This window comes from Haliotis cracherodii, unplaced genomic scaffold (genome assembly GCF_022045235.1).
Source record: "Haliotis cracherodii isolate W230 unplaced genomic scaffold, xgHalCrac1.p SCAF_7, whole genome shotgun sequence".
Lineage (NCBI taxonomy): Eukaryota > Metazoa > Mollusca > Gastropoda > Lepetellida > Haliotidae > Haliotis > Haliotis cracherodii.
Window position 1 is genome coordinate 38,667,894 of NW_027266330.1, and position 288,358 is coordinate 38,956,251.

The 288,358-nt window shown below is 39.9% G+C and overlaps 5 protein-coding genes and 1 pseudogene across 9 annotated transcripts; 1 reads left to right on the top strand and 5 right to left on the bottom strand.

Annotated features, from left to right (window-relative positions):
- Positions 1-2,307: 2,307 nt before the first annotated feature.
- LOC139448297 (NFX1-type zinc finger-containing protein 1-like) lies at positions 2,308-27,816 on the bottom strand. Its single transcript, XM_071229847.1, has 7 exons — positions 27,746-27,816; positions 26,223-26,805; positions 22,242-22,784; positions 21,992-22,031; positions 16,698-21,736; positions 16,194-16,403; positions 2,308-2,743 (listed from the first exon to the last, which is right to left on the bottom strand). The coding sequence occupies exons 2-6, from the start codon at positions 26,749-26,751 to the stop codon at positions 16,198-16,200; spliced, it is 6,357 nt and encodes a 2,118-aa protein (XP_071085948.1). The 5' UTR covers positions 26,752-26,805; positions 27,746-27,816; the 3' UTR covers positions 2,308-2,743; positions 16,194-16,197.
- A 924-nt stretch (positions 27,817-28,740) lies between these two features.
- LOC139447363 (NFX1-type zinc finger-containing protein 1-like) lies at positions 28,741-41,288 on the bottom strand. 3 transcript variants are annotated; one of them, XM_071228675.1, is made up of 4 exons: positions 41,231-41,288; positions 32,297-38,359; positions 31,732-31,830; positions 28,741-31,499 (listed from the first exon to the last, which is right to left on the bottom strand). In XM_071228675.1, the coding sequence occupies exons 2-4, from the start codon at positions 38,316-38,318 to the stop codon at positions 31,471-31,473; spliced, it is 6,150 nt and encodes a 2,049-aa protein (XP_071084776.1). In that variant the 5' UTR covers positions 38,319-38,359; positions 41,231-41,288; the 3' UTR covers positions 28,741-31,470. The 3 variants fall into 3 exon arrangements, with proteins under 3 accessions (XP_071084776.1, XP_071084777.1, XP_071084775.1); XM_071228676.1 differs by lacking the exon at positions 41,231-41,288 and adding an exon at positions 38,842-38,890; XM_071228674.1 differs by lacking the exon at positions 41,231-41,288 and adding an exon at positions 38,749-38,829.
- Positions 41,289-42,998: 1,710 nt separating this feature from the next.
- LOC139447407 (NFX1-type zinc finger-containing protein 1-like) lies at positions 42,999-55,288 on the bottom strand. The gene is made up of 4 exons (XM_071228739.1): positions 54,986-55,288; positions 51,742-51,798; positions 44,860-50,327; positions 42,999-44,308 (listed from the first exon to the last, which is right to left on the bottom strand). Exons 2-4 carry the CDS (start codon positions 51,768-51,770, stop codon positions 44,115-44,117), a joined length of 5,691 nt encoding a protein of 1,896 aa, XP_071084840.1. The 5' UTR covers positions 51,771-51,798; positions 54,986-55,288; the 3' UTR covers positions 42,999-44,114.
- A 1,520-nt stretch (positions 55,289-56,808) lies between these two features.
- LOC139447507 (NFX1-type zinc finger-containing protein 1-like) lies at positions 56,809-69,873 on the bottom strand (annotated as a pseudogene).
- A 5,435-nt stretch (positions 69,874-75,308) lies between these two features.
- LOC139447876 (NFX1-type zinc finger-containing protein 1-like) lies at positions 75,309-87,136 on the bottom strand. 3 transcript variants are annotated; one of them, XM_071229356.1, is made up of 4 exons: positions 86,985-87,136; positions 81,800-81,865; positions 75,835-81,260; positions 75,309-75,607 (listed from the first exon to the last, which is right to left on the bottom strand). In XM_071229356.1, exons 2-4 carry the CDS (start codon positions 81,841-81,843, stop codon positions 75,492-75,494), a joined length of 5,586 nt encoding a protein of 1,861 aa, XP_071085457.1. In that variant the 5' UTR covers positions 81,844-81,865; positions 86,985-87,136; the 3' UTR covers positions 75,309-75,491. The 3 variants fall into 3 exon arrangements, with proteins under 3 accessions (XP_071085457.1, XP_071085456.1, XP_071085455.1); XM_071229355.1 differs by lacking the exon at positions 86,985-87,136 and adding an exon at positions 83,232-83,307; XM_071229354.1 differs by lacking the exon at positions 86,985-87,136 and adding an exon at positions 83,236-83,295.
- A 4,960-nt stretch (positions 87,137-92,096) lies between these two features.
- Positions 92,097-160,442, top strand: LOC139448062 (LHFPL tetraspan subfamily member 6 protein-like). Its single transcript, XM_071229564.1, has 3 exons — positions 92,097-93,120; positions 157,689-157,787; positions 159,121-160,442. Exons 1-3 carry the CDS (start codon positions 92,730-92,732, stop codon positions 159,246-159,248), a joined length of 618 nt encoding a protein of 205 aa, XP_071085665.1. The 5' UTR covers positions 92,097-92,729; the 3' UTR covers positions 159,249-160,442.
- The last annotated feature ends 127,916 nt before the right edge of the window (positions 160,443-288,358 follow it).

Sequence of the window (288,358 nt, forward strand, 5' to 3'; positions counted from 1 at the left end):
TTTTTTATTTTTTGTTATCGCTTGAATCCTTTTATGTATGTAGATTTAATCCCAGTTCAAATCTCTGCTATGTACATTACTAATACACATCCATTCATAAACTTAGCAGGCCCATTCGACTAAGGCTGTTCAGAGTTACCTCCCTTTGGCGTGCCAGAATCCTATAATCGAGTGTTCGAATCCATGACTCACTCTGTATGTTTGTGGGGTTAACAGCAACATACCTCGTTCCCGATCACTGACCACTAACCCTACTACCTTTTGTAGCATTACTTGTTTCTGATGTGGGTCTATGTTCGTGCGTCTTGTGACTTCAAGGTTGAGTTATTGACAGGACAGCTGGTTTTCTTACCATCAGCATGTTTCCTGTGTTTGTATGTATGTATGTTTGTTATGTAACGCCACGCTGGGCTCTGTTTCAGATATACCTCGGTAGACTGTGAAGTATCGAATCTGGACCAGACAAATCAAAGTATTTGATCCCATCCTATTAGGGTATAAGGGTATAAGGTATAGTCTTCGAACCTAACCACCCGATCCATTTAGCCGCCTAGTCTAATCCCCAGCAGTGTGCATACAGAAAACACAAGCCACTATTGAATACTAAATATGTTCTATTTACATTTTGATGTCTTTTTCTAACATAGGTTCGAAACATTCACCAACCCCCACTCCTTTGAGATTAACCTATAAAAAAATTCGTATTATTGAAATACACTTTGACAAGACGTTTACGATATTTGATATTTTCATTTGAATTAAGGAACAAAACACTCTGTCATACGGCGTCAGATTGCATGTCAGAGATCAATCACTAGTATACTGTCCGAAAATGGTCATGTACGCGCCGGCATTCGCCGAGTTGCGTCCCTTGGTAGTACCAGGATCGTGAACTCGAATCAGACACTCACACTGATCATAACCAAAGTGTTTAACCAAAGTGGTATTTGTTAACGAGTACGACATGTGTCCGGTTTGACTGTGCCCATCTGACACACCGCGATATCACGGAACACTGTTCCAAGTGTCTTACAACTGACAGAACTCATGTGTGTTCCTATATCCACCAGTTCAGAAAACAAACACTTTAGTTGTGTGCATATATGTTATGCATATACGAAATACACATACTTACTTTCACCAGAGACCCGTGAATATCCGGGTGGAGAAGAGGTCTTCAGCAAACCATGCTTGACGTAAGAGACCACTATCATTGTCATAAGGGGCGCCTAACGGGATCGGTGGTCTAATGCATGTCATCGTATCCCACTTGCGTAGATAGCTGCTCATGGTGTCAATAACTGAACTGTCTGGTCCAGACTCGATTATTTACAGACCGCCGTCATATAGCTGGAATATTGCTGAATGCGGCGTTAACAACAAATAAACAAACAAAACTTGGACCAGAAGCCATAAATTTATTTTAGGTTCTCTCCTGGTACATGAAAGGCGTTGTTCAGAATGTTAAACTTGAAATTTTCACCTGCACTATACATGTTTCCTTATTTACACAGCCTGTGATATACAAAAATACAGTCTGCCACTCTCTAGAGGATTTTCAGAAAGTAGTTGTGGAATAACGAATGAAATATCCAATCAATGAAATGTTGTTTAAGAGACTGGCGAGAGACTGCAAATTGTCTTTCACCAAGAGGAATAATCCGGAATTCAGAGTATCCCTGAGTTTCTTTTGTACGTACAACATTATACCCGCATTGTCAAGTTTCTTTGTACATATCACTGACTATCGCTGCTGTGATGTCTGCCCCTTGAGGTATTTATGACTTTATCCAAGATAAAAGCGCTGAACAGTCTATGATTCAATCATTTCAATATATACTTTAACCATGCAATTAATCAATGTCAATTTTTACAAAGGAATGTAATAGTGGGTGTGTACAACATGTACTATGGAAAGGGTCTTCATTGTGTATGAATGAGTCTTCCATGATCGATTTAAGCAGGGGTGTTCATTTGAACTGTTTTTCTGATTTTACAGAACGCACACGCACGCACACACACACGCACGCACTCGCACACGCACACACACACACACACACACACACACACACACACACACCACACACACAAACCCTTTAGCGCCCGTATGCAGCTTGGGTTATACTCTCCCCTTGGAGTTGAGAATGATAACTGGAACGCATACTGATCCACTGGTCGGGGAACAAATAAAACCGCATTTGAGCAGATACTAGTTCATTGATCCCTTCGGTATATAAATCCAAAGAAGCAATTTTACGCGTTAAATACGCATGTGGTCCATGCTCCCATCAAATCACATTAATAATAACAACATGAACGCAATTGTTTTTGTGTTAAAGTATGACATAATAAACATAATGCACTCGGTTTCCATTTGCAATTCATAAGGATATACACTTAGACATACTATCGGATTATACAGGAAAAGAACACAATTGTGTAACATGGCCATGTTACAACGACCTTTATCACAGTAGATTCTAGCCTAACATCTGTACACATTATGATGTCACTGTTAGCCCACCGTATATACACATTAGGAGGTCATTGTGACCTGTGCGTTCGCCTTCGTAAAAACGAAAGTTGACAGAGTCGAGAGACACCTGTTGTCTCGTTGGCAGGTAGACGCTCAGACTGTAAGGACTGCACTCTGCAGTAGGCCTTGCGTGTAACCGTATCTGCTTTTGTCTGGGGTAGTCTGTTTTCGCGACAGGGATCTTCAACATCAGGGCTGCAATGAGAACTGAAAATAATAAACATATGATATTTATTATAAGGCAATGCCACCGCTGAATGGTAGCAATGAAACCACAGGTGTATATACACGAATAAACGAATTGGTTAAAACTAGAATAGCATATGTGTGATCATGAATAAGAGTAATGTGTGAGTGAATGAGTGAGTGTAGTGATAAGTCGAGGGTTTGATGCGTGAGTGGGGAGTGAGTGGTTGAGAGAGAATGAATTGGTGCTTGATGGAATCTGTGAGAGAGCGAGCAAGTGAGTGGTAGGGTTCCTGGGTGAGTGCATAGGTAGTTTGATTCATGAATGAGTTTTGAGTGTGTGAGAGAATAATACGTGTTTGCTCTGCGATCGAGTGAGGGAGTGAGTGAGTGAGGGAATGAGTAAGTGAGAGGATTGATAGTTTATGTCGTTAGTGTTGGTGTGTGGTGAGCAGGTAGTCTGTGAATGGATGAGTGTATAGGTGACAGGGTCTGTGAGTGTATAGTGATCAGGTCTGTGAGTGTATAGGTGACAGGGTCTGTGAGTGTATAGGTGACAGGGTCTGTGAGTGTATAGGTGACAGTGTCTGGGACTGTATAGGTGACAGGGTCTGTGAGTGTATAGGTGACAGGGTCTGTGAGTGTTTAGATGATAGGGTCTGTGAGTGTATAGGTGATAGGGTCTGTGAGTGTATATGTGACAGGGTCTGTGAGTGTGTAGGTGACAGTGTCTGGGAGTGTATAGGTCACAGGGTCTGTGAGTGTATAAATGACCCTGTCTGGGAGTATATAGGTGACCGGGTCTGTGAGTGTATAGGTGACAGTGTCTGAGAGTGTATAGGTGACAGTGCCTGTGAGTGTATAGGTGAGAGGGTATGTAAGTGTATATATGGTATGTCTGTGAGTATAAGGTGACAGTGTATGTGAATGTATAGGTGACAGGGTCTCTGAGTGTATAGGTGACAGTGTCTGTGAAAGTATAGGTAATAGGGTCTGTGAGTGTATAGGTGACAGTGTCTGAGAGTGTATAGGTGACAGTGCCTGTGAGTGTATAGGTGAGAGTTTCTGGGAGTGTATAGGTGACAGTGTTTGGGAGTGTATAGGTGACAGTGTCTGTGAGTGTATAGGTGACAGGGTCTGTGAGTGTGTATATGATAAAGTCTATGGGTGTATATGTGATAGGGTCTGTGAGTGTATAGGTGACAGGGTCTGTGAGTGTAAAGGTGACAGGGTATGTTAGTGTAAAGTGCCAGGGTCTGTGAGTGTATGGTGATAGGGTCTGTGAGTGTATAGTGATAGAGTCTGTGAGTGTATTGTGACAGGGTCTGGGAATGTATAGGTGACAGTGTCTTGGAGTGTATAGGTGAAAGGGTCTGTGAGCGTTTATTTCATAGGGTCTGTGAGTATAAGGTGACAGTGTATGTGAATGTATAGGTGACATGGTCTGTGAATGTATAGGTGACAGTGTCTGTGAAAGTATAGGTAATAGGGTCTGTGAGTTTGTTAGGGTGACAGTGTCTGTGAGTGTTTAGGTGACAGTGTCTTGGAGTGTATAGGTGACAGTGTCCGTAAGTTTATATAGATGACAGTGTCTGGGAGTGTATAGGTGATAGGGTATGTGAGTGTATAGGTGTGAGTGTCTGAGAGTGTATAGGTGACAGGGTCTGTAAGTGTATAGGTGACAGGGTCTGTAAGTGTATAGGTGACAGGGTCTGTAAGTGTATAGGTGAAAGTGTCTGTAAGTGTATAGGTCACAGTGTCTGGGAGTGGAAAGGTGACAGGGTCTGTGAGTGCATAGGTGAAAGTGTCTGGGAGTGTACAGGTTACAGGGTCTGTACGTGTATAGGTGATAGGGTCTGTGAGTGTATAGGTGACAGTTTCTGTCAGTGTAAAGGTGACAGGGTATGTTAGTGTATAGTGCCAGGGCCTGTGAGTTTATGGTGATAGGGTTTGTGAGTGTATAGGTGACATGGTCTGTGAGCGTATAGGTGACAGTGTCTGGGAGTGTATAGGTGACAGTGTCTGGGAGACTATAGGTGACAGTGTCTGTAAGTGTATATATGATAGGTCTGTGAGTATAAGGTGAGAGTGTATGTGAATGTATAGGTGACAGGGTCTGTGAGTGTATAGGTGACAGGGTCTGTGAAAGTGTAGGTGACAGGGTCTGTGAATGTATAGGTGAAAGGGTATGTAAGTTTATAGGCGACAGTGTCTTGAAGTGGAAAGGTGACAGGGTCTGTGAGTGTATAGGTGCCAGTGTCTGAGAGTGTATATATGATAGGGTCTGTGAGTGCACCGGTGACAGGGTCTGTGAGTGTACAGGTGGCAGAGTCTGGGAGTGTATAGGTGACAGTGTCTCGGGGTGTATAGGTGCCAGTGTCTGAGAGTGTATATATGACAGGGTCTGTGAGTGCACAGGTGGCAGGGTCTGGGAGTGTATAGGTCACAGGGTCTGTGAGTGTATAAATGACCCTGTCTGGGAGTATATAGGTGACCGGGTCTGTGAGTGTATAGGTGACAGTGTCTGAGAGTGTATAGGTGACAGTGCCTGTGAGTGTATAGGTGAGAGGGTATGTAAGTGTATATATGGTATGTCTGTGAGTATAAGGTGACAGTGTATGTGAATGTATAGGTGACAGGGTCTGTGAGTGTATAGGTGACAGTGTCTGAGAGTGTATAGGTGACAGTGCCTGTGAGTGTATAGGTGACAGTTTCTGGGAGTGTATAGGTGACAGTGTTTGGGAGTGTATAGGTGACAGGGTCTGGGAGTGTATAGGTGACAGTGTCTGTGAGTGTATAGGTGACAGGGTCTGTGAGTGTGTATATGATAAAGTCTATGGGTGTATATGTGATAGGGTCTGTGAGTGTATAGGTGACAGGGTCTGTGAGTGTAAAGGTGACAGGGTATGTTAGTGTAAAGTGCCAGGGTCTGTGAGTGTATGGTGATAGGGTCTGTGAGTGTATAGTGATAGAGTCTGTGAGTGTATTGTGACAGGGTCTGGGAATGTATAGGTGACAGTGTCTTGGAGTGTATAGGTGAAAGGGTCTGTGAGCGTTTATTTCATAGGGTCTGTGAGTATAAGGTGACAGTGTATGTGAATGTATAGGTGACATGGTCTGTGAATGTATAGGTGACAGTGTCTGTGAAAGTATAGGTAATAGGGTCTGTGAGTTTGTTAGGGTGACAGTGTCTGTGAGTGTTTAGGTGACAGTGTCTGGGAGTGTATAGGTGACAGGGTCTGTGAATGCATAGGTGACAGGGTCTGTGAATGTATAGGTGACAGTGTCTGAGAGTGTATAGGTGACAGTGTCTGAGAGTGTATAGGTGACAGGGTCTGTAAGTGTATAGGTGACAGGGTCTGTAAGTGTATAGGTGACAGGGTCTGTAAGTGTATAGGTGACAGGGTCTGTAAGTGTATAGGTCACAGTGTCTGGGAGTGGAAAGGTGACAGGGTCTGTGAGTGCATAGGTGAAAGTGTCTGGGAGTGTACAGGTTACAGGGTCTGTACGTGTATAGGTGATAGGGTCTGTGAGTGTATAGGTGACAGTTTCTGTCAGTGTAAAGGTGACAGGGTATGTTAGTGTATAGTGCCAGGGTCTGTGAGTTTATGGTGATAGGGTTTGTGAGTGTATAGGTGACATGGTCTGTGAGCGTATAGGTGACAGTGTCTGGGAGTGTATAGGTGACAGTGTCTGGGAGACTATAGGTGACAGTGTCTGTAAGTGTATATATGATAGGTCTGTGAGTATAAGGTGAGAGTGTATGTGAATGTATAGGTGACAGGGTCTGTGAGTGTATAGGTGACAGGGTCTGTGAAAGTGTAGGTGACAGGGTCTGTGAATGTATAGGTGAAAGGGTATGTAAGTTTATAGGCGACAGTGTCTTGAAGTGGAAAGGTGACAGGGTCTGTGAGTGTATAGGTGCCAGTGTCTGAGAGTGTATATATGATAGGGTCTGTGAGTGCACCGGTGACAGGGTCTGTGAGTGTACAGGTGGCAGAGTCTGGGAGTGTATAGGTGACAGTGTCTCGGGGTGTATAGGTGCCAGTGTCTGAGAGTGTATATATGACAGGGTCTGTGAGTGCACAGGTGACAGGGTCTGTGAGTGTACAGGTGGCAGGGTCTGGGAGTGTATAGGTCACAGGGTCTGTGAGTGTATAAATGACCCTGTCTGGGAGTATATAGGTGACCGGGTCTGTGAGTGTATAGGTGACAGTGTCTGAGAGTGTATAGGTGACAGTGCCTGTGAGTGTATAGGTGAGAGGGTATGTAAGTGTATATATGGTATGTCTGTGAGTATAAGGTGACAGTGTATGTGAATGTATAGGTGACAGGGTCTGTGAGTGTATAGGTGACAGTGTCTGAGAGTGTATAGGTGACAGTGCCTGTGAGTGTATAGGTGACAGTTTCTGGGAGTGTATAGGTGACAGTGTTTGGGAGTGTATAGGTGACAGGGTCTGGGAGTGTATAGGTGACAGTGTCTGTGAGTGTATAGGTGACAGGGTCTGTGAGTGTGTATATGATAAAGTCTATGGGTGTATATGTGATAGGGTCTGTGAGTGTATAGGTGACAGGGTCTGTGAGTGTAAAGGTGACAGGGTATGTTAGTGTAAAGTGCCAGGGTCTGTGAGTGTATGGTGATAGGGTCTGTGAGTGTATAGTGATAGAGTCTGTGAGTGTATTGTGACAGGGTCTGGGAATGTATAGGTGACAGTGTCTTGGAGTGTATAGGTGAAAGGGTCTGTGAGTGTTTATTTCATAGGGTCTGTGAGTATAAGGTGACAGTGTATGTGAATGTATAGGTGACATGTCTGTGAATGTATAGGTGACAGTGTCTGTGAAAGTATAGGTAATAGGGTCTGTGAGTTTGTTAGGGTGACAGTGCCTGTGAGTGTTTAGGTGACAGTGTCTTGGAGTGTATAGGTGACAGTGTCCGTAAGTTTATATAGATAACAGCGTCTGGGAGTGTATAGGTGATAGGGTATGTGAGTGTATAGGTGTGAGTGTCTGTGAGTGCATAGGTGACAGGGTCTGTGAATGTATAGGTGACAGGGTCTGTAAGTGTATAGGTGACAGGGTCTGTAAGTGTATAGGTGACAGTGTCTGGGAGTGGAAAGGTGACAGGGTCTGTGAGAGTATAGGTGACAGTGTCTGGGAGTGTATAGATGACAGTGTCTGGGAGAGTATAGGTGACAGTGTCTGTAAGTGTATATATGATAGGGTCTGTGAGTATAAGGTGAGAGTGTATGTGAATGTATAGGTGACAGGGTCTGTGAGTGTATAGGTGACAGTTTCTGGGAGTGTATAGGTGACAGTGTTTGGGAGTGTATAGGTGACAGGGTCTGGGAGTGTATAGGTGACAGTGTCTGTGAGTGTATAGGTGACAGGGTCTGTGAGTGTGTATATGATAAAGTCTATGGGTGTATATGTGATAGGGTCTGTGAGTGTATAGGTGACAGGGTCTGTGAGTGTAAAGGTGACAGGGTATGTTAGTGTAAAGTGCCAGGGTCTGTGAGTGTATGGTGATAGGGTCTGTGAGTGTATAGTGATAGAGTCTGTGAGTGTATTATGACAGGGTCTGGGAATGTATAGATGACAGTGTCTTGGAGTGTATAGGTGAAAGGGTCTGTGAGTGTTTATTTCATAGGGTCTGTGAGTATAAGGTGACAGTGTATGTGAATGTATAGGTGACATGGTCTGTGAATGTATAGGTGACAGTGTCTGTGAAAGTATAGGTAATAGGGTCTGTGAGTTTGTTAGGGTGACAGTGTCTGTGAGTGTTTAGGTGACAGGGTCTGTGAGTGTATAGGTAAAAGTGTCTGGGAGTGTACAGGTTACAGGGTCTGTAAGTGTATAGGTGATAGGGTCTGTGAGTGTATAGGTGACAGTTTCTGGGAGTGTATAGGTGACAGTGTCTGTAAGTGTATATGTGATAGGGTCTGTGAGTTTATGGTGATAGGGTTTGTGAGTGTATAGGTGACATGGTCTATGAGCGTATAGGTGACAGTGTCTGGGAGTGTATAGGTGACAGTGTCTGGGAGAGTATAGGTGACAGTGTCTGTAAGTGTATATGTGATAGGGTCTGTGAGTATAAGGTGAGAGTGTATGTGAATGTATAGGTGACAGGGTCTGTGAGTGTATAGGTGACAGGGTCTGTGAAAGTGTAGGTGACAGGGTCTGTGAATGTATAGGTGAAAGGGTATGTAAGTTTATAGGCGACAGTGTCTTGAAGTGGAAAGGTGACAGGGTCTGTGAGTGTATAGGTGCCAGTGTCTGAGAGTGTATATATGATAGGGTCTGTGATTGCACAGGTGACAGGGTCTGTGAGTGTATAGGTGGCAGTGTCTGGGAGTGTATAGGTGACAGTGTCTGTGAGTGTATAGTTGACAGTGTCTGGGAGTGTATAGGTGACAGGGTCTGTGAGTGTATAGGTGACAGTGTCTTGGAGTGTATAGGTGACAGGGTCTGTAAGTGTATAGGTGATAGGGTCTGTGAGTGTATAGGTGAGAGTGTCTGTCAGTGTAAAGGTGACAGGGTATGTTAGTGTATAGTGCCAGGGTCTGTGAGTGTATGGTGATAGGGTTTGTGAGTGTATAGGTGACAGGGGCTGTGAGTGTATAGGTGACAGGGTATCTGAGTGTATAGGTGACAGTGTCTGGGACTGTATAGGTGACAGTGTCTGTGAGTGTATAGGTGAGATGGTCTGTAAGTGTATATATGATAGGTCTGTGAGTATAAGGTGACAGTGTATGTGAATGTATAGGTGACAGGGTCTGTGAGTGTATAGGTGACAGTGTCTGTGAAAGTATAGGTAATAGGGTCTGGGAGTGTATAGATGACAGTGTCTGTGAGTGTTTAGGTGACAGTGTCTGGGAGTGTATAGGTCACAGTGTCCGTAAGTGTATATAGATGACAGTGTCTGGGAGTGTATAGGTGATAGGGTATGTGAGTGTATAGGTGTGACTGTCTGTCAGTGTATAGGTGACAGGGTCTGTGAATGTATAGGTGACAGGGTCTGTAAGTTTATAGGCGACAGTGTCTGGAAGTGGAAAGGTGACAGGGTCTGTGAGTGTATAGGTGACAGTGTGTTAGAGTGTATAGGTGACAGGGTATGTGAGTGTACAGGTGGCAGTGTCTGGGAGTGTATAGGTGACAGGGTCTGTGAGTGTATAGGTGACAGTGTCTGGGAGTGTACAGGTGACAGGGTATGTTAGTGTATATATCATAGGGTCTTTGAGTGTATGGTGATAGGGTTTGTGAGTGTATAGGTGACATGGTCTGTGAGTATATCGGTGACAGGGTCTAGGAGTGTATAGGTGACAGGGTCTGTGAGTGTATATATGATAGGGTCAGTGAGTATACAGGTGGCAGTGTCTGGGAGTGTATAGGTGAGAATGTCTGGGAGTGTACAAGTTACAGGGTCTGTAAGTGTTAAGGTGATAGGGTCTGTGAGTGTATAGGTGACAGTGTCTGTCAGTGTAAAGGTGACAGGGTATGTTAGTGTATAGTGCCAGGGTCTGTGAGTGTATAGGTGACAGGGTCTGTGAGTGTATAGGTGACAGGGTATCTGAGTGTATAGGTGACAGTGTCTGTGAGTGTATAGTTGAAAGGGTCTGTGAGTGTACATATGATAGGGTCTGTGAGTATAAGGTGAGAGTGTATGTGAATGTGTAGGTGACATGGTCTGTGAATGTATAGGTGACAGGGTCTGTGAGTGTATAGGTGACAGTGTCTGTGAAAGTATAGGTGACAGTGTATCTGAGTGTATAGGTGACAGTGTCTGTGAGTGTATAGGTGACAGTGTCTGTGAGTGTATAGGTGACAGGGTATCTGAGTGTATAGGTGACAGTGTCTGGGAGTGTATAGTTGAAAGGGTCTGTGACTATAAGGTGAGAGTGTATGTGAGTGTATAGGTGACAGTGTATGTGAATGTATAGGTGACAGGGTCTGTGAGTGTATAGGTGACAGTGTCTGTGAAAGTATAAGTAATAGGGTCTTTGAGTGTATAGGTGACAGTGTCTGTGAATGTTTAGGTGACAGTGTCTGGGAGTGTATAGGTGACTGTCCGTAAGTGTATATAGATGACAGTGTCTGGGAGTGTATAGGTGATAGGGTATGTGAGTGTATAGGTGTGAGTATCTGTCAGTGTATAGGTGACAGGGTCTGTGAATGTATATGTGACAGGTTCTGTAAGTGTATAGGTGACAGGGTCTGGAAGTGGAAAAGTGAAAGGGTCTGTGAGTGTACAGGTGACAGTGTCTGGGAGTGTATAGGTGACAGTGTCTGTGAGTGTATAGGTGACAGTGTCTGTAAGTGTATTGGTGACAGTGTCTGGGAGTGTACAGGTGACAGGGTCTGTGAGTGTATAGGTGACAGTGTCTGAGAGTGTATAGTTGACAGTTTCTGTGAGTGTATAGTTGACAGTGTCTGGGAGTGTATAGGTGACAGGGTCTGTGAGTGTATAGGTGACAGTGTCTGAGAGTGTATAGTTGACAGTTTCTGTGAGTGTACAGGTGACAGGGTCTGTGAGTGTATAGGTGACAGTGTCTGGGAGTGTATAGGTGACAGGGTCTGTGAGTGTATAGGTGACACTTTCTGGGAGTGTACAGGTGACAGGGTCTGTGAGTGTATAGTTGACAGTTTTTGTGAGTGTATAGTTGACAGTGTCTGGGAGTGTATAGGTGGCAGTGTCTGTGAGTGTATAGGTGACAGGGTGTGTGAGTGTAAAGGTGACAGTGTCTTTGAGTGTATAGATGACAGTGTCCGAGAGTGTATAAGTGAAAGTGTCTGTGAGTGTATAGGTGACAGTGTCTGGGAGCGTATAGGTGAGAGGGTCTGTGAGTGTATAGGTGACAGTGTCTGTCAGTGTAAATGTGACAGTGTCTGGTAGTGTATAGGTGGCAGTGTCTGGGAGTGTATAGGTGACAGTGTCTGTGAGTGTATAGGTGAGAGCGTTTGTTAGTCTATATAGATTACAGTGTCTGGGAGTGTATAGATGACAGGGTTTGTGAGTGTATAAATGACAGTGTCTGGGAGTGTATAGGTGACAGTGTCTGTGAGTGTATAGATGACAGTGTCCGAGAGTGTATAGGTGACAGTGTCTGTGAGGGTATCGGTGACAGTGTATGGGAGCGTATAGGTGACAGGGTCTAGGAGTGTATAGGTGACAGTGTGTGTCAGTGTAAATGTGACAGGGTATGTTAGTGTATAGTGCATGGGTCTTTGAGTGTATGGTGATAGGGTCTGTAAGTGTATAGGTGACAGGGTCTGTGAGTGTATAGATGACAGTGTCTGGGAGCGTATAGGTGGCAGTGTCTGGGAGTGTATAGGATACAGGGTCTGTGAGTGTATAGGTGACAGTGTCTGTAAGTGTATAGGTGACATTGTCTGTGAGTGTATAGGACACAGTGTCTGTGAGTGTATAGTGATAGGGTCTGTGAGTGTATAGTGGTAGGGTCTGGGAGTGTATAGGTGATAGGTTGGATGAGTGTATACTGACAGGGTCTGTGAGTGTATAGTAATAGGGTTTGTGAGTGTATTGTGACATGTTCTGTGAGTTGGTGTATAGTTCCAGGTTCTGTGAGTGTATAGTGATGGGGTCTGTGAGTGTATAGGTGACAGTTTCTGTGAGTGTATAGGTGACATTGTTTGTGAGTGTATAGGTGACAGTGTCTGAGACTGTATAAGTGACTGGGTATGTGAGTGTATAGGTGATAGGGTATTTTAGTTGATAGGTTACAGGGTCTGTTGGTGTATAGTTCCAGGTTGTGTAAGGGTATAGTGATAGGGCATGTGAGTGTATAGGTGGCAGTTTCTGTGAGTGTATAGTGACAGGTTCTGTGAGTGTATAGGTTATAGGTTCTGTGAGTGTATAGTGATAGGGTCTGTGAGTATATAGGTGATAGGGTATGTGAGTGTATAGTGATAGGGTCTGTGAGTGTATAGTGATAGGGTCTGTGAGTGTATAGCTGATAGGTCAGATGAGTGTATAGTAATTGGGTCTGTGAGTGTATTGTGAAAGGGTATGTGAGTGAATAGGTGACAGGGTCTGTCAGTGTATAAGTGACAGTGTCTGTGAGTGTCAGTGACAGGGTCTGCGTGTGTACTGTTACAGATAATGTGATTGTATAGGTGACAGGGTCTGTGACAGTTTAGTCATAGGGTCTGTGAGTGCATAGTGATAGGGTCTGTGAGTGGAAAGGTGACAGGGTCCTTGAGTGTATAGGTGACTGGGTCTGTCAGTGTATAGTGATAGAGTCTTTGAGTGTATTGTGACAGGGTCTGTGAGTGTATAGGTGACAGGGTCTGTGAGTGTATAGGTGATAGAGTATCTGAGTTTCTAGGTTACAGGGTCTGTTTGTGTATAGTGTCAGGTTCTGTGAGTGTATAGTGATGGGGTCTGTGAGTGTATAGGTGACAGTTACTTTGAGTGTATAGGTGACATTGTCTGTCAGTGTATAGGTGACAGGGTATCTGAGTTTATAGGTTACAGGGTCTGTTTGTGTATAGTGCCAGGATTTGTGAGTGTATAGTGATGGGGTCTGTGAGTGTATAGGTGCCAGTTTCTGTGAGTGTATAGGTGACAGGATCTGTCAGTGTATAGGTGACAGGGTATCTGAGTTTATAGGTTACAGGGTATGTTGGTGTATAGTGCTAGGTTCTGTGAGTGTATAGTGATGGGGTCTGTGAGTGTATAGTTGACAGTTTCTGTGAGTGTATAGGTGACATTGTCTGTGAGTGTATAGTGATATAGTCTGTGACTGTATAGGTGACAGTGTCTGGAAGTGTATATATGATAGGGTCTGTGAGTATATAGGTGACAGGGTCTGTGACAGTTTAGTCATAGGGTCTGTGAGTGTATAGTGATAGGGTATGTGTGTGTATAGGTCACAGTGTCTGTGAGTGTATATGTGACAGGGTCTGTGAGTTTATAGGTGACAGTGTCTGAGAGTGTATAGGTGACAGGGTCTGTGAGGGTATAGGTGACAGGGTCTGTGAGTGTATAGGTGATATGGTATGTGAGTGTATAGTGATAGGGCCTTCGAGTGTGTAGTGATTCGGTATGTGAGTGTATAGGTTATAGGTTCTGTGAGTGTATAGTGATAGGGTCTGTGAGTATTTAGGTGATAGGGTATGTGAGTATATTGTGATAGGGTCTGTAAGTGTATAGTGATAGGGTCTGTGAGTGTATATTTGATAGGTTGGATGAGTGTATAGTGCCAGGGTCTGTGAGTGTATAGTGATAGTGTCAGTTAGTGTATAAGTGATAGGGTCTGGGAGTGTATAGGTGATAAGGTATGTAAGTGTAAATGTGATAAGGTTTGTGAGTGTATAGGTGATAGGGTCTGTGAGTGTATGGGTGATAGGGTCTGAGTGTGTGTGGGTGATAGGTTATCTGCGTGTTTTTTGATACGGTATGTAAGTGTATAATGATAGGGTCTGTGAGTGTATAGTGATCTGTGAGTGTAAAGGTGATAGTGTCTGTGAGTGTATGGGTCTGAGTGTGTGTGGGTAATAGGTTATCTGAATGTTTAGTGATAGGGTATGTCAGTGTATAGTGATAGGGTCTGTGAGTGTATAATGATATGGTCTGTGAGTGTATAGTGATAGGGTCTGTGAGTGTATAGGTGACAGGGTCTTTGAATGTATAGTGATAGGGTCTGTGAGGGAGAGTATATGTGATAGGGCCGTGAGAGAATGTATAGGTGATAGGGTCTGTGAGAGAGTGTATAGGTGATAGGGTCTGTGAAAGAGTGTATAGGTGATAGAGTCTGTGAAAGAGTGTATAGGCTATAGGGCCTGTGAGAGAGTGTATGGGTGATAGGGTCTGTGAATGTATAGTGATAGGGTCTGTGAGGGAGAGTATAGGTGATAGGGTCTGTGAGAGAGTGTATAGGTGATAGGGTCTGTGAAAGAGTGTATAGGTGATAGAGTCTGTGAGAGACTTATAGGCTATAGGGCCTGTGAGAGAGAGTATGGGTGATAGGGTCTGTGAGTGTATAATGATAGGGTCTGTGAGTGTATAGTAATAGGGTCTGTGAGTGTATAGGTGATAGGGTTTGAAAGTGTATAGGTTATAGGGTATATGAGTGTATAGTGCCAGGGTCTGTGAGTGTATAGTGATAGGGTCTGTGAGTGTATAAGTGATAGGGTCTGTGAGTGTATAGGTGATAAGGTATGTAAGTGTAAATGTGATAGGGTCTGTGAGTGTATAGGTGATAGGGTCTGTGAGTGTATGGGTGATAGGGTTTTGAGTGTGTGTGGGTGATAGGTTATCTGTGAGAGAGCGTAAAGGTTATAGGGTCTGTGAGACAGTTCATGGGTGATAGGGTCTGTGAGAGAGTGTATAGGTGATGGGGTCTGTAAGAGAGTGTATAGGTGATGGAGTCTGTGAGATAATGTATAGGTGATGGGGTCGGTGAGAGAGTGTATATGTGATAGGGTTTGTTAAAGAGTGTATAGGTGAAAGGGTCTGTGAGAGAGTGTATAGGTGAGGGGGTCTGTGAGAGAATGTATAGGTGATAGGGTCGGTGAGAGAGTGTATACGTGATAGGGTCTGTGAGAGAGTGTATATGTGATAGGGTCTGTGAGACAGTGTATATGTGATAGGGCCCGTGAGAGAATGTATAGGCGATAGGGTCTGTGAGAGAGTTCATGGGTGATAGGTTCTGTGAGAGAGTGTATAGGTGATAGGGTCTGTGAGAGAGTGTATAGGTGATAGGGCAGTGAGAGAATGTATATGTGATAGGGTCTGTGAGAGAGTGTATAGGTGATGGAGCCTGTGAAAGAGTGTATAGGTGATAGGGTCTGTGAGATAGTGTATATGTGATAGGGTCTGTGAAAGAGTGTATAGGTGATAGGGTCTGTGAGAGAGTGTATAGGAGATAAGGTACTTGAGAGAGTGTATAGGTGATAGGGCAGTGAGAGAATGTATATGTGATAGGGTCTGTGAGAGAGTGTATATGTGATAGGGTCTGTGAGAGAGTGTATAGTTGATGGGGTCTGTTAGAGAATGTATAGGTGATAGGGTCTATTAGAGAGTGTACAGGTGAAAGGGTCCATGAGAGAGTGTATAGGTGATCGGGTATGTGGTATGTGCATGAGTAAGTGAATGGGTTGTAGGGGATGTGTGTGAGTGAGTGGATGGGTTGAAGGGTTTGATTGTGAGTGAGTGGATGGGTTGAAGGGTTTGATTGTGAGTGAGGAGATAGGTTGTAGGGTATGTATGTGAGTGAGGAGATAGGTTGTAGGGTATGAATGTGAGTGAAGGGATGAGCTGAAGGGTATGTGAACAATCGCGTAAATGACTGCATGGGTTGGTGAATGAGAGAGTGGATGGTTGGTGGATGCTAAGTAGTTTGGGTTTGGTATATCTGTGGCTTACGGAATTGATGAGGAAGTAGATGACAGGATGAAAGAGATTGATAAACAAATGCATTATGTAGTTTTATGTTGATGAATAAAACCTTACTCATTTATCCATTAAGTTCTTGGTGTAGTTTCCATGCTAGTTCAAAGTCGCCCTCCTCAGACCAGGGCAGTTCCTCTGCATCGTCCATCTCGGGAGCCCAGGCATTGTCCTCTGTCAGTCTATGGGCATCACCTCCTACAGCCCCGCCACATTCAGGACACGTGGCCTCCTCGTACGCTCTTCCACATTCACCAATAGCATAGACATGACCTGAGGAAAAGGATACATATATATATATATATATATATATATAAATATATATATATATATATATATTATATATATAATGACGTCTATACCGATTCAAAACAGGCAAATTGGTACGTTCGAGCACTATTTAATTTTAATATTGTGCTATCACAAACTACATAGACTAGTTTGAAAATTCATATATATTATCATAAGAAACATACTTAATTAGAAACAAACCTAACCTGAACAAGTATGAACACATGATGAATAATTACACGCTGTAAGAATACACTAAACATAAATTGTACCTACCTTCCTTGCACTTGTACCAGTGTCCCCGATTCAGACCAACCGCTTCTACAATCATGACCCTCTCTTCATCACTTACGCCAATCGTAGACTCAGATACATGGCCCTTGACTTCTTCTTTCAGCATACGGGCATCTGACAGAACTGACTCGTGCTTCTCTGACGACGCTAGGCGTCGAATGATATCATCCAGCCTCATCTGTATGTCAGTACTAATTTCCTTCCCTTCAGAGTCAATCAACCGAGATGCGGTAATAAGAAAACGACTGAGAGTTAGACGTTCTAACTCTCTTTGGCTGTCCTGCCTCTCCTGCTGCCCAAAACAAGACCTTGGGATAACAAGCCACTCCTTGAAGTCGAATATGGCTCTTAGAGTTAGGTCATACAGAGAGGGACTATATTTGATTGCATCTGTTTTTGCAATTTTCTCCAGGACAATGACTTTCTCCAGGATTCGCAACTGACTGATCTGTGCTGACAGACGAGCCTCCGATGGAACACGGCTTGTCGTAGTCAGTTGATCCACCATCACCCTGTCAGAACCTTTAAATCTGTTTCTCATGGACACAATCGATTGTTCCAACTCCTGCATTCTTCTTCCATTTCCTCTGACCTTCAGTTTGGCCTTTTCAATGTCTGACAGAGTCGCTTTGATAAGGTTCGCATATCGCTGATTTCTTCGAATTGGGATCTGGCAGCGTGGACATTTTTTAAGTTGGATAACTGTCTTATCATCATCTCCCGACTTCTCTTTCATATATTTATCCAAGCTTTTCACATCAAATATGTGAGAGCAGTCTTCAAGTTGAACGAATCTGGTTTTCTCGGAATTTTCAGTTCCAAAGACTTCAAGAGCGCTTGATATTTCTTCTGAATCGCATACTCTGCATACACGTGGGCAAGGGGCACCACAAAGTCCAACACAGGGGTGACGACATCCAAGTATAGTCCTACATATGTCTTTGCACTCTTTCTTGTTGCACATGTCTCCACATGATGATGTGCATTTGCCATGTCTACACGCAACCCTGCATGGCTCTTTACAGGGCACACATGGATCCCCACATTTTCTCTCACATTTACTGTGACTGCATCTGTTTTCACATGGTTTCTCACATGGAGGACAATCGTTGCATGTTGACTGACATTCATGACCACATATTAGGATCTGCATGCATTTCGCAGTACATGGCTGGTGTAACCTTCCATTGTGACAGGTTCCACATGTGCCTTGGCATAGATGACCACATGCCAGTTGGGCCTTGCAGGGGTCGTTGCATGGTTCAGTATCCTTCCGCCCACAAGCAACAGATGAAGAGTGGTCACAGGGTCTGGTAACAGAAACAGGCTCCTGGCACTGGTATCTCCGGGCATCAATATGACAAGGAACATTCTGTGTGTGTCCACATGCTTCTAGTTTTATCAGCACAGGAACCTCACATGGAGGGCACGGCTTGTAGCAAACCTCCTTGCAGCCTGTATGTCCATTCTTGCAGGGTTTCTTACATGGTTTTGAACAAGGAAATTCCTTGTGCTGCGGATCATTTGAATGACACACCTTTGTGCAGACATGGCCACATGGTAGTCGGTAATCACATTGTCTCGTACATCCACCTTCAGGAGCACTTTCAAAATCTTCCGGATCTAGAGCTTGGATGGAACCCTCATCTGGGTGTCTGTGACAGCTTAATACCAAGGCAGGACCAAGGTAATCATCAATATTTGCCTTTATACATATCTTCTTCCACAGCACACTATGTTCTGCAATATGAGTAAAGTTGCCGATGACATAAAGACCGATCTTTGCTCTTGACAATGCAACACAGACACGATTCTCTTCCTTTAGAAATCCTATCGATCCTTTGTTTCCACTTCTCACCAGTGACAACAGCACAATGTCATTTTCCTCTCCTTGATAGCTGTCCACTGCAACAACATTTACACCAATTATTTGTTGCTTCTTCAATGTGAATCGGAGGCGACGAATCTGTGCTGAGTAAGTGGACAGAATTGTGATTTGCTCCCGTTGGTAGCCTTGCTTCAGGAGATATTTGCAAAGGCCAGCAAGATATTCTGCTTCATGTGTGTTCTCGAAGCTTTTAGTCTCCTCATCAAAGTTGTGCTGATGTTGATGTTCAATGAAGAAGACATTTTTCCTAACACCCTTCACATTTTCATACGTTTTCACAATGTCATGATCCTTGAGATGTGGATATATGGGCCTTATGATGTCAGCTATCTCGGGGCGCATTCTATGTTGCCATTCTAATACATCACAGTGTAGACCAGACTTAATCATCCTTTCAAACAATGAAATCTCAAGCTTGTACTTCTTTGCGAGTTCATGCACAGTAGGGTTCGGTCTGAGTTGCTTGTGATCTCCAATCAGTATAAGATGTTCACATCTTTTACTCAAAGTGCCGATAACATGGGCTTCAAGGACTTCAGCAGCTTCTTCAACAATGATTATCTTAGGCCCAATCTCATTCAAGACCTTTTGGTATCTTGCAGCGCCGGTTGTGGTCATTCCAATGATGGCTGCCTCTGTTAGGATGAGTTTGTCCTCTTGTAACAATATTTCCTGAAAACGAAGAGCTGTTTTTTCATATTCCTCTTGATTCAGTTTAATTTCTTCCCATGCCTGTGCACAAAGTAGATCAACCCAATACCGATACAGGCGCCATCTGGCTTTGCTTTGCAGTTTCCATATGTCGGTGATACTTGTTTCGTCTTCTTGTGTCATTGTGTCAAAAGATGTGATTTTCTTCATCAGACTGTGTTTTAGGCATCGCTTCTTTTGAAGTGTTTCCCTCTGTTTTTCTCTCTCTCGTCTTGAGTAAAAACGGGACACTCTGCCTTCTCCTAGCTGTGTCACATTAAGGGCCACATAATTCTGCGTAACTTGTTCTTCTGTCTCAGGTGGTTGATACACATCCCGTGTGTCTTCAATGTCAAAGTCGAAATCAAGATCGAACATTTCCAGTAGGTCTTCAACTATTTCTCCATGGCGTCTGTTCTCTGGCAAGTCATAGTCAGTTAAACTGACCCCCTCATCTGCACTATCACCTTCATCACTGACATCTTCAATTCTGTCACTCTGGTCAATGGCCCTGTCTGTTTGGGTAAGATCAGTTTCAACACCAAGCCACTTAATTATGATGGACCCTCTCGGTGACTTGCCCTCTTGTGGAAATTGTCTTTTCAACCTACCATCCATGAAGCTTCTCAGGCAGTTCTCATGAATAATCTCTCGTTTGGCCACTTCAAGTTTAGCAGCATTGATGTGAATTGCCCTTGTCAAAGATTTCATCTTTCTTAGAATGGCCATTTTTGCCTCATGGATTTGAGATGGTACTGCTCTCTGTTTCTTCATCCAATCCCTGGCGTGTTTAAGAGAGTGTTTCTTCATCAGTTCTGTAGTGAAACGCCCCCCAACACGAATTAGTCTCCCATCAAAGACGTCTAACATTCCTCCCAGAAACTGGTCCAATGCATGATTGGTGTAGCATACCACAAGAATAGGTCTATGTGGTTGTCCATGAAGCCACACGTCCGAGTTATGAAGAAGAGTCTTTAAAATGTTTATTCCAAGGTAAGTTTTTCCAGTTCCAGGCGGCCCTTGTATTAAGGCAAACTCTCTTGTCAGAGCATTATGTAGGGCTTTTAATTGTGACACATCTAAGCAATCAATCATAGGCCAAGAACTTGTATCTTGAATGCATACTGTTCGAGTTGACTTGGATTCAGTCAAGGATGCTTCAGAAGGCGTGCTCACGCTTCTATCAAGAACTTTGAACTTGTCATCTACAAGGGGTCTGAGATCATACATAATATTTCTTTGTTTTTGTAGATAGAGAGGTTCCTTCACAGTGTTTTCACATTGTACAATATACTCCTGGAAAGGTAGGTTGTGTCCAGTCATCTCTTTCATACAAATCAAAACGTCCTTATAAGCTTCAAAATAAGCAGGTGATTCTACCATATCAAAGCAAGCACCTCGTGATCTGTAAGCAGTATCTGTTAAATCAGACAGAAACCTCACATCAACTAATCCATGCTTTAGGTGTGCAGGATCACGACTGTCAACAGTTGCAAAGAGGACATTGTCAATGAATTTATCTGATGACAAACACAGCAGTGAGCCATACATCAATCTTTGACTTGATTCCCACTTGACACTTTGTAAAGGCCTGTGATCAAAAGCAAGTCTGTAGCAAAGACCATTTGATGAACAGACAGGGCGCAAAATTTGTACACCTGCATATGTCCTGTAATAATTTAACGCGTCTTCATCGGCCTTTTTGAAGGCTTGAATGTTTCTCTTGAGGGGCATGATGACATCAGCTCTGAAGAGCCGGAACTGACATTCGAGATAATGCTCCAGATCTTTAAATCTTGTTCCCACTTTATTCCGCAAAAGGAAAATCTCCACAGTTCCATCCAGTTCCTCCTTCCTCGGGATAATTGGAAGATCACGAAAGCTTTCTGGCGGTGTTTCAAGCTCATCGTCATCCTCCATTCCCTGCATGATTGGAACATCCATTTCGGGTGTTTCTGGTTTAGATATCCGCAGAAGTTCATTTAATTCATCTATGCATTTAATGACAGCAGCATCTTTAACGTTATTCCTTTGCAACAAACCATGCGTTAGTAGAGCAATAGTGTTCACAAGATGCCATCCCTCTGACGGCATCCTTGTCAAAATCTCTCTGAAGATTGGAAGACTCTCCAACGTCACTTGCCCTGTGTCTTTGGCGTCAAGACATGACAGAAAATGTGTGTATGGTGTCCGAAAGAAAGGGGTCATGACAACAGTACTGAGTATGATGTTGATCCCTTCTGGCATTGATTCACAATGAACTGCTTTACTCAGGACAGATACCATCAGTTTGATGTCTCTTGGTGTCACGTCGCGTCTAGACAACATTGTTTTAAAACCTCTGATGTCTTTATGGAGGAATATGATTATATGTGATGGATCAGAATTCAGCAACAACTTCAATGACGAAAGAGTCAGCTTTCCTGGTCTACCATATTTCTGTCTGAAACACAAACCTCGACATGTATAAAACATTTAAGATATATGTATTAGTCAGGTTAAAGAGTACATAACAATGAAAAGAATTAATGCTGAAATATGAGAGAAACACGTTCGAAAGTAACATATTACTAATTTTAACTTTGAAATTAGCATTTGATTTTGGTTCATCGTGACACTTTTATTGTTTTTATATAGTCCAGCTATGTACAGCCCTTGACTAGGTTGAATATTTTTTCCGCATTTCAGTTATATTTACCTTGAAGATGATACGCTGATGGCTGAACCGCCTTGGGCATCTAAATTGATAGATAACCTTGAGTGAAAAATCAAAGCAATTTTCCACATCAGAAAAACATGATTAATTATATTGAGCGACACTTTTCACCTTTCATAAATTTAAAAACGGGGAAAATAATTAATAAACCTGATCATAATTTCACTGAACACATCTGATCATTCTAAATTTATCATTATATACTGACAAGATCATAAATAATTTATACTACCTGCTGATGGCGTTGGGTCAACACTTGTGGATAGATCTTCTTCCACACATTGTAGATCAGGGGGATCAACGGATGACGACTGACTGCTGTCATCATCGTCCTGGCCCTCCTCTCGCACTGTCACAGTCACATCTGACAAAACGCTGGTCTCCAGAACAGGAGAGGGATACTTGACAGATGTCCCAGCTTTCTGGATAAGCTCCTCTGGGATGCTCAAGTCAACAGTAACAGTCACTTCTTTACCAGCAATCAGCTTGAATACTGATTCGTCACTCAATAGTTCCTTGACTATGTTATCAAACTGCCCATTCTGTATTGATGCTAGCAGTGCTTCAATAGAGTTCACTGTTGTTGGTCGTAACTCTATTACAATGGACCCTGGGGTTACTAAATCAATTATGTAGTTTAATTGATCGAAAAGTTTGCCTAACTTCTCTTTCAGATTTGTCCTAGGGCGGTGATAATTGGCAAAGGCTGCATCCATTGCACATGGAATCTCTTCTACATCTATTGTTATCCTGAGCGGACGTTTTTCATTGTTGACTGAAAATTGAAAGGGAGATTTTTACCCGAGTGCATGTGAATGATACTGATTTGATTGCAGTTGTTCAGGTTTCAATCACGATACATAGATGTACAGTTAACTATGGTTATAACGAACTCAAATTGACCACTGATTTTGGTTCGTTATAACCGTAGTTCGTTATAAGCATATATACAACATATATACAGCAAATGGACGGGACCAAAAATTAGTGAGTGAGTGAGTGAGTGAGTATGGTTTTACGCCGCTTTTAGCAATATTCCAGCAATATCATGGCTGGGGACATGTAATGGGCTTCACACATTGTACCCATGTCGGGAATCGAACCCGGGTCTTCGGCGTGACGAGCGAACGCTTTAACCACTAGGCTACCCGACCGCCCACCAAAAATTAAGTTCGTAATATCCGTCAGTTCGTTATAAGCGTGTTCGTTTTAAACGTATTTTACTGTAGATGTATTTACTACTGCATTGTTATGGTGTAATGCATTATAAGTCAGCGATTAACAGCGAGAAAACCATTGCCATAACCATAGAAATTCTCTGCCAAAGGCAACGCCCGTTGCAAGATTCTGACTATAATCAGTGTCTCTATATTATGAATCAACATACAACATGCAAAGAAAAGACAATTGTTCACCTGAAAGACATGTCTACCACAAAAGTGTTATCAAGCGTTTAAAGTGTTATCTAATGTCGTAACCCTGATCAAAGAACTTTTGAGTGATAATCTTATAACGTTCTTTTACAGCTCTGAAGAAAGAACAAGCTGTATTAAGGATTATGGTTCAGCATTGATACATGTAACAGTTTTTGGTCAGTAGGACATGTAATCATGATATTACTTGTCATTGGGAAGTGTAATAGTTATATTATTGGTCAATGGTGTGTGTAATGATTATATTATTGGTTAGTGGGGTGCGTAATAGTTATATTATTTGTCAGTGTGCTGTGTAATGATTACAGTACTGGTCAGTGGGGCATGTTATGGGTTATATTATTGCTCAGTGAGGGTGTCATTATTATTTTATTGGTCAGTGGGACATGGGATGATTGTATAGTTGGTCATTTGGCTGTGTAACTATCATATTATTGGTCAGTACAGTGTGCAATGACTGTATTATTGGTCAGCGGGACATGTAAAAGTTATATCATTGGTCCGTGGGGTGTGTAATTATTATATTATTTGTCAGTACGGGCTGTAAAGATTATCACATTGATCAGTGGGACATGTAATAGTTATATTATTGGTCAGACGTGTGTGTAATGATTATAGTATTGGTCAGTTGGACATGCAATGATTGTATCATTGGTCGGTAGGTTGAGCTATTAATACATAATTGGTCAGTGGGTTGTGCAATCATTCAACTCATTGGTCAGTGGGACATGTAGTAGTTATATCATTGGTCAGTGGGTTGTATAATAGTTATATTATTGGTCGGTGGGTCTTGTGTTAGTTCCATTATTGGTCATTGGGGCGTGAAATGATTATATTATTGGTCAGTGGGACATGCAATAGTTATATGATTGGTTGTCTGTGGGGTTTGGAACCATTATATTATTTGTCAGTTGGGTGTGTAATGATTATTTTATTGGCGATGGGGCATGTAATAGTTATATTGTTGGTCAGAAGGCCTTGGAATTAATAAATTATTGTTTTCAGTGGCGTATGTAATGATTATAATATTTGTCAGTTGGGTGTGTAATGATTATAACATTGGTCAGTGGGGTATGTAACAGTTATATTATTGGTCAGTGGGTTGAGTAATTATGACATTATTTGTAAGTGGGACATGCAATGATTGTATTATTGATCATTGGGGTATGTAATTATCATATTATTGGTCAGGGCGTTGTGTAATTATTGTATTATTGGTCAGTGGGTTGTATATTCCTTATAATATACAGTAATTGGGGTGTATAATGATCATATAATTGTCAGAGGGATATGTAATAGTTGTGTTTTTGGTCAGTTGGGTGTGTAATAATTTTCATATTGGTCAGGGGGACATGTAATAGTTATATTATTGCTCAGTGGGACATGTAATGGTTATATTATTGGTCAGTGGGTTGAGTAATTATGACATTATTTGTAAGTGGGGTGTGTAATGATTATATTATTGGTCGGTTGGACATGTAATAGTCATATTATTGGTCACCGGGTATGTAATGATTATAATATTGGTCAGTGGGGTGCATAATGATTATCGTATTTGCCATTTGGGCACGTAATAATTATAATTCAATGGTACATGCAATGATTGTATTATTGGCCAGTGGGTTGAGTAATAATGACATAATTCGTAAGTGGGGTGTGTATTAATTATATTATTGGTCGGATGGAGATGTAATAGTTATATTATTGGTCAGTAGGGTATGTAATGATTGTAATTTTGGTCAGTCGGTTGTGTAATGATTATAGTATTGTCAGTGAGACATGTAACAGTTATATTTTTGGTCAGTGGTGTGTGTAATGATTATAATATTAGTCAGTGGGACATGCAATGATTGTATCATTGGTCGGTAGGTTGAGCTATTAATACATAATTGGTCAGTGGGTTGTGCAATCATTCAACTCATTGGTCAGTGGGACATGTAGTAGTTATATCATTATTGGTCATTGGGGCGTGAAATGATTATCATATTGGTCAGTGAGTTGTCTTATTATTACATTATTTGTCAGTGGGGGGTGTAATAATGATCATATTGGTCAATGAGACATGTAAGAGTTATATTCTTGGTCAGTGGGACATGTAATAATTATATTATTGGTCAGTGGACATGTAATAGTTATATTATTGGTCAGTGGACATGTAATAGCTATATCATTTGTCAGTAGGTTGTGAAATGATTATATCTTTGGTCAGTGGGACGTGTAATAGCTATATCATTTGTCAGTGGGTTATGAAATGATTATATGTTTGGTCAGTGGGACGTGTAATAGCTATATCATTTGTCAGTGGGTTATGAAATGATTATATGTTTGGTCAGTGGGACGTGTAATAGCTATATCATTTGTCAGTGGGTTGTGAAATGATTATATCTTTGGTCAGTGGGACGTGTAATAGCTATATCATTTGTCAGTGGGTTATGAAATGATTATATGTTTGGTCAGTGGGACGTGTAATAGTTATATTTTTGGCTAGCGGGGGCATACGCTTCGACAGCATCCACTAGGACTTTTCACTTGAGATCCAATTTGGTAGCTGGTTATTCGCGATTTTGAGCGGTCACATTTGCATAACTCACGAATGAAGCTGTCGGCATATGAAGACAGTTAATGCTGTTAATTTTGCTTTTTTAGATATTCTTAAGTTGTTTATGTTGAGCTTCAATTCTAATAATTTCATGCCGCAATTTGAATAGCTATAGCTGCATGTAAAATTTTACATTCGTTTCCGAAAACTATTGAATAAACTAGACGCAAAGTATACTCACATTCTGTTGGAGAATCTTTATTGCAGGGATTAATCGTTTTCCTGTATTTAATGGTGACCTTTGTATCCTTTCCTAAGTCGATGCTTCGAATTTCGTCAGCCATGTTGATGTTAAGGGTATTTGAGTTTCCAATCATGACCACTGAGGTGGTTGCTCCTAGCTCACCAGATGTCTCCTCATCCTCATTCTCATCCTCATCCTCAAGCCCCGGGGAAGACTCCCCATCTTCCAAGCTCTCTGTCGGGGAGTGGCCCTTATGTGTGTCACGCTGGGAGCATAAATCATCTATTTTCGTATCTTCCTGAAACTTATCTTTCGTGTCGTCACACTTCGTGTCATCCACTTTGGAAGATATGTCTTCATCCAGAAACGAATTCACTTCAGATTCAGTACAAGTGTCTGGTGATTCATCAATACAATCCACGTCAACAGACCTAGGGTTGTAATTGAGTGTGTTCATTGTACCAACCATGATTAGAGAAGCACCACTGACTTCACAAATCGACTCATCCACATCCAACTTGGACATTTCCGTAGATGTTATATCTGGGTTATATCACTGTTCATTCATTTTACATTTTTCCTGCAAATAAAAAACAATATATATTATAGTTATTTTGAATAATGAATGGATCGGGAAAGAAAGTGTGGACATAAAACATATCCGACGACAATTGTACCATACAATTCTTTAAAGACACCAGCTCTCTAACGCACATGCCCATACAAAAACAACACAAACATTAACAACGTGTGAAAATATGGAATCAGTACATGTCTGATTATGATCGTGTACATTGAAAATCTCTATGCGGGTTCATATAACTATAAGGTACGTCATATTACTATATTCTCCTCATCAAATCAGGGTATATGTAATACATATTTTGACGGGTGTTCCAGGGTACATGCATAGCATGTCGGGGACGGAAGAGTTACCTCCCTTACGCCGGTGGTTCAGTAGTGTTGCTCAAAAGGCACATATATTTTGAAGTTCTCAATAGTTACCAAACTTCATAGAGATAGTTTGCAAGTGTTTTCCCATATGAAGCCACTACGTATTTGCCTATATATGCATTATATTATATCTTCCCTCAACAAGTAATCAACCATAGCAATATAAAAGAACAACACCATTGACCACTGCACCCTATTTCAATAACGTATATTCTAAATATGTTGTAGCATAGTCAGTTTAGCACTCGTATTGCATTCGTGAGCCCTTACAGCGATACCGTTAATAAATGTTAACAATGATAATATTTTAATGATACAAATTTTATGTGCTTTTACAGCATTGCTGTTAGACTAACATTTAGTCTCAGAAATCTTCTATTACACAATATCCTTCTTGACTCCAAAAATTAAAACAAATCCCCATGCTGTGGAATAGAGCTAGCTTGAGCTCGCTAGACTTGCTTTTGTATGCATTTCTAGATTTAGTTATTTTTCATAAAATAAATATATTCCACGGTCATGGTGCAGGACTACATCGCTGTCAACAAAGAGAAAGAAGGACTTACATGTGCCTTGGTAGACATTACGATCCGATCAAGCCTATATAGTCATGCAAATTTTCCAGATAACATGAGTGTCCATGGCTAGTGTTGATTTGACAAGTGAAAAGAAAATTTGTTAGTCGGCCATTGTTGGAAATACCGGGAAATGGAGAAACGAAAGTTAACATGAAATGATTGGCTATCTGTTGCTATCGCGTGACTCAGTCATGCAGTCTCGCCAGCTCAGGGCCTTGCATACAAACACTGTTGTGAGTCAATACGTGTACACTGGCTACCTGCAAGAACTGCTATCGGTATATACTCGTACATATACATACATATATGTTAATTGCATGAGAAAAAGCTCAACCACATGTGGGTGTAGTTGTGCGATATAAAAAATCATCACATAAAGCATGTTTGTGTTTATGTGGAGAAGTGCCGATTGATCAGAGCATATCGTCAGGTGTAAAGATAGACAGTACACACGTCATACATCTCTTATCGTTAAAGCCTTGAACCGTAGGATTTTGAATATGGATGTCACAGCGTGACATAATAGTACTCGTCTCGATAGTTTTTTATATGTCTTTTTGATAATATCACTTTGCTGATTCCGGATTAGAATGGGAACCCCAGAAATCTGCGCAGGTCGCAAAAGGCGGCAAAATGGATGGGGTGCTCAGGCTCAAGAGCCATTGTTTTATCACGTAGACCCTCGTGGACGTGGCTAAATCATCTTTCTATCGGTCCCTTACGTGTGTTTCATCAAGGTTGTGCCACTTTTCCTTTTCGGTTAAGGAAATATCTATTTTCATTGGATCAATGCATTGAATTTCCTTGATCACCACCCCAGTCAGTCAATTAATCCATAAGCTGTTCAATGCATTCCCATAATTTTCTGCTGACAATTTCTCAATATAAATGAACATATGAATACATGATTCTTACCGCACACTGTATAAACAACAGACAGTCATATCCTTAATATCAATACATTTATTTGAAAGAAATCAAGCTATAGAAAACAGAAAAAAAGTAATAATAATGATTTGATAACATATGCACCTAAACCATGAAACCATGGGCATTTAGTCTATGTATACAATATACATATGAATATATTTACAGGACGTACTGCCACTACAAAGATTTAAATAAGCAAGCAGAATAAGACTGTCAAAATGTTTGTAAGCAGATAAATCAATCTAATAACATAAAGAAATATTTATATCCATTGAAATATATATTTCCAAATTCTCCAAGGTCATGCTGATCAATTTTTTATCTCAGACATATATGGCAAGTTAATCAATTCACATAGTATATAAAAATATTCTTTTCTTTATCTCGAAACACATAATTGATATTCACTCGATGAAGGAACTTCCTTTAATCAGTTTCCCTTGGTTTTCAGTGTACAATAACATGAAGGTAAATATGAGCAGTTTGCGCCTCTCATTAAAATATCAACATAATCAGGTCACTAGATAGGAAACTACAATTAGCCTCTTCATATCTGCTTCAGTTTCTTTCGAACTCAACGCTGTTTTTGTTTAGATTTTGTCAGTTTACTGTTATACACATATAGTTCACAAAGATCCCAGGTTCATATATGACCATTATGATCCCCCGCCTGTCACGTTTTGTTTCCGGAGCAGAACTGAAAAAACATGAGAGATATCTTAACCAAAACCTTGGCACCTAGATAGGTTTAGTGGTAAACTGGTGCCTTTTGACAGTTTGGTTTATTTTAAAAATATATTTTTCCAATTTCCTTGTAACGACTTGTACTTGGACTGAAAATGGCGGCAGTGCTCGTTTCCGGAGCAGATCTTGAAAACCATATAATATTTCTTCACCAAACTTGGCCCATAGGTCTAGTGGAAAACTGGTGCCTTTTGACAGTTTGTGATTAAAAAAAAATATTAGACTTTGCCCCAACTGGTGACTTTTGATAGTTTGGGAGTTTTTACGAATGTTACCTTAGCACGTGCATAACTCGGAAACCGTTTACACATTCTACAAAAAAAACATCTACGCAGGGTTGTCTGAGAACCGTTACCATAATAATCTAATTGAGATGTGTACAACTTGACAAAGGAACTTGGACAAGGTATATGGTGAATTATTGTGAAAACACAATTAACAAGTGACACCAGAACCAGCCTACGTGCATGGTGGTAACATGAAAAGGTGGCACCCGAACCAGCCTACTTCCTCCCAGTGGGAACCGTTAACATGAACAGGGGCGCCCAAGCAGCATTAATGTGAATATGTCCCAGTTACTGGAGATTTCAACTGTGAAAAACTGAAACTTGAAGATTTCTTTCATGTGCGGATTATGACTCAACTCATTCACTCTCCAACACATTGTCTTGGAGTTACGCTGGACTTGTTGTTAACTGATCACGCCAGTGCTGTAGCATTCCAGACTCCAGTCTTCTACTCAGATCATCAGATGATTGATGCTGTATTCTCAGTACACCTCATGGTGACCCCTGCTCTCAATGATCTCTAAGTAAAGTAAGAACTCCCTTACTGATTATTGTTTAAGTAATAACACAGCTCATTACAAATACAGTTACGTATTCTATCATAAACTGCAGATGGCAAAACGACAACAGTAATAACTTTTTTAGTGCTTGCAATAAGGCATAGTTCACAGGAGTTAATGTTTTGCACACAACCGGACATGTCATATTGGCGGGGGATATGAGTATGTCATGCTTGTTCTATAAAGGTATGCAATCTACCATCACACAGCCGTAAGTAAAGAAAAACCTTCTGCTCGGGCACGGTGTCTCAGTCACTGGACTTGGTTGCGTGGTCTAACTATACATTAGTTTTATTCACACAGTTTCAAGCTGTCACACCGACTAAACCAATAAATCACGAGAACCTATTGATTCCGGGGGTAGAACAAGCGAACCCTGACGAGGCGAGTTAATTCTACTTCTTGAATCAACAAATTCTGGTTGACTTCAGATTCTCGCGGACTTAAACCATGTATTGTTTGGAACAAAAGATTTCCATGATTGTACATAATGACGTATAGTTTCGTCAGTTTTACTTGTTTGAAACACACGTTCTGAATGGCAAGTGAATTCCTGGCTCAGAATCAACTGCAATAACAATACTGTGACGTCATCATAATAGTGTAAATATAGAACTTCTGATATGTGAATGGGTTGTGAACACGAAGGATCAAAATCATTAGAACACCTTCACATCATGTAGTAAGTTCTTTCGACATACACATACACTTTACCCCTTGCCATAGAATTCATCTCACATGTAGCAATATTAGATATTAACTATAAAATAAATATAGCAAAATATATACAGAAAACAGTAAGCACCATGTAATATTTTTTCCATTATGGTATCCATTATTAGTTGAATACAATATAGTGTTATACACTTCACACATATATTACAATAACAATAATTTCATATGGATACAATATAAGTTGACAGTGCAAGAGAAAAACCAGTCTAGATTATCTGCCGAAACAGATTACAATTTCGTATTAATGGCACAATTGCTGCGAAAGTTATGTGAATGGACCACTGACAATAAGTGATGACAGTAGGTGATCACAAAAAGGGTAAGCATGTCCTGCTATATCGGTTTCTCAAATACATGTGGGAAAGCACCTTCTAAGGTTCATGTGAAACCATATGTAAATACATATCAATGATAACGCAGTACAATCAACAGTCCAGGCTGTGCATTTTGGATGAGTTCAGCAATCTTTGTCTGTATCCTTTGAGTCTGGAATATACAAACATATATGTAACAAGTGAAACATCAGGATATCTGAGGCAATAGCTTAGTGTGTATTGATCGTGCCTAAGTGTCAATCTTTAGCACCTCTGTGACAAGAAAAGGAATTTAAGTCATAAAGGCAAGTTCTTTGCTCTTTCTCATCGTAGCAAGATAAATTTGACATAGTATTCGTGACGACAGCGCTGCTATGGATACACATACACAAAGGGAAATCTACCTTGACATATGTCACCTTCCAGTGAAGCCTGGTCCCGAATACACATATAGCACTCATCTTGCATCAAGTCATCCTCAGCATAGTAGATGTGGTCATCAGCTGTACGAACATACGTATAAACCAAGAGAGGGACAAATGGCAAAATGAACTAGTCATTAATCTGAACTTTCTGTGGCACACAATATGACAATTTCATCACTGTTTACCTTCTCGGTTCGAAGCATGTACCATTGTGTTATTTACCTTTAGCTACAACCTTGTTACTTTTCTTCATACATTCGGAACATTTCAGTAACAGCGGTATTACCTCTGGTATAATGAAGCATCCCCAGTATTTGCACTGTGTATTTTCACGTTAGTTGAAAAAATGTAGATGAGAAATGAAATCATAAGGAATTCTCAAGAGTAATTTAATAATAAGAACATTTGTGTAAACATAAATAATCTTATGATTAATTATCTATTATATGTCAAATGAATATATTGCACATATTCTTACACTTTATTAACTGGTGATGCATCCTTACATACTTTAACGTATTATCATTAACTGTCTTATACTCACAGACTGGGCATCTGAACCAATGTCCTTGTGCTGCTTTCAAGTGTCTCCAGACGGGCATTTTGTCCTTTGAGAGTTTATCATAAAACTCAATGTCAGCAATGACGTGGGAAACGTCTCGCTTTAGTTCTGTAATGAGCTTATATTCGTCTTCAGTTATTTTTTCCCTTGTCTTGATAACTGCCCTAACTTTCTGCAGAAGTGCCAAGGTTGAGGGTAACAAATTGTCTTTAGATTCCCTTGATAATAATTCATGCAGAAACACAGCAATGGTATTTCTTTGGAATTCGTGGAGAGCGTCTGAGACTTCTTGCTCAGTAAAGACATCTCGTTGGATTTTCAGCCATTGCTCAAAATTGTTGATGTCATGCCAAATTCCATCATGATCCTCCTCCTGTGGTTCAATTATCCTTGATTTCAACTTCTCCATTCCAATCAGGAATGTCTTTTGGTTTTTAACTGCCACCAGGCGAGATTCACCTTCACCAGCATTTGCTATCAATTCTGACACATCACCTTCACAGTCAAAGCTGTCTATGTCAGTATGTATCACATTCTGTAGGGTTGTGAGCCGTTCTGTTGTCATCTCAGCCAGGGCAGCCTTTTCCATTTCCATTTGTTTGTGTATCTGATTTAGTATAGCTCCATATCTGGTATTACGTCTGATTGGTGTGCTACACCATGGGCAGCATGGAAGCTGTATCTGCTTGCTGGCTTGAACATTTTCCATTATTCTGTCCAGAGCATGTACTTCAACTATATGTCCACATTTTTCTAAGAAAATAAACCTGGCTGTTGAAATGTCTTCTGACTCTGGAAGGAAGGCTGACACATCATCTTTGTGACATATTCTACAGTAGCCTGGACAGGTTTCTCCACATAGTCCAATACAGGTGTGTTTGCATTCGAGCTTTTTGCGACAACGTTTATCACAGCGATTTCTATCGCAAACGTCTCCACACAGTTGTTTGCATTTGAAATGTGCACACGCCCACGGGCATGGTTTGTCACATTGTTGACATTTCTGTCCACAGGGATTCTGACATTTGCTGTGAGGGCAAGCCGTCTCACAATCTAAAGTACAAGGAGGACATCTAGAACAAGAAGCTTTGCATGGGTGTCCGCAAATAAGAATCTTTGTACACTTCTTCTTGCATGGCACATGAAGCCGTCCTTCATTGCATTCATAACAGAATCCCTCACATGTATGTCCGCACAGGAGTTTTGCATCACATCGCACCAGACACCGTCCTTGATCCTTTTCTGTACACAGTACCTCCCCTGTGTGACCACATGGCCAGGTTTTGGGAACTGTCTCATAGCAGATGTGGTCATACCCACACAGATTTCCACATTTATGCCCACATTCCAAAATTTCCTCACACTCGCTGAGACACACGTGCATCCCTGGATCCACGCTGCAAGGTATCTCCTGTGTATGTTGACATTTGGGAATAGTTCTGCTAACCGGAAACTCACATGGCGGACATTTATCCGAGCAAATGGCAGGACACGGATGACCAAGGTTGCAAATCGTCCTCTGGCATTCCTTCTTACAAGAAAACAGCACATGCATTGGGTCATATGCATGGCATTTCAATGTACATGTGTGTCCACAGTTCAATACAAAGTGACATTGCTTCATGCAACCACCCTCAGGGACTAGTTGGAACATTTTAGGATCTGTGACAACAATGCGGTCTGTTCTAGGATGCGTCTGGCAATAGAGTTCCAAACCTGGTCCCATTTGATTCGAATCTTTCAGGTCCTGAATGATGTTTTTCCACGTTTCACTGTGCCGTGCCAGTAAATCAAAATTGCCAATAACGTATAGTCCTATTTTTGCCCTGGATAGGGCGACGCATATTCTGTTGTCAGTCTTCAAAAACCCAATCTTTTCTTCTTGGTTGCTGCGTACTAAGGACAGGAGAACGATGTCATTTTCTTCTCCCTGGTAGTTGTCAACAGCTGTTATCAGCAGACCTTCTTGTCTCTCTGGTGTCATCATTGACCGCAAATGTGACACCTGAGCTGAATATGTTGACAACACTGTAATTTGACTGTGACTGTAACCCTGTTTCAGTAGATATTGGCACAGTTTCGTTATGTACTTTGCTTCAAAGTCGTTCAGATGACTCAAGAGTTCCTTGTTTTCTGACTCCTGTACAGAGTGGTTAATGAAGTAAATGTTCTCTGAAATTCCACGAACATCCCCATAAGAAAACACGGATTCATGATCTTTCAACTTGTCATAGATGTGCCTCAACACCTTGGAGATGGAGGGCCTCATTCTATGCTGTAGCTCAAGACAATCGCAATGTAAACCATTGTTAATCATCCGTTCAAATAAAGATAGATCCAGGTTATATCTCCTGGCCAGTTCATACACGTTTGGATTTGGTCTAAGTTGTTTGTGGTCGCCAATAAGGATGAGGTGCTGACACCCTGGACTAAGTGATGTAATGATATGTCCTTCCAATACTTCAGCTGCCTCTTCCACAATTACAATAGGAGGTTGTATATCTGTCAGAAGGGTCTGGTATCTTGCTGCTCCCGTTGTAGTTAAGCCAATCACAGATGAATGTTCAAAGACGTATTTGTCGACCAGTGCATTTGCTTCTTTGTACCTATCAGCAGCATTCTGACATACTGACTTCAGGGGTTCCATCAGGTGATGCATCCTCTGACAAAATAGTTCAACCCAGTACCTGTACAATCTCCATCGGTCAGCTATTGACAGAGCATTTGCATCTACACTAGATGCTTCATGCTCTTCCATTTTGGTACGGGACAAAAGTTCCCTTCTCAAACGAGTTTTCAGTGTCTGTCTGCTATCCCTTTTCATAGAAGTCTTATGTTTAGTTTTCCACTGCTCATCTGTCAAATCACAATCAAGAAGACTAATAGCAAGACACCGATTCCTATACATGGATAAATTTCGTGTTTGTAATTGCAGGTATTCATCAATGTCATCAAGCTTCCTTTCCTTTTCTGTGTCATCCACTTCTTCATTTTCATCTACCTGTTCAATGTCATCATTTTGAATGCTTCTCTTGGGTTCTGCTGAAACTGTTGGATGCATTGAGAGCTTCTCCTTGCCTATACCTTGGATATCAAGCCATTCCAGGAGGGCAGAAAAACAGTCCTTCTTACCGAATGTATGTGTAATCTTCCTATAATGTTGCTCCATAAAGGGTTTCAGATAATCTTCATGAAGGACACCTTCTGTAGTTGCATCAATTTGTTGTCCATATTCTTCTAGCTCTCTTTGGCAAACTGTGAAGTCTTCCCTCAATTCCTGTCGTATTTCCAAAATGTTGCTGATCTCTTCATCCAGGAAGGTTTTGTGCCTGAACAGCTCAGATCGTTTGCGATTGAGGTTATGGTTAATCAATATTTCACTTTTTGAACGCCCACCCACACGAAGAACCTTCCCTTTAAAGAATGTCAAAATTCCTTCCAAGAACTGATCGAGAGCATGATTTGTGTAGCAAACAACCAGAAGTGGCCTCGAATTATCAGGGTTCCATGCATGTCTGTTTTGCATCAAAGATTTGACAATCTTCAGTCCAACATAGGTCTTGCCTGTTCCAGGAGGCCCTTGAATGATGGCAAGTTCCTTCGTAAGAGCTGTGTGGAATGCATGGAACTGGGATTCGTCCATATCAAGATCACTAGCAATGGGCCATTCCACTTCTTGACATACTCTTACAGAATTGAATGAGGTCCCACTATCTTCTGACGTCATTGCAAGACCACTCATATCATAGCTGATAGCGTCATCATGTCTCAAATATTCTGGAGTTGCCAATGTTGCACGACATTCTACAAAGTATTCAGACATCGGTAGCTTGTTGCTCTCTATCTGCTGAATTCCGATTAGCACATGTCGATATGCAACAAACAGTGCTGGAGTTTCTACCATTGCAAATTGTGTTCCTGGATCAAGTTTGACTTTATTATCAAACTTTATGTCAATCCTTCCTTGTTGGAGTTTCTCTGGCTTTCTGTCACTTATTATTGCAAACCTCACTGTCTTGAAGTTATCAGAGGAGATGCAGACCATAGACCCATACATGAGTCTCTTTGTATTACCCCAATCCACTTGTGAAAGTTTGCTTACATCAAATTGTAATCTGTATACAATTCCATCTTCTGAGCAGAAGAATCGCCTTACTAGTACATTCTGATACAGACGAATTGTTCTTCTGTCCTTCATAGCCAACAGGTCCTGGTACTCTGAAACACCGTCTCGTAAAGGCTGAATGAAATCTTCCCTGAGTAGTCTATACTGAACATCTAAATATTCATCGACATCTGTGTATCTGCCGACTGCCTTGTTTTTCGTTAGACTTGGTTTCATGGATGGGTTTATGTCATCATTTGTAGGCATGAGTTTGATGTGACGGAAATTGTCATCCTTATGCAAGAAAGTATCTTCACATGCTTTGACTCTTGCTTCTTTCAATGATGCTAAATCAAGAAGGATCTGATGATGTGACTCTTCAAGACATGTTTTAAACTGTTTAGCTGTAGCTGTCAGTATCAGCCTGGGTATTGCTGTTGGATCAGTACCAGTGTCCTTCACTCTCCGTACCATCTCTTTCAAAATTGTTACCATGTCTCTGAAGAAGTTTTGAATTGTCAATGACTCAATTGTATGTACTTTTTCTGCAAGTCGTTTTGTTAGGGAGAGTAAATGTTTTGAAAGAAACCCTGTCATCTTTGTTAGGATTTGCAATCCAGTCTTTGGTACAACCTGACACTCACATCCTTTGGAAATCAGAGACAGAAGTAGAAGAATGTGTTCTATGTCAAAGTCTTCATTATTCAAGAGGTCCTCCAGGTCAACATTCCTAGCAAGAGTGAGTGCTATTACAGACGATGCCTGACATTGTAAAGACCTCAATAGGGACAAAGAAATTGTTCTGTCAGTGAGATTTTCATGAATCCATCTATAGTCTCTATCCACCAATTCGTCTGAACTATCTGTGTCATCTTGATGTATAATAGGAATAGTTCGCATTTGGGTCTTTCGTTGTGCTTGGCGTTTCGAGTTTGAAGGCTTCAAATCTAAACCTTTAGAAATTACAGTCCCATTGCCAGTTTTCGTGTTACGGCTCGGATTCTTGGTTTTAAATCCCAACATTTCAACAGGAGCTGGCACCATGTGTGTCTTACGTTTCCTCCCTTTCTTTGAATGTTTGTTTTCTCTTTTATCTTCAGATATTTCCTGCTCTTCTGTGTCATTAACACCTGTTGCCCTGACAGTTGGTATGGAATACCTTTGGAATGTATGGGTATTATACCTTTCACCTAGATAAGGCACTCCCTGAAGAAGGCCACAGTTATATGCCGGGCTCTTCGTCACATTGTCTTTCATACCATCACTGATAGGAGATTTTCCCATCATGTTGACTGTGTGGGTATGATTATCACACTGCTTTGATATATGACTTTGCTCTTCAAATGTGTGTGCCCTGCCTTTCTTCCGATTCTTGAAGTCTGTATGGTGTTGTGTTTTGGGTATTGTAGAGTCAGCTGGAACATCATTATCTGGCTCCACATTTGTTGAAGACTCCAAAGAATCTCTGATGGTTGTTTCTCCATGGGTAGCATGTCTATCCAATCCATGATCCGTTTCTAAATTAGAGGATTCAGGGTAAAGGTTTATAGGAACAAACTTTCTCTTTTTCGGTTTTCCTTTCATCAGTCTTTTTGAAGTTGTATCCTTGATTCCTGTTCCATCATTATCATCTGGGTATGTTGTTAAGGATGGCAAATTGATAGAGCTTGGGCTCTGTGTGATAGTGTCTTCACATTCATCATCGGAAAGCTTTTCATCGCTGTCTCTCTGTTCCAAACAGTTTGCCAGCTCTTTCAAACTAACTTTACCAAGTGAAGGTGTACGTTGTTCTTTCTTGCCTTTCTTATTTTCTCTGGTCTTCTTTCCTGCCTTGGATGCAGGCCTCAGTGGTGGGAACTCCTCCATTTTGAATGTTTTCTTGAGTCTAAAGATATACATTAGAAGTCCTCACCAGGAACACTGCCATGTCGCTAAGTTATCTGAAATAAAAAAAAGTATGTGCACTAAACGAAACAGCAATGAGACATTATTAGAGTAATAGTTACATATTACAAACATTTAAACGTCAATAATACTGTGTAGATATGCTTGAATTTCATACAGCTGTCAGTGGTTATTAGAGGTCCTGTCGTTTTCGCTTCCTCGTTCACAGTCAAGCAAGCTTATAAGTACCCCTTCTGTTTACGAATATGACCACTGGCGAATAATGTCAAGTAAAATATTCACATGATTCCATATCTGTATTGTGAAAACCTTAATACGAGAGTATAAATGCTTCAACAGATGATACACATATTATTGATCTATGAAATAGATCTTTGAACGAAACAATGTACAGCTGAATACGATACATTTGCTCTTCCCTTACCTCCTATGCAACGCGCGGTATATTTATGTGTACACCGTCGCACCCTGACTACCCCATACTGAGTCCCACAGCCAATTTCACATAAATCCCTACCTCTATTCACCGAGCGCTGTACAAGTTTTTTGTTTCCCTGTTGTGACTGATAAACGTCAGCAGAGGGCGACTTTGCCAGCAATCAATGGGCTGATAACGTTGGGTCTATTTATAGTATTGGCAAGCTCCCAACACAGATACAGTTGCGCAATATGAACACTAAGCAATGAAGTGGTGTCACAAAACGACTGGACGTAATAGCTATTTAATACAAATATGAATTGCTCACAATTCAATACAAATGTCACGGCCAAAGAGCTTTTGAAGTTATGTTTTGATCTTTTAGAAATACGAACAAATTCAAAATAAGATGATAACCATGTTTAACAAATCTCTCATTCCCCAAAATGACTTGTGATTAAAGATGGCTTGGTAACAATTTGTCATATGTGTGCTGGTTCTTTGCAACGAGTAAATTGGCAGTGGTAATTTGTCTGATGTGAGAAAACTATTGCAGTCAAAATGAAATGATTTGATTTATTTGAAAATAATTTGCATCTTTCCTGCTTACTACAACAAATGAAACACTTTTATCAGCACTTAAAGAATCTGACAGCTTATATACATTTAGATAAGCAGCAGAGTGTGAATGGCTTCCACTTTTTCTGTGGGGTTATTTGATACGCTCATTGAAGGCAAACTAATGCTTAACATTCTTTCTGTATCTTTGAAATTTTACACTACTCATATATATTTGAAACAAGCCGAATAGGACGGAAACGTGTGCTTGGTCTACTTGGATCAGCCAACTTGTCTCAGCGGGCAGTTTGATATATGTCCTTCGACAGTTTAGCTCGATCATTCAGATATTGAGTAAGTTCTGTGAATCAGTTAGTTGTCACCACTATATAATGAAAGCAGTGATGAGGACTTGGGGTCTGTCTATTCACTTCTATGTAACGTTAAGGACAATCCCATACACGCACACGTCCCATGACTTATTATGGTATATGCATGTAATGACGACTTCTGTGCATAGCCACAAAAACGTACTTAAATGACAAGACAAGACAAGAGGAGAAAGTACTTAGGCTTGCAATTAGCAGGCTGTTTTGTATGAGTGTAGGCAAATACATGCACCGACATATACACACATGTAGCAAGGACATGTATATGATATGTAGTATTCTTGGAAATTAGGTATATTAAGTTGTATTGAACTTATTTCTTATTTTTTGAAATGAAGTAGGTATAAACAGAGATCATTTAATGTTTGGGTATCTTGAATGTTCATAATATTTATGACTGTGTTTCCTGCCCTCTCATGTCTGATGTATTTACTAATATACATATGCATCACATAAACGTAATTATACTCAATGAAAAACATTTCTTCAACACACATGATGTGATGACACATCATCCAGCACATGTGCTATGAAGCCATGTATCCACACGCACTCAAAACAAATATACACACATACACTTACCTACATTAATCAATGTATTTATCAATACCACCATTCAGACAAATATCATACAGAACATTCCAAAATTCACATATACATGTACAAACAAACATAACAAAACATATGAAGGCATTCTTGCAAATATACGCTTATCGTGACATTTTGTTTCAAATACTTGTTTTCACTTCTTTGATAGGCATTTAGACGTTGGAGTACTAAGTAAGGATAAGAATTTATGGATGAACAACTTCTTTATTACAATTTAGAGCGACGTGTCGGTGTAGGATCTAACACCGTTATTACTTGCTTGATAACTGTGTTAGAACCTACACCGAAACGTCGCTCTTAATTGTAATAAAGAAGTTGTTCATCCATAAATTCTTATCCTTACTTGTTTTCAATTGATTAAGACCTTCCTAGTTAGTGGATGGTGGACACAGGATAGTGACAATGGCCATGAGCGTGAACACGTGCCCAACGTTAGTATGTAGTCCCCGTGACACTGGTTAGGGCTTTATATTTACAAGGTTCGAGATAAATACTAATGCTTTTTATATACAACATGGCACATTATGACTTAAAGGGCAGCCATAAAAGTATTTAAAATAAGGCACAAATAAGTGTATCGATTTGGTTATTGGACACTTTTCTAATCTAATGACCTACAGAAATATTGTTAGGAAATACTTACATCATCTACATTTGAAATCATCAGCTTTACATGAGTGCAACATTGTTATTTAAGCTTAATTTATTCACCAGATACTTCAAGCTAGGTATGTCAGCCTGAAGAGAATATTCAGCAATCAAGCTTTTGCATGAACACCACCTGTCCATAAATGTCCATGAAGCTCATAGTGCACTACGATAGCAAATTTGTAACACATACATTATGAAATTGTCATGGATCGTCATGTTGATAAGAGATGTAAATATATACATGACGTCGTCATGATTATGATAACATACTCAACGCTCACCTCAAATTCTTCAAACCGATCTGCACGTTACATATTATCAATGTGACTGATCTAGTTTCATTTTCATTTCTAAGTAGTACAACAACAGTCCTACTTTCACTTTTGATACAAGGACCGCCTCCGTTGTCTGGAGGTAGAGTGTCTACCTGGAGAGCGGAACGTCGGGGGTTCGATTCCCGCCCGAGTCATACCAAAAGACGTTGAAAGATGGTACTTGTCTGACGCTCGACATTATAGGGCTAAATAAGGGACTGGTTGGGTCGGAGACAGTATGCTGTGTCTGAGTGGGGTATTCATGTTAAACTGCGGCGTGGTATCTCAGTGGGCACGCCCTATAAATTCGGCATGACTCCGAACTAGAAGACTCACACACACACACACACACACACACACACACACACACATACGCGCGCGCGCGCGCGCGACGTTAAACCCGATTTCACCTCACCACCTTTTGATACCATGAAATGTGTAGTGCTTGTGTTTTCACTTTGCTTACGTGGGCACGGGTGGCCGAGGCGCCTAAGGCGCCGCGATTCGCTGTGCAGAGTTGCGTCCCTTCAGCACGCCAGAAACCTATGATTGTGGGATCGAATCCCGGTTCGCCCCGATTATGTTTCTAGGTTTGTCAGCACCATACCCGTGCTCGTTGGTTTCATCGAAGTGGTAAACGCCTGAGACCTGCATCACTTCGGGCTTTCCTCCCACATTAACCTGACACCCCGCGATATAACTGGAATACTGTTAAAAGCGGCGTTAAACCAACAAACTCACTCACTCACTCACTCACTCAAATAGTGGAGAACACTCCCCATAACCCTTTCGTGTGCCAACACGCTAAGCAACAATATTTGTGTTCAAAACTTGAGGTAGGTGTATCAATTGCTGACAAGTCGACAGCAAACATTAACCTCATTATATAGAAGCAGGAAAGCATGCAATGAAATTCTATTCTGAGGTCATGTAGTCGGTGATGATCAGGTACACGAGACAAACGAGGAAGCTGTTACATATTTCCCAGTTCAAACAACCAAACATGAAGAGTATTACCTGTAGGGTAGAACATTGTTACTCTCTTCACAAGCAATTGATGCAAGTGTAATTGGTGCTGGTGACGTCCATTTCATTCTGACATGACGGTTCTGACATTTATGCAGTAAAGAAGTAAACGACCAAAGTAATTTTTCAGTCATTTGAAGCGCTTACAACGTATATTTATATTTAAATCCACATGCAGGTAAACATTCGGGGGGGGGGGGGGGGGGGGAAATAATCTTAACATTTTGACAAACTTGACAATCGAGGCACAAATGTCTAAGAGGCGGTGGGGTACATGTACCTGAGGGCACTAACCATTTGCTCGTCACAGTGAAGGTCCTCCTTCAAATGTGCCTACTGTCGTAATGTGGTAAACAGTTACACCAACCTCTACTCAAAACAAAAATATATGCTTCATAGGTTATTCACATGCTGCCTCATCATACTATGTATCATCGCACTGTCACAGCCATAGATTAACTATTTAACCTTCTCATTCATGAAATGAGATTCATAGTACCAGCTAGGTGTTCCCCAAAGACATAAAATTCCACCCACCAATTCAGTCAACGCGAGAAGTGACTTTTTCTGTCCAAATGATCTGATGCTTTGATAATGGCATTGACTTTATCGCAAAGTGTGCTCAGCAATCCTCTTCAACAGGAAACAATTAAACACAGCAAATGAATTGTAAATATTTATTTTCAAAACACTGACAAACATTGTTTTTCTGATCATCAATTTCAGAATAATAATATGAAAGAGGTAACCAGGTGATAATAGCTTTCCAATAGTGACAAAACTTATAGACATTATTTCATAATCCGGCTCAACCTAAAACAAAGCGGGTCAGTCGGGTAGCCTAGTGGTTAAAGCGTTTGTTCGTCACGCCGAAGACCCGGGTTCGATTCCCAACATGGGTACATTGTGTGAAGCCAATTTCTGGTGTCCACCGCCGTGATATTGCTGGCACATTGCTAAAAGCGGCGTAAAACCATACTTACTCACTCACTCACTCACTCTAAAACGAAGCCACTTCCACCAAACTTTCACAACATCCACTAAGTAGTTAATCCTTTAAAACTCATGGATAAACACGTTTATTTTCGTCCAAAGCGTAGATATGACATTATTTTCAAGCAGTGTTGAGTCTAGATCTAACCATATGTGAAGACCACTGGTTATCTATATATTCATACCAGGTATAATAACAACAGAATGTTTAGTAGTGTAGTACTGCAGACAATGTGAACCATATCAGTGATCTTAATTTGCCTCTGAATCAAAACGTGACCCGCGGTTATAAGTAATATCCACACCAATTGAAACCTTTGAAGTCCAGGTAATCACAATTTACTCCAAACAATGTTAATTGTTTGTATAAGGCGATTCTTTGTCAGACACATAATATGCATTCAATAGACATTAAATATTTATAACTCTCAACAAGTTTGTAAAACATCCCAAGGCATATTTTGCTTAAATCGACTGAACGACGACTACAGTTAGACATATGGATTAATGTTTAAACATAAAAATACTATGGATGCATATTTAAATGAAAACGGTAAAATTATTTACATTGTTGGAAAAGTTTTGCTACTGCTACCTTACAAAATCACTCCATACAATAAGATCCAGTTTGGTTAAAGCAGGTGTCTGTATATGCCAATTAGGACAATATTGTGTTTGTTAGTACATAATAGGAGCAGTGATATCATACTTTATCATCAGCACGTTACTCTCTCCCGATGGATGGATGGATGGATGAACGGATGGATGGATGGATGGATACATATATTACACCTCACATGAACAATGGTTGCAAAAGATCTGCACAAATGGTTCACAGCATATCCAAGTTATAGTTCTCAAGATTGGCCTGTTCTGACCAGGCTGCAAAGCGAGCTCCATCCATCTCTGGTGCAAGGGCATTGTCACTTCTCAGTCTGTGACCACTGCCACCGATTCCAGCGTTACATTCTGGGCACTTCGACTCTTCGGTTGCTCCACCACAGTCTCCGATAGCGTAGATATGCCCTGAAAAAAGAAATTGACTAAGTTACTAAGGGAATCAGGTCGGTGGGATAATGGTTGAAGCGTTTGCTCGTCAGGACCTGGATTTAATTGCCCACATGGGTGCAATTTGTGTTGCCCATTTCTGGTGTCCTGTGCCACGATATTGCTGGAATATTGCTAGCTGCAGTGTAAAACCCAACTCACACACTTTGGGAAGCATAGCCCCAAATTCTATTTTGTACTTTCTCATACCAACGAGTTTCATCTAAATTATCCAAATATAATCTGAATACCATGGTCAATACTACATGTAGTATCTGGCTACGACTATATATTCTTTCCTTAAGTTAGTTCATTGAAATGATTTTTGAGAAAATACTCAAAAAGCGAATCATAGCCATTAACCACTTCAGTTAATCACATTTTTTTAATTGCTCCACAGCCACGGATACTAAAGGCGAATTTTAAATGAGAACATATGACAATAGGGTCTCCTGAGATGAGGGATTAACCTAGGGTCTAAAAGCTCCCTTCAATGATGGGAAAATGAGAGCATAACGAAATATTATTACCATTGGGGCATCTGAACCAATGTCCACTTGTGAGTCCCATTGCTTTCACTATGTCCACCCTTTCTTCTTCAGAAATACCAAGACCAGATTCTGGAACATGTTTTTTGAGGTTTTCAAAGACAACCTTCACTCTATCTTGCCGTTGTTTGCTGAACTTCTTGCCATATTTCAAAGTCCCCTGTATAGCTTGAAGTTCTTTTTGCAAAGCCTCTGGTAGATCAAGGTTTCTATTTGCTATGATTTTCTCAATCTTTAAGAGCCTAAGGATAGCCTTGTTCCTATCAACTTCATCCTGGGCATCTGAGATTTCTTGATCACTGAGAGATGATCGTGTCTCCATGAGCCATTGTCGGAATTTCTCCAGCTCCTTCATACCGGAAATAGCATCTCTTAGAACCGGACGAAGAACGGCTTCTTTGCAGTCATCTGCAAGCTTTTCGAAAGCATCAAATAGTTTTGACACACGTTTCATGAAACGAAATTGGTTCTGAATAGCATTGAGACCAACTTCAGAATTACCATAACCCTTATTCAGCATTTCCATTTTTTCTTTTCGTTCTTCACGACCAACCTCCCTGCTGGCTTCAGCTTCAAGTTGAGCTTTCAGAACCTTTATTCTTTCATCTTTTCCAATATACTTCTTTTTCACTGTGTCTATATCCTTCAGCATTCTTTTGATGTCAGATCCATATCTGATGTTCCGGCGAATCTGTGTCTTGCAATGAGGACATGCTTTTAATTGGATGGCATCATTTTCAGGAACCATTTTCATGTACTGGTCCATGGCAGATACTTCAACAATATGGCCACAGTCCTCAAGTTCAACAAATTTGGCATCCGGTTCGTCTTCCGTGCCAAACATGATTGATGTGACTTCATCATGATTGCACTCTCTACACAGACGTGGACATGGCTCGCCACATAGACCGATGCATGGATGACGACAGGGAAGAAGTTTCAGGCACGGTTCATCACATGGAGGTCTGTCACATGGCTCACTACACTTCTTGGTACATGCGTGATGCAGGCATCTCCAGTCACAGGGCTCGTTGCACGGCACACAAATCTCGCCGCACATTTTGTAACATTTGCTGTGTGGACATCGGTTCTCACAAACATTTCTGCATGGGGGACAGTTGTTACATCTGTCCTTACATTCATGACCACAGACAAGGCTCCTCTTGCAGTTCTTACGGCATGATAGGTGTAACCTTCCTTCATGACAATCATGGCAATTCCCAGCACATGCATGTCCACATTTAAGCATTGTGGAACACTTTGCCTTACAGACAGCCGAGTCTTTCCTCATGCATTCCACATCATTTGTGTGTCCACATCTCCACGTCTTCTTCACTGTCTGTTTACACTGATGCTCAATTCCACAGGGGTTACCACATGTATGACCACACTTCATGGTTTTATCACATTTATGTTGACAAACGTATTTCAGTGGATCCATGCCGCAGGGGACAAGTTGTTTGTGTCCGCAACGTGGAATTGACTTTTCCACTGGTACCTCACATTTCTCACACTGTTGATAGCACAATCGTGGACATGGGTGGTTGTTCTTGCAAATTGTTTTTGGACATGGCTTATTGCATTTGTATTCTTCATGATTGGGGTCATATGGATGGCAAAGTCGAGAACACACATGTCCACACTCCAGTCTGAAGGTGCACTGCTTCATACAACCACCTTCTGGAGCTTTATTGAAGTCATCTGGTTTCCTTGCAGCAATGCCTGTGTCTCTGGGATGATTCTGACAATATAAGTTCAACGCTGTTCCTATCTGGTTGTTCTGCTGCAAATCTTTCTTTATTTCCCGCCACAACTGACTCTCTTGGGCAAGAAGATCAAAGTTTCCAATCACATATAATCCTTTCTTTGCACGTGAAAGTGCTACACAGACACGGTTTTCAATTTTTAGGAAGCCAACACTCCCTTCAGCATTGCTTCGCACGAGTGACAGAAGGATTATGTCATTCTCTTCTCCCTGGTAGTTGTCCACCACTGTCAGTCTGACTCCCTGGAATAATTGCTTTGGCATCATCTTTTTCAATTTCAGTAGCTGGCCTGAGTAGGTTGTGAGAATTGTGATTTGTGATCTTTCATATCCCTGTTTCATTAAATATTCACACAATGCTACAACATATCTGGCTTCAAACTCGTTGGAGTGGCTGACTCGTTCAATGTCATGCTCTTCTTGATATCCATGGTTGATAAAGAACATGTTGTCAGATATCCCCTTGATCGTGTCATAATTAAGGACAGAGGAATGATTTTCAAGCTTGGGGTAGATTGGCTTCATTAACCTTGCAATTTCGGGCCGCATTCTATGCTGAAGAGCCAGTGTGTCACAGTGCATGCCATTGTTGATCATTCTCTCAAATAACGAGAGATCTAACTTGAATTGCTTTGCAAGTTTGTAAACAGTTGGGTTGGGCTTCAGCTGTTTATGATCTCCAATCAGTACCAAATGTTCACATTTCTTGCTCAGAGTTGTGATGATGTGTCCCTCAAGAACCTCGGCAGCTTCTTCAACAACTATTACCTTGGGTCCAATTTCAGAGAGAACCTGTTGATAGCGAGCTGCTCCTGTTGTTGTCATCCCTATCACTGTTGCTGTCTCCATGATCTGTTTGTCTTCAATCATCTGTGACTCTTTGTACTGAGTTACCACTGCTTTGTATCTCGCCTCCTTTGTTGATATGTCCCGTCGCAGTCTTTCGCAGAGACAGTGTACCCAGAATCTGTACAATTTCCACCGTTCATTCATTTGGAGTCCCCAAGGATCCCCGATATGATTAGCCTCTGCTGATGTCATCCTTTGTGTGGACCTTAATCTCTGTAACAGTCGTCTTTTAAGACGTCTTCTGGCTTCTCTCGGTAACTGGAACTGCATTGCATCTTCTTGCTCCTTTGGGCCCCTATCCAAATTTGTCACATCAAAGGCAACATATCCACCTCGTTCATATTGTAGACGCTCAATCATTCTCTGAAGTTTGTCAAGTTCATTCTCCTCCATGTCACCATCGTCCATGTCTTGCATCTGCCTCTGCTCTTGCAAGAGATCCGCTTCTTCCTGCACATCTATCACTCCATCATCCTCTTCTTCATTTTCAATGTCTTCCTCATGTAGCGGTTGCTCAATTGTGTTCACCATGTCACCAAAGGTGCCAATGCCTAGCCACTCGACCATGACAGGTGTTGATGGTGGCATAAAGCCATTTGCATCCTGCATCTGCATTAGCATCATCTCCATCGCCATCACCATCTCATCATAGTATTCACCCATGAATGGTCGCAACACGTCTTCATGCAATATCTCTCTTTCTGCAGCTTCTATTTGCTGACCAATCTTCTCAATCTCCAGTTTCAGGTTCATCATGCTATTACGAATTTCCCATCTCATCCGTCCCGTATTTCTCATATCTCTGGAACTGTGAAATTTCCGTGTCTTTTGTCTCTGCGCTTTAAGTGAGTAATCTTCCAGTAGTTCACTTTTTATCCTTCCTCCAACTCTGATGATACTTCCTCTGTAGAAGGATATTATTCCTTCAAGAAACTGGTCCAGTGCATGGTTTGTATAACAAACAATCAGCATTGGTGCATTGTTGTTTGCATTCCATGCCTTTGCATTGTGTAACAGGGCCTTGACAATTTTTAAACCAACATACGTTTTTCCTGTACCGGGTGGTCCTTGCATAATGACGAACTCTTTGGTGAGGGCTGTCTTTAAGGCTTTGTACTGTGACAGATCCAGATGCAGTTGCTGGGCAGACGGCCAATCTAAATGATTCAGTATTTCAATGTTGTTGGCGATCTGGGATTCTCGGCTGAAGTCGTAGCTGACCTCCCTTCTCTGAAGTCTCAAAGCAGTGTCTTCCCTTAGGACAGTCTTCTCATCCACAAGAGGGCGCAGGTCATACTTAGTAGTTCTTAAACCCTGGAGGTATCGTGGTGACCTCACCTCACTCTCACATTCCACTATGTACTTTTCAAATGGAAGATCGCCATCATGGAGCATCTGCAGCCCTCTCAAGACATGTCTGTAGGCCTCAAAGTAAGCTGATGTCTCAACCATTACAAAACGTGTATCTGATGAAAGGATGTCTTCCAGTGCTGCATCATTTTCAAGTAAAACATCAAGTATACCATCCTGAAGTTTCTTGGGATCTCTATCAGAAACAGTTGCAAAAAGAAGTGTTTCAAAATTGTCATGAGATAAGCAGACCAAAGATCCAAATATCAGTCGCTTAGAATTTTCCCATCTGATTTTCCGCAGTTTTCTCACATCAAACATGATTCTGTGGAGAAGTCCGCCATCTGAACACACTGTCCGCAAGATCTGGACATCATGATAGACCCGGATGTCCTTCAGTCTCTGACCTTTCTCTCCTGGCACATTGGCAGTGAGATATTCAGCAATGCCATCCCTCAAAGGAAAGATGAAATCCTCCCTCAGCAAACGGAACTGGACATCCAAATAATGATGAAGGTCCCTGTATCCACCAACATCTATGTTCTTGCGAAGGAAAGGTTTCTCCTCAGGATGTATGTCCTCAACATTTGGAAATATGGACATATCTCTGAAATCATTGGGTGGTTCCCCATCATTATACTCCTCTCTTTCACCCCGGCCTTCTTCTTTTGTCATCCTGTCAACAGTTGGTGATTTTACATCCTGCAAATGTTTCAGGTGAAGACGTATTTCTTCATCTACAATATCGGACTTTAGCTCGAGATCAGGCATGATCATTTCCAGGAAACTCTTTACACCAAGAACATGAATGTATGAATGTGGCAGTCTGATAGCCAGTTCCTTCATAACTGACATCAAATCTTTGATGAACTGCCTCTTTTCTCTGGCATTTTCATTTGGTCTGTGCCTGATTTCGGTCAAAACATCAGGAACATGATCGTAAAAGCTTGACCGCTGAACAGTGAGCAAAAGTTCAATAAGGCTGGTTGGAGCAGATGCACATAAACATGCTTGAGCAAGGGCACCAACAATTGCATACATCATATGAGATGGAAGATTGTGTCGTTTTAGCAGTGAGCCGAGACCAGATTCTTGTCCAAGGGCCATAACAATTGTAGATGGATCCTTTGACCGTAGTTCTTGCAACTGTCTGTAATCAATGTAACGGCCTCCGCCTCTTCCACCTCTTCCCCTGAATCCTTGTCCTATACCTCCCCTGGCACCATCTCTGTCATTCTGTCCTCTCCTTTCTTCCTCTCCATGATGAGCACCTCTGCCCCTGTATCCATCGCCCCTACCTCTACCTCTGTGCTCCCCTCGGCCTCTTCCTCCAAACCTTCCATGATCCCCATCATGTTCATTGTCATTTCGTCCTCCACCTCTGCCGCCTCCATTACCCCTGAAGCCTCGTCCTTGTCCCCTACGGCCGTGACCTATCATTTGACCACGCCCTCTCCCATCACGGCCATCTTGTCTGTAACCAGGTCTGTAATTGCAAAGTTGTGTTGGCATGACATAGCCATTGAGAATTATGGATCAAATACAACTTTATTTAATATCAAAATTCAACGCCAAAAAATAATCAGTTTCTATTATCTGCTGAAACAGATTCCATTGGGCGTAAAAGGCAAAATAGTGATCAAACATATACGAATGTATCACATAAAATCACTGATGACACCAGGTGTTTGCTGACTCTATTGGTGGTACCAGCCACTCACAAAATTTGCAAAAAAAAACAAGAAAGAAGTGAGCAAAACTCACATACCCCCGTTATCCCCGCTGGTCAACAACAAATAGTAAATAGTTTGTTAATTAATAAAATATACCTGTTGCTTTAAGTCAGAGGAACTGCCCTTTCCTCTGTAACCCCATGAGGGTGCATTGTGTTTGAAATGAACACATGTTTTTGCAAATATATTTCAATCTAGTGTGTGATAATCAATGCTTAGCACAACATACATTCTTGATGTTTCTTAATGTGTCCATGGAAACGGCAAAGATTAAAAAATTCAGAATCTTCAAACTAGCAAAAGGCACAAGTACTTATTGTGGTTAATGGGTGTAGCACGTTTGGTGAAGCTAGGGTGCATGGTTAAAAAGATATGGGCCGTACACAACACCCACCCTAAAAGTTTAAGTTTCTAATGTATCCATGGAAACGGCAAAAAATAAAAAATCAGAATCTTCAAACTAGCAAAAGGCCCAAGTACTCATTGTGGTAAATGTGTGTAGCAAGTTTGGTGAAGCTAGGGTGCATAGTTAAAAAGATATAGGCCGTACAAAACACCCACCCTAAATGTTTAAGTTTCTTAATGTTTCCATGGAAACGGCAAAGGTTAAAAAGTTCAGAATCTTCAAACTAGCAAAAGGCACAAGTACTCATTGTGGTAAATGTGTGTAGCAAGTTTGGTGAAGCTAGGGTGCATGGTTAAAAAGTTATGGGCCGTACAAAAGCTCGGGCTGAAGTACGGACGGAAGGACGGACAGACGGAACGCTATATAGTAAGTGAATATTTGTTGCCCGGCGCCGCACCAAGGAATACTCCTGCCAAACGGCGGAAGACACAATCGAGTCTGGACGGCATAATCGAGTAACAACGCGTCAGTGAGAGACAATCCAGTGACACGATAGCGCGTTAATTGATATTGACACTACAACGATATGTTAACTTTGAATTACTTCTGCTGCGTACCAGTGCAGAGATTGTGTCACTTACAAGCAAGTAGAAACACTTATGAAATATGTTAAAGCATCTTAAAAAAACAATAAACAAGAATTACAAAATGGTTTAGTTTGGCAACATGAATATTTTGAATTACTGTCAAATTTGGAATATATTTTGAAAAGACATTATAACCTAGATATGACGTCAATAGAACTCTCAAAAGCAGCCCACCTTTGAAAGTCATCATCATCGTTGTCCATTGTAAACAACCCAGATGCGTTGTATGGTCTGAAAGTAACAAAATGTGAACATACAAATACAACATCTGTAATTTCAAATATAACCTTCAACGTCATCTAAAATTTAAACTAATAAAAAGGAACTATGACAAAATAGCATTACTTCATAAACAGTTATACACTGAAAGGTTCTTTCAAGCGATGGAAAGTATGCTTCCTCGAAACCTGATGTTTGACTGATGACATCGGGATCGAGCAGTGTAGTCATACACCGACCTATCTAGATAACCTAGATGTTCCCTGGTCCGCTGAGGGTAATGTTGCTGCTAGTGAAATACGTTTCGGTTTTATCGGGTTTCAGAGTAAGAAACCACATACACGATGTGCAGTGTCATCGAAACTAATTTTTAAATTACTTTTTTACTTGACATTCGGCTAAATGCTATATTCTCGTTTCCATCACACATACTTAAAAGACTTTTTTCATAATCTATATTGTCACAAATTGTATATGTCCCGCAAAAACAAATGCCAATATTTTGATACCATACACCACATTAATATCATAATAGAAAATATCTTGCAACTATTCAACCTCTGCTCAAAGTTCGTCACTCCTGTTATAAACCGCTTTTACTGACTGTGCTGTCGCAGCAGATAAGTGTGTGTATAGTGGTCGTCAAGAGCCCGTGGATAAGTAATCGCTATAAATAGCCCTAGTAATGTTAGCTAGCTAAAGATTTTGAAATAGCTGTAAAGATATCTATAGAAGCTGCACCTGTCATATCATTTAAAATTCGTTCAACAATAAATGAAATTGATCTGTAATATTGCCTAATCTATGAGTTTTGACTATATATAGACGCAGGCACACATTCGGTGTGTATGACGCATGTACAAGTGTGCATGTCGCTTGAGCCATGATGCGCCCTATCAATATTTAAATGATCTTTACAAAAATGCAAATATTGCTTCAGGGTGACAAACAAATATCTGGGCAATCTGTCTTTTGATATGAAATATATCCACACTGGTCGAATGAGTAGAATAACTTCTCGCAAATTCAGTTTATTAATCGTCTCATAGTTATAAACATCGTAACAAAGGGGGCCTATGTTCTGGTATCTGGTTCTCTATGACCAGAACCCATTAGTCATACCTACTCACGTGCTTTGTATATACCACATAACAAGATACATGCATACTCTATTTATACCACACAACAAGATACATGCATACTGTATATATACCACATAACAAGATACATGCATACTGTATATATACCACATAACAAGATACATGCATACTGTATATATACCACATAACAAGATACATGCATACTGTATATATACCACATAACAAGATACATGCATACTGTATATATACCACACAACGAGATACATGCATACTGTATATATACCACACAACGAGATACATGCATACTGTATATATACCACATAACAAGATACATGCATACTGTATATATACCACATAACAAGATACATGCATACTGTATATATACCACATAACAAGATACATGCATACTCTATTTATACCACATAACAAGATACATGCATACTCTATTTATACCACACAACAAGATACATGCATACTGTATATATACCACATAACAAGATACATGCATACTGTATATATACCACATAACAAGATACATGCATACTGTATATATACCACATAACAAGATACATGCATACTGTATATATACCACATAACAAGATACATGCATACTGTATATATACCACACAACGAGATACATGCATACTGTATATATACCACACAACGAGATACATGCATACTGTATATATACCACACAACGAGATACATGCATACTGTATATATACCACATAACAAGATACATGCATACTATATATATACCACATAACCAGATACATGCATACTGTATATATACCACATAACAAGATACATGCATACTGTATATATACCACACAACGAGATACATGCATACTGTATATATACCACACAACGAGATAAATGCATACTGTATATATACCACATAACAAGATACATGCATACTGTATATATACCACATAACAAGATACATGCATACTGTATATATACCACATAACAAGGTACATGCATACTGTATATATACCACACAACGAGATACATGCATACTGTATATATACCACGTAACAAGATACATGCATACTGTATATATACCACATAACAAGGTACATGCATACTGTATATATATATATATATATATATATATATATATATATATATATATATACCTAATAACGAGATACATGCATGATATAAATATATACTACATAACAAGATACATGCATAATGTATATATACCACATAACAAGATCCATGCATACTGTATATATATACCACATAACAAGATCCATGCATACTGTATATATACCACATAACAAGATACATGCACACCGTATATATACCACACGACGAGATACATGCATACTGTATATATACCACATAACAAGGTGCATGCATACTGTATATATACCACATAACGAGATACATGCATACTGTATATATACCACATAACAAGGTACATGCATACTGTATATATACCACATAACAAGATACATGCATACTGTATATATATATATATATATATATATATATATATATATATATATATATATACCACATAACGAGATACATGCGCTCTGTGTACCACACAGTTGTACATGCATACTGTATATATATCTCTATATATATATATACCACATAACGAGATACATGCACTCTGTGTACCACACAGTTGTACATGCATACTGTATATATATATCTATATATATATACCACATAACGAGATACATGCACTCTGTGTACCACACAGTTGTACATGCATAGTGTATATATCTATATATATATATATATATATACCACATAACGAGATACATGCACACTGTATATATACCACACAGTTGTACATGCATACTGTACATAGCGTATGGGTGCTCTACCGCTGAACACTGTGTGGGACGCCATAAACGATGACATCTTCCGCTTACGACATTAACAACCATTCTCAAAATAGGCGGTACACATCGATAAGAATATTCATATCAAACGAAGGACGGCCATAATTCGTCAATAATTAAATATATGTACATACATTTGTGTAACCCATTTAGTGCAATAGCTAAGCAACACGACTGTATGAGCTATCTGACAAGAGGGAAATAAGGCCTACGTTAAGCCTGTCCTGTACTTACCATAGGACTTGAATGGGACCCGCCAGTTCTCCTAAATCACACGCGACCTTTCCGAGAACTACTGAGACCACTCCTTATCCACTGTTATATACAAGTCGCTACAACTTGGGCTTTCCAGGAACTGAATTGAAGAGCTCAAAATACTCGCCAACTCATTCTATTTTCGCTTTCGTTTCTGTTTCCGATAAGATCTATGCAATCTTTCGCCGAGCTTTATCACATGCATAGTGCTGAATAAGGACACAGGAACGTATTATCATGTCACGAATAACCGTGTGGGCATGTATGAGCCGTTTGAAGTACTCTGACTGTATCGCCCATATTGGTATTTCCCAAAGGTCACGTGATCGCCTATAAATAGCCATGACTCGAGTAGACATAGGTGTTGGGTTTTATCCCCACTTTCGTAGAAACCAGAGATAAAAGACGGCCTTGTAAAAATGCTGACCATGGTACTCGCATTATGTTGATTCGTTTATATCGAATGTTATATCTAGACCTTAGCTTCATAATTGCCCGTGCATTCTACCCCGAGAAGAGTATGCTACCTGCTCCATGAAGTGAATGTGTGTGTGAGGAGGGGGGGGGGGGGGAGTATGCGTTGGTGGGTGTGGTGGGGTCTGTGTGTGTGTGTGGGGGGGGGGGGGGGGGGGGGGGGAGCTAGTCTTTCGGTAACTCGACACAAATTATATATAAGGGAGGTTACTCCGTAATCCTTGTTTTCGATCGCTGGGGTCATATTATTGAGTAACATTTTCACCGCACGGACACCAGCGTAGCTGGACAATTGCAGATACAGTTTGGATTGGTGCCAGGGTTTTTTTAGGAAGTGGGTGCCCTTAAAATACCAAAAAACAATCATTGCAAATAATTCGAAAAACAATATCCGTTTATTAGCAAAACTCAGTCAATTAATTGTCAGTTTTCTTGAAAAAAAACAACATCAATATACATATTTGATATGCTTCAGAAAGAGGGACTAAGCCCGCTTAGCCTTTACATCATGTTACAATGGGAGAATATATCCATAGAAATATTATTCAAAACTGGTTAGGAATGATGTTGGCGTACAGAATATAACGTCGACTATGAGGTGACCAGGGAAGATCCGGGATAGAATTGTTCTTCAGCAGTAGATGGCGACTATATTTGTCCTAAGAGGCGACTAACGGGATCGGGCGGCCAGCCTCGCTCACGTTGAGGCAAGACATTGTATCCCAATTGCGTGGATCGATGCTCATGATGTCAATCGCTGGATAAAGTAAGGATAAGATTTATGGATGAACAACTTCTTGATTATGATTAGGAGCGACGTTTCGGAGAAGGCTCTAACACCGTGATCAAGCAAGTGATTGATAACGGTGTTGGAACCTACTCCGAAACGTCGTTCCTAATTATTATAAAGACGTTGTTCATCGATACATCTTACCCTTACGTAGTACTCCAACTTTAAAATACCTCTCAAAGAAGTTAATTACTAGATTGTCCGATCCAGACACGATTATTTACAGACCGCCGTCACATAGCTGCATCATTGCTGAGTACGGCGTTTAACAACAAACAGACAACAAAACATCATCACTCTGATAAGCAATGCACTTGCTTGTTTTGAATAACGGTTTGAACGATACCGCCCAATGTACCTATTATAAACAAAGGGATACTAGCAATTTTTCGTGTAACATCTTACTACAATGAGGTTATCATAAAATAGCCAGTTTGGAAATGTATAAGTTGAACATTTATAATTAAAAACACAAAAATGCATGTTTCTACTATTCAGTTTATTCAGGTGAAAGATAAACCAATACACAAACCAGGATATTTCAGTCAAGGAAAAAAAATGACTGGGAATTGACAAAAAAAACGTAATCAGATTTCAACATTATGTAAACCCAAAAAACGGTATGTTACTGAAGTGGTATGAATAGATAAAATACAGCCAATGCTTGATCAGAAACCCTTTTTCTCACACTGACAGAAGAGAAACGAGTCGTGCATGTATATACACGCAAAGGTGAGTTGATACTATTGAAAGACAATAGCTGTTCCCCGAAAGCTCCTGTTTATTCTTTAGGGTCGAAAAAGAATTATATCAAAACAGAAACACTAATTTTAAAGGCAAAAGAATGGACTATTAACATATTATATCAACTGTGCTTCATCAATTATAGAAAATGTGCAGTGGATGTCAGATTACTTAATGTCCAGTACAACTATATCCATCACATGATCTATACAGAGAAAGAACTGTGAAAATGAAAGTTCTTGACAATGGCCTATGCTCATTCTCCGAATCAGTACTTCATGTAGATTGGCATTGTAAGCATGTTAAATGGGCAAAACTAGAATGTTTCCTGAATACCAAATTCACACAACAATAAACATTTACCAAATGCTCTATTCTACTTGGTTATAAAATCAAAGGTTTTATATTAAATCACATTCTATGGGCATGCATAAACATGTATCAAGTATATATAAAACAAGTGGTAAGTAGAAAGCTTTATAAAGACTTTAACTGATTGATATTGGAAAGAGAAATCAAATGCACACACAATCATATTTTCTTTGATATACTTTTTGTTTTGAACATGATCGGTTCCCACTACTGTGTTCTAATGAAATAGCTTGATATTTGATGAAGGAATATCTCAATAAGTAAGGCAAATATAGACTGCTTCTTCATCACCTGTTGATCTGAGATGTACACATGTATGCAAACCTGCTTCCAATACAATTATCTGTGTGATGTTCATGTATGCAGCCTTCCCTTGTGAAGGTAAATATTACATGTTCCTTTATGGGATATTATGTAACATCACCAACTGAATGGAATACAAAATAAAAGGGAACAAAGTAAGATAAAATAAATTTAAATATAAATTCTGCATAGAATGTGTATGTTCGTTATTAAGTTACTGTACAATGAATGGTTGCATCCCTTATTATCATTTACAACAGTTTAAAAGGGAAAGCAAATTTGAGAAATAACTTTGTTTTTACGCTGATATGCATCAAACCTTATTCCAGTTAACTGTCCATTCTTGCCCCATTCTTTTAGCTGTACACACACAACTAAACTATAAAGAATATAAGGCCTTATATCCCATGTAATCGTCCACATCATGAATGTGTGTTAACAATAAAAACATACACGTTCAGGGGGCACGGGTGGCCCAGTCGTCTATGGCGCCGCGATTCGCTGTGCAGAGTTGCGTCCCTTGGGCACGCCAGAAACCTATGATTGTGGTTTCGAATCCCGGTTCGCCCCAATTATGTTTCTAGGCTTGTCAGCACCGTACCCGTGCTCGTGGGTTTCACCGAAGTGGTAAACGTCTTAGACCTGCATCACTTCGGGCTTTCCTCCCACATTAAGCTGACACACCGTGATATAACTGTAATAATGTTAAAAGCGGCGCTAAACCCAACTCACTCACTCACTCACATACACGTTCAATGTTACATATACTTTTGTCTTGATACATTACCACTTAAATGGTGACTATTTCCAAGTGAAACTTCATATCTTGCATCTTACAAAACATTGTCAATGGTTACATATCGCAATCTTCTCACAGATATATATACACAACAAATACAATCTTTGGTCCAGATTTGTTTGAATATTAAACATAAATCTAGGTATTATATCACTTTATGTTTGAAATAAAAACATGAGAAACTCTCTTCTCGTATTCACCTACCAATGGGCAATTTAGTAATGATGATATGATGTTTTTAACAATCTCTGTTCTTCATAGCGTAAGTGTAAAACGTAACATTTTGAAGTTGTAATTCTTTACATATTCCGCTGAACATCGTAAACTCAAGCAATGTAATTCATGCTACGTGACCATAAACATTTTTCTCAACATGTGCCTAAAATACAGTAAGCCATTATTTGTGCCTTATTTACATAAAGACATTTGTCTGTACATCAGCTCTCTGGAACTCGAGGATTGATTTGTTACAAACATATTGATATAACGGTGTGAAATTGAAATTACAGAGTTCTATAACCGAAAAAATGTAAATTCAAGTATATGGCATAAACTAAAATACTGCAACATTTGATAACACTGAAGCAACAAATGCGTATGTATATAATGATGTATCAATTTCCTAAAGCATGTTCATGACGCTACACAAGTATTGCCTAAGTCAATGGCTCACATTCTCAAATCTATAGGGTTATACAGCTCAAGCTGTCAAAAGGTGTGGCTAGCTCTAGAACATGTATATAAAAGCCTCACAATCCTTGCAGGTACACAAACCTTGCTGGGTGAACGGTGACACATGTCCAATACCAATTTGGCTAAGCAGACCCTAATGCTTTATCACGTGTGTTTCTGTGTGGGAAGGACAGAAGCCCTAAAAGTCTTTGGAGTCCAGCTTGACAAGTATGTTCACCAACTCAACTACTCACCGCCGCCAGCGTCTCTTATTTTAACCTGATATGTGACTTCGTAATTTGGAATGAAAGTTGTCCGAGGTCGCAGACTTTAACCATGGGTATTGTGCTGATCAACCAAAGTTCATAATCCAACAATGATACAATTCGGGCACGCCTGAGGAACACAGCCCTACACAGCGTAAATAATGTGGTGCCTTAGATGACTTGTCCACCGGTACCCCTTTACCTAAACGTAAAAGCATGGATTTACCAGAATGTAATAATTTGTGATGCGTCATAAGGACAAACAATGAATTTTGCTGCTTATATACATTCATTTGTCATATATGTGTTTCAAGGATCACATTGTAAGTCAGTTAATAGGAGATGTGTCACACATTCAAACTATAGAATATATAAAATACATGAGTACAAATATTCAAACTGAAAGATAACATATTACCCCATGATCTGCCGCTAGGGTCACGAAGAGGTTATTCTTTTGCCCATTGTTTGTAACTGAGTAGTATTCGTCGAAAGCATTGACATAACTGTACTGTACAAGAACATCTTCGCCAAACTAATATCCTGACAGACACATTCTAGGCAGATCAACAATTTTCCATTACAATGGAAATAGGTACATTACAAAATCTTATCACGTGCACCACAAACGGGGCGGTCAATGCCAATAACACTATAACTGGCGACCACACAACCATTAGGCTTAGCTTTGAATCTACATTTTAGTCCCTTTCTGTCTCTCTTCTCCTCGCAATAGCCACAACATAACATATCATTTGATGTGTCATTTATCTTCAAGTCGGAAGAGTCCCCGTCACACCACCTCTCGTTGATATTAACTTTCAAGTAGCCTCTTCATTTTCAGTCTCACAACACAAGCAATCTTGTCTTTAAAATCTTCTGTCGTGCTTCTGAACAATTCCGATACCACAGCTGGGGCAGTCATGCTTGGAACCATACCCACGGCCTCCCATTGAATAGGTATGTCCTGAATATGCAAGAATAGTAGCTCAACAATCAATTTTGAGTCATCTCATGCTACTCTCACAAAATTCTACTCTAGGGATAGCCGGACAGAGTAGTACCATACCACTTCATGCATGGGCATTCTGGATTAGAATATGTCCACTGAAACTATGCTTGTCAAAAGAGACTCTCTTGATGTTTCCCCAACCACAACTTAATATCAATCACAGGCCGCTGACATATACATCTGTAGCTGGAATACTACTGGGCGTGGTGTCCCTCAACAAACAAACACGACCTTATTGAAATTTGGGGTTTGGTGGACACTATTGGTGATCTGGCCCACTTGCACAAACTGATCTCCGCACTACGACGATCATAACTTCCATAACAGAAACACATCGGTTTCAGCGCTAAGATCGCATTTTGCAAGTACGCCCTGATTAATTATGTGCCATCACACCTGATAATATCATTCCCTTTCTCACCCCGAATCTATACATATTGCAGGTATTAATAGCGGATACGTTGTTAAGGCTAAGAATGCAATCACTGGTGTATTTTAATAAGAGAAGTTAAATGCAAAGTAAGTTATGTGTTCAGGTACACTTACAATATCGTAATATATGCTCACACAAAAAACTGTGATTCAATTTACATGTTATCATCAGTATTTGATTAATCACAGAAATTTCATGATCTCATTTTACAATGTTTCATGTAACATATTTACCATGCCGACAGGAGAACCAGCGACCAGATGCAATTCCAGTTGTGGGCACGATCATCACCTTTGTATTGTCTATCTCCTCTATAGTGTTGTTGAGAATCCGTCTCAGTTGGGCAAAGAATCCTTCAACCCTGATCTGTTTTTCAGCTGTGTATGGCTTACCTGACATAAGGATGTCTTTCAGTATCAACAGGTAACCACATATCGCAATTTCTTTAGATTTGGCTCCCAGAAGGAATTCTAAATCAACCAACTGAATAATCATTTTGTGTCTAAGCAGTTCATTCTGAGCATCTGATTCGTCTTGCCTGCCGAAAGCTTGTCTTCGTATCATCAGCCACGTGCGGAACATTTTTATCTCCTTATTGTTCAAATCAATATGGCGAATCATGTCTTCTACACCGACAAATCGTTCATATTCATCAGCAATCTTGGCGAGTTCATCCAGAAGGCTAAACTGATTTTGTAGTGCAGTGACACCTGCCACAGTATTGGTGAAGCCTTGACGCAGCATCATTTCTTTCGTATTTGCCTCGCATTCTTCATCATTCAGTACTTGAATCATCATTCTTTCTTCAGTTTCTAGAACTTTGTCTTCCAGTTCATTGCACTGCTCCTTCACAACTTCCAGTTTTCTGAGTGTGGAATTTATCACATTTCCATACCTCACATTGTGTCTTATTATTGTCTTACAGTGTGGGCACTCCTTCAGTTTTATCTCTTCCGATTTGGATTCCATATGCCTATCGAGGCTTGTAACTTCTGCAATATGTCCACAATCTTCAAGGAAAACGTATCTAGCGCCAGGCTTTCCACTCACACGACTTACTACATCTGTGTTGCAAAATCGGCATTGTGTTGGACATGGCTCTCCACAAAGACCAATGCACAGGTGTTCACAGGGTAGTTTCTTCTTGCATGGTTCATTGCAGGGTGGTCTGTCACAGGGCTCATAGCAGGTCAAAGTACATTTGAAATGTTCACATTTCCATTCACAAGGTGCTTTGCATGGGTCACAAATTTCACCACAAAATTTGGTACAACTCTTGTGGAGACAGCGGTTCTCACACGCCATCTTACACGGGGGACAATGTGAACATTTAGCGCCACACTCATGGCCACAGAGCAAGGTTTCCTGGCACATCTTCCGGCATGGTACATGTAACCTTCCTTCATGGCACCTGTTGCAGTTACCGTCACAACTATGTCCACAGTCAAGCTCTACAATACATTTGACACAACACTCTGCTGTTTCTTTATTAATGCACAGGACCTCTTTAACATGTCCGCATCTAAATGTCTTCTTAATTGTTGCTGTGCATTGATGTGCCTTTCCACAAACTTCTCCACATCTATGCCCACAATCAAGATCCGTCTCGCAATAATCCTCACAGGAGAATTCGATTGGATCCTGGAAACATGGAACCATCTGTCTATGGTCACACGATGGTATGGTCTTTTGAATAGGTACTGTGCATTGTCCACACTGCTCGTGGCATGGTCGCGGACATGGATGACCATTGGTGCAAAGTAGCTCACAATCATCCATACAGGAGAATGTGTTCGGATCCTGGAAACATGGAACCATCTGTCTATGGCCACATGATTGTATGGTCTTTTGAATAGGTACGGTACATTTTCCACACAGCTCGTGACATGGTCTTGGACATGGATGACCATTGCCACAAAGTATCTCGTTACAAGACTTCATGCAAAGGAATTCTGTGTGTTCAGGGTCATAGGGATGGCAAAATCGTGTGCAAACATGTCCACATTTGAGTCTGAATAAACATGGTTTCAGACAGCCTCCATCAGGGGCCTTTTCGAAATCGTGTGGTCTTTCAATACTGATTCCCGTTTCTCCTTGATGGTTTTGGCAATACAGGTTCAAGATGGGTCCAACCTGTTGTTTTTTTCTCAAATCTACCAACATATCTCTCCACAGTAAGCTCTGCTGGGCAAGAAGCTCAAAGTTGCCAATAACAAAGAGCCCAATTCTTGCGCGTGAAAGAGCAACACATATGCGGTTTTCAATTTTCAGAAATCCAACATTATTTTCAGGATTGCTTCTGACAAGAGACAACAGCACTATGTCATTTTCTTCGCCTTGGTAGTTGTCAACAACTGTCAGTTTCACGTCTGGGAAGTTATCCGTGCGCATTAATTTCTTTATTTTTTGTTTCTGTCCTGAATAGGTTGTGAGTACAGTGATTTGTGAATTGTTATATCCTTGCTTTAGCAGGTAACTGCACAGAGCAACAACGTACATTGCTTCGTATTCATTGGAATGACTAACCATATGTCTATCAGGCTCCTCTTGATTTCTGTGATCTATGAAGAACATGTTGGCAGAAATCCCCTTCACATTTTCATATTTAAACACAGATGGGTCATCCTCGAGGTTCGGATATATATGGCGTAACAATGCAGATATCTCTGGCCTCATTCTATGCTGTAGAGATAAAGTGTCACATGCGATACCATCCTCTCAAACAATGACAAATCCAGGTTAAACTGTTTGGCCAACTTGTAAACTGTTGGGTTTGGCTTCAGTTGTTTGTGGTCTCCAATGAGTATCAGGTGTTCACACTTCTTGCTTAAAGTGGTGATGATGTGTCCCTCAAGAACCTGAGCAGCTTCCTCCACCACAATGATACTAGGCCCAATATCGGCAAGCACTTGTCTGTTCCGAGCTGCTGCTGTCGTTGTCATGCCAATCACTGTAGCATTGTGAAACAATAGTTTGTCTTCATCCTCTTGTAATTCCTTTAACTCTGTCAAAGCATTTTTGTAGGATTCCTCGTCAAGCAATATTTGTCTTTTCAGCTTTTCACATAATTTGAAAACCCAGTATCTGTAAAGCTTCCACCTGTCATGCATGGACAGATTCCATGGTTCACCAATGTGTTCAAATTCATCATCTGTCATTCGTTCTGATGACCTTAGTTGCCTCAGGACATATTGTTTCATAATTTTTTTTTTGCTTTTGGGAAACTGGAAGCCATGGATATAATCATTCGCTGCAGAGGTATTTTGAACTGTTGACATAACAAACGTAACATTGTTTTCACCTTGAATTTCATCATTTGATTTTTCTTCAGTAGCAAATCCCTCATCAGCAAAGCAATCATTTGTTTTATATGACTCTGCCATCTCTGCACCATCCACTGTATTCCCATCTTCTTCTTCTTCTTCTTCTTCTTCTTCTTCTTCTTCTTCTTCTACAACTCCTTTTCCTGCTTCTTCTTCTTCTTCTTCTACTCCTTCTTCTACCCCTTTTTCTTCTTCATACTCGTTATATTCATCTGCAAATTCGTTTTGAAGCAAATGTCCAGTGACAATGTTTCCCATCCCAAGCCATTCTCGCATAACACATCGAGGAAATTCCACCTTTTGGCCAAGTTGAAACTCAAGTTCTGCATGCATAATCTTCATCATTTCCAACATCCTATCATAATGGATGTTCATATATTCCAAAAGGGTTGCTTCATGTAATATTGACCCCTTTGCATCCTCCAATGTCGTATGTGCTTCCTCCATGCTTGTTTCAAATAGTTCCATGTCTTTTCTAAGTACCCATCTATGGTGCTTCATGAATTTGCTCCTATGTTTCAGTCTTAGAGCTTTTAGTGAGTTGACTTCAAGACATGTCTTTGAAATCTTATTGCCAACTCTGATAACATTGTCCCTGTGAAAGCTAATGATTCCCTCAAGAAACTGATCCAAAGCATGATTAGTGTAACACACAATCAGCATAGGCTTCTTCCATATAGCCTTATTATGGAGCAGAGCTTTGACAATCTTCAGACCAATAAACGTTTTGCCTGTTCCAGGTGGACCCTGTATGATTGCAAACTCTTTCGTCAAAGCAGTCTTCAAAGCTTGGTACTGCGGCGTATTCAAATGAAGAGCATCTGCAGTAGGCCAATCTCCATTGTCAAAAATATTGACTGTTGGAGTAGGTTGAGAGGTAAGACGTCTCATACCATGTATATCAGTCAAGATGCTTTTTGTTTCTGTCAGTGGTTGCAAGTCATAATGTGACGATCCTGAACATCTTCGTAAGTATCTTGGAGGGTCGCGACTGGTTTCACAGTGAACAATATACTTTTCAAAAGGAAGATCCCCCTCGTAAACCTCCTGTAAACCTCCAAGCACATGGCGGTAAGCTTCAAAGAATGCAGTTGTTTCAACCATGGTAAACTTCATGTCACGTCGTATCTCGAATTCTCCCGAATCTTCAATCATTGCATCGACAATGCCTAATCCGAGAAGTTTGGGACTTCTGTCAGCGATCGTTGCCAGAATAAATGTCTCAGAGTTATCTAGTAGCAGACACACCAACGTACCATAGATAAGACTCTTCGAATCTTCCCACACTATCTGCTTTAGACCACTTACATCAAAGTGTAATCTGTGTAATATTCCGTTATGTGATAAGACTTTCCTACCAATATGTACATCATAATACACCCTGACATCATTTATCCTTTGACCTTGTTTCAATGGCTTTTTTTCAGCGAAAAGAGCTCCAATGCCATCCCTCAATGGACCAACAAAATCTTCCCTGAGGAGTCGAAACTGGACATCCAGATAATGATCTAGATTCCTGTAACCACCGACGGATTTATTCTTTCTCAGGAATAGCTTCTCATTTGGATATATATCAGTGGCATTTGGTAATATGGATACAGCTCTAAAATCATCAGGAGGTTCACCTTCTCTATCCTCTTGTTTCCTGGTCATACTGTTCTTTGATGTCTGAAGAACTGAATATTTCAGTTCCTGGAGTTGACTCAAGTTATATACAATTTCGTCATCAACCATATTGTATTTTCTTTGTAGGTTTTGAGTTACTAATGTCAGTTGTTTCTCCAAACCAAGTACCTTTACTTTCATAAATGCACGTGGCAGTCGAATGTACAATTCGGTAAGAAAGATTGTCAGATCCTTTAGGAAACTTCGACTCTTGTCTTTTTCTACTAGTTTTGCATCACGTTGCTCCAACAAATGTGAAACATGCTCATAGAATTTCGACTCTTGGATAGCCAGTAGAATTTTAATGACATTGTTGGAAGCAGTTTTTCTGTTCTGGATTCCCTTTGCTATGAGACTTACAACTGTATATACAACATGCGGTGGAAGAGTGTTCGGCTTCATCAAACTATGTATTCTTGATTCCAGGGTCAACAAAATTGTAGAAGGATCCTTATGTTTGAGTTCTTTGAGCAGGGACAGATTCAGGCCAGGTGAGTTCTCATATCTTTGCCGACCTATTCCTGTTAAAAGTCCTTCATGTTGTTCTGTGTGTCCATCTGTGTGCACTTCCCGTTCTTTGAAACTTACATGCTGTTTGATATCTTCTTCCTGTGAACCCCGATCTCTCCAACTGCCTGTTCTAGTAGAATCAACTCCGTCTTGTTCTGTATTTTCATCTCTGTGAACTTCCCGTTCTTTGAAACCTACATGCTGTTTGATATCTGCTCCCTGTGAACCCCGATCTCTCCAACTGCCTGTTCCAGTAGAATCAACGCTGTCTTGTCCTGTTTTCCCTTCTCTGTGAACTTCCCGTTCTTTGAAACCTAAATGCTGTTTCATATCGACATCAACGGTACCTCTGTCTCTCCAATTGCCTAATCTTGCAGAATCTGTTCTCTCCCTTCCTGTTTTTCCATATCTATGGAGTTTCAGGTCTTTGAAACCAACATGACGTGGGATAGCTGCTTCACTAGAACGCCGAACTCTCCAACTGCCTGTTCTATCAACATCACTGATTCTTCCATTAAAATCTTCTACGCTTCTGACACCTTGATCAGAGTCATAATTATGTTCCGTTTTACCATCTCCTTCATCTGGTTGTGGTTCGACACATCTGATTGTTAAAAAAAGAGCATAGGGAGACTTAGGCTAAGTAGTGGTAGAAAGTTGTTTTATGTTGTCATCGGCAATATTCCAGCAATACCAGGGCGGACTGAAATCATGATCAATGATGCACAGCAATATTCCAGCTATATGACGGCGGTCTGTAAATAATCGAGTCTGGACCACACAATCCAGTGATTGACAACGATCCATGCCATTGGGATCGCTGACATGCATCAACCAAGTCAGCGAGCCTGACCACCTGATCCGGTTAGTCGCCTCTTACGACAAGCATAGTCGCCTTTTACGGCAAGCATGGGTTGCTGAAGCCCTATTCTACCCCGGATCTTCACAGGTGGTTATGAACAATGAACGAATTCAAACGCATCATTCGCTTAATATGCGCATTCGTACGTAAACATGACATGACAACAGTTTTGTGTTTGCGAATTGTGTCTGTCATTAAATATTTCCGAATTGTTTTACAGACAATACTTTTTGATAGCTTACCTTTCATCAGAAGTAATGTCACGAGATGTTGTCCTTTTCTTCTCCATCGCCTTTTCTTCTTCCGCCATCCTACTGTACAAAAGGATAATATTGTAAACTAAAGTGTTGCATCACATAATAATAATCGGTCTGAAACATATATGTCATATTATTAACAGACAAATGGAGAACAGGAAGACTGGTAACTATATAACGAAACCGTCATTGTACACGTCTTCTCCATAACTATATAACGAAACCGTCATTGTACATGTCTTCTCCATAACTATATAACGAAACCGTCATTGTACACGTCTTCTCCATAACTATATAACGAAACCGTCATTGTACATGTCTTCTCCATAACTATATAACGAAACCGTCATTGTACACGTCTTCTCCATAACTATATAACGAAACCGTCATTGTACACGTCTTCTCCATAACTATATAACGAAACCGTCATTGTACACGTCTTCTCCATAACTATATAACGAAACCGTCATTGTACACGTCTTCTCCATAACTATATAACGAAACCGTCATTGTACACGTCTTCTCCATGGACGTCATGAAAGCAATGTTCATTATGGGACAATGTTATCTTATATCAAACAATCATGTGGCTACAAAGTATTACCATAAACCTGTTGCAACGAATAAATATAGCTTCGTTATCAGTAGTACATAGACCTATGTAGATTTTCTGAATATCAAATGAAGTAAACCACTTCGAAGTTAGCAAAGGTTTGAAATGCATTTAGTCTTCCTGCTAACATTATGTGTTCGTCGCTCACTCGTCGCTCAATCAATGATCTCCTGCCCATGGAAGAGACGACTATGCGAATCACATCCTGGGGAATGGTAGCCTAGTCGGCCTGCAACACAAAAGCCAACTGCTGCAACGTCTGTCCAATTCATCCCACGGATGCTCTATCGGGTTCAAATCCGGGAATCTGGAGGGTCAGTGGAGAACATCAACGTTGTTGTTGTGAAGACAGGCTCATGTGATCCGTGCTTTATGCCGTCGAGCGTTGTCCTGCTGGAATACACCGTTGCCGTTGGCTACAAAGCGTCATAACGCTACCCCCAAGAAACCTGTCCAATTCCATCCCCTCGACGGAGGAGATATTCTTGATTCGTCGTTGAACCAGACATCTCTCCATCGCAAATGAGGCCTTATCCTGAGTTGACGACACCAATGCAGTTGTTGTTGACGATATTGTCGACTCAATATGACGCGTCGAACAGGACGTCTTGCTCGTAGACCTGCTGCTCTTAAACAGTTTCGTACGGCCTGGTTGGAGATTCTGCGCAGCCCGGGATTTTGGGATGCGGGTGAGGTGGCTGTGGTCGTCCTTTCACGTTGGTGGCGCAGTCGGATGTAGCGATCTTGGGCGGGGGTGGTGACTCTTGTTCGTCCCGACCTTGGCCGATCACGTGTTGACCTATGCTGTTAAAACCGACCCCATAGTCTGTGATGGTGCTGGGCGCTACTTTGAAAACTGCGGCCACAGCTGATCGGGATTCCCCTGCCTGCAAGCGGCCTATGACGTTGTTTCGTTGCACTTCTGTTAATCTTGGCATGTTGTTTACCTCTCACTGTTCGATTGACGCAGATGCCAGGCAATAATACTGTGCATAGTGCACGTGCAGCTCCATGGCCCTTATGTTAATGCACTGGGAGCGTTTTTTTCCGAATCGTACGTGTTTCCCAACTAATGGTTTGCACGTCCTTGTTGTGATCATTTTGATCCGGGAAATTTGTCACTAAGACGATAACACATTAAACCTTTTCCTTTTGCACCTCTTGGTCTGCTAATTTTGCTTTTATGGCCAACAAGATCCGCACTGCGTTTCATTTTTTTAGTATATCTACACTCATCGATAAATGTTTAAATTTCTCGACAAGCTTGTATCGAATCGTGTTGACGTGTTTTCAAAAGTCACTCGGGTGAGATTCTCTTTTTACTGCATATGCCATTAATACAAAAAAAACTATAATTCACGAAATAGCTTTCACGTATATCATACAAACCCTGATCCTTAATCATTACAATGCACCGCTTATGGCAACCCATACACCATAATTTATGCTCTCACAATGGCGGCGTTATAGTTATTAAAGGGCATACCAAGGCAAAGCGACGGAGGAACTCTCGAGGCACAGTAAGGCGCGCAATGGCGGTGTAGATTGTGACATTTGCATGCGTTCTGGTTCAGATTCAAAAACATAAAAGCTTATTGACAACTCTAACTGTACCAGGATGTAACTCTAGCCTTCTGGGATGAGGGTAAATACAGGTGATATATTTAGTTCAACATGTTACTAGTCTACATACCTCCAACGTGAAACAGCTGTGTCTGTTGCTCATATCGACTCGTATCTCGTCGTACGAAACGTTTAGTGAGTGTGTTGTTATAGGGGCTAAGCGACATTTCTAGGAATTCATCTGACGTCATACCTCAGTTGGGATTACTCCTATTTTCTGTTTCACTCCATGTTACCGCCTACGTGTCCATGTCAGATATGATTCCATAATGCAGTTGGGGTATTTCCAGAAACAGAAACAAAAACTGTTGGCTGTTTCGGTGGCATATAGAGAGTCTTTGGTGTTTTTTGACATAAAGGTAGAAACACGAGGGTAGATACACGGGGGTAGATACACGAGGGTAAGATCATATTTATCATCCAAAATCATTCTTCCAATTGAGGCAATTAGTCAGCGGTACAAACTGATGGTTGTCATGAAATCTGATGTCAGACTTGATGCAGCATACACCGACAGTTACCTGTTGTGTACTACAAAGGCAATGAACAGAACAGACTGATTTCCTTTGAAGCAGTGTCCCCCGCCGTGATATCGCTGGAATATTGCTAAAAGCGGCGTAAAACATACTCACTCACTCACTCACTCCTTTGAAGCACATGCATGGCCTTCCCACTAAAATAAATCTGGGACATAACTTGAAGTGTGATCGTATCGAATATAAAACAATACCAGGCCAGACTTTCTGTTGTTATTTTTTTAAAAATGGACATTATAGTGAATGAGCCTCGTTAAATCGTATTTCAGTCACATAAAGGCGTATCACTTATATGTGGGAGGAACATCCGAAGTGGTACCTGGTGTAGCAGCTCACATCAACCCCCTAACAATTCACTAGAGTGTTTTCAGCCTAGGCTGAGGTCATTCCCCTCTGCAAGGCCAAAAACACACTCCAGGCTCAGATCACTCCCTTTTGACCTCAAAGCAGTCCCGACCGCCTCCGTGGTCTAGTGGTAGAGCGTCCGCCCGGAGAGCGGAAGGTCCGGGGTTCGATCCCCGGCCGCGTCATACCAAAAGACGTTAAAAGATGGTACTTGTTGTTACCCTGTCTGGCGCTCGGCATTAAGGGGCTAAAACAAGGACTGGTCGGCTCGGAGTCAGTATACTGTGTCTGAGTAGGGTATTCATGTTAAACTGCGGCATGGTATCTCAGTGGGCTAGCACTATAAATCGGAATGAGTCCGGACTAGTACAAGCAGCCACACAAACACACACACGTACATGCACGTCGCTATATAAATGCAATAATCTTGGACGCGACGTTAAACCCAATTTCACCTCACCTCACCTCAAAGCAGTCCCAGACATGTTTACAGTATTCTACGTCTACTGTTCTCTGTTAGCATTGATGCTCATGTGACCTTCTTACCTGGAAAGGTAGAAGGTGATTGTCGACATGCATTACTATTTGTAGAAAGTCGGATTTGTGGATGAAATGTATATATTACTTTTGAAGTTACACGTTACATCAATCAATCGTTACAAATATGAAATGATGTTTAATGTTAGCATAAAAAGTGTCAGATCTCTCAAATAGTTACGTGAAAGTCACTTGTGTCGTCCTTTTTTCTAATAGTAATAAACATATGAGGTTAATGTCAAACTTTCACGCATGAAAAGAATAAGATGCATTTATATTGTGTTCACCCATATCAAATACATATTAATTGTATTTCTTAAGAAAATGGATTCTTTTATTTGGATTTTTAACGCTAAAAATCAGTGGATATTATCATTGAACACTGTATCTACATGACATATACAAGTGTACAATGAACACACTTACGTCGTGTTTACCCATCACCGTGTACTGTTTGTAGTTTCGATCTTCTGCCGATTCTTGTTTCACTGAGGGTAGGTGCAAATATGAAAAACATATTTTCTAGTCAACTAAAGAAGATCTTCAAGTTTATTTTGTACATGTACGTAAATGTTATAACATGTTATAACTCTATGATCAATAGGGACAGACTACCTGGATATCCTCAGTTCAGCTTTATTCATGCGGTTGTGGTAATCATTGTGTATTGAGAGAACAGGACATGCATATAGCAGATCATTTCAAAGGTGGCAAGTTATTCCCTATTTAAAAACAGTTTCTATTGAACGTAATATATAGAACATTTCGGATAGCACTTGCAAGATTCAGATGTAGATATATGGGGATAACAAGAGATCACAGAATTTGTAAGTTTCGTGATTTAAACACTGTAGAAAATGAACATCATTGCTCATTCGATCATGCTCACAAACCCTAATGAGATCCTGTCTCCATGGTCATACCAAGTGATTGTTATGATCACACTTCCCAACTACTTCAAACCATATTTGGTTGAGAACCGATTCATGTTAATACGTTAGCTAGGATAACATGTTCCAGACAAAAACCTCGACAAAATAGTTTTCCCCCAGATTCTACATAGAAACGTTAATTGTTCGTTGGTCAAGCAATGACTGAAAAAATATGCCATTTCAGAAAATCGTCACCACAAACCCCCACCCCTTACCCCTCACCCCTTCGGGTTATTACTGGTGGGTCCGTAAGTTCTGTCTTAACCTTTCAAGACATAAGAAATCAAATGAAAGAAACTTGATTGGATAAGGTAATCTAAACATTGCAACATAGGCTTTGTCACATTTCACAATACCACAAAGTCGCAAGATATTGGTCGGGCGATACATCTTCAGTCTCCCTCACTCAAGGCTACGAGTAAAATTAAATCAGTTCTTATTCACTGTGCTATAAACATGCTATGTACAGCAGTTATGGCCTGTTAGCCATTGCAACAATATTGACTGAATACATGGGTAACATTACCTTTCACTTGCCAAAGGTAACCATTACCATCATATTTATGTGCCACTCCGGGTGTTCTGGTCTGTTTGTTTGTTGTTGAACGCCACACTAAGCAATATTCCAGCTATATAACGGCGGTCTGTAACTAATCTAGTTTGGACCTGACAATCCAGTGATTGATATCATGACATCGATCTACCCAATTTGGATACGATGCCTTACCACCCGATTCCGTTAGTCGCCTCTTAGAAAGGGCATGGGGGAGGGGAGGGGCTAGGTCTGCTAGTAGATCCGTTTTAAGAAACAACTCAACTTTTCAATGAATGCGTTTGTCTTAATTTTATTTTGGGCATAAACAACACAGTATCAAAACCAGAACTTTGGTTGCAAGATATACATATTGATTAAGATTATGGTTAACGCAATCATTTATAATCATGTAATATATAGACATGGCATCTAATACGATGTGTCAGATTCTGTAGAACTACATGTACATAACATACTATCCTATTTGAATATATAGGTGCAGGTTCAACTAAAGTGGATTTTATGGTAAAGCTTAACTTTAAAACAATGAACATGTGTAATGTTCCAGATTGAGTTTCTTCTGTCTAAATATACAAAGAACATTGTTCAGCAACATTTTCTTAATATATGCAACAATTCAAGTTGCAAAGTTACAAGATTATCATTATGTTTCCATATGCTCCAAACAGAGAAGGTTTGTTTTAAGGTTTACTATCACACAGCACATCCCTTCCCTGTTGCAAGAAAGATCTAAATGAATGATCCTAGATATTGTAAATTCATGCTAGTCTCATGATTGTAATCTTTAGCTTCATAATACAAAGTATTTAAGTTCTAAATTTATATTGTTTGCACTTCATCATCAATGGAATGTCTGTGAGAACGATAGTGTTAACTACCTTATATAGTCAATACAACAATCCGTACTTTGAAACACAATTTCACGTTTCAGATTTGGATTACGCATTTCGAACCTTATGTACATGTCATGTTTGTGAAGGAAATCAAATTTGGCATCAACCTACAATTGAATAAGCGCAGTCCAAAAAGTAACGGCATGCCTCTTCATTGAAAATAAGTGGCCAAGGTGAAAAAGCATTATGGATATATTGACAACCAATTGGATAACTTCAGTTTCAGTAATAGTGAATGAACATATATAACTATTGACGACATGATAAACCTATGAAACTGACTGTGCAAGTACAGCTGTAAATATGGATGAATAAATCAGAAGGGTAAGAGATTGGATATCTTATCACTTTGTGAAACCCGTTAAATCAATATGTCTTAAGACAAATATCCCATAGTTCAACACAAGCTCATTATCTTTGTTGTGGTGTGTGTAGAACTGTAATTCTGATCGCTGTCTATACTCGGTGCTCTGCGACACAAAGGGGTTATTCATATGTGGATATTTTATGGGGCTATTCATTTGTGTCGAGTTTACAAGACGTAGGGTTTTTTTTGGTTTTGGTTTGTTGTTTAACGCCGCTGTCAGCAATATTCCAGCTATATGACGGCGGTCTGTAAATAATCGAGTCTGGACCAGACAATCCAGTGATTGACAACATGAGCATCGATTCACGCAGTTGGGACCGATGACTTGCATCAACCAAGTCAGATAGCCTGACCACCCGATCCCGTTAGTCGCCTTTTACAACAAGCGTAGTCGCCTTTTACGACAAGCATGGGTTGCTGAAGACCTATTCTACCCCAGATCTTCACGGGCCCACAAGACGTAGGGATAAAACATAGTTCGTAGACTATTTAATCAAACCTTCTTCATATTTCCTTAGCCATTACAATTACACTACAAAGTATAAGTATGTTAAATGATAAATCGCTTATCAGAGCTCCATGTACATTCAGAGTGTTGTTAGAAAATTTCAATACAAATCTCAGACGTAGATATGATAATAGAGAAGTTGGGGTGAGTATTTGTAGAAACTGCTAATTAGGGGGGATTAAGGATGAATTTCGTGTTAAATATCATGAATATGTATTAAATATGAACAGGGAAAAGTAAAAAATTTGAAGGTGAACAATGTTCATAAAAAAATATGTTAATAGTTCTAATTTCCAACAAATCTACCTTTTTTATGCTTGAATTTAAACATGATGTTAAGTGTACATATCACATTAAAAAAACATAAACATATCAATAATACAAAATATACAGTGTTTGATCACGAGCAATCCTAAAAGTCATAATTTAAAGAAAAGAGAAGCTGCACACGTTTTGAAGAAAGTTCAAATTCAACGACACTGAATACTTGTTTCTACATGACAATGATTTTCATGCAACTTACTCATTGTAGATACCAGTAAATTAGAAAAATTAAATCTACAATTTAGCAGTTAGGCAATAACATTCTCATTGCTGAAGGCTTGTTATTGTAGCAACTGAAATATATGTCTGTAAGTACAGAAGTAACATTTTAATGATAGCAACTGCCTACTTGACTCTTCGTTCAAATGAGTGATTGCAAATTTTACACGACCTATTTTATGCATAGATATTGGCAAATATCTGCTTACTAGTAACACCTTATGGAGAGTCCAAAGGGGCGCAAGATACACCATCAACGGTGTGAAACATATAATATTTCAGATGGGTTCAATACATAAATACGCACGCACGCAGGCCACCGCAGGCAAACCCCCCCCCCCCCCCCCCCCCCCCACACACACACACATTCATGCATACATACACGTTAAGGCATTGTACATATATAACATTGGAGCACGGCAAAGAGTCTTCTCCAGTCTTTCCCATGGCACTCTCCAATAGTCAGACTTGTCAGACTTGTCACTACCCAATACATGTATTGAGATGCACCATCGGCGAAAGGCATGTACATAGAGAACAGTCTTGATGTTTATTGTCTTCCCAGTTTAGACAACAGAAGCCTTCGTCGTTGTATCTTGGCATCCCTGGCCTTGCATTTTGGACATGTTGTAAACGGTTGTACATCTCCAGTTGAATACACATGACCTGAAAAAATATATAACAAAAATAACAAATAATCATCATAATGCCTATGTGATTGTAATGCAGTGATATGAATCGGGTTTCCTTTATAAAATTGGATACATATGAAATTCTTAGAATGTGAAACTGTACTCTTGATAATTTATATACAAAGGATAAAAAGTGCAATTTGTTGACAAATTGTGTCTCAGTGAGTGGGTGTAAATCGATAAAGATGGTCAAATACACACCTCTCAAGCAGGAAAACCACTTCCCAGACGCAGCTCCTACATTGCATACAAGCTTCAACGTTGCCTTTTCAATCTCTTCTACTTCACTACTTGGGATGATTTCTCTCAGTCTTTGAAATAACAGTTTTACGTGGTCCTGCTTCTCTTTTGTGTATGGCTTTCCTGACAACAGAATGTCTTTCAGTTTCGGCATATAGACTTGCATCAGTGCCGTCTGTCTTTCGTGAACGCAGTCAAGATATAACAAAATTGCTTTGTGCCTGAGGAGTTCATTCTCAGCATCATATTGTTCTTGTTTGCTGAAGACTTGTCTTGGTGTTCTCAGCCATTTGTAGAACATATTTGCCTCTTTTGAGCTTGATTCATGATCAGTCATAACTGGTATCATTTGATATTTGTCAATAATCTTTTTCAGTGCATCCACAAAGCAAAACTGGTTTTCCAACGCAGAGAGTCCCGCCACTGAGTTCGTGTATGCTTGACGGAGCATCATTGTTTTCACATCATGTTCTTCGTTTCCTTCCTCATCCATCACTGCCATCGTAAGACTGTTTTTCATGTCTGGAACCGTGTCTTTCTTCTCATTACAGAGCTTTTTAACAGATTCAATATTCTTCAAAGTCTTCTTGACCATTGTGCCATACCTCACATTGTGCCTGATCACTGTCTTACAGTGTGGACAGGCCTTCAGTTTGATCTCCTCTGACTTTGATTTCATGTAGTGGTCTAGTTTTGACACTTCTTCAATGTGGCCACAGTCCTCAAGGAAAACAAATCTTGCACCCGGTTTTGGATTTATTTGATTGACTTCAACTTCGTTGCAAATTCCGCATTGCTTGGGGCATGGTTCACCACAAAGGCCAATGCATGGGTGTTTACAAGGTAGTTTCTTCTTACATGGCTCATTGCAGGGTGGTCTGTCACAGGGCTCACTGCACGGCAGTGTACATCTGTGATGCTCACATTGCCATCCACAAGGTTCACTGCATGGATCACACGTCTCATTGCAATATTTGCGGCACTTGGTGTGTTGACAGCGGTTTGCACATGCTGTTCTGCACTGAGGACAATCGGAACATCGAGATCCACATGGATGTCCACAGATAAGAGTCTCTTTACATATCTTGCGACATGGTACATGCAGCCTTCTCTCGTGACATCTTGTACAATCACCTTCACATTTATGCCCACATTTCAGAAGTTCATCACATTTGGCTTCACACTGTGCTGATGACTTCCTTGCACAAAGGACATCTCCTATGTGACCACATCTGAATGTCTTCTTAACCTTTGCTGTGCACCCATGACTCATGCCACAGGGGTTTCCACATTTGTGTCCACAATCAAGAAGTTTGATACATTCGGCCTCGCAAGAAAATTCGCTGGGTTCCTTGAAGCAAGGAACCATCTGTTTGTGTTGACATTTTGGAATGACTGTTTCAACACGTATATAGCATTTTCCACATTCTTCATGGCAATACCGAGAGCACGGATGACCTTTACTGCATTGTTTTGAACATTGCTTCTTACAAATATAGTCCTTGTGTTGAGGGTCATAAGGATGGCAAAGCAGAGCACACACGTGGCCACATTCAAGTCTGAATACACATGGTTTCAGACAACCTCCTTCAGGGGCTTTCTTGAAATCATCTGGGCTTTGAACACTGATTCCTGTTTCTGTTGGGTGGTTCTGGCAATAAAGGTTCAAGGTTGGGCCCACTTTACTGTTCTTCTTGAGGTCTGTCAAGATATCCATCCATAATAAACTCTGCTGGGAAAGAAGCTCAAAGTTGCCAATGACAAAGAGTCCAATCTTTGCTCGTGACAGAGCTACACAAATGCGGTTCTCTATTTTCAGAAATCCAACACTTCCTTCAGCATTGCTTCTCACAAGAGATAACAGGATTATGTCATTCTCTTCTCCTTGGTAATTGTCAACGACGGTCAACCTAACTCCTTGGAAATCCGGTTTCATCATTTTCTTCAATTTAAGCAGTTGACCTGAATAGGTTGTAAGGACAGTGATTTGTGATTTTTCATACCCTTGTTTCAGGAGATAACTGCAGAGAGCAACTATGTATGTTGCCTCATATGTATTAGAATGACTCATCATATCCATATCGTGTTCCTCTTGGCTGCTGTGTTCTATGAAGAACATGTTGGCAGAAATCCCCTTCACTTTCTCATAGTCAAACACAGATGGGTGATCCTGCAGTTTTGGATATATGTGACGCATCACTGTGGATATTTCTGGCCTCATTCTGTGCTGAAGGGCGAGAGTGTCACAGTGAATTCCATTATCAATCATTCTTTCAAACAATGACAAATCTAGATTAAACTGTTTTGCCAGTTTATAGACTGTTGGGTTTGGCTTCAGTTGTTTGTGGTCTCCAATGAGTATCAGGTGTTCACACTTCTTGCTTAAAGTGGTGATGATGTGTCCTTCAAGAACCTCAGCTGCTTCTTCTACCACGATGATACGTGGACCAATCTCTGCAAGAGCCTGCTGATACCTTGCTGCTGCTGTAGTTGTCATGCCAATGACTGTAGCTTCTCGTAATATCTGCATGTCTTCATTCACTTGCAGCTCTTTGTACTCGGCAACAGCTTCTCTGTAGTTCTGTTCTGTTGTGCGTATATCCTTTTGCAACTTTTCACAAAATTTGTACACCCAGTTTCTGTAAAGCTTCCATCTGTCCTCCATTTTTAGCCTCCATGGGTCTCTCACACGTAATGCTGCCATGTCACGCATTCTCTGTGTGGATTTCAGCTGCTTCAGCATTCTTCGCTTAATGTTTTTTCTTGCCTTTTTTGTGAATTGAAACCCTGTAGTGTTCAATGCAAGCATTGGGTTTGTGTCAAATGTCGCAACATCAAAAGCCACATATTTATACCTTTGATTCTGAAGGCCTTTGATCTGCTGTTGTTTCATTTCAAATTCATTGGAGATGTCATCTGTATCCAAGTCGTAAATTTTACGCTGTGCTTGTACCACCTCCGCCTCTTCTTCAATATCGATCTCCATATCTTCTTTGTCGTCTTCTTCCAATTGAAATGCACCTTGGCCCTCATCTCCAAACGTTTCAATTGTCTCTTCCATGCTTCCCACTCCAAGCCATTCTACAATGAATGATCTGGGAAATGGTAAATCCATTTGGCATTCAAATTGTTGCTGTCTATGCAATCTCTTCATCATTGCTAATAGAGTGTCATAATGTCCTTTATGCATATATGGCTTCAATACATCTTCATGCATAACTGTTTTTTCAGCATCTTCCAATTTCATTCCAGTGTCTTCAATTTGATATTGAAGGTCAAGCATTCTGTGTTTTGTCTCCCATCGCCTTTTACCAACATTTCTCATATCTCGATCTTTGTCCCTGTCCTTCCTGGCACTTTGTCTATGGGCTCGCAATGAGCATCTTTCAAGCTGCTCATTTGAAATTCTGCTGCCAACTCTGATGACACTGCCCTTGTAGAAACCAATAATTCCCTCTAGGAACTGGTCCAAGGCATGATTTGTGTAACACACGATCAACATCGGTGCACGATGCTGCTTTTTCCACATCTGGTCATTATGAAGCAGAGCCTTGACAATTTTCAACCCAACGTAAGTCTTTCCAGTTCCAGGTGGGCCTTGAATGATGGAAAACTCCTTTGTCAAAGCTGTTTTCAGGGCTTGGAACTGTGAATTATCAACATGGAGTATCTCTGGAGAAGGCCAATCAATGTTGTCCAAGACATGAACCCTTTTTGCACATTGTGAACCAAGACTGAAGAAATAGCTAACTTCACGTCGTTGAGTCAGAAGATTTTTATCTTCTCTCAACTCAATGTCGTCATCTATCAGTGGGCGCAAATCAAACTTCGGTGATCTTCCATCAATTTCTAATGTTTCTTGGAGATACCTTGGAGGCTTGACATCATTTTTACATGCAACGATGTACCTTTCAAAAGGCAGTTCTCCCTTCTGAATTTTCTGTAATCCCCGTAGCACATGGCGATAAGCTTCAAAGAATGCTGTCGTTTCCACCATGACAAAATTTGTGTCAAAATGTCTCTTGTCAAGGTCTTCAGACTCTTCAAAAAGTACATCAACATACCCCTTTTTCAGTAATATAGGATCTCGCTCTGTAATGGTGGCAAACAGCAGTGTATCAAAATTATCCTTTGAAAGACATACTAAGGATCCATAAATGAGTCTCTTCGTATTTTCCCACCTCACACGTTGAAGATTGCTCACATCAAAAGATAATCTGTGAAGTAGGCCATTGTTTGAGCATAATGTCCTGACAATGTGCACATCTTGATATACTCTGATATCCTTCAATCGCTGCCCACGCTTACCAGGACCTTCTGCTACAAGGTAAGCTTCTATGCCTTCTCTCAAAGGACAAATGAAATCCTCCCTCAGAAGTCGGAATTGGACATCCAGATAATGGTCCAGATCCCTGTAGCCACCCACAGATTTGTTCTTTCTGAGGAATGGTTTCTCATTGGGATGGATATCATCAGCACTTGGGAAAATAGATACATGTCTGAAATCATCGGGCGGGACTCCCTCTTTGTGTTCATCCCTCTCTGTCCACCTAGTCCTTTCATGATCAAGCACAGTAATCTTCAGTTCCTGGAGTTCCTTGATGTTTGACAAAATGTCCTGATCAATGATGTCAGATGTTCTTTGCAATTTGTGAATGGCAGTTGTCAAGAGACTTTCCAAACCAAGTACCTTCATTTCCATGGCAGAATGAGGTAGACGAACATAGAGTTCTTTCATGAATATTGTCAGGTCTCTGATTAAGTTTCTTCCTTCAGCTTCACATAACGAAAACCGGTCAAAGCTTTCCAAAACACTTGAAACATGTTCATAAAACTTAGACTCTTGAATAGTCAGTAGAATCCTGTTGAAACTTCCCGGGGCAGTTGTGCAACGACAAGCCTTTGCTATGAGACTCGCAACAGTATACACTTCATGTTGATTAAGGGATTGTCGATTCAAGAAATTGCCAATTCCGTGATCCAATCCAAGTGTCATTACAATAATTGATGGGTCCTTTTCCTTGAGTTCTTCAAGTTGGGTCAAGTTCAGGCCACGTCCACCGCCTCCTCGTCCTCTGCCTCGTCCTCTATGACCCTCTCTGTGATGCCCTCTCCCTCTATCTACATATGTTCCTCTTCCTCCAAAACCCCATCTGTTGTATCCTCTATCTCTGTCGTCATAGTGTCCACCTCTACCTCTTCCTCCTCTCCATGCTCTTTGTTCACCAGTGATTGGTCTGTTTGTCGCCCATGCTCTGAATTCCCCTCTTCCCCTTTCTTTCCGAGATCTTCCCTGGAATCCACCGCCATCATCTCGTCCTAGAGCTAACCCTCCACTCCGACTGTGCCGATGTTTGTGTTCTACGCTGTCTCTATGCTCGTAACATCTAGCAGAGAGTTTGAAAGATCATATATTAGTCAATTTTGGCACTATATATCTAAATTGAATTTATACATTTGACAATCAGTTTCGTTACATATAAACATTCAGCACTTAAAATGACAATATATTACATGTTGATAGGGTCCTTTTGAAATAGCATTTTATGTCAAGTTTATAATACGACAATAAACGACAATAAAGGATTTTATTAAATCTCTTGTAGTGCTTACAAAATGATGAATTGACTCTTACTCGGAACTCCCCGTGAAGATTCCGGGGTAGAATAGGTCTTCAGCAACCCATGCTTGCCGTAAAAGGCGACTATGCTTGTCGTAAAAGGCGACTAACGGGATCCGATGGTCAGGCTCGCTGACTTGGTTGATGCATGTCATCGTATCCCAATTGCGTGGTGATATTAATCACTGGATTGTCTTGTCCAGACTCGATTATTTACAGACCGCCGTCATAAAGCTGGAATACTGCTGAGTGCGGCGTTAAACAAGAAACCAACCAACAAACAAACAAACAAACAAACAAACTTACTCTGAGGGAAACAGAGTCTCCGGTGATGAGGAACGCCTGTACATCGCTTTGGATTATCCAGTCATTCTAAAAAAATAAAAGCAATTACATTCTTTAAATACATCCAAATGAAGTTCACGAAACCCATCAAGGTAAACAATCATTTGTCAGCAAAGAATAAAATATTTTAACTACTAATTGGAACAGCATTGGGTGTGCATAAAGCTCATAACTACAACCTGTTTATTATATAATCGGCCTTGTTCAGAAATAACACATATCAGTATCACGTTGCCTCAGCTCTAGTTTCATTAGGTTCAATGTGAGCATTCAGTATAAATAACGTACAGTGTTTGTAAACAGCCTCCTTGACAATCTGCTAGACAAGGACAGAATGCATTGTGAGTGAACAGAACGAGCACTGTTTTGAAACGCCATGTATGCATGTCTATTATCTACACACGCAGTCTATATACCATAACTGCTGGCATGCATATAGACTGTCTCACAGTCCCTGAACCACATTATTTCCCCTTCAGCCCAACCCTTTCTGTTATGCAAAAGCCCTAAGTGAAGCCAGTCTAGATTTTCCAACAAAATGGGACGCCTTTTCAATTTAAATGGAGTTATTTGTTGCTATCAATATTATATATTTACAGAGTCTAAGCGTTAGTGTAACATGCATACAACACAGCACAGTGCTAGGTCGACACCAACAGCGCGCGGATCACCTTACTATATGGTGCTACATAATTAATAGGCATCATGAACAGAACGAAAACTGACTGAGGAGTCCCCGATTGAAGGAATAGCCAGATTCCATTAGACGTGAAAAGCAAATTAGCGGTGAATATATAAATGGATTGCTGAAAATCAGAGTGAGTGAGTGAGTTGGGTTTAACGCCGCTTTTAACAATCCATTCATATCACGGCGTGTCAGCTTAATGTGGGAGTAAAGCCCGAAGTGACGCAGGTCTCAGACGTTTACCACTTCGGTGAAACCCACGAGCACGGGTATGGTGCTGACAAACCTAGAAACATAATAGGGGCGAACCGGGATTCGAACCCACAATCATAGGTATCTGGCGTGCCCAAGGGACGCAACTCTGCACAGCGAATCGCGGCGCCTTAGACGACTGGGCCACCCGTGCCCCCGCTGAAAATCAGAATTGTAGCACCACCACTAACTCAGTTTACAGTAGGTAATACTCTATACTATTCTAACAAAGCTAATGTGAAATGACAAGGTAGACACAATTTTGCCTTGCTTGACAACGGTATAAGGATCTATACCGAAACGTCGCTTTTTACAGTATTAAAGAAGTTGTTATCCATAAAATTGTGTCTACCTTGTCATCCGTCGACTTCTAAGTAATCCCTATCAAACAAATGAAGGTGAAATGAACCGTTCAGACAAAGAGTGTACATGTATTATGTGGACACGTGAACTTACCTACCTGCAATGTTTAATCTTATCGCAGAGAATGAACCTGCCAAGCAGACCGCTCTCCCTTCACGATAACGTTTGCAGTTTCCGAGAACTGGCGATATTACTCAGAATATGTCTGACGTCATGTTGAAAGCAATGGTGGGAAATTCGTCTACTTTCGGTTTTGCTTTGCAGTTGTATAGGTTTTTTAATCGGGTTTTCATTATGATCATTGACGTGGTTGTGGTGGGGACATGTCTCTATGTATATATTATTTGTATAGGTTCTGTGTCTACTGGCTGTAATGGTTAGTTAGTCATCGACTGGTGTAGCTCCACTGCAATGAACCCGAGAGCCTAAAATGTTTAAACGACCATATATTTTCAAGAAATATGTGTAAAGCTGTGTGATCAAGTATAAATATTTTAGGGCAAACTTGAGCATATTTATCATTCACCACATGTAGCTGTTTTGTAAAAGAAGGATTTATTGATGTCAGTAAATATCTTTGTCAGTATCTTAATTCCACAGATACTGTTCCTGTAGCCGAAGTCGTCTACTTTGCTGCACAAATCAGTTAAATTTTAAACATTTTTGTTATTTGTGTTACAGAACAGCCGGTTTGAGCAATGCACTGTTACGACAGTGTTAGGGTAGGTAGGCGCCTCCTAACTGTGAGAGTGAGTGAGTATTGCTTTCCGCCGCATCATCAATGTTGCCTGCTATTTGTATACAGAGTGCATTTAACTGTTTTGTGTTTCATGTACACTGTGTTAGTTTGACAAAAACACGACATTGATTTAATGCATATATGTCAATATGACCCCTTCCAAAAAAGTTTCTTCTTCAAAATTAACAGGATCCCTTGTATCTCAGGCTTACATCCGACAAGCAGTGATATAACTGAAATCTTGGACACAGTCGAGACCATCTGCTTGACACTGACACCATAACTCATCCCCATCCTCATCTGTACTCGACTTCCACAAAGTCTTATCATGTGAGTGAGTGTTGTTTTACGCTGCAGCTAGCCAACTTGCATCGCGGGGGCCTATAAATAATCGGGCTGGACAAGACAATCCAGAGGTCGATAACATCAGCAACGATCGGGTATGATGACACACAATCTGCCATTGTAACCACCCGATCCTCAATAATGGGCTCTTGCAACAAGGTTGGTTATGGGGGTTCTTCGGCGTTGGGAGCCCACGGACGATGAGAGTCAGTGTATGGGACATGTTTTGCATGTTTCGATTTGGTCATAAAAGTTTGTTTGTTTGTTTGTTTCTTGTTTAACGCCTCACTCAGCAATTTTCAAGCTGTATGACGGCGGTTTTTAAATAATCGAGTCTGGACCAGATAATCCAGTGATTGACATCAGTAGCATCGATCCACGCAATTGGGATACGATGACATGTATCAACCACGTCAGCGAACCTGACCACCCGATCCCGTTAGTCGCCTAGACAAGCATAATCGCCTTTTACGGTAAGCGTGGGTTGCTGAAGACCTATTCTACCCCGAATCTTCACGGGTCTGTTCACAAAAGTCATTTGCACCTCAATAAGTAAAGCTGTTAAGCAAAAATGATGTTTTCATGGAGCATGCATTATTTCATTGTTATTTCAGGATGATAAGATTGCAGGAAATAAAATAGTTTAGTGCGTGTAGACATCACTGCTGTAACGGAATGGATATACTGCCAGGAATACTAATATTACTCATTGATGGCTGGCGGGTGTGAATGCAGTGGTAGCCCTCGCGAAAGCAGTAGCAGAATGGACATCAGCTGTGTCTAGCTGTAGCTGAATCGGTGTTAGATGTGCTGAATTATATTATCCTGAGCGGCAGCAAAACTATCAGTAAATTCAACAGTTTGCTATAGTACAGCTGTCTCGCATTACGTGCGTGGGCAGAACGTGTCATGTCAATATCACCTTGCTTGTACATTGCATGTCGCGCCATTGACCTCCCATGTCAGTAGACATGCAGTCAGGTGTGAATTTCAGGTTGCGCCCTGTCTGCCAACGTATACTTTTTTACTGTCATGATTCATGTTTTAAGATAACCTAACCTAACTATTAGTAAACATGTTTGTCACTAAATGTGTGTAATGTACAGTATGTGTGAGGAGATATTTGAACGCGTGCATAATAAATCAGCAGTATTTATGCATGACTGTTATACCATTCAACGGTAAGTATTAGAAAAAACAATGTTTACTTATATGGGTATAAATAATCTAAAATGTTGAAAAATGCTAGTCCGGACTGGTGCCAATTTTATACTGCTAGCCCACTGAGTAAGATCGACACATCAAAGTTCGATATAACGGTGTTTGACTGTAAATAATACATATGTACGATGACTGGCATCTGTTTTTCTGAACTAACAATTCAGTAAGTGAATTCAGATAGTCAATCCCCGGTTTCAAACAAAGGAAACATCTAGTAATGAATAGTGTTGTTCTCCTTATTGTTTGAATAACTATCCGATCCATTACCTACTTTCTTAACGGAAACAAACTTTGGCCGTTAGGTGTCAAAAGTGTTATTTAGATGTGTTACAGAACAGCTGGTTGTGCCATGTACTGTTACGTCGGTGTTTGGGTAGGGAGGTGTATCTCCTAACTGTATGAGTGAGTGAATATTGTTTTCCGACGCATCAACAAGGTTGCATCTATTCTCGGCGAATATAACTGTATGAGTGTATTTAAATTGTGTGTCATGTATACACAGTGCTGGTTTGCACACAGATATTAATTAATTGCATGTATGCCTATTTGACCACTTTCAAAACTATTTTATCAGGCTTACATCTTATATCACCATACGGAAATAAGAGTTCATCATTCTTCATTCTCCTTTGTCTTAAAGCTGAATTACTTCGGGTTTTCCTCTTTCAAGTTGACAAGCAGAGTCCGGAATTATGACAATATAAAAGTGCTAGCCCACTGAGATACCATGCCGCAGTTTAACACAAATACCCCACTCAGACACAGCGTCGGACTCCGTGCCGACCAGTCCTTGTAACAACATATACCATCTTAAAACGTCTTTTGGTATGACGCGACCGAACCCCCGACCTGACGCTCTCCGAACGACTGAGAAGCAAAAGAAACTATTCCTTAGTAGATTTTATCATGTTTCATTTTCAATTGAAATTATAAGTGAGCGATATCATATAAAAATGGAACTGTACTTGCCTTAGTCAGCACTCGAAGAATACAACTACATGGTTTAATATTTAAAATATAATTTGAATTGAAGCTTGTAAAAATTAAAATCAAACCGCATAATGCACAACTGTTGATGATTGACTTGTTGTTGTCTTTGAAAACAATCAATATTTGCTTTTTTTCGTCACAAATATACAACATTTCAAACAAGGTAGGTGTCATGTGTTTGACAGGTCATTTCTTACCCCTGTCTTCACTGTACCATCACATTATAATCAGCTTTTGTTCCGATTTGTTATCTCCTCCGAGAGTCAAAGATACGAATTTGATTAGATTGCCTAAACAACGGTGTGTCTTACATTGCGCTGTGCACTGATATTGCGACATATTTGTCGTGTATTTGATTTGATTTGAATGTGTATTTTATACACTCGCTTTAACCGGCAAAGTGACAACTTTAGTGGATGTTCATATGTTAGTAAAGGCAAATATTAAGTTTGTTTAATACTTTTATCATCTAATATGAAAAGAAACCCGGAAGTTAAGCGAGCCAATTGTAAATATATATTCAGATAGATAATTGACGTATATGAACATACCTTTTTGCATGTATGCCATAGACTCTGTTAACACAACACAACACAGCTCAGCACAACACACCTTTCCTGACTTCAGCTCTTACATTTACGTTGTGCCTTTTGTTTAACACCCAACACAGCATACGAGGAAAACACAGCGATTCAATACACACTGCCTTTGGTCGTGGGACGGACACAATAACTCCACATCCGGGTCATATCCCAGCATGCATCTATCTCCGACCCGTAATGCCAGGTCATGTCAGAATCACCTTAGGCTGTCAGGATACGTTCCTGCAAGGAGACCCGTGAAGATCCGGGGTGGAATAGGTCTTCAACAACCCATATTCGCCGTGTAAAAGGCGACTATGCTTGTCGTGAGGGGCGACTAACGGGACAGGGTGGTCAGGTTCGCTGACTTGGTTGATGCATGTCATCGCATCCCAATTGCGTGGATCGATGCTCATGATGTCAATCACTGGTTCAGACTCGATTATTTACAGACCGCCGTCATATTGCTGAGTGCGGCGTTAAACAACAAACAAACAACACCACACCACAATGCACTACACCACACATCAAACAACACAACACAACATCACACCATACCACACACACCACACACCACACCACACCACACCACACCACATCACATCACATCACATCACATCACACCACACCACACCACACCACACCACACATCACATCACATCACATCACACCACACCACACCACACACCACACCACACCACACCACACAACACAACACAACACCATATCACATCACATCACATCACATCACATCACACCACACATCACATCACATCACATCACACCACACCACACACCACACCACACCACACCACACAACACAACACAACACCATATCACATCACATCACATCACATCACATCACATCACACCACACACCACACCACACCACACCACACCACATCACATCACATCACATCACATCATACCACACCATGCATTACACAACACAACACGAGACCTAAACACACCAAACCACACCACACCACACCACAACACAACACAACACACCACAACACAACACCTGGCATGAGAATCTGTGATGCACGGGGTTTTAATGTATTTGATATCAACAACAAGGTGCAAATGTGTTTGTATATCTCCGCTGTGACAGACTGACCCTCTCACAGGAATGTGGGACAGACCACATTCAGTGGCAGCACGATGATTGAAACGCCAGCAGTGGTGCAGGGGAGATAATGCGGCAATTTCTACATTCCTCGGCGATAGAGGGACGTGCAAGGCTCTTTCCCTTCCTTGTTCAGTGGAATCTCCAGGACAGGGATGAAGGGCTTCGTCGAACATGCTCATGGCGACGTGCCGAATTTATTAAGTTATCAACATGATATGTACACATTCCAAAAGTAATTACTGAAATAATCAACATAATATATGCAAGTGCTCTGCGTAATTTCTGAAGAAATCAACATGATATATGTGCTACACCCAATTTGTGCAACTGCCCATTTGCGTGCAATGGGCAATACAGCTTGTCCAATGCACCCAATGTGCACACAATCATCTGCTCATTGCATGCAGTGGGCAATAGTTGTGAATGAGAAATAATTCTCCAAATATTTCACAAATTGACCAGCTTGCTCATTTCACGCAGTGGGCAGGTAATTGTTCTGCCCAAAGCACGCAATTGAAATTGGTATTGTTTTCTTGTTTTTATTAAAGTAAACTCTATTATTAAGTGAATAAACTGTATTGAATAACAACCCAAAAAAAAGTCATCTTAAGAAACTTTATTTTCTAAATAAAAACACATATCAAGCAGTGTTATCTACATATAAAGAGTCTCCGAATGACATCGCCGCTCAGTTGAGTCACAGTGTGCACAGGATTTGTGGCTATTGCATGCGGACGGGTGGCTTCGTAGTAGAGGGAGTGGGCTGTATACGGGTGGGTGGTACAGGGTGTTGGCTGTATACGGCTGGGTGGTACAGGGTGTTGGCTGTATACGGGTGGTTGGTACAGGGTGTGGGCTGTATACGGGTGGATGGTACAGGGTGTGGGCTGTATACGGCTTGGTGGTACAGGGTGTGGGTTGTATACGGCTTGGTGGTACAGGGTGTTGGCTGTATACGGGTGGATGGTACAGGGTGTGGGCTGTATACGGGTGGGTGGTACAGGGTGTGGACTGTATACGGGTGGGTGGTACAGGGTGAGGGTTGTATACGGGTGGGTGGTACAGGGCGTGGACTGTATACGGGTGGGTGGTACAGGGTGTGGGCTGTATGCGGGTGGATAACAGGGTGTGGGCTGTATACGGGTGGGTGGTACAGGGTGTGGCTTGTATACGGGTGGGTGGTACAGAGAGTAGACTGTATACGGCTGGGTGGCACAGGGTGTCGGCTGTATACAGGTGGGTGGTACAGGGTGTTGGCTGTATACGGGTGGTTGGAACAGGGTGTTGGCTATACACGGGTGGGTGGTACAGGGTGTGGGCTGTATACGGCTGGGTGGTACAGGGAGTGGGTTGTATACCGGTGGATGGTACAGGGTGTTGTCTGTATACGGGTGGTTGGAACAGGGTGTTGGCTGTATACGGGTGGGTGGTACAGGGTGTGGGCTGTATACGGATGGGTGGTACAGGATGTGGGTTGTATACGGCTGGGTGGTACAGGGTGTGGGTGGTATACAGGTGGGTGGTACAGGATGTGGGTTGTATACGGGTGGGTGGTACAGGGTGTTGGCTGTATACGGCTGGGTGGTACAGGGTGTTGGCTGTATACGGGTGGTTGGTACAGGGTGTGGGCTGTATACGGCTGGGTGGTACAGGGTGTGGGTTGTATACGGCTTGGTGGTACAGGGTGTGGGCTGTCTACGGCTTGGTGGTACAGGGTGTTGGCTGTATACGGGTGGATGGTACAGGGTGTGTTCTGTATACGGGTGGGTGGTACAGGGTGTGGACTGTATACGGGTGGGTGGTACAGGGTGAGGGTTGTATACGGGTGGTTGGTACAGGGTGTGTTCTGTATACGGGTGGGTGGTACAGGGTGTGGGTTGTATATAGATGGGTGGTACAGGGTGTGGGCTGTATAAGGGTGGGTGGTACAGGGTGTGTTCTGTATACGGGTGGGTGGTACAGGGTGTGGGTTGTATACGGCTGGGTTGTACAGGGTGTTGGCTGTATACGGGTGGATGGTACAGGGTGTGGGCTGTATACGGGTGGGTGGTACAGGGTGTGGGCTGTATACGGATGGGTGGTACAGGGTGTCGGCTGTATACGGATGGGTGGCTTCGTAGTACACGTAGCGGGCTGTATACGGGTGGTAGGTAAAGGGTGTGGGTTGTGTATGGGTGGGTGGTACAGGGTGTGGGTTGTATACGGGTGGTAGGTAGTAAAGGGTGTGGGTTGTATATGGGTAGGGGGTGGTACAGGGTGTCGGTTACATGTGTTCCATGTGTACAAGCATAGTCGCCTTTTAGGTCACGCATGGGTTGCTGAAGACCTTTCGTACCCTGGATCTTCACAGGTCTATTCATTGAATGATAATGGTGGATATAAAAGCTGTAACTCATCGAATAATAATCGTTAGCATTGAGACCCGTGAAGATCTGGAATAGAATTTTCTTCAGCAACCCATGCTTGTCGTAAGAGGCGACTAACGGGATCGGATGGTCAGGCTTGCGTAGATCAATGATCACAATGTCAATCACAGGATTGTCTGGTCCAGACTCGATTATTTACAGATCCCCGTCATATTACTTGAATATGGCTTAGGGCGCCGTTAAACAAACAAACATGAGCTTAGACAAGATGGATACGATGACACAGAATCAAGCTGATCGCCTGGCCCACTTAGTCGCATCTTACAACAAGACTAATACAGGTTAAATTTGAAGTCATCAAGGTTCTGTTTCTTTTAGCATTGAAGTAAATCGTACATATATATGGATCGAATGGATCGATGATCATTGGAGTGCATAACGTATAGACTATCAAACATCACGATTTGGGTAACTAGTTGCATGCTGTAAACACCCTTTAAATATAATTTAATGTTTGTCAGCACCATATCCATGCTCGTGGGTTGCACCAAACTGGTAAGCGTCTGAGACCTGCAAAACGTCGGGCTTCCCTCCATAAACTAACACATGGCGATATAACTGAAATACAGTTCAGGGTGGCGTAAAACCCAATTCACTCACTATATACATAATGGTAACATTCCAAACTACAAATATCCGTAGTACAGACAGAATGTATAATTAATGAACTACCCCCTCTTCACTAATGACATAGTTATGGGCAATTACACATGTAAATGCGACCTTTTTATGACACCCCCAACCTGGTGATATCTGCAACCCGACCAACCTCACCCGGCAGGTTTGTCGTCACCATTGGACGACCATGTCATATACAGAGGGGGGCGAGGGGGGGTTGCGGGTGGTGGCTGTGGTGTTTGTGTGTGTGGGGGGGGGGGGGGGGGGGGGAGGGGGGGGGGGATGATTATGTATGTTCTAAGCTTGTAAATTTCCTGTCATTGCTTCCTGACATTCATTTCTTTCTGTAAACATTTGCTTTGGACCCGCAATGCATTGTTATTTTTGTGTGCAAAAACCTGAGGCTAAATTATTATCTTTCTCGAGCATGAACTGCAACAAAGTTTCTTATAAAAAAACAACATCCAGTGACAGACCCACCTCCATCACCAACTTCTGTATAATCCCTACAGTTTTGTATAGGAGTTGTTATTCATACGTTCTTGTTATAAGCGGAATATGTGTGAATTCGAAGTTTGTGCGTAGTTCAATAGTGCGTAGATTATTGGTGCTTTTGTATTGGTAAACATTGTCTTCAAAATATCACATATATCGTTGATATAAAACATGTGTCTTTAAAAAAGTCGTAATGGAGATATCTGATTTGCAAGAGAAGTTAATGATTCATACCATCACAAACTAACTGCACAAAGTACATTTTGGACAAGCCGGGCGAGTCGCTTGCTCCACGTGTGTTTGTTTACAAACTGATTTATTAATAGATAAAGCGTTGTGATTGGTCAATAGCTTAACCTCCTTCCTCGATGCGGTAGTTTTATGCTCGATTGGGGCCAGCGAAGTGAATGAGTAGCGGCAGCGAAACACCGGTGGTTGTGCTGTTTGTATGCAGAGCGACACAACGACCTATCGCACGGTCACGCTTTTCTCCCTGCTGTGTCAGTTGACAGTTATTCTGAAGGACAAGCTGATTTTGGATAGATTTATCTTCCCGATATTTACATTTTGCATTGGAATTACGATGTGCATGCGCAAAGAGGACCCCGCACGTTTTGACAACAGCAGCCAGCGAGTCATCGGACAGAGAGCATAACGGTAATATATAGTGTTTGGCTATTCCGTTGTCGCAGAGGACGGACGCGTGTGAGCGTCATAAAGACATCTTTCTTGTGGTTGGAATTCTTTCATTTGGAAGTACAAGTTTTTTTCGTGACTGGAAAATCGCCTCCATACACCTTTTTGTCATTCCGGAAAATTGCCAAGGAATTTCTTCAAGACGTTGCGACAGGCAAGTACAACTGAGTGTGAAATGTTCCCGTTTTTCTGACCGATTTTCAAATATTCGCACTCTGTTCGTAATGTGGGAAAAGTCACATCCCTGAGTGCTTAGAATTCCTATCTGCTTACTGAAAGCGGGGCTTGGCAGTCAGACAACGGAGCAAAACATCTAAGATATCGCAAAACGAATTTTACGAATTAGCCATGTCAAAATTATCCGGTCTGTCATGTGTGGGTATATTCTGGGCAGTTCTGTCTCTTCTTGCAACAGTGGCAGCAAGTGTTGGATTCTATATGCCTTACTGGCTACATGGAGCCTTCAGTGATTCCACACCCATATATTTTGGAGTATTTCGAAGATGCAACTATCCTAAATTAGACGACGATGGTCACTTGGTGATCGTGCGCGAGTGCGGTAGATATACAACTTTCTGGGATATACCGAGCGTGTTTTGGCAGATTGCGACCGTCGCGGTGGGCGTTGGGTGCGGTCTGGGGCTGCTTGTCTCCATGACGGGGGTGATGTCGGTGTGTGTCAGGGACGTCATCACCCCCGTGGTCGGCAAAGTGGCTTCGGCGATGCAGCTGTGTGCAGGTGAGAGTTGTGGCCTCTTAACATGATTACTCATATCTTATTCATTGAATGATAATGGTAGATCTAAAATCGCTTCCGTGACTCGGGTTGATATTAGTGTCACTATCTCCGACGGAAAGCATTCACCATCATCATCATAGTAATAATAATAATAATATGTATGTATTCAACATCATCACATTTTCATTCATTACTGAATCTGATCCGTTTTATTACCGTTATCATTTAATGAAAAATGATGATAAGTATATATAATCATATTTATGCTTATTGTTTTCAGTATTATAACAATATTTATTTTTACAATACTTTTGTACAACACATTGTGTGACATACAGGTCAACTGGATCGTGTGTTCAGGTTCGCTGACTTGGTTGATACATGTCATCGATCCCAATTGCATGGATCGATGCTCATGATGTCAATCACTGGATTGTCTGGTCCAGACTCCATTAGTTTACAGACCGCCATCATGTAGCTGGAATATTGCTGAGTGCGCCGTTAAAAAACAAACAACAGTTATTTTAAACAAGCTTATATTAAAATAACATTTTAAAAATTTGTTCAACAATGTTTCAATAAATGTGTAGATATTGTCTCTTGGTACAATGGTCCTAAACAACAATGTATATAATTATTCACCCTTCCCATGGGATATTAAGTATATCAGAACTCAACACAATCACCGGCTTAACAGAATAACAGATAATTGCAATTAAGAATAAAATGTTAAATAGTTAATCCTTCCCACTGATAGCCATACAGCCCCAAACCTTTCTCTCAACAGATCATTCAGCAGATTTCACAACACAACCTTACCTATCCAGATTATCCCAGCCTTTGTAGTGTGTGGGGGCTAAACCAACACAATAGCCACATCAAACAGTTTGATTAAGCTGAGAGGTAATTAAGCAGTCTGTCAGCCCAAAGCTTTTCATTGTGGAAACTACATTACGTAATACATCCCAGATACCATACAGTTCTACAAAACAGTTATGGTTACAGGGCCGATTGTCTCTTCATTAGGCTGCCTTGTCTCGTCAGAGTGATGATAGTAAACAATGCTAAGACAATGTCAATTTGCAATGAAGCTGTGACTCACCAAGACTACAGCGGACATAAGGCCTTGTCTCGAAATGGGAGCCCAAGAACCTGTACATGCGTTGAAGTGACATTGCCAATTGCAGGCTTCACTCAGTTGTGAAATTAACAACAGTGAAATTGATTTGTTATAAACCTATTTTGATATTGTTACATAAGGCATGTGAATTATGAATAATTAGTGTTTGAGTATTTATGTATATATTTTTTTCTGATATTTAAAAAAATATTTTTTTTTATGATTCTCACAATACAGTATTCTGTGTTGAGGGATAGTTCTTAATTTAGGAGGGTACAAATTCCTTTTAAAATAATGTTGAGTGTGAATAATGTGCTAAATTTCTATAAACATTTGTGAATTAATTCAAGTCACAGACTGCTTGTCCGAAATTTTGCAATTAAGATGCATTTTGTTAAATCAAATAGTTGATGCGCTGTGACTCATGTTTCTTTGATTGAAATTGACATTATTAGAATTGACCACAAAACAAATTACTTATTGATTTTGTAACCTAGCAACAAAATGAATTATCCATAGAGTGAAGGCTTTGGGTTTTTTTGACTGGTCTTGAATTTCAATTTCTCCAAGCTCCATTTTCATAAAGACGACATGCATTGAATTTTGAAAGACATTGAAGTGCGAGTGAAAAGACAAACAGTCAGTTCCTTAAAAACTTGGAATTTGGTAATTTTGAATAAAATTCTGAAACCTGGTTCAGCCTGCTGTGAGAAATCCGGAAGTTGAAATGTTTAGAATGTGTCATGTGCATGACAGTGAATTGACATGTGAATTCAACATGAACACAGCTCATTCGACCTAGTCCTGCACCATGACCGTGGAATATATTTATTTTATGAAAAAATAATAATCTAGAAATGCATACAAAAGCAAGTCTAGCCAGCTCAAAGAGTCAAGAAGGATATTGGAATAAAGGAATACCTTATAGTATTTTGCTGTGCATAATCCTTTTCCCTTGAAAGTCGTGAATGCATTTATCAACAACAAAAACATGTCTGCAGCTCTTTATTGTTGACTCTTGTTATGATATACAGCTTCTCATTCTTCAGTTCTCTGAAAGGAGTTGCTTCGCGCAGTGCAGCGAGAATAGCGCCAAACATGTGTCAAACCAGTTGAAATTATAGTCCATAATAAGATTTTTTGATTCCGCGAAGAAACGTGAGCTATATTTCGATACTTTCAACTTTGAGTGTTGGTTCCTTTAACAGGTTACATGATTCAAAGGTTTTTGCTGTTGACAAATGAAAGGTCCAATAAGTTTGTTCTTCACAGTTTTCATATTTTGTTCTGGACATTGCTTCGTTTGTCATTATTCTGACTCACAGAATTTCACGGATTTTTAAATAAACCCAAACGTCATGATAGAAAAGTTATATATCTATTGCAAATATACATTGGACTTAAACAAAGCAAACATCTTTATGATCAGCTGTTAGGCAAACTATTATCCTGTAAGCCATCCTTGATTTTGACAGCTGTCACAGTGATATTTCAATCAGCTGATTATGTACATAACATGACATAGTGGATACGTTAACACATTCATTCACCTACTGCTGGTGAACAGGTGCTTGTTATGTAACAGATGTCAATGACCGGCACATGTTGTCACAGTGCTGTCACAACCTGATGACTTTGACCTGTCATGAAATGTACGCAGTGTAAGGTGAAATGTACATAATAAAGCATGTGCTAAAAACAATTGGTTATATTTACCATGTTTACATGACTAAATTGAGCGTGAACGATTATTATGTTGTGCTATATGAAAATCATTACGAATTGAATAATTACATAATTTACATAATATAGAATGAATTATATCAGTATGTTGTTCTGTCATATCTGTATGTTGCTACACATGGTATAGTGAGGTCAATGGTGTTTAATAATGAAGTCATATACAACTTGGATTTATCTAGGGTACCGAACTAAGTGCTCTTAGTTGTTAAGGACATTGGCAAACAATCATTTGGTTTAGAATTGGCATTTGTTTTAGTTCTTACTTTCCTAAATTCACATATATTAGTTTATTAAACAACAAACATCATTATTGTGGTCAACGCAACACCTAATTCATGCATAGCCCTGTATCCTATCAATGTTCATTAAATACCACTTTTGAAAAAGTTTGTTAAAAAAAAGTGCAAGTTAACAATGGTAAAGTTAATATCATCAGGTGCTGCTCAGAATGTATCTGGAAGCACACACATACTTTGTTCTGCCTTTTGCTTGACATGCATAACAATATACTTGATGCATTTACTGTGTAGTCTACTGGTATTTATATATCTATCATATACAGTCATCTCTCTGTCTATACAGACAGTCACAATAAGTGTTTGATGAACACCATTGCCTGACTGGACACATGTACCCCTAATAAAGGCGGGGATTCAGTAGATGCTGGGATTCGATAGATGCTGGGATTTGAGAGATGCTGGGATTCAATAGATCCTTGGATTCCAGAGATTCTGGGATTCAATAGATGCTGGAATTCAATAGATCTTGGGATTCAGCAGATGATGGGATTGCAGAGATGCTGTGATTCAGTAGATGCTGGGATTCCAGAGAAGCTGGGATTCAGTAGATGCTGGGATTCCAGAGATTCTTGGATTCAATTGATGCTGGAATTCAATAGATCCTGGGATTCAGTAGATGCTGGGATTCCAGAGATTCTGGGATTCAATAGATGCTGGAATTCAATAGATCCTGGGATTCAGCAGATGATGGGATTCCAGAGATGCTGGGATTCAGTAGATGCTGGGTTTCAGTAGATGCTGGGATTTCAGAGATTCTGGGATTCAATAGATGCTGGGATTCAATAGATCCTGGGATTCAGCAGATGATGGGATTCCAGAGATGCTGGGATTCAGTAGATGCTCGGATTTAAGAAATCCTAAGATTCAAGAGATTCTAGGATTCAATAGATGCTAGGATTCAAGAAATCCTAAGATTCAAGAGATTCTGGGTTTCAATAGATGCTGGGATTTAGTAGATCATAGGATTCAAGAGATTCTGGGATTCAATAGATGCTGGGATTCAGTAGATGCTGGGCTTTAAGAAATCCTAAGATTCAATTGATGATGGGATCCAACAGATGTTGAGGTTAAAGAATTACTGGGATTCAATGCAAAAGAAATGGAAGAATAGAGGCCACATCTTAAATAGAGACAGTGTGTCCGTTAGACTGAGTGCAGTACAACACTATATAAATGATTCTCTGCTTTTGTCTCTTATAGATGCCAGGTCACAACCAAATTGAATATATACCTGGTCAATTACAGGGGGTATATAACAGATGCAGCCCTGGTGAAGCATTTGATGAACGATCACCAGCATATACCATGTATACATCACATGTATATATTTTGGCCTAACAGACACTAAGTCTCTAATAAAGTTATAATCGTCTGCTTAAAACAAAAGTGGAATTTTTTAACAAAAGAACTAGGGTCTTAAATGGACATAGGTCTTCTGTATATAATCAGGTTTAGAATCTAGAGTCCCTAAACTCTGGTAAAGAAATAGAGCCCCTAATAAAAGAAATATGTTGTGTCTCCAATAATATCCGGACAGCTACACACATGGGTGCATCTTTTAGAGGAAATAGTGTATATATCACGTCTCTATCTCCTTCGTCTGTCACTGACCTGACTGGGCCATGCTATCTCAAAGATCTGTACACTAGGAGAGATGGGCTCCATCTAACATTACCAGCTATTGACAATGAGCTGCTCTTATCACCGGTCTATCTTGTCAATGTCGGAGTGGATGGGTGTCGTCAATGAACCTCTTCATTCAGTGACACTGAAATAAAGTCGAAATTGATTTGAAATTTACGACACAGAGCTCAATGTTTCCCAAGATTAGCATAAATTATCATGTCATTAATATCCCAGTGTCTATTGATTGCTGGTGTCGATATTGGCTTTGCAATGGCAACATAGTCTTGAAGATAAGTGGGTGTGGCTCATACCTGTCAAAATGTCAGTACTGTTATTGACATGAAATTGACGTGATATTGACGTGATATTTACACCACACATGAGACAGAAGGCAACAGAGAATTAGGATAAGCCTCTAATAATGAATCTTCCTTCCTCAAGGGATTAGTGTGAGATCTTTGCTGCTGAAATACAGCATATTTACAACAAGTTTCTGATAGAATTTGAACCATCCAATTGAAATCCCCACGAGACAGAATTCTGACATTTCCTGACATGTTGAAATAGATGACCTAGTCGGGCTTAAGGGCAGTTCAGGGCCAGTTAGCAGGGCTGACTGTCAAAGACGATTGACTGAAGTGGAAAAGATCACACCAGCTGATTTAAGGAAAAGCATCACCATGACACGTCTAACTGCTTGGTTGTCAATTTTCTAGTTGATGTGATGTTTACGATGTGCAGGATGTGTATAGTGTGTCTGAGTGTCGTCACCTGCCAGCCACTGAAACAGACACCAAAACTAGACACACAAAGTACATACCATGGTGCCATCGCCAGTAGCTCTTTTGTTGCAATTGTCGGAAATTGATGTGATGTTTTTCTAAAAAGTACGTCTCACTTTTTCTAGGGGATACATTTTCTGACTAGACACTGTCAACAGTTACACACAGATGTCCAAAGTGATGTAAAATGACAGGTTTGGTCTGATAGACTCTTATTTTTTGGTGCAGACTGCAGATAATTTGAAATATTTGTGATTTGTATTGTAATAATTGCTGACACTACAGTTACTTCCTTCAGTGAAACATGTCACAACCCAACCTTAAGTATCACTGACAGAACGTGACGTTGTGGTAATTTGTTTAGTCCTTATATTCACATGATACATGTACAGTCCTTTGTAACCATGGTAACTGTCCTTTAAATTTGAAGAGGTCCCTAGCTCTTCTACATGTTGTATTCACATGATACATGTACAGTCCTTTGTAACTGTCCTTGAAACATGAAGAGGTCCCTAGCTCTTCTATTCACATGATACATGTACAGTCCTTTGTAACTGTCCTTGAAAACATGAAGAGGTCCCTAGCTCTTCTATTCACATGATACATGTACAGTCCTTTGTAACTGTCCTTGAAATGTGAAGAGGTCCATAGCCCCTGTATTCACATGATACATGAACAGTCCTTTGTAACTGTCCTTGAAACGTGAAGAGGTCCCTGGCCCTTATATTCACATGATACATGTACAGTCCTTTGTAACTGTCCTTGAAACGTGAAGAGGTCCATAGCCCTTGTATTCACATGATACACGTACAGTCCTTTGTAACTGTCCTTGAAACGTGAAGAGGTCCATAGCCCTTGTATTCACATGATACACGTACAGTCCTTTGTAACTGTCCTTGAAACATGAAGAGGTCCATAGCCCTTGTATTCACATGATACATGAACAGTCCTTTGTAACTGTCCTTGAAACTTGAAGAATTATACACAAATTAATGAGTTTTGATGTTTTTGCCCCATGGAAAGACATTAACGTGAGCACGTAACAACGGAAATACCATGTCAACCAATCCAAAATGAAGTTCACAAATTATTCCTGTAATTACACTGTCTGGCTATAAAAAGTGTTCTTTGTATATCTGGACTTATGTTTGTAACTTATTTCATTAATCTTATTCAAAATTCCTTTTAATATTGTTTTAATTAATTTCGACGAATTCATGTGTGAAGCGATCGGAAGATCGCACAACTCACCTTTATTAACAGCAACCACGGTCAGATTACCGCTATTGACGCCTTGAAACAAACTTTATTTGACAGGAATGGATACATATATCATAAATGCCATACTTTGATTCGTTAAAAGTCATATTTGTTTTTGTTGGACGATTCTATGTCAACACGTTATTGTCGCGATCACGTGCACAGGAGCCTTGACGGTTGACTGGTCAGACTGGTTCCATGTAAAAAATAATACCCGGCAATAGCGATCAGCTGCTTTGCTTAGGGTTATTATTATTTTAGATATGTTTAGTAAAAGCTGCATCTAAGATATTGGAATATATTATTCCTGATAAAAAAATAGTTTCAGATACAACTTTTGCCGATCCTTGCATTAAAATACTGTAAAGTTATATCATTGGGTGTGTCTTGACCGAATCACCGGTAGATTCCAAGAAGACGCGTGTACAGCTGATCGCTGTGTCCGGCTTAGTTTAAGAGAAATACACAAGGTAATCTTAATCCCTGGGTATAAAACAATGCCTAGCTGAAAAAAAATATAATTCAAACGGTAAATCAAAATTTACATGGGTTATACATGGGTGCGCACTATACTCAAGAAAATACGGTACAAACTTTATTCTGTTGTTTTCCTTGGTTACTTGAAACAAAGTGAAATTAAACATCCTCTTATGGCCTGGCACAGATTCTAAATGTGTATTTCAAACCACTCCATGCAGCTTTCTCTGGTAATAACTCAAATCTATATTACATTAGTGTGCTTTAACAACTGTCAAAAACTCCACTCAATACCGAGGAACTGTTTGAAAACATTTTACCACCTTTGTGCTTCTGTGGAATTAAATTGAGGACATTTTACATTGGAACATTATTCTTTATTCTACAGTCAGTGTTCGTCTTCATTTGTATTAAGGCAGTCAGACTGTTGCTTTGATCTTCTACTAAAGCACGAAACTTCTTCACTTACGAGGAATTAAACTTCTCAACTGTCAACAGAGAGAAATGTCAGGCCATTTATTCAGTGCGTTTTTGCATGAAATGCAAAACCAAGTCCATCCTGCCATTTGTGACACGGGCGTGAGTGAAGTTCGCTGAAAAATAAAAAGGGTTAAATAAAGGTTTTAGCCCAAATGTTTTATGGGGAAAAAGTATGCATGTCAGTGGTTTTAGGTTTTTGTTTTTACTCTTAAAGTTGACAGTATTAGCAATGTAACAGGATTTGGCAAGGAATCTGGGTACGATGAATTCAGTATCTTCCTGATTGGCCATGTGGGATCTCCAATCAGACTATAGGTCCAGAGCTTACCTATCAGACAAGTGCTTAGTCTCTGAAAATATAGGATTTTGACAGAAAAAAAAGTACTTTTAAATTGAAAAGGAGCCCCTGTGACTGAGATGTGAGATTCACAACGTGTGGAAAATCTAGACTTGCTAAACATGCTAAATGTAGAGATATTGCATTATTGTAAGGGCTGGGCGGAAGGGAAAATGTAGTCTGTGATACAGACCCTGAAACAAATATATCCAGTACAGCCCATGCAAGTCTACAATATTTGGCAAGTCTGTTTGTTTGTTGTTACATGGCACACTCTGCATTATTCCAGCTATATGACGGCGGTCTGTAAATAATCTGGTCTGGACCAGACAATCTAGTGATTGATATCATGGGCATAGACCCAAGCAATTGGGATATGATGACATGCATCAACCAAGTCAGCGACCCTGACCACCCCATCCCGTTAGTCAGCTCTTACGACAAGCAAAATCGCCTTTTACATCAAGCATGGGTTGCTGAAGACCTATTCTTCACGACTTAATGGTATTCATACATCTAACATGTCCAAGAGAAGTTCAACATATTTCATTCTAAATGTTTACATGGTTGATGAGTTCTCTTTAAGAAAAGTACATATTGATAAAGGAAGTCAATTAGGAAACTCCTGGGTGGCCAGACCTGTCTCAGTGGCCATCAGTCTGACATTCAAGCTGAACTAGGCCAATAGGAACTCCTTATGTATGGAAGGATTAGCAGGCCTTCAATAGATGGGTGATGTTGTACTGCAAAGTGACCTTGACGTCTTTGAGGTCATTGTGAGCGGAGACCCACTTAAAGCCTAATGATTAAATGATATGACTCTGTTTCGACTCCCATTTCATACGCCCATACATGAGTTATTTAAGACTAAGTGTGAAGACAACAAATGAATCATTCCTTCATCAAATGTTTTTCAGAGAAATGCTTAGGCTGCGATTTCTTTAATGACTATGTTTTTTTGGCCAGACCAATCTAATGTTTTGTATTTGTTAATTAATTTGCTTTTTCTTGTCAGTAGGGCAAGAGACAGGAGTGAAAATAGATATGTGCCACATACATATATAAGTATTTCAGGCTTCAACTGTAAATTTCTAATGTTCTGTCGAACCAAAAAGTTTATGGTGAATCATTGAAGTTAAGGCAAATCATAAAAGTTTAAGTTTAATCTTTGAAGTTTAAGCGTGTTAAGGTGAATCTTTGAAGTTTAAGTTTAATCTTTGAAGTTTAAGTTGAATCTTTGAAGTTTAAGGTGAATCATTGAAGTTCAAGGTGAATCTTTGAAGTTTAAGTTGAATCTTTGAAGTTAAAGTTGAATCTTTAAAGTTAAAGGTGAATCATTGAAGTTCAAGGTGAATCATTGAAGTTAAGGCCAAACATAAAAGTTTAAGTTGAATCTTGAAAGTTTCAAGTGAATCGTTTAAGTTTAAGTGAATCATTGTTTGAGATGAATCATTCATAGTGAACCAGTGAAGTGTTTAACATAAGCACAGTTACTGAAGTTGAAGGAATGTATCAATACACGGCGACCATGGGCTAGTGAACTCCCATACAATAACATCCTTTAATATCGGATATTTCTGCTACATCTGGCTTCCCATCACTGTCATTATCTCTTTTCTTACCATACTTTTCATATCAATTCTCCAAATCGGGCACACCCATTGCTACTTAATACCTCGGATTGCTTGTTGATGTATCATTCTAGCTGTGTCTTTGTCAAGCCAGCAACATTTAGCAGGGGAGATAAAAGATGGAGAAACACTTCACTGGCTATTCATTTCTAGTTATTCACACTGTTAAATAACATCATGGACCTAAACAAAATCTGTTAAAGCATACATGGAATAGGTATATGTTGATTTTACGGAAAAGGAGTAAACAAAAGGTGAAATTATTGACTGGATGATTGGGTTGCAACATATACATACATGGATATACCCACAGCCTAATTACCATGTACTCATTCAAGGATTTATGCAGACCACCTTGGAGACTGATACTCAGGCCACAAGTCTGGATTTAAGATTTCCCAATTCATGTAACAATGTTAATATAGTTATAACTGATGTTATGGCTGTGTAGATGTGACTTGTCTTTCACTGTCATGGACTAATGAAGGATTTTATCAAAAAAATAAAATGTCCCAAAAATTCGTGAAAAAAATAAGTAAGCTTCAGAGTGTTGCAAAAGAAAAGAAATTGCCTGCAACAAAAATTACTTTGTCGCAAGGTGTTTTTCTTTAATAGAAATACAGGCTCATCATAATAAGTTTCAGATAAAAGAAAAATATCTGGTTTTGTGAGCTGTAGCTGAAAAAATGTCGTTTCTCGGCACAAAATCCTTCCCCCCCCCCCCCCCCCCACACACACACACACAAAAATATATAAAAATATCAAATGGCTGGTCCTGTACAGGACCAATAAAAAGGAAGAGGCATTATTGTATAAGATACATTGTTTTCGAGCATTGATCCACGCAATTGCATCAAACAAGTCAGCGAGCCTGACCACCCAATCCTGTTAGTCACCTTGGGACAAGCATAGTCACCTTTTACGGCAAGCATGGGTTGCTGAAGATCTATTCTACCCAGGGTCTTCTTGTGTCGAACAGTGTTCTAATACAGGAAGCAGTCACAGTGGTCACCGTTTGTGACGTCACAGGAAACAGCTGATCACATGTTTTTGCAAATGGCGAACGGAATAACTCGCCGATACAGATTGTGGAGTTTACGAAGAACGATAAACTTTGAACATTCAATTGAAAACTTATTATCGGAAGTGGTAACATGCATAACATTTTTTTAATAATGACAACATTGGTGTATAATAATAACTTTATTGATAATTTATAACAATAATGGCTCTAGTCGTGGCAACTTCCAAACTTTCGGGAAGTTGTATCTATCGGACCATCATTCAGGTGATGTTTCTGACAGATCACGATCTGAAAAATACTACCATGAAAGTGTATCCCGTGGATAAGCCGACCCCTTTCTACAGAGTCTTTTTTCTGGTCCTCAAAATTCGGCTTATACACGGTCATATACGGTATGAATTTAAGAAGATAGGGCTTTACAAAATTTGTAATGTCGCAAAATAATGAATTTTTTCCTAATTTGCCTGCTTACTTAGTTTGGAATCCTAGAAACTCCCAGTCATTATTTGTTAATCCAGACATTTATTACACCGGGCAATTTTACTGGTATGTCCGTCTTAACAAGGTATAACTGTATATCTCTGCTATTGCTTATTTCTTTAGTCGAATACATTTATCCGATTACAATGTGTAGGGTTTAGTGGTGTATAAGGTGAGGGCAGTACATCAGGATCCACGTCATTGTATTGTGATCATTTACATACATGCCTCCTAGTGCTGTATAAACTTAAGCATGGTAAGTCGTAGTTAGAAGGGTTACAGGTATTCTGTCAGGTGTAATGTGTTGTTCATGTCAGCAGCTTGTCACAGCTGACCACCTGTCACTGTTGTCACCTGCTTAATGGCTTACTATATACATCTGAACATCATTCATAATGCTATAAAGTATTGAATGGAAGCTATACGTGAGCTGAGATTGAGTATGTAGATAGGTTTGACCTATGTAGGTATGAGGTTGGTAGGTACAGTCGGTTAAATAGGAACATTTATAACAATCACCAGATGTCGATATTTTGTAGCCATGCCCTAAGGGAACTTTTGCTATGACTGAACATATATTTTTGCATAAAATAATGAAGTTTATTAAAATTAAAATGATGTTTGTCCCTAACTTGTGTAGATATTTTTTATTTGGTACTGCAGGTATTTCCCTGGGATTCCAAACAAAATGCTTTTGGCTGGATAATTGGGAAAATATTCTTATTTTAATCAAAATTGGGATTTTCTTTTCATAGTATGTACGTTTTTAATGTCAGAGATATTTTGACATTATGTTGTGACCATGCTTTCAATGCAACAATGTAATGTAAGCATTCAAGGCTCTTCTTGGATTTCCTGATTTCAGTCACCTTGATTAAGCCATCACATTAGTTATGAGTGTATTGACATCAGTTGGGAATATTTTAGCTTCCCTTTTAGAATGTTTAGTATCATTTGTAACAGTTTAGTCGGGGCCAAACATCAGCCTGTGACCAGGTCCAGATAAGTCCTTGTACACATGCTACTATGTTTGTTCATATATTGAGTACTGGGCCCACTTGCACAAAGCGATCTTAGCATGCTTAGCGCTAAGATGATCTTAACTCCCATACTTTAACATAGGCTTACAATAGTCTTAGCGCTAAGATAGATGATCTTAACTCCCATACTTTAACATAGGCTTACAATAGTCTTAGCGCTAAGATAGATGATCTTAACTCCCATACTTTAACATAGGCTTACAATAGTCTTAGCGCTAAGATAGATGATCTTAACTCCCATACTTTAACATAGGCTTACAATAGTCATAGCGCTAAGATAGATGATCTTAACTCCCATACTTTAACATAGGCTTACAATATTCTTAGCGCTAAGATAGATGATCCCATACTTTAACATAGGCTTACAATAGTTGTAGCGCTAAGATCGCTTTGTGCAAGTGGGCCCTGTAGTTCATTATTCAAAGCTACACAGCAGAACAGGGAAAATAGTGTCTGATCACAACAAGTTGCTGCAGAAATTGCATCTAAATGTTTTGTACTCAGATATACCATGTACACCACATTGTAGCATGCTAAAAATTTTAGTAAACATTGGGAATTTATTATTAATAAATTTTTAATAAAAAATGATTATATTTTGCAAAATATGAAAAAAGTGTCGAATGGGAATTGTGAGGAATAGGAATGGAGGGCACTCAGCCTTCTTTTTTCTTTGCACTTCAATCTGTTTGTCAAACACTGTTAGAATAATATAGGAAAACTATCATTGGTGTTGTTTTGAATTTCGAAAATTAGAGGGCCCGGCCTGGGTGGCCCAGTTATCTAAGGTGCCGTGATTCGCTATGCAGAGTTGTGTCCCTTGGGCACGCCAGAAACCTATGATTGTGGGTTCGAATCCTAGTTCACCCTGATTATGTTTCTAGGTTTGTCAGCACCATACCCATGCTCGTGGTTTTCAGTGAAGTGGTAAACATCTGAGACCTGCATCACTTCAGGCTTTCCTCCTGTCACGCCCTGATATAACTGGAATACTGTTAAAATCGGTGTTAAACCCAACTCACTCACTCACTTGAAAATTAGAATGATCAGATTCTGTCTTGTAGAGTTATTGCCCTTGTTTTTCTTGAAACTGGGCCATCTCAATAGCAGCTTGTAATTAGGTTGATAAGCACGTCTATCAGTGCCATTGATGTGCTATCTTGCAGCAGTCATTATGGTAATGAGTGTATGTGTGTAAAATAATGGATCCAATTTTCCATTTATGATAATAGTACTTACTGAGAATACATTCCTCCAGACAGAAAGTAATGTTTTATTCAACACCATCACATGTCAGGCTTTCGTGGCAGATAAGTTAGGAATCCATGCATGTGGGATAGCTGTGGGGGCGGTGGGGTAGCATAGTCATTAAAGCGTTCTCTCATCATGACGAAGGCCTGGCTTGGGATCAGTTCATCACATGGGTACAATGTGTGAAGCCCATTTCTGGTGTTCCCTGACATTGTATTGCTGGAATATTGCTTTAAAAACCAGTGTTAAAACTGTACTCACTCACTCACTCACTCACTCACTCACTCACTCACTCACTCACTCACTCACTCACTCACTCACTCACTCACTCACTCACTCACTCACTCACTCACTCACTCACTCACTCACTCACTCACTCACTCACTCACTCACTCACTCACTCACTCAGATATTGCATTGAGATAAACCCTATTCCACACCAGAGCATTGATAACTGACGGAATTGTTGATGTGACAAGGGGGAATAAAACCTTCAACAAAAAACACAACCTGGGTTCAACCCCAGCATTGGTACAAATACAGGTTGTTTTTTGTTTAACGCCACACTCAGCAGTATTCTTGCTATATGACAGCGGCCTGTAGAGAGTGGTGTTTGGACCAGATAATCCAGTGCTTGATATGATTATTAACGTCCACACTGGGTATGAAGACACACAATCAACCAAGTCACCAAGACTGACCATCCAATTGTTTAACTCTTACATGTTGCCAGCAAATGTTGCTGGGGACCTATTCTAACCTGGAACCCAAGACTAACATCTAGACTCTGAATATTTGACAGAAAGAAACAGTTGTTAAATTATAGTTTTTAAATATAATATACAGGCAATCTCATTAAAATCAGATCTTAGTTCTCGCTACCGCTAGACAAAGATCTGAGGACATCCCATTAGGCGTCACATCAGAACAACCTTTCATCCGATCAGAGCATCGCTTACCAGATCATGAAAGTGACAGTCGGAATGTGATTTCTAATCATGCAACCTCGAAAACTTTAAAACGGAGTATTCCGAACAATAATTACAGGCTTAACGACTGAAACCACACAATCTAGACCCTCTATTAGCATTTCAAGAATGTTCTTTTGTTCAGTTTTCAAATTTTTAATCGAGAATTTGTCAAAATATGTTTTGAAGAGTAGTCGCCAATTTGAAATTAGTGCTGTAAAGCATGAGAAAGCTGCCTTCTGATTGGCTAATGTTGGCTTCTTGTCAGTCATTCCATTGGTCGGTCAAGGTTGGTCTGACGTGACCCGTAATGGGATGTCCTCAGATCGTTGTTTAGCAGTAGCGAGAACTAAAATCTGATTTTAATGAGATTGAATACAGAGACTTTCTTCATTTTCCGATACTGCAGTAATCTAAACTTTCCAAATATTATAGATTTGCATGGGCTGTATTGGATATATATTAGTTTCAGGGTTTGTAAGACAGTCCAGAATCCCAATGAGGTCAAATACTAAGACGATGTGTAAAGCCTGTTTCTGGTAAAGCCTGCCAAGCTTTGCTGGAATATTGCTGCAAGTAGGATTAGGGTTAAGTACTTTCTCACTCTCACGCGTAGATCTCGTCAGAATCAGTCCGCAGTATGCTATACTTACTGTAAAACCTTTTCGCAGCATCTGGTTATTACATTAGGTTTTATTCCATTATTTTTATCAGGGCATTATTGATTTTCCTGGCATAAAATCAAATAAAACGGATAGAAATGCTTCTTAAATGACAATCAATTCAATTACAGAAACTATATCCTTCCATTTTGAAATTGATATAAATATTGCCTGTTTAATGTGAGAAATGAAATTGCTTGTCATGTGCTCAGCTCCCTTGTGTGCCTCAGTATGGTTTCCTGGCTGGCTGGCTGTTGATTGACATGATATCGACGCAACAAAATACACAAACACAGCAGGAAAACCATCATTAGTGATGCAGAAAACAAAACATTTGTCAATAACTTAATGCATCCGATTCATTTTATTGATAGCTAGCTGTAGCCAGCGATCTGAGATGGGATGTGCCCATGAAACTTTAATGTCGTCCATTTCTGTATTGAAATCGACATGCAATGCACATCAAAACTGTCCTGTGCACTGCTCCTAGTTTCCAGTGTGTGTACAAGTTAGCTGATGAGGTTCAAGTCTGGACATGACTTGTAGGCCAAACATATCATTAATGATATATCAGCTAGATAACAAGATATCGTTAATATTTATTTTGATGAGCAGTCATTAGTGATTACATTGATGCACTGATATCAACAAGGATCGATATTGGGATCGCTGCTGTGGATACCAGGATTTCATGCATTGACTTTTTTTCACTGAATATGGGCTACATGCCATGATACCTCTAAATACTCGCCCCCTGCTATGTGGAGGATAAACCCCATGTTCATGTGTTCATGATTAGCGTGATTAGGCTGATTTGCTTTTTTCCTAGGCTGTAAGAAATGCAGTGGTATTTTTTCTCATTTCGTCTGCTTCATTTCCTATTCTGCAAATGAGGTATTTTTTTCCCCTTTATTTTCATATAATACAAGGGCAGATAACTCTAGACACATACGGGTTATACAAGCCATATAAATGCAAAAATACAAAATTCGTGAAAACTTAACTTTAATTTTGTTTGCCAAGTTATTTTGTTTTTGGCACACAGTGTGGACAAATGTGTATATTTCTATTTGCAGTATACACATCATCTTCCCGAGACAAGGGCATTAATTGACTATAAGAGTGCAGTTGCCACCCTTGCCGAACTAGGCTGGAATTTCCAGGCTTGATCGTAGCGCCACCAGTTGCTATTACAAGTTATGTTCCTTCTATGTCCCTCCTATTGACCAATCAGATTCCACCTCTCATATCACTTGTATTTGCTTCAAACAAAATGGTGACGCCCAGTCAAGACGATCTGATTGATAATCAAGATCTATATTGTCATTCCCCATGAAGTGCATCAAATCATTTGAGCACTTGATTAAAAGCATGAAAAGATTTGCAAAATCTTTGAACACCCAGTTGACGGTACACACGTTTTACAAATCCTGCAATCGACCAAAATCCATGTTGTTTAGGAACCGGATCTCATGTTCGTTACACGATTTTGATTTGACTATGCATACATAGACTCGTTAGTCCAGCCAAAATGTAACTGCGGAATGCCAGCTGAGTTCGGCAAGGGTGGAAACTGGACTTATATAGTCAGTTAACTCCCTTGCCTCAGGAAGATGTGTACATGTGGATTTGTGGCTGTGTGTGGTGGACATAGGACATGCCACCATATACCGGGTACATTAACAACTTCAGTGATGCATATGAAATGGCATCTTCCTGAGGCAAGGGAGTTAACTGACTATAAAAGTCCAGTTTCCACCCTTGCCGAACTAGGCTGGTATTGTGGAGTTACATTTTGGCTGGACTAACAAGTCTATGTATAGTCCAATCAAAATCCCACTCCGAAATCGAAACCCTCTTCGTAAACTGTCATCCAGATTTCAGTCGATTGCAGGATTTGCAAAGCATGTGCACTGCTAACTCGTTGTCAATAGATATTTTCTAAATATTTTCATGTTTTTAATCAAGGTGCTCACGTGAGTTGATGCACTTCGCGATGTAAGACTCATTTTATCACAATATATAGATCTTGATTATTGATCAGATCGTCTTGACTGGGCGCCACCGTTTTGTTTGATACGAATGCAAGTGCTACGAGAGGTGGAATCTGAATGGTCCATGGGAGAGGCATAGAAGGGACATAATTGGTTATAGCCACTGGTGGCGCTACGATCGAGCCCAGGAATTCCCGCATAGTTCGGCAAGGGTGGAAACTGGACTTTTAAAGTCAGTTAACTCTCTTGCCTCGGGAAGATGATGAAATGGCTATTGTATGTCTATGTTGGAGTAAACGAGCTACCTTACATCATGTAAAGTTTGCCCTGACAGACCCATGTTTTGTCTCGCAGTGTCTAACCCTCATTGATTAGTAATCAACTTGGTCAGATCAATGAACACTGACTCCAGGGTTGAACCATGATTACAAGAGGTTTTAAGCCATTAAACTGATTTCACGAAAAGCACACACATTGATTGTATTTCGGTCATGTAATTCCACTTAACCTCTATGTCCTAGCAGCATGCAGTGTCTTCAGTGTAGAGAATCACGGTGCCACAGACATGTGGTAAACAGACTAATCGCTGCTGGTGAAACACACGACCTCTTGACCACTGGTCAGTCCCTGGACAAAAGGTTAGCAGGAAACAAGATGGGGGACTTGGGAGGAAGCCTAAGGTCAAGGGGTGGGAGGATTAGCTCTGTTATTGTACAAGAGTTCAGTTAGTGATGGTTTCCAGGTTTCTCACTGATTGGGTTATGTGGAAGCAGAGTTGATATAGTCCTGAAATAAAGTTACATAGAAGTTTTGTAACAATAATTCTGTAAGGGAAGCACAAGCATTAGAGGATCCTGAAGTCTCTCAGACTGCCAGGTACCTGCCTGGAGCATAAAGGGATGAGGATGGAGAGGGGGTGGTTGTTTTATTGTTTTATTAAATATTTGCTCTTGGGTCTACAGACAGAAGATTCTGTGTGTGTAGGGGTCTTGTACTGTAGTGCAGTATAGTTGTTCTATTAGAATAACATTTAGAGTCTGAATTGAAAGTGTGTTCAAAATGATGTACCGGTGTATATTTGTTTTGGTCCAATTTTCTTTTAATAAAAAATAGGAAGGAATCTAGACTTGTGGACTTCCTCTATTTTGGGTATTTTTGTTTCTTTTTCCATATTAGGGCATTGTTTTGAAATAAAAAAAATGTCTGGCGATATCAGTACCCACAGACTTAAGAAACTAAACAACTGCAGCTTGTTGTGATAATTAAATAAAAAATAAAAATTTCTGCAGGACTTAAGGACCCATTATATTTGAAACTACAGGCCCGACATGAGATGCACCTGCCATTTCGAACACTGTATAAGAGGATACTGTTCTGAATATGACTCTTTGATTGCCCCATGCCTTAAATGGCGCCCCCTTTTACAAGTGAACGTCTAGGCCTAACAAAAAATGTTTAAGTGAAGACCTGCATCATGGTACTGTTAACATTATTCTTTTTCTCATGAAATTAAGCAGTTTTACCCCACAGGTTAGGTCTGGGACAAGTCAAAATTTACTACCCGGGTACCCACCCCCCTTTTACCTGACCCTACCGGGGTACCCACTGTAGGACTCAAGATATAGTTAAAACATTTCCGATTGGTAATAGTTTCACCATACTCCTGTCAAAATAAATTTAGGTATACGAATAAACCGATCTGGTCATGCATACACTGAGGTTGACTGATGTTATATAGCTGGAATATTGCCGAGTGCAGCGTTAAACAACAAACAAACAACAACAACAACAACAGAAGGAATGTGTGCAAAGTCAGAAAGAAATGAGAACATTTATCACTTATAGTGTAACCATAGAGTTCAAGATAATTTTTGCCATAAAACAATATAATCATGTGACTAACCATGGGTCCGGGTAGTCCTGTGGGTTACCCGTCCCAGCCCTACCACAGGTTACTCCAAAGATTCAGTTCGGGTTGGCATCTCTGCATCCAATACAAATCAGTGTGGCCTTACTCTCGATTGATATCTAGTCTCTGAAATGAATATATTTTACAGAAAAAAAAAGTTGTTACATTAAAGTTATAAAATATTTTAAAAAGGAGCCAAGCATTCTTCATTTTCAGATACTGCAGTAATCTAGACTTGCCTAATAGTATAGACTTGCATGGGCTGTATTGGATATATTTGTTTCCTGGTGTGTTTGACAGACTAGCCTTACTCACTCACTCTAAAATCTTTTACACCTGTACAGTTATAGATGTGTATCATAACTCTCATACATTATATATATATATATACCACTGATGAATCACGACTAATGATGTCATTTTGAGATGTACTCAAAGCTCCACCAAGACACAATCTCTGAGCCCCATGATTCTGAAATAGACATCTCAGCTGTGACAGTTCTATCAGTAAGAGATAGGGTCTTTGCTGGAGTCTCATCTTGAGTGACAGCTATGAACAAGCATCCCAGGCAACCTGATTACCACACAACCACTGTCTGACTCAGTAGCCCTTGGTCATCTCAGAGATAGCACACATCCCTGGCAAGGAAAACCCATGAACATGCTACATACATCACTGGTCTACCTCAGTCAGAGCTGTCTCAGATGCATCTCTTTTTGACTGATTGAAATTAACATGCTAACTACATGTTCCTGTTACAGCCAGTCTGGGTACACGGGTGATGCCTGTATGCAAGTTATTGAAAGTGACATGCTAAGTACACCTCATTACAAACTCACTTGCATCTAACCCTGAGTCATGGATGCAGAGTTGTCAAACATGTCTCTTATTGCAATAGACATGCTAAGTGCACCACCCATCAATTTCCCAGTCCATCTCTATGGTTCATCTGATCTTTCAATGGTCGATATGGACATGCTAAGTACATCACACAGCAATTATGCACCAGCTACCACTGGCCCTCCTTGAGATCCCTCTGCAATGGTTGATATGGACATGCAATGTACATCACACGTCACTGTCAACACACAGCCATCAGGGTTAAGAGATGTAGTTATCATGTTCATTACAGTCTGATACAAGACATCAAAGAGATCAGTGGTGATGTGTTTGACATCCACAAGACAGGGATCTGCATCAGCTGTTTGCTGGTCCGGAAGGGGCTAGTGTGTCTGGTACAGTCACCTGTAGCTGTTATCATGAGAAGTAGACAGTATAAAAAGCGTATCTTCTGTCACAGTTAGCAGACATGCTGTCTCATTGTGATGATCATGATGATGAAGCTGAAATCATATCATTATAATAATCAAAGATGTCCTTTTGACATTTTGCACAGGGTAAAAAAAAATTGATAAAATCAACAATATTCGGCCACTTTAGACACAAAAAAGGGTGAAAAGCACATATTAGAATTTTAACTGAAAATATTACAAAAAAAGTAACTACATGTGGACTTTTCATCATATTTTGTAGATCTGTTAGATAAATGATGATTGTCCACCTGACCTCAGACATAATGTGTGTGATTATGACGTTATCACTACTTTGAGCAACATTCCACCCACATCAATTGGATTCAAACTGTACAAATGTGGGGAAACGAACCCAGAATGTCAATGTTTTCGAGCCGAAGCTTTTACTACTTGACTTCTTTGACTTATATGCAAGAATGCAGCCTTTGTAACTCAAATTTGAGCCTCATCGCACCTATTATCATGAAGCTGGAGATATCTTAAACATTAAAACCATCAATCTCACCAAAATAGAGATTTGACTGTATTTTTGTGACAAATGTATATATATATATACTTCAATATCGAATGCATTATAAATGTAGTGTTATCATACATGCGTCACATCAGCTGATTTTGATCCCAGCTCAACATTTATGTAAATAGCAAATTTGCAACTGCTTTAAAATTTAGAGGCACTATCCAACCTAGCCTTGCTCCAAGACCTTACTAAAAGAAATATCCATGAATGTGTAGTAATTCCTCATAATAGGCATGTCTGGATATGTGGACAGTACCTCCAGTCTGTTAAAGGGGTGGTGGGGGGGTTTGCACGGGTGGCCCAGTCATCTAAGGCGCCACAATTCGCTGTGCAGAGTTGCATCCCTCGGGCGCACCAGAAACCTATGATTGTGGGTTCGAATCCCGGTTCGCCCCGATGATCTTTCTATGTTTGTCAGCACAATACCTGTGCTCGTGGGTTTCACCGAAGTGGTAAACGTCTGAGACCTGCATCACTTCTGGCTTTCCTCCCACATTAAGCTGACACGCCGTGCCATAACAAGAATACTGATAAAAGCGTCATTAAACCCTACTCACTCACTCACTCTTATAGAGACAACTTGTTCTTATCATTTACAATATCTAGGACTTATGATTTCAACTAATAATTTTTGCCTTAGAGACTTGTGCAAGTCTATATATCACCAAACTCGACAGTTCTAGAACTATAATAGACAGCTAGACCCATGGGTGGTCTCTTATCATGTTTGTTAGGCTTCCGTTGCTCTGAGGGTAGTTAAATAACCCGCACTGTACTGATGAAGAGGCAGGTAGTGTACTCCATTTCAGTGCTGAGTGATAAAGACGTCCCATGTCAATTTCATCCCTTCTAATTGGATATGGATCCAGGCAGCCTGCAGTGATATGTACACCATTTCTTGCTCGTATATTTCACAGGGTAATCTTTAACCTGTAGGTTTCAAACTACAGACCTTTCACAGATAGTTTAATCAGGGAGGTTCCAATTGTGTTTACTTATCAACATGTGAGTGATTGTCCGGGTGTTCTTTTCCAGAAGGCATAGCTGCAGGGAAAGATATTTCATGATGTGCGTGTGGGAAAGTGAGTTTTTTGTAGAGGATGAACAGAGGGCAGGTTGTGTGTGGGACACTTGAACCAGGCCAGGAAAGCTATTTATTAGTTTTATCAGGAATGAGTTATGTGAGGTCGACTTTGTTACAGTTTTGTGATCTTGTCGATTGCACAATGTTGTTGATATCAATGCACACACATGTGAAGGGAAGATGCATGACAATGTAACTGTTATTTTGTCTGGACTTATTGCAAACAAACAGCCATCTTATTAGCGACTGATTGGTCGCATATGTGACTGAATTTTAACATTGGCACCTTTATTATAATATATGTTGCCGATTTGGCTCGTTAATTATTGTTGTCTTTACTATAGATACTGATGCATATCTGGAGGCTATTCGCAAATCCTACTTGAGAAAATAATGTCTGTATTCCATAGCACATGTCTGGCATGTAAACACTATTACAAACAATGCTTAGTCTTAATTCCCATCAAATACAGGTCGAAATATCAGTGCATTTTCATGTAATCCAGTTTTGTAATATATGCATCCAATGAAAAGCGTTTTTGTAGCAAGCTCCGTACCTACTGCATAGAATGCACTATTTGCATAGTTTTTACACAGAGGTGGCGTTTGGAGTATTGACTTCGCTGTTTGACATCATCATCCGGGGTGACGTGAGGGATGATGGTCATCATGTGCTCAAAGTTCTAAATTTAGTACACAAAAAAACCCGACAAACACCCCATTGTGTCTTTCGTGAGACGTGGCTAAAACCATTTGAAAGATTACGTTTAATAAAAAGTCCATTATTTGCCAGGAATACTGACTCTAAGCTAGTAAATTGGACCAGATATGAAACTTTCAAATCTGAGAATAAATTCCAATCCTTAACTATTAGCAATTATTAGTATTTATTACCACTGAGCCTGAAATGTTCAATTTTAAAATGTCAGTTTGTGTTAGTTCCTAGGAAAACCATTTTGGCTCCTGGTATATTTTCTTGTAGGAGCCAAATGGAAAAAAAATAACCAAGATGGTGATGAAAAAACCTGCACACCTTTGGCCTGTGTAAACATCATTTAAATACATCTGCAGGTTATGATCATAAGATATGACATGCTCCGGCGTGTGGGACATGGTCGTGAATTGTTTCATCATCAGCATTCTGCTGTCTGTTTCATCTTGTGATGCATATCATTAGTGTGTTTACATTGTGAATTCACATGTCAGCTGAAACAACAATGAAAGATTTGATATTACCTTCCTGTGTAAATTTCCAATCTCCATGTGTGTTTGTTTGGATGTAAAGCATGATCTTGGTGTCAGTTTCTATTTCAATTTGATGTGACAGAAATGTACACATGTACATTGCAAACAGTGATGTTAACAGCTGTTGACTGAAACGAACATGTCCTCTAGACTAACATCTAGTCTCTGAAATGAACATATTTTACATATATAAACAGTTATTAAATTACAGTTATGAAACAATAAAAAGGAGCCCAGGGTCTCTCTTAATTTTTAGATACTGCAGTAATCTAGACTTGCATGGGCTGTATTGGACATATTTGTTTCTTGGTCTGTTTGACAGACTAATGTTCCCCAAGTACACCCAAACAAACCCCACAGATCACATTGATCTATTGGTACACTATTAAACAATTAGTCCATGAAAACATTTCTTTAAAATAATTGTTTTTGGGTTTTTTTTTTCAAGAGAACCTTTCCTTGTCTGCTGTTTTCATATATGGAAGCAAGGAAACTAGACTTTTTGTTCGATCTAGACTTGCCTCGGCTTTAAGTAAAAACAAGTATATATATTTTATATATTTATATATATCAGATATATATATATGTATATATATCCCCCAGTCATGGCACATGACTAATATATTGGAGACTAGTATTTATATTTTTAAGTACTGAGAAATACACACCTCTCTCCCAACAAGAATCACAGCTCACAGAGACATATAGGAGATTTGTAATATAAATCCACTTCCAAGTACTATGAAAGTACACCAATGGCTATACAAGTATCACATGAGATGTATTTTGACATTTGGCAAAATGAAATGATCAAGTTCAATCTACTTGTAACTAAGCTAAGCACAAACAAGTATCACAGCTTTAATTGGCCTGTTCAGGAAGCTGGTATAGAGTTCAAAGGGCACCGAACTGTCAACATTGATATAGAGATTACTTATCCACATTCAGGGCCCTAGTTGAAATGAATGGGCTCTCGTTCAGCTGATCCGGACCTGTCATTTCCTTCTGAATGACTTCAACAATGATGTTGCTCCGTTCCCACTGATTTCAAGTGACAAATGTGTCAGTATTTTTGTAGGTAAAAAAATCAAGAGATTTAGCCAAGGCTTTGAATGAAATTTTAACAAAAGATTCAGTCGTTACACCAGTGACTCACTGTAACTGTCAAGTTGAGTGAATCATGCCATTCAGTAGAAGAAGCCTGTTATATATGGAGACACAGTCGTCTTATAATGGCCTCTAATGGAACTTGTGTGAAAGCATTAATCGTTTGATCACAATGTCCTTCGTAACCGTCTATTGATGTTAATAGCTTTACTTATATATTCAGGTACATATGTTGCATTCAATAAATAGGGTGTTTAATATCCCAGGCCTCAGGAGGCAGTTTGTGGGACCTAAGTGTGATAGAAAGGAATAAATAATATTGTAGTTCTGCAAATAATTAGTGTTCAAAATAATACTAAACATATAAGATGAGGTGAGGTGAAATCGGGTTTAACGTCGTGTCCTAGATTATTGCACTTATATAGTGACGTGCATGTACGTGTGTTAGTCCTGCACCATGACCGTGGAATATATTTATTTTATGAGAAAAAAATAATCTAGAAATGCATACAAAAGCAAGTCTAGCCAGCCCTACTCAGCACAGGGATTGTTTTTTAACTTTTAGAATAAAAAAAGGTATTGTTTAATATAAGATTTCAGAGACTAAATGTTAGTCTATGGTTCTGCTAGCAGAGTGATTTTACAGATAGAGATTGAGAAATCTGGCATTGTTTCAGCTTTTAATTGGTTTTTTTTAATGTAAATCCATCTAGTAATTAAAACGTGACATGTTTTTTTCTATATATTTAGCTTTTTATGTCATTGTGAGCTGATGTATGAGGCTGCTGATTAATCCAGTCTAGACCAGTCAATCCAGTGGTTGATAGCATGAGCAACAATTCATATGATTAGACTAAAATTATATACAGTCAGTCATTGTGATGACTCTGTCTTCTGTTGAGTTCACTGTTATAACTATAGGGTACCGGGGGGGTCCTGTTCTGCCCCAGAATCCCCCCGGGGAAGTCGTGTGATAGCTGGGAGCCCCGAGAGTACACTAGTCCGCAGCAGCAGCTGGAATCTGATGCTTTCATTAAGCTTTCATCCTAGCAGAAAGTAGCTATCATATCATTAACAGACCATGTACAATCCATCATCTGCCGTTCTGTCCCAAAGACTCATTCTACATAAAGAATGTCTCCAATCTTGGTCTTATTTTGATTTAAATAATCTAATTTAACATAATATCCATTAGGTATTTGTCTGTCTGATAAACATAAACACTTTCATTGATTTGTCAAATTCAATTTGAATAAATGAGACCATTGCTGATCGGATCACCTAATTGGGTCAAGAATTGGCTGAGGCAGTATGAGGGATTGAATGAGGAGGGATTGGTGCACCGAGGGTTTAGAAAAGTTTGTTTGTTTGTTGTTTAACACTACACTGCAATATTCCAACTATTTGACATCAGCCTGAAATATCATGTCTGGACCAGACAAACCAGTGACTGATATTATGACCAACATCCCACATTTATCCAAGTGGTGGAGATAGACCATCCAATCTATTAAGTCATCTCTTACAACTACTGGGCTTGATTTAGCCAAAAAAAAGATGCACCAGTGCAGCCAGTTATTAAAAAATGCAACCTAATACCTGTCTGCACACACCAAGTGCATGTAAAAAAGAATTCTAACCCTTACTCCACACACACAATCTTTGAACACATTCAACAACTCTAAAATGTTTTTTTTACATAATCCCTGTGTTATGTGTAATTTGTCATACTTTCTTCGGCTTGATGTCATCAAACTGTGGGTACTTCACGATTATGTGCACATGTTGCTATTATGTTTTAAGCAAGTCATTATTAATTTATGTGACACTGGCAGCAGACCAGTCTATGTTTCAACTTCGATTAATTTTGGGACCAGGGTGCAACCTGGTTTTATTTGGTGCAACTTGGTTGTCATGTCAACATGCACCGGGTGTAAATCAAATCAAGTTCTTTACATCGAACCCTGAACTAGCATTGGTTGCTAGAGGACAATTCTAATCATGAAATCCCCACTGGAAGGAGTGACTGAATGAATGAATGAGTGAGAAGTACAGAGTTAGTGAGGGATATTGAATAACGTCTCAGAAGTGAACAGATTTTACAGAAAAAGCACTGGTTAAATTATATTGATAAAATATAATAAAAAGGAGCAGGAGACTCTCTTCTTTTGAAACTGCAGTAATCTAATCTTCAGTAATCTAGACTTGCCAACTATCATAGACTTGCATGGGCTGCATTGGATATATTTGTTAGTGATTGAGTGAGCAATTTTTTAGCAATATGCCTGCAATATCATGGCAGGGGACACCAGAAATGGACTTCACTCTTTGTACCAATGTGGTAAATTTAACCTGGATCATCAGTGAGACAAGTAAATTCTTTAACCAATAAGCTGCCCCACCCATCCGACACCATCCAGGACAAGTATAGTGTTGACAAACCTAGAAACATAAACAGGGCAAATCAAGGTCTCACACCCATGACCATAGCACTGAATTGAGAATTGTGGCATGTTTGTTGACAAAGAGTGAGAGAGGAAGGAATAAAGAATGATTCAGTGAGGGACGAGTTAAGAGTGAGTGAAGAAGGCAGGGTTTGTGAGTGAGGCATGAAGAGTAGAATGGATGATGAGTGGAGAATGAGGGAGTAAGGGAGGAATAAGGAGGGAATAAATGATGGGTTAGTGAATGGGGGACGAATGCAGATTGAGGAAGGGATAAATAGAGAGTGAAAGAAGGAAGAGTGAATAGGAGGTTAAAACTGAAGATAATCAGGCACATTTTTCCAATCAAGCTCTCTCTCTTCATCTGCGACCAGATGGCAGTTCCGACACTGAATCATCTTCTCTGATAAAAAAAAGGGTGTAGTGCACTTCTTAAGTTTGTGAGTATAGTTAATCTCCTTCAGGTCGCCTTTTTCTGCTGTTCATCTTTGTAACACCCGTGGCCTTTCTCCTGATGCAGACCTAGCATGTGAGATAATGTCCCCCTGCTTCAGAAGGGGGATGTGTTCCACGACCAGAAGGGACCAGCGCCCACAGAGATGCAGAACAGGACCCCCATATGTCCCTGTAATCTCACATATTGCTTGATAAGGAAAGTGGAAATCATTTGCCATTAACCAAATGTCACTTTCTCCTCGGAAGGACCTGCCATGTGGTAATTCTAGTGCTACAATTTTGAACAAATTGATATCATTACACAGTATTTCGTAACTTCAAAATCACATCCAAACCAGTCCAACTGCTGTTTGTTTTATATAATTTCTTGGAAATATGCCAAGTTCAAGGATGCAAAAATTTAAAAAATGATGTCAGTTAATTTACTAAATGAAACCTTTTTAAAAATAAAGAGTTCAATCAAATTTTGAAGTTGATTTCATAAATGTTATTTTTTCTTAATGTAATTTAGTCTTTTTATGAATTTGGCAGGCACATCCGTAAATGAATGAAAGAGTGAGTTGGGTTTAACGCCAAACAGTATTCCAGTTAAATATCACGGTGTGTCAGCTTAATGTGGGAGGAAAGCCTGAAGTGATGCAAGTCTCAGCCGTTTACTACTTCGGTGAAACCCACGAGCATGGGTTTGGTGCTGACATAATTGGGGCGAACTTGGATTCGAACCCAAAATCTTAGGTTTCTGGCATGCCCAAAGGACGCAACTCTGCACAGTGAATTGCGGCGCCTTAGACGACTGGGCCACCTGTGAATGAGATAGGATATTGATCCTATGTCTTCATACTGACAACCTTTATGATTTGTAAGTTTTGTTTAAACTGATTGTTCTGTGTCCCTATTGTTTTAACACAAGCCCTATGTATACGCTAGAAGTTGCATCAAATACAGACATCAGTATGAGGAGATGTTCGGATGTTCGGAATCAAATAGACTTGCACAAGTTGCTAAGGCAAAAATTATTAGTTTAAATCATTATTTCTAGATAATATAAATAATAAGAACAAGTTATCCCTATAAGTGACTGGCGTCCTTGTACTGTCTGCTTATCTAGACTTGCCTATTTTACGATAGAATTACAATACACCCACCGACCTCAGCACAGAAGCCTTGGAGCAAGGCTAGGATTCAAGGGCAAGATTATTTTAAGGTATCAGAGTGTTGAGAGAGGGAGGGAGAGAGATAGCAAACTGAAAATAAACAAAAACACTTCTCATGCAAGATAAAAACGAAAATATTATCATCCTAAGCTATAACAATGGCTGCAAAGATGCTTGGATGGATGAGGTTCAGGAGCACTGCTTTGATCAGTGATTACTTCAGATCACACTGTCAGCTCAGTGTGAGAGGAAGGTGACGCAGCTGCTAACATTACCAGGTGCCCATGAGCATCTACGATGGTTTCCACAGACCAAGGATTATAATCATAGCAACCTCATTAAAATCAGATCTTAGTTCTCGCTATTGCTAAACAAAGATCTCAGGACATCCCATAATAGGTCGCGTCAGACCGACCTTTCGCGGACTCTGACTGACCAATGGAATTACTGACAAGAAATAAACATAAGCCCATCAGAAGGCAGCTTTCATATGCTTCACAGCATTAATTTCAAATTAGCGACTACGCTTCGAAAGGTATTTTGACAAATTCTCGATTAAAAGTTCGAAACCTGACCAAAAGAACATTCTTGAATGGCTAATATATGGTCTAGATTGTATCGATTCAGTCGTTAACCCTGTAACTATCGTTCAGAATACCCCGTTTTAAAGTTTTCGATGTTGCATGATTAGAAATCACATTCTGACTGTCACTTTCATGATCTGGTAAGCGACGCTCTGATTGGTCAGTTGAAAGGTCATTCTGACGTGACCCCTAATGGGATGTCCTCAGATCTTTGTTTTTGCTATGTAATCATAGCAAAGCTGGGATTTATCCCAACGAGCAGATTCACAATTTGGCACTGTGAGTCATGGGACACAGCATGCATGTCCACAGATATGTTATTGCTATGTTTGTATCTGTATGATGATGATGGTTATGACTGTGTCACACTCCACCACAGTCCTCTGTTCAATGGAAATACACCTACTTTCCCAGACCCATGGAGTCTGGTAGAGAATACGGTGAGAATACGTCTTCAGCTACCCATGCTTACTGTTAGAGGTAAATGCTTGTCGTAAGAGTCAATGCTTGTCATAAGAGGTGACCAACAGGATCGGGTGGTCACTGGCTGACTTGGTTGATGCATGTCATCGTATCCCAATAGCGTAGATCGATGTTCATGATGTCAATTCCTGGATTGTCTGGTCCAGACTCGATTATTTACAGACCGCTGCCATATATCTTGAATACTGCATAGTGTGGCGTTGAACAACAAACAAACAAACAAACAAACAAAACAAGTATGTTAAATAAAATGCAATGGATTTATCTCCAGGAAACAACTAGAATACTTATTCACATCTAACGTTAAGGGTAATTCATTCTCAGTCCAAACTTTTATAAGACTACTCACAAACACTATTTTTGAGATGAGAAAAGATATTGCTCAAAGATAGTTTGTGACACATCTAAAGTGGAACTTTGTTAGAATTAAACGGTTTAGATACTAAATATATATTTAAAAATTCATATGTTGAGGACAGTCTGGCTCATTTTGTGTACTGTGAAATGGAATAAAAATAGTGTGACAAAAAACACCAAAAACTGTTAGTATGTCAAATTGTATTGAAGAATTACATGAATATTCATGAGGCTCAGGTTTTAAAGGATTGAATAGGTTTCACAGTCTGTTTTTGTTTTCAGTTTGTCTATGTTTTTTGTGTTTGATAATGCTATCCCACTGAGATACGATGCTGTCAGTTTAACATGAGCACTCCGCTTAGACAGTATACTGACTCGGAGCTGATCAGTCATTGTGTTACAGAGCTCCAGATAAGCTGCGTATCTGCGTAAAATACGCATCAGAAATGCAGAAATATGCAGTAAAATCAAATCCAAGCGTATCAAATACGCAACGAACATTACAGATACGCTACAAAAATATAACTTGTGTGTATCATCAAAATATTCTGAAGTAACCCTGCGTATTTGATTAACTTATTTTGAAATTTCAAACGGGCATTCCGTCCACCTTGCCAAACTCCACGATGACAGTTACATAATGATCGTTTGCCATCACAGTTTCTTATGAAAGTATCGTGGTATTTTTGAGTCCTATAAAGCTCTCGAACCCACACAAAACCAGTTTGCAGGAACTAGATGAATAGTGTTTTTAAATATTTAAGTTAAATACCCACATGTGTAAAAAACTTGTGGGTTACAGAAATTTGAATACCCAGATAGCATTACTGAAACCCAATGATTTTAAAATGCATGGGTAAAATACCCACAACACCAAAAGCTTATCTGGAGCTCTGGTTTTAGCCTCTTCAAAATGTTGGGCGCAAGGCAGGGTAATGTTCTGTATCAAGGCAACAGAAAATCTTCAGTTCATATATATTAGGTGCATGGTTTCAGATAAAAGAAACCATAATACACATGTTTTTAAAAGGCTTTCCTTCAGGTAACAACAACATGTCAAGTTTCCTGGCTCAACATGGATGAAAATTAAATAGTGGAATATCATATATAACTGTTTCTTTCTGTAAAAAAATGTTCATTTCAGAGAGTAGTTGTTAATCTTGGGCCAACCAGTCAAATGGCTGACAGTATAGTTTTAGCGGTCTCCCAGCATGATACACAATCAGACACTTTGGAATCCTTCCAATTTAGATGGGTCTTAGGAACATCAGGTTCTAGGGCTCTCTTCTAACACAGAATCCCCAAAGGGTACAAGTGCACTTGAATAGAAGTATTTCCATCAGGTCGTCAAATTGTAAATTAAAATTGTTGGCTTGTGGTTTGGATGAGGCACAAGATCACTGCACAGTGTCAAACCCTCTATTTAGATGACAAACCTACGATCAATTAATCCTTTGAATGTATTAACTATTATTTATTGCTTGAACTTGTTACAGTTTGGAAGATAAATATTCAAAATACGTCGGAAAACATTTTGACATGGAAAACAGTCGAATTTTATCAAATCAAATGCTTTGATAAAAACAACAGTTTGGATTAGAATCCAAAAGAGCTTTGATAAATGGCCAGAACTTTTCTTTTTATCAAGATCCATAATTTTGAAGGATAAGAAAAAAAAATTTGAATTAGACATGCATTGATTTTACTGGTGTAACGTAGGGAGCAGAGCTGGCAAGGCCAGGCGTATTCCCAGATGTCTAACTCCACTGCGGAAAAAATATGTTCTATTTAGAAGATATCGATTTTAGGTCTACTTGCCATCATTTTGAAATGAACATGACGTGAATTGTGTCTTTGAAGGGTGAAATCGCTTCTAGCAACAGATGAAGTAATTAATGGTATTAGCTGCCCACAAAGGAGATGGCAACTCCAGGCCATGGGTTTGTTCTTCAAATTGGCAGAATCAAGTTTCGGGATTCTATAAGTTGAAAAATGCTTTTTGGCACTTTTGATGTGCAATTTCTTTGAGGATCATTCGTGAAGAAACTGGACAATTTAGGTGATGAGGGGGTGAACTTATGGATGTCTTTTTGCAAAGCCTTGAGGGTTTCATTGATTTTTTTTAAAAGTTGAAATTCATTTGATGAGATTTGTGCAATTATCAGCATCACCGGTTTATTCATATCTGTCATCCAGCGTTAATGTGAAGATGTCTTTGTTACTCCCGCCATGATGCGGAAGGAGGATATAGGAATGGGTGCAGTCTGTTCGACGTCAGGTCTCATTAAACCCAGCCTTCTGGATCACTGGGTAACTTTTGGAGATATTGTTTTGTAAGATTTCCAGGGGACTAAATGATGAGAAAAACACATTCCAAAACTGGAATAATTAGAGCACCTTTAAAATTCAGTACCACAAGCCCTTGAGAAGGTGATGTCAGCCGTAGGTAACATGCTGAGATGAGCAACCAGTTTTGTAAGAATCCATGAGACTCCTACTCGCAAAATTTTGGAATAATGCTAGTTATGTCATGCAATATACTCTTGGCTACATATTGATTGGCTGATTCAATTCTTTTGTTCAGTTGTTGTACGTGTTTGTTAAGCATCCCCTCAGAACATGACGTGAGGTGAAGTGGGGCTTTTCATCGTGCTTTTCATCGTGTTTTTCATCGTGATTATTGCACTTAGTGACTGCTTGTACTAGTCCCGACTAACGCTGATTTTTATAGTGCTAGCCCACTTTGGTACCATGCCACCATTTAACATGAATACCCCATTCAGACACAGAAAAGCCGGCCAGTTTTTGTTTGAGCCCTTTAATGCCCAGCACAAGGCAGGGTACCAACAAGTACCATCTTTTACCATCTTTTGGTATGAAGCGGCCAGGCATTGAAACCCGGACCTTCTGCTCCCTGGGCGGACACTGTACCACTAGACCACCGAGGCAGTCTCAGAGTATGGCATCACAGTAGTAAGGAGTGAGTTGGGTTTCAGAAATAGGGAACATTATGCCTGGGGTCATCATTAATCAGACTTTGAACCACTATGTGGAGACAAACTAAACCTTCATCATGACGAGTCAACACTTTAACCACAAGCTCCACCACTCATCATTATGTGAATTGTTGCTGATTGAAGATACTGCCATCCCAATCTCATTAAAATCAAATCTTATTTCTTGCTGCCGCTAAACAAAGATCTGAGGACATCCCATTATAGGTCGCGTCAGACCGACCTTTCGCGAACTCTGACCGACCAATGGAATTACTGACAAGAAGTTAACATTAGCCAATCAGAAGGCAGCTTTCTTGTGCTTTACGGCACTAATTTCAAATTGGCGACTACGCTTCAAAACTTATTTTGACAAATTTTCGCTTAAAAATTTGAAACCTGACCAAAAGAACATTCACGAATGGCTAATATATGGTCTAGATTGTATAGATTCAGTCGTTAACCCCGTAACTATCGTTCAGAATACCCCGTTTTAAAGTTTTCGAGGTTGCATGATTAGAAATCACATTCTGACTGTCACTTTCATGATCTGGTAAGCGTCGCTCTGATTGGTCGGATGAAAGGTCGTTCTGACGTGACCCCTAATGGGATGTCCTCAGATCTTTGTTCAGAAGTGGCCAGAACTAAGATCTGATTTTAATGAGATTGCTGCCATCCATGCTGGAAACAATTGTATCTGCTGCATCAACAATAGGTTGCCTATTGTCTCAATACGTTGACAAATCAACATCTTACTCTATTTTTGTACCAGCGATGGGCGTAACTACTAGCCCAGCCTCCATGAAGATTCCCGGGTACAGATGGTGCTTAGCAACCCTTACTTGTCGTAAGAAGCGACTAACATGAATGGGTGGTCTGGCTAATAGGCTTGGTTGATGCATGTCATCGTACAGACACCACTGTGACGAGGTGAGGAGAGGATAAATGGGGTTTAACATCGCGTCCAAGATTATTGCACTTATACAGCGACGTACGTGTGTGTGTTTGTGTGGCTGCTTGTACTAGTCTGGACTGTTGCCGATTTATAGTGCTAGGCCACTGAGATACCATGCCGCAGTTTAACATGAATACCCAACTCAGACACAGTATACTGACTCTGAGCCGACCAGTCCTTGTTTTAGCCCCTTAATGCCGAGCACCAGACAGGGTAACAACAAGTACCATCTTTTAACGTCTTTTGGTATGACGCGGTCGGGAATCGAACGCCAGACCTTCCGCTCTTCAGGCGGACGCTCTACCACTAGACCAAGAGGTGGTCCCACTGTGACGAACTTTGATATGTCCAAATTATGGTTGTCTAGAAGTTAAAGCTTCCTGCGTATTCCGTCTTTATTTATCATTTTGGGATGTGTCGGACCTCGGATAACTCAAAGTATTTACGCAGGTCCCTTCAACTACTCTGTTTGACTGTATACCACAATTGTGTAGATTGATGCTCATGATGTCAATCACTGGATTGCTCGTTTTTTTACAGACCACCATCATATACCTGGAATATTGCTGAGTGCAGCATCATACAAAAAACAAACAATCTAAACAACTAAAATTAACAAAGGACTTCCTGTTTAATCTCCCCACATTGGGTTTTGTTACAAAAAACACTGGGTCATGACAGCAGACTAGTTGGATGTTGATCCCTGCTTCAGGAACAATACGTAGTATGTAGATTAGCAAACAGTAAGTGCAGAATTTATCTGTCCCTCATGAATAATATTGAAGTTATCAAGTACAAACTCCAGGCTCTCTCGAGTTGAGCAAATGCTTGGAGGCTTACAAGGCTGCCCCAGAGAGAAGAGAAGCATTGCTCACATACTCCCTCCCAACACCACTCAGTCTGCTTCCTGCAATTGCTACTTGTTAATTTCACATGTACATCTGTAGAGGTGCTTCATCCATTATCACTTGGCTGGAGGCTCAGGTGGTTTGCAGGCTAGTAATCGTGTCAATTTCCCACATGTCACAACTGAAATATGCATCTCTCTCCTTCAGGATGTGCAAATGTTGTCTTTTGAATAGATGCTTTTTGGAAGTACTGGGAGTTGGATAATTTCCTTGTATTAGCTTACTTTAAGACATAAATATGAGCTTAATATATTTTCATTATATTTTATTATAATTATATTTTATTCCTTTTGTTTGTCAAGTAAACATTTATCTTCTTTTATTGCAAAATGTTGAAAATTGTCATGAAATACTTTGATCATTATGGTTGTCACATCTGAAATATACGTGATATATTGCATGTACATTTCATGAATGACTGTCAGACTTATTTATATGTATGATGTAGAGAAATAAGATTTCTAGATACGTTTTTAACAATCGATATCCATGTCAGATACATTGTGAGAAATATTTAACAGACAAATCTATCATAAGAGGTAATGAATGACAACCATAATTCATAAAACAAATTAATATTTTTTCCTATTAATTTCCGCACTTTCTCCATAACATCAGACATGTTGCAGAAGGCTGTTTTTCATGAGCATCCTTCAACCGATTTAATAACCATCAATATTGAATCAGCTGTTCACGTTATTCAATATTTCATGCAAGCAGTTGTGAAACTGGAGACAAATTCATCTCAAGTATCAGGAACTGAAACCAATTAGCTTTGACAAAATGGTCTTAAGTTAATTATTCAAGTTGGATAGGTGGACGTCTTTATGTCTTACTCTTGCCTATTTTTCGAGAGCACATGATACATAATGCTGGTTATGTCATGCCTGTTGGCCTGTCTTGCAGTTCGGCCAAAGCAAATTGAAGCAAACACTATTAGTCATAGAAAAATCAATAGCTCTATCCCCTGAGTAAAACAGAGTAACGGGTTCCAGGCTTGGCTGAGGTGAAGCTGCCGTAGTCGCTGAAATAAATATTCAGAACATTTGTTTGAAATATTTTGATAGCATGAAACAAATGCAGTTAACTCTATAACTATATAACCCTATTTTCTTTGAGGGACTCTCGCAATTAATGCATTATATCCAAGTTCATCAACATATTTAATTATAGTGTTTCTTAAAATATGATTATGCATAAATTGCAATAAAAGGACTCAAAATATTGAGTCCTCTATGTATACAAATTTATAGGATGCAGATAGGGTCATGAAGGATGCAGATGGAGTCATGTAGGATGCAGATAGAGTCATGTAGGATGCAGATAGGGTCATGTAGGATGCAGATAGGGTCATGTAGGATGCAGATAGAGCCATGTAGGATGCAGATAGAGCCATGTAGGATGCAGATAGGGTCATGTAGGATGCAGATAGGATCATGTAGGATGCAGATAGGGTCATGTAGGATGCAGATAGAGCCATGTAGGATGCAGATAGGGTCATGTAGGATGCAGATAGGGTCATGCAGGATGCAGATAGAGTCATGTAGGATGCAGATAGAGCCATGTAGGATGCAGATAGGGTCATGTAGGATGCAGATAGGGTCATGTAGAATGCAGATAGAGTCATGTAGGATGCAGATAGAGTCATGTAGGATGCAGATAGGGTCATGCAGGATGCAGATAGAGTCATGTAGGATGCAGATAGAGTCTTGTATGATGCAGATAGAGCCATGTAGGATGCAGATAGGGTCATGTAGGATGCAGATAGGGTCATGTAGGATGCAGATAGGGTCATGTAGGATGCAGGTGGAGCCATGTAGGATGCAGATGAAGCCATGTAGGATGCAGATAGGGTCATGTAGGATGCAGATAGAGTCATGTAGGATGCAGATAGGGTCATGTAGGATGCAGATAGGGTCATGTAGGATGCAGATAGAGTCATGTAGGATGCAGATAGAGTCATGTAGGATGCAGATAGAATCATGTAGGATGCAGATAGGGTCATGTAGGATGCAGATAGGGTCATGTAGGATGCAGATAGAGTCATGTAGGATGCAGATAGGGTCATGTAGGATGCAAAAAACCATGCTATTTGAATCCTTAATTATCAACATTGTAGATTGCATGTTTCATGTGACTAGCATTTCTACTCTGGTAGGACAAACACCTGGTGTGTCAGTGGTCGGCTTTCTGTATATGTGAGATCGAAACTTCATCTTCAATTGGCTTGAGGCTTCTCTGCATGTGTTTGTATCAGACCAGTGATCATGGTGATTAATAATATGAGCACCTTCCCACACCATCACTGTTTTAATACCTGAAGCATCAACACACCCCAGTATGTGTTCATCTAGACTAACATCTAGTCTCTGAAATGAACATATTTTACAGAAAAAAACAGTTAAAATATCTTTGAAAATATAATAAAAGGGAGCCAAGAGACTTTCTTCATTTTCAGAAACTGAAACTGAAGTGATCTAGAATTGCCAACTGTTATAGACTTGCATGGTGTGTATGTAGTATACATTTGTTTGAGGGTCTGTATGACAGACTGCTGTTCTACAGGGACAGATATTACATGTTGTATGGTAGCAACTACAGCAATGAGAACCCAGTTATCAGATACAGACAATACTCTTCCATAATACCTCTCCTCCACTCTGACAGATCTGTGGCCACACAACCTTATGTAATAACAGTAAGTTAGCTCTGTTCCCACTGTAAATAGCCAAATAGACGGCCTCACTATCGATCTCCTTGCACTCAACTTTGATTATTGATTTTTCTGTTAAGTTGCTGTGTGAGGTTGCACTGTCTAAGACACCATTAGGACATTATTAATTTTCAACTCTTTTCAACTGCTTGACAGCAGCAGTTTGTGGTTAGAATTGCAGAAATTTCAGATATTTCTTATTCCATCTGAAGGTCTAATACAAATATGTTCAGGCCATATTCCAATGTCTAAAAAAACAGGTTTTATCTTTTCACTGTTGAAAAAGGGTGTTGCTCATTTCTGTGTAGCATTCAGTTCCACACTTTCTATATCTATATTCTTATTAAGGACAGGCAACTCTTAATACATTTCAGGGGGCACAGGTGGCCCAGTCATCTAAGGCGCCGCGATTCGCTGTGCAGAGTTGCGTCCCTTGGGCACACCAGAAACCTATGATTGTGGGTTCGAATCCCGGTTCGCCCTGATTATGTTTCTAGGTTTGTCAGCACCATACCTGTGCTCATGGGTTTCACCGAAGTGGTAAACGTCTGAGACCTGCATCACTTGGGGCTTTCCTCCCACATTAAGCTGACACGCTGTGATATAACTGTAATACTGTTTAAAGCGACGTTAAACCCAACTCACTCACTCACTAATACATTTCATAGGGAGAGCTATTTCACCAAGTATTATTTTTTCATTTCATTTAAAAAAAAATGCATTTCCATTTCATATGCAAGAAAATTAACTATCAAGCTTTTGACAAAAAGTATTAATGTTATTAATGTTAAATCTTAGCAAACGGAACCTCATTCATTTAGAGATTAAAATTTTATGACAATATAAACAAAAAAATTCGTCAAACAAACATGCATGATAATCTATTTGCAGGAATATTTTCTCTGTCATTTCTTTAACAAGTAAAGTAATTTCTCTCAAGAGTTTTATTTTTGTCTGTTTGTAACCAGGAACAAAAGTCATCCGATAAATCCATTATCAGGCACCGAACATTGTGATATTTCCATGTTTGGAACAGAACCACTCTTCTGTTTATTGATTTAATGCATCCAGGGCCACAGAAGCCAAGGCTGGAGTGCAGTCACTGGAAAAATAGTTATTCTTCCCATTGTCAATTGACCCCATGCCAAGAGTAAATATTAGTGAAGGTCATTGTTTGATTGAAATCCTGAGAGGATAATTGACCACTGGTCAATCGAGTCATGGGCCTCATTTAAGGCTTCTTCAAAGGCATTGCTGGACATATGCGTGGTCAAGTGGTCAGCTGGAGCAGAAGTGTTGGCCATGTGGCCCTTGAGACTAAGTAAACACCAAGGTGTGTCCAGAGCTACATTATCTCCTGGAGTGATGGCCAGGGGTGGATTAGTCTGTGTAGATTATGTTAACACTGTCCAATTGGTATTTTGCTGTGTCAAGACTTGGAGTTAATTGGGTGTGTGGATGGTTTCAATTCTATAAAAGATTCCATGTATAGGACTCTGTTGACTTAATAAACGCTTCTAAACAATTCTTTGAAATAATTGTATAAATTTTGAACATTTCGTCCAACTTCTTTTTCTGGAATCTAGACTTTCTTTAGTTTTATCTAGACTTGCCTAGGCCTTTAGTTAGAAATAATTACAAAAGTATAAATTCCACAGTCATGGTGCAGGACTAACTACTCAACGTTTGATAAGGGACTGTCCGGACAGGGACTGAATGGATGGTAGAAGTTGACATACAAATAGCATTCAATACTGCCTTGGAACTGACTCATTTACTGTGTGATTACATATGATATATAATTTATATAACATTCCCTTTTTCTGCTGTTTTAAGCTTTATAACAGAATGAAATATCTCTGTATCCAAATCAGAAGTTGAATAGTATGACAGAGCTCCAGATAAGCTGCATGAAATACGCATCAGAAATGCAGAAATACGCAGTAAAATATAATCCAAGCGTATCAAATACGCAACGAACATTACAGATACGCTACTAAAAAAAACTTGTGCGTATCATCAAAATATTGTGAAGTAACCCTGCGTATTCGATTAGCAAATCAGCAACTTATTTTGAAATTATAAACGGGCATTCATTCAACCTTGCCAAACTCCACGATGACAGTTACATCATGATCATTTGCCATCATTCTTTCTTGTGGAAGTATCATATATTTTTTAGTCCTATAAAGCTCTGGAACCCACACGGCACCAGTTTGCAGGGACTAGATGAATAGTGTTTTTAAATATTTAACTTAAATACCCACATGTGTAAAAACTAGTGGGTAACAGAAATTTGAATACCCAGATAGAATAACTGATACCCAATGATTTTAAAATGCATGGGTAAAATACCCACAACACCAAAAGCTTATCTGGAGCTCTGTATGATATTTGATTTGCATGGTTAACAAGGAAGTATGGTATATGGGAGTGAATATGTAGACCGATGGCTGTGGGCTACACAAGATCAATCCTCCTCCCCATCCTAGGAATCAGCCATCAGCTGGACATTGATGAAGCTGTCGTGAGTCAGTTAGTTCTTCTGAGTCCGGGGTGGACGGATTACAGTTCCGTGTATCTGATTGCATCGCAGAACAGATCGGGTCAAGTGTTCTGAAAGCGTTCTGATGTTCCGTGACTGCTCCAAGGTGGCGTCAACTGTGGCCATGACAGCATGCACGTTTGGATAGGAAGGCAGGAGAGTTCTTGGGAGCTTCAACGTGGCAGTTTTGTAATTGTGTATGGCATGCTGTTTCTGGTGGTGTCATGGTTAGGATTGCAGCAATCTCATTAAAATCAGATCTAAGTTCTTGCTGCAGCTAAACAAAGATCTGAGGACTTCCCATTAAGGGTCACATCAGAACGACCTTTGCGTACTTGACCGACCACTGAAACGACTAACAAGAAGTCGCCATCAGCCAATTACATAGCAGCTTTCTCGAGCTTTACGGCACTCGTTTCAACCTGGCGACTTCCATTTCAGACTACGCTTGAAAAATATGTTGACACGGTTATCGATTAAAATTTTGAAAACTGAACAAACGAACGTTCTGGAGTGTCTATTATATGGTTGGGATTGTATGGCAGTGCTTCCCACGTACTGTGCAACGCCCCTCCGTTTAAATGTTTATGCCACGGAAGCAAGAGGTTGACAATAATTTTGACGAAATCAGTCGTACGGCCGCAATACCCCGTTTTAATGTTTTCGAGGTCGCATGATTAGAAAACACATTCCGACTGTCACTTTCATGATCTGGTAATCGATGCTTTGATTGTTCGGATGAAAGGTCGTTCTGACATGACCCGTAATGGGATGTCCTCAGATCTTTGTTTCGCGATAGTGTGTGAACTGGTTGATTTCTTGGCAGAATAGCTCCTCAGTACCCTGTTCTTGTTGTAAGAGCTGAAGTTAGGACCGGTGTTCCAGTGTGTAAACTGGTTGATTTTGTGCTTGACTATTTGAGGCCAACATGCAAGAGGTGGACTTTTCCTGACAGTAGTGTAACTATTGACAACATCAACCGATGTGGATTCTGGTACCCAGTAGGAGCTGTTTGTCATAAAAGATAACTGGATTGGGTGGTCAGGTTCAGTGACTTGATTGATTGCCCCAACATTGTACCCCCACAGAGTGGGACAGCTGCTCACAATATCAATCACTGGTTTGTTGGTTCCAGATGTGATTGTTGTAGATGTGATCGTTACAGGCCACTGTAATATGGCCTGAACATTCTTAACAAACAAACAAACAAGAATCTGTACTATAATCTTACTCATTACTTATGTTTAAAAGCATGATACTATCAGCAACAGAAGAGTTCATGCATATGTAATAAGATCCTCAATTTCAGTATTTTCATTACAACATGGAGTAATCCAGACCACCACCATGTGTCCTATTGACAAATTACTGATTCATTCTGCTAATGAGTAATCTCATCCTGGCTGCAGGGTTAGCAGGCACAAGGAAATCCTCATCCTCATCGTCTGCTGAGTCAGTTCTAGCTCCAAGTACCTGGTTCAGCAGGTGTAAAGTACAGCATGATGGGGGGGGGGGGGGGGGGGGAAGGTAATTAAGACTGAAGCATCTTCATCCAATCCTAGTTGGCAGGTGTATACTAACAAACCAGCAGATTGAAGCACTGGATAAATGGCCATTCTGTGATGGTACTTGTAACTTTTAGGAAGAATAAATGGTCTAATTTTAGCTCTGTAACATGGATGTGAATATTTTGACCCTACACTGCACACTGGTGCATCCGTGGATCATAATTATTTACTTCCTGATAAAAATATTGATGACAGTCACGCACTAATTACAAATTTACGATTCTAGCTCAATTTTTTCGTTTTATATCTGTTACACCAAAGAAACACTAATTAGAAGTAACTATTTTCATCCATAATTTGCCATAATTGACACTGGCCCACACAACTTGGCATACTCAAATATTCTCGACACAGTTGATAATGAGTTACCTCCCTTCTAGTGCTTCAGCTCAAGCTCCTCACAGCGATTGCCCGTTCGCGGATCTCTCTATACTATCCCTGTCACCAGTCCAAACTCCCCACTGTGAATAGGTGGCCACAACCATGCCTGGAGTTGAACTCGCAACCAAATGACCGTTATATTTACAAACAAGTGACGACTGTCGTGACGCCGAATACACTTATCGCTGCTAAATTACTTTTTTCGTTTGTCAATTTGAATTTCTGTTTCATTAAAACTATCGTGTTATTGATATAGTAAGAATGTAAGGGACAAGTTGGTTAATTTTCCGTTAGTCTGCAATCTCGAACCAATCTGATGATACAAACAACAAAGTAAATTCATCTGGAAAACATGGTCAGTCGTAAACCTTTTCCAAATGAAATATGATTGCATTCCCAAAGGCATAAACAAAAGTATCAACTAACTACATTTTGGGGTTAGAGGGCAAATTTCAAGATTCTTGTAATGGCCGCGCCTACACTAGTGGCAGCATTGTTACCGAGAGTGTAACGAAGGTGTCACGCGCTGGGAAGGAGCTTGGCTTCAGCTAAGCCAAACGATTTCATTGGCTATGTGGTTAGGCAGTATCCTATGCTGTATGAAGGATTCCATCAAACTGGTCAGGCTTTTATATGCTGTACCGGATGTATTTGGCCATCCTGTCTGTGAAAATGATGGTGTCCCACCATAGGTAAAGAGTACATACAAGTGTAGCCGCCAGTTTGAAACTAGTGCTGTACAGCACAAGAAAGCTGCCTTCTGATTGGCTAATGTCGACTTCTTGTCAGTCATACTATTGGTCGGTCAAAGTTTGCGAAAGGTCGGTCTGGCGTGACCTGTAAAGGGATGACCTCAGATCTTTGTTTAGCAGTAACAAGAACTAAGATCTGATTTTAATGAGATCGGTGTAATCTTTGATGTGGGAGCAACAGAAATATTGGACCCTATACTGGGGTTACTGCTATAATCATGCCGATGCCATGATACAGAGGCCATCCTTCTCCATGTAGGAATCAGCCTTCTACACTGCATTAAGTATTTATGTACCAGCTAAAGGGTAGTCTATGTATAGCACTCATTACCTTATCAGTGTTAATATGGTAGTCATGTATTGCACTTGTAGCAGGGCGTGGAGTCATCTGACCGATGACATCCTTACCTTGTCATCTAACCTCTTTGGTCATGTGGACAAGGCGTCCAACCTCTGATCAGAAGGTCCGTGGTTCGAATCCCATCATGGGACTCGGAAATTGTATCTGTGATCAATCATTGGAACTGATAACAAGTTCCACTGTACCATGGTTTGTGATAAACATTTAGAAAATAAATGTTTAAGACTTTGTCTTGATTACCCCTCTCTGCCTTGTGTAAATCAATAGCATGGAGATCTAAAGATTATGATCAGGACTACCCTTCAATGGGCAGACAGTTTCTTACTCTGATGACACAGTTCATTGTGGGGCATTGTTGTTAGCTAACAGTAACTGAACACTAGCTGCAGATTGTGAGATCATTAAACATTATCCTGAGGCTATAAATACAGGGCACCTTCCTCCTTTAAGATGTTTTTATGTTTTGTCTTTTTTTAAACATGAGAGTTAGATGTATTAAACAGTGTCTTTGATCACATGTTTTTTGTCACAGATCAACTGATGCTTTAGTCCCCAGGGACCCTCGGGAAAATGGTCTGCAGAAAGTCTTTTTTGTATCTTTTTTCTAATTTAGGTTCCAGGAACCTGATGCATTTCTTTCTCTGTGAATTCCAGTGTAGAAGGTCCTTGGAAATCAATGCTTTTTGTTCTCTGTAAATTCTGGTGTACAATTGTCCTTCTGGAAACTAGAGAATATATTAAAAAAGGAGTCCAATTCATGTCTGGAATAGTGTGGCAAGTCTAGATTGCCTCAGCTCTAGCCGCAGTCCCTCCAAATCTGCTGGGCTCACAGGCGGCATCCTGGCTTAGTTTTCTCTCAGTTGATCTTGAAATTAAGGATTGTTCTCCATTTGGATTCTTTTCCTTCTAGACATATACCTGTAAATAAGATAACTTTATTTCTAGGTCTAAATGTCAATCTAATTGGTCCTAGGAACCCTATGTATTTCTTTCTCTGCATGAATTCCAGTGAAGCGTGTCCCCAGACGTGCATGCCTATCTCTGTTCCATGACCATGATGGAAGTATGGTTGGTAATGGATATATCTGTTTCCCTGTAGAGTTCCAGGGGAGAATGGTCACCAATACTCTTCACTTGTCATAAGGGTATGGAGGGTTGCACTAGTTTGTTATACTCGGATGATGCAAGTCATTGCTCATGCCATCAACCACTGGTTTTCCTGGACCAAGCTTGATTACAAGGAAAGTATATAAATAATATTGCTGCTTGCAGCTGATTCCAAGGTGTTTGAACATTGTATCATCTTTATGATGTTAAGCCTGCAGTGTCCTATTTTTAAGAGCGTCTTCACATAGGTTTGGGATACGTAAATGGATGGGGGTGTTTGGGATACGTAAAAGGGGATGGTGTTTGGGATATGTAAAAAGGGGATGGTGTTTGGGATATGTAAAAGGGGATGGTGTTGGGATACGTAAAAGGGAATGGTGTTTGGGATACGTAAAAAGGGGATGGTGTTTGGGATACGTAAAAGGGGATGGTGTTTGGGATACGTAAAAGGGGATGGTGTTTGGGATACGTAAAAGGGGATGGTGTTTGGGATACGTAAAAGGGGATGGTGTTTGGGATACGTAAAAGGGGATGGTGTTTGGGATACGTAAAAGGGGATGGTGTTTGGGATATGTAAAAAGGGGATGGTGTTTGGGATATGTAAAAAGGGGATGGTGTTTGGGATACATTAAAAGAGATGGGGGAGGGAGGGAGGGTCTGATTTCAGCTGATGAGAGCAACCTGGCTTGAAACTAGTCACTGATATTACTGAGATTACTCTTAGATGCTAGCCTAGCCTGTCATGCACTCAGACCTTGAAACAAATATATCCAATACAGCCCATGCAAGTCTATGATGTTTGGCAAGTCCAGATTACTGCAGTATCAGTATCTGAAAATGAAGAAAGTCTCTGGGCTCCTGTTTATGATATTTTATAACTATAATTTAACAACTGTTTTTTCTTTTAAATATGTTCATTTCAGAGACAAGATGTTAGTCTAGTGTTACCCCTGCACCCAGATTTTTACAAAGGTTGGAAAAGCCTTGTAGTTACAGTTTTGGCTTGTCACACCAAAGATCTGGGTTCAATTACGAACAAATAAACGAAGGGTGAGGACAGTGATATTAAATAATATAGAATATAGAAATAAGGACCCTGGATATGTGCTCCTTAAATTCATTCACACGGCACTTCATGGACATCATGAAATTATTCATAATCACTGATTAAGAGGGGCGGTCGGGTAGCCTAGTGGTTAAAGTCTTTGCTCGTCACGCCGAAGACCCGGGTTCGAATCCCAACATGGGTACAATGTGTGAAGCCCATTTCTGGTGTCCCCAGCCGTGATATTGCTGGAATATTGTTAAAAGCGGCGTAAAACCAAACTCACTCACTCACTCACTGATTAAGAACTGCTTCAAACATTAGATGAGTGCAGTATTCTAATAGACTAGTCTATTATTAAACACAGGAACAGTATGAGTTCAACCAGCTTTTTGTTATGCATCACAGTTAAAACATATGGAAGATAGGAATGTACTGCAGTTATATTAATATTGCATCATTAACCATATGGTTTATGGAATCAGAGCGCCGTAAAAAAAATCCCATAATTCTGCACATGTATTAACTGTTAATGTAAAATAGCCAGTGAGTACAATGGCTTTGCTACCTCAGATTTAGAAATTACGACATAAAACCAGAACATAGCATACTAATCAGTGCCTTTGTGTTTGCTAAACGGCTGACACATTTCTGTTGTTGCACTTCTAATAGTCATGTATTTTCAGGACTGATAACGTTCTGTGTGGTAACATTCTTATTTGTAGAGGGATGGGGACATTATGAAAGAGGTGGTAACATTTTGTTAATTTTTTTTGCATTCTGAAAGAGGTGGTAATATTCTGTTAGTGTTTTTAGCATTCTGAAAGAGGGTAACATTCTGTTAGTGTTTTTAGCATTCTGAAAGAGAGGGTAACATTCTGTTTGTGTTTTTAGCATTTTGAAAGAGGTGGTAACATTCTGTTAGTGCTTTTAGCATTTTGAAAGATGTGGTAACATTTTGTTAGTGTTTTTAGCATTCTGAAAGAGAGGGTAACATTCTGTTAGTGTTTTTAGCATTCTGAAAGAGAGGGTAACATTCTGTTAGTGTTTTTTTAAAAGCATGCTGAAAGAGATGGTAACATTCTGAATGGGATGGTTAAGTTGTGTTAATAGTGGTAACATTCTGATAGTGGTGGTAACGTTCTGATAGGGGTGACAACATTCTGATAGTGGTGGTAGCATTCTGATAGGGATGGTAACATTCTGGATTAGAGAAAAGATTTCATTGGGTCACGATGAAATCACTTAATGAAAGGGAATCTTAGAGTAAAATCAATTACTGGAGAGCAGAGCATCCTTTAAGGATGCCGCACCAGGTAAGACACAGGCAGATATTAATGGTTGTTCAGAGGCCATTGTAACAACCAGTGTGAGATCACATTCCGGGGCAGTGTTGTTGATGTGGTCCACTGGGGCTTGTTGATGATCAGGCCTGCTTCACCAGGGGCAGCCATGACCGGGACTTGTCACTGCTAAATCACTCACTGGGTCAAGGTGAAACTGTCATGCTGATGGCATTTGTTGTTGATTGTTGTTCTCATTCCATGTGTAAGGCCACAATAAACATAAACTCAAACACAGGCAAACTAACGTTCAGGGGGACTGCCTCTGTGGTCTTGTGGATAGGGTGTCAGCAGAGAGCTGAAGCGTGGTGGTTCGATCCCAGGGTGCGTCATTCCAAAACATGGTAAAAGATGGCAAAACATGTTACGGGCTAAGACAAAGACTGGTCATGGCTCGCAGTCAGTACCCTGTGTGTGAGTGGGGTATTCATATTAAACTGTTGCATGGTATCTCAGTGCGCTGGCACTTTAAAACCGGCATAAGTCTGGATAAGACCTAGACTTATGTAAACATCTAGTCTCTGAAATGAACATATGTACAGAAAAAAACAGTTATTCAGTTATCTTAATTAAAATATAATAAAAAGGGAGCCCAGTGACTCTATTCATTTTCTGATACTGCTTTAATCTAGACTTGCCAAACATTATAGACTTGCATGGGCTGTATTTGATATATATTTGTATCAGGGTATGTAAGACAGACTAGACAAGACCAAGCAGCCACACATACACGTGCACACACACAGACACCGGTGGTCATGGTGGTCACAGGGATGATACCCCAATATGTTGCTATATAGGTGCAAATATCTTGGACTGTTAAGCCCCCACTATACCTCATCACCTTACGTTCATGGTCTGCTGATTTAAGGTCGTCCAATACAATTTAATTATTAGATTTTCATCTGCCCTTGCCTCACCACCAACACCACATCCCACACCATGTACTTACAGGCAAGCAGGCAACACTTAGCCGAGGAAAACATTTCTTTAAAATAATTATTATTAAAAGAAAAAAATCCAGAAGAACCTTTCCTCTTCTGCTGTTTACTTGGTTTAATTTGATCTAGACTTGCCTAGGATTTAGTAAAATAAGAAGTCGAAAATAGTTTATCTTAATAAAATAGAATGAAAAATTTGGATGCAGATCTAATAATTAATGTGTTATGATGAATTGGAACCTTCAGCATTGCTTACCGATTACTCCCTGAAGAGATGTGATGTGAAAGAGGGATTAGTGTTCCGTGTGGCAGCAATACTATTATATTGATAGTATTTACCTGCTGATCATGCCAGTCTGTCATTAAAGTCAGGCAAACTAGTGGTTGATAGCATGAGCATACTGGGCACTATGACATCCTCATTTGTCAACTCTCAATGGCAACATACACCGCTGTATGAATCACTGAGCATTTGCATTTAATCTGCATCTGAATCTGTATGGTTGTTAATTGTTAAGTATTTCCTACATGTATTTAGGTTGGGTCTGCAGAGAATGAATACTATATGGGAAATATTTCAAGCAGTTACTGAAATAATAGTTTTGATTTACTAGCTTAGCAAGAAATACAGCAAACATCCATTAATATTTCAGACATATTTCCATTTAGTCCAACCTGTTTGCAGTATGAGTGAGTGGGTTTAATTAAATCCCACTTTAAACAGGATTTCAGTTTGATCACATTGTGTCCGCTTTATGTGGGAGTAAAACCTGCAGTGAAGCAGGCCTTAGACACTTACGACTTTGGTGAAATACATCAACAGGGCTAATGAGAACTCAAACCTATGATCATATGATTCTGGTTCACCTAAGGGAGACAACTCTCCACATTGACTTAAGGTGCGTTACACGACTGGGCCACCAGTATTTTCAGAATGAACCAAACACTTATGTGTTAGTTTCTTCGATTATCAAAAACAAGACAGCAAAGAAAGAAATGAATAAGCTTTTAATATAAGGTTGAAGGTACCTGGCTACCTGGCTTGTGGTTTAGTGAAATTTAGTCATAGTATTCATGCACGTTTTACTGAGAATATTGATGTAACGGTTCAGTGATCACAATACTTGAGTTAGCAAATAGATCAAGTTGTTGTTTTATAATCTGATTCAGTCATGCTGGGTTTTCAAATTGGCCAAGAGAGATTATCCTGTACCATGACTGTGGAATGTGTTTTTTATGAAAACAAAACCAAGCTAGATTATATAAAAGCATGTCCAGCCCTCTCTTAATCCACATTTAGGATTTATTTAGACGAGAAATGTATTGTGTTATAAAGGATTTCATAGACTATATGTTAGCCTACAGTTAGATGCGTAACCTCCTACACTGTCTATAGGATGATGTCAACCAATTGACCACCCTGGACGGTGATAGCTGTCTGGTTGACAGTGAGGTCAGCAGTGAGGTCAGCACAGGCTGACCACCCAACCAGTTTACCTCAGATGATCCTGTGTTGAGAGGTCGATGCAAATGACCACCCTGAACTAACAGGTAGAACTGTCCAGAGTCAGGCCCATGTCCATTCGAGGTCACAAGTAAGGAAGGGTCAATGGTTAGTGGTAACTTGACCCTTGTCCCGCCAGCTCAGATTGTAATTACTGGGGTGGAAGTTGGCATTTGCCTGGTAACCTGTGTCAGTCTGTCTATTGTCAGAGAGATCCTTCCTGGGCTTTCAGGATTTCAGCTAGAGGGGGTGTTCCCATCACTATTTCAAGAAGAAGGCTCTCCAGGGGTGTATTTCTGTAATTTGCCTCTCTGTGGGTGAGTGAGTGAGTGAGTGAGTGAGTGAGTGACGGGGAATCCAGGAAATGGACTCCTCACATTGTGGTCCTATGTCAGGTGATGTGAGGTGAAATGGGGTTTAACGTTGGGACGTGCATGTGTGTGTGTGGCTGCTTGTACTAGTCCGGACTAATGCCGATTTATGTTGCTAGCTCGATGAAATACCATGCCGCTGAGGTCACCGGTTTCATTGAACTGTGTTCACGACTGCAGGCGATATTTCATCTCCGATACAGGTTATACATTTGAGAGTTTTTATTACAGTTATTTAATTAAAAACGTTGTCTATGCGATGAGTCGGTTTATAAGTTGGACATACCATGTCTCCTCGAGATTAGTAGAGATTGTAAACCCTCACATTCGGGAATGTCCCTCATGTGAGGGTTTACAATCTCTAGTAATCCCTCGGAGACATGGTTTCTCCTACACTTATCACATAAATGAATAGATAATATTTTTCATATTTTGTACATATTCTCATGAAACAATAGATGGTAACATATGTCAATAAACTAAGGTTCTTATACTGTAATATATAAACAGGACAAGAAACAGATCAACATTGAACATCATTCAAGAAAAACAATTATTTTTTGGTTTTGAGACATGAAATGCTACTAGTCCTTCAACACAAAATAATAAAGTAATTCTGCTCCTGCCTTAGGGATATACATGCATATTAAATTGATGTTTGTAATGTGAACGGTATCTGCTGTCAGTTCTAATGTTTGGGCATAGCACAGGTGCTTGGACAATTGAGGCCTGTTAGTATCATGTAACAAGCCTTGTCTATCGATCCTGATCAAGACTTTTGTACACAGCTGTATATAGCCTTACTAGGATATTGTGTTGAGATAGTATGACAGCAACAGTGTAGCTGAATGGCTGAATGCTGACTGAAGGACCATTATAAAGGCAAACTGACAGTCCAAGCATGTTGGACTCAAAGTGTTGGACTGCCATCTGGCTTGTTGTTGACAAATAATAATAACAACAACAACAACAACAATGATGTATGTCAGTCTAACAGTTTAAGATGTTCTGAATTACATAGAGACAGTTCCACACAGGGGACTAAGGCAAAACATTTTTAATTTAATGTTTCACAGATTTGTTTCAGCTTTTCCACAGAAGGTCGGTCGAAATAAAAATAAAAATAAATAGCTATGTCAATCATTTATTTATTTATTAAAAGTCATTCTACAGTGAAGATAAAACTGCAGCTGGGGTCTAGAATCACTGATAGCGATATAGACATGGAATTCATATATAACATTTGATATTGAAAAGAGGCTCTATATTACTAGCCATAATAAAAATAAATATTTTTATCTTTAATTTATTTCTCTTCCAGCTACTTTTCAGTAGGGTCGTCGAGCCCACGAAACAAAACATAAAAAATGTGTGGCCTAATTATGACATCTCGGCATTGACTAAAACTCAGAGCAACTTATAGTTGGCATGGAGCTCTGTAACAGAAGCCAACCAAAGGGAGACAACTTTATCTCAAGGAGGACAAAATGCTAGATAATTTCATTGGTATTATTTAGAAGAAAAAAAGTTTATTTGATTAAAATTCCTTAAAAAAATCTAATAGATCAAGCTACATTCAAGATTGATGAGAAAAAGTAAGCTAGCTGATTAAATGTCTGCATTTTGCAGATGCAGCTTTGCACTGGGAGGTTAAGTGAATAAACAAATTAGCAGTATCAGTTTAATTCATTTGGCCTGGAGAAGTGGGTCTGTTGCCAGAAGCCCTGTCAGTGAAGCAGAACATCATTGAATCAGACTCACTTGAAATAAGATTAGCGGACACTCTCAAGTCCCTTCAACTTGATTAGAGCTGACTAGAAAATCTAACAGTTAAAAAAACAGAAAAACACACATAGTTAAAAAATAATGAAGTACATCTTTTAGAACAAATTAATGGGAATTATTGAGGATTTTTATTTCAGTTTTGAATCTTAGAAAAAACATGTATTCAAATCATGATCAGTTTCAATTTTTTTCAAAGATGAGAAAATAAATGTTTTGAAAAGTCTAGTTCCAATGATCAGTTGGGGACTTGCTAGAAGATGTTATCAGAGAACAAGGATATAACGAACACGGATATAACGAACACGGATAGAGCAAACAAACAGATATAACGAACTGTTAAAAAATCCCTGATTTATCTCCTACATAAGATCATATAAAATTTACGTATATAACAAACAGTAACTAACGGATACAGCGAACTGATATCTGATCACCGACAAGCCCATCTACCACTAATTAGTGACGTGTATAGCAAACTGAGAAGTCTCTCTCAGTGTCAAGTGTCACTGACAATTGGACGTACGCAATCAGCGGTGAATCAACATAACCGCGGTGACTCAAGACAATCAGCGGTGATGGATCAACCTTGTTATACTTAAATGAATGTTATGAAATGTTATCAAGTGAATGCTATGAAGTGATCACTGCTAATACAAGTCAGTGCTGCAGTTACGTGTATTGTGTTCTGTTTTATCCAAGATGGCGGACGTTTTCCGAGCGAAAACGTCTATAATGAACAACGGATATAACAAACTGATTTCTCCGGTCCCTTGTAGTTCGTTATATCCATGTTTTACTGTAATTTGATTGGCTAAAGTCATATTTGATTGTGAAAACTATTGTTTAATTTTCTTTCTAGTCAACCACTGTCAACATCCTGTCTTAATATTAGCCTGCCTCCAAGGCCTTAGAGAATAATTTATTAAAGGACTCCAACTCAAGCCTATGATAATCTGGCAAGTCTACATTGCCTCAGCTGAAATTAAGCATTGTTCTGGGCGCTGTTTATTTTTTTCTTCATATTTTAGATATTTTCTTTAAATAAGAATCTTTCTTCATATCTGACTAGCGAAGACTGGTTGGTTACAGTTTGTAACCTGGCACACTGTCTGAGCTATTGTACCTAGATCTATAGATCTTTGTCACAATGGGAACGAAAAGGTGTGCCTTGCAAAGACTTAATTAAAGGCCAATACTGTTGAAATATTGATGTGATGTAAAACATCAAACATAAATAATTGAAAATTAACTAATCAATATCTGATTAAAATATAACAATATCAAGACAGTATGAAGTAAGTCAGTGTGTGATTTTGGTTTAGCGCTGCTTGGACAGTAATTCAGATTTCTGGCATGCCCAAGGGACGCAACTCTGCACAGTGAATTGCAGTGGCTCAGACGACTGGGCCACCCGTGACACACCCGTCAAGAAACGGAGTGTTCTCTGTGAACATCAATTTGGCATTATTCATGAAAATAAGCCCTTTCTGATCAAAGAGAACATTTTTGTCGTAAATTCCTATAAATTGTTATATATTTACCTGAGAAAGGGTTAACTAAACGTTCAATATGTCCTTGAATACTTTTAATAGGTGAATCGATAAGTTAATCTGTGATACCTTCTCCCAACTTGTGTGGCCTTTTCAAGTGTGTATAAATACACAGCCATGCTGGTGGTCGCAAGGGGTCAGAGAGGTTTGGTTCAAGTAGGAGTATGTTTATATCTGAAGGAGGGAAGATATAGACAGGATAGAGAGGTGAATGCGTGCCTGCCATTAGTGGTTTACATGCTTGATTTGAAAATATTACCGGTATCAATTGTTCATGAGTTGTTTTGATATACTTGGTCAATGATGAATTAATAATGTAAATGGATTAGAGGTGAGGTGAAATGGGGTTTAACGTTGCGTTCAAGATTATTGCTCTTAAATCGACAAGCATGCACATGTGTGCGTGTGTGTGGCTGCTTGTACTAGTCCGGACTCATGCCGATTTTATAAAGCTAGCTCACTGAGATACCATGCCACCGTTTAACATAAATGCCCCACTCAGACACTGTATACTGACTCCGAGCCGACCTGTTCTCCTTTTCGCCCCTTAATACCGAGCGCTAGGCATGGTAACAACAAGTACCATCTTTTAACGTCTTTTTTGGTATGCCGCAGCCATGGGATCAAGTCAGATGGACGATATACCACAAGACCACGGAGGTGGTCGAATGAACTAGAAGCTTGATCTGCAAAATGAAATATAGCCAACACCATTGTGTTGAACTTTGATGTGTTGAACTTACGGTTGTCTCAAAGTAAAAGCTTTGTCCCTGCATATTCCTTCTTTATCTATCATTTTTGGATGTGTTGAACCTCAGATAGCTGAAGTATTTAGGCAGGTCCCTTCAACTGTGACACAACGGTGCTTTACTGTGATGAAATTGAATAGATTTGTTTCGTTAAAATGTTTCCTTGAATTGGAGTCAGAGTAACTTCCCTTCCTTTTCTGATCAAAGTTGGACATTTTTGTTCACTGGATATTTGGTTGTATGAGAAACATATTATGGCTTTATTTTGTTCTATATTTAATTCTTTTATGAGAAATCACGAACCAAGTAATGAAAAATCCTTTTGAATTGATTATGACAGATTATGCTTCAGTATGTAGTCGGTCAGTCCACATATAACTCGCCTACGAGCAAAACATGTGGACAATTATACATGATAGATGAACTGTTTCCTTATCAGAATATTAAAAGATCAGTCATTGGCCACCAAAACACAGTAAGTCCAAGACAGCACTGTTGCTTGGATCTTACAGCTACAGCTACATTGGGTACAGTGTTAGAGAAGTGCTTGGAATCTTACAGCTACATTGGGTACAGTGTTAGAGAAGTGCTTGGAATCTTACAGCTACATTGGGTACAGTGTTAGAGGAGTGCTTGGAATCTTACAGCTACATTGGGTACAGTGTTAGAGAAGTGCTTGGAATCTTACAGCTTGATTGGGTACAGTGTTAGAGGAGTGCTTGGAATCTTACAGCTACATTGGGTACAGTGTTAGAGGAGTGCTTGGAATCTTACAGCTACATTGGGTACAGTGTTAGAGGAGTGCTTGGAATCTTACAGCTACATTGGGTACAGTGTTAGAGGAGTGCTTGGAATCTTACAGCTACATTGGGTACAGTGTTAGAGAAGTGCTTGGAATCTTACAGCTACATTGGGTACAGTGTTAGAGGAGTGCTTGGAATCTTACAGCTACATTGGGTACAGTGTTAGAGGAGTGCTTGGAATCTTACAGCTACATTGGGTACAGTGTTAGAGAAGTGCTTGGAATCTTACAGCTACATTGGGTACAGTGTTAGAGAAGTGCTTGGAATCTTACAGCTACATTGGGTACAGTGTTAGAGGAGTGCTTGGAATCTTACAGCTACATTGGGTACAGTGTTAGAGGAGTGCTTGGAATCGCACAGCTACATTGGGTACAGTGTTGGAGGAGTGCTTGGAATCTTACAGCTACATTGGGTACAGTGTTAGAGGAGTGCTTGGAATCTTACAGCTACATTGGGTACAGTGTTAGAGGAGTGCTTGGAATCTCACAGCTACATTGGGTACAGTGTTAGAGAAGTGCTTGGAATCGCACAGCTACATTGGGTACAGTGGTAGAGGAGTGTTTTCCTTACAACTGATATATCCCTGGCTCATGCTGGAATTCTGGTGTGGTTTCAGAATGCTTTCCAAGACCTGCTGTGTAAATTATGTTAATAATTCATCCTAGAGTTTTATCTTATGCATTTAAGATGCATGGTAGCATTCTACATCGTATACACATTAACTTAATAGTTTTCATGACAGCAAACATTATTACCAATGGTGGGAACAAATATGACGACCATGTGGGCCAGACTGATTACATCAAGCTTGTAAAACAGTCATAAATTGTAATTTCAAGATAAAGTTAATTGTGAAGGTGTATTTCTGTTCATAAAACCTCTAATAATCATTGGGTTGTTTCGATGTCGGCTCTTTCAAAACATTCCCACTTCAACATAAAAACTGTTTCCTAGCAACATGTCTCGTATGACAAATTAGGCTAATAAGTAAATTGTAAATATTCACCTCGCCCATAAATCGCAGATTTTATCGTCCTGACCTTTGCTAAAAAATTGGTATTTGTGTAGTGATCTGGTTAAAGACCAACACTTATTTTACACATTTTTTCCTGCTTCCTCCCAAGGCACTACATGAGTTCACTGATAGCATGTACATTTCATGCCCTGATCGTAATCGCACAAACAATCCCTAGGCCAGCCTCCCTGGACCATGTGCTTCTAGTTGTGTTGCCATTGTTCATTTCACCTAGGGGTCAGAGGTCCTGGCTGCTATGTACATCACATGAAATGTACAACATAATTCTGGCAATGTGCAGCAGTATGTGGGAAATGTACGCAGGGTTTGATGCTAGATTGTCAACATAACTCGCGTGCGTGTGTGAAAATGGTCATTCTCTACTGTTTGATGCTCATTTTTTTTTTTTTAAATAAGATCAAAGGACACAAAGAGTATTTATGTTATGTACATAAAAATGAAAAATATGTTGAAATTGACACTATTCATCATTCTTAAGATAATAGTTTTAACAGTGTATGAATAGTGTCAGTTTCAACACATATTTCATTTTTATGTACATGACAAAGATTCTGGTGTTATGAGCATAAGAAGATGTGTACAACTTCAAATTAAACACATTAGGAAGAATGTAAATAAAATAAAAACATCTATATGAATGATCTATTTGAAGTCCTTGAAAACATTTAGAAGTGATACACAAAAGGAATTATGGAGTCCTGCCTTCCATAACTGTCCATTGTATCACTGATCAGCACTAATATATATATTCTCTGCTTCATAGCATTATTCACTTAATTAAGGAGAAACTATATACACAGAAACGGTGTGTACCATACCAAAGATGTTGACATCCATCAATTTTCTTCTTGATCTATTTGAAACTGGTGACATGAATATCACTGACCAAATTGAAAATTGGCCATGGTTAATGTAAATGGAACATGATATTTGATATTAGCCTTAAATGTAGGACCTATTTGTTCCGGCATTGGTGGGTCTTTGACTGGCATTTACCCTTTGACCTTTGCCGAGTTGCCCTTTGATTCGGTTTGCCACAGTAAGTGAGTGTCAGATAGACTTTGTATGAAAGGGCAGCGAGATAGATACAGTAGGTTAAATTACAGACAAAAATGTTAACATACTATAACATAGAAATTGGCACAATTCATAAACGTTTGATTGACAGATTTGAATTATCATGTGAAGGATATCGTTGCCATTATTATGGTGAAAGTTGAGTGAGAGACAGCTGTAGGTTAACCTGTGACGATGGTGTACATGTCAACACCTTTGTCTCTGTTCAGGTTATGTTTGTTGTCAAGTCATCAGTGTTAATGTTATAATAGCATTAATATTTACATTGGGGATGTTGGTTGGTTGGTTGGTTTGTTGTTTAATGTGCACTCAGCAATATTCCAGCTATATGACGGCGGTCTGTCAATAATCAAGTCTGAACCAGACAATCCAGTGATTAATATCATGAGCATCGATCAACACGATTGGGATTGATGACATGCATCAACAAAGTCAGCGAGCCTGACCACCCGATCCCGTTAGTCGCCTTTTACGATAAGCATAGTCACCTTTTACTGGCAAGTATGAGTTGCCCGGGTATCCCGGAATCTTCACGGGTCCATTGGGTATGTGTGGCCCAGTCATATCATGGTGCATATCAAGTTGTCAAGGGTTCAAATCTCTAATTGTCTTACGTTATAATCGTTGGTCAAGGTTTCACTGTCGATATCTGCTCATTGGTTTCATTGTCGATACCTTCTCATGGGTATTTCTGCGGATACCTAAATTATTTAGGACTAACTTCCCGCAGCCATCTTCCTGAGGCAAGGGAGGTAACTGACTATAAAAGTCCAGTTCCACCCTTTCAGAACTAGGCTGGAATTATGGAGTTATATTTTGGCTGGCCTAATGAGTCTGTGCATAGCCCAATCAAAATTGCATAATGAAATCGACATCTGGTTCATAAACTTCCATGCAGATATCAGTCGATTGTAGGATTTGCAAAGCATGCGTACTGTCAGTTCAGGGTCAACAGATATTTTCCAAGTCTTTTCATTATGTTTTTAAGCAAGATGCTCACATGATTTGATGAACTTTGTGAAGGAAGAGTTTCATCAAAATATAGAACTAGATTATTGATCAGATCATCTCCCCGGTTTTTTTTTAAGCAAATGCAAGTGATATGAGATGTGGAATCTGATTGGTCAGTAGGAGAGACATAGAAGGGATGCTACAATCGAGCCCAGAAATTCCAGCCTGTTTCAGCAAGGGTGAAAACTGGACTTTTGCAGTCAGTTAACTCCCTTTCCTGGGGTAGATGCCCACAGTTGACATGATAGATCTAGAAACATTGTAAGTGCTGCAACATGATTGGATCCTAGAATCTTCTGGATTTGTCACTGCGTATGAATTTTTCTCAATGCTAAATTTGCAAAATTTGTTCTTTGGGCCTTTGAGCATGGTGAAATAATAATTATGTATTAAGAATGATCAATCAAAATTTCTTTTTTCTCTGCATTCCGCCATCTGGTTCAGGATTCAGTTGTCATGGAAGCATAAAACATCATGAACTGTATCATGACATCATTGTTTCCCTTGTGATGTCATTTCTTGTCTCAGATTAGAGAGAGCTCGATCATAAGAGTGAGAGTGGAAGTTTGTATTTTACAGTGTCAATAAATATTAGTTTTGTTTCAGATGTGCAAGTATTAATAAGTATATGCTGTGCTGTAATTTTAACTTTTGGCTAACACTCTTAGTTCCAAATGAAATTTCCAACCCGTGAAGATCCGAGTTAAAATAGGTCTTCAGCAACCCATGCTAGATGTAAAAGACCAATCGATGCTCATGATGTCAATCACTGGATTCACAGGGCCAGACTCAGTGCTCCAGATAACTTTCTGGACAATTGAGATTTTACTCAAAAGTTTCTATTTTAATTGGGTTATTACATTTTCCATTGGATAACCAATATTTTTTCACTTATTTATTCATCACTCTATTGTTTTTTTCCCCAAATGAGCTAACATTTTAAGATTTCAAAAAATATAAAATAATGTTTCAGATGTATATAAGGGTTCTAACTATAGGCTTGACACGGAAAATAAATTAGCTCGTAATTGTGTTCGGAAATTAGGTCCATTGTTGACATGTTGAAAAAGCTTCAGTGGGTATTTACGCTTGCTGTTTTGATACATTGAAGTTTTTTATTTAATACATGCATTAAATTAATTGGAAGTAATTGGGTTTTAAATATTTTGGGGGGTATTTTACGCAATTATGCAGCTTATCCGTAGTTCTGCCACACTCAGATATTTACAGACCTCCATCATATAGCTCGAAGATTGCTGAGTGTGGCATTAAACAACAAACAAACAAACAAAACCAAATGATATTTCCTGACATGAAATACTGACTACCGGGTAACAGTATCAAATAAGAAAACACAATATTTTTATCTAAGTCACTTGCCCACTAGAACTACATTTTGAAAATGGGTGGACAGGTTTAGGTCAAATGTTTCTGGTGTACAAACAGTTTTCATGAAATATTTCAGAAAAACAGGATAAGGTGTCTTGTTGTATACTTGCAGAGGTCATATCCAGGTCACAGAGGAAGAAGTAATAGATAAACCAAAGATTTCAAGGGTTCCTCTCAATATTGGTCTTTGTTGCAATGAAAAGAAATAGAAGCTTGTAGATAGCATTTGCCCCACAGACAAAGCAAAGCTCAGGAACACTGGTACTGAAATATATCAATGTCTTGTTTGTGTCAATCAAGCCTGGCTGACATAAACAACACGTTCATTTCAGTCAGCTGTCTCTTCAGGCAATGTAGATGAAGCCACACATTCCACACACACCCATAAAAAGCTGATGCTGATCTCAAGGATGGAAAAAACACAGTGTAACAGGGACAGAAAAAAATATGACTTTTTTCATGACATTGATTAACTGTTCCAGAGACCATATAAAGGTCTCTGACTGTTCACAACAGATTGTACATGGTATGTTGGGTGGCGTTTATACAAGGACATGAACTGTGTCATACAAAGCAATATTAGCTACGATTAGTGTTCCTCTTATTTAGCAAAGTAGCACTTAGGTGGGTGGAAGTCTCATGCTTGAAAATAGACTTATTTAAGTGCTGCAACTGTTGTACGATAGACTTACAGCTCTTTTAAAACAAAGACTGTTGTAGCACCTGTGCTTTAAGATGACCTTAGGACACTTACAATACTAAGACTGCTGTAGCACCTGTGCTTTAGGGGGAACTTATGCTAAGACTGCTGTAGCACCTATGCTTTAGGGGGAACTTATGCTAAGACTGCTGTAGCACCTATGCTTTAGGGGGAACTTATGCTAAGACTGCTGTAGCACCTATGCTTTAGGGGGAACTTATGCTAAGACTGCTGTAGCACCTATGCTTTAGGGGGAACTTATGCTAAGACTGCTGTAGCACCTATGCTTTAGGGGGAACTTAGGCTAAGACTGCTGTAGCACCTATGCTTTAGGGGGAACTTATGTTAAGACTGCTGTAGCACCTATGCTTTAGGTGAGTGAGTGAGTGAGTATGGTTTTACGCTGCTTTTAGCAATATTCCAGCAATATCACGGTGGGGACACCAGAAATGGGCTTCACACATTGTACCCATGTCTGGAATCGAACCCAGGTCTTCGGCTTGATGAGCAGACACTTTATCCACTAGGCTACCCGAAGTCTCCCTTTAAGATAAATTTAGACTAAGACTGATGTAGTACCTATGCTTTAAGATGAACTGACAACACTTTTAGCACTAAGACTGTTGTAGCACCTATCCTTTAAAGTAGACACTTTTAGCATAAGGCAGGTCCGTATAATGCTTTAAGATAGACCTGACATACTTGTAGCAAGTGAATATCCCAGCTGTCACAACACAGAGTCATACAGGCCACACACGCTCATTTCAAACACTTCGTATGACACATAGAAATATGAAATGCTCTGAAAATACAACAAACTGTCCAGACTCACGGGCAGGAGAAACTGTATCTTTAATCTGTGACAAGACACAGACATCACAAATTCAATTATTGAAGCCAGTCACAGTTACTTGTGTGTGATGTATGTGTCCTGTCACTTGTGGCTGTCATGTTAATCAGAGACAGCCTTTGATGTTGACATTGAGTGACAGCTATGTGCATGTGATAGACATGGTCAGTATCTGTGTGGATGGTTCTGGGAGGGAGAATGTTGATAGCTCACCAGCACATGTGGTCTGGTTAGTTCTATCTACTGTGGTATTCCTTCCATGTCAATTGTGGCAGTGTCATACATCACATGGTCATACACGAGGTGATTTATGACTGTTTGATGTATGACAGAAAGGTGATACATTGATTATATTTACTGTTACCAGCTGGTGATAAACAATGATAAACAGATTCTCCTCACTTCTCCCGTATAAAATCATATTTAACCTGACGGTTAATGTCTTAGTTTTATGAGACATAACAAACTCATTACATTTTAATTAGTGATGGGTTTGGGCCAGAATTTGGTATTACAATTTATTGCAATAATTATTCATGTATTGTGATATGTACCACAATATAATGCATTCATTCTTTCATCTGTATGAGAATAAGTGTCCCATCCACACAGTGTTTGAAGAGTGAATACCCAGGTTTGAATTGGTCTTCAGCAACCCAAGCTTGTCTTAAAAGAGGTGACTATGCTTGTTGTAAGAGGCGACTAACAGGACTGGGTGGTCAGGCTCACTGGATTGGTTGATGCATGTCATTGTATCCCAATTGCATAGATAGATGCTTGTGAAGTCAATCACTGGTTTGTCTGGTCCAGACCTATTTACAGAGTGCCGTCATATAGTTGGAATATTGCAAAATGTTGCGTTAAACAACAAACAAACATGTTCTTAGAACCAAAAGACAGTCCTAAGGGTATTGGTATTTTTAAGTAAGGACGTTATGGTCAGCCCCATCTTCCCGAGAGAAGGGAGTTAACTGACTGTAAAAGTCCAGTTTCCACCCTTGCCGAACTAGGCTGGAATTTCTGGGGTCGATCGTGATTGTAGCGCCACCAGTGGCAATCACGAGTTCTGTCCCTGCTATGCCCCCCCACCATTGACCAACCAGATTCCACCTATCATATTACTTGCATTTTTTTCAAACAAAATGGCGGGGCCCAGTCAAGACGATCTAATCGATGATCAAGATCTATATTGTATTAAAACGCATCTTACCTCGCGAAGTGCATCAAATCACGTCAGCACCTTGATTAAACACATGAAAAGATTTGGAAAATTATAATCTGTCGATGCCCATTTGACGGTACACATCCTGTGCAAATCCTACAGTCAAACGAAATATGCATGTTGAAATACATGTTGCTTACGAACTGGAAGTCCATTTCGTAACGCATTTTGATTGGACTATACATAAAATCGTTAGTCCAGCCAAAATATAACTCTATAATCCCAGCCTAGTTCGGCATGGGTGGAAACTGGACTTTTACAGTCAGTTAACTCCCTTGCCTAGGGAAGATGGGTCAGCCCTAGCAGTGTGTGTGCCGACTTGACCCGATGGAGTGGCTTGTCAAATGTGGCATTAAAAAGCAAAACAAACAAAGCCCACTGATGTTTTGCCAAACATTTTGAGACATTGTGATACTGCTTTAACAAATTTATCTTACTGACATGTTATAATATGACATTGCAAAAGAAGTAAAAGAAATTCAAAATTGATAGAAAACATCTGTTTTGATTGAGCTCAGATTAACTTGTGCTGTGTCACATGACATTCATTGACTTTGAATTTTTTTTTAAATAATGTCAGTTAAAGAAACACTTTTATAAATAAAGATTTCAATCAAATTTTGAAGTTGATTTCATAAATGTGTTTTTGCCTTTTTATGACTTTTGGCAGGCACATCCATAACTGAGTGAGTGAGTGAGTTGGGTTTAACGCCAACAGTATTACAGTTTTATCACGGGGTGTCAGCTTAATGTGGGAGGAAAGCCTGAAGTGATGCAGGTCTCAGATGTTTACCACTTTGGTGAAACCCACGGGTATGGTGCTGACAAACCTAGAAACATAATCGAGGCGAACTGGGATTTGAATCCACAATCATAGGTTTCTGGCGCACACTACGCAGTGAATCACAGCGCCTTAGATGACTGGGCCACCCGTGCCCCCATCAGATATAGTCAGTGTAGTTAGATAAACTTCAGTTCTGTATTAAGATACACACCAGTACCATCCTGTGTCTGTGTGTCTGGTGATGAGGATGAATAAAGGGGATTAATGGATCACCTAGCTACAGGTGAATATAGAACACTGTCCACAAGCCTACCTGTGTCTGTGTGTCTGGTGATGAGGTTGAATACACTACATAAACAATCACCTAGCTACAGGTGAATATAGAACACTGTCCACAAGCCTACCTGTGTCTGTGTGTCTGGTGATGAGGTTGAATACACTACATAAACTATCACCTAGCTACAGGTGAATATAGAACACTGTCCACAAACCTTCCTGTGTCTGTGTGTCTGGTGATGAGGTTGAATACACTACATAAACAATCACCTAGCTACAGGTGAATATAGAACACTGTCCACAAGCCTACCTGTGTCTGGTGATGAGGTTGAATACACTACATTAGCAATCACCTAGCTACAGGTGAATATAGGAAAAGTACTCTTAGGGTTATTTATATCTGTCTAGACTTAATGATGAAATCCTGTCGAAGAAATTTAATGCTATGGCAATAACCAAGAGAGCACGACACAGACAATGCACAATGATCTATACCATCCTCTGACTATAGTAGACAACATAAAGGTCAACATACATTCAGGTGATTGAAGAAAATTTGTTTACAGATCAGTATCCCAAACACTAAAAAGTGGAAAACTTTTTTAAGGAAAAAAAGCATTCCTCCAACTGCAAACTTTGTACCGGTAACTTACAAGACGGACAAACTAATTCAGTGATTATTTTTCAACAGAATTACACAATTACTAAATACATATTATAAATTACATATTGCAGGGCTCCGTTATTTCCGCCCAAACAGCTGCAGCAATAAATTAATTCTGACTCTGAAATCCTCATGACTTTAAATCAGGAATCTATTCAGATGCACTAAAATGGACGACTTTCCAAAAGTATTTATCAACAAATCTCTTAGAATAGAAAATGTTTTACCAGAAGTGTTAGAGAATAGATTATTGAAAGGTTTATGATTTGAGGTAGTCGGTGAAAGCAGCGCTGCTGTTCTGGGAAGGCGTATATCAGTTCTTGCTTATATTTATATTACTTCTCGTAAATCAGTGTTAGGTGGAATATTTCCCTGATGTTTGGGCATTAGGTGGCTATCTGCTGTGATAAGACCATCAACTGCGCTTCATGTAAGGCTGTATTATCTAACAGCCTGGCGCTTTGTCAAGAAAGATGATACAACATCTTTTCAAAAACTCATCCCCTTTCGCACATCGTGTAAACTCAGCTGAACTTACATATATCTATTAGTGGTATTGTATTCATCATCATCATCATCATCATCATCATCATCATCATCATCATCACTGAAGCCTGGTGCTGGACCTTATCTTAAGTATGTATGGTTGGATGAATGAATGGATGGATGGATGAATGAATGGATGGATGGAAGAGTGGATGGATGGATGGATGGAAGGAAGGAAGGATGGATGGATGGATGGATGGATGGATGGATGGATGGAAGGATGGATGGATGGATGGATGGAAGGAAGGAAGGATCGATGGATGGATGGATGGATGGATGGAAGAATGGATGGATGGATGGATGGAAGGAAGGAAGGATGGATGGATGGATGATGGATGGATGGAAGAATGGATGGATGGATGGAAGGATGGATGGATGGATGGATGGAAGGAAGGAAGGATCGATGGATGGATGGATGGATGGATGGATGGATGGAAGAATGGATGGATGGATGGATGGATGGATGGAAGGAAGGAAGGATGGATGGATGGATGGATGAATGGATGGATGGAAGGATGGATGGATGTAATCAGAAAATTACTCCTGGACAGTAATGAGTACCCTGGTGATGTTCAGCTGAGAATGGTTTGGTCATTGCTGTTTTTTTTTCAGTCATTTCGTTGCAGGTGTCAATATTCCACCGAGAGCAATGAAACCGTCTCCTGAAATAATGTCAATGTTCTCCTCTTGTACAGCACTACCTGTGCAGTGTGGGTCGCAGCATATCATATTTCACGTTAATAATTCAGTAAAGAATACATATAGTTCATGTGTTAACACCATGGTAACATCATGCTTCCTGTTACAGGCCTGTTGATTGGTGGAGGGCTGGCTATCTACCCGTACGGCTGGAACAATGTTGAAGTTCACCAGGCGTGTAATGGGATGTCTGGTCACTATTATCTAGGTGAGTCTCTGTAATATTGAAGTTCACCTGGCGTGTAATGGGATGTCTGGTCACTATTATCTAGGTGAGTCTCTGTAATATTGAAGTTCACCAGGCGCGTAATGGGATGTCTGGTCACTATTATCTAGGTGAGTCTCTGTAATATTGAAGTTCACCTGGCGTGTAATGGGATGTCTGGTCACTATTATCTAGGTGAGTCTCTGTAATATTGAAGTTCACCTAGCGTGTAATGGGATGTCTGGTCACTATAATCTAGGTGAGTCTCTGTAATATTGAAGTTCACCTGGCGTGTAATGGGATGTTTGATCACTATAATCTAGGTGAGTCTCTGTAATATTGAAGTTCACCTGGCGTGTAATGGGATGTCTGGTCACTATTATCTAGGTGAGTCTCTGTAATATTGAAGTTCACCTGGCGTGTAATGGGATGTTTGATCACTATAATCTAGGTGAGTCTCTGTAATATTGAAGTTCACCTGGCGTGTAATGGCATATCTGGTCACTATAATCTAGGTGAGTCTCTGTAATATTGAAGTTCACCAGGCGTGTAATGGGATGTCTGGTCACTATAATCTAGGTGAGTCTCTGTAATATTGAAGTTCACCTGGCGTGTAATGGGATGTCTGGTCACTATTATCTAGGTGAGTCTCTGTAATATTGAAGTTCACCTGGCGTGTAATGGGATGTCTGGTCACTATAATCTAGGTGAGTCTCTGTAATATTGAAGTTCACCTGGCGTGTAATGGGATGTCTGGTCACTATAATCTAGGTGAGTCTCTGTAATATTGAAGTTCACCAGGCGTGTAATGGGATGTCTGGTCACTATAATCTAGGTGAGTCTCTGTAATATTGAAGTTCACCTGGTATTACCGGTATATTGGTATATCATGTATGTCATGTTTTGTTCTTGCCAAATACCTTTGCTGCCCCGGAGCGTGCATCCAGGGCCCCAAGATGGCTGTGTATTTAATGAATGAGTAAACATTATGTTGTACCAGCATCTTGTTTTGTTCCATTTACTAACTTCAATTCATGCATTGATGTTTCAGATTGCTTCTGAATTCAAAATGAAAAATTATGCACCTCCAATACATATACAAATTAATTTCTTGACAAAAACTCTTGAAAAACATTTTAAACACAAACACAAACAATTAATGTTCAGCTTCTTTAACATCAAGCACATAAGTTTATAATTTATTGCATTTTTGAAACATTTTGTCATAAGCTTTAGAAAACAAGAAAAGGATTGATGTAGTGTTTGTTTGAATAGGATTGAAACGGTATTGTAATGTTTGTGAAGAGATGTTCTCATGTTCTTCCTTGTGTTCCAGGTAGCTGTACGTTATCGTGGGCGTTCTACCTCACGGGCTGTGGCGCTGGCTTGACGGTCATCTGCTGTATGATGGCGTGTCACGCTCACCGCAAGAAAGACACTCACACTGTCACATACCATGTGTAATAGACGACTGCCGGGCGTGACGGACGTCTGTCACTGTCATTGACAGTAATCCATTTCAACACATCAGCGTGACAATCAGCTGTTACCAGGATTCAAGCACCTGGCACCACCACCCTGTGAAGTGACAGTGTTGATGTGTCACCTGTCACACTTCAGTGTTGTACATTTCATGCAATGGACGTGATATTGACATCCAGTGATGATGAACACAACTGTGGAATCTCAATACATGAATGTTTGTGTTTGTAAGAGACGCCATCATTTAGCACACGATCTGAAGACCAATCTACATGACATGGGAAATAAGCCATCATCCTTTTCATTCGTACCACAATTCATCCATACAAACTTGGCACCGTGCACAGCTTGTAAGTCACCAAGCATATCTGACAACACCAATACCTGGATTGATTTAGCTTGTTGAGCAGGCCGGAGTTGTTAAGAAATGAGTGACACCTCATTGGAAGATTAGATTGATGTTGTCGATCACTTCTGCATCCTAAATCACAGCATCTATGTCACATTTTACAGCTTGTAGCTTGGGTGTTGTAATTCATCAACTGATCAAAGGGAGACAACTCTACAATATTTCACTCTACAGTTTGCCTGTTGATATAATAGAACAGACCTTGATTGATTTTAGCAGACATGATAAATCTTTAATAAATTTGTTAAGTATAGGTACTCACATAGAAAATGCCTCGATTCTCTCACATGTGTTTGACGTTAATTATATGTAAGTTATTAATGTTCATGAAATATATCAGCTTGAGTGTATTGTGATAAAATAATGAAAATATTTCCTAGAAATAATACAGTATGTGATTACATTTTAATATTCATTATTTAGAATTTTTTCACATGGTTGTATTTTTACCATGAGTAGAAAATAACATTCTTGTCTGTTTTAGTAGTTCTATTTTTACTAGACAGGTTGATCATAATATCAGTGATTTTGAAATTAGCGCGTGAATGTGTGAAAGGAAGGTTATGTTTATTCAAAATTTAAGTTATTAACAGTTGTGGGGATCTTAGTAAAGTTTGCACAAAATAGGAATGTTCTTCACTTGATAAGATGAAAAAGATCTAAGGGAGGTAATTCTCATGTCGGGAAATCATTCCAAGTTTTGTCTTCAAATCAGCCAATCTCATTAAAATCAGATCTAAGTTCTCGCTGCCGCTAAACAAAGATCTAAGGACATCCCATTATGGGTCACCTCAGACTGACCTTTCGCGAACTTTGACCGACCAATGGAATTACTGACAAGAAGTCAACATTAGCCTATCAGAAGGCAGCTTTCTCGTGCTTTACGGCACTAATTTCAAATTGGCGACTACGCTTCAAAACATATTTTGACAAATTCACACTTAAAAATTTGAAACCTGAACAAAAGAACATTTACGAATGGCTAATATATGGTCTAGATTGTATAGATTCAGTCGTTAAGCCCGTAACTATCATTCAGAATTTTCCCGTTTTAAAGTTTTCGAGTCTGCATGATTAGAAATCACATTTCAACTGTCACTTTCATTATCTGGTAAGCGACGCTCTGATTTGTCGGATGAAAGGTTGTTCTGACGTGACTCCTAATGGGATGTCCTCAGATGCTTTAGCAGTAGCGAGAACTAAGATCTGGTTTTAATGAGATTGCAAATCAGCTTGTCTACCAAACCTGTTTCTGTAAGACAGGATCAGTGGTACACAGTACGACATATTTATCATGACCATGTCCTAATTATAACCCATGAATACATACATGTTGTAATGCACATGTTAATTTAATGTACCAAAAAGGTTTTGTGTATATAGACACTGAAAGTGTGCGTCTAGTCATTGCAAATAGTGCTCCATCACTAGATGCTGATACAGAAAGGCTGTATATTTATTTGGTGGAGATTGTCGTGAGTTGTATGAAGAACTGGAACTAACTGTCCCCAGATTAATCATGAGGCATCTTCCTGAGGCAAGGGAATTAACTGACTTTAAGAGTTTTGTTTCAAATCTTGCTGAACTAGGCAGGAATTGTGGAGTTATATATTTGCTGTGCATAGTCCAAACACAATCCTGTAATCATATGGACAGCCGGTTCACTGTGTATCATCAACTGGAATTGTGGAGTTATATATTTGCTGGAGTAAAGATGCTATGCATAGTAAAAAAACAATCCTGTAATCATATCGACATTCGGTTCACTGTCATGCCGAATTTGTTTGATTGCAGGATTTGCAAGACTGTGTATTGTCAACTGGAATTGTGGAGTTATATATTTGCTGTGCATAGTCCAAAAACAATCCTGTAATCATATCGATATCCGGTTCACTGTCATGCCGAATTTGTTCGATTGCAGGATTTGCAGACTGTGTATCGTCAACTGGAATTGTGGGGTTATATATTTGCTGGAGTTAGGGCTGGGACGAGTCTAAATTTACTACCCGGGTACCACCACCCTATTACCCGAACCTACCCGGGTACCCGCTGTAGGTCTCAAGAGGTAGGTGAAAACTGTCCGATTTGGAATAGTTTGACGGTAGCTCTGGTAAAATGTGTTTAGATACATGTATGAAACAAACTGGTGTATACACTGAAGTTGACTGAAGTTTTATTTTTATTCAAACATATAAGAAGATTAAATGGGCGAAGTAGTCAGGAAGGACTGCGAACATTAGTGACTTGTAGTTTAAACATAGAGTTTTAGATACGTTTTGCCATTAAAGAATGTATCACCTGATGCGATACAGGTCCGGGTAGTCCTGTGGGTATCGGGGTTCTACTCAGTACCCACCCGACCCGAGTACCCGAGTTACCCGTCCCAGCCGTAGCTGGAGTAACAATGCTATGCATAGTCCAAACACAATCCTGTAATCATATCGACATACAGTTCACTGTCGTGCCGAATCCGTTTGATTGCAGGATTTGCTGACTGTGTATCATCAAATGGGCCTCGACACATATTTTGCCAAACTTTTCATGTTTTTAATCAAGGTGCTCAAGTGATTTGATGCACTTCATAGGGTAGGACCCGCTTTGTTACAACATAGATTTTAAATACGGATGTGATCGTCTTGAGTGGGCACCCCTACTTTGCTTGAAGCAAATGCAAGTGATATGAGAGGTGGAATCTGATTGGTCATTAGGAGCGACGTAGAAGGGACATAACTCGTATTAGTTTTTGGTGGCACTACGATCAAGCCCAGAAATTCCAGCCCAGTTTGACAAGGGTGGAAACTGGACTTTTACATAAGGGTCAGTTACCTCCCTTGCCTCGGGAAGTCTCCTCGGGATGTCATGTGGTCGCCTACACAGATTGTTGTAATTGTTGTGAATATCATACCATTGTAGCTATGTGGAAATCTATTAAAACAGTTGGAATTTCATGATGGAATCCTTCCTCTTGTCTGTATTGTGAGGTGTATAATGTGGATTGGATGATCACAATGGAGACTGGATGCTGGTGCTTCATTTGCTGACCAGAGAGATCTACTCATCACGCAAACAATCAGTAGTTTTCTGATATGGAACTGTGCAAATGGAGTTTCTGCAGAGTTGTGAAAATCAAGACCCATTGTTGACACGCCTTGATATTAATAACAGAAATATAGTGGCAGTTCCTACCTACTCTTTGTTTGTTCAATGTCATGTACTCCAGGTACAATGGGTTTCAGGATATATGGTTTAATCACTATAATTAGGCATGTGTTGTCTGTGAATGGTCCTGGAAGTCCAGTTAACCTGTGCAACTGGAACACGGTGCAATATCTCACAACAATTTCTCCAGTATTGTTTGGAGGTTTCCACAAGACACATTCTACATTTTCGATCATAGCTGTGATATTTTAGCTGAAATATTGCTGACTTGTGTTAAACATTCACTCACTTACTTCTCTCTATAGTACTATCACTCACTCACTTCTCACTCTAGTACTATCACTCACTCACTCTAGTAATACCACTTACTCACTCTTAACTTTAGTACTATCACTCACTCACTTCTCACTCTAGTATTATCACTCACTCACTTCTCACTCTAGTACTATCACTCACTCACTCACTTCTCACTCTAGTACTATCACTCACTCACTTCTCACTCTAGTACAATCACTCACTCACTTCTCACTTTTATACTACCACTCACTCACTTCTCACTATAGTACTCCCACTCACTCACTTCTCACTCTAGTACTATCACTCACTCACTTCTCACTCTAGTACTATCACTCACTCACTTCTCACTCTAGTAATACCACTTACTCACTCTTAACTTTAGTACTATCACTCACTCACTTCTCACTCTAGTATTATCACTCACTCACTTCTCACTCTAGTACTATCACTCACTCACTCACTTCTCACTCTAGTACTATCACTCACTCACTTCTCACTCTAGTACTATCACTCACTCACTTCTCACTCTAGTACTATCACTCACTCACTTCTCACTCTAGTACTATCACTCACTCACTCACTTCTCACTCTAGTACTATCACTCACTCACTTCTCACTCTAGTACTCCCACTCACTCACTTCTCACTATAGTACTCCCACTCACTCACTTCTCACTCTAGTACTACCACTCACTCACTTCTCACTCTAGTACTAACCCACACTCACTTCTCACTATAGTACTATCACTCACACACTTCTCACTATAGTACTCCCACTCACTCACTTCTCACTCTAGTACTATCACTCACTCACTTCTCACTCTAGTACTAACCCACACTCACTTCTCACTATAGTACTACCACTCACTCACTTCTCACTATAGTACTCCCACTCACTCACTTCTCACTCTAGTACTATCACTCACTCACTTCTCACTATAGTACTCCCACTCACTCACTTCTCACTATAGTACTACCACTCACTCACTTCTCACTATAGTACTCCCACTCACTCACTTCTCACTCTAGTACTATCACTCACTCACTTCTCACTCTAGTACTAACCCACACTCACTTCTCACTATAGTACTATCACTCACACACTTCTCACTTTAGTACTGTCACTCACTCACTTCTCACTCTAGTACTGTCACTCACTCACTTCTCACTCTAGTACTAACCCACACTCACTTCTCACTCTAGTACTACCACTCACTCACTTCTCACTCTAGTACTACCACTCACTCACTTCTCACTATAGTACTACCACTCACTCACTTCTCACTATAGTACTATCACTCACACACTTCTCACTTTAGTACTGTCACTCACTCACTTCTCACTCTAGTACTGTCACTCACTCACTTCTCACTCTAGAACTACCACTCACTCACTTCTCACTATAGTACTACCACTCACTCACTTCTCACTCTAGTACTATCACTCACTCACTCACTTCTCACTCTAGTACTACCACTCACTCACTTCTAACTTTAGTACTACCACTCACTCACTTCTCACTCTAGTACTATCACTCACTCACTTCTCACTATAGTACTACCACTCACACACTTTTCACTTTAGTACTGTCACTCACTCACTTCTCACTCTAGTACTACCACTCACTCACTTCTCACTCCAGTACTGTAACTTACGCACTTCTCACTCTAGTACTACCACTCACTCACTTCTCACTCTAGTACTATCACTCACTCACTTCTCACTCTAGTACTACCACTCACTCACTTCTCACTCTAGTACTATCACTCACTCACTTCTTACTATAGTACTACCACTCACACACTTCTCACTTTAGTACTGTCACTCACTCACTTCTCGCTCTAGTACTATCAATCACTCACTTCTCACTCTAGTACTATCACTCACTCACTCACTTCTCAATTTGTACAATTCAGTGGGAATGAAACTCATTTCTCACTTTAGTACTGTCACTCACTCACTTCTCACTTTAGTACTACCACTCACTCACTCACTCACTCACTCACTTCTCAATTTGTACAATTCAGTGGGAATGAAATTCATTTGAGTTCAGTATTGACTTTTAAGTATCATGAAAACCTGAGTATTTTCCATAGTACATGTATATATACGTTTATAACATGTTTGATGTCAGTGTTTGTGTGATGTTGATGTCTCTATCACAACTTGCTATTGTATAAGATCTATAACGTACTACATCATACTTGTGACCGTGTTCTCATCAATAAACTGATGATAAAGCACGACTGTAGTCAGAGTTATTTCCCTTGGATCATTGGATCATTCACTACAAGTCCTGATAGCAGTCTATCAGGTTCGCATCTGAAACCCCATTTTAAGATGACAGCCATTGATATGACAAAATAGAATCTGGGTCTTTGGCATGATGAGAACGTTTTAACCGCAAGTCTGCCAAAAAAAACAGAATGTATGTAAACTGCGAGGCAAAAGAAAGTATGCATGCCCTTGTTTGATGGAAGCGAAAACATGAAACAGACAAGAAATAGTGTTTCCATGGTGATGTATCATGGTTGTGTTGACCTCAAGTTTGCTGTGTGCCTAGTAATGTTTGAGAGACATTTGTAATTTTTATACACATCCAATATTCAAGTTTGTTACTTGCCCGTGAAGAGATCACCCGTTTAATAAACATACAGCTGTATTACAAATTGTGTAATACCAAAACGCGTGCTTATGTACTCTCGGAACACGTTTCACGAACAAATATTGAAAGCTCTCAACATCCCTTGGCTTCTACGACATTGGGTGTGGAGATGATAGATCGTTGAGAGGAGCTTATGCACACAGGATGACCCCAGCAACATGTTGCTAGGCTGACGTCACATGGCATTGTTTCGCCGAAGGATCTTGCAACAAAATTCCACAAATTACGTCATCGGGTATTGTGACGTGATTGTAAACTTTGAGGTGCAAGGCCCCGTGCAAGGTGATCGTACGGTAGCGCGACGACAGTCGTTGGTCTAAGTTAAAGTATAGGAGTAGCGATAACCTTAACGCTACGATAATTTTGTGGAACGGACGCCTAAATTCTAAAGGTGGACCGTTGGACGGTATTAAATTCATACGTTTCAACTTTTGACGTTTTTGACGTATTACTGTGTTAAACTCAGTTGGATTATGCCGTGGATCGTGTAGGTGTCAGCCTATTCACACTCAACAGTATAATTCTAAAAACGTTATAAATGGCCAGTAAGAAATAAAATACTAAACTCGCTCCCGTGTAAAACCAATTTTATGAAACTCGTGAATAGTTATTGTATCTGACTCGCTTTCGCTCGTCAGATACCAGAACTATTCACTCGTTTCATAATATTGGTATTACACGGGAGCTCGTTTAGTATTCTATATGTATACCATGTACTTTCTTTTGCGTGTCAGTTTATTTACAAAACTAGACAACAACCTGACAAAACCGTCCTTAAGTTATCCGAACTAATGGATCTGTCGCTACATAGGTTATGGTGAAAAAATACACTAAAACTACTCCGTAGTTGCTTATATTCTTATTCAGGTAGCCGAATTTGCGGAGCGAACCAGATTGAAAAAAATACTTGACGGTTTTAAACTACTTATCTAAATCAATCTTAAAATATCCTACACCACGAGATTGGGCTTGCCCTGGCCGTCGAGATCTCCAGATCTCAACCCAATCGAACACATCTGGGATGAACTTGATCGACGTGTGCGTCAACGTCAGAACATGCAGCAGACACTCCGACCACTGGCCAACGCGTTAAAAGCAGAATGACGCAGAATTCCGCAGGACAGAATTCGTACGCTTATCCAGTCAGTGCCAAGGAGATGCAGAGCCGTGATTGCTGCCAGGGGCGGTCACACGAGATACCGAGTTCAGCGCTACCTTGTGGCCTTATGTGACATGACAACGAACAGTTTGCAATGCCTTTGTACAACGACAACATGTGACTATAGAGCTACAAAATGTCATATTTGTATCTGTGATATGAAATCAAATATATCGACTTTATTAGGTACAATAAATTTACTTAAAATCTGCCTGTGCGTTTCCCTTTTTAGGGTGTATAATATATGTCATTGTTGCATTCAACAAAACGTACATTCCATAGGTTATAATAATAACATTAAAAAAATGTACGTTCCATAGGCCCTTTCTTAAGTTTCATAAGGCCCTTTCATAAGTTTCATAAGGTCATTTCATAAGTTTCTTACCACAACTTAAGCAAATGTCCAATAGCGTCAAGGTTGTTTGTTTGTTGTTAACGCCGCACTGAGCAATAGTCCAGTTACATGACGGGGGTCTGTAAATAATCGAGTATGGACCAGACAATCCAGTGTTGGGCATCAAGAGCATCAATCTGTGCATTTGGGATACATTGACATGCACCAAGTCAGAGCCTGATCAACTGCATATGTCATGTCTGGCCTCCTCGCCGTTTGGTTTGAGTCTTACAAACTAGCCCTTTACACATTCTGCACACACTAATTGCTACTCCATTGTCTGAAGCTCCCGTAACACTATCAAAAACTTTGACAAGTTTTCTTGCTCCGAGTTGGACTTTTTACACTCATCAAAATTTTTGACAGGCCGTCAAAGTTTTGGTGGTAATTATCTTGCCCAGGTGGATGTACTCTGTCTTACAGACCCTGATACAAATATATATCAAATACAGCCCATGCAAGTCTATAATGTTTGGCTAGTCTAGATTACTGCAGTATCTGAAAATGAAGAGTCACTGGGCTCCCTTTTATTATATTTTTATTAAGATAACCGAACAACTGTTTTTTTTCTGTACGATATGTTCATTTCAGAGACTAGATGTTAGTCAAAGGTGGATGCATCTGACGAAGAATTGTTGGCTGTTTTCAAATGTATTTTGCGTATTGCCATGTTGAGAAGGCGGCGTCGGGGTAGGCAAAGGCATATTTGGTCCCGAGAATGGCTGCACGTTGTTGAAACAAATCGATTAATTCTTCCAACATCTCGTCTGTCCAAAACGGTTGACTCATTTTGACGTGACACTATGCACTTCCGGTTGAAAAGGGGTAAATATTCCTTGCAGTCTGATTGGCTAAATTTAATCAACGTCATCAAACGTTGATCAAAGTTTGACGAGAAATATAAAATATAATCGATTTCTATTCCATCAAAGTCCCGTTAAAAAAATTGTCAAAGTTTTCAAAAACTTAATCAAAATGGACTTTGACCATGTTTTTAATCAAAGTTTTTGATATTGTAACGGGGGCTTGACTGATGGGACATTTGACTACTGGGAGTAAATCAACTGATCAGGTACGGCAGAAGTATTTCAAGCATTCATAAAATATGCTACATGCACGAGTTGCCTCCCCTCCCCCACAGACGTTGCACACAAAACACCCCCATGGCTTCCCGTTTTCAGAATTGGTCCCCAGCAAATGAACTTGTCATTCCAGGCGATTAAATGGTTTGGGTGTTCAGGTACGGCACCTTAGTTGATAGCGTGTCAACGCACTCGAACGTCGCGGATCGTTGCTGAATCACTGTTTAAAGAGCTCCAGATAAGCTGTTGGTATTGTGGGTATTTTAGCCATGCATTTTAAAATCATTGGGTATCAGTAATTCTGTTTGGGTATTCAAATTTCTGTTACCCACTAGTTTTTACACATGTGGGTATTTAAGTTAAATATTTAAAAACATTATTCATTTAGTCCCTGCAATCTGGTGTCGTGTGGGTTCGAGAGCTTTATAGGACTAAAAAATACCACGATACTTCCACAAGAAAGTGTAATGGCAAATGATCATGATGTAACTGTCATCGTGGAGTTTGGCAAGGTTGACAGAATGCCCGTTTATAGTTTCAAAATTTGCTAATCGAATACGCTGGGTTACTTCACAATATTTTGATGATACGCACAAGTGTCTTTTTGTAGCGAATCTGTAATGTTCGTTGCGCATTTGATACGCTTGGATTTTATTTTACTACGTATTTCTGCATTTCTGATGCGTATTTTACGCAGATACGCAGCTTATCTGGAGCTCTGACTGCTTTGTCTCGTCCGACATCATATGGCTGGGGTATTGTTGATGCGGCGTCTGACAACAAACATTAAAAAGAAAACCTGCTTCAAATTCTTGTTTTCTTTACGGACATGTTGGTTGGGGTTTATTTATCTGGAGTCAGATGGAGCAGACGTACTAGTAACACTTTCACAATTTTGGGAACATGGTCACCGAAAACAATTAACTCCCATTATCACACTGCAGAATTATTATGTTTATCAAATATGTCAACGAGAACGTAAAATGTGGATTCATGACCTGGCTGATTGCGTGTCATCGTTAATCAATGTCATGGATCGGGATGGTTTATCGATGAATACTTCAAAACATTCGATGTTTTTTTCTGCGAAACCAGCCTATCAATTTAATGTTTTTCATACAAATTGTACTCAGTTCTTCCAGATTATTCATATAGCTTGGTTGTCTGGCCCAGACTCGAAAACACAACTGCCGTGAAATAGTTTGGATATTGCTGACTGCGCCGTTAAGCTGCATTCTCTCACACACATACTTCTTAGATCGTCATGGCACCTTTAACCTGACATTTGCAGTTTAAGGAGACAACCAAACCGTTTAAAATAGCATGTACACGTCAATAAATACACCTACGAAGTTATATTAAACATACCCTTGAAGTAATACCAAGATATGCAGATAGGCATATGCGTCTACTTTTTACCACTTTGAATGAAGCCTAGACTTATAAATTTCTTTTTAGAATGTAGATAATGTTCTTGGAGGACTACGAAGAGGCAGGTTTTATCTGTTAAATTGTTATAATCAGAGGCAGCATTCACCATTTTACGAATTTAACCATGTGACATTTCGGACACACATGCGTCAGCCTTTTCCCCTCGCAACCATCAAACTGGTCCAGAGTTACCTCCCTTGGGGCACCCATCACACAGCCTGCCGTATTCTCTTTATGATACCTTGACACAGATTTGACAGGCGTTTTTCACATGGCAGAAGCTAGCATATTTTTCACGTGTCTGTTTAAACAGAAAACACCGAAGAGACATTATGACACAGTAATACGTTTAGTTCCTCTTGGGAAACGTTATTTAGGATATAAACATACCGTGTTTTCAATCTTGAGCTAGGTTACGTGTAGATTTAACCGCGCTAAATTTAATTTAGAAAACGAACGCGCAGCTCGAGGTATTAAATGTTAAATTTGAACTTAAAATACATCCTTTTGAATATTGTAGTAACCGCAACTTTGCAGTTTGTAACCTGTAATTGTAGATATAATTATTCAAATATGATTAACGACAATGATTAAAAAAGTAATATTCTAAGAATATTAGCTTCCGCGGTGATGCGGCCGTCAAATCGGCTGTTTCAATCAAAGGTGGTTTATTATGATTTGACAACGTCTGATTGACCAATCAGAATCGAAAATTTTTCAAATTACTGGTAGAAAATACAGTATGTTTATTTCCTAATTGGCTAGTTTATTCTAAAACTAATGTGACGTTCGCAGTTACACATTAAAGTGTCCCCCTGCTGGACAGAAATATATGTCGAGTATGTGCTGCTGCTGCTGCTGTTTGTAGGTGTACCGATGTTAACTGAGTTACTACTCCGCCACGGTCAGTATCCTAATAGTCACTTACAGGTCGACCACGAGTGTCGTGGAAAACAGCTTTGGTTACCTCCCTTTACAGACAAGCGGCCAAGCTCCTTCCCAGCGCGTGACACCTTCGTTACACTCTCGGTAACATCGCTGCCACCTGTGTGGGCGCGGCCATTACAAGAATATTGATATTTGCCCTCCAACACCATATGTAGTAACGTTTATACTTTAATTTATGTCTTTGGGAATGCCATTAAATTTCAATTTGAAAAGGTTTACGACTGACCATGTTTTCCAGATGAATTTACTTTGTTGTTTTAATAATCAGATTGGTTCGAGATTGCAGACTAACGGAAAATCAACCAACTTCTCCCTTACATTCTTACTATATCAATAACACGATAGTTTTAATGAAACAGAAATTCAAATTGACAAACGAAGAAAGTAATTTAGCAGCTATAAGTGTATTTGGCGTCACGACAGTCGTCACTTGTTTGTAAACATAACGGTCATTCGGTTGCGAGTTCAACTCCAAGCATGGTTGTGGCCACCTATTCACAGTGGGGAGTTTGGACTGGTGGCAGCGATAGTATAGAGAGCTCCGGGAACGTACTATCGCTGTGAGGAGCTTGACAAGCGGCTTGCCCTCACACTCGGGCTCTCAGAAAGCCAGGCCGCTTAGCACTGAGAACAATGGTTTGTGGTAAGAGAGGAGGGGTCGAATGGGGGTTGCTTGGACATTAAGATAATCGACAACTGAAGACATGTTGCATTTGTATGTGCCAAACTAGGCACGAGGGCGTCCTCACTTATTTGTGAGTTTACAGAGGTGGGCCGTCGGTACGGAAAAGAAAAAGAAAGGTCCCTTGTTAGAATACCTGTTGAAAACAAATGTCATAACCTACAGCGTGAAACCAAGGTATAACACACAGTCTCAAGGCTTTGACGAACTAGACATAATATTTGACAGTTGTAACGTGCGTGTGATCGAAAATTGAGAGCTAAGTTGAACCCGAAACGAAATTTAATCATATTGTGGAAAAGGATAATAGATAATACATCATCCACACAATTATATAGTCATATTGTAATAAAAGCATATTCCTACCGTTGACTTATATCAAGTCATAAATGCTGCATAAAACACCCGTTCGAATCAGTTCTAAAATCATTTACATAAACTAATTTGAAATCGAATATGTGTCATCTGAGTCTATTAAATATACTTTTTGTTTATTTAACTAGAATGACAGATGGACCTGATGTCCCTGATTCGGTAAACATTAAATTTTCCAAAAAGGCTGCAAAATTTCCTCTCCTAAGTGAAGTAGATTTCACCTTTTAAAGACATTCATGTACTAAATTCCTACAATATATAACAGGAACAGTCGACTCAATTTCATTTTTAACATTCCACAGATGCTACGTAAATTCCAGAAATATTTAATATCATGGGAATTGATTAAATTAAGGCTTCTGCATAAATGTATAAGAATCAGAATATCTGGAATCTCCTTGAAATAAGACAACATATCTGCTGTTTCTTTAATAGGGGTAAATGCATGGTAAGTTTTAGCTACGCTATCAGTTTCCTTAATGTTTGTAAAGAAGTATGAACTATCAAAATAAACGTACCAATAGATGGTACCAAATTGGCTCTTTGTAATTGAATCAGGCGTACAGGTAAAGGAATGGAAGCTTGAACAGGCTTGTTTGGTTGTCAAGATTTCTGTGGTACAAATTCACTTGAACTCTCACTGAGGAAATCACTGAACGAGGTAATCAAAAGCGGTTATTGTGTCTGCTTCACCAACCAAGGTTGCACCAACACCTCACTCACTCACTCATACGGAATACACCGTAACCCACAGGACGCTCGTATTGCATATGACATTCAAAGACGGCAGGATTGTCCCAAACGTTTTGTGCGACCCCCAGCCGTGCCAGAATCCTAATATCGTAGGTTCAAATCCCTGATTCGCAATGACGATGTTTATAGGTTTTTCAGAACCATACCCCTGCATGTGGAATTCATCAGTGGTAAATGCCAAAGATCTTCATCACTTAGGGCCTTCATCCACCATCAAGCTGACACGCTGTAACATAACTGGAATACTGTTGAAAGGGGCGTTTAACCCATCTCACTCACTCAATCACTACAACGTTATCCTCCCATCTTCATCAACGCACACAACCACATTTACCATGTGTTTAAATACCTAGCTCCAAGTGTTGAAGATGTCAACTCGAGTTTCAATAAATTCTTTTTTCGTACAATCTGTGTTATCTTTGTGCAAGTGTAAAATGTCGTGATATGCGGACTTTTATATGTCCAGGAAATGGGAACACCTGTTACCTTACGCACAGGAAGTAACTTCTGTCTCCCGCCCCTTTCCCCAACTCCCCTGAGGGCAAATAAAAACGAAATATTGCTGCCAGGAGCTTCATTTAGACCATGACAAGAGTGCACAGGTCATATAATGCTACGTTCCCATAAATGATACTTTAAGGTCCAAACAGTTTCGATGGCTGAGAACGTAGACTTCGTGTCTTTATCTGGCAACTAAAAATATTAGAGTGTCTCAGAACTTTTTAAATTAAGCAGAGACGTTAAAGCCATACTAACGTTTTCGTGTTTGTTTCATCTTCTGCAGTTTATAGCATGGATATACATTTTTCTTAGTAATTAAGATATTTATTTCTATCTTTTGCGAAAACGGTATGATAGTCGGGCGATAAAATATAGTGTCGTTAGAGTTGGGACATTCATTGTTCGATGGGGGATGAGTGAGGGAGGGTGGAGTGATTGGTCTTTAGACTGTATCATATTTTGCTGACCCTCCAATACGTGTAGCATTTAAACAAGTAACATTATGTTCAAATATAAATCTTTATTCGAACTTTCATCATTTGTCACCCCGTCTCCCCTCTCTGTAATAACTGACCACTCCCTTACCACCATGTTGCTTGATTTGACCACAGCAGCCAGCGATGCCAAGGTTACAGATTTTCCTGCCCCAGGTGATACTAAATACGCACTCAGTGCACCACCTATTTAAAAAGTTACATCGTTACATCGATTTTTCTCGAAAGAAAAACGAAAAAGGAAAACTTTCAGAGGCCTTAGTTAATGAACCCATGTACCCCCGAGGCGAACACGTAGGCGGTTAAATCATTTTATAAGTTGAACGACACAAAGACCTGAGATTGTTTTTCGAGTCATTTATACGTCTTGTACTGGGCTGACCGTTCTGTTTCTAACATCGAGCCGTCGTTTTTTGCACCCATAGCTTTTGGCAATTACGTTGGCACCATTGGTAACGATAGTGTTGTGTACAATTTCTTTGCTTAAGCAACGCGAGTTCGTTTGAATTTGACTTGCAAGCGTTAAATTTAGAGTGTAATTGTACCTTAACTTATAAGACCTTAAATATCGACTGTTTTCGAAGCATCGCTGTCCGTGCTTTGTTCAATCCAACATTGACATTTGTGAATAAGTGATATGCATTACTCTCAATCTGTGTGTAGGCCATAAACCCTTCCAAATTGGGACATATAAACAGTCGACTTTTAGTCTGGTTTCACAGGCACATAAAAATAGAGACGGTCTGTTTTATAGCTTGAGTAACTTTGGTTGTAAAGTTTAAATCTGTTAAATCAAACAGTTATATTTTAACCATCTATCATTGTGTTGATAAATTAATGTCTCTGTTCAGCATCCTGTTATTGTGTGTCGAGTAGCCCAATGGTCTCCTAGAGTCATCGAAGCGTTCATGCAGAGTTATATCTTGATAGTTCGAAAGACCATCGTAGGTCATCTGGTTTCGGGTTCGCGTTTAAGCATAATAATATGGATGCGCACCGTCGGAACCCGGATTAGAATAGATCCCCATCAACGTATTGTACTTTGACCGGTGTCACATTGTCCTTTTTCTCACATCGCACATCTTCCCGAGGCAAGGGCGTTAACTGACTATAACAGTCCAGTTTACACCCTTGCCGAACAAGGCTGGAAATTCCAGGCTCTATCGTAGCGCCAGCGGCTATTACGAGTTATGTCCCTTCTAGCTATGTCCATTCTATTGACCAATCATATTCCACCTCTCATATCACTTGCATTTGCTTCAAACAAATGGCGGTGCCCAGTCAAGACGATCTGATAGATAATTAATATCCATATTGTGATAAAACGGGTCTTACCTCGCCAAAAACATTAAAATATTTGGAAAATATGTGTCGACGCCCGGTTGACGGTACAGAAGCTCTGCAAATGCTGCAATCTAACGAATTTGGCACGGCAGAAGAAGCAAGAAGTAGCTCTGAAACGTCGTACAAAGTGAGTGAGTGAGTATGGTTTTACGCAACCTTTAGCAATATTCCAGCAATATCACGGCGGGGGACACCTGAAATGGGCTTCACACATTGTACCCATGTCGGGAATCGAACCGTCTTCGGCGTAAAGAGCGAACGCTTTACCCACTAGGCTACCCGACTGCCCCTCGTCGAACAAAGGATAAAAAGACGTTGCTATCCATAAAAAAAGTGTCGTGTATTCAGACTCGTTAGTTCAGCCAAAATGTATCTTCGTAGTTTTAGCCTAGTTCGGCAAGGGTGGAAACTGGAATTTTATAGTCCCTTGCCTCTGGAAGATGACATTACACAAGGATATAAGTTAAATACTAAATCCAACTCACTCACGCACACATTCATTGTGGTCGTCTCTTTCTACTAGCCTGTATACTACTAGCCTGTATACGACTAGTCTGGATACCCCCCGTTGGAACCCTGATTAGAAAAAGGTGAGGGTGAGGTGAGGTAAAATGGGGTTTAACGTCGCGTCCAAGATTATTGCACTTATATAGCGACGTGCATGTGTGTGTGTTTGTGTGGCTGCTTGTACTAGTCCGGATTGATGCCGATTTATAGTGCTAGTTCACTGAGATACCATGCCGCAGTTTAACATGAATATCCCGCCCAGACACAGTATACTGACTCCGAGCCGACCAGTCCTTGTTTTAGCCCCTTAATGCCGAGCGCCAGACAGGGTAACAACAAGTACCATCTTTTAACGTCTTTTGGTATGACGCGGCCGGGGATCGAACCCCGGACCTTCCACTCTCCGGGCGGACGCTCTACCACTAGACCACGGAGGCGGTCCTGCATTAGAGGAGATTCAATGGGTGAGATGGTCAGGTCAGATTAGGTTGACTGCTTGACATCGCACCCGACGGCGTTTGACGTTGCTCAAAATATCAATCACTGGTTTGTCCATATTCAATTATTTACATGCCGAGGTTCCATAGCTAGAATATTGCTAGAATATAGAGTTCGGACGCGCTGCGGCACTTTTATCAACTGTAGAGGCTGATTTTGATGACAATTTATTCCCTGTTGGGATTTAATTTTTTACATGCCAAATGTATTCGCAAAGGTAACAAATGTCAGTTTGGGATATCTATTCCCACAGAGAACTCAGATAAACGTACATTTTTAAATCTTTTATTGCACCTTGAACTGAAAAGTGATGGACCATGGCGACGGAGTCTAGAAGTTCAATCAAGGTTACCAAGGCTTAAGCTGTCGTTGTTAATGCCACGTCAGAGTCTGCGTGTAAGTCTTCAATCACTCCATCCGACATAGAGATGCCATTTAATCGTAAACACCTAGAGCCATAAACTGAGACTTCTCTATTAATACTTTACTGCCAGTGTTAGAAGAAGTTCATACCTATAATACAGGCATATTCGATGGATCTGCCCTCTTGAATTTAGAAATTCGATATGCACTATAACAGGAAAATCGATGTCCGGGAGCTCGACAAAACTATCTTAGTGCTTCAACAGGGCACAACTGGTTCAGCGGTCTTAGGCGCCACAATTAGCTGTGGTATTTGTAAAAATATGTTTATACCTCTGAAGAATTAGGGAAGTTTAATTATTGCTCAGGTTTCACCAAAAACATGTATATCAAATTCCTGTACATATTCTGGGTCGTACCAGTGATGGACCTTTGTGTCATAACCAAAAGCATGGCAAAGAAGGTAATTAGGATCAAGCCACTCCATCATGTCACTTAAGAAACTATGTTTGTGCCAAAGCTGGGCATCCACTGACGATGTGTTGGACAGTCTCATTAAATTCATTGCATGATCTGCATTTCATATTTACATTTGGATGCAAAATCAAACACTGACGGTTTCGAGTGAGGAATGTTATTTTTATTCAAAAAAAGGTCATCGTTCCCTGAATGTGTTGTGAACATAGTTAACACGTCTCTCCCTTTCAGAGAAACGTCTTGAAAAAGTGACCGAGAAATGATTGTCTCTAACAACATCCCAAACAATTCTTGAGCTCTACCGCCGTGATAAGTCGGACTTTCAGCAGAGTAACACACATTCTCACTCACGAAAGTACCGACATGTTTAAAACAAATTGCAGAAGTCTGGGACCTATAATTAAATCGCGTTAGTGCGGCGCGTACACCCATTGTAGTGTCTATGACATAAAGCAGATGTACACCAGGAACACTCTCTATGCATATTTGTACGTAAAGTTACTATAGTCGTCAGATAAAGTAGCTACCATCCTCCTACTTCAGAGTTCCGGTCGCAATCAAATACCAACTTGTCACTAATAGAGAACCAGACATCGTTGATGACATAAACGCGCCATCGAGGAAACACTGGATGTAATATTACCACAATAAGACTTTCAACCTTCAATTAGATACGTCGTTTCTCGTCATTTCCCCTGTTTTCTCGCCTTGTACTTTTTTCTCGCGTCTAGTCTCGTGTCGTTTTAGATAAACGAGATTACAGGACACGATGCCGGAATTCGTCATTACTCCGAATTTCCATGGAACTATTCCGATCGCAAACACAGCCACTGTGGCAAACCCGAAAACTTTGATGTTCTTGCGCTTTGGTTAGTTTTGTAGACAGATATTATTATGAGTATCAGATTGAGTGAAATCAATTTGAACAAGCATAGCCTGGATATTACAAAGCTGTGTTTGCAATATAAAGAATAATAGCAAATGAATTGCTCACGCCCAGTGCCTGGATGACAATAGAATGTCTGCAAACAGCGCTTGTGCTTCAAATATTGGAATATGTATCCAACTGTTTCAAGAGACTCCCACCCTTTTATTTGTTTAGATTCGTCTGAGGTGTCAGATTTGAAAGTTTATGGTTCAAACTACAGCCGAATTTATGAGAGACTCCCCTCGATTTTATCGGTACCATAGAATTGATATGAAAATAGAAGAAATAAAATGCGCGAACTGGTAACATTGATGTTTGATGTTATGTATCAGTGCACGCAACTCCTGCCCAGTTCAATCGCTCGTTGAAGTGAGTATCACCTTCCTTTTGTGTAGGAAATGCCACAGGGCCAGAGATATCTACTCCAAGATAATATGATCAATATTTGCCCGGATCTACTCCAATCAAACGGTCATTTGGGCATTCCTACGAGTAAGCCTAAATTACTGCCCGATGCACAAATACAATTCTCATAACTATTTATTGCCATACGGCGCTTTAAACGAAGCGGTCGACGGGCTAACTGAACATTGAGTGCAGCTTGTCGTATACATTTACAAATTGGCATCCGTTTGCACGTGAAACAGGACACCAAGATTTATTCCAAATCATTTCACCCTCCCTCAAATTTCCGTCAACGGGACGAATGAGTTCGCATTCCGTACGTTTGGAAATGCGCTTTATCTATCGGAAATGACATACGCCTTGAGATTAGAGTATAAACTGATAAACACGCTTCACTTTTATACCGAGCAAGGAATTAAGTACTTGTATTCGGTGGAGCACGTTGTTGGGGTTCCTGCCTCATTACGGCAATCGGTGCAATTGGTGCAATCGACAAGGCCGGTATGGGAGGACACAGCGGAAAAGTGCTTTATTACCTGTAATGTACACGCACGCATTTCACCCGTAACGATCGCTCAGATCAAAGGCATGCCTCACAATAACGGCGTTTTACTTACGGCTCTTTGATTACACCTGATTGTTGTTTTTAGAGCTTGTGTAGAATAATCAAATATGTTTTTGAAACAGGTACCGCGGACACCTTTTATATCATCAAACGAATTGTGGTTTGTGGTTTTTCAGGAGCCAAACGATGCCATGACCTTTGTCATGAAAGATGATTAATGTCTTTGGTAATGTATAGATGAATGTTTTTTTATTGTTTTAAATTGCAAATGGTTGAGAAGGTGTCACCACCCGATCCGGCCCTTCGTTGAAACCACCCGATCTCTAATGAACCACGCGATTCTCCTTGTAACCACCTGATCCCCATTGTAAACACCCGATCCCTATTGTAAACACCTGATCCTCGTAATAACCACCCGATCCCCAATGTGACCACCCGATCCCCATTATAACCACCCAATCCCCATTGTGACCACCCGATCCCCATTATAAACACTCGATCCCCATTATAATCACCCGATCCCCATTGTAACCACCTGATCCCCATTGTAACCACCCAATCCCCATTATAACCACCCGATCCCCATTGTAACCAGCCGATCCCCATTATAACCACCTGATCCCAATTGTAACCAACCGACCCACTTGTAACCACCCGATCCCCATTATAACCACCTGATCCCCATTATAACCACCTGATCCTCATTGTAACCACCCGATCCCCACTGTAACCACCCTATCCCCATTATAACCACCCGATCCCCATTATAACCACCTAAACCCCATTGTAAACACCTGATCCCCATTGTAACCACCCAATCCCCATTGCGACCACCCGATCATCATTGTAACCACCTGATCCTCATTGTAACCACCTGATCCTCATTGTAACCACCCGATCACAATGGTGACCACCCGATCCCTATTATAACCACCTGATCCCCATTGTGACCACCTGATCCTCATTCTAACCACCTGATCCCCATTATAACCATCCGATCCCCATTGTAACCACCTGATCCCCATTGTGAACACCCGATCCCCATTATAACCACCCAATACCCATTGTGACAACCTGATCCTCATTGTAACCACCTGATTCCCATTATAACCACCCGATCCCCATTGTAACCACCTGATCCCCCATTGTGACCACCCGATCCCCATTGTAACCACTCGATCCCCATTGTAACCAACCGATCACAATTGTAACCACCCGATCCCCATTGTAACCACCCGATCACAATTGTAACCACCAGGTCCCCATTGTAACTACCCGATCCCCATTGTGACCACCCGATCCCCATTGTAACCACCCGATCACAATTGTGACCACCCGGTCCCCATTATAAACACATGATCCCTATTGTAACCACCCGATCTCCATTATGACCATCCGATCCCCATTGTAACCACCTGATCCCCATTGTGACCACCCAATCCTCATTGTAACAACCCGATCCCCATTGTAACCACCTGATCCCCATTGTGACCACCCGATCCCCATTATAACCACCCGATTCCCATTGTGACAACCTGATCCTCATTGTAACCACCTGATCCCCATTATAACCACCCGATCCCTATGGTAACCACCTGATCCCCATTGTAACCACCTGATCCTCATTGTAACCACCCGATCACAATTGTGACCACCCGATCCCCATTGTGACCACCCGATCCCTATTATAACCACCTGATCCCCACTGTGACCACCTGATCCTCATTATAACCACCCGATCCCCATTGTGACAACCTGATCCTCATTGTTACCACCTGATCCCCATTGTAACCACCTGATCCTCATTGTAACCACCCGATCACAATTGTGACCACCCGATCCCCATTGTAACCACCTGATCCCCCATTGTGACCACCCGATCCCCATTGTGACCACTCGATCCCCATTGTAACCACCCGATCACAATTGTGACCACCCGATCCCCATTGTAACCACCTGATCACAATTGTGACCACCCGGTCCCCATTGTAACCACCCGATCCCCATTGTAACCAACCGATCACAATTGTGCCCACCCGATCCCCATTGTAACCACCCGATCCCCATTGTAACCACCCGATCCCCATTGTAACCACCCGATCACAATTGTGACCACCCGGTCCCCATTGTAACCACCCGATCCCCATTTTGACCACCCGGTCCCATTGTAACCACCTGATCCCCATTGTGACTACCCGATCCTCATTGTAACAACCCAATCCCCATTGTAACCACCTGATCCCCATTGTGACCACCCGATCCCCATTATAACCATCCGACCCCATAGTGACAACCTGATCCTCATTGTAACCACCCGATCACAATTGTGACCACCCGATCCCCATTGTGACGACCCGATCCCTATTATAACCACCTGATCCCCATTGTGACCACCTGATCCTCATTATAACCACCCAATCCCCATTGTGACCACCTGATCCTCATTGTAACCACCTGATCCCCATTATAACCACCCGATCCCCATTGTAACCAACCGATCACAATTGTGCCCACCCGATCCCCATTGTAACCACCCGATCCCCAATGTAACCACCTGATCCCCCATTGTAACCACCTGATCCCCATTGTGACCACCCGATCCCCATTGTAACCTGCTGATCCTCATTGTAACCACCTGATCCTCATAGTAACCACCCGATCACAATTGTAACCACCCCGTCCCCATTGTAACTACCCGGTCCCCATTGTAAACACCCAATCCCCATTGTGACCACCCGGTCCCCATTGTGACCACCCGGTCCCCATTGTAACCACCCGATCCCCATTGTAACCACCAAATCCCCATTGTAACAACCCGATCCCCATTGTAAACACCCGATCCCAATTGTAAACACTTGATCCCCACTGTAACCACCTGATGCTCATTGTAACCAGCTGATCTTCATTGTAACCACCTGATCCTCATCGTAACTGCCGGATCCTCATTGTTACTGCCGGATCCTCATTGTAACCAGCTGATCCTCATTGGAAGGAGCTGATCTTCATTGTAACCACCTGATCTTCTTTGTAACCACCTGATCTTCATAATAACCACCTGATGCCCATTGTAACTGCCGGATCCTCATTGTAAACAGCTGATCTTCATTGTAACCACCTGATACTCATTGTAACTGCCGGATCCTCATTGTAACCAGCTGATCTTCATTTTTACCACCTGATCATCATTGTAACGAGCTGATCTTCATTGTAACCACCTGATCTTTATTGTAACCACCTCATCTTCATTATAACTGACGGATCCTTATTGTAAACACCTGATCATCATTGTGAACACCTGATCGTCATTGTAACCACCTGATCGTCATTGTAACCACCTGATTCTCATTGTAACTGCCGGATCCTCATTGTAACCAGCTGATCTTCATTGTAGCCACCTGATCTTCATTATAACTGCCGGATCCTTATTGTAAACACCTGATCATCATTGTGAACACCTGATCTTCATTAATTATTGTAAACACCTGATCCTCAATGTAAACACCTGATCCTCAATATAAACACCTGGTCCTCATTGTAACCACCGGATCCTCATTGTAACCACCTGGTCCTCATTGTAACCACAGGATCCTCATTGTAACCACCGGATCCTTATTGTAAACACCGGATCCGCATGTAAACACCTGATACTCATTGTAAACATCTGATCCTCAATGTAACCTCAGGATCCTCATTGTAACCACCTGATCCTCATTGTAAACACCTGATCCTCATTGTAAACACCTGATCCTCATTGTAAACACCTGATCCTCATTGTAGCCACCTGATCCTCAATGTAATCACCTGATCCCCATAGGAAACACCTGATCCTCATTGTAAACACCTGATCCTCTTTGTAACCACCTGATCCTCATTGTAACCACCTGATCCGCAATGTGAACACCTGATCCTCAATGTAACCACCCGATCCTCATTGTAACCACCTGATCCTCATTGTAAACACCTGATCCTCATTGTAAACACCTGATCCTCAATGTAAACACCTGGTCCTCATTGTAAACATCTAATGCTCAACGTAAACACCTGATCCTCATTGTAGCACCTGATCCTCAATGTTACCTCCGGATTCTATTTGTAACCACTTGATCCTCATTGTAACCACCTGATCCTCATTGTAACCACCTGATCCTTACTGTAAACATCTGATCCTCATTGTAAACACTTGACCCTCAATGTAAACATCTGATGCTCAATGTAAACACCTGATCCTCATTGTAGCCACCTGATCCTCAATGTTACCTCTGGATTCTATTTGTAACCACCTGATCCTCATTGTAAACACCTGATCCTCATTGTAAACACCTGATCCTCATTGTAAACACCTGATCCTCATTGTAGCCACCTGATCCTCAATGTAATCACCTGATCCCCATAGGAAACACCTGATCCTCATTGTAAACACCTGATCCTCTTTGTAACCACCTGATCCTCATTGTAACCACCTGATCCGCAATGTGAACACCTGATCCTCAATGTAACCACCCGATCCTCATTGTAACCACCTGATCCTCATTGTAAACACCTGATCCTCATTGTAAACACCTGATCCTCAATGTAAACACCTGGTCCTCATTGTAAACATCTAATGCTCAACGTAAACACCTGATCCTCATTGTAGCACCTGATCCTCAATGTTACCTCCGGATTCTATTTGTAACCACCTGATCCTCATTGTAACCACCTGATCCTCATTGTAACCACCTGATCCTTACTGTAAACACCTGATCCTCATTGTAAACACTTGACCCTCAATGTAAACATCTGATGCTCAATGTAAACACCTGATCCTCATTGTAGCCACCTGATCCTCAATGTTACCTCTGGATTCTATTTGTAACCACCTGATCCTCATTGTAAACACCTGATCCTCATTGTAAACACCTGATCCTCATTGTAAACACCTGATCCTCATTGTAAACATCTAATGCTCAATGTCAACACCTGATCCTCATTGGAAACACCTGACCTTCAATGTAAACACCTGATCCTCATTGTAAACACCTGGTCCTCATTGTAAACACCTGATCCTCATCGCAAACATCTAATGCTCAATGTTATTACCTGATCCTCATTGTAAACACCTGATCCTCAATGTAAACACCTGATCCTTATTGTAAACACCTGACCCTCAATGTAAACACCTGATCCTCAATGTAAACACCTGATCCTAATTGTAAACACCTGATCCTCATTGTAAACATCTAATGCTCAATGTAAACACCTGATTCTATTTGTAAACACCTGATCCTCATTGTAACCACCTGATCCTATTTGTAACCACCTGATTCTCATTGTAAACACCTGATCCTCAATGTAAACACCTGATCCTCATTGTAAACACCTGATCCTCATTGTGACCACCGGATCGTCGCTGTAAGTGAATGACTGGTGTTAATTCCAAATTTCGAATAGGTTACTCTTCATATTACTCATTGACATTTTAAGACAGAAAATGAAGAAAATAACGCATAAAATGTCAATCCTACAGATCTGTGCACACAATGAATCTGCTCTTATGGGTGATATAACAATTTCTCATTAGGTTGCGTGTAACATATTCATTCAGTTGGGAATAAATTATCCAAGAAATTAACACACATGCCATGTAAGCGAAGCTCTGAAAGCTACGCCGCAAAAAAATGCTAACTTTGCACATTTCTCGCAAGCAGCACGATGTTTAGGAGGAAACCGGCGAAACCAGTTTGTCACGCAAAGTGTAATCCATGTCAAACTTCTTACGCTGACATCATCAGATAATGCCGTTTTCAGCAACGTGAAATGAAAGTTTTCTGAACCTAAAAAGACAGCCGAGATCGTGGTTCACTTGATCAATGAGATTTTATATGGGGATAAATTGCCACATTTTCTCGAGGCGTTAAAGTTTCTTAAGATGGTTTAGGTATCCGTTGAACCTAAATATGAGGAATGTGGAAAAGAAAAAAATGTTTTTGTTTTATTTTATCGCCTAGATGGGCAATCACATGAAATGATAACAAATTGATTTCCTGCATTGCCAAGTCAAGGTATACTTGCTCTCACTCAAAGCTTGAGATATAGTTACCATTATTATTATTATTATTATTATTATTATTATTACTATTTTACAGGTCTGTTCAAATGCGATTTTATTCGTTCCTCGACCAGTGGATTCGTTTGCATTCCAGTTATCATTCTCAACTCCCTGGGAATTACCAAATATATACCGTCAAGGCCAGACAATAACCAATCTCAGGTATCAACCGAAACAGATTCCATTAGACGTACAAGGTAAAACAGCGGTGATAATATGAATGGATCACTGAAAGCCACCAAGATGTTTCCGAAAAGAGTAAGCGTGTTCTGCCCTACCGTAAGCACCTGCCACTCACAGATTTCGAAAAAGGCTCGAGCATTGATGGTGTTAAGTGGCTAAAACGTTTATATGTGATGAAGCATAGAGGAATACGTTAAGAATTTTAAACTTCTTGTGCTGACATCCAATATATGTGTTTTCAGAAACGTGAAACGAAAGCGGTCAAATGAGTTCGATTGAGTTTTTCGCATTGCCACTCTCAATTGGGGAATCTTGTTTAATTCCGCAGTCAGCAATATTCTTGCCTATTTCTCGGGGCTTGTCAATAATCAAGCCTAGTCCAGTAGTTGGCAACTCGATAGATCGTCAGGGTACCATGACACACAGTCTTTATTTTTGTCAGCTCTGACGAAAAGCACGGGGTATTTTGAAGCTAGTCTGACCCGGACTCCCTCAGTAGGAAAAAAACATGACCAATTCAAAAAGAGTGCTCTGCGAGTCGGCGTTTGTAATTCAGCCTGAAGATACAGGAGACAAACAAGAAACTGGACGTTGCAGCATCGATGCGATACACGTCATCCAGAAAAAAGCAGAGCTTTTGGCTTGTTAACATAAATGTCTTTTTCTCATGGTTACAACATTCCTGAAATAGCCCTTGTGTTTTATATTAATGAAATTAAACACTGTTAGAAACGACTTTTTTCTCAAGTCAATTTTGGTTTTTGAACAACTCATGGATTGTTGGACAGGAGGGACAATGTACGATTATCGCATCACATATCGTGCAATAAAGACCAATAGAAGGTAGGAATTGGGTTTAATGAAGTGGTTAAAAGTCAAATTCATTCGGGACCGTTTGACCCTATCAATGCATCGCTCTTTTCCTCGAAATACACACTAAAATAGGAGTATGGGTTGAAATGTGGAGATGGCATTTCACTTCTGTTGTATCTACATAGAGATGGGTGCTTCATAGTACAGAGGACATACACATTTTTAAATTTGATAATTTCAGATTCCCATACCGTAAGATAGAAGGATTTTAACATACTTAAGAAGAAACGCACTGTCCAAAGCCATGCTTGAAGTCAAGACAATCCGTTTGCACGTACACGCTCGTGTACAAGATGCAATCCGTTCATGCAGCTGGCATCACCATGGTCACAGGCTAAATAAGCGTCAGTTTTAGGGTCGTTAGACGTGTCAAATAGCATATGTCCAGCATGTTCAATGGCCATCATAATATCTTCATCAAATTGGAGTGTATATTAATCGCCTTGGGTATAGAATAAATACTTAATCCCATCATTTACCAGACGTGTCGATCAATACACCTGTAGGAACAATTGCCTACTTCGTGGAACCCAAGAGACAGGATCTAAGCCGATTGACCGACCAACCTGGAAAGTATGCGTATAATTATTAATAATATATATCTGAGTGGAAGATAAATATTGCTTATCCCTGAGCTGTATCAATGCAACCTCATTCCAATAAAAATAGCAATATATTTGAGTTCCATGCATGCAAACATAGCCTATCATTTGAGGATGTAAAACAGCGTTACTTGACGCACTCGGTGTCGAATTCGTTTCATTGTCGACTTCTTTTATCAACAAAACAATGGAACTTGTGCACGAAGTTTAGTGTTGTAACCACATCCATGTCGAACAGGGCAAATGCAAAAATATTAAGAAATATATTTTAATAATCTTAAATTGAAATGAACTAAATTGCGTTGAATATCGTGAATTCTTTTAAAGATGTAGAATGTGTCTAACCGAACGATTGGTGATTGGGTAACATAACGATCATCACCCACTGACCCTAAAAATTCACCCAAGCATATTGTAATGATCAGTAGCGAATATGACCACCACGAGCACAAATGTAATTTAGAATCCATTGCCGCTCGTTCCCCACTGGGCTTCCAGCTGTTGAGGGTTACGCGGTGGATGAGGACACCTACTGATCTGAATGCTGCCTGGTACCAATCGTTCCCCCTGCATCGATAACCCGAGCACGACCATCATTGTGGAATATGGATAAACTACTTTCGTCAGTATAATCAGTATATATTAACATGGTCAATTTTAACTAAAACCATATCAGGAAATACTTTTTTTCTAACCTTAAAATTAAATAACTTGCGTGGGAAATATGGCGAATTCTTGCTAAGATGTATTGTGTGTCTGACATGCACGACTGGGGCACATACAAAAATCATTCGGTTTCCCATCATCCACTCAAAATTCACCAAGTAACTGAAGTTCATATTATTCGTTTTTCATTCTTAAGTGTTTTTAAGTAGCGTTCAATTCTTAGTTGCACGTTTTTTCATGCAACCAGTACAACAACTCCGTTTAGTGAATTGGCAACACCAGGGAAGTCTTGGACGAACGTTTTACGAAAGTTTGGTTGGAAACAATATCATTAACAATAAAATTAAATTTCGAACTACCTTCCTTTTCCAGAATAAAAACATGCGAAACTTTCAAGTCGCCTTATTTTAAGCGATCTTGATGAAACGCAAAGACACGATACTGATCTCTGCCTTTAAGCACTAAGGGTCCGGGCTGATTAGAAAGCGTGAATATTGCGCTACGCTTCATCAGTTTCATGCAATTTGCGGCGACAGCTGGCATGAGCTCTTGAGATTAAAAAACACCATATACTTGTTTTATGTGTAGATGTAAGGTTTTGGTACCGTGTATGTTGCAGCATTAGTGAAAAAACAACACACATCTGAATGATATGGGACCGCCTTCGTGGTCTAGTAGTAGATCGTCCGCCCGGACTGTGTGACATAAGCGCACTTTGATGTCACACGTGTGTGTAGTTAAACACATTCATTTAGGTAACTGTGTAGTTTCTTCGTGTGTGAACCGCCTCCGTGGTCTAGTGGTAGAGCGTCCGCCCGGAGAGCGGAAGGTCCGGGGTTCGATCCCAGGCCGCGTCATACCAAAAGACGTTAAAAGATGGTACTTGTTGTTACCCTGTCTGGCGCTCGGCAATAAGGGGCTAAAACAAGGACTGGTCGGCTAGGAGTCAGTATACTGTGTCTGAGTGGGGTATTCATGTTAAACTGCGGCATGGTATCTCAGTGTGCTAGCACTATAAATCGGCATCAGTCCGCACTAGTACAAGCAGCCACACAAACACACGTGCATGCACGTCGCTATATAAGTGCAATAATCTTGGACCCGACGTTAAACCCAATTTCACCTCACCTCACCTCACCTCACCTCACCTGAATGATATGTCTATAAGTCCACAACAAACAGAAGAGGCACCGAACCCGGAGTTCGTTGTGAGGAATCGAACCCGGACCTCGACCTGTTACGCATTAATCCACTCGGCTACCCCACGCCCCCTAATTATGCCCAATACCAAAACAACTCGTAATTCCCATATTACCAACGAGTCCAATGTCTCGTATCCGCTGCTGCTGAAGACTCCCTCCGCTTTCTCCATACTTTTGATTTGACTCCATTTCTGAGTAAACTAACATTAAATCTCCCAATGACCTATCGCTAGTTTTAGAATTAGAATGGGTCCTAATTGACCCATTTGTCAATACCCGGAAGTAATAATGTCTTGAAAGAGATATTCGGCTAATGCGGTACATGTATCATGCTGTCATTTAAAGATATGTCACGGTGTCCAATGCTAACGGATCGAAATCCTGCGGCTGTTAGATAACATATTTGTTCCATGGGGGAAATATATAACTTATTAGCAGTCAGCTGAGACTATGGACACAGACAAGAACATATAGATTAGAAGACTTGTAAAGGTGCTTAACATACTTCAAGAAGCTCGTCGACTAACGTGACCTCTCCCTGGACGGTAAATACCTTCATGACGGAGGAGCTTTCTGGCGAGATTGGGCCATCCTTCTTCTTTAAAACAAATTATTCTAATTGCCTACTGAAATAACAGACGCAATAGCTGTATATCCAGAGTTGGGGCCAGAGATGTGAAAGCACTAAGCCCCAAAGACCTTTCGCCTGGTTCTAATGAATTGGTCCGTTAGATCTACGCGACCATTAAGGGAAAACAGTCGATACTATAATTCATGAGCCTGAGGCACGAGCTTCGAATTAAAGACTACCGTAGGATCCCATTACACGTATTGTTAATCACCAGTCGTCGGATGTTTCTTTCTTCTGAAATGTTATTAAGCCAGATCTGGAGTTGTGTTAATAAATGCGTAATATTAGATGATTTATAGTCAGTTTTCCAAAGATGATCGTCATAATCGCGATAAACGATCATTAATCTTCATTGAGTAAGGGATAAGTATGCTATGCGGTGATGTGGGGTCCATGGTTATTCGGCATTATTGCACTTACGCGCACATTAGTCCATTCACGTGTGTGTGTGTGTGTGTGTGTGTGTGTGTGTGTGTGTGTGTGTGTGTGTGTGTGTGTGTGGCTGCTTGTACTAATCCGGACTGATGCCGATTTATAGTGCTAGCCCATTGAGATACCATGCTGAAGTTTGACATGAATACCCCACTCAGACACAGTATACTGACTCATCATCATCATCATCATCAGCAGCAGCAGCAGCATGGTGATGAGCTTTGGTGGCCAAGACGTCGCAAGAGCCGTATTTCGCTACGCAGACGCGTGTTCCTTATGCGTATGAGCGTGGGTTCGAAACACCGTTCGCCTTGAAAATGTTTCTGGGTTTGTCTGCACCATATCCGTTAACGTTGGTTTCACCAAAGTGATTTAGCCCAATCCAAGCATCACTTAATAGTACAATACCCGTCTCTCTATATTTCTCTATATTTCGTATGGTACATTTGAGACCTGAAACGTAATTGTACATGTACAATATCTAATACTCCATGGCGTAGTGAGGCTGATGATGAGAACTGCATTACCTTTGACGTGAAATGTGAATTCCTTTTCAAATAAACTGCTTGGCAAAAAAAAGTTTGATGTTGGCTAAACTTAACACAAACAAGGAATGTTTATTCGGTTGCGATGTATTTGATACGGGGCATTTACATACACATGCACAAAAGTAAAGCGCCACCTACCATATTTGTGAGCTGTTACTTTTGGCACTTAATGATGACTATTATAACGAGATGTACGATTGTTATAAGCCGTATATGTAAACCTCATGTGATGCAAAAGTTGCCCCAAAGCAAGTTTATCTTGTGTTCCAAAAGAACATGAGCAGAAAGGAATTTTACGGAAGACCGGCAATTGAAGGATAAGAAAAACAAAACAAACTTTTTGTCATGTAACTGTCATGATATCAGCAGGCCATATCAGGTGTCACACAGACACCCTAGGGAGTGCAGAGTCTATTGCAAGACAGAAACATCAGTAACGTGTGTATGATCTACGGACATTGACCACAGCTTCAACCCTACGCCTCATACTCATTACAAGTCGTTGAATGCTTCTCTGAGGCAAACGGATCCATTCTTCATGAAGTGCGGCTTCAAGTCCAGCGAGATTTTGAACTTGGGGATCACGATGTCTGATTTTCGGGCCAAGAATGTCCCAGAGATGCTCAATCGGATTAAGATCCGGACTACAGGCCGGCCAAGGAAGAGTGGCAATAGCTTCTTGACGCAAATAAGCCAAAACTGCCCGAGATCTGTGTGGTCTAGCATTGTCGTCCATGTAAACAGGTCTTGTCTGAAAAGGATGAGGGACTACCACTGGACGAAGAACGGCATCTTGGTATTGTTGGCTATTCAGGTTTCCACGAATTGTCACCAGCGGAAGTTTGCAGCCGAAGGAAACACAACCCCATATCATGACAGAACCCCCTCCACATGCTAAGGTCTTCTGGATGTTCCTTGGTGCAAAACGAGTGTTACGTTGCCTCCAATTGCAAACACGTATTCAACCATCAACAGTTCGTAGCAGCATTCGACACTCGTCAGACCAATGGATCCTTCTCCAGTTGGCCAAGTTCCATCGACTACGGACGGGCACGACACCATATCAGACGATTCCGCATGTGCCTCTCAGTCAGTTGAGGACGTTTTACTGGTCTTCTGGCGTTATAACCAGCCGCTCTGAGGCGACACCTAACGGTCATCGTCGAGAGTCTCTGATGGGTAATCCACTGCAGTCTTAAATCTGTTGAAGTGGCAAATGGATTTCGTCTCTCTATCCTGAAAAGACGTCTATCCTCTCTGTTAGAGGTCTTTCTTGGCCTACCAGACCTATGCCTGTGATTTACATCATTGGTGTGACCATGTTTGACAATCAAACGAGAGATAACACTGTGATGACGACCCACTTGTCTTGCAATGGCCATGCATGACATGCCGTCATTTTTCATGCCTATCACTTGCCATCTTTCAGGGTTCGTTAACTTTCTCCTCACCATGGCTAGTTTTCAACCTCTATTGGAAGGGGAATCTCACACAGGAGCAAAATGCAACCACGGGTCTGAAACTTGAATTTCACTATTTATAGGGTAGGGGAACTGCAGCAACACGTAAAGCACGCTTTCCTTGTGGTATCTGGACAAATTTGAGTTCATGAAACTATGGAAGCCTAATTCAGTCATACATCATCATATTTCGTATTTCTGATTCCCACACGTGAAATCAAGAGACTATGAATATGATGGCGCTTAACTTTTGTGCATGTGCATATATACATACATCATATCAATGAGAATCACACAACAGGTGACGTGCACATGATGTCTCAAGAAACATAGGGGTGAGGACGGTTTTTCACAGTATACAGAAGCAAGCAGCGTGAAGCAGGTATTGTCATGATCAGTTTGAGTAGGATACCAGACATTCTCAATAACGAATATAACCACCACGAGCATCAGACTCGCCGTCTCATGGATGTTGTCAGCCGGCTAAAGACCTCATTGAAAATCCGTTGCCATTTGTCCCCCAGTGTTGCTTCCAGCTGTTGACGGTTATGTGGTGGATGAGTTATGTGGCGTCGTGATCAATCTGGTGCCACTCGTTCCCCCTGCGACGATAAGCTGGGACAAGACCATCACTATGGAACAAGCAGAATCTGCTTTAGTCAGTAATGGTCACTGGCCAATGTCATGTCATTGAAAGGGGGGTAGGCTCGACTGCGACACAGAGGCGTCATGGACGTCATGGATCTGAAGTGTGCAGTGTTTCGACCTCTGTTTTCAGTCTATTAACGGTTCCATCAATTTTATAATATTTGTTGTTCAATCCAGTTTTGAAGTGTGTACTTTATTTTGCACATCAGTGTACTTCTTGAAAGCAACAAATGATCATTTTCTTGACCGCTGTCTCTGAAAGCATGCCCCATTCGACCATTTTAAAAATCTCATCTATCGCTTCTTCTTTGAGTATTTGTTGTGGAATCAGAGACCGTATAGAAACTGTATTACTCATTGCAAAATGGCTTTTTCTATGATCAAGTAGTTGCCATCACGAGAGAAAGCTTTTGACGATCTAGTCACATAAAATACTTTACTTAATCAAGTTGCAGTAATACCAGCTATCATGTGATATTAATATATAATAAGAAATAACCAATATGCTATGATTACTTAGATTAGGAGATGGCATATTGCGTGAACAAGTTAACATTGCTGTCCAGATTGACTGTGTGGGAAAGGGAAAGCCCTTCTGCATGTCCGATGCACCTTGCGCCTCTCCGCTGATCTGTTTCTTTATGCAAGTGAATCGGAATTTCTGCTCGGGTTGGCAAAATCTAAACACGGTAATTTGGTGCCAAAGGTTCAGCATAAGCTTCAAGTGTATCGATGAATAACACTGGTCAAATAGCTAATTCCCTTCCACTGATTTACCCACCTGAAGTAGAAATAAAAGGGATCAGTGAAACCGCCTCGTCTGTTTCATATTAAGATCTCTGCATAAAGATTCAGAGAGACAAAAAACTTTCTTCAAGGCCGTATGACAAGACGGATGGCTTCACCTTTCCAATAGTCAACTGCCATCTTATGTGGAGCATTATTCCGGCAGCTCCAGACTTCGGTATCTACATGTCGCAACATTTGAGTTACAATTGAACATGCTCTTTCTTCACAGATTTCATACCAGTCATACGACCAGTCAAGGTTACAACATTCAAAGTCTCAGTGAGGCTTTCAAAACGTTTTATGGTAGAGGATAAAATGGTGTCCGATGTAATTCCCTATTTTGACTTGTACTATATGTTACCATGTTTGTTCAGGTGAACAATTGACTTGCCTTTGCATGTGTTGACCATTTCGCGAACACCGGGTATCAGAACCATGAGATCGTGATTTCTAAGCACATGTTAATGATGTAGTCGGAATCGTACATTTGACTCTGCTCTCAGCACACGTTTCAGGTTATGTGGGTGAGCGAATGGATAGATGAACGTATATTCAACATTATAACTTCTTGCTAGACACATGACAATGACGTAGAACTCAACTGACATAGATCAATACACAAGCGAATACTGGATTTTCCTAGTGCCTATCCGAGGCTTCCGAATGTCAATGTTAGCGGAACAAAAAAGGCATCCATTCTGATTCTTACTAATATTAAAACAAATAATATCCTTATGTGCAATCATTTTATAAAAAAAACCAATTGATATGAAAAAGGAAACACACACACACACACACACACAGACACACACACACACACACACACACACACACACACACACACACACACAATCCCATGTAGGTTCCAGCTTACTAACACCTTATGATAAACCATATAAGAAAGCAAAGCCTCACCTAATCCCCACCCCCGAGCGAACGCTTTAACCGCGAGGCTACCCTCCCGCCCCTAAGTCATCTAAAGGAACAGAGTGGCAGAGGTCACCAGCAACCCCTGTAGAGGACACTCAAACAGAATTTTAAGTGTAATATAAACGACAAATATCTAAGTTTGGAAATCATTCTAGCCAGCCGTTTGGAAACACCAAGGGAATGACACATATGAACGTGAAGACAGATATATTGATCATATCATGTTAAAATTGCTGAATCGATGGAATACTAATCGTCCTTACTCGAGAGCGGAATGAAAAATATGATAGTGGGGGGTCATTGTAAATATGATCTAGACAGATAATTCTGACAATTCATTAAAGCAATAACCATCCCCTCATACCTCCGGTTCTTGTGCCTATCGAGAAACAACCCTTTGATAATGTCAACTGTGAAATGCAAGGACGAGACATCACAAGGTGAAGCCTGATTGGAATGTAAATCTGTCATTAGTACAAGTCGGTTATGTTTAATCAGAGCCAATGAGATGATAAGATGTAGCTATCACATATCAAATACCAATTTGGTAAAGTCTTTGATAGGTATTTAGACTTGTGAGTGAGTGAGTATGGTTTTACGCCGCTTTTAGCAATATTCCAGCAACATCACGGCGGGGGACACCAGAAAGGGGCTTCACACATTATACCCATGTCGGGAATCGAACCCGGGTCTTCGGCGTGACGAGCGAACGCTTTAACCACTAGGCTACCCGACCGCCCCTTTGGAAGAACATGAATACATGACACTTTATGGAAAGCAACTACTTTTATTCTTTGTCAAGATGTTTTCAGAATATGAATATGTGTGGTGGTATTGGTAATCCAGGTGCTTAAAGTTTTAAGGTAACTTCCTAACATATTTTTTAAAATATTTTTGTTTGATTGTTGTTGTTCGACGGCGGTTTGTTAATAATCGAGTCTGGATCAGACACTCTACTGATATCATGATCATCGATCCACGCTATTGGGATACGATAACATGCATCAACCAAGTCAGCGAGCCTGACCACCCGATCCCGTTCGTCGTCTCTTACAACAAGCATAGTCGCCTGTTACGACCATCATTGGTTGCTGAAGATAATCTACCCCGGATCTTCATGGGTCTCCAATATGTACGTAATGAAAAGCACTTCTAGTTTTTTTTTTAAAAGAATTAATTTGAATTGGTAATGAAATAGTACTTCAAACTATTACATATATAAGCCAAAAAACAACAACAAATACACATCACATTTATTTCACAATACAATTCACTAGGCTGATCGATATAACGTCTTTCGAGACATATCTTATTGAACCGCTGGGTCATAGATTGGTGAAACAACCCACTGGTGTGCCACGTATTACAGTTACAGCTTGGTGCTGATTTAATGAATATTATGTCTTAGGATACAAATCTTTTGACGACTTTCCAGGAGAATTCAAATTTATGTTGCATATTTTGCCTTTTACGCCCAATGGAATCTATTTCGGCAGATAATCGAGACTGGTTCCCTATCTGGCCTTTAAGTTTTGTATTTATAAAATGCCTCTACTAATGGCTAGCTAACATCACTTATATCAAGCTACAGTAAACTACCGCGGTAATGCTAGCACAATGACAAGTCTTGCTAGATAGATCATATCTATTAATACTTATTGCTACCTTTCATTTGGAATCGGGGAAATAACTATAATTCCGAGTTATTGTTATAATCAGCTGATCTACGTAGTCGTAAAAGTAAAAGAAGCAATTAATTCTTTATATAGTGTAAAATTAATAGAAAACACGATACTCATGATGTCAATCACTGGATTGTCTGGTCCAGACTCGATTAGTTACAGACCGCCGTCATATAGCTGGAATATTGCTGAGTGCGGCGTTAAACAACAAAGATATAAACGTGTGAAAAATGACAAAAATGACGTACGACCTCGTCAGGAAGATATCGCATCGTGGGGCAGAAAAAACCCCAGACGAATGTTGTTGCATAATAGCGTGAGTACGAGGGCTGGTCCAAACGTTCTAAGCGTAACAAACAAAACCAAATATTGTGAATGAGTTTTTAATATTATTTTTCAACATAATCTCCCTGCTGTTCACTTCACTTTGTTAATGAAGCTTTCCAATTCCAGTGAGGAAGAGGTTTTCTGAAACCACCCTGAAAAACCCATTCACGACAGCTTTGAGGTCATCGTTGTCGTCATAGCGCTTTTCGCGAAGGTGTTTTTTCAGTTCCTGAAACAGGTTGAAATCACTTGGTGCCAGGTCTGGCGAGTAAGGAGGGTGAAGAAGCCCACATTGTCGCACAGCAGCTTTTGCAAGTTGGGAGGTGTGAGAAGAGGCATTGTCATGAAGTATTCAGCAGTCAACATTCCTCGCCGCTTTTCTTTGATAGAATCCCTCCTGGCGATGAAGCAATCAGCATAGTAGGCACCGGTAATCGTCTATTGACTTTCAAAGTAATCAACGAGGATTACAACCCTTGCATTCCAGGATACCGTGGACATAATTTTCTTCACGAAGACTTGAATTTCTTTGGTGCCGAAGAAGTGTAATGGTGCCAAGTCACTGATTGACGTTTTGACTCGGGGTTATAAGAATAACATAACGTTTCGAGGTGGATATCGTGTAACCTATCTCCAACAGGCAAAAATCGTAAAGTTGTGTAAAGTGAGGCAGACATCGTATACTTTTCAAAAGAAAGTAAAGAACATCCGAATCTTTAATGTAATAAATACAATAGTGAACCTGTCATATCATGTATACTTCTTTTGAGAAGTATATATCGCATTGTGAGACAGATATCGTAAAAATAATAGCTGAACTCGTGTAGCCATTTGTACATCATCATACATACATCAAAAATACTCAAGAAAAAGGATACAATTATTTATACAAAGTTAAACGACGCTTCAATAAAATACTTTGGCAGGTTTTGGCAACGTGAAAGATAGGTCTTTGTCAGTTAAAACATAGTGTAGCTTCTCTTGCATATTGAGCGTTTTGTTGACGTTTGGTTAGGATATCTCTTCGTTCTTCTTCGTATACTTGGCATAATGGAAGGACCTGCATCTCATCTTCGATCTCATTGACACAGTTGAAGCAGGATCTCTGATCGCTCGGAATACCCTCATAGCGACCCGTCACTATTCGAATAGTCGCGACCCCACATCTAAACTTGGCAAGGGCGTGTCTGCCTGATCTATTCAAAGGGACTTGTAGGTAGTGTTCCGTTTGATAATTCGACTTGAATCGTTTGTTGCCTCCGGAACCACGGGTTGAAACGTCTCTACTAAGATCACTTTCCCAGATGTGTATGAAGTCTTTAAATATGGCATCAGAGACTGTTTTAACGAAATAGTGATGTTATTTGGGATTTGCAGCAAGTGAGTAAAACCGTGTTTTCAGCGTTGATCTACATCGGAAATTCCAGTTTGTCTTCTTTTTAGCCGCGTAGGAGTGAGCCCAGTTAAAGATTCGTTTATTAGAGACACCCTGAGACCAACCACGCCGTTATGTGACGTCACACTTAAGGATCGACCCGCCATTATGACGTCATGTGATCGGCGATGTATGTTGACACTACACTGGTAGATATGTGATTACATGTGTCTTGGTTATTGATGAGACATTGGACATTATTATTATTGAAATGATATATACTCTGAGCCAACGTTGAGCATTTTTGAATTGATCCTGATCATGACTCTCTACGCTTGTGATAATTGTGACACTTAATGTGTATATTTACCTGGTCCCAGCAGTGAAAGTAATTGACAATCTATTACCATAAACGTTTGACACACAGCCAAGGTGAACTCATAACTGCGAGTGTGTGTAATTGTGTATTCACTGACAGAAACTTCTGGGTACTGCTTCACCTGTCTCTTGTGAATAGCATGTCATATTTCTGTATTCTTTCGTATACCGTAGTGATGGCATTGCTATGCTGTACTTGTCATGTGACATTTCTGACTAGTCTCCAGAAATGAGTTCTCACTACATGTTTTGCCATGCAATGAATTATATGTATGACTCATGCTACATTTGTGTTGGATGTGTATGATTAAAATCTGTACTATAATCTGTGTGTTTATGCATATGTTTTTTGCTATATAATGTATTATACCATGGCCATTTTCAGGAGCGCTCCGACCATACCTATTATTCATGCCAGTCTTACATACCAGTCTTATGCTTTATATATTTTGGTTAAGTACTTAAGCACTGTATGATTGGTCTGTGTGTGTTTGTGGCTAGGTAGTTAGTAAAATCAACTACTTAACTAACATCAAACATATAGCTATGACTTAAATACCTTAATACAGTGATAGGTTAATTCAGCAGTTCATTAGCAGTTGTTGTCTTGCTAGTTTGCTACATTCAGGGCATTGTTGCTTGCTTTTCTAGTGTTGTCTCTGGTGTTAGTTTGCAATTGGTGTTCACAGTTTTTGTACTGGGTTACATTCAGTGTTCTACATCGTGCAGCTAAGGTTCATTGTCTTTGCTTATTCATGTAGGATCAGTTGCTTATACTTGGCCCCAATATCTGCGCGCGCCATAATACACTGTACACTGATACACATTGCATTCTAGTACTAAAATAGTATTACTTGATGCGGTAAGTCATCATTAGCATGTATTGAAGACTACATATCTACATACTTAGGTTACATAGCAATTCCGTTGACCTTGCCAATTATTCCTTATAATACACACGTAATGGGTATATTACCGTAGTATTCCTACACTGTGTGACATAAGCGCACTTTGATGTCACACGTGTGTGTAGTTAAACACATTCATTTAGGTAACTGTGTAATTTCTTCGTGTGTGAACCGCCTCCGTGGTCTAGTGGTAGAGCGTCCGCCTGGAGAGGGGAAGGTCCGGGGTTCGATCCCCGGCCGCGTCATACCAAAAGACGTTAAAAGATGGTACTTGTTGTTACCCTGTCTGGCGTTCGGCATTAAGGGGCTAAAACAAGGACTGGTCGTCTCGGAGTCAGTATACTGTGTCTGAGTGGGGTATTCATGTTAAACTGCGGCATGGTATCTCAGTGAGCTAGCACTATAAATCGGCATCAGTCCAGACTAGTTCAAGAAGCCACACACACACACACGTGCATGCACGTCGCTATATAAGTATAATAATCTTGGACGCGACGTTAAACCCAATTTCACCTCACCTCACTCTTCGTGTGTGATTACATTGTACTCCAGTATCACATAGTTGAAATTTTTCGTTGATGGTTTATTCAAGTCTCTTTCAGCTTTTTGATGTTTTGTTTTACGATGCATTGTCAGCTGTACGTCACCATGGCAGTAGGAGGGTTTTCTGAGGATGAGGTGCAGAAATTATTTCTTCTTTCCAGAAACTGAAACTTCACCCGAAAGCTGACACACCAGAAGTCTTGCTGAAGTTGATGTCCGAAGTCGGTCAGGTAATGCAGGAACATGGTCAAGCACAAGCAGGTTCAGAGGATTCTTACGTGCCTACTACTGTCACCCCAGCCCATACTCCACAGCTTCCATACTTTTCTGGTGACAGAAAAGGGAATGCCGAGTTCGATCAATGGAGACACGAATATACTTTATGTCTACTCGTTACTCTTCAAAGATGGTTGCTGAAGCTGTTCAGCGCTCGTTACGTGATAGCGATGCTAGTGGCTATGCATGTACACAAGGATGCCCCAAGTTTTAAGTGCCAAGTTCAAATAAGCGCTGCATGACCCAATGTCGTGTTGCCACAAAACAATCCTATATATAATCCTGACATGAAAACAAGGTTTGAAGGAAAAGCAAACAAAGGCTTCTGGCGGACACTCTCACTCTCACTCTCACTCTCACCCATATATCTTTTTATTTTATGTAGAATTTAGGTCTTGTTAGACAGAAAGAGACAATGTTTTTATCCTCTTCTAAGGACCGATTGCATAAACGATTGTTTCCAAACAATCACCTCAGATCTTTTGCCTGCTTTAATAATCACTGTTTAGGCGAAGAATGTCTTTTTGTGCAGAGGTGTTAAACCAATTGAACTAGCCCTTTGTATTAAACGAGGCCTACAATGGGATTTCGTTTCATTAACAACAAATGACAAATCTACAAGCTTGTGCTCCTACAGATGACCTCAATGAAGTGATGGTGTGTAGGCCACAGTTTGGCATGCTCACAATGTGATCTGAATACAAAACTCAATTACATTTGTATTTTGTCATCACATAATTGTTGATCAATGTCCCCAGAGATCTCTACTTTCAACAACCACTGAGTCCACAATTTCATTACAGAAGAATTATAGCCCTCGTGGGAACCGTGGGATGTTTTCGTCAGTCCTATCATGTCATACATAATCTGGTGCTATATGAACCACCTGGATTGGGGAGACTTGCCACATGGCTTGAAATACATACCACACATGTAATCATTCAGTGATTTGATCAACGCACATGGGTTGTGAACATTAGCACTTAGCTTTGAATTCTGAGTGGAAATGATGCTAAAAATGTTTTGCAAAAAAAACCACTGTACCATCACTGTTTGAGATATCATTATCACATTTAACAGAGCAAATGTGCTGTTTACCAACATGGTCATTCACAATCAAAGACCAAGTGAGTGAGTGAGGTTTAACTCCGCTTTGAAAAATATTCCAGTAATGGCGCATTTGCTTGATGTGTGAAGAAAGCAAGAAAATGAAGCCTGTCTCACGTGTTGTTTTCTTCTTGATGAATCCCAGAAGCACGGGACCAAAAGAACGAGAGCGTATATTCTAAAGTACACGTAGCTAAAATAACACCCCGGGGGGACTTCAGGACGGCATATGCCCACTAAACCACGCGCTTGAATCATTAAGATCAGTTGCTATGTGTGATATGGATGATATTTAGCTACTCCAATACGACTGTCAACCTGTCCTGATGCCTAGACGCGGTCATATACAGGACCGCTGTGAAAAGGCTGTAATATGGCTCGCTGCGGCCCCAAACAACATTCTAGCACTTACCACTCAAGCCAAGCTTAAGCCTGGTATTTGTTTCGAACACACGCCTCAGTCTTGAGTGGTGGGAACTGAAGGACTCCACCTACTCCTCCTGAAGAGTTGAGCTTACGCCTGATCAGTGATGCTTGCTGAAACGCAATAACCTTTCATTTTATACTAATGCCTATGAAGATCGCAGACAGTATGCCAAAATCAAGTAATATAATACACCTGCCTTTAACTTTTCCAAAGCGTAGCTGCATCCTTTCTTCAAAGAGTATACGTCAAGGTCCATTAGACAGGTCAGTTGTGACCAGATAATATTCAGGGGAATATTATATGTTTGTGATGCAACTTAGTTCTTCCGATGCTGGCTTGGCACAAGATGTCTTTGTTTATAATTATTTGATTCTGCATTGTGCTAAGCTGGAATGTATGTGGACCACATGTTACTGACCTGATGAAAGTGCTATTTCAAATCAAGATCTTCCTTCATTTGCTGCAAATTGATCTGGACTTTACCAACAGGTTTCTATACCGCTGCTCACCTTATGTAAATCTTAGTTTCTCTAGCAGAACATGTTTTGCAATGTTCAACGTAACGGAAGGGATGTTAAAAGAGATTTCTGTATGAAGTCATGCATGAGTGGTACTGTATTGCGCTAGTGATCTACGATATGAGAACTCCTTTAAGGTCTCAGATTTGCTGTTTATCCACTCCTTGCCGTGATCGTGATAACGCCTGATGTTGTATAATGTTCCAAATTAAAACGCGGAGGTTGGCCCAGAATTCAATTCGCACAGAAATACATTGTGAAATCAGGAAATGAACACTCTCCTCAATGAAAAATCAACAAATTCTATTCAAACATACAGTTTTAGGGTTAAATAGAAAAGGGTATTACAATGGGTGAGATAACTGACAGGCAGTTACAGTAACACGCCTTACAATTAATGTAAGTACACGCGCATATGTTCACAGTTTTGTCCCTGTCGAAAGTATTGAACCAGGCCTGTCTACGTTTTTGAATCCAGAATAGTATTGGAACTGGAAGTTGACAAATAAATATCCGATCCTCACTTGGCAAGTCAGGTCGAAAAGTACATCGAAACACTATCAGTATCTAGGTAAAGCCAGACTTCTCGAAACTGTCGCATCCCGAAACTTCTCAGACGAAGCGTGCCTTTTTGAAGTGCACAAGGACAATAACTGAAAGTTAGCATACTCACAGTACAAATCCATTCCGGCAAGCCACTCGCCGCTGTTGACTGCGGTTGAAATCCGGCCACGACATCACTTGACATCCCTTTCCAGCAGCTCAACATGTTTCCGCTACTGAAACTCATCACAAACAAACCCACAACAGTCTTTACCGCCACGTAACAATATCAACGTACGAACTTTAACATGATCACTTTATTAGGATAGTCGGGTTTGGGATAGATGAAGAAAAAGTATAACATTTTGTCTTCCAAAAAGAATGAAAATAATACAATTGTATTAGAAAAAAGACAGTAAACCAGAGTGTTCCGTGGTGAGAACGTATTGCAGATGGAAGACCCTTAAACACACATGGTACCCAAATGTAAACTCCCTCATGAAATAGTGCTGCCATCCCCGTGTAATCAGGTGTAAGACTGTTCATGCTTCAGTTATTACATCAACAACTTTGAATATACCTTGTTCGTCGCTCGCTATCAGCACTCTTACATGTGCTATCAGGTCTGTTGTGAGTATTTTGGCTTCCTCTTTATGGAACCCGTAGAAATGAGTGTGCGTCCATTGCCCCCCTTGCCATTCCAATTTGAAGTCATGAAACTTACTTTGTGTTGACAAAATAGATATTCGTAATACAGTTTGGTGTAAGTAGTACCTATCTGAATAACAAGTGCGTTTCCTGTCGAAAGTGGACCCACCTTGCATTTGCGATTAGACAAGCGCCCTTCTCGAACAACCGATAATGTGGATTGTCTGTTCTGAGTATATGACTTAGTCTACTAGTATTACCAGGAAAATCGACAGGCCAAGAAGAAGGTTGTCTCTCTAGACCTGAGGGTTGGTATTGCCTTTCACAAAAAAGTTCCATATACTGATACATGACTAAAACAATCTGATGTGTCTCCACTGGAGATAAGGAAACTCACATGTATTTTCAGAAACACGACTATGAGTAATAGGAAAACCTAATCGTAACTTGTAAGAGAGACTCAATAAGTATGGTTTTGCCGTCGCTTTTAGCAATTGTCCAGCAATGTCAGAAATTGGCTTCACACATTGCTCCTATGTGGGGAATCGAACGGAGTGACGGACGAACACTTTAACCACTACCCCAACGCCCAATTTCATAAGACTAATAAATATTATATTTTTCTTGTTATTATTACTGTGTCATAAACTTTCTAATTGCGTTCAACTATCTACAAGCTAATGATAACGTAATGTCAGGAATTGCATCTGACAATTTGCTATGTGGTCAGAACTAATAACACTGATTCTCGTTTTCCGTTTATGTTTGGCGCAATATGACTGCTTTTGTTTGTTAATTCACCAAATCGTGACAACAACAGAACGGTAATCGCACCACTCATCTCATTGAATCTGGTTCTTTAGACTAGCAGTTTCTTCATACAAACAACATCAATAAGGAATCGGGCGTTTAGATACACAATACAGATTGTAAAAGCCATAATGATAAAATAATTCCACATCAAATCTTCTCGTGACATGGCGGACTTTATTTGTTAGTCTAAGTCCTTCTACTCAGTCGCCTAAGTCGCAGAGTTGCGTCCCTGGGGCACGCCAGAAACCTATGATTGTGGGCTCGAATCCCGGTTCGCCCCAATTATGTTTCTTGGTTTGTCAGCACCATACCCGTGCTCATGGGTTTCACCGAAGTGGTAAGCGTCTGAGACCTGCATCACTTCGGGCTTTCCTCCCACATTAAGCTGACACGCTGTGATATAACTGTAATACTGTTATAAGCGGCGTTAAACCCAACTCACACACTCACACACTTCTACCCTACAACACAACAATAACGGACTGTCCGATCGGTGGCCTAAAGCTCATATTTCATATTATGGTTACTTCACAGACATTGGTAACCACTCGGTTCTAACAGAATAATTGGTAAGGAAGATAATTTATGTATATCAACTTCTTGTATTGTGAGTTTCGGAGTTTCCTTCATCATATGAATAAATGCTATGAAGCAGAGAACATGCATATAAAGTAATAAGATAGACAGGTGGAATATTAGCAAGGGAAGCAGTTGAACGCTCTGTTCCTTTAGTACAAGAAGATGACATCCATAAATTCTCTTCGATATGCGTGGCACTTCTAAATGCCATTCAAAGACAGAATAATGTTTGGTTGAAAAATATGTATGTGGCCAGGGGCCAGACATTTGAATAAACAATAATCCACACACTTACACAGATATTAAGGAATATGTTTGTCAGTGGCAACCTTGTAAATCAATATTTGATCTAATGCAGATTAAGTTAGAAGTCGAGAGTTTATCCAAGGGTAGATATGTCATTGTGACAACTTAAAGACTAAAATGTGACTGCTATGACAGGCACGAAAAAGGGAACATTTTTGTGTTTTTGTGGTTAATTTTCAACACCAACCGAACGATTACGACCGTTTCTCTCGTGCCGTACAGAAATACCATTTCGGAAACGTTGAGGGATTTGTTGTTTTGTTTGCGTGCCTCCAAGTCGACCAGACGACGCCCAACTCTTAGCTAATGTCGATAACTATACTTAGTGAACTTGAGAAACAATCATATTACTGCCATTGATTCGTGTTCCTAAAAATACACGCTGACACGACTTCAACATTTCTGAAAAGACTTGTCGATTTATACATTAAAATTAAGATAATAAATCATCTCCACATTGTAGAAATTTCTGACATCAACATCCGTAAACCCCTGCTTTATTCTCTCAACAATAAGTAATAAAATAAGCTTTATTCATGTTTAAATCTTTTTCTAAGGCAAATAAGATGTGTTGGTTTTCTTAAAGATTGACAACGCCAATATCATGTTACATTTTTGAATTCTATTTCTTGAACAAATTAATATACATATATACCCTTACCCTTACATGAAAAGGTTGAGATATAATGTCAATCCGTTCGGAACAACAGCGGAATGGCACCAGTGTCATGACCACTGGTGATTGGATAAAATGTAGACAGGTACTTTGGACATTTTATTAAAGCAATAACCATTATCGCCAGCCCAGGGCCTATATACAAACACATGTCCATAATATCAATAGTCTGTGATGTGATTGAAATGTAAACCTGTCTTCAGCATTGGTCATTTATGTAGATTAAAAACGACAGATTTGGGCGTCGGATATCAAATTTTAATCTGATACGATTGGATGGTATGCGAAATACAACTTCTATTAACATACAATGTGATACATATTTCGTTAGACATGTCTTTCGTCAATTGGACGAGCTTATAGTAAAATGAAGGAACCAAAGCTAAGTTGACTGTCAAGAAGTGGTTCGTTGCTCATAATATTGGCCACCCCGTGTCCAGTCCAGAGACGATTATTAAAATATCGCCGTCATATAGTTTGAATATGGCTGAGTGTGGTGTTACACACACACACACACACACACACACACACACACACACACACACACACACACACACATGCGCAGACACACATACACACATGCACAGACATACACACATACACAGGCACATTCACACACAGACACACTGTCGCGAATTCAATTCACAAGATTTATTTTAAAGCATACAGGTTGCGGATGCTTTTTTCTTGATGAGCTCATCTGTTTTCATACGAAACTATCCTTAAGCTTTTAGTTTGATTGGATGCTAAGTGTTTTGAGATATTTAAGTAACAGTGATGTATTTGAATTAAGATTTACTTTTTATTTGTCACTTTAGCTTGAGCTTTAATAAAAACAAATCTAGTGTGAGTGTGTTTACATCGCATCAGATCTTTAATCTATAGAGCGACCATCAAATTCCATAATCACCATCATATAGGTAGCTACATTCGGAAATCAGCAAACATGATTATGATTCATAGATGCATTCATTATTCACAACGCACGATAGCATATGCATGTATCAAGTGGTTCATTTTGTTGTTGAAATACTGTGAGACATACAATCGAAACATAACATCCGTGAGGCTGTTTCGCGTGATTAACCACACACAGAAATTACTGGTTTTGATAATAACAGTTTTCAAAACGTTTTGAGACGGAACACGTTCACATGAGCAAATTCGGTCATGATCCGTTACATATGATGATATCACTTGCCCTTCCCCAAGTCCGGATAAGTTTCTTCCTCATACCAGTTGCAGACCCGAAATTGCAAATGAACGTTCGCAATATTCTGACTAAAGTACCTGATGCAGTTGTCACTGATGACCCACACATGAGCAAAAACAATGAAAAGAAAGAAATTCCTGATGGTGGCATGGATATATTTTGTTCATGTCATTCTGCAATCACACCGGCGATTTTCCGATTCAAAAACGGAGGCCAATTAGGCAATTTAACCAATCATTTCCAATGAATCAACTTGATAAATCAAATGACATTATTTCTGTCACCCTTAATGCGGATTGTTCTTTGCATAGCATTAAATATTGCATGTATGCTGCTGCTCTAACATTGGACGAACTCCATACAGTTTCGGAAGACAATGAACCACAAAAGTCGGAAAAGCAAAATCCTCAAAAGAAACACCGGTTCCAAATAAAACTAAATGAAAGAAGGAAAGCTATATCCTTGAATCCTCAGGGCAATCAATGTCAAAACGACAAAAGACAATTTGAAAAAAATAAAACAACTTACAAGACAACAAGAGAGAAATATTCTAAATCAAATTCTTGATTCTCAGAAGGCAAAGTTAAAGAAAGAAAGAGATAGTGGGATAAGAAATATAATTCGATCAAACCAAATAAACTGTTCAAATCTATTGAAAAACAGTTTTACAGGCAATTTAATGCAACCAATGTCAATGATGAGAAAAGACCCACCATTGATTTCAGTGAAACAGCTGTAGTCTATACCCGGCAATACCCGTGCTCGTGGGTTTAACCGAAGTGGTAAATGTCTGAAACCTGCATCACTTCGGGCTTTCCTCCCACATTAAGCTGACACGCTGTGATATAACTGTAATACTGTTAAAAGCGGCGTTAAACCCAACTCACTCACCCACTCACTATACCCGGCAACTGCAACCTCGACGAAAAATTGGTAGACAAGTACAATAATAATGTATATGACAAATTAAAGTCACCATTGTTGTGTTTCAACACCTGAAAAAATACGGCGCCAGGGCCTGATAGTATTCGAAACCGGTTTTGAAAACTGTTCCCTTTTGTCCAAACACCATTACTCCACTGTTTTAATTCTCTTGTGGATACAGGGGATGTTCCGCCTTGGTTGTGCAAAGATCGAACATTACTTTCAGATCCTGTGTCATCATACTGTGCTTCCAATGACATTATGTACATGGAGCAGAAAGGAGCCATAAAGGGATATTGGGGTTGTAAGGATCAATTACTAATTCAGAAAGTGATCCTTGATCCTAAAACGCCCTACCGTAACCTCTCAATGTGTTGGATAGACTACAGAAAAGCTTATAATTCTGAACCTCACTGGAATGTATTGACCGAACGGTTACTTGTTTTACTCAAGTCTTTAATGAATTGCTTGTCAACTCAACTTGAGAAGTATTCGCAGGGGCAGGTGGTGATTTCGGAACCCATTTCTATTTGAAGAGGAATATTTCGGGGCGTTTCATTTAGTCCGTTGCTTTTCCGTTTGTCACTGAATCCTTTAAGCTTTTTGCTCAGCAAAGATGGGGTTATCATCCTGGACCTCCTCAGTACTGACCTCCAATACTCCTTACTTACCCCACCCTACATGGATGACCTTCTTGCCAATTGGAGGATCCACACTAAAAAACAGATTCTCCTTGTCGAGTCCCTTTCTTATGATATCGGCATGTCCCTTCATCTGAAATGTGGCAAGGTAGAGGAGGGAGGATCAGTCATTTTATGGGGGGGCATGTGTTATTGACCATCTCGTGAAAGGTCAGGCCAACACTTACTTGGGAGTGCAGGTTAGAGACAAACTCCAGAATTCTCATATCAAGGTAAAACTTCGGGCAGAGAACAAATGTAAACTCAAGAAATTCTGGAGTTCAGAGCTCAACGCTCGCAATGAAGTCAAAGTCACAAATAGTTATGCTGTACCTGTCATTTCGTATTCTTTTGGTGTTGTTGATTGGACGAAACAGGAACTGCAGCGTATTGACACCGTCACACAACGAATCATGTCAGACAATAGATCCCACCACCCTCGTTCTTCCCTCAATCGCTTATATTTACCAATTATAATGGAAAGGCGTGGTTTGATTAACGTGGAGGCGCTTAATGATAGAATTGTAATGTGCACTTTTGCACACATTAAATTTGTTTGATCTCTTTGTGAAGCATGTCACGACTCGTGATGAAAACAAGGCATTCCACAGTTTTCTTAAACGAGCAAAGTATGTTGGACACAATGTCAATGTTGATTTTCCTGATGGTTCTGTACTGCTGGACTATACGGAAATGAGTGTCAACCAAGCTAAGTGCCCTATGAAATCGGCCCAGTCTAAGGGAGAGGCTATCTGAACGACCACTGCATCGTGTTTATATGCAGTGTGTTGAGAAGATCAGCAACCCCGCAGAGTCCTTTCGGCTGGCCTGAAAAGTGAAACAGAAGGCTTTCTCTTTTCTTAAGACCAGTCACTTCCAATTCGAAACCTTCAGTTAGTGATGTTGCATCAAAACGTAAATATGGAATGTAGATAATTCAATGAATTTAATGAGACTGCCCAACACATTGTCAGTGGATTCCCAGCTTTGGCACAAACACAGTATCTTAAGCGACATGATGGACTGGACCAATCATTTTATTACTGTCTTCGCCATCATGTGTTTTTTACACAGAGGTCCACCCATGGTGCGACCCAGAATATGTAGAGGGTGTCACGGAAAATGATAAATACAAAATTTGTTTTGAATAGGCCCCGTATAGAGCCTCAGACCTATCCAGGCCAACAAACCTGATCTTGTATTTTTTGATAAATCCAATGAAACCATTTATGTCATTGACTGTTCTGCACTTTTTGACCCTAAAGTGATTGACAAGATTCAGGAACAAAATGGGAAATATGCGAACCTCGCTTGCAGACCACGTTTGCATCCCAGTTATCAAGTTGTCTGACTCCCCATTGTTCACGGTGCCTGTTGACTGACACAGGGAGAGTGCCCAGGTTTGCTGCCAGGAATACAGCCATTCTGCACATCTGGGTAATGCATAAGGCTGCAGTCTGGGGAGTCTTCACATTCCCCCCAAAATTCTGGGTGGGTTTGACTAGGCAACGCTATCTGGGAGAAGTCCCATTCGCTGTCTGGGCTGCGTGTAAAGGTGGCAAGAGCTCTGAGCGGATGATGAGCCTAACCAGCCTGGCTGTGCCAGGATCATTCGAACCCTCTTTGCTGCATTTCTTATTTTAATTTGTAAATATTATTATTAATAATAATAATAATAGCAGCGGTGTTGGATAAGTTATAGGATATCATCTGTTTTGGAACCAATTCGTATTTGACCTATGGAATATAGCACGTCAATTTACACACCATTCGCCAAAACATAAGGTGCTCAGTGGTCACATATCGATCAAATATCTCATTTCTGTATCAAAAAGGCGCAGGAATCCTTCTTTTTGATAATTGTTGCTAAGGCTGGTTTGGAATCAGAAAATAAATACGATACTACTCAACTTAAAAATGATCTGTTGTGAAAAAATACTACATTGTGCATGTACTGGTTAATGTGAAGACCCACATTATTGTTTTCTGTGACTACAAACTAGGACAGCTGGAAGGGGAATTCAGATAATATCGTAAAAAGAATTGATTTCTCAAAATCATGTCCATCCTATTTTATACCAGTTATTGTAGTCATTATTATGTCACTGAAATCACATAACGATACAGAGATTTTATACCTTGTCGTGCTGCATCGACATGGAGACGTCGCGTTACGTATCGAAAGGCACAATTCATACAAACTGTTGTATCCTGAGGCAAACATAAAAAAGTCAAACGCCGCTGTGTCGAACTTTGATGTGTCGTACTTACTGTTACTCGAAATTAAAAAACCCATGATCTCTTCGTATTCCTTTGTTAGTTATCATTTTCGGTCGTGTCGAGCCTCGGATACCTCGGACGTCTTAACGTAGGTCCCTTCAACTTAGACACATCAATGTTTGACTGTATTTTATCATCAGGTACATATTGTATAATATAAGATAAGTTAGTATAAGATTGTAGACAGCGAACTGTCAAAAATATTAAAAAATTGTTTGTTTTCAACATGCGCAATCGGCGGCCATAAAGTAGAAACTGATATTCTGAAATGAAGTATATGATGGGTGGGTGGGTGAGTTGGGTTTAAAGCGCTTTAAACATCATTCCAGTTATATCGCGGCGTGTCAGCTTAATGTGTGAGGAAAGCCCGAAGTGATGCATATCTCAGACGTTTACCACTTCGGTGAAACCCACGAGCACGGGTATTGTGCAGACAAACCTGGAAATATAATCAGGGCGAACCGGGATTCGAACCCACAATCATAGGTTTCTGGCGTGCCCAAGGGACGCAACCCTGCACAGAGAATTGCTGTGCCTCAGACGACTGGGCCACCCGTGCCCCCTAGTATTTGACTACTGTCATTTAGTGTATGCATCACAAAGTTCTTGCTGTCCATAAGTATTACCGATGAATTGAAATGCAGTACCTGAAATTGTGGCGCCTATGATTGCAATGTTACACATTTTTATATACTTTATATTAGCAGTGGACAATAACAGCTTAAAATGCTTTCAACAAATGTTCCTCAGAACAGACAGTGTATTGAATTATTATGTGACATGCATTGCCACATGACAAAATGGATCACCTCGGGGAATTTGAGGTATTATCATCTTTAACTTTACACTTGTTATCTATGACCGTTTCTATTGTAACATGATAACCCCTTGGTGTGAATGTTTGTTCTATAGATCCCCCAGTACATCAGCTGGGTTTACTAATGGAGGTCTGTATGACTCAACGGAAAATAAGCTCAGCTTGATATCTTTCAAAAAGTGATAATGGTCTCAGTAACGGAATACCAGACAGTCATTATTTGAAGAATAAAGTGAAATGTGAACATAAATGACAACGTTATACAGTTGATATTCTTCGCATCATATGTAACTAAAGAAGCAATGCGGATGATACAATTCACATTTTAGGTTAATGTTTTGCGACACCAGGTGTTCTCGCTGTTGAGGAGTTTTCCCAGATGACTGGCATAACCACTCTCTCTCTGCAAGGACAAAGCTGCCTTTTTATAGTGAGTGAGTGAGTGAGTTGGGTTTAACGCCGCTTTTAACATTATTCCAGTTACATCGCGGCGTGTCAGCTTAATGTGGGAGGAAAGTCCGAAGTGATGCAGGTCTCAGACATTTACCACTTCGGTGAAACCCACGAGCACGGGTATGGTGCTGACAAACCTAGAAACATAATCGGGGCGAGCCGGGATTCGAACCCACAATCATAGGTTTCTGTCGTGCCCAAGGGACGCAACTCTGCACAGCGAATCGCGGTGCCTTAGACGACAGGGCCACCCGTGTCCCCGCCTTTTTATAGTGGTTATTGAATTTGTTGTACTGTATTCGTAAACAAAGGAAAATAAACTTAATGGACAAACCCATTCCATGCCGAACACTACTGTTGTGGTGATGATCACAGATATAAGATGGTCGAACGATCGTGCGCTTTCGTATCTGAAGTGTTTCTTTTTTATGATTGATATGGTTACAATGCAGATTATGTGTCCATCGCTTTAAGGCATGTGATATTTTAAATGTCAGTTAATGGCAGGTCCCTTAACATGGTAGAGACAGGTGGTACACTGGTATAGGCAATTCGCTGCGCAGATTCGGATCCAGTAGTTGGCAGATACTTTTATTCGAATCCTAGATTCGCATCTACTGGTTTGCCAGCGCGATATCCATGGGCGTGTTTTTTTCCAAGCTGGCACCTGCATTACTTTGGTCGTTCCTCACACTTTAACCTGACGTGATGTAATATAGCCGAAGAAAGTGTTGAAAGACCAGCGCATCTTACTCATTCACAGGCCGAGTGGTAGTGTACGATTATTACACAAGTGCTTATAACAAGTCCTGTATGAAGTGTGAAACGATAATTCCTCAATAAGTTAGTTATTAAGTCATTTTTCTTGAACTCATTTCATTGTCCGTCTGTCTGTCTGAAGATATCAAACCAATAACACTGTAACCAGTTAAAGTGAAACCCACAGCAAACTACGTAATATAACCACTAGCCTTAAGAGTGGGAACTTCACAATTACCACAGACTGCTTGGCAATTGTGTGGCTGTGTTGATGTTCATTTGATTTATGACATTCAAGGACCCGTAGGTTACTGCGAGCCGTACATGTAAGCTGTACTGCTATTTTAGTGCTATACGTGATGTACTGCAGTCAGTTCAATAAGTGTGAACCCCGACTGTTCGCTGTTTGCACTCAGGTCCATTGAAGACGTCATGGTGACCGTAGAAGCTATGATGGCAACGTCAAAAAGACAGATGTAATAAGCAATCTGTGCCCCCGCTCCAGCTCTGTGATGTTCCGTTCCCTGAAGACCTGCCCCGAGTTAGGGGAGGCGCTTCGTCACACCAGGAAGTTCCCATCATGAGACATTATCAGTGATTTGTGTTGTTCCACCGCTCACCTTGCGTGTGGCAAGACGACCTTCTCTTTGCGAGTGGCAAGACGGACTATTAATTCAATTCATTTATACAATTGCAGTTGATCCGACGGTGGAGTGTTTCACGTGTTTGCTGTTATGTTGTGGGTGACGCCAGTGGGGAATTTAGTGCTTCAGTTGTTTCAGGATAAGGAATATAATTTGTTTATTTTCCTTTGTAAATTAATCGCTTATTTACTTTTGTTTGCGTCTTATTCAGAGATTTATGTGACAGATAATGTCACAGAAATGTATATGAGCTGAAGTTAACATTCATGAGCCAAAGTTATATTTGTAAACTTGTATACTATCAACAGAGTAAGTGGGCACACGTGGCCCAGTCGTCTAGGGCGCCGCAATTCACTGTGTATAGTTTCGTCCCTTGGGCACGTCAGAAGCCTATGATTGTTTCGCCCGATGATGTTTCTAGATTTGGCAGCGCCATACTCCTGCTCGTGGGTTTCACTAAAGCGGTAAATGTCGGAGACCTTCATCACTTCGGGCTTTCCTCCCACATTAAGCTGGATATAACTAGAATATTGTTAAAAGCGGCGTTAAACCCAACTCGCTCACTCAGTAGAGTAAATGATTTGAACAATGTCCAATTTACATACTCCGCATCACGTCCTGGCGAGGCCTGTTGATGTTCTTGGTTTATGGTACCTTATCATCAGACCTTTCTGCTTAGAGAAGACATTTGGGGCCTGTAGGACCTGATAATGCTTTTCCTTTGCATGTGACAATGTAATTATATATATCAGTTTTTAGTAAAATGAAAACAAAAATGTTCTAACAACCACCCCCTGAGTCCAAAATTCGCAGACAAGTTTATTGCAGCTTGTATAGATCTTACATCACTTCAGAATTGAAGGCCACACGGCCAAGAATACAATTTACATATACAAGTTTTACTGTGTGCGTGGTACTCTGCAACAGCATTTACATAAAATATACATTGACACAAGTTCTCTTTTAAGTACAAGGCATACCATTCATTATATTATTATTTGTTGAAAACTTCAATTCAGTAGTTTTATAGCCGGAAGGGTAGTTGTAATACTTGAGGATAAACCTACTTTCTGTATCATTAGGTGACACAAAGGAAAATGATATAAATATGTTTAAAAAAAATTGATATTTGCTGAGTTAGTGGTAGACCTACGTACTTTATCCTCCTGAACAATCAACTTCAGAGGCAGTCTTTCCTAGTTCAACAAACACTAGCTTTAGTGAAGTCTGTTTTCTCAAAAACAGAGTACAGTGAGGGGATTTCGTTTATTGACAACAAATTTTGGTCGATAACAAGTCAATGTTAAGTGCCCCCTGAATGATTGAGCTGGAGTGTAGGCCGCAGTTTGACAAGCTCACGGCGTGATCTGAAACCAACACAAACTAAATCTGTATATTGTCACCACAAAAGTGTTGATCAATGTCTCAAGAGATGTCAACTTTGTTCAATCATTGAGTCCAAAATTTCATTATGGAAGTATGGTAGATCTCGTGGGAGCCGTGGGATGTCCCTGCCAATCACATCAGTTTAGGCAGGTTCTACATCGTGTTAGAAAATAACAGGCGATGCTACTCTCAAAGAACCGAATGCATAAACGATTGTTTCAAAAGAACCACCTCAAGTTTTCTTGGTCCAAAAATCACAGTTTTAAATGGAGAATGTGTTCTGCGGTTACGAAAGTAACTGGATTGGTTATTTGTCTTAAAGGGAGATTTCAAAAAGAATATCGTTTTATTAATGTCAAGCTTGTACCAATTATATATCGGCAAGCTGTATGCTCCACAAGATCACTCCGACCGAGCGACCCGTATTCTGGCATGCTCACATCTTCATCGGGATACAATACACCACTAAATCTGTATATTGTCATCACATAATTGTTGATCAGTGTCCCAAAAGATGTCTACTTTGTACAACCACTGAATGCATAATTGCATTGTGGAAGAATGATCCCTCTCATGAGAGACTTGGGATGTCGTCGTCAGTCTCATCATATCTAATATGTTGCAACTCGAACCAGGGGGATTGGTGGTGACATTCCCCATGGCTTGTAGTACATACTACACATGCAAAAACTTGATTTGATCAACGCACATATGTTGTTACAATTTCCCCTGAAACCTGATACTATTACCAATACGAAAATGATGCCCATAATGATGTCCAAGCACGTTATGTTATATACATGCCTGAAATATGAATACGTGGAGATTCTCCACGTGGTTTGTGATGGTACTACCAGCATCAGGTTGTACAATGTGAGATATCACACGATAATGTACAGGACCACAGTGATATGGCTAGACGTTTGTTGTCTATAATATTAACACCATTCACTCACTCATCCTGTCAAGTCAGGAATCAGGTCTGTTGAGTACAGAAGGATCTGTCATCCACTTACTACTGACAAAACATCAGACCACGTTGCGTCTGTTCACCGGTGTTTGCTTTCATGCAACATCCTTCGTTTTACACGAACTTTTGTTTCACAGCTCTTTACATGTTGTGCATGTTTTATTTTAAGGTGACGTGAATTGGGTTTAACGTCGCGTCCAAGATTATTGCACTTATATAGCGACGTGCATGTATGTGTGTGTGTTTGTGTGGCTGCATGTACTAGTCTGGACTCATGCCGATTTATAGTGCTAGCTCACTGAGATACCATGCCGCAGTTTAACATGAATACCCCACTCAGACACAGTATACTGACTCCGAGCCGACCAGTCCTTGTTTTAGCCCCTTAATGCCGAGCGCAGACAGGGTAACAAAAAGTACCATATTTTAACGTCTTTTGGTATGACGCGGTCGGGGATCGAACCCCGGACCTTCCGCTCTCCGGGCGGACGCTCTACCACTAGACCACGGTCTTATTTTAAAGGACATGTTCTGCAATATGTAGCTTAATGGAAAGTATATATCAAATATTTCATATATATTAAGAATATATTTCTGTTTAAGAAAGCCTTTGTGTCTCGAACTGGGCATGCGACCATGGTAATATGTAAGAAGCAGAAGACAGACATTTTTGCATACATTCTTGTGGAGTAAGGTGTATGGACAGGTTTAGGTTAACTTGTTCGTCCGATGGCCAAGCTATCATTTAGAACACAACAATCTCAGGTCCACATATGTGACCTAATGTGTGGATGTGTTTTTGTTTGGGTATACACACAAGCATTGTTGCAACAGCAGTACTGTGGTATATTTAAACAAAACAGGATAAGGCGAGGAGAGGAGTGATAGATATGGATGGGCTAAGCAGACATGTAGTCAAAATATCACTTTCATCCTGCTTCATCATATCGCAGGGTAATCGTGATCACGTCAGATCCTGCTTGAATAATCACATCACCAACTTGATAAAAGTGTTTTCAGTCGCTTTTCATTGTTACATTACCCATAATGGTAACCACACGACGTTAATAAATTAATTCTTGTTTGAATTAAGAGGTGGGGGTTCGGACACTTTCATAAACACTTACACATATATGAAGGGATGAGGCTGTCACTTGCTGCATAGAGAATACATTTCATCCTGAAACAAACTGAGTTGAAAGTCGACATTTAATCTAAACGTCGTCCAAATTGCCACCATGACAACGCAAAAATTCACGATAGCTGCCTTGGCAACAATCTTATAAGAGCAACTTTCAATTTTTCGTGATTATGTTTCAACTCTAAACGAAAGAGGGGGCAGTTCCGTACTTGTCGAGCGCCGATCTTGTTACCGAAAGCATACTTGCTAATGTTAAGAAATGTTATTTCGGAAACTTTGTGGGATTTGTTTGCATGACTCCTTGTCGGAGCAAAGGGCGGCCAACTCTAAGCTGATGTCGATGACCCTACCAAGTGGCCTTGAGAAACAATCACATTAAAGGCAAAGGTTCATGTTCCTAAATATACACGCAAGCTCGACGTCAAAGATACTGATGCGATTATGAAGCATCGGGCGGATGTTTTTGTTCTGATTGGTTGTTGGCTTAAACTTTAAAAAACAAGGACATTAAAAGATGTGGCACTATAAACATCTTCACTATCAGGTCAGTATTTTACATTTGTTGTCAGTTTGATATATTCACTGTCTCTAACACAAATATTATCGTTATGCTTTTGTAGAAATCAATATGTGTTAAGCAAGGGAATTCTTTTGCATGTCTTAGCTACAACAAAATTCATTTGGTTATATAGCACTGACAACACCAAAGAACATTGAGAAACAGCAATATGTAACAAACTCTAACTTATTTCTCTTCAGTCGCTGTTCATATGTTACATCGCCTTCCCCAATTACAAAAGAATGTCAAACAAAACAGGAGAAGCCGCGATGTTTCACATCTCTGGTCGTCAGAGAGGTTACTTAATAGATACATAAGGTTAAATAATAATAACAACAACAACAACAACAACAACAGTTGCTACTCTTTTTATCAACTTCACAAATTAGCCGGAGTTCTTGGCCTAAAAGGAAATGTCATGGTCTTACAGGGCTGTGTTCAATAAAGGAATCATATTCCCGCAAACCCCTGTACCTGGTCGGTGCATGCAAAGTGGCTAACTTGACTTCTGAGGGAAAATAATCGTCCCAAAAATCGGATATCTCCTTTTCTGCAACGTTCACTTCTTCATCACAATCTCTTGTAGCGCTGCTTCTACCCATGGCACTAGTTACACTATTACAATCTTCATCACAATCTCTTGTAGCGCTGCTTCTACCTATGGCACCAGTTACAGTTTTACAATCTTCATCACAATCTCTTGTAGCTCTACTTCTACTCATGGCACTAGTTACACTTTTACAATCTTCATCACAATCTCTTGTAGCTCTGCTTCTACCCATGGAACCAGTTACACTATTACAATCTTCACCACAATCTCTTGTAGCTCTGCTTCACTCATGGCACCAGTTACACTTTTACAATCTTCATCACAATCTCTTGTAGCTCTGCTTCTACCCATGGCACCAGTTACACTTTTAGAATCTTCATCACAATCTCTTGTAGTTCTGCTTCTACCCATGGCACCAGTTACACTATTACAATCTTCATCACAATCTCTTGTAGCTCAGCTTCTACCCATGGCACAAGTTACACTTTTACAATCTTCATCACAATCTCTTGTAGCTCTGCTTCTACTCATGGCACTAGTTACACTATTACAATCTTCATCACAATCTCTTGTAGCTCAGCTTCTACCAATGGCACAAGTTACACTTTTACAATCTTCATCACAATCTCTTGTAGTTCTGCTTCTACTCATGGCACAAGTTACACTATTACAATCTTCATCACAATCTCTTGTAGCTCAGCTTCTACCCATGGCACTAGTTACACTTTTACAATCTTCACCACAATCTCTTGTAGCTCTGCTTCTACCCATGGCCCCAGTTACGTTATTACAATATTCATCACAATCTCCTTTAGCTCTGCTTCTACCCATGGTACCAGCTGCACTTTTGCAATCTTCATCACAATCTCTTGTAGCTCTGCTTCTACCCATGGCACTAGTCACACTATTACAATCTTCATCACAATTTGACATGGTTGTGACCAATGGTGTATTTCGTGTACAAAAGGATCCAAGATCAGATACGTAATCCAGACGTCTTCTGGCGTCAACCTTTATAAACACATGAATTATTCAACCCCGACAATACGTCATGAGTTCATGTTTTATTCATTTTCAAGTCTCAATATCTTTGCACATAAACTAACTTTAGGCCGGTGACAAACGGCGGATCATTCAGTTAGTAATTGTAATCCGCGTTTAAGAGATCAACAGGCATCTGAAAATGGCTATGAAGTGATAAATGGCGTCATGTGTACACGTCCGTGACAGGTATTTCGATTTTACTAAAACATAGATTCAGTAGCTGGTCAGCGGGTGATAGTTAAATAAGTGATGCCACTCCAAGCATCATCGTCGTTTGCGTGGGATACACTGAGCCTGAAACATCTATTAGCCTGTAAACTAAGCGCAGTATGTTGAATCTCAGGACACTGCAGCTGTATTGGATGACAGCATACTACTCATTTCTCACACGCTCAACGATTGTTTTACTAATTTGACTTTGAGTGAGTGAGTGAGTTTGGTGTAACGCCGCCTATAACAGTATTCCAGTTATATTGCGGCGTGTCAGCTTAATGTGGGAGGAAAGCCCGAAGTGATGCAGGTCTCAGACGTTTACCACTTCGCTGAAACCCACGAGCACGGGTATGGTGCTGACAAACCTAGAAACATAATGGGGGCGAACCGGGATTCGAACCCACAATCATAGGTTTTTGGCGTGCCCAATGGACGCAACTCTGCACAGCGAATCGCGGCGCCTTAGACGACTGGACCACCCGTGCCCCCTAAGCTGACTTTGACTTCATTTTAAATGGTAGCCATACAAAATAAGTTAGTGATAGTGTTGAAAATCAATTCAATCCGCAGCCAACATTGTGCAGAATGAACAGATAGACACAAATTGTTTCATCGTGTCCACGCCCGTGTTACGTCGTGATTGATAAGCACACTAACATGACATCCCGCTCTAATAAACACTTTTTCGGTTAAGTAAAGATAAGGCTGTCAATTCCTACGCAGTGAATTAATTTCAGCCTGAATCAAATAGCACTTCGAAGTCAACAGTTACTCTGAACGTAGCCCAATTTGCCATCTTGACATTGCAAAACATCAGATACATGTACAGCTGATCTGCAACAGTCTTACAGAAGCAACTTTTTATTGTTCGTGGTTATTTCGTAGCTCCATTTGAAAGAGGTGACAGTTCGTTTTGTGCCGAGGGCCGACCATGTTCAAAAAAGAGTACATGCTGATGTAAGGAAATGTTCTTTCGGAAACTTTGAGGGACTTGTCGTTTTGTTTACATGACTCTTAGTCCAGGGCAAAGGGCGGTCAACTCTCCGCTGATGTCGATAACTATACCAAATGAACTTGAGAAACAATCATATTACTGCAAACGGTTCGTGCTCCTAAAAATACACACACCAATGATATTAAACACCGTGATGCGACCATGTTTAGACGGACGTTTTTGTACTGATTTATTGGTGTCTAGCCGGGAGAGCCACATTTCAGAAATGGCTATTGCCGGTAGAGCCACATTTTCAGCTGAGTGCATTTCACCTATTCTAGCGGGTAATTAATTAATCCGATTACCGATACCTGTATATGAGTGTCCCACATTTTAATTATACTCCTAATTTAATACTCCCAGACTGAGAGAGGCGACCAGTTCCTACACCGTGTTAGTGACGACATCCTCATCTTCACTACAGACAAGAACATTGAACATTTGTGTACTGCAGACATTGTATTTTGTGATGGTATATTTTATGCCTGTCCCAAGCTGTTTGATCAGATTTATTGTTTACATGCTGAGGTGTTTGGCCATATGTTTCCATTAGTTTACTGTTTGTTGTCCAATCGAAAAAAAGAGTGTTATGTCAACATGTTTCAGTACCTATGCGATTTTGCTAGTAGAGGAGGTCTAGAGTTTGCCCCACTTACAATTCAGTTGGACTTTGAACGTGCAGCTCAGAATGCCGTGACTGATGTATTTCCTGGGACATTAGTTAGAGGGTGTTTCTTTCACTTCACCCAATGTATCTGGAGGAGGGTGCAGAAAGAAGGTCTGGTGATGGACTATAAGGAAGATGAGGAGGTGAAGAAGCTGGTGAGAAGAGCTGCTGCCCTCCCTCTAGTACCTCGTGACAAAGTGGATGATGTGTGGCTTGATGCCATTGCTGACTCTCCTGCTGGCCCTAAAGTGACTGCCTTCATGGACTACGTGACAACCAGTTGGGTTCAAGGAGGGGCCTTCATGCCAGAGATTTGGAAACATTTCGAAAACCAAGGCCACCGTACCAACAATCACCTGGAAGGGTGGCACAACAAGATAAAGAAAGTTGCCAAGAAGTGCCACCCAAACATCTACGAGGTAGTGAAGCTATTTCAGCGAGAGCAGTCACTCAAAGAGGTTGCAGTCCTGAGACTCTCTCACCAGCGGTGAAAACCTTCACGAAGAAAGAAGTACAAGGCAATCGATGCACGTATTGCAGTAATGCAGTAATGACATTAAATCCATTATGATATTCATATGCTATTCATATTCATCAATGTAAAGTTTTGATGAATATGTTATCCTTGTTGAATAATAAATGAGAAAACAAGATTTGTTTTGTTATATACGGTAACCTGTTAGAATCACAAAGCATGTTTTGACAGCATAGCCGCGAGAGCCACATTATACAATCACGCAACCATAACCATTGCCGCGAGAACCACATCAATTTGGGCTATCTATTTTCGAAATGTGGCTTTGCCGGCCTGTAACCGATTTATTGTATGCCTGAACTTTAAAAAGTATAGAATTTATAGGATGTGGCACTATAAAATATTCACTATCAGGTCAGAATTTTACATTTGTGACAGTTTGCTATAGTCACTTTATATTCAACCAATATGTGTCATGCACGGAAGTTGTATTGCATTTCTGATTTAGATAGAAAGCCATGTAGTGGTAGACTAATAAAATCAAAGAACAATAGACCCTAGGAAATGACAGTGAACATGGAGGGAACTTTATTCACTTACTAACACTTACTCACATCAACCGTTGTTGATGCAGCGCCTTAGCAAATCATGTGGCTCTTCAGAGCAGAAGCCGTGACGCTCACACCTCTGGTCCTCAGGGTAACTGAATAGAGACGTAACGTTAAAGATCACGTCATTTTAAAGGTATCAAAGAAGTGGTCTCGTAGTTCCTCGTGACCATAGATATTTGCACATCAGAAGTTTAGCTAAATCCAGTCTCTTTGTTAACTCTCATCTTGAAGTTGTGCAGGGAACAGCTTCGTCAATACCTCAGTAAATGTACACTTGCTACTCTGTTTATCGACTTTACAAATGGGCCTGAGTATTTTTTCCAAAAAGGAAATGACACGGTCTTACAGAGAGGTGTTCGATTAAGGAATCAAATTCCCGCAATTCTTCAAACTTCTGTTCCTGCTCGGTCCACGCCATGCGGCTGACTTGACTTCTCAGGGAACATAATTCTAACAAAACAATGGAGTTCTCATAAGTCCAACCAACATGTTTTTTTATAGTTTCCTCCTCTTCCTTTGCTCGTAAGCTGAACCCGTTAAACACGTCTGTCTACTGTCAGCTGCGTGCATTCCTCCAGGGTCACACGGTCTGGTAAATGAATCTATATTTTGTGGATGCCAACATGCATATGTACCTTAACAAGAAATATGTATGTGATCAATGATTCAATGATTGTGATTAAAGTAATTCATTCTACATCTCTTTTACTACTTCTACCGCTTGTTCTTCATCTACTCTCTGCCACTGTCTCTGATTACTTCTTCCTCTGCCCAATGTACTACTTATAATATTATTGCAGCCACTACTTCCAACAATCCGCTACTACTCCTATAAGACCTCCTACAACTACTATATATCTACTACTTTAACTACACTTAACACCTCCACAGCATGTACTGTTGCTGTTCCCATTACCACGATGTATGAAGTACTAGTTCGACAGAACTATATATTACTCCCCCTCCAGTGTACTGCGTCATCATCGTTAAGTCATCTTCGACCAATACGATTGCTTCCACGGGGTTGATCATGGATTTGTAGTAATATGAATAATATTATCGCTGCCGTCGTTGTTTGAAATGTCTGTGGCAATGACGTACAATGTACATGTATTTAGAATGTGACCAGTGCTGTATTTCGTGTGCAAAAGGATGATCAGATATGCGATCCAGACGTATTCTGACGTCAACCTATGTACAATCACGAATAATTCACTCTCGACAATTAGTCACGACTTAATGTTTCATTCATTTTCAAGTCTCTATATTTGCACATAAACTAACTTTAGGCCCGTGTGCCACATGACAAACGGCGGACCATTTAGTTCTAAATTGAAGTTCGAGTTAAAGAAGAACAAAAGGCATCTGCAAAAGATTAAGACCTGATACATTTAATGAGCGTAAAGTGAATTGATGCCGTCTGGCTGCATGTATTACGTCTGTGACAGGAATTTGGATTTGTGAGAAAAAATGCAGTTTGTCAGTGGGTGATAGTTAAATACGTGATGTCACCCCGAGTCCCACCTTCATCTGGATGGGTAACAATATGAAACATATTAGCCTGTAAACAGCGTAATATGTTGAAGCCCAGGACAGTGCAACTGTAATGGATGACATGCGCACGGTTTAGCTAATATATAAGTTCTGTTTTGCAAATCTTGACTTAGAAACTCAGTGAATCAGGATGAACAAATACGAACACCTACTCTTTTCCCACACGCTCTACCGTGTTCAATCATCTGACTTTGACTTCATCATAAATGGTATAAAATACAACAAATCCGTGATGTTAATGTTGTAAATTCTATTCTCAGCCAACATCAACTTGTACAGAATGAACAGATAGACACATGGGAACATCTACACTCAGTATCATCGTGTCCACGCTCGTGCTACGTCGTACATGATGAGCACGCTGGCATGGCATACGAAACGTTGATCAGATTATGTTGTGAAGGGCGAGACGTGTGTCATCGCTTTCGGTAATATGTTTATTACGTTAGATTTAATTAAAAATATCAATGCTAATGTTTCATGATTAGCGATTCAGTAGCCCAGTTTTCAAATTGCTGGAAACCGACATATTACAAGCTTAAACTTATTTCGCATAAGCTGCTGTTCATATTTACCCTCTGCAAATAACGCAAAGTCTCCACTGAACATTCTTTTGAAGAAGAGGGCCTGATTATTAGATCCACTGCTATTTGGGGAAACTTAATAGAGGCCTAAAAGTTGTCAATCTATTGTAAGAATAGGATACGACATGTGAGAAGTTCGCCATTCAGACTTTTGGCATCTACTCATCTTGACATTTTCAAGCAAGGGCTGCTTACACTGGCTTCTACACAAGGAACGAACTTGTCTTCCAGGGCGCTGCTGTTAATGATAGGACAATATTCATAATCTAATACACTTCTTTTTCTATTTGATGGAAGCACTGACTCTAAGTTGACTCTTGATGGAATACATTCCTTAAAAAGTCATTGCAATGAGTTCCCATACTTTTGATGATGCATTCCGATGCAGACGTTTTGTTTATAGCTCTTTGTTTATTTGTGATAACTTATCTGTTTGTTTGTTTGCACATCAGAAGTTTGAATAATATGACAGTTATATGCTGTCGGTCTGTAAAAAATGGAGCCAGACAATCCAATGACTGACGTCATGAGAACCAATCGATGCAACTGGAATACGATGACAGGCTTCAACCATTACAGCGAGGTTTCCCCCTCCATCACATGAAGTATCTAATGTGGAAGGAAAAAGATGTAGAAATCATTTACGCGTTGATGGCATCCATTAGCATCCTCATGTTGAAATTGGTCAGGCTAAACGTGCTTATAAAACGTAGAACTCTTTCCTTCTGGCATGATAACGCACATGTCATTGATATTTGTGCATTTGTAATCTACAAGACGGCATTCATTCATGAACATGATGAGCTTCTCTTCAATAGTTGTAACCTGGTCACGCCTATCAAGGGTTTAGTAGTTTTAATCCATTCTAAATAAAATGTAGAAATTGTCATAAGGCTGAATTCATACGAAGTATTGAATCATGACGCATATACAATATAACGCATCGAATGTTGAGGCAGAACTCGATTAATTGATACATTAAGGTTTCCACAATGGGATATTCTGAAGTAACACAAGACATTTTACACACGTTTTCTGTGAACGCTTTTAGTATGAGTAGTAAAATCTGGCGTGATATTGTCAACAGAAGATCTGCCTGATTCAAAGGTATGTAGATGCACCTTTATTGTCTTCCAACACGTGAATATGGATTCACAATATGGACAATCTAAATTCTTAAAGTGAAGGATTAAAATTTACTGAAATCCTGAAATTCTACCTACCATTATGTAGCTGTACACATACCCAGGGCGAGACCACAGAATACACTTACTTTAGCGACACCTGGTGTTAATACTGTTGGAGTTTATCTTGCCCAGCATCGCACACAACAAGGAAATAGCTGCATCTCTAGTTGTCAAGTTAAGAATCTATTAATTCACGACTTCTTTCACCGTGGTACACAACGTTTGGTGGGATGACACCTTACACTCAAAGACCAGATGAAGTGCATGTACCCTACCGGACACGTAAGGCCTAATCGTCCGCGATTCTAAATATGTTAAAATCAATCTATTGTCGGCGTAAACGAGCACGTTATTCTCAATTCTAGGTAGTTTCCGTTACCTGGTTCACTGTTGTTCCTGTGGTTATGGGCCTCACAATTAGTTCCAAAGAGTTGCTAAAATAAGCTGCAAGGATGGTTTAGTGTGGATCCCTTGTGTGTCAGCACCGTGGTCGTGGTTTTGGTGAAGTAACAACGTTTACGACCCGAGGTACGTTGGGCTTTGCTGCCACATTAACCAGACATGTAGCAATTTTACAGATTATTAAATGTCAATACAAGATCATAACGAGTCTTGAATATCCGCCGAACGAATTCAATTTGCTGTTGGGGACAAAATGGCTGTGAAATTATATGAATGGACCAGTGCGAACCGATGATGACACCGGGTGTCCGCGAAAAGTATAAGCATGTTCTGCCTTACCGGTAGCACCAGGTGGAACGTCGAGCCCGACTCACTCTCCCTGTCCTGGGACGTCAGGTGCAACGTATGCTACTCTGTGTATGACAGTAAGACTTAACACCGAAATGGTTTTCAGTCAAAATTAGGAATTCAAACATTGATACTGTAAAGTCCTTTGTTTCGAATGAATCAATATGCATGACCCATTCGATTATCATCGATCTGTACAAATGAATGTGCATCTCGAATTCGATATAAGATATTGACTGACAATGATACTGTCATGGTAACACACATATATGAAGTGTGACTTCAGCTTCACATGTGTTCCCATTGTGTCGTGTTCTCCGTCCATGATGGTTATATTTCACAATAATTTGAACAGTCTGTTATTTACACATATTATGAATGTCCACATACACCTCCTCACACATTGGCAAGGCCTGTTTATCTCCAAAGTCCCAAGTGTTTAGTGCCTTATCTCCAGTCATTTCAGCATCGAAAAGAAAACCTCCAAATCGAAACACAATACAGGTCTAATTTGAAATAAGCGTTGCAGGACCAAATCATGTGTTTGCTTTGTGAAACGATATGTAGTAAGAACACTAGACATTAACATAAACAAACACCGCTACATTCTGACGAAATGCACACCTGAGACTTGAGCAACCGTGCAAGTAAAATGCGTTGCAGTTTATGCAGATTTTAAGTGGTGTTTGACAACGACAGGCACTTTCTTTCATCCTTGCAAAGAATAAACTGAATAAAGATTGTTGCACAAAAGGCATTAAAATTTGTAGTACAAAATTAAAGTAGCTGTGTTGGGCACAGAAGGATTTTTTTCGTGCAGAGCAGTGATATCAATTGGACCAGTTCTTTGTCTTGAGAGAACGATGTTTTTACCAATGACAAATCTGCAAACTGTGTGCAACCAAAATGACCACGATCCAGCAATGGAGTGTTGACCACAGTTAAACGAAAAACAACCCAAACTGCATATTGTCATCATATAATTGTTGGTTAATGTCTCGTAGAGCTCTACTATGACACGTATAGAAATTGTAAAGATTTCTATTACCGTAGAAGAACCATCGCTCTCCAATGAGCAGCAGGTGCCATCATGAACCACCATGGAATGGTGTTGACTTGTGGCTTGGAAATGCATGCTACACATGTGATCACACAGTGATCAACCCGCATATATTATTAACATTTGCCCTTTACTGTGATACATGATACTAACCGTTGTGGAAATGGTTCTAAAAACACATTATTATTATGCGAGACATTATCCGGGTGTGAAGTTCCACTATGTGTCTTGTAATGACACTCTACCATCATTTGAATTCTGTTAAAGCAACACCCGCGAGGACATTCCAAGACTGAAATTGTTCCGAGTACCCCATGCCGAGGAAAAGGAAAGGAAATTGATACAGTTTCAGCCCTGAACATACATAGATGCTGTTCAAGGTCAGGCCATTCGGTCGCCACATGGATTCACTTCCTGAAGCCAGATACTGGGTTAGAATAGTTCTTCAGCAATCTAGGCTTATCGTAAGAAGCGACCAAATGGATTAGTGGTAAGGCTCGATGACTTGGTGTGATTTTGCGCTATCGTACTCGGACGTAGTGGACCATTGCTCGCAATGTCGACTACTGGATTGTCAGGTCCAGACTTGAGTAATTACAGGCGCCGTCGCATAGTTGGTATATTGAAATAGTGATTGTCGTTCAGTACCACGAGTGAGTGAGTGAGCGAGTGAGCGAGTGAGTGTTGTTTCAGGACGCTATTAACAATATTCCAGCAATATCACGATAGGGGACACCAGGAATGGGCTTCACACATTGTACCCGTGTGGGGAATCGAACCCGGGTCTTCGGCGTGACGAACGAACACTTTAACCACTGGGCCGCCTCTTCGATACCACGAACAAACAAATGAACGAATTCTCCTCCTGGATGCAGTTGGTCTCGTTTGCTTACAAATGCTTTCCAAGTGGAGACACTGTCATGTCTGATATTTAGAGATTTGTTCAAGTGCAGTTGTATATATTATCTATGGGAATATTAGTCGATTCTGTCACAACAACGAAAATATCTACTAAGCACATCCGCGAGTTTACTTTATCATGCGAAGTACGAATGACGCTCACGCTGGCCTACCTTCTTTCTGTTTCTATGCGAAAAGTAATGATTTATACTTAAACACTCTACAAGTTGTAACATGTAAACAAATCGTAAAGTTAGTTACACAATAAGTGTTATGAAAGACACAGAAACAGAAACATTAACGAATATAGATGTCCCATGACACTTGAGAAAGAAAACCTTGGCGTACTAAAACATTCAATGTATATTAAGGATTATTTCTTGGCAGTAAGTTAATTTGGACCTGAAGAACATTGAGATGTAAATCGACATTCAATCTTAATTTGCTTGATTTGGCATAGCTCTTTCAGAAGAAACGTTTACTTTTTGATGGTGAATTGTTAGCCCTATTCGGAAGAGAGCGACAGTTCCTTTCGTGTTGAAGGTTCAACGTGTCAAAGCAAGAAAAGATGCCAATTCAAGGAACTGGTATTCCGGAAACATTGGGGGATTTGTCGTGTTGTTTGCGTGATTCAAAGTCGGACAAAATGAAACCAATCTCTCAGCCGACATGGAAAACTATCATAACGGAATGTTTGAAACTTTCATATTATTTCCAAGGGTTACGATTACCTAAAATACAGTTGCTTTGCTTTAAAAAAAGTGATGAAATATCACGTTTTAACGGGCCTGTGTAGGAACATCTAATGCTTGTTGGTTTAAACATAAAACAATATAATTCCTAAATGTGTTAAATGAGTCATCTTCACAATCAGGCTGATATATCACAGTTATGTACATTGAAACACATTTGGTCGTCTTAACATGTTTAAAATGTTTAATATTAAGAAATATGATTCCAAAGAAAGTGGTTTTGTAAAATCTAAAATATATATATTGATCATTTTTTTAATTGGTCATCTTCCCAACACATTTATGTTAGTATGACATATCAGTTTCAGGAAAATATTTGTTATAATAGAATATACGAAATGTAGAAAGATGAAGATTGGTCGATATGTGTTTTCACAGACGTCGCGAGTGTTTCATCAGCACAAGCAATAATTGCGTAAGATGCCTGGTATTTAAATTCTTCGAAATGGACATGTCACAACTTAAACCTATTTCACATCAGTCACTGTTCATATTTAATATCTTCTTCACAAAACGTCTCTTAGAAGGAGAGGACACGTTGTTTAACATCGCTGGTCTTTAGGGTAACTTAATAGAGATCCAACGTTGAAGAGGACAACCCTTTAAAAGTATTGAAGAAGTGGTCTCGAGGTTGTCAGTTCTTTGTAACAGGAGATTATTACACGTCAGATGTTCGAGTAAATCCAGCCTCTTGGCCTACACTCATCTTGAAGTATTGCAGGCAAGGGTTTCGTCAATAACTCAGTAAAAGGTACACTTGCTACTCTGTTTATCGACTTCACATATCAACTGGAGTTCTTCGCGAAAAGGAAATGAAATGGTCACGCAAGGCGCCGTGTAATAAAGCGGTCATATTCCAAGCATTATTCAAACTTCTTTTCTATGTACAAGCGTTGTGTCTGACTTGACTTTTGATCGAAAATAAGAAAAAAAAACACTGCAATGAAGATCTTATCATTTTCATTAAAGCATTCCAACGAAGATATCTTGATAACAGCTCTGTGGTTTTCTCGACCTGTCTATAATAGGTTTCCCGGAAGAAGTCTTTATTTTAGTGTGTCAAATATTCAAATTATTATTTACAGTCTCCATTTATTGGACCGCCTCCGTGGTCTAGTGGTAGAACGTCCGCCCGGAGAGCGGAAGGTCCGGCTTCGATCCCTGGTCGCGTCAACCCAAAAGACGTTAAAAGTGGTACTTGTTGTTACCCTGTCTGGCGCTCGGCATTAAGGGGCTAAAGCAAGGACTGGTCGGCTCGGAGTCAGTATACTGTGTTTGAGTGGGGTAGTCATGTTAAACTGCGGCATGGTATCTCAGTGGACTAGCACTTTAAATCGGCATCAGTCCGGACTAGGACAAGCAGCCCCCACAGACACGTGCATGCACGTCGCTATATAAATGACCCGTGAAGATTCCGGGGTAGAATAGGTCTTCAGCAACCCATGCTTGTGGCTATGCTTGTCGTAAAAGGCGACTAACGGGATCGGGTGGTCAGGCTCGCTGACTTGGTTGATGCATGTCATCAATCCCAATTGCGTAGATCGATGCTCATGATATTAATCACTGGATTCTCTGGTCCAGACTCGATTATTTACAGACCGCCGTCATATAGCTGGAATATTGCTGAGTGCGGCGTTAAACAACAAACCAACCAACCAACGCTATATAAATGCAATAATCTTGGACGCGACGTTAAACCCAATTTTACCTCACCTCACCTCTCCATATATTGTTGCCGGCATCCCTACTTTATCAATATTGGAGGACTCTTGTGACATTCTGATAAATTCAGACTATAACACAAGTTTACTACTTACACCTACGTACATATATATTCAATTAAGGCTATTACAATTACACTTTACGTATCGTCACTGCCGAGTATGCCAACTGTATAGCACCGACGATTGAATAGATCTAAATGCTATACATTGTTCCACACCACTAATTCTTACCTATTCCACCGACTGCTACAACTAATCATATTTATTACAAAACTGTCTGGCAAAATAAAATAAACACTCATGTTTGATGACGGCTAAAATGAAACAAACAAGAAATGGCTACTCGATAGTGATGTATTTGATACGAAGATCCCGTTTGTTCTTCGGGCCTTATTTTGTAATGTTTTGGTGAAATCCAATTTGAGAATATACTCTCTTTAGCCCGCAGTTAACTTCGTATAGCACCACTATTACCTACACTACAGCTACTGGAACACTATATATGCACTACTATTTGACTATGCAAATTTCAGAAAGAATGAAGTGTGTAATGTGCACCTAATCTTAGGACGCCGTGATTTAGCTGGAATAATGTTAAAATCGGCGTTAAACCAAACTCACTCACTCATCTAGTCTTAGTACTCATGTGAGTGATGGAAATCATAACAGTACCCTTTGGACATAACACACATCATGAGAGAGAGAGAGTGGCGTTGAACACTCCAAGACAAACCACTCTCTCCCAGCCACTGCCACCACAAGGTTAGAGCAAGCAATGATGATCTGTGAGACGACTGGTTAGTGGAAAAATATTTGTCTGCGTGGATCTTTGCTAGGGCTATCAACGTTTCTGTCAGGCCAAGATGTGATTATGTGCAGGATTCGCAGTGATGGGTCTGTGAGTTTGTTGACTAAAGCGTGGAAATCATTCAGCCTCTAACTATTCCTTTCAAGCAACATAACAGGACTGTATAGAATCACATTCACAACCTTTGGCATGCCCCATGATCACCTCAGTTTCATGTATTTTCATCAACACTTGATGAAATTCGGACCATCTGATGTTTGCCTTGATGCATCAACTTTTCATTTTCCTTTATATGACGGTTTATACTGACTGGGTTTCTAAAAGTGGACCACCTGCCGTATCTGAGCAAGGCTGATGTGAACGGATTTTAAGCCATATCTTTGAACAGAATCGTAGTTAACATTAGATGTTTACCTCCTTGGTGAACATAAAACCTTTCAATGGTCATCACACATCTCTGCTTCCTCACATACATGCCAACCACCACTTCCCCATTACGTACACTGCTTCCTCACATACATGTCAACCACTACTTCCCCATTACATCCACTGCCTCCTCATATCACCCACTGCTTCATTATATACATGTCCACCACTACTTCCATGTTACATGCACTGCTTCTTTATATGCATGTCAACCACTACTTCCCCATTACGTACACTGCTTCCTCACGTATACATGTCAACCACTACTTCCTTATTACATGCACTGCTTCCTCGTTTACATGTCAACCACTACTTCCCTATTACACCCACTGCTCCCTCATATATATGTCAACCACTTCTTCCCCATTACATGCACTGCTTCCTCGTATACATGTCAACCACTACTTCCCCATTACATGCACTGCTTCCTCGTATACATGTCAACCACTACTTCCCTATTACATGCACTGCTTCCTCGTATACATGTCAACCACTTCTTCCCCATTACATGCACTGCTTCCTCGTATACATGTGAACCACTACTTCTCTATAAAATGCACTGCTTCCTCATATATATGTCAACCACTACTTCCCCATTACGTACACTGCTTCCTCACATACATGTGAACCACTACTTCCCTATTACATGCACTGCTTCCTCGTATACATGTCAACCACTTCTTCCCCATTACATGCACTGCTTCCTCGTATACATGTCAACCACTACTTCCCCAATTACACCCACTGCTCCCTCATACATGTCAACCACTACTTCCCCATTACGTACACTGCTTCCTCACATACATGTCAACCACCACTTCCCTATTACACCCACTGCTCCCTCATACATGTCAACCACCACTTCCCTATTACACCCACTGCTCCCTCATACATGTCAACCACCACTTCCCTATTACACCCACTGCTCCCTCATACATGTCAACCACTACTTCCCCATTACATTCACTGCTTCCTCACATACATGTCAACCACTACTTCCCTATTACATGCACTGCTTCCTCGTTTACATGTCAACCACTACTTCCCGATTACTCCCACTGCTCCCTCATACATGTCAACCACTACTTCCCCATTACATGCACTGCTTCCTCGTATACATGTCAACCACTACTTCCCTATTACATGCACTGCTTCCTCATATATATGTCAACCACTACTTCCCCATTACGTACACTGCTTCCTCACGTATACATGTCAACCACTACTTCCCCATTACACCCACTGCTTCCTCACGTATACATGTCAACCACTACTTCCCCATTACACCCACTGCTTCCTCACGTATACATGTCAACCACTACTTCCCCATTACACCCACTGCTTCCTCACATACGTGTCAACCACTACTTCCCTAATACATGCACTGCTTCCTCGTATACATGTCAACCACTACCTCCCCATTACGTACACTGCTTCCTCGCGTATACATGTCAACCACTACTTCCCCATTACACCCACTGCTCCCTCATATATATGTCAACCACTACTTCCCCATTACGTACACTGCTGTCTCACATACATGTCCACCACTACTTCCCCATTACATGCACTGCTTCCTCGTATACATGTCAACCGCTACTTCCCCATTACATGCACTGCTTCCTCATATATATGTCAACCACTACTTCCCCATTACGTACACTGCTTCCTCACGTATACATGTCAACCACTACTTCCCCATTACACCCACTGCTCCCTCATATATATGTCAACCACTACTTCCCCATTACGTACACTGCTGTCTCACATACATGTCAACCACTAATTCCCCAGTACACCCACTGCTTCCTCATATACATGTCAACCACTACTTCCCCATTACACCCACTACTTCCTCATATACATGTCAACCACTACTTCCCTATTACATCCACTTACTTCATCACATACATGTCAACCACTACATCCTCGTATACATGTCAACCACTACTTCCCCATTACATGCACTGCTTCCTCATATATATGTCAACCACTACTTCCCCATTATGTACACTGCTTCCTCACATACATGTGAACCACTACTTCCCTATTACATGCACTGCTTCCTCGTATACATGTCAACCACTACTTCCCCATTACATTCACTGCTTCCTCACATACATGTCAACCATTACTTCCCCATTACACCCACTGCTTCCTCGAATACATGTCAACCACTACTTCCCCATTACACCCACTGCTCCCTCATACATGTCAACCACTACTTCCCCATTACACCCACTGCTTTCTCACATACATGTCAACCACTACTTCCCTATTACATCCACTTACTTCATCACATACATGTCAACCACTACATCCTCGTATACATGTCAACCACTACTTCCCCATTACATGCACTGCTTCCTCATATATATGTCAACCACTACTTCCCCATTATGTACACTGCTTCCTCACATACATGTGAACCACTACTTCCCTATTACATGCACTGCTTCCTCGTATACATGTCAACCACTACTTCCCCATTACATTCACTGCTTCCTCACATACATGTCAACCATTACTTCCCCATTACACCCACTGCTTCCTCGAATACATGTCAACCACTACTTCCCCATTACACCCACTGCTCCCTCATACATGTCAACCACTACTTCCCCATTACACCCACTGCTTTCTCACATACATGTCAACCACTACTTCCCTATTACATGCACTGCTTCCTCGTATACATGTCAACCCCTTCTTACCCATGACATCCACTGCTTCTTTGCATACATATTTAGCCCGTAACGTTGTCATCGCAACCGTTGTTATTTGACATGTCTACAAATAAGAGGTAAGTAAAGTACAAAGGGATGTATAAAACAGGTTCGTGTTAAAGACGTCTTCTAACGTCAATCTTTTGAATTATTCAATCTCGAGAATGGGTCACGGCTTCATGTTTTATTTATTTTCAAATTTCAATTTATTTGCACGCTAATTTCATAAACACCAGAAATAACAACGCTCCTTTCAATCTGTAATTCTATCTTAAGAACAACAGCTGATAAAGGGTAGGCACTGACAGTCTTAATAAGCTTGACGTGAATTAATGCAGTCTGGTCGCACATATTCATGTCCGGGACAATGGTTTGAAAGCAATGTCAGTGCTTTATACGGCATTATAGATAAATTTGTCGCATTACCAGTTATAGTCGCATTTGCATTGGTTCCAGTGACCCTCAAATGCGGATTAACCTGAAAACAAAGGCATCCTATGCATAATATGTTGTAGCTTTGCACTCTTCAACTGCGGCTTGGGGCGGTCGGGTAGCCTAGTGGTTAAAGCGTTCGCTCGTCACGCCGAAGACCCGGGTTCCATTCCCGACATGGGTACAATGTGTGAAGCCCATTTCACGTGTCCCCCGCCGGGATATTGCTGGAATATTGCGTAGGCTGTTATTTTTTAAAGCTGTATTCATTATATTAGTTCTAATTCTGAGTAAGCTATCTGGAGCAGGGTGAACAGTTGAGAACATCTCCTTTCTTGTCATCAACTTCAAGTTGGATTCATTCTCTACCTCATTATAAATGGTAGCCACACACAATCACATTATGAATATGATAAACGTTGAAAAGCATTTTCATCCTAACCAACAGTTAGTGTGCAGACTTAACAGATGCATTTGCGAACACCCTACACTCAGTATCGCGGTACTGAAGCTTGGTTACCGTCCCGTCCCTTTAAAACGGGTGTTCCGATGTTGAGCTTTAACTACAGTCATGCGTAAGACAGTCATGCATCATGGCTAAAAAAAACCATAACGTTAAGAAACACATTCCGTCCCCAATATCATGTTAATGTTTTGCCAACATCAGCAGCAGCATCACGACTATCACACATATCACCCTTATTATCATCCGGTATTATCGTCATCATCATCATCATCATCATCATCATTGCTATCATTACCACCCAAAAAAAGTTAAAAAATATACTAGCTGTTGTGTCTATAATCAGGGTTATAATTTTTTTTAATTATTATCATTGTTGATGCAAAATATATGAATAGTTCCATCTCCACAACATCAGCAATCCTCCAGCAAAGACTCCAAAGTAAGTGTTCTGGTATAAAAATAATGACTCCAGCACCATGTAGGTCCAGTTAGAAAGTGTCATGATGACGAAACGTCGGTGCACCATTTATCTCTCCACCACCGACTGAATCGAACATCGCATACACCGTACGCAAGTATATTTAATTCTCTGCTTGTGAGCCGTTCGTCTGTCTGCGTATTATGGCAAGTGTAACTGTGGCAACACTAAGAAAGTATTGCTTCTGCACAAAGATCTTTACATGCAGTCCTTTCACATTGTATTGCCCCTAGAAAATAAGCGCAGTTATGCATTATATTATAGTCAGCGTAACAAGAGAACACTTTAATCATAAAGGGGGCAAACACCATATGTAGACGATTGCGTGAGGTTTTTACACTGCTTTCAGCATCATTCCATCGATATTTGACTGCAGACACCAAGAAATGGATTCCGACATTGCTGCATTGGTTACAAAATGGATACAGTTGACATATTCCATATACTTTTCCCTATGGGTTGGGGGAACGTTTTGGAGACTATTTTTTCAGCCGTCTAAGATAATATGATAGGTTTTGAAAGTGGATAAGTTTGGCATTGCTCCAAATAGAATAAACTGTCTATGCTTAAAGATATTACGTTAAAGCGAAATGGTGTTTTACAATCATAATGGATTGTAAAACACCTTATAAGTTCCGAGTCAAGTGTCAACTACTTGCACATCTGCGAGTTGAGCTCATTTGTCGAGAACTGTAAAAAAACCCTCACAAACATGTTGTAAAGCTTGCTTCCTTAAATAAGCTGTGGATTTACATTCACAACATGTTAAGGAAACATACGTCTAGATACACGATGAAGACAAATGTCAACAACAAGCGGAGGCGTTATTCATCTAATTTATCTCAACAATACTCATCACACTTAAGTCAGTATATTACGAATATGAGAGTTTGCTATATTCACTTTCTGTAATATGATTTTTACATTAGAAAGTATTAGTATTAATAAGGGTATAGTGTTCGTATGCGTAAATAAAATAAGCATAATCTTCAACGCTGAAAACAGTTTCACCACCATCGATTAATAATTCATTGAAGATGTCCAATTTTGAATTGTTGGAAATGGGCAAGTTACAAACTACATCATATTCACAATAGCTACTGTTCATATTAACTTCCGCAAATAACACAAGCTCACCATCAAACATCAATTAGAAGAATAGGAGGCAAAGTGTAACCTTGCTGGTATAAATAGCTTCCATCCTTTTAAAAGTTGATGAGTGATCTTTTTTACTTATATTATCAGTACGCTCTTCAATGAAACGATGATAATCCTACAATCCCTAATTGCCTCACTTGACTTCTTATGGAAAATAATACTTGCCATGATGTTCTTATCATTTTGATGACGCATTCTGATAGAGACTTCTTGTTAAAAATGATGTGGTTCTTTATATAATAGTAAGTATACCCGATTTGTTGGAGTTATACCAGCTAGAAATTAACATGTGACCAATGGTATTTCCTGCGTGTATTTCTCTGTGTATTGTGTTTGTTTGTTTGTTTGTTGTTTAACGTCATGCCAAACTCACACTATCCCAGCTATGTATATATGATATCGGTCTTTAAATAATCGTATCATGAGCATCGACATACACAATTGGGATTTGATGACATCCGTCAACAAGTGTTGACCACCTGATCCTGTTATACAACTCATATGGCAATTTGTTGCTGAAGACAAATTCTGACCAGAATCCGCACGGCGTGGGGTGGTGGTATATTCCGAAACCACCAACAATACCATCAAATACTATTTAACCACGAAACCTTCTATCCTGCAACTACTATATGTTGATAATATATATTGTTAACTCTACAACTATTACTTCTACTACTCTTACTGCAAATAATACTGCCATGAACACGCGTGCTTTTACATCTGGTACTACTAATACTGTTGCTTTTATAACGAGGTAAAACAAATACTAAATCAATAAAAAAGACTGCAGACAAGTTCTCACACCAGCTTCCATTACGCCTGAATTATGCAGTATCATACATAAGTTGCGATATTATGTATTATCCAAGTTCAGATGTGCTTTTATATGACTTAAAACCTGGTTCATGCCTGTTTACTTCTGGCCTAATGGCTAATTTGACTATAGTTGATAAATTATGAAAATAAGTATTCATTCAACAACGTTATACAATTCACTTCAGTACTTGTAACCTTGTCATTTTTATGGCCAGAGGTAACAACGGCCTGATGTCAAAACAAAGTCTGTGTCTGTGTCTGACTATAACCTTATCACATGTTAGTGAGACTTATTGTCAGTTACAGCTCACTCATTTTTTTATATTACTATAGTATGCAATGACAGAATAACTGTAGTAATAGGAAGGAATGTGGTGGTCCTTTGATTAGTACATTTGACGAATCAAACGACAATAAGGTATCACACGGCAAACGTCATACAAAGTAGTGTAACACAAAACCGATATTAAACCAATACAGTCAAATATATATATATATATATAATATAGATATAGGCATAAACATTAAACATTATATATATATATATATATATATATATATATATATATATATATATATATATATATATATATATATAATGTTTATGCCTATATCTATATTATATTGACATAATATTTTATATCTATAATTATGACACAAACACGCACAAGATCATACATTCAGATGAAAGGGACACCTGGGACTTGAACACGTCTTAGCCAAAACTAATGCAGTTTATATACATTTTACGTCGTGATAGACAGTTTTAGACACCCCTAGTTCGTCATTCCAGAGAGTTCAATGCATAAACAAGTAACGCGTGTTGCCTCGTCCAACAGTCAGTATGTAGTCAGGATACAATATTTTGTACAGAGCTGTGAAACCAACTGAAGTTTTTTGTCTTAAAAATCTACAACAGGATTTCATTTCAATAGCAACAAAAGTTTGTCAAAAGCAAATCTCCATGCTTTGTGCCTCTCTCAATGACCTCTATCGAGCAATGGAATTATGGCCGAAGTGTGTGTAGAGGCATGTTGACATCGTGATCTGAATACAATACACTATCAAATCTGTATATTGTCATCACATAATTTTGATCAATGTCTCAAGAGATCTCTTGTTTGTACAACGATTGAGTTTTGAAATTTCATTTCGGAAGAACGATACCTCTCTTGGGAGCGTTCGGGGTGTCGTCTCCAGTATCACCATGTTATATCTAATCTTGTGCTGTACGTGTATGAATCACCTGAGAATTGCCTCGCGGCTTGAAACACGTACTGCACATGTAATCATTTGGCGAATTTGGCGATATCATGCTCTGAAAACAGATACAAACCTTGATGCTTAAACCAGGTTAAGTTATTTATGCGTGAATGATGTAGGCTTCAAGATAGCCAGTGTCACATAAGTAGACCAAATGTGCTGTTTATTAACTTGCATACATGTATTAAATAGAAAATAACCAGGTATTCTTTGTATATATACTCACACGCAAAAGAAACGCAAGTTGTTTTAATCAAATAGGTAATAAACACGGAACCATAAATTGATATGAGTTTTAGCATTTAGTGAAGCCTGATGGTGTTATCAATATTTTTGGTTGCATTTTGGAAGCCCCGAGTAAAAAGGCAACATAAACAACGAATCGCCAAAACGCACCATTTCAATGAATATGTGGGTATCATGCACCCATTTCTCGCGAAATAGAAAATGCACGAACTGTCACGAACTGTAGTGGGTATAAAACTGTGGCCGATTCTTGGACCTACCACTCCTTGGTCAACAATGCCACGCCTAACTCAAATTCAGAGAAACCAGGCTATCGAACGTTTGGAAGCTGAAGAGTCTGTCCAGGATTTCAACGTTAACACACAATTTACCGTTTCCTGCATCGATACAATCCTACACAGACAACAGATGACCTTTCTCGGAGCGGTCGTCCTAGGGTCACCACACCTCGACAAGATCAGCAGATTACCCGTCAACACCAGCGACATCCGTTCCTAACTGCAACAGACCATAGGAACACATGATTGACACATTAGCCGGGACACTGTGATCCGACGTCTTCGTTCCAACAACCTCAGATGTCGCCGACCAGGACGTCGTCCTGTTCTCCAACCACGGCATCGACAATCACGACTTCAGTGGACACAGGGTCATCACAATTGGCGTCATCGTGAGTGGAGGCGTGTCATCTTCTCTGATGAAAGTCGCTTTTGTGTCTCCCATGTAGACGGACGAGTCAGAATTTGTCGGCGTCGAGGTGATCGTTTCGCTGACGGAAACGTTGTGGAAAGGGATCCATGAAGTGGACCTAGCGTCATGATATGGGCAGGGATTGGACTTAACGCGAGACTTGGACCCATGTACATGTACGTTCTAAATGTTGGTCAAGGTCGGGGACACGGCGTCACGCTCAGCTGTATATCGACCAAGTGATCACACCCCACGTTGTTCCATTTTTTGCACAACATCAACAACACATTTTCCAGCAGGACAACGCTCGTCCGCATGTTGCCAGAGTTACCTTGGCCTTTCTGCAACAACACAACAACCGTGTTCTACCGTGGCCAGCCCTCAGCCCTGATCTGAACCCAAACGAACACTTTTGGGATGAGGTCAAAGGCGTCTGCACAATGTGAGCCCAGCCCCTACAACTGCCGATGAACTACGCACAGCTACTCTGTATGTGTGCAGGAGGATCCCAAGGGCCTTCACAAATCGTCTGATCCACTCAATGTACAGGAGATGTGTGGCAGTGATCAATAATTGAGGGTCACAACAGGTATTGACTGACATTTTGGGTATTGACCCAAAACTGTGCAAGCCCTTAACATTTGAAAAGAACAATTATGTCATCTGCCTATTCATCCATTTAACTGTCCTCAGTCAAATTTTTGTCAATCTTGCCCTATTAGTATTTCTTGTCTTTACTGTTGAAAATAAATAACATGTGTACTGCATACTCGACTTGCGTTTCTTTTGCGTGTGAGTATAGATCTAGAGCAACAGCCAAATTAATAAAACACGCAATAGAAGAAGGCAACGAATTCTGTCTATTTCAACATACTTCTGTCTACAACAAACCTTAACGTCTGCTGCCATAACAGTCGTTATTTGTTACTCTCTCATTCGGAATGGAAGTAAGTCTGCCAAAATATCTCGACACCGACAATTGAAAATTCCTTCTTCCCATTGCCTTTATCTAATATTTTCTATTGTGATTACATCACCCATTCTGGCAACCACTCATCTCAAATAGAACAATCTTTGTTTGAACTATGTGGTAAGGGTTCAGACACTTTGATAAACAGAAAACCACGCACATACACAAATATTAAGGAACATTGCTGCCATTTGCGACCTGAATGTAGAATACATTCGTCCTGCAGCAAATTGAGTTGGAAGTCGACATTTAGTCAAAGGTTGCTCGATTTGTCATCGTTGAAAACACAAGGTGTCAGATATGTCTATCTTCAAAAAGAGCACATTTGATAGAACACATCTAACCTTGAGCGTGGTTTGGTTCCTGTGTTGGTGCCGAGTCTCGAATTTGAGTGGGTTAGTGAGTTGGTTTTAACGCCGCTTTTAATAATATTCCAGTTATATCGCGGCCTCGAATTTGAAAAAGAAAGAATGCATGCTGATGCTAGGAACTGTTAGTTTGGAAACGTTGAGGGATTTGCAGTTAATTAGCGTGACTTAGTTGGACCAAACAACGCTTAACTCTTTGCTAAGTGGTTGTTTGGTTGGTTTGTTGTTTAACGCCGCACAATAGTCGAGTCTGGACCAGACAATCCAGTGACTGATATCATCACCATCGATCCACGCAATTGGGATCTATTCTACCCCGGATCCTCACGGGTCCTTTGCTATGTGAACTTGAGAAACAATCATACTACTGCTATGGGTTTATGTATCTAAAACCTACATGACATCAAAAGAGTTGATCAGGGTATGTTGAGACAGGCGTAAGTTGTAATGTTTCTGTACAATTACAAGATTGTTCATTTCTCAACAATCAAGTTACATTCCTTCTATATAAACATTGTGTTAAGTCAAAAGATACGAACAAATTATTAGCTGAACCACTTGAATTTTAATGCCAGAGAATAACTAGAGAATAACTAGTCTCGATTATTCGCCGAAACAGATTCTATTGGGTTCAAAAGGCAAATAGCGGTGAAATTTATATGAATGGATCACTGAAAGTGAGTGATGAAAAGGTAAGCATGTCCTGCCCTACCGGTAACATTAACGATTGACACACCTGTTTCCAGATTTCAAATAGCTGGAATTTGACATGTGATGAAATTTATGTTATTTCACATCAAACCTTTAAATTTCATACTTCACATCTCCTTCACAAATCATATGTATATATCCTCCCAACCTCTATCTGATCTAGCATCCGCAGTATGTAACATCTCCTTCACAAATCATACGTTTTTATCCACCCAACCCCTATCTGATCTAGCATCCGCAGTATGTAACATCGCCGATCTTAAGCGTTACTTCAATTAACGCGCGATTCGAAACTGATTTTCCTATTTGTTGCAAAAGTTGAAAAACCCATCCTCAATCAACATTTTGTCGAACAGAATGAATAAAGCAATTTGGAAATATTCTAAATTCAGTATTGCGTTGGTCACGCTTGAGTAACCCCCCACCATCTGGAAGATATTCCCTCAAAATACAGCAATTCTTGATGACTGGACGCTGCCAAGTGTGAATATCTATATAAACTAGATACATATCTGAATAAAACGAATAAGAATGAAAGACCGCAGATATATCCTTCAATGTTATAAATAATCGAGGAGATGGATGATAATGGTATCTGATAAAAGAGCATCTGAAGTGAGGAATATATTATTTACATATGTTTTTTCCCGTGGGTGCATTGCACAAGACATTGATAAATGCCAAGCGTTAAACAGCAAGGAAAACATGTATGTGAACAAAACATGACACTGTGTCCCAATATCTCAAATCTGAAATGTCAAAGAGTAATGTTATCAACTCACAAAATAACATGTTATCCTTTCATTGGCTACTTATATAGAACATGTTTTCAACCACAGATTAAGATTCAGATGCTATACGACACTCTCCCATTCACGATCCCCAAGAAAGATATTTTTACATGTTTGACTGAATAGTGGTATAGTACTTTCCTCCAAGAATAATAGAGTGTAAGTAAGATCCTTCTTTAACAACTGAACACTGAATACCCATTGTCAGTTGCTCGAACTATGGGATGCATTGTCACTAAAACCATCATAACATTTTTGATGCACCCTCTTTTTGGTATTTGTAGATTATGTCAAATTGAAATCTCTAGGAGAATGTATTGGTAAAGAAGCTCATGGACCGTGTTTGTGTGAGGTTTGTCTTTATGCTGCTCCAATTGGTACATCTGGGTCTGAGTGATCGGAATAGGAAGTAGGAGGACTGGAAACATTAATTATATGTGCCAGTTTTCCTGTTTTCAGAATTCAGTGAACTTTCAGAATAAGAGTGAAACAATTTAGTCTAGCTTTACCGACGAGAGTGTGGTTTTTCGAAGTTGAGAACCTGCAGTAACTAAGCAAGAATGTTGCAGTCAGTATAATAAAGATTTCCTCAAATGGAACTGATGTCTATGGTCAGCATAAGATGCAATATTCGATTGTGTTGACACCATATAACTAGAGTGAAAGAGTCTATCGGACGCATTTTAGTCCTGGACTATCATTTAAAGTGTTAACATGTAAACATACAAAAGAAGCGTGCCTTCAGATACAAAGACCGTACAGACAATTGGTATAACATGCAACAGAAGATACAGATAGCCTTTTAAACATACTTCTTTACACAGCAAACATTATCTAGTAAATCAGAATGATGGAATATTAGTTTAGCTCTTATTCGAAATTGACATTTTGTGCCTAAATGTCTCGGCAATAATCATTACACAACAATCACGCTTACCCTTAATCTAATATGCTATATTGTTGTTACATCATCCATATGGGTAACAACTTGGCCCAGATAGAACAATCTCTGTTTGAAATTGTCGAAGGTCCAGACACTTTGATAAACAGAAATCTAAGCACTTACACAGATATTAAGGAATATAGCTGCTACTTGAAATCTTGTAAATTAATTTTGCCCTGGAGCAAATTGAGTTGAAAGTCGACAGTTAATCTAAAGGTCGCTCGATTTGCCACCGTGTCAACGCAAAGCGTCAGATATGTCTGATTCGTTCATGAAGGGCTTCAGCTGTTAGATGGTTAGAGTGGATGGTTCCTAGCGTGTTGAAGGTTAAACTTGTGAAAGGATGAGTACATGCTAATGCAGGGAACTGTTAGTCCGGAAACGTTGAGGGATTTGTCGTTAGTTTGCATGATTTCGTCGGACCAAATGACTCCAACTTTTTGCTGATGTCGATAAATCTCCTTACTGAACTTGAGAAACAAACATATTACTGTTGATAGCTTGTGTTCCTTCAACTACATTCGTTCATCACAACATGACCGTTGATCTATTTGTGTTGAGACAGTCGTGTGTTGTAACGTTGAATTGATTGTTGGTCGGTTTAAACTTAAAATGATAATATATTAATCCTCAAATGTATGAATAGCTTGATTTCAATACGTCTTGTTCGTAATCACCTCATTAGATAACACTTATGCAAGTATGCGGTCACATTTTGTTACATACTTTTTTCTGCAGAATAACCGAAACATCATGATAATGACGACGTACATCAATACGTATTAACAAATAACATTAAATTGCATGTCAGACATTTAACGTTTAAAATTTCTGTTTGAGATGTTTAGTTTGTAAGCGCAAGGAAAGGAACATGTTATAATTATCTTTACAAACAATGCCATCTTTCCACACATGTATCTACGAAGGAGAAGTCCAGCGGTGAAACGACAGTCACAATTTGGTGTTTCAATCAGGGGTGGATATAGTGATTTTCAAATACCGATTGAAAAATCAGAATCAAGTATTTTCCACTTTCATGGTAGAATGTTTGCTGAAGTGAGTGGTAAGAAAATGTTTTATTTCCTCTGGGCTTTTCACCCATGCAGAACATATGTAAAATAGGTACCAGAGACAGGGGGTAAAAGAAGATGTGTGAAGTTTAACCCATTTTAGTTAATCAGATAAGGAACGTGATAATATTTTTACGCGATCCCTTAGAAATATAACGAGGAACACAAAAATGGTGTTCACGCACCGAATTTGTACAGGTCATGAATACCTCTGAGTTAACTATATGAGATTTGCCTTTATCTTTTACGTTCCTCTGTTGTGTATGTTATATATACACGTTTATTTCATCAATCAGAATAGGAAGGCAGACAACAGAACAAGGGGAGAAGGTCAGCATATATTTTTAAATTTTCACTTTGTGTCATTCGTTACTTTTGCATTTTAATCTACTTGCATTTAATATTGAAATTCTAATGAAAACCGTGTTGGGAACTGCATCCGACATTTTGTCTGTTTGGTTCAGAATTGGAGTTTTCCCACGAAACGGGTTTTCTCCAAGGATAAATCCCAGCTTATGTGTTGGATACATGAGCATTTTCGAAGTGCAGAATCTGTACCATCTGAGGAAGACTGTAAGAATTCTACAGATTTCTTCGAACGTAATGCAATAGCCACGGGTAAGAGTATGTGTAAAATACGCAAGATTGATATTGTATAGCTTTAAAGAATGATTCTGCTTATGCATATCTGAGAGTAAGTACACATAACTCACTCAATTACTGAAGAACAATCATCCCACACTAACGTGTGTTAACATGTAAACATGTTGGTAGGTTGGTTGGTTTGTTGATTTACGCCGCTCTAAGCAATATTCCAGCTATATGACGGTGGTCTGTTAATAATCGAGTCTGGACCAGACAATCCAGTCATCGATTTCATAAGCATTGATATCATTGACATCATCAACCAAGCCAGCGAGCCTGACCACCCGATCCAGTTAGTCGCCTCTTACGCGAAAAAAGCGGGCCTGCAGATAAAATACAATTTTTTGTAACATGGAATAGGGATGCAAAACAACATAGATAGCTTATTTCAACATACGTGAATTTCAACAAACCATATAAAAAGCCTTTATTTCATATACGAAATGGAAGTTCGGCCAAAGTTTCTCGACGATAACAACTTCTCAGTAATCACAATTACCCATTCCCCGTCGCCCTAGCCTGCTGTTCTATATTGTGGTTACATCACCAATATTGGTAATCATTGGACTCTTTACAGAACAATCTTTTGTTTGAACTGTTTGGGGAGGGTACATACACTATGACAAACAAAACTCTTCACACGTACACAGATAATAAGGGATACTGCTCCAACCTTGAAACATATATGTTCCCTGAAGCAAACTGAGTTAGAGGTCGACGTTAAGCTAACAGTCCCTCGATTTGCAATTACGCAAAGCGTCAGATGTCTGATTGGTAACAATCTTTCAGGAAGAACTTTTGCTATTTGAGTTAGTTTTTAACTCCAATCGAGAAAATGGGATGGTTCCCATCTTGCTGAGAGTTACACTTGTGAAAGCATGAGTACATGCTGATGCACGGAACTTGTTAGTCCGGAAACGTTGAGGGATTTGCCGTTAGCTTGCGTGTCTCTAAGTCAGAACAAACGACGCCCAGCTCTTAGCCCATGTCGATAACTCTACAATCTGAACTTGAGAAACAATCATATTACTGCCAAATGTTCGTGTTTCTTAAACTTCACACTCCAAAGATTATTCCTTTAACTCCGCACGCTAACAACATTTATGAATTGGTCTGTATTCAAACAGTCATCTTCACAGTCACGCCAGTGTATAATAGTTGTGCCAGTATGCTTAAAAGCTCTTTATTGAATGTACGAAACAGTGTACTAAAAAATGATAAGCTAGAATATTTGATTGCCATTGAAAGTATATTGCATATCTCATCTTTGACGGTGTAAACCATTTGATAATATAACAAACATTCATAACATTAAAGACCTATCATTATGCTTAAAATGTGCAATTTTTGTACTCCTGATACTCCTGGAAACGGACATGTTAAGAACTTGAAGTTATTTCACATCTCCTTTCAAATTTAACATCTCCTTCACAAACCATGCGACCTCTCCACTAAACGTCTCTTTGAAGGAGAATCCCTGATGTCTAACATAAGTGGCCCTTAGAGTGGCTGAGGAGACCTAACGTTTAAGGGCACGACCCTTGAAAGATGGTGAAAATGTGGCCTCGACGTTGCCAGTTCATCATAACCATACAATATGACACATCAGAGGGTTCGACAAAATCCAGCCTCTTGGCCTACACTCATCGTGATATGTTGGGAGGAAGGGATCCGTCAACAGCTCAGTATAATGTACACTTGCTACTCTGTTTATCGATTTGGCCCAAAAGGAAATGAACCTTCTTTACCTATTCGATGCAGGCACTGTGTCTAACTTGACTTCTGATGGAAGATAATCCTTAAAAACATTGCAATGAAATTCTTGAAGGGTATGCCGAAGAGTACAACTTGAAAATAGCTCCACAGAAGAACTTGCTATTACCATGTTCTAGCATTGTTTTTATGTGGAATTCTTCGCTGTTCCATGTGAAATTCATATTTAATTGGTCAATATCCAAAGCATGTGCTGGATGGCTCATACTCTGAAACTGTTCAGCGTGTATGGTAATTAACAAATGCGTCCACACTCTCTGTATAAAAAAGTCAATTAAATACATGTACTTAAATTTACACATGATGAATGACAAGTCCGGTAGTGTTGTTATTGACTGATTGGATGCCTACTTTAACACACCACAAACTACCTCTTCTCCGTCTCCTACTGCTACCACTTCCTCCGAGTGATACTGCATGCTATTTAAATATGTCACAACTGAGTCCCTTCTTCTGATGGAGAGATCACGCCATGCCAACAACGGGAAAGCCTGTTGACACTCAATTATTTACCTGAACTGTTGAGGCTGAAGCTAGTGGAACTTGGCTCACAGAGTACACTGTTGGTTGTGAAAGATGTGTCCAATAGAGCAATTTCAATTTTTTTTAAATTCTGGGCTAAGCAACTCCTTGAATCCGGATGAATAGGCAAGAACACCCACTCATGCCTCACACGCCCCAAAATGGTCCAGTTCATCAGGGCTTCATGTTATGTGTAGATTACGCGTTGTTGCTATCGCCTTCGTTCAACGTTTTAAGTCCACTTCCAATTGATTTTTTCCAGTGCAGAGGTCAGAGGTTTGCAGAGATGCTACTTTAGATATTCGAGGTCATATGTGGGAAGTCGTTTACTGGCATTGTTTATGTAATGCGATGCCTACATATATTTTCATCGTCGAATGAAAAGGAAAACATGATTTACCGTCGTATGTCACAAGTCACAGGTTAGTCGGTTACAGAGCTCGCTGTCTTAACTAGATTAAAACGGACCATGAGAACTAGGTAGGTCTATATTTCAAATAACGTTAATTGACACTGACTTGCTTATTAGCTATTCCCCACAGACTTCACGTATACATTACTTACGAACTAACAATATTAAATCAAATTACAAGTATCACTATAGCATCATTAATCTCATTCTGTATCAGATGATATAGCCTTAAGGATATATCAGCTCTAAAGCCGCGTACAGTATTTTCTTGTTGAACGTTGGCACAGGTTGTCCAGTCGTCCATGCACTAGTACTGCACAATGTTGCTTGTGCCCATTTCACGGCCTCGCCTTGATTACAGTTTCAATTGGTCAACACCATATGCGTCCCCGTGGGTTTCACCAAAGCGGTGAACGTCTCAGACCTGCATTGCTTCGGGTTTTCCTCCCACATCTAGGTGACACGCTGTGATAAAACTCAAATTCTGTTCAAAGTGGCGTTAAACCAAAGTCAAGAATTAAATGTTGCAACGTAATACAATCAGACAACCAAGACGTCGATTTATGGTCACTCCATTCATTGATCGAACCTCCTCGGTCTGATTTGACCGGATTCTTTTTTAAAACACAAAAGAATAAAAAATGAAATTAAGGAAACAAATTCCATTAATTGCTATAAAGGGTTATTGAACTTTTGGCTCACAAATCAGTTTCCTGCCGACATACACACGCAACGCCGAAGACTTTTCCATCCACGTCCTGGGTCTTTTATCATCAAATTCAATTTTAAGAACAGTTTATAACCCATATTACTGGTAATATTCTTCCATCAGACAGGCTCATTTTTTCCTCTGGAGAGATGTCTCTATTTGCTAAATTATGGCCTTCTCGGGTCTGCCTCTCTCTCTATTCCACGCGTATCCCGGCACCGACCGAACAATCGCTTATTTACAAATGAGTGCACACTCTCTGTGTAATAAAGTCATTCAAATATATGTACTTGTATATTTTGTGGAGGCCAACATGTTTGCTAACAAGAAATTTACACATGATGAATGACATGTCCGGAATTGTTGTTATTGACTGATTGGATGCCTATTTAAAACACCACAAACTTCCTCTTCTCCGTCTCCTACTACTGCCACTACCTACCAGTGATACTGCATGCTATTTAAATATGTCACAACACTAAGTCCCACCTTTTGATGGAGTGATAATGGCCATGCCAACAACGGGAAAGTATGCTGACACTCAATTACGCAACTGACTGTTGAAACTGAAGGTAGCGGAACTTTGCTCACAGAATACACTGTTGGTTTTGAAAGATGTGTCCACTAGAGCAATTTCATTTTTTTAAATTCTTGGCTAAGCAACTCCTTGAATCCGGATGAATAGGCAAGAACACCCACCCATGTCTCACACGCCTCAATATGGTCCAGTTCATCAGGGCTTCACACATTGTACCTATGAGGGGAATCGAACCCGGGTCTTCGGTCTGTTAATGCATGACATTGTGTTTGTGACCATTATTATCTTCGTAATTATCATCACATAATTAATTATTGATATTATGCAATTATCACTTGTATACATTAATATAATTCTAATTTCTGTTACTATTATCATGATGATGACTTTTAATATTATTCATGCAAAATATATTAGCCATTTGAATCAATACAACGCCCCTATCCCCCGACAAACGCCTGGACGACGTTCCCGACAAATAAATTCACATAAACTGATAAACGTAAATCCTTGAATTTAAATAGAATTCAAATAATGACTCTAGTGGCATGGTGATCCAGTTAAAAATGACAAATAATGAGAATTCGAGTGTACCATTTAACTCTAAACCACAGACGGAATCAAGCGTGTCCTGAACTCTGCAAGTATATTTATATCTTTATAAGTTAACAGTTGAGCCGACCTGTTTACAAGGGTTAACCACATGCGTGTGAGCGGTTCGTGTGTCATCGTATTATGGAAAGTGTAATAGAGGCAACGGTCGAAAGCTATTGCTTCTGCTATAAGATCTTGACAGGCAGTCATTCCACATTGTGTTTTTTCCCTAGGAAATGAGCGCCGGTATGAGTTATATTGCCAATCTTCTCATTGATAACAAAGCGGAACAAGCGGAACCTAAAGTTTTAGCTAGCTCAGATAGAACAAAGAACAAACTGTTTTGTAAGTGCACTTTGAAAATATCATCATGGACTCACAGGAGAATTTCCTGAGAAGCAAATATTCGTTATTATATATAAAATAATTATACTAACAACAGACTTCCTTTTAGGATCAATTACGTTTACGGAAACCCAAACCAAAGCCATTATGCCAGGGATAAACTTTCGAATTACCCGTTCTCTTTTTCTCAAGTGATATTCAAAGGTTGAGTTTCAAGTGGGTTCTTTTAGAACTGCTTGTTTGGAACCTGGTTGCAAATTTCACTAATCGCTGAACTGATAACGTACGAAATATGCCATATATACTTTTCCCGCATTCAAGGGTTTAAGTGATTTCCTTATTTGACTTGGATTAAAAAGATGCCTTTTCAAATATTTAGATGTAGATGTAATTTATTTACTGTTGGAAAATGTTCCGGAGAATGAATCGCAGTGTTTCTTGTCCGACGACGCAAGACTGCGTGAAGTTTACCCTGTTAAATAAATGAGGTAAAGTAAGTAAGTAATGTTTTTTTCGTAATCATCAAAAACAATTAAATAATATAAGGAGGCACACAAAAAAGGGATTAATGCACAGTTACTTAAAATCTACCCCACGCTCCAAAATGGTGAATGGTGTGTGTTTGTTTGCATAACTTTTCGCATTTCAGTCACATGGCGATGGTTGAAACTTCAAATGGGTTTTGGTTATTGCGAAGAATCGAACCCAGATCTTATGCGTGACGTGCCATTGCATTAATCATTTGGGGACACCAGAGCACCTCCCAAATGGTGACAGATGGTTATACAAGACACAGTTTAATCACTCAATATCAATAAATACGAATTACATGTATATATGTGCCCCTTTGCGTTTATATCGATAAAATATAAATTCAATTATTAGTAATTATACAGTTAGTTATATTAGTAGTGCACTGTTGAGGTATATATGCACATGCATCGCGTTTATGTACAAGAAAAAAATGTTTGTTGTACGCTTTCTTAAGTTTGAAACTGACACACCATCGTTATGTACGCCTTATTGTGTTTGTTGAAGTCCTTGACATGTACTTTGTTGTAGTTTTACGCCACACTCAGCAATATTCCAGCTGTCTGTAAATAATCGAGACTTGACGAGACAATATAGTGATTTATATCATACGCATCAATCCACACAATTTGAATACGATGACATGCATCAGCCAAGTCAGCGAGCTTGATCACCCAATCCTGTCAGTCGCCTCTTACAACAAGCATAGGTTACCGAAGACAAATTCTTACCCGGATGTTCACGGGTTCCCTGACAGTTGTGCTCCTAGTGGAAACATTTGTAGCATCGGTACAGGAAGAAGGGGAAACAGTATTAGAAGGTGATAAGAATGAAGTGAAAGAATAATGTCACCACTCTAGCTTTTGTCGTCGTGCACATAGTTAAACATTCGAGTCTATAACGTCGACTATTTACTTATCAACTTTCTAATTCGTCCATCACACTTTTTATCCAAACCAATTTTATATTGTCCTTGTCGAAGTTCTTTATGTTACAAAGATTGAGAGCACTAATTGCTTATTAGAACCCTCAAACCGGAATATCTTCTTGAGGGCAAAAACCTAGTGCTTGTATTTGAAATCCTGCCATGTGAAAAGCTTGTATGGCACGCTGAAGTAGCCAAGTCAGTTAGCTACGAGCAGTTTTCAATCTTCAATAACTGCCTCATGTCTTCCCGTCGTTCTTTATTGTCAATACTCGAGGCGTCATAGTTTCATAAACTGATTCTCCACCCAACTGTAATCATACATTGGAGTTGGAAGTCTTGACAGGATTTGTCAGTTTCGGGACAGGTTTGACAATATAGTTCGCTCAGTGTCCAGGTTTAAAAACACCCAGTATGGCGTCTTGGGACCCTGCACTTGCCGAGTTTCGCTTTCTAAACGTCCAATCAATATCCGGCATCGTCGTTTAATGTATAAGTGTGTCATGTTATATGTAGATTATGCAATGTTGCTTTTTCATTCGTTCAACGTATTAAGTCCACTTCCAACTGATTTTTCTGTCTCAGGTTTGCAGAGATGCGACTTAAGAAATTCGATGTCATATGTGGGGAGTCGTTTACAGGCATTGAGCTGTTGGTGGAAAAAGTGAGCTGATGTTCTTTTCCATCACTGTAAGCAGTATAACAGTGTGACCCGTCGACAACCTGTGACAAACAGGTCTGTGCTTGATATCCTGTCCAACGATCAATTCTGTCGGGGTATGATTGCACAGCCAGGGCACACTGTATAGGAAGACGGATCAGTACTGGATGGAAACTCAAATATTTAAGATGTTTACAACTTTAGTGATGTTCTAAGACCTGCATTGCTTCGGGTTTTCCTCCCACAACTAGGTGACACGCTGTGATAAAACTCAAATTCTGTTCAAAGTGGCGTTAAACCAAAGTCAAGAATTAAATATTGCAACGTAATACAATCAGACAACCTCCTCGGTCTGATTTGACCTGATTCTTTTTTAAAACATAAAAGAATAAAAAAATGGGATAAAGGAAACAAATTCCAATAATTGCTATAAAGGGTTATTTAACTTTTTGCTCACAAATCAGTTTCCAGCTGATATACACACGCAACGCCGAAGATATTTCCATCCACGTCTGAAACAGTCATTATTTCCTGGGTCTTTTATCATCAACATTAAATTTTAACAACAGTTTATACCCCATATCACTGGTAATATTCTTCCCTCTGACAGGCTCATCTTTTCCTCCGGAGGGATGTGTCTATTTGCTAAATGATGGCCTTCTCGGGTCTGCCTCTCTCTATTCTACACGTATCCCACCACCGACCGAACAATCGCTTATTTACAAATGCGTGCAAACTCTCTGTGTGATAAAGTCAATTAAATATATGTACTTGCATATTTTGTTGAGGCCAACATGTTTGCTGACTGGAAATGTACACGTGATGAATGACATGTCCGGGGTTGTTGTTATTAACTGATTGGATGCCCACTTAACACACCACAAACTTCCTCTTCTCCGTCTCCTACTACTGCCACTACCTCCGAGTGATACTGCATGCTATTTAAATATGTCACAACACTAAGTCCCACCTTCTGATGGAGTGATAACGTCCATGTAACGTCAATGCCCATGCCAACAACGGGAAAGTATGTTGACACTCAATTATTTAAGTGACTCTTGAGGCTAAAGCTAATTGAACTTTGTACACTGTTGGTTGTGAAAGATGTGGCCATTAGAGCAACTTCGTTATTTTATTAATTCTGGCATAAGCAACTCCTTGAATCGGGATGAATAGGTTAGAACACCCACTCATGTCTCACACGCCAAAAAATGGTTAAGTTCATAAGGATTTCACACATTGTACACCTTAGGGGAATCGAACCTGGGTCTTCGGCCTGTTAATGAATGACATTAACGTTTGTGGCCATAATTATCTTCATATGTATCATCACATAATTCATTTGCATATATTTATATAATTCTAATTGCTGTTACTATTATCGTGATGATGACTTTTATTATAATTCATGCAAAATATATAGTCAATTTCAATCAATACAATGCTCCTACTTCCCAACAAAAGACTGGACGACGTTTCCTGACTATTAAATTCACATAAATGCATCAACGTAAATCCTTGAATTAAACAGAGTTATGATAATGACTCATGGGGATCCAGTTAGAAATGACAAAATATCGAGAATTCGGGTGTACAATTTAACTCTATACCACAGACAGAATCAAGGGTGTCCTAAACCCTGCAAGTATTTTTCTTTCTTTATAAGTTAACAGTTGAGCTGAGCTGTTTACAAGGGTTAACCACATGCGTGTGAGCGGTTCGTGTGTCATCGTATTATGGCAAATGTAATAGAGGCAACGGTCGAAAGCTATTGCTTCTGCTATAAGATCTTGACAGGCAGTCATTCCACATTGTGTTTTTTCCCTAGGAAATGAGCGCCGTTATAGCTATATTACCAATCGTCTTCTTGATAACAAAGCGGAACAAGCGGAACCTGAAGACATAGTTAGCTCAAATATCAAGAACAAACAGTTTTTAAGTGCACTTTGAAAATCTCATCATGGACTCACAGGAGAATTTCCTGAGAAGTTAATATTCCTTATTGAATATAAAATAATTGCACCAACAACAGAGTTCCTTTTAGGATCAATTGCGTTTACGGAAACCCAAACCAAAGCCATTATGCCAGGGATAAACTTTCGAATTACCCGTTCTCTTTTTCTCAAGTGATATTCACAGGTTGAGTTTCAAGTGGGTTCTTTTGAAACGGCTTGTTTTGAAACTGTTTGCTAATCATCAAACTGATAACGTAGGAATTATGCCATATTTTGTTCCAATACTTTTCTCGCATTCAAGGATTTAAGCGATTTCCTTATTTGACTTGGATTTTAAAAAATGTGTTATCCAAATATTTAAATGTAGATGTACTTTATTTACAATTGGGAACTATTACAGAGAATGACATTCGGTGTTTCTTGTCATAAGATACAAAATTGCGTGAATTTTACCCTGTTTAATAGATGAGGTAAAGTACGCAAGTAATTTTTTTAAGTCATCATTAGAAATAATTAAGTGATATCAGGAGGGACAAAAAATAGTATTCATGCACAGTAACTTAAAATCACGGTAAGATGTAAAATATTAAATATTTAGTAGTTATCTAAGAAGTAGTGCACTGATGAGGTACACGTGCATATGCATCGCTGTTTCGTTCCATAACGAAATGTTTGTTGTACGCTTTCCTAAGTTTAAAACTGACAATATCGTTTTGTATGCCTTATTGTGGTTGTTGTAGTCTCTGATATGTTTTTGCTTGTTGTTTAACACTGCCCTCAGAAATAATCCAGCAATATTACGCTGGTCTGTCAATACTAGAGCCCTATCTAGACAATCTAGAAAATTATATCATGCATATCTGTCTACACAATTTGGATACGATTACAGGCATCAGCCAAGTCAGCGAGCCTGATCACCCAATCCTGTCAGTCGCCTCTTCAACAAGCATAGGTTGCCGAAGACATATTCTAACCCGGATGTTCACGGGATCCCTGACAGTTGTGCTCCTAGTGGTAATATTTGTAGCATCGGTGCAGGAAGAAGGAGAAACAGTATTAGAAGGTGATAAGAATAAAGTGAAAGAACTATGTCACCACTCTAGCTTTTGTCGTCGTGCACATAGTTAAATATTCAAGTTTATAACGTCGACTATTTACTTATCAACTTTCTAATTCGTCCATCAAATTTAGAAATAACACTTTTTATCCAAACCAATTTTATATTGTCCTTGTCGAAGTTCTTTGGGCTTCATAGATTGAGAGCACCAATAGCTTATTAGAACCCTCAAACCGGAACAGCTTCTTGAGGGCAAAAACCTAGTGCTTGTACTTGAAATCCTGTCATGTGAAAAGCTTGTATGGCACGCTGAAGTAGCCAAGTCAGTTAGCTACGAGCAGTTTTCAATCTTCAATAACTGCCTCATGTTAATCCGTCTTCCCGTCGTTCTTTATTGTCAATACTCGAGGCGTCATAGTTTCATAAACTGATTCTCCTCCCAACTGTAATCATACATTGGAGTTGGAAGTCTTGACAGGATTTGTTAGTTTCGGGACAGGTTTGACGATATCGTTCGCTCAGTGTCCAGGTTTAAAGAAAACCAGTAAGGCGACTTTAGACTCTGCACGACACACTTGCCGAGTTTTGCTTTCTGAACGTCCAATCAATATCCGGCATCGTCGTTTAATGTATAAGTGTGTCATGTTATGTGTTGATTACGCGGTGTTGCTTTTGCATTTGTTCAATGACTTTAAGTCCACTTCCAATTGATTTTTCTGTCTCAGGTTTGCAGAGATGCGACTTTAGAAATTAGATGTCATATGTGGGAAGTCGTTTACGGGCATTGAGCTGTTGGTGGAATAAGAAATTAGTGAGCTGATGTTCGTTTACATCATGTCAGCAGTATAACAGTGTGTCCCGTCGACAACCTGTGACAAACAGGTCTGTGCTTGATATCCTGTCCAACGATCCATACTGTCGGGGTATGAATGTACAGCCAGGGCACACTGTAAACGAAGACGGATCAGTATTGGATGGAAAATCAAATATTTTAGATGTTTACGACTTCAGTGATGTTCACGAAGACTCTGCCCACTACCCATTGTATATTTCCTTTGAGTGCGTGAGCTAGCTTTATCATAAGTATGAGTCGGTGTAGCTTTGGAGTTGAGACTAACATCGTTATGGGACCTTCACTACTCTCACGAATCACCGAACACGGATACTGTGCCGATAGACCAAGTATTGTAATCAAATCTAATTACATATAAGTTGACCCAGACACATCTAAGGAACACCAAACTGGACAGAGACTAGAGACTACTTAAACCATAAGATCACCCGTTGCATTTAAATTTTTTTTTTAAGATAAGAGAAGTCGTAAAGAACTTATCCTTGATTATTTTTCATGTGTTCATGAAGTGTAGGTTTTAAAACAGCATGTGGAAATACCACAGCTATATTGTTTAACATACTACGAAGAAATACAACATATATATTGCTTGAAGCAGCGCGTGGGAATACCACAGTCATATTATTTAACACAGCATGTGGAAAACCACAGCTATATTGTTAATTTCAGTTTCGTGACGTAAGATTTGAAGCAGGCAGAACCAGAACCTACAAGTAAGCTACATTGTTGTTTCCGATGACGGCTTGAACCAGCCAGTCTTCAGATGAACGTATCCTTCTCATATATTTCAAACCAGCAGAAACAGGACCGAGAAGCCTCATTCAGTTAGATTATGTCATCGAGGTGCTAGCATAGTTTCCCATGGGTTCAAAACCAAGCTTTACTTATGATTATGGGTTATGATTCCCTCTTAGACTTGAGTAGTACATCAACAATTTGTGTTGCCTTTCACATTCCTCCAACATAAACACCACTGCGCATTTCAGGTCATAAGAGGCAGCTTAATGAATAAGATGCTGAGAGATGATGAAGCTGAAAGCCTTGCTGGTTGTTGGAGCATCTGGAGTGAAACAAACAGTAACGCTTCTTCCTTGCATGCCATGGTAACCTCCATGTTGCCACTTGGATATAAGTAATACGTATGTTTTACAGTGTGATATAAGCTGTCTATTATACCAGGTGTTGATGGGTCCAGTTGAGGAGATTATATAGCACAGTTCCTTGGATCAGGCTGTATTTCTTACAACATGATTTCGTTGAGAGAAGGAGGTCAGATGATGAATCGTTTTTCAATCATAAATGAAAGTTCAGACAAAGTTAATACTCGATAAATAATAAATATGTTTCAACTGTGACATAACAAGGTGTATATTCCATCGAGATTAAACTCATGTTTGCTTGTAAATGCTTGAAAATGGTAACATTAATGTTCTCCAAACATTGCCTCATTCTTGGTGATACCATCGTATTGCGTGAGTGCGTGAGTGAGCGTGCCAGAAGAGTCCCATATGATGCATATCGTAGACGGTTACTACTTGTTGGCGAAACCCACAATCACATGTATGCCACTGACGAAAAACATCATAATTAAGGATTCAAACCCACGATCCACGGATCTTGGCATTTCTGAGGGAAACAATGTAACATTTGGCAAATGTCGCCTATCTCACCATCTCTTTTGATAAACATCACATGTGACGTTACGAAAGCGTTGTGTCGAAATTTACAGAATAAAGACTTGCTCTTACTTTGACAAATGTAATGTTTATGTAATGCGATGCCTTCACATATTTTCATGAAATACTCATCGTCGAAAGAAAAAAAAATGATTTACCGTCGTATGTCACAAGTCACAGGTTAGTCGGTTACAAAGATCATTGTCTAAACTGGATTGAAATGGATCATGAGAACTGGATATGTAATTATTTCAAATAACGTTAATTGACCCTGACGCGCTCATAAACAATTCCCCACAGACTTCACGTATACATTACTTACGAACTAACAATATTAAATAAAGTTACAGGTGTCACTATAGCATCCTTAATCTCATTTCTGTATCAGATGATATAGCCTTAAGGATATATGAACTCTAAAGCCGCGTACAGTAGTTTCTTGTTGAACGTTGGCACAGGTTGTCCAGTCGTCCAAGGCACTGCGCAATGTTGCTTAGCCTGTCATTTTGTGTCCATTTCACGGCCTCGCCTTGATTACGATTTCAAGTTGTCAACACCATATGCGTCCCCGCGGGTTTCACCAAAGTGGAAAACTTATAAGACCTGCATTGTTTCGGGTTTTCCTCCCACATCAAGGTGACACGCTGTGATAAAACTCAAATTCTGTTCAAAGCAGCGTCAAACCAAAGTCAAGAATTAAATGATGGAACGTAATACAATCAGACAACCAAGACCTCGATTTCTGGTCACTTCAGTCATTGATCGAAACCTCCTCGGTCTGATTTGACCGGGTTTTTTTAAAACACAAAAAATCCAAAAATAGCATTAAGGAAACAAATTCCATTAATTGCTATCAAAGTTTATTGAACTTTCGGCTCAGAAAATCAGTTTCCAGTTGATATACACACGCAACGCCGAAGAATTTTCCATCCTCGTCTGAAACAGTCATTATTTCCTGGGTCTTTTATCATCAACATTCAATTTTAACAACAGTTTTATACCCCCTATCACTGTTAATATTCTTTCCTCATATAGGCTCATTTTTTTCCTCCGGAGGGATGTGTCTATTTGCTAAATTATGGCCTTCCCGGGTCTGCCTCTCTCTATTCCACACGTAACCCGCCACCGAGCGAACAATCGATTCCATGAGCTCTGAAAATATCACTTCTTTTTATTCGCGTTTCCACTAGAAGGCTAGGTGACCATAAACCGTATTTTGTTAGCTGTGAATGAATCTGGCCGTCACTCCCCTCGTCTCTTAACGAGATTTACGGGAAAAGGACACCTTAAAAAGGATTTAAGGTTCTTTCTTTATCATAAACCTGGCGAGCCATCTCCAGTGGCTTCCAACAACTTCTCATATTTATAAGAATTTTACACCATCTTTGATATACTCCGTGTTCCAAATAAATGGAAGTGACCTGTGAGAAATACCAACATAGTCTATTATGGTTCTGAATTGCTTTCCTTCAGTATACTTGAACGCTTTCATTGATAAATGTGGCGCGTGTGCAATGGGTTGTGTTAATTCATTAAACGACCTGATTCAGACATATCAGATAATGAACTGACTACGCGATGGACCTCGGCGGATGGATTTATGTTTGTCAATATAAAAAGATGTGGCATGTGCTTATGCATATCACGAACGTGGCCATGTATTTCAGATATGACACTTCGGAAATTGAATAGTTTTGAAAATGTTTCAATCATTTCTGGATTAGAACGAGGCGTTATTTTAACAATGATGGAGAAATGGTGACAATCAAATGCCAGTTTGTGCAAAATAATTTGTAAAAGAACTAGAATGTTTAAAGGTTTATATAACAACTGTGTCCCATCATTGATCGGTTCTGCATGGAACGAATTGTAATTTACTGAATGGATTGCCCACTTCAGTCCATCGCGAGAGGAGCACGGACATAAAATCACTCGGCAGAGTCTGATGTGAGAACCTTAACTACGCAATTCAGTTAACGTACAGATGCCAAGGGGATCATTCCTCCATGCCACCGGCATATCTTGAGTTGTACATGTTTTAGAGTGAACAATTCTTCTAAAAACCAAGATTGAAGCAGTTTCATGGAATATGTCCCCAAAATGGTCCTTAAAGCCTTGAATATGTATAATACCTGACAATTTTAGGGATTATATCTATTCCGTGCCTGAATTAAGATATTACATATATCCGCTGAAAAATGTAAGGGATTTGACATATTCCCTGTAACATATATACACATAGACACAAACACACACGCACTTACATATATGTATTTGTGCGCGTGTGTGCTTGTCTTTGTGTGTGTCTGTATGCAGTAAACTCAAAGAGACCACTAATTTTAGTTCGTTATAACCGTAGTTCGTTATTAGCATATATACACCATAAATACAGCAAATGGCCGCGACTAAAAATAAGTTCGTTATATCCGTCAGTTCGTTATAAGCATGTTTGTTATAAACGTAGTTTACTGTATGTATGTGTGTGTGTGTCTGTGGTGAAATATTAATCTTCGTCAAGATCTCGGTGGAGAAATGATCCATATCGATATGTCCGACTAGTTAAGCTGGTGCCCTCCCCTCCCTTTTTGACTTCGCAACTTCTTTCAATGGATAACATTGTATGTGGGATCCCGTTGTCTGCTGGATGGTGTCAAATCATTTTTCGTGACTTTGATTTGTGAATGATATCTAATGGAATGAGTATTTTCTGTCTCCAGATGTCAGATATCTACGTCTGGTATGCGAAGAATGTCTTTAGTCACGTATGTATCACTGCTTTGTGTCTTATATATACATATTTCATTTTTCATTGTCTGGTGTGAATCGCATGATATATGTCTAAACAAGGTAGATCACTTTGTGTCATTTTATCATATCCGTAGCTTGATGTTTTATCCCCTCATCCGGAGAATATCTCGTAATTTCAACCCCCTGATGTCAGATCCCTTTTTCTGCTACATATGTCATCAAATCAGTCTCCTTGTGGCAGAAGTCTCTGCCTGGTTTATGTATAATCATAACTGTCACCTCCTTGTCCAGTTACCTATATCTGGTATGAATCACGTCTTTGTTACAGATGTATGTGTATATCATTTCTTCTTTTGTCTGTCGTGAATCACAGCTTTATCATGTGTATATCGTTTCTTCTTTTTGTCTGATGTGTGTCACATTATATATGTTTCCAGAAGACATATCGCTTTGACGGATATATAATATCTCCAGTTGCCAGATTTCTATGTCTGTTTGTCATCTACATCTCTTTGCCACGTAAATTTCACATAATATATGCCTTCATATTGCATTCCTCATTGTCTGGTGTATATCACATCATATGTCTCCGGATGACAGATATCCGTCTGGTTTATACTTCATCTGTTTTGTCTCCAGGTTACAAATGTCTTCATCTGGTGCAGTGCTAAAAATAAAGGACCTTTCAGTGTAAAGCATATCTGTCTTAGCATATATCAGTCGTTTATCTTCATGCACAATGAATTTACTCACATAATAGTATCTAGAATTACATTGGTTAAACGTCAACAATCACTATATTGTCCAGGAGTTGAGTGTCATTAAAGCATTATGACTATATATATCGGAAGAGTTACTTTGAAACGCGATATTTAAAACGATGTTGTTTTTCCTGTGAGCTGTAGTTAATTGTCAAGCCGAGTATTATCAGAAAGAGAAAAAGATAAGGTTGCAGAGCTTTTATAACTTCTGAAATAGTTAAGTAGGATTCGTGTTGGCTTAGAAGAATGAAAAATTGTATAATGTCTTTCTTTGGTTAACTTCCCTCTGGCAAGAATCTTTGTCATCGGGACGTTTGAAGTGCTACAAAAATCATATTATCTTCCAAACTTTGATTCTTCACGTTTCATTTCCTGAACAAACTCTGAATAAAACTCAATTTAGCAAAATGTTTGCAAATTGTACAGCGCCCAGAGGCTGATTCTCTAAACTGCCTTGGAACTACGTTTTTTTCTGATTCAAAGCATTACATTTTATCTCGCTATCGAAATATTAGTAAATTTAATCAAAGTTTGAAAACATAGCTTTCACTTTTTACGCGATAATTACAGAATGACTATGTCAATGTTTGATAAGGAAATAACATTTGCTTTCTGACATGAACTCCCTTTTAGCTGTAAAACCTAAAACTGACGGTTGAACGCGTCATCGGAGAACAGCGAACAAAGCCCACTGTCGGCTCCATGATCAGATACAGTTTAGTCTTTAACTATCCACGCAACGTTAAAGTCTAACTGTCATAGCGTGCCAAACATCGCACAATTCAATCCCATTCCCAAACCAAATTAATTGTTTTGTCAGAAAATCAAATATTGCGTTATCGTTCAATTTAACAGTGGTCGTCTTTCATTAAGTGCTTTAGCTGGTGCTGATGGAACGTTCGATGTAGAGTGGTGTGGTTTCGCAAGGCTGGTGAAGGGTGCTAGATAGGCATTAGAGGTATTGTCAAAGACATTACTGGATTAAAAATGCCTTACGGGAGATGAGGCTCAGAGACCACTTTTGCTGGTACTGTGGAGTTAGGAACATTGTTCTGAAAGGAAATGTGTTAGCCCATGCTTGCATGCCTAATGAGAGCTCCCCAGGGACGACGTACCAGTATGTTCAAAATGCATCTTTGGTTAACCTGGAAGGATGGGTGCTGAAGATGTAACATGACAATCCGATAGTGCCCAGTTTCTCTGTTTTGTTACATTCACTTGCATTACTGAAACACTTTGCATGATCTCGACCAACATACGAAGGGCGTTGATTCATTTGTCTCATGTGTCTTCTGTCATAAGTGCAGAATTTGTAATCAGGGCTATACGGTTCTTTGGTGCTTAATACAGCTCTTTTATGACAGTTTTTTAGTAATCACCTATAACCTTTTTGCATGTGCACATTTGTTTGTTTCTAACACCTTATGTGAATATGAGTTAACACTAAGGCATTAGTGCGCACACATGCGAAAAACACACACATTCACAGATGGAAATATGTGTCAAATGTTTGTTAGGCACTCACTTATACAGATATTTTAAATTTGTTTAAAACGAGGTTATGTCATGTATACACAAGGGCGGATAACTCTACATTACTCTAATTATTGTACAAAACCATTCGCAGCTGTTGACTTCGGTTCAAATCTTGTCACGACATCACTTGATGTTTTAGGTCGCTATTTGGCTGCTACAGTAGCTGCAAATAAGTATGCAAGTTTTTACTGCCGCAAAACACATTTATATCTGCGATTGTATTGAATATGTCTCATAGTTGGGTTTAACTTCGTTTTTAACTCGTGTTCAAGATGCATCACTGCATGTCAGCATACGTCGGGAGGAAGTCCAGAGGTGATGCAGGTCGTGGACTTTTAACATGTTGGGGAAAACATGGGCAGGGATGTGGTGCTAACAATGGTGCTAACCATTATCGGGAAATATCGGATTCAAACCGAGTTTCGTCCCACCATAAGGCGGGATTGTTCATAGTCGTTTTACACGAGTAGATGCAGAAGGAGGTGCACAAATACCTGTACAAGGAGTGTTGTTTCTATCGTTCAAGCCACGGCAACAATCTGCATCCGTGACATGGTGGATAGAGCGTCTTCCCGGACGCGTCATACCCAAAGACGTTAAAAGTTAGTTCTTTTTGTTATCCAGCCTAGCGCTCGGCATAAAGGGCATAACAAAGGACTGACCAGCCCGAAGTGAGCGTAATAAGCCATATTGAACTGATGCATTATATCTCAGTGAGAGGGCAGCACCAGTCGGACACGAATCACATCGGCTCCGTAAAAGCTGCGCACAATACAGCCGTAGACCATGGATAGAACTATGCAAGGAGACCACGAGCTTCAAGAGGTGCTTGAGAATCAACCATTGAGCCACAGTCCGGAGGTGAAGACCTAAGGCCTCGGCAGTGGTCTAGACCACACATCAATAGTGGAGTGCCACACAGATCTATCAACATGCCTACATATTTGTTCATGGAACGTTCAAGGACTGTTATACACAATACATGATTATGATTTTATAAGTTTTCATGAAGGGTTCGACTTATTTATCACAACTGATCACGAAACAACGGTGTATGACTTTGATTAAATCTGTTATCTGTTTAATGATTATGTCTGTTTTCATGTTCAAGCATAACATTTGGTAAATTATCTGGTGGCATGGCACTGCACATAAGAAAGACATGATCACTACTTTAAGGGAATTCACCCGGAATGGGAAAAATTGGAGATTTGAACGCTCGAGTTGCGGGATGATTCAATTATTGAAACTGAAGAAGGTAAAGATTTGATAAACCTAGGTGAAATGTATATATTTTGTATACCTCGATCTCCTCATGAGGAAAAAGTAAATGAGTTTGGTTTATCACTTCTTCACATCTGTAAACTTGGGGGTAACACATTTATTTGATGTTACAGGATCCCATTTGGAGAAAATAAGGAAAGTTCAATCAGATTTATTTCAGGTTGATAATCAACCTCAGTGGTTCAATCGTGAATGTAATGTATTAATAAAGTGGAAATACAAAAGTTTGCATCTTCTTCGAAAAACAAAAAAAGTCCTACGTAGGAGATACTAAGTCCTACGTAGAAGATACTTAGTACTACGTAGGAGATAATAAGTCCAACGTAGGAGATACTTCGACAAAAAAAATCACCGTGGCCCTGCTACGCTTCCGTAGTATCTTGAGTCCTTTAACAAATGAAAGCAAGAATGTGCAAGCAACGATAAATTCTGCCCCACTAAATGAAAACTGCAAACTTTCTGGACTAGTATTAAACGTTTATTACAGTGGCACAGCCGACAAGTTGGGCTGCCACCGTGTGAAAGGATTACTTACTTTCATTAACTCTTTAGATCCGAAACAAGTTCTAATAATGAGTTTCATAAGTCTGTCGCAGATTTCATCAGACATCATGATCCATTACATTGTGAGAAATACCATGCTACTGATATGCCTTCAGCTATGATAACAGATGAGAAAATAAGACAAGTACTGAAAACTTTAAAATTGGATAATGTATCTGGATTGGATGGAATACAATCCTAGATCTACAAATATCATATGAATAGTGTCCTATACGTAAATCTACTTTTCAATGCTCGTTAAAAGACAAGGACTTTCTTTTGTGCTTGGAATGTTGGGCTTATATTCCTTTGTATAAATCTGGTGACTCAACGAATTCTAACAATTATAGAGAAATATCTCTCCTAAATGTATTAGGGAAATATTTACATCTGTTGTTTAACATAGACTTAGATCATGGATTGAAATCAACGAAATCTTATCGGAATCCCAAGCTGGATTCAGAGAGGATCATTCAAAAACTGATAATATTTTTTGTTTTGCAGGAATTGCGCCAACCGTATTTAAGAAAACCCAAATATCGTCTTTATCGCCTTTCGAAAGGCGTTTGATTTTGTTGATAAACAGAAATCGTTGTATGTACTTATTCAAAAGGCGTTCATGGTTAAATGTATATTCATTAAAATATTTATTAAAAAATGCTTGTCCTAGTCTGGTGAGAGGTAATTGCAGATCGGGTGTTTTTAACTCAGGGCTGTATGTTGAACCAATTATTGTTTAATCTCTTTATCAATCAATCGGTGTCTGAAATAGAAGCAAGGGAATGCCGGGGAGTGTTTTTGTAAGTGAACCTATTGAAACACTTTGCTGCGATTTGCAGATGACGTTGTCCTACTTTCAGACGCGGTGAGAGAATTGCAATGAAAATTAGATGTATTAGACTTATGGGCAAAGGTGGTGGAAAAATGGTTTTATAAATCTGTAGAAATGTCAGCAACTTAACATTGTACAAGGGATTCCATGGGAATTATATTTTCTAAGAGATTAATGTGGTCTAAATGTTGCGAGGCAATTTCGTTACAAGCTAGAAAGTCATGTTTTCCGTAATGACACCAATGGAAACTTATCCAGATATATCTTTAAAGACAACTGCTGCTTTATTTAACTACAAAATTGCACCCATTCTATATAATGGTTGTGACATGTTGGGGTATACATACAGATAACCTATGGAAAAAGTACAAAGTTTATTCTACAAAATATCTTTGAATCTGGGAAAAGAAGCACCTACAAGTGCCATTGAGTGCGAAGTTGACTGATATATCTGTGTATGAACTATTTCAGTAGGTGTTTAAACTGTTAGTGTAGAATTATTCGTTTGAAACCGTAGCGTTACCTATGCCTGTTATGAAATGTTAAAATCACATGATGCGATTGGGGATTTAAATTGTATTTCACATGTCAGGATGTCTCTATTTAAAAAAGCTGGTGTTTTTGCCTGGATTGCACAGGGTTTTGGAAACACTTAGGTTTACAAAAACTATGTCTGAACAAAGATGTGTAGATTTTGAGATACAGAAATGGATTACTGGCTCAGGTTACCTGTCACATTATAATTCATACAAGTCATTACTAGCGACAGAGATGTATCTCACATCAGGTGTTCAGATAAAGATTTGATGTGTTTAAGCTACGTTTCACATTCTTTCACATAGTTTAAATACACAAAAACTGCGTTATAGTAAAAGCAATGCGAAAACTAATGTTGACTAGCTGCTGCATTTCTGTGACCATTGTGATAAAGTAGTTGTTGAGGACGAGTTCCATGTTATACTCATCTGTTCATATTATAAACAAAATAGAAATACATTCATTCCACAATATCATCATAAACACCCTTCTCGTCAGAAATTAATTCCCGGTTCTCGGTTTGTATCTGAAGAGAGATGTAATGTAAATTAAATTCTAAAATGTATTACGCCACATAAAAAGGAATCATTGTACAATGATAATGTAAGACCCGGAAATAAATACGATATAAATGTATTGTATCCTGGGCCACGAGGTCTCCAGTACTGTAATAAAAAATCTTGAATCTCTAACTGCACAGGTCCATTTACCGATTACTGACATCAACATAGTACGACCTCGTGAGTTGACACAGTTTGCTTCCTTGATAGTAACATATAATGAATTTCTTTTTCTGTGTAAATTGCGTTGTTTGTGTATTGTAACTAAGTAAAGCTTGGAAACACATTCCTGTAACACGGTTCAAAAGATTGCAATCATATATGCAATGTGTTATAAACGCTCTGTTTGTCGTATTTGCTCACGTGAATAATCTATCACCTCTATGAATATATCGCACACTTCCTTTTTCGCACTCATAACACCAACATTAAGTGAAGTCACAGACATCAAGACAACTGAACCGTCCCGCGGTGGATGATATTATCACGCTCAGTAGTGTTAAATGACTTATGTTTCTATATTTATGTGTACCTTGATATTTCGTATAAATTGAGAAGTATTTCTGTAACGATCGACACTTATGGGCACTTTTCTTCCGAATTAACTTCAACATTGCCGGGTAAAAGAAAGTACTTGATGATGGCTAAATCTGACACAAACAAAAACATGGTTAATCGATGGTGATGTACATGTATTTGATACGGGTATCATAGTTTGTTTGTTCATGAGCCAAGTTGAATGTTTGCTATGTTTGTTTGTTTGTTTGTTCAAGGGCCAAGTTGAATGTTTGTTATACAGATCATCCATCTATCTAGTTAGTTTGTCCAAGATACTTTAATTCGGAATGTTTCGCTGGGACCGGGTTCGTCCGAGTTAACGAGGTTTAATACTATATTCAAGTGATTATTGACACTAGCAATAGATACCGTTATTTAACAGAACTAGATCGCAAAAGAACTGTTGAACCGATCAGATCTGTATCGACCAAGACATCGTCACGCCTCACTGTCTCATCACACTCTATTTCCTGCAACACTGCCTCTTGCGATTACAATGATTCCAAGTGACGATACTTCGTCGCTTCTGAATCATTCTAATTCGAAACGGTCCCGGTTCATTTTCGACCACACACAATGTGAAGAATATATTGTCCTAAGACCAGTCACGTTTACTGATATAATTGTATATTTAAAGTTTATTAAACGATCGAATATTCGGTCCCTAATGTTCAACAGATAGCCCTGGTCTTTGATCCCGACCTATAATGAACCTAATTCTTTGGAACCCACAGCTTGTCCGTTTGCGAACAAGCAAACAAGGGTATTAATACGCCCCTTCAAAGTTTCTTGATGGGGAATACTGATCCGAAATCTTTGCTCTTTCATTTGTCCAAGAGGCTTGTAATTTTTACCTTTAGATTCTATTAGCTATCTCAGAAAAAAAACCAAGGAAACGAATCTGGGAGGCGTCGGTGCCTGCTAGAGAGAAAGCCTTCTACCTGAATTACTTATTCATATAACGCTACGAGCGATGAAATTAAATTTGCTCCATTGGATGAACGTTGGTATACCTTAGGGAATGAAGTGAGGTTTAGTCTAATGACATATCTGACATATTAGCAGAGGAACTTGGAGTAAATGTGAAGACATTTTTATAATTTCAGGTTTTATATGTGCCAATTATCTTGAGTGTCATGCCTGTCCGATGTATGGCCCGAGGTTGGGGTCTTCATAAATTGTATTGGAAGGATCACTGTATTAAAATCTCTAATCATTCCAAAACTAAACCATCTTTTTGCTTCTATTCCTAACCCCCCAGAAAGTGTAATTGAAAAAATTGAAAAAACATGCTTTAGATTTATATGGGGAAATAAACCAGATAAGATAAAAAGAACTCAACTCACCTGCGGTGTGAAAGATGGAGGATTAAACGCTCCTAAACTTAAAGAAATTATACAGTCTCAAAAAATCACAGTAATTAAACGATATTATAAACAGACATCTAAATGGGGCAAATTATTCAAAGCCAATTTACCGAAAGTAGGTTCCGCAGAAATATTTGAATATGATTGTTCGAATCTTAAAGATACTCTCAGTCCGTTGATTCGTAATACGTTTTACAGCGATCTTCTCTCAGCCTGGTGGGATTTTACATCCATTGTCAACACATCCAAGTTAGTTACTAAAACTATAGCCTCAGAAATCATTTGGAACAATAAAAATATTCTAATAGATAATAAAGTAGTTCACTATCCAAATTGGAGCAAAAGGGGTGTACCTTTTGACCTATTGTGCAAAAACGGAAACTATCTATCATATGAACAGTTTAAAGACAAATACAACGTGAACACCAACTTTTTAAGATATAGAGGAATAATAAGCGCACTAAAACAGTATTGCTGAATACACTTTGTCGACTTTTAAGGACATACAGACCTATCAAAAGCCATTCATACCTACATATCTGTCTGAACTACTGAATGACAATAGCCAGTCATACTACAGAACCTTGATGAAAAAATGTAATGTCAATAACCAACATTGTGCAAAATGGAACCATATTTTAGAAAACGATCTCGAGTTAAGCGTGTGGCATACTTATAGCCATATACCATTCCGATGCACAAAAGATACTGAACTGCAATGGTTCCAGTATAAAGTATTACATCATATACTACCAACAAACAAAAGACTTTTTAAAATGCGACTGGTTGATTCGGAGACATGAAGTTTTTGTTGAAATAGTATAGAATCTGTTTCCCATGTACTGGCAGACTGTAGCAAAGTGAAACCCATATGGCAAAAACTGGAAGAGTGGCTATCGGATGAGATTCAGGTTAAACTCACATTAACAAGAAAAAACATTCTGCTTGGATCTGATCAGCGACACAACGATCCTATAAATGTAATTATCTTACTTTGCAAATCCGTAATTTTTAAATATAGATATTCAAAAAAGGTACCGAACTTCCAGTTTCTTAAAAAAGAGACTTACAAATATTACATGCTTACAAAATACACAGCTCTCATAAGTAGTGGTATCGATAAATTCTACAAATTTTGGTCATCTTGTCATCTTTTGTTTCCAACACAATAATTCTGTTCTCAACTTTTGTTTACTGCCTATGTATTACATTGTATAGCCCATGTGTAAAAATGCAACAGAAATAAAGTTAAAAAAATATATATAAACTGTATACAGAGCCGAGTGTTCGGAGACGTGATAACGTGATAAAAACATCTTTTTATATCGAATCTTTAACTAATCTGGTATCATATAGCGATAGATTTGCTAATATGTGATCGTAATTTGATCAAATCAACTGCAATTAAGGCCTTTTCTTATCTATCCGCAAAGTAAACGTGAATTCCAGAATCTGTTTAAAGTTACTTAAATGATGAAAGACACAGTTCAAAATCTGTAGCTACGGTTTCATATTGTGCTAGGTATATATTCGTATTAATTTAATTCGTATGACTGCTTAAACCTGTAATATTTTACCCCAAAGGATGAAGCTGCTTTTATCCCATGGTGGATTGATGGATTCCATGTTGTTGGACAACTGACCACCCATACATAGAAGAACCTATTATCTTGCGTCCAGCCACGTTTACAGGCGTTCATTATCAATGTATGTATGCTACATAGGAGGTAGTCTTGGCTCTTCATAAACTATACAAGTGTGGTGCTAAAAAAACCAAGTTCATTAGCTGTCAATTATCTTAATCAAACCCATAAACGGAGTTTCGTCCCATATTTAGACAGAACTGTTCAAAGTCCGACTCGCTTGGTACGTTTCAGAAGTAGGTCCAAAAGTAGTTATAGGAGGAGGTGTTGTTGCTAGACAACTCGCAACACAACACAAGGAACACAATCTGCCTCTGTGATATGGTGGATAGAGCGGCTCCCCGGCACAAAGACATACTTGTGGTTCGATGTCCGGCCGCGTCATGCCAAAAGACGGTACTTGTTGCTACAGTGCCTGGCACTTGGTATAAAGGGGAAAACAAAAGCACTAACCAGCTCAGAGCCAGCATTCTGTGTCATCACTGTAACATAAGTCGCTCATGTTAACATGCTGTAGGGTTGCTTTCCCGAATTACCGACATCCTCACGGATGCTTTCCACATCTTTCATCATCAGGATTAACAAGATAAATACCCCTTACTATGCAGCAAAAACGAATGAAATATTAACCACTCAAAATTTTACACAATACCCCTTTAAGAGAAAACAAACTATCCCCAAGTGTAAAATATCCACATGATATGAATTAATGCCTATCGCTATGTCAATTATGCACGAGGATTGCCGTATAATTCATCAGATGTTGACAAGAAAATGGTTTGTCTTCGTCAAATTGTTTTTCCTGCAGGAGATCGATTCCTTGTCGCGAGGTATTATCGTCATGTAATGTTCATATCTGATTGTATGTCAGCACAAGTGAAATCAAATATTGTTGTTGATGTAAATCTGATTAATGTTCATAAAATATGCACTATAGGTTGATCGATGGCTCAAACATGTATCTTTGTGGAGATTCCAGTCATAGGACACAAATTAGTGATTATGGTTTCCTCTGCAATATTACAAGTTACACCAATGTGTCCAGTATTTCAGCAGTATATTTTTATTTGTAGCTATTCATGATCAGTATGTGCACATGCCGCAGTAGTCGGTTTAGGGATGAAAGTCTTGGTTCAGGTAAGGTTAGCCAAGGAATGATATTCAGCCAGTCTAAATCTTGTCACATTTCCCTTTATGGTAATTTGTGTGTTTGAACATTTCCATCCCAAGAAAGTAATAACAATACAACAATAGTGAGTTGGATTTAAACCCTCCTTTGAACTGTATTTGACCAAATTTCGCTTACATCCATCAATCCAAATCAAATGGGACATTTGAAAACATTCACTTTTCGGAACAATATGCAAAGAGAGAAAGATTACCTAAGGCTATTGTTCGGTTTGTTTGTTTGTTGGTTGGTTTGTTGTTTAACGCCGCAATCAGCATATTCCATCTACATGACAGAGGTCTGTAAATAATCGAGTCTGGACCAGACAATCCAGTGACTGACATCATGAGTATCGATCTACACAATTGGGATACGATGACATGCATCAACCAAATCAGCGAACCTGACCACACGTTCCGTTTGTCGTCTCCTACGACAAGCATAGTTGCCTTTTACGGCAAGCATGGATTGCTGAAGACTTATTCTAACCCGGATCTTCACGGGTCCTATTGTTCGGAAATATAGAAGTATTGTATTGATACTAATCCAGGGCCCCGTTCCACAAAGCGATCTTAGCGCTAAGATGATCGTAACTCCCATACTTTAACACAGGCTTACGACAGTCATAGCACTAAGATCGCTTTGAGGAACGATGCCCAGGGAATATTTGCTGTCAGTTTTAACACTCATGATGCCAAGTTGCCGTGCACACCTGTTTGACATGTTTTAGAATGTGCATGTTTATGTTAATCATGAATGCCCATGTAGTCATATGATCGAGAGATTAATTCAGTTAAAATCTAGTGAGCACGTGTTATTGCATGTTGTCCCGCATCTACAGGCGTCGAAGTCTCCATTTACTGTACACATCTCCGAAAACGCTGCTGAAATGACAGAGCTAAATATGATTACATTAATTTGACTTTATCATTGTTCACTAATGAGGCGAGATGCAATATGTTTCTTTTGCATTTTATACTAAAGACACAGAACATTAGTTAAAGGCATGTCGGAATTACTGAAACTTCGAAAAAAATATTACTAATACCTTCCCAGAGGTATAGAGTATGGATGCTCGCTTATAATGTCATAGACGCAGATGAAGGTCAACTTCTAAATGAGGATTGCATTGTCATTTTCTGTGTGTCATTGTTCCATTATAGAGCGTATCTTTGTTAATTAAATCTATCAGAATAGATAGTCTACAGGCCGCCGTGTCATTTTCGTGGATGTAAATGTAAAAAAAATCCTTATTTCTTATCTGAAGAGAACGTTAGAAGACAAAATCACAGAAAACATGAAGCATATCCGAGAGTGAGTGTGTTTGGTTTACCACCACATTGATTGCAATTTCTGTACCTCCACGACGCGTCTACGTAATATGGAAGGAAAGCCCAACGTCATCTTCACGTTGATCAAATCTGTGAAACCGAAAAACAGGATCATCGCGCTCACAAACTGAGGACTAAAGTCAGTGCGAATCTTGGAGTCGCACTCAAAACCATTAAATCCTGGCATGCCCATGGGGTGTAACTCCGGCGCTTCAGACGACATGGTACTCCTTTCCCCCAACACATAAGACGGCTTCAACCAACGCGTCGTCGAAATATGCCGTGGGACATTTTTCATCTCATATTAAGGTGCATCGTAGGAGCCGTAACATCTATTTACCATAATGGTGGGAATAATGTCAAATCCCTTTCCCGTAGACCCCTCCCTGTCAAATAAAGTTAAAACAAGGTTTAAAATTATGATGCATGAGTCTCGAACGCATAGTTATATACTTTTTCTGTCAAGTTTGCTCTGCAAAAATATGTGAAAAACTACACAGATTATTTTTTTTCAAACAGCTTTCCTTGATAAAAATACAATTGTCAGTGATTTAACAATATAATGGTTTTATGTCAGCTTGTATATCACACGTGCTACGCATGTCTTTTGATTGTTCCCGAGTGTTTTGAGTGTATGCATGAACAATATATTTCGAGTTCAAGACGAAGATATATGTTGAAAAAACGGAATATCATACATATTACTTTTGTACTAAGGTTTTAGATTACACGCGTTGGATACACACTTTTATGGAATAAGGGGTGTTTTATGCCAGTTGTGTCAATGCTGTTCTCCTGACTTGATTCAGGGGATGTGTGGATCACATTACCCTATGTTTGTGAAAGACAGCTCAAATGAGAATCGGGTGGTCACCTTTGTTACCCTTCTAGTATGTGTGTTATGTGGAAGAACATATTGTAAGCCTAAGTCTGATGATTGTCAGTGGCCACTAATTGAAGCGTTCGTACAGCTGCAGTTGCTTCCAGACATTATTGTTTTAAGGTATTCGAAAAGTACGAGACCTTGAGGGACCTTGAGGGACGTTTGTGTTTTAACATGGGCTAGGATACCTGGTTGAGTAGTTTTTTATAAGGCTTGCTGTATAAAAGCCAGACGAGGGCGAATCGATGCCTTCTACGACTAGACTTGCGACTTTTCTGTTTGCTCAGTGCGGACAGGATACGTATCTGTAAGGGTAGATCTTCTTTTCACTTCAAACACTATTTTCTGTTTTCAAGAACAGAGCACGTGCATCATTCAAGATATTCGACCCGGACAAATTCTGGACACTGACATGTGTAGTAAGGCATGTTACGTATTTCTGCTGCCAGATATTTTGACCCATTGATTTGCCTTTTATTGTTGTAAACCTAATCCGGTGTATTTCAATGTACTTGTTTGATTGTTCATCTTGTATGGTTATATTACACCTAACATCATCATCATCGTGCCCCGATAGCGTGCATGGCTGCTCATGCAATCGTCCATTGAGGTGTCGACTACGTACACGCCGCCGTAATATAAGTTTAAATAATTGTAAATGGGTCATTAAACAGTAATTAAGTGACACAGACACTCGATTTTGTTGAGAAGCAAAATAGGTCCGTTTGAGTTTGAGATATTGGAACTAACTGTACATGTAGATGTAAACACCTTCGAAAATTCGTCTCATTAAATGTTATCGCTAAGATGGCGCGGTGGTTCCTCGAATATGCCGAGAAAAAACGTGAAATGGCTGCGAAAAAGGTCTGATTAATCTTCAATATACTTCGATTCTCTAAACTGTTATCGTAGAGATGTCGCGAAAGTGTCATAAAAAAAGCGAAATAATAATAAATCGTGATAATGCCTTAGACACACAGCAGTAATGGCACGATAATACTGTATAACTGGCGGTAAGTTTCGCAAAACGGCAAGGGGATGTTTCCAATGCAATGAAGTGCCTGTAAGCACATATTCAACCTGATCTTACTCTCTTTTAAAAATAGACTTTGATGGCAATGCGTTCTGACCGCCTATGTCATTAATAGCAAAAAGGACCTGAGTCCAAAACAATTGATGCCAATCACAGTACAGAACAACATTACCACTTACTGACATAGTACAATCTGGTAAACAGTAAAATTGTGTTCACGTGAAACAAACCATAATGGGGGGTGTTGAAACGTAGTACACTATAAAGTCATTGCTTAAAAGATTATATGAAGCTATCTATCTACATGTATCTATCAACAAGGTTTCATGCTGTATACAAGTTTTTGTGGACACTAGCAAGGGAGAACATTATTGACCTGAACAAAAGATATCTTATATTAAGAAGATCTGTATATACCAAGACATCGTCACGCCAAAGGTTTCATCATCATCCAGAACTTCTTCGAAGCATCAAGGCACGCCCATCTTGAAACAGCGTTGTAACTGAAACCGAATCCAATTTATATCCTTCGAACACTGTCAGTCTCATCACACTCTATATCCTTCCAAACTGCCTATTTCGATAACTAAGAATCCATGTTACAATACCTTGTCGCAATCTGAATCACTCCAAGTAGAAACGGCCCCGGTTCAATTTTTACAACTGACCACCCACAATGTGAAGTACATATTATCTTAAGACCAGTCACGTTTACTGGTATTAATGCGTAGTCAAACAGTTAAATAAACGATCGAAAATACGGTCCCAGCTTGTTCAACAGATAGCCCTGTTCTTTGATCCCGACCTATAATGAACCTAATTCTTTGGAACTCACAGCTTATCCGTTTGCGAACAAGCAAACAAGGGCATTAACTCGCTCCTTCAAAGTTTCTTGATGGGGAATACTGATCAGAACTCTTTACCCTTTCCTGTGTACTAAGGGCTTGCAATGTGTGTCTTTAAACTCTATTAGCTGTCTCAGAAAAATACAACCAGGAAAGAATCAGATCCGGGAGGCATTGGTGCCTGCTAGAGAGAAAGCCTGCTATCTGAATTGCTGATTCATATAACGCCGCGGGCGATGAAATTGAATTTGGTCCATTGGATAAACGTTGGTATACCTTAAGGGAATAAAGTGAGGTTTGGTCTAATGAAATATTTGATATATTATCAGAGGAACTTGTTGTTGAAAGTTTCACTTTTTATATGCACCAGTTATCCAGAGTGTCATGCATCTCTTATGTATGCTGCAGAAGATGGACTCTTGGCTCTTCATAAACTGTACACAAGGCTCAGTGTTTGGAGATGCAACGTTTTAAAAGCATCTTTTTCTGTCGAATCATAAAGTTATTTGGTATCATATGTCGAGACATTTGCCAGAATTTTATCGTAATCTTTTCAGATCAATTTATGCTACGCCGAACTCGGAACACACCATGCAATTAATCCCTTTTTTATCTGCAACGTAAACGTTGATACATTTACTAAAGACACAGTTCAAAGTCTGCAGCTACGGTTTTATATTTTGTCAGATATATCCGTATTAATTCAATGTGTGTGAGTGAGGAGAGTTTTAAGTCCTTCTGAATAGTATTAAATTTAACAGTTAAATCAGGCGTGTAAAATAATGCGGTTCTATTACAAATGAGTTATTCAGAGTATGTCAAGGGTGTTCCACTTTTTCAAGACTTCAAAACAGAACCCACGTGGGAATTCCTAGTAGTGGAGCAGCAGAGGCCTTAAAAGTGCCTTAGTTTTTTAGACACCCAAACCAGCATAAACACATTGTCTAATGTGGTTAGAATTGATGCTCTATCACTAATGTTAATGAAAACCCATGATGACATTCCAAAAACTGATGGCGTTTAAGTAAATGCTACTTTCTTACAACTACCCCAAAGTAGGTTACGCGTTTACTGTGTGTTCCGACACGAAACTATGTATTTGTCTCCACATTGTTAATTGTTTTTCCCAATCAAGACGGGGTATACATGAATATTTCCTATGATTCTGGAACAGCAATTATTGTATATTTTATGGGGATTTTATACAGAAAAATTATAAAAATATGCTATATTAGCAACTTTTTTCTAACATCTTGTATTTTTGTAATGAGACATATGGGAGTCCGACTTCTGCTAGATGTGCAAACCTAATGTATCTAGATTTTGAAAATGTATCAGATTTTAACCAAATTAGACATGTTTTCCTATTATATCTGCAACACAAAATGCAACCTGGATTGAGCAAAACCTCAATAAGGATCAAATGTTCTTTAGCAAAGAGGCCACGCAATACACTGTTCCTTTGTATGGGTCTATTCAATGTTTGAATGCAGGCAGAGAGCTCACCTGTAGTTTCAGCTGTGGCATCCCCCTATCCCCATAGTATCATCAACTGATCTATCCACTGTTTACACTACTATGAAGAGAACAAAGGAAACCATCAGTTCCCTAGGTCAGCACTACGTCCCAGTGTACTTTGATATGGGACTGCTCGTCAAGTCCTATGAAATAGCTTGGTCCAAACCAGATGTGTTTAGAGGTGTCATACCATGTGAAGGCGAGATGCCCCTACTGATGTCAATCTTTTCAGCAGTTGGCTACCTGTATGGGGGTGCTGGATTGAAACAAATTCTACACGAATATTTGGTGTATGCTGCAGGCAGTGTAGCTCACATGTTATCGGGAACAGATTTCCATCAAGCACTTGTTATCAAGAACTGATGGATGATGTCATCACACAGCTCACAGCCGTCATCACAACCAGACTATCCACACTCATTCAGCTCTCCCGAGACCACGGCAAGTCCACATCACACACTTTCAAACTCTGGGATGACGTCTTGGTGAAAGCGATGCTTCCATTGAAGGTCTTTTTGATCCCAGCCAGGAATGGACTTTGGCATGAGAATCAGTATATAAAAGCTGAGTTCCTGCCCCTATTTTTTGCAACCAAACGTACACACTATTCCTGCAACTGCAAGTTTCACAGCTGATGATGAACAGGCTTCACGATGGGGACTTTTGTGCAAAGCTGTCTTGTGGAAGGTTTAATGCTGTCTGGATGAAGACAACATCAAACAAGAGGTCCAGCACTTGCAAGATGGTTTCTGGCTCGTCCCACGACTGCACATTGTTCCACAAGGTTCCGAGATGTAATCTGTCATGCTGGCCAGGTTAACTCAAACAAGCAGCCTCAGTGCAATGCAGATGGAAGAGCCACACAGAAGACGTGAACTACAGATATTTAAAAAAATGTCAAAGATGTTTGACGTAGCCTACATTGATCCGTTTGAGCTATCTGCAGAGACTTCTACTCATCTTGTGAACTTTGCAACGGGGGTAGTTGCACCACAACCAATCGAGGACAGCATGTGCAATGCCTTATCAAAGGGTGCCACCAAGGCATCAACTTTCAACTTGCTGATCACTTCATATCACCTGAAGGAGGTGGTGTTCCCAAGGAGAGCCTGTATGATGCAATCCCAAGGTCAGGAATTAAGACCATGTCAGATGTGACTATTGATGGAAAGGTGCTTTAGCTCTGACTGCTTGCCGTGAATGCAAAAACTGAAGGTGCTTCTCAAGCGAGTTCTGTCCTTTGAAAATGCCCCAGTGCCTTTGGGCCTATTTGCAGAGGATGGTGCCATGATGACCTGTGCCAAGTCAGATTTCATACACAAGTGAGTGAGTGAGTGAGTTGGGTTTAACGCCGCTTTTAACAGTATTACAGTTATATCACGGCGTGTCAGCTCAATGTGTGAGGAAAGCCCGAAGTGATGCAGGTCTCAGACGTTTACCACTTCGGTGAAACCCACGAGCACGGATATGGTGCTGACAAACCTAGAAACATAATCGGGGCGAACCGGGATTCGAACCCATAATCATAGGTTTCTGGCGTGCCCAAGGGACGCAACTCTGCACAGCGAATCGCGACGCCTTAGACGACTGGGCCACAAGTTAGAAGAACTCACACCAAAGATGTGATGCTTTAGTGTGTGATGGGCATGCATCAATACATATGCTGGGTGTACCTATCAACATGGACAGGATGTCTTTAAGGAACATGGCTGAGCGCTTCATTGGACTTGCCATTTACGACAGCAGCACACTCTCAGCAAATGATGTCCAGCAGATACACGTCGTCTTTGATAAATACATGGATGAGACCATCAAAGGCCAGATCCGTTAAAAGATAGGTCAAGACCAAGGCCATCTCTACCGTGTGAAAGCTGATGTAGCTATCCCTCAAAACTGGAAACAGTTCTCAAGTAAGGATCAAAACAAAACAAACTTCGCACAATACTTGGCAGATTATGCGTGTCAGTGGTGGTCAGGATAAGAAATGGCCTTACATAAGAAATGTACCACGAAGGCTAGATTATAAAAGAGAGGTTGACTCCCTGTTCTCTAACCAGGATGAAGTGGATACGAGGATACTCTATGTAATAGTTGCAACAGATGATGGTGCTCAGACGATTGTGGTACAAAGCCCTGACACAGATGTCCTTGTTCTATTGGTACACCATCGGCCAGCAATCAAAGCGAAGAGGTCTTGACAGGCCGTGATAGGAAACACACCCAACTGACCCGCTATATCCCTGTGCACACAATATATGATCTGCTGAGCATGGAGCAGCAGAAGATCCTACTATCAGTCTACTCTCTGACTGGATGTGATACTATGAACGAAGCTCCGATGGCCCTGGACTCCAGCCCAAAATGATGAATCAGTCACCAGCTGCCCCAGAGCGGCTAGATGTTCTTGTGTGCGAGTGCCATCCAGATGGATTGTTCTGTACAAATCACCTGACACTTTCTACATTAGACAGGAATGCTTCCGAGTCTGACCGAGAGTAAATCGTGAGAGAAGGGAACATTGACGCTTAGAAAACTGTTATAATATTTTGGGCGACAGCATGCGCGTGCTTCTAGCTTTCAATATCTGACAGAAGGATGGTTCACAGATGATTGTTGTGGTTGATATATAAATTGCAATAGATTTAACAAAAAAAATTGATCATGATGGCAAGATGTGAGTTTGGGAGGAACCGGTCTGAAATATAGACAAAAGGGTCTATAACCAGCTAGGGGGCAGGGTTGAAACATGCAATCATTTGACAGAATGTCATCATGTGTTTTCAGAATCAGTAATAACAGGGCATAAAATTTTACCACACGAGAAAATGCGCTTATGCTGGTTTGGGTACCCCCTAATAGGTCACCCCTGTTGCTCCACTATAGTTATGAGTGAGTGAGTGAGCGAGTGAGTGTGTGAGTTGGGTTTAACGCCGCTTTTAACAGAATTCCAGCTATATCACGGCGTGTCAACTTAATGTGAGAGGAAAGCCCGAAGTGATGCTGGTCTCAGACGTATACCACTTCGTGGAAACCCACGAGCATGGTTATGGTGCTGACAAACCTAGAAATGTAATCGGGGCGAACCGGGATTCGAACCCATAATCATACGTTTCTAGCGTGCCCAAGGGACGCAACTCTGCACAGCGAATCGCAGCGCCTTACACGGCTGGGCCAACCCAGCCAACAACTATAGTTATGAAAGATCCCCAGCAACATCAGTTTATTCTGTTTGCAAAAGGCAATTGCTAAGGTGGTCAGACTAGGGTGACTTGGTTGCTAGTGTGTCATTGGCGTGGATCGTTGCTCATAATGCCAATCACTGGGTTAAGTATCGTTCATATTGTATAACCCAGAATAATGTTATATGACTGTTTATACCTGCAAATCGACGAAAGCTGCATTTATACCGTGGTGTGTTGTTGGATACCATACTGTTGGATTACTGGTCACCCACAATGTGAAGTAGGTATTGCCTTAAGATCACACACATTATAATTATTAAGATTGTCATGCCCCTCCGACGTATGCTGTAGAGAAGGGAGTCTTGGTTCTCTATAAACTGAATGGGCATGGTGCTAACAAAACCAACAGATCATTATCGGGGCAAACCCTGTATTCAAAACCATAAAAGGAGTTTCCATGTTAAGGCGGGATTATGTCGCAATACACGCGTAGATGCAGAAGTAGGTGTAGAAGCAGTTGTACCAGAAGGTGTTGTTGCTACATTTCAACATGACAACATTACACCAGGGGCATAATCTGCGTACAGTACCAAAAGAGGTACTTGTAAAGTGGGTACATGTTGTTACCTTGCCTGGCGCCCGGGATTACGGGGATAACACTCAGCGTCAACATAATATCTGAATGGGCAAGCAAAAGTCCGGACAAGTTCAACCAGCCACACACACAGTGCATTCCCATAGCGATATACATGAGCTAATCATGAATGTTGGTTGGTTTGTTGCACAACTCCGGCGCCTCAGACGACTGGTCAAACTTGCCTCCAGGACACAAGAAAGTTGTTTTGACGTTTACTGCATCAGGTTCAATTCAGCTCGTCTTCGGAATATTTTTCAAGTCACATTAATGTACAAAGTCGGAGCACCTGTTTACCATAATTGAGAGAAATAATGTCCGTTCTCTCTTCGGTAGACCCCTCCCTATCAATTGAAGGCAAAACAAGGTTTGCATGATGTATGCATGCGTCTCGGATGCAGAGCTATTGACTTCTTGTGTCAAGTTTGTAATGCTAAAACATTTTTCTTTGATAATTATACAACTGTGTCAGTAACTTAACAATACTATGCTTTATACATCAGATTTTATATCATATGCGTTACCCATGTTTTTTATTGTCTCTGATGCATGTATGCATGTATAAAACATATCTGGTTCAAGGCAAGAATAGCCCTACGTATATAAGAGCTAGACGAGGACGATGAGCCGCCTTCTATGACCAGACGCGCTTGCACAGTGACGACAAGATACTCATCTGAAAGGGTCGATTTTCTGCTTTCTTTCAACACTGTTTTCTGTTTTCAAGAACAGAGCACGTGCATTATTCAAGACATTCGACTGGGACAAATTCTGGACATTCGTGAGTGCACTGACTTGTGTAATAGGGCATGTTACGTATTTCTGCCGCCAGATATTTTTGATGCTTTGTATTGCCTTTTATTATTACAAATCTAATCCAGTGCATTATAATTTTTATTGTTCATCTTGTGTGGTTATTTTCTGATTTCACAATTTGAATTTAAGAATGGGTCCGTGGTTCTTGATACTGGAACAAACTGTACATGAAGATGTAAACACCGTGGAGGAATCGCCTCTATGTCACAGAATGTTACCGCGAAAGTCTCGCGATCTTAACGCGATTTTAGTTCCATAGTGGCGCACAAATATCGCGAAGATGCTGCGACAAAAACGTGAAATGGCCCCGAAAAGTTCACATTGTGTGGTTATTTTCTGATTTCACAATTTGAATTTTGAATCAACAGGTAGGATCATCATTATCGTGCCCTAATAGTGTGCATGGCTTCTCATGCAGTCTTCCATTGAGGTGTCTGGCTCGGAATAGACTGCATTCACGCCGCCGTAATGTAAGTTTGAATAATTGTAAAAGCCTCATTAAACAGTAATTACTGACACAGACTCGATTTTGTTGAGAAACAAAATGAGTCTGTGATTTGTTGTACTGGAAGTAACTGTAAATGTTGATGTAAACACTGTGGAAGAATCGTCTGTCAAAGAATGTTTTCGCTAAAGTGGCGCACTAATATCGCGAAGACGCCAAGAAAAACCGTGAAATGTGCGGGGAAAATTAATCTTCAGTACACTTCGATTCTCGAAACTGTTAGCGTAGAAATGTCGCGAAAGTGTCATTAAAATAGCGACATTATAACACATCGCGATAATGCTTAATACACAGAATGATGATGGCGCAATAATAGAAAAATTAACTGGCGCTAAATTTCGCAAAACCACAAGGGGACGTTTAATCTGCAATGAAGTGTCTGTCAGTTAATGAATGCTGCGTATGTACTTGTAGGTAATTTTCCTCCTAACTCATTTCCAGACAGTAGGGCAAAGGAAAGTATACACCTATGTTTGAGAGTGACTAAAACTTAAACAAACAGGAAATGGTTATTCGATTGGTATCATAGTTGTGTTTGGACCTTAAGTTGTCAACGTTTCAGCGACTTTTATCAGCCTATTAAAGTTTGTAGTTGTTTTATACAAATCCACTTTTCAAGTGTATACTTTCGTTCTGACGGCTGTGTAGACCTAATCCTAATACCAGGCATAAATTTGTTAAGTGTCAAAGTTGAATGAATCAACAAAAGTCACAGTATTAAATATATGCCTTTATTCAATATTTGCTTTTAATGTTTCAAATCAATTGTGAGATTTGTGAGAATTGCATATTAATATATGTATGTATATATATATGTATATTTCCAATGGTACTAAGAACGTACAGTGCCGGGGGACAGGGAAAGAGACATGTGATAATCAAGAAAGTCATTGCTTCAAAGATTATATGAATATGATTTGCGTCAGATCCCAGAAATGTGTAATATGCGCGTTTACAATTCAAAACCAACTTTAATCTGTCTATTAATTTATTTATCTATCTCTTCATCCATCCATGCATCTTTGCCTAAATAGATACTCACGTAACTACTTACTTTCCACCTACCTATTTACCTACGTCGTTGCTTTCTATCCTACCATCTCGTGGGATCGAGAACTTAATTTCATAGTCAAAATCTAGTGAGCATATATGTACACAGTTATAAAGTACAGTTTCGGTCATGGAAAATCTATAAAGTCATTGCTTAAAAGATTATATGAAGCCATCTATCAATCTATTAAAGAGGTTTCATGCTATATACAAGTTTTTGTGAACACTGGCTGGGGAGAACGTTACTGACCTGAACAAAAGTACAATATAGCAGATTTGTATATACCAAGACATCGTCACGCCAAAAGTTTCCTCATCATGAAGAACGGTTCTTATATACACCTAGTTTATACATCTCACAATGAACTTCTTCGTGGCATCAAGGTACGTCTGTCTTGAAACATCGTTTTAACTGAAACCGAATACAGTTTATATCCTGTGAACACTGTCTGTCTCATCACACTCTATATCCTTCCAAACTGCCTCTTTCGATTTCAAAGAATCCATGTTACGATACCGTGTCGCAATCTGAATCACTCCGAGAGGAAACGGCCCCGGTTCAATTTTTACAACTGACCACCAACAATGTGAAGTACATATTATCTTACGACCAGTCACGTTTATTGGTATTAATGCGTAGTTAAACAGTTAAATATACGATCGGAAATACGGTCCCAGCTTGTTCAACAGATTGCCCTGATCTTTGATCCCGACCTAAAATTAACCTAACTCTCTGGAACTCACAGCTTATCCGTTTGCGAACAAGCAAACAAGGGCATTAACTCGCTCCTTCAAAGTTTCTTGATGGGGAATACTGATCAGAACTCTTTACCCTTTCCTGTGTACTAAGGGCTTGCAATTTTTATCTTTAAACTCTATTAGCTGTCTTAGAAAAAACACCCATGAAAGAATCAGATCCGGGAGGCATTGGTGCCTGCTAGAGAGAAAGCCTTCTACCCGAATTGCCTATTCATATAACACCGCGAGCGATGAAATTAAATTTGGTCCATTGGACAAACGTTGGTATACCTTAAGGGAATGAAGTGAGGTTTGGTCTAATGAAATATTTGAAATATTAGCAGAGGAACTTGAAGCAAATCTGAAGAAATTTTCAAAATTTCATCTTTTATATGCGCCAATTATCCGGAGTGTCATGCATATCTAATATATTCTTCAGAAGATGGAGTCATGGCTCTTCCTGAACTGTATATAAGGCTGAGTGTTTGGAGATGTAACGTGTTAAAACATCTCTTTCTATCGCATCTTTACTTAATCTGGTATCATATTTCGAGACATTTGCCAGTATTTTATCGAACTCTTTTCAAAAAAATGTTTGCCACTCGGAACTTATTATCAAACACCATGCAAATAATACAATTTTTAACTGCAACGTAAACGTTGATACGTTTATAAAAGACACAGTTAAATGTAGCTTCGGTTTTATATTATGTCAGGTATATCCATATTAATGTGTGTGAGTGAGGAGATTTAAAGTCCCCCTGAACAGTATTTGAGTTATATCAGGCGTGTTAACATAATGCGGATCTATTACAAATGAGTCATTCAGAGTATCTCAAGGGTGTTCCACCTACAAAACTCAAACCCCGAGGGAAAGGTCCCCAGCCACATTAATTTATTCTGGTTGTAAAAAGCGACTTAATGGCTCAGGTGGTCAGACTGAGTGACTTGGTTGCTCACGATGCCGATCGCTGATTTTAGTATCGTTCATTTTGTATAAACCAGAATTGTGTTGTATGACTGCTTAAACCTGTATTATTTTACCCAAACGGGAGAAAACTGCATTTATACCATGGTGATTTGTAGGATACCATATTGTTGGGTTACTGGCCACCCACAATGTGAAGTAGGTATTATGTTAAGTTCACACACATTTACTGGGACTAATTATTGAGAGTGTCATGCCTCTCTGGTGTATGCTGCAGAGGAGAGAGTCTTGGTTCTTCAAAACCTGAATGGGCATAGTGCTAACAAACCACACATTATTATCGGGGTAAGCCTTGTATTCAAACCCATAAAAGGCGTTTCGTCTCATATTAAGGCGGGATTAAATCGCAATACACGCGTAGATGCAGAAGTAGGTTTAGAAGTAGTTGTACCAGAAGATGTTGTTGCTACATTACAACATAACATTACACCAGGGGCCATAATCTGCCTTCGCGATATAACCGAGCTAATCGTGACACAAGGTGCCCATGTACACATGCAGTATGGTTGCTTCCATGAAACGCCAAAGTCCTAAAGGATACACCTCACATCTTTTATTATTAACGTTGACAAGATAATTACCTCTTTCTATTCGTCAATGATAGAAATGATAACCGCTCAAAATATTGTATATATGTTCATAACAAAATAATATTCCTAAGTGTAAAATATCCACCTCATACGAATTGAGGCCTAGTGCTTTATTAAATATACACGAAGATTGCTGTGTAATTGGTCAGATGTTGGGTACGAAATAATTCTGTTTTCGTCAAGGTGTTGGTTTGTGAATGAGATTAATGCCTTGTCGAGATTGCAAGATGTTATCGTCATGTAATGTTAATATTTCACTGCATATTTTTAGCAGTTTGTCTTTATTTGTAATTATTCTGTATGTGCACGTGCTACGGTTGGGCCAGTTTTGGCTCAGGTAAGGTTAGCGCCTCTGCTCAATAAATTTCATTTTCCTTGATTAATGGAAAGATGCAATACATGTCGCATAACAAAACTTCATTGACGTGAAAGAGCTGGCACCTGAAAGCACGTGATCGCATCTACCCATTACCGCAACCAAGAACTTTGCAAACTGCTCATGCTTTTTATTAAATAATTGTTGGCCGCTCTGACTTGTTTTCACACAAACATAATTCAAACCAAATCAAATTGGACATTTGATAAAAATCACATTTCGGAAGCTTGCATGTGAAAAGAAATAAATTTATGATAACCTCGGGCAATTGTTCGGAAATATCGATGTTATTGCATTTATTCTAATCCAGCTCTTAATTCAGCTTGGAGCCAGGGATGCGTGAATACTTGCTATCATTTTTAATACTCATGATGTCAAATTGGCTTGTAAAACTGGAATGCCCATGCCAGAGGTATAGTGCAGAGTCAAAGTCAAGTGTGCACGTGTCCGGCGCCTATCGACGTCAGCCTGCTCGAAGTGTCCGTTTGTTGTACACATTTCTTTAGAAACTGCTGATCTTGCCCTGAGAGGCAACAATGATTGTCGTTAAATGGCGGCCGAAAAGCGGGATCGGGTCGTCAGGCTTCTTGACTTGGTTAATGCATGTCATCGCATCACAGTTCCGTAGATCGATCCTCATGATGTCAATCACTGGATTGTCTGGTCCAGACAGGATTATTTCAAGACCACCGTGGTAACAGCAAACAAATTTTCCTATTTGATGGATGGGTAGCAAACCAATTTTCCTATTTTGCTGGATGGGTATATAAATGTAAATAATAATAAAGTCAGAAGACAAAAATCACAGAAAAGCATGAAGCATATGACAGAGTGAGTGAATTGGTTTACCACCACTTTGAAGGCTATTTCTTCACCCCACGACGCCTCAGCTTAATATGTGATTAAAACCCAAAGTGAGTTATACAGGTTTTCAATTGTGTGAAAGCATAAACTGGACCACGATGCTCTCAAATTCAGAACCATAGTCAGTATGAATCTAGGAATCGCACCAACAGTTAGCAGATAGTGGCAAGCTCACTGGGCGCACCTCCGGCGCCTCAGACGACTGGTCAAACTTGCCTCCAGTATTCAAGAAAGTTGTGTTGACATTTACTGCATCGGGTTAAACCCAGCTCGTCTTTGGAACATCGTCGGAGCATGTGTTTACCATAATTGAGAGAAATAATGTCCAATCTCTCTTCCATAGACCCCTCTATAGGTAAAACAAGGTTTGAAATGATTATGCATGAGTCTCGGATGCAGAGCTATTGAATTCTTGTGTCAAGTTTGCAATGCTAAAATATGTGAAAAACTACACATATTATTTTTTTTCAAACAGCTTTCCTTGATAGTAATACAACTGTGTCAGTAACTGTATATCAGGTTTTTTGACTTGTGTTACCCATGTTTTTGTATTGTTTCTGATGGTTTTGCATTAATGCATGAAATACGTATTGGGTTCAAAACAAGAATTGATGTTCATCAAACGGAATATCATACATATTGGATACTTTAATGGCAAAATGGATGTTGTATCTCAGTTGTTTCAGCAGTGTTCTTCAGATTTGACACTGAGAATACATGGGTCCCATTTGTGTTTGTTTGTTGTGAGAGACTGATACAATGAGAGTTTGGTGGTCATCTTTATTACCCTTCTATTACGTGTGTTATGTGAACAATTATATTGTAAGTTTAAGTCTCATGATTGTCAGTGGCAGCTATTTGAAACGCTTGTACAACTTCCGTTGTTTCTTGACATTAATTATTGAAGTTATTCGACAAGTTCGTGAACTTGGGCTAGAATACTGGGTTTGAGAAGTTTCTAGAAGCCTGGCTGTATGTATATAAGAGCTAGACGAGGACGATTTGATGTCTTCTACGACTAGACATGCGACTTATCTACTTGCTCAGGGCGGACAGGATACTTATCTTAAAGGATCGATTTCTTCCAACTTCCAACACTGTTTTCAGGATTCATGAACGGAGCATTCAAGACATTCGACTTTGACAAATTCTGGACAGTCTTGAGTGCACTGACTTGTGTAGTAGGGCATGTTATTTATTGCTGCTGCCTGATAAGGTGGACCTGTTGTATTGCCTCTATTGTTGTAAACCTAATGCAGTGTAATTCAATATAACTTGTTTATTTTTGATTTTTTGTGTATATTTTCTGGTTTCACAGTTAGCTCTGTACGTGCCGATTTCCTGGTTAATCTTCACGTTTCACCCGGGAATCAACACGTTATATGTGTCAACGTGCCCTGATAGTGTACATGGCTGCTTTATACACTCTTCACACTGAGGTATCTGACTCGGAATCGACTACGTACACGCCGCCGTCATGTAAGTTTGAATAATTGTGAAAGCGTCATTAGACAGAAATTACTGACACAGACACTCGATTTTGTTGAGAAGCAAAATGGGTCCGTGGTTTGTGATACTGGAACTAACTGTACATGAATATGTAAACATCGTGCAGGAGTCGCCGCTATGTCACAGAGTCTCGCAATCGTAACGCGATTTTATTGTTATAGTGGCGCACAAATATCGCGAATATGCTGCGAAAAAAACGTGACATGGCCCCGAAAAGTTCTGATTAATTGTCACTATTTCGATTCTCTAAATTTTTATCTTGTAAACTAAAGATATCCCGATAATGCCGAAAACACAGAGTTATAACGGCGCTATGATACAGAACAAAAATCGGTAAATTTCGCAATGGACGTTTCATATGCAATGAAGTGTTTGTCAGCTCCATATTTAATCTCATCTCACTCTCTTTCAAAAGCGGTCTTTGAAGTTAATGAGAACTGTCCAAGACAGTTTGTGTAAATCATAGTACAGGACCACATTACCAATTACTGACATCAGCATAGTACAACCTAGAAAGTAGACACAGTTTGTTACCGTGAAAATAATAACAGTAATTTATTTGTTTTGCTATATAAACTGTTTCGTTGGTGGATTTTAATCGTGTAGCTTGAAAAATATTTCCAACGATTCAAGCAACCGGTTCAAGTT

What these genes read in the sequence shown, in the direction of transcription:
- LOC139448297 (XM_071229847.1), bottom strand. Translation starts at nt 26,751, where the DNA reads ATGTCCAAGTTGGATGTGGATGAGTCGATTTGTGAAGTCAGTGGTGCT. An exon ending in TAAAGATTCTCCAACAGAAT is followed by an intron (nt 22,785 to 26,222) that starts GTGAGTATACTT and finishes TTCAATTTTCAG; the next exon opens with TCAACAATGAAAAACGTCCG. An exon ending in CTGGTACAAGTGCAAGGAAG is followed by an intron (nt 16,404 to 16,697) that starts GTAGGTACAATT and finishes CCTTTTCCTCAG; the next exon opens with GTCATGTCTATGCTATTGGT.
- LOC139447363 (XM_071228675.1), bottom strand. Translation starts at nt 38,318, where the DNA reads ATGTATATCTTTAGACTCAAGAAAACATTCAAAATGGAGGAGTTCCCA. An exon ending in TTGGTTCAGATGCCCAGTCT is followed by an intron (nt 31,831 to 32,296) that starts GTGAGTATAAGA and finishes ATGTTCGTACAG; the next exon opens with CTGATGACCACATCTACTAT. An exon ending in GGAAGGTGACATATGTCAAG is followed by an intron (nt 31,500 to 31,731) that starts GTAGATTTCCCT and finishes TGTATATTCCAG; the next exon opens with ACTCAAAGGATACAGACAAA.
- LOC139447407 (XM_071228739.1), bottom strand. Translation starts at nt 51,770, where the DNA reads ATGGACAACGATGATGATGACTTTCAAAG. An exon ending in GATGATGATGACTTTCAAAG is followed by an intron (nt 50,328 to 51,741) that starts GTGGGCTGCTTT and finishes TTGCAATTACAG; the next exon opens with ACCTGGTTACAGACAAGATG. An exon ending in TTGGTTCAGATGCCCCAATG is followed by an intron (nt 44,309 to 44,859) that starts GTAATAATATTT and finishes TTCTTTTTTCAG; the next exon opens with GGCATATCTACGCTATCGGA.
- LOC139447876 (XM_071229356.1), bottom strand. Translation starts at nt 81,843, where the DNA reads ATGTACAGGCGTTCCTCATCACCGGAGACTCTGTTTCCCTCAGA. An exon ending in GAGACTCTGTTTCCCTCAGA is followed by an intron (nt 81,261 to 81,799) that starts GTAAGTTTGTTT and finishes ACTCTCTGCTAG; the next exon opens with ATGTTACGAGCATAGAGACA. An exon ending in GTGGTTTTCCTGCTTGAGAG is followed by an intron (nt 75,608 to 75,834) that starts GTGTGTATTTGA and finishes ATATTTTTTCAG; the next exon opens with GTCATGTGTATTCAACTGGA.
- LOC139448062 (XM_071229564.1), top strand. Translation starts at nt 92,730, where the DNA reads ATGTCAAAATTATCCGGTCTGTCATGTGTGGGTATATTCTGGGCAGTT. An exon ending in GGCGATGCAGCTGTGTGCAG is followed by an intron (nt 93,121 to 157,688) that starts GTGAGAGTTGTG and finishes TTCCTGTTACAG; the next exon opens with GCCTGTTGATTGGTGGAGGG. An exon ending in GTCTGGTCACTATTATCTAG is followed by an intron (nt 157,788 to 159,120) that starts GTGAGTCTCTGT and finishes CTTGTGTTCCAG; the next exon opens with GTAGCTGTACGTTATCGTGG.